The 288358-nt window shown below is 38.2% G+C and overlaps 4 protein-coding genes across 4 annotated transcripts; 1 reads left to right on the top strand and 3 right to left on the bottom strand.

The window, feature by feature from the left end:
* Positions 1–72759: 72759 nt before the first annotated feature.
* On the bottom strand, positions 72760–108583 carry LOC139744595 (RING-box protein 2-like). Its single transcript, XM_071655025.1, has 3 exons — positions 108409–108583; positions 103392–103439; positions 72760–73777 (listed from the first exon to the last, which is right to left on the bottom strand). Exons 1-3 carry the CDS (start codon positions 108581–108583, stop codon positions 73659–73661), a joined length of 342 nt encoding a protein of 113 aa, XP_071511126.1. The 3' UTR covers positions 72760–73658.
* A 13577-nt stretch (positions 108584–122160) lies between these two features.
* On the top strand, positions 122161–134835 carry LOC139744600 (nucleoside diphosphate kinase homolog 7-like). The gene is made up of 9 exons (XM_071655030.1): positions 122161–122266; positions 128461–128577; positions 129419–129585; positions 130125–130165; positions 130657–130777; positions 131413–131567; positions 131888–132040; positions 133545–133678; positions 134559–134835. The coding sequence occupies exons 1-9, from the start codon at positions 122264–122266 to the stop codon at positions 134805–134807; spliced, it is 1140 nt and encodes a 379-aa protein (XP_071511131.1). The 5' UTR covers positions 122161–122263; the 3' UTR covers positions 134808–134835.
* Positions 134836–142994: 8159 nt separating this feature from the next.
* LOC139744601 (uncharacterized) lies at positions 142995–251331 on the bottom strand. The gene is made up of 18 exons (XM_071655031.1): positions 250851–251331; positions 184336–186060; positions 182492–182621; positions 172842–172946; positions 168797–169000; positions 164887–165032; positions 162940–163144; positions 159100–159167; positions 158121–158303; positions 157256–157477; positions 155376–155555; positions 154331–154435; positions 153364–153621; positions 152646–152780; positions 148361–148445; positions 147538–147699; positions 143885–143965; positions 142995–143307 (listed from the first exon to the last, which is right to left on the bottom strand). The coding sequence occupies exons 1-18, from the start codon at positions 251133–251135 to the stop codon at positions 143150–143152; spliced, it is 4437 nt and encodes a 1478-aa protein (XP_071511132.1). The 5' UTR covers positions 251136–251331; the 3' UTR covers positions 142995–143149.
* On the bottom strand, positions 251239–276520 carry LOC139744594 (uncharacterized). Its single transcript, XM_071655024.1, has 3 exons — positions 276308–276520; positions 251379–252655; positions 251239–251337 (listed from the first exon to the last, which is right to left on the bottom strand). The coding sequence occupies exons 1-3, from the start codon at positions 276312–276314 to the stop codon at positions 251239–251241; spliced, it is 1383 nt and encodes a 460-aa protein (XP_071511125.1). The 5' UTR covers positions 276315–276520.
* Positions 276521–288358: the final 11838 nt, after the last annotated feature.

Raw genomic sequence — 288358 nt, 5'->3', positions numbered from 1 at the left:
AACGCGCGCGTACGCGCACGTTTTAAGAGAAAATATCAATTTTGAGAATATGAGTAGAATGCGCATAATTTGAAATGTATGTGACGTAAATTTCATTGCGAAATTCTATTCCATTAATGAGATATGAATGAAAATGTGTTTTCATATAATGACGTCATAGTGACGTCACGATCGACCAATCACAATGATACAATAGATTTGTCGTCTTTGGGACATGATACATATATGGTATGAGTTTGAAGTTGATACTCTGGGTACTTTCTGAGTATGTAGATACACAACTTTTGTCCAGAAATAAAGAAAGAAGAAGAAGAAGAACTAGAGATTGTAATTTGTCATCACTGACAAATTAAGGTGATCCGATTTTTTTTAATCAATGATTCGAGTCCTGATAGTGCAAAGCCTCAGCTACAACATATTAAAATCTGAGAGAAATTCACCGAAGCATAAGTAAGATAGTGCTCGATAAAGAGAGTCATGTCAATTTTCACATCTAAAAAATTCCCTCCCATAGAGATAATACGTCATAGCGAAGATAGAAAAAGAAGTACATATGACCTTTGACCCCACTTTGCACAGACAAGATGGCATCTGAGTAAAAAGTAGTTATTTTATGAAATGATTCCTGTAACATGGTCTTTACGTGTGCAAAATATGGGAAAGATAGGAAATGTATTCACCAAGATACAGGATGAAACATCTACGACCTTTGACCCTAATTTACATACCCAAGATGGCGTCTGATTAAGTAGTTGTTATTTTATGAAATAATGGTCGTGACGTGAACTAAACATGTGCAAAATATGGTGGTGATAGGGTATGTTTTTCTTGAGTTATTGCAAATAAAGTTGTAAAAAGAAAGAAATATTACAATATATCGAAGATAAGCTGTAATTTCAACCAAGTTTTTTTACGTGATCCCGACAAGGTATGAAAAAACAAAGGGCACACTTACGATAGCCCTACGTCTCAGCTACAACATATTAAAATCTTAGACAAATTCACCGAAGCATAAGTGAGCTAGTGCTCGATAAAGATAGTCATGTCAATTTTCATTTCCATAAAAATTGCACTCCCATAGAGATTACACGTAAACTGGTCAAATTTGACAAGGTTACCTTCAATCCATTTTTTCGAGGTGATATCGTCATCAAATCAAAATTGTTTAATTTCATTTATGAAAGAGCATTTCATAAGCTACAACATATTGAAATTTAGATGAAAATTGGCAAAGGATAAGTGAGATACGCTCGAGTGAATTTGAAATTTGATGACGTCATTTTGAAAATTTACTTTTTTAACTTTTGTAAGAAATTTGATATCTTTTAATCATTTTTCCAGCATTGCCAACCCATGAAATGACATGTACAACTCATCAGCTTTCAGAATATGTAAAGAAAATGGGGGGTCACCGTCCATCCTGACGAGTAAAATCGGGTTTAAAATTGGCGTTTTTTGGCATAGTTGCACTGTTTAGCGCCATTGACGCGCGCGCGGAATTTCAACTTTGACGGGCCCGTATGACGTCATATTGAATCGGATCGACTTGAAACTTGGTAGAAATATTCCTTGACATTTCGGACATCTGATCCGTGTGAAAAAATTGAAAATTTCTATTTCATATTAGCTGTGCGTGCGAATATGTGCGCGCGCGTACGCGTCCGTCCAATTTTTTCAATTTTTCAAAAAATGCTCCAAATGGTCTGAAACGTGTGCAAAAAAATTTTGAGCTCGATTTGAGCATACAAATATTTCAACGCGCGCGTACGCGCGCGTTTTGAGATAAAAATGAATTTTGAGAATATGAGTAGAATTCGCTTGACTTGAAATATATGTGACGTAAATTTCATTGAAGAATTCTATTCTGTTAATGAGATATGGATGAAAATGTGTTTTCATATAATGACGTCATAGTGACGTCACGGTCGACTGATCACTATGATTTATAAAATTTTTCGTCTTTGGGACATGATACATATATGGTATGAGTTTGAAATTGATACTGCGAGAACTTTCTGAGTACGTAGATACACAACTTTTGTCCAGAAATAAAGAAAGAAGAAGAAGAAGAAGAACAAAGAATCCGTACAGATACAGAAGGTGATCCGAGAGGATACTCGGATCACCTAACTAGAGATTGTAATTTGTCATTACTGACAAATTAAGGTGATCCGATTTTTTTTTATCAATGATTCGAGTCCTGATCGCAATAGGCATGACCATACAGGTTTCATCTGTGTTTAGAGACATTGGCCGTGTGATGTTTGGATTATCATTTAGAAAAGGGAGTCATGTCTGCCATCTTTGGTACTAATTCTGTATACACTAGATAACGATGATACAGCAACAAATACATGTGGCCTTTAACCCACCTTTACACTCCCAAAATGGCATCTGAGGAAAAAGTGGTTATTTTGTGAAATGATTCTCGCGACATCGTCTATACGTGTGCAAAATATGGGAAAGATAGGACAGGTATTCACCAAGATACAAGATGAAACATTTTTGACCTTTGACCCTAAATTACATACCCAAGATGGTGTCCGATCAAGTAGTTGTTATTTTATGAAATAATGTACGTGACATGAACTTAACATGTGCAAAATTTGGGGTGATAGGGGCTGTTTTTCTTAAGTTATAGCAAAGAAAGTTGCAGAATGAAAGCAATATCTCAACACATAAAAGATAAGCTTTAATTTTAACCAAGTTTTTTAACGTGATCGCGACATTGTATGAAAAAAGGAAGGCACAGTGGCGATAGCGCAAAGTCTTAGCTACAACATATTACAATCTGGGAGAAATTCACCGAAGGGTAAGAGAGCTAGTGCTCGATAAAGACAACCATGTCAATTTTCACATTACCAAAATTTCCCTCCCATAGAGATAACACGTCATAACGAAGATACAGAAAAAAGTACCTATGACCTTTGACCCCAATTTGCACAGACAAGATGGCATCTGAGCAAAAAGTGGTTATTTCGTGAAATGATTCTTGTAACTTGGTCTTTGCGTGTGCAAAATATCGGAAAGATAGGACATGTATTCACCAAGACACAGGATGAAACATCTATGACCTTTGACCCTAATTTACATACCCAAGATGGTGTCCGATCAAGTAGTTGTTATTTTATGAAATAATGTACGTGACATGAACTAAACATGTGCAAAACATGGGGGTGATAAGGGCTGTTTTTCTTAAGTTGTTGCAAAGAAAGTTGCAGAAAGAAAGAAATATCTCAATACATCGAAGATAAGCTTTAATTTCAACCAAGTTTTTTAACGTGATCCCAACATCGAATGAAAATCAAAGAGAATTTTAACGATAGCGCAAAGTCTCGGTTACAACATATTAAAATCTGGGAGAAATTCACCGAAGGGTACTAGTAAGTGAGCTAGTGCTCGATAAAGACAATCATGTCAATTTTCACATTTAAAAAATTCCCTCCCATAGAGATAACACGTCATAACGAAGATACAGAAAGAAGTACATATGACCTTTGACCTCAATTTGCACAGACAAGATGGCATCTGAGCAAAAAGTGGTTATCTTGTGAAATGATCCTTGTATCATGGTCTTTGCCTGTGCAAAATATGGGAAAGATAGGACAGGTATTCACCAATATACAGGATGAAACATTTATGACCTTTCACCCTAATTTACATACCCAAGATGGTGTGCGATCAAGTAGTTGTTATTTTATGAAATAATGTACGTGACATGAACTCAACATGTGCAAAATATGGGGGTAATAGAGGCTGTTTTTCTTGAGTTATTGCAAAGAAAGTTGCAGAAAGAAAGAAATATCTCAATACATCGAAGATAAGCTTTAATTACAACCAAAATTTTTGACGTGATCCTGACATCGTATGAAAAAACGAAGGGCACATTAACGGTAGCGTAAAGTCTCAGCTACAACATATCCAAATCTGGGAGAAATTTACCGAAGGGTAAGGGAGCTAGTGCTCGATAAAGATAGTCATGTCAATTTTCATTTCCAGAAAAACTGCATTCCCATAGAGATAACACGTAAACTGGTCAAATTCGACAAGATTACATTCAATCCATTTTTACGAGGTGATACCGTCATCCAATCAAAATTTTTTTATTTTATGTTTGAAAGAACATTAAATAAGCTACCTCATACTGAAATCTGAGTGAAAATTGACAAAGGATTAGTGAGATACGCTCGAATAAACTTGAAATTTGATGACGTCATTTTGAAAATTTGCTTTTTTTACTTTATTAAGAAATTTGATATCTTTTAGTCATTTTGCCAGCATTGCCACCGCATGAAATGACATGTACAACTCATCAGCTTTCAGAATATGTAAAGAAAATGGGGGGTCACCGTCCATCCTGACGAGTAAAATCGGATTTAAAATTGGCGATTTTTTGGCATAGTTGAACTGTATATCGCCATTGACGCGCGCGCGGAATTTCAACTTTGACGGGCCCGTATGACGTCATATTGAGTCGGATTGACTTGAAACTTGGTAGAATTATTCCTTGACATCTCAAACATCCGATCCGTGTGAAAAACCGTTAAATTTATATTGCATATGAGCTGTGCGTGCGTATATGCGCGCGCGCGTACGCGTCCGTCCAATTTTTTCAATTTTTCAAAAAATGCTGCAAATGGTCTGAAACGGATGCAAAAATATTTTGAGCTCGATTGGAGCATACAAATATTTCAACGCGCGCGTACGCGCACGTCTTAAGGTATAGATGATTTTTGAGAATATGGGTACAATTCGCTTGACTTGAAATATATGTGACGTAAATTTCATTGAAAAATTCCATTCCATTAATGAGATATGAATGAGAATGTGTTTTCATATAATGACGTCATAGTGACGTCACGGTCGACTGATCACTATGATTTTATTAGATCTGTCGTCTTTGTGACATGATACATATATGGTATAATTTTGAAATTAATAGGAGTAGCACTTTCTGAGCTAATCGCTGCACAACTTTTGTCCAGAAATAAATAAAGAATCCGTACAGATACAATAGGTGATCCGAAGGATACTCGGATCACCTAACTAGAGATTGTAATTTGTCATCACTGACAAATTAAGGTGATCCGATCTTTTTTTTAATCAATGATTCGAGTCCTGATACTGCAAAGTCTCAGCTACAACATATTAAAATCTGAAAGAAATTCACCGAAGCATAAGTAAGATAGTGCTCGATAAAGAGAGTCATGTCAATTTTCACATCTAAAAAATTCCCTCCCATAGAGATAACACGTCATAGCAAAGATAGAAAAAGAAGTACATATGACCTTTGACCCCACTTTGCACAGACAAGATGGCATCTGAGCAAAAAGTGGTTATTTTATGAAATGATCCCTGTAACATGGTCTTTACGTGTGCAAAATATGGGAAAGATAGGACATGTATTCACCAAGATACAGGATGAAACATCTATGACCTTTGACCCTAATTTACATACCCAAGATGGCGTCTGATCAAGTAGTTGTAATTTTATGAAATAATTTTCGTGACATGAACTAAACATGTGCAAAATATGAAGGTGATAGGGGCTGTTTTTCTTGAGTTATTGCAAAGAAAGTTGCAAAAAGAAAGAAATATTTCAATACATCGAAGATAAATTTTAATTTCAACCAAGTTTTTTCACGTGATCCCGACAACGTATGAAAAAACGAAGGGCACACTTACGATAGCCCTACATCTCAGCTACAACATATTAAAATCTTAGAGAAATTCACCGAAGCATAAGTGAGCTAGTGCTCGATAAAGATAGTCATGTCAATTTTCATTTCCATAAAAATTGCACTCCCATAGAGATTACACGTAAACTGGTCAAATTTGACAAGGTTACCTTCAATCCATTTTTTCGAGGTGATGTCGTCATCAAATCAAAATTGTTTAATTACATTTATGAAAGAACATTTCATAAGCTACAATATATTGAAATTTGGGTGAAAATTGGCAAAGGATTAGTGAGATACGCTCGAGTAAACTTGAAATTTGATGACGTCATTTTGAAAATCTACTTTTTTTACTTTATTAAGAAATTTGATATCTTTTAATCATTTTATCAGCATAGCCAGCCCATGAAATGACATGTACAACTCATCACCTTTCAGAATATGTAAAGAAAATGGGGGGTCACCGTCCATCCTGACGAGTAAAATCCGATTTAAAATTGGCGGTTTTTTGGCATAGTTGCACTGTGTATCCCCATTGACGCACGCGCGGAATTTTGAATTTGACGGGCCCGTATGACGTCATATTGAATCGGAACGACTTGAAACTTGGTAGAAATATTCCTTGAAATTTCGGACATCCGATCCGTGTGAAAAAATTGAAAATTTCTATTTCATATTAGCTGTGCGTGCGTATATGTGCGCGCGCGTACGCGTCCGTCCAATTTTTTCAATTTTTCAAAAAATGCTCCAAATGGTCTGAAACGTGTGCAAAAAAAATTTGAGCTGGATTTGAGCATACAAATATTTCAACGCGCGCGTACGCGCGCGTTTTTAGATAAAAATGAATTTTGAGAATATGAGTAGAATGCGCTTGACTTGAAATATATGTGACGTAAATTTCATTGAAATATTCCATTCCATTAATGAGATATGCATGAAAATGTGTTTTCATATAATGACGTCATAGTGACGTCACGGTCGACTGATCACTATGATTTTACTTGATATGTCGTCTTTGGGACATGATACATATATGGTATAAGTTTGACATTGAAAGGCAGTGCACTTTCTGAGCTAACCTCTGCACAAATTTTGAGGAGATAGAAATAAAGAAAGAATCCGTACAGAAACAATAGGTGATCCGAGAGGATACTCGGATCACCTAAATATCACACGGCCAATGTCTCTAAACACAGATGGAACTTGTATGGTCATGCCTATTGCAATCAGGACTCGAATCATTGAAAAAAAAAATCGGATCACCTTAATTTGTCAGTGATGACAAATTACAATCTCTAGTTAGGTGATCCGAGTATCCTCTCGGATCACCTTCTGTATCTGTACGGATTCTTTGTTCTTCTTCTTCTTCTTTATTTCTCCTCAAAAGTTGTGCAGAGGTTAGCTCAGAAAGTCCGCTGCCTGTCAATTTCAAAATTATATCATGTATGCATCATGTCCCAAAGACGGCAAATCTAATGTATCATTGTGATCAGTCGACCGTGACGTCACTATGACGTCATTATATGAAAACACATTCTCAATCATATCTCATTAATGAAATAGAATTTTTCAATGAAATTTACGTCACATATATTTAAAGTTATGCGCATTCTACTCATGTTCTCAAAATTCATATTTTCTCTTAAAACGTGCGCGTACGCGCGCGTTGAAATATTTGTATGCTCCAATCGAGCTCAAAATTTTTTTGCACACGTTTCAGACCATTTGGAGCATTTTTTGAAAAATTGAAAAAATCGGACGGACGCGTACGCGCGCGCGCATATACGCACGCACAGCTCATATGCAATTGAAATTTCCAGTTTTTTCACTTTGATCGCATGTCTGAAATGTCAAGGAATATTTATACCACGTTTCAAGTCAATCCGACTCAATATGACGTCATACGGGGCCGTCAAAGTTGAAATTCCGCGCGCGCGTCAATGGCGATATACAGTGCAACTATGCCAAAAAACTGCCAATTTTAAATCCGATTTAACTCGTCAGGATGGACGGTGACCCCCCATTTTCTTTACATATATTGAAAGCTGATGAGTTGTACATGTCATTTCATGGGTAGGCAATGCTGACAAAATGATTAAAAGATATCAAATTTCTTAATAAAGTAAAAAAAGTAAATGTTCAAAATGACGTCATCAAATTACAAGTTTACTCGAGCGTATCTCACTTATCCTCTGCCAATTTTCTCCCATATTTCAGTATGTTGTAGCTTATGAAATGTTCTTTCATTAATGTAAAAACAACATTTTGATTGGATGACGTCATCGCCTCGTAAAAATGGATTGAATGTATCCTTGTAGAATTTGACCAGTTTACGTGTTATCTCTATGGGAGAGCAGTTTTTCTGGCAGTGAAAATTGACATGACTCTCTTTTTCGAGCACTAGCTCACTTTTGCTTCGGTGAATTTTTCCCAGATTTTAGTATGTTGTAGCTGAGACTTTGGGCTATCGTAAGTGTGCCCTTCATTTTTTCATACGACGTCGGCATCACGTCGAAAAACTTGGTTGAAAATGGCACGTGGCTTCGATGCAGCGTCATTTTGCTTAATACACAGGGCCTATGGAGCATGAAATAGGTCATTGCATAGCGCATCCGACTCGTAATCCTAAGGTCCCTGGTTCGAGGCTCACCCCTGCCAATATTTTTTTTTCATTTTTTTAAACACTTTTTTTCTTCTTTTTCTTTAGTTAGTCTTAATCTCCCTTCCTAACTTTATCTTTTTCTGATTTTTTTATGCTTCTCCTTCAAATTTCTATGAAATAACATATTTTTTTCTTTATTTTTCTTTCTTTCTACTACTTTCTGTGCAATAGATGAACAACAACAATGGCTATCAATCCCATATTTTGCACATGTTTAGTTCATGTCACGTACATTATTTCATAAAATAACAACTACTTGATCAGACACCATCTTGGGTATGTAAATTAGGGTCAAAGGTCATAAATGTTTCATCCTGTATCTTGGTGAATACATGTCCTATCTTTCCCATATTTTGCACACACAAAGACCATGTAACAAGGATCATTTCACAAAATAACCACTTTTTGCTCAGACGCCATCTTGGGTGTGCAAAGTGAGGTCAAAGGTCATATGTACTTCTTTCTGTATTTTCGTTATGACGTGTTATCTCTATGGGAGGGATTTTTTTTTAATGTGAAAATCGACATGCTTTTCTTTATCGAGCACTAGCTCTCACTTACCCTTCGGTGAATTTCTCCCAGATTTTATGTTGTACCTAAGACTTTGCATTTTGCATCTTGGTGAATACCTGTCCTATCTTTGCCATATTTTGCACACGAATATAGACGATGTCGCAAGAATCATTTCACAAAATAACCACTTTTTCCTCAGATGCCATCTTGGGAGTGTAAAGGTGGGTCAAAGGTCATATGTATTCGTTGCTGTATCTTCGTTATTCAGTGTATACAGAATTGGTACCAAAGATGGCAGATGTGACTCCCTTTTCTAAATGAGAATCCAAACCTCACACGGCCAATGTCTCTAAACACAGATGAAACTTGTATTGTCATGCCTATTACGATCAGGACTCGAATCATTGATTAAAAAAAAATCGGATCACCTTAATTTGTCAGTGATGACAAATTACAATCTCTAGTTAGGTGATCCGAGTATCCTTCGGATCACCTATTGTATCTGTACTGATTCTTTATTTCTGGACAAAAGTTGTGCAGAGATTAACTCAGAAAGTCCTCTGCCTATCAATTTCAAAATTATACCATATATGTATCATGTCACAAAGACGACAGATTTTGTAAAATCATTGTGATCAATGGACCGTGACGTCACTATGACGTCATTATATGAAAACACATTTTCATTAATATCTCATTAATGGAATGGAATTTGTCAATGAAATTTACGTCACATATAGTTCAAATCAGGCGTATTCTACACATTTTCTCACATTTCAGTTTACACTCAAACCGTGCGCGTACGCGCGCGTTAAAATGTTGACATGCTCCAATCGAGCTCAAATTTTTTTTGCACACGTTTCAGGTCATTTAGAGCATTTTTTGAAAAATTGAAAAAATTGGACGGACGCGTACGCGCGCGCACATATACGCACGCACAGCTCATATGCAATAGAAATTTCCCGTTTTTTCACACTTATCGGCTGTCTGAAATGTCAAGGAATATTTCTACCAAGTTTCAAGTCAATCCGACTCAATATGACGTCATACGGGCCAATCAAAGTTTAAATTCCGCGCGCGCGTCAATGGCGATATACAGTGCAACTATGCCAAAAAACCGCCAATTTTAAATCCGATTTTACTCGTCAGGATGGACGGTGACCCCCCATTTTCTTTACATATTTTGAAAGCTGATGAGTTGTACATGTCATTTCATGGGGTGGTAATGCTGACAAAATGATTAAAAGATATCAAATTTCTTAATACAGTAAAAAAAGTGAATTTTCAAAATGACGTCATCAAATTTCAAGTTTATTCGAGCATATCTCACTAGTCCTTTGTCAATTTTCACCCAGATTTCAGTATATTGTAGCTTATTTAATGTTCTTACAAACAAAAAATTACAAAGTTTTGATTGGATAACGGTATCACCTCGTAAAAATGGATTGAAAGTAATCTTGTCAAATTTGACCAGTTTACGTGTTATCTCTACGGGAGTGCAGTTTTTCTGGAAATGAAAATTGACATGACTATCTTTATCGAGCACTAGCTCACTTACCCTTCGGTAAATTTCTCCCAGATTTTAATATGTTGCAGCTGAGACTTTACGCTACCGTAAGTGTGCCCTTCATTTTTTCATACGCTGTCGGGATCACGTCAAAGATTTTGGTTGAAATTCAAGCTTATCTTCGATGTATTGAGATATTTCTTTCTTTCTGCAACTTTCTTTGCAATAACTCAAGAAAAACAAGCCCTATCACTTCCATATTTTGCACATGTTAAGTTCATGTCACGTAAATTATTTCATAAAATAACAACTACTTGATCAGACACCATCTTGGGTATGTAAATTAGGGTCAAAGGTCATAAGTGTTTCATCCTGTATCTTAGTGAATACCTGTACTATATTTCCCATATTTTGCACACGCAAAGACCATGTTACAAGGATCATTTCACAAAATAACTACTTTTTACTCAGATGCCATCTTGTCTGTGCAAATTGAGGTCAAAGGTCATATGTACTTCTTTTTGTATCTTCGTTATGACGTGTTATCTCTATGGGAGGGAATTTTTTTAAATGTGAAAATTGACATGATTGTCTTTATCGAGCACTAGCTCACTTACACTTCGGTGAATTTCTCCCAGATTTTAATATGTTGTAGCTGAGACTTTAAGCTACCATAACTGTGCCCTTCGTTTTTTCATACGTTGTCGGCATCACGATAAAAAAACTTGGTCGAAATTAAAGCTTATCTTCTATGTATTGAGATATTTCTTTCTTTCTGCAACTTCCTTTGCAATAACTCAAGAAAAACACGCCCTATCACCCCACATGTTTAGTTCATGTCACGTACATTATTTAATGAGATAACAACTACTAGATCGGACATCTTGGATATGTAAATTAGGGTCAAAGATAATAAATGTTTCATCTTGTATCTTGGTGAATACCTGTCCTTATATCTTTCCCATATTTTTCACACGTATAGACGATGTCGCGAGAATCATTTCACAAAATAACCACTATTTCATCAGATGCAATCTTGGGAGTGCAAAGGTGGGTCAAAAGTCATATGTACTTGTTGCTGTTTCTTTGTTATAGTGTATGCAGAATTTGGTACCAAACATGGCAGATATGACTCCCTTTGCTAAATGAGAATGCAAATATCACACGGCCAATGTCTCTAAACACAGATGGAACTTGTATGGTCATGCCTATTGCAATCAGGACTCGAATCATTGATAAAAAAAAATCGGATCACCTTAATTTGTCAGTGATGACAAATTACAATCTCTAGTTCTTCTTCTTCTTCTTCTTCTTCTTTATTTCTCCTCAAAAGTTGTGCAGAGGTTAGCTCAGAAAGTCCACTGCCTGTCAATTTCAAAATTATATCATGTATGCATCATGTCCCAAAGACGGCAAATCTAATGTATCATTGTGATCAGTCGACCGTGACGTCACTATGACGTCATTATATGAAAACACATTCTCAATCATATCTCATTAATGAAATAGAATTTTTCAATGAAATTTACGTCACATATATTTAAAGTTATGCGCATTCTACTCATGTTCTCAAAATTCATATTTTCTCTTAAAACGTGCGCGTACGCGCGCGTTGAAATATTTGTATGCTCCAATCGAGCTCAAAATTTTTTTGCACACGTTTCAGACCATTTGGAGCATTTTTTGAAAAATTGAAAAAATTGGACGGACGCGTACGCGCGCGCGCATATACGCACGCACAGCTCATATGCAATTGAAATTTCCAGTTTTTTCACTTTGATCGCATGTCTGAAGTGTCAAGGAATATTTATACCACGTTTCAAGTCAATCCGACTCAATATGACGTCATACGGGGCCGTCAAAGTTGAAATTCCGCGCGCGCGTCAATGGCGATATACAGTGCAACTATGCAAAAAAACTGCCAATTTTAAATCCGATTTTACTCGTCAGGATGGACGGTGACCCCCCATTTTCTTTACATATATTGAAAGCTGATGAGTTGTACATGTCATTTCATGGGTAGGCAATGCTGACAAAATGATTAAAAGATATCAAATTTCTTAATAAAGTAAAAAAAGTAAATTTTCAAAATGACGTCATCAAATTACAAGTTTACTCGAGCGTATCTCACTTATCCTCTGCCAATTTTCTCCCATATTTCAGTATGTTGTAGCTTATGAAATGTTCTTTCATTAATTTAAAAACAACATTTTGATTGGATGACGTCATCGCCTCGTAAAAATGGATTGAATGTATCCTTGTAGAATTTGACCAGTTTACGTGTTATCTCTATGGGAGAGCAGTTTTTCTGGCAGTGAAAATTGACATGACTCTCTTTTTCGAGCACTAGCTCACTTTTGCTTCGGTGAATTTTTCCCAGATTTTAGTATGTTGTAGCTGAGACTTTGGGCTATCGTAAGTGTGCCCTTCATTTTTTCATACGACGTCGGCATCACGTCGAAAAACTTGGTTGAAAATGGCACGTGGCTTCGATGCAGCGTCATTTTGCTTAATACACAGGGCCTATGGAGCATGAAATAGGTCATTGCATAGCGCATCCGACTCGTAATCCTAAGGTCCCTGGTTCGAGGCTCACCCCTGCCAATATTTTTTTTCCATTTTTTTAAACACTTTTTTTCTTCTTTTTCTTTAGTTAGTCTTAATCTCCCTTCCTAACTTTATCTTTTTCTGATTTTTTTATGCTTCTCCTTCAAATTTCTATAAAATAACATATTTTTTTCTTTATTTTTCTTTCTTTCTACTACTTTCTGTGCAATAGATGAACAACAACAATGGCTATCAATCCCATATTTTGCACATGTTTAGTTCATGTCACGTACATTATTTCATAAAATAACAACTACTTGATCAGACACCATCTTGGGTATGTAAATTAGGGTCAAAGGTCATAAATGTTTCATCCTGTATCTTGGTGAATACATGTCCTATCTTTCCCATATTTTGCACACACAAAGACCATGTAACAAGGATCATTTCACAAAATAACCACTTTTTGCTCAGACGCCATCTTGGGTGTGCAAAGTGAGGTCAAAGGTCATATGTACTTCTTTCTGTATTTTCGTTAGGACGTGTTATCTCTATGGGAGGGATTTTTTTTAAATGTGAAAATCGACATGCTTTTCTTTATCGAGCACTAGCTCTCACTTACCCTTCGGTGAATTTCTCCCAGATTTTATGTTGTACCTAAGACTTTGCATTTTGCATCTTGGTGAATACCTGTCCTATCTTTGCCATATTTTGCACACGAATATAGACGATGTCGCAAGAATCATTTCACAAAATAACCACTTTTTCCTCAGATGCCATCTTGGGAGTGTAAAGGTGGGTCAAAGGTCATATGTATTCGTTGCTGTATCTTCGTTATTCAGTGTATACAGAATTGGTACCAAAGATGGCAGATATGACTCCCTTTTCTAAATGAGAATCCAAACCTCACACGGCCAATGTCTCTAAACACAGATGAAACTTGTATTGTCATGCCTATTACGATCAGGACTCGAATCATTGATTAAAAAAAAAATCGGATCACCTTAATTTGTCAGTGATGACAAATTACAATCTCTAGTTAGGTGATCCGAGTATCCTCTCGGATCACCTATTGTATCTGTACGGATTCTTTCTTCTTCTTCTTCTTCTTTATTTCTTTCTCCTCAAATCTTGTGCAGCGGTTAACTCAAAAAGTCCCCCACCTATCACTTTCAAACTTATACCATGTATGTATCATGTCCTAAGGACGACAGATCTAGTGTATCAATGTGATCAGTTGACCGTGACGTCATTATGACGTCATTATCTGAAATCACGTTTACATCAATATCTCATTAATGGAACGGAATTTTTGAATGAAATTAAGATATCATATAGTTCAAGTCAAGGTCTATTGATATATTTCATAAAATTTGGTCACGTTCATACTAAACGAGCGCGTACGCGCGCGTTGAAATTTTAACATGCTCTAATCAACCTCAAAATTGTTTTGCACACGTTTCAGGTCATTTACAGCATTTCAAAAAAAATCGACGGACGCGTACGCGCGCGCGCATATACGCACGCACAGCTCATATGCAATAGAAATTTCCCGTTTTATCGCACGGATCGAATGTCTGAAATGTCAAGGAATATTTCTACCAAGTTTCAAGTCGATCCGACTCAATATGACGTCATACGGGCCAATCAAAGTTTAAATTCCGCGCGCGCGTCAATGGCGATATACAGTGCAACTATGCCAAAAAACCGCCAATTTCAAATCCGATTTTACTCGTCAGGATGGACGGTGACCCCCCATTTTCTGTACATATTTTGAAAGCTGATGAGTTGTACATGTCATTTCATGGGGTGGTAATGCTGACAAAATGATCAAAAGATATCAAATTTCTTAATAAAGTAAAAAAAGTGAATTTTCAAAATGACGTCATCAAATTTCAAGTTTATTCGAGCATATCTCACTAGTCCTTTGTCAATTTTCACCCAGATTTCAGTATATTGTAGCTTATTTAATGTTCTTACAAACACAAAATTACAAAGTTTTGATTGGATAACGGTATCACCTCGTAAAAATGGATTGAAAGTAATCTTGTCAAATTTGACCAGTTTACGTGTTATCTCTACGGGAGTGCAGTTTTTCTGGAAATGAAAATTGACATGACTATCTTTATCGAGCACTAGCTCACTTACCCTTCGGTAAATTTCTCCCAGATTGTAATATGTTGTAGCTTAGACTTTACGCTACCGTAAGTGTGCCCTTCAGTTTTTCATACGCTGTCGGGATCACGTCAAAGATTTTGGTTGAAATTCAAGCTTATCTTCGATGTATTGAGATATTTCTTTCTTTCTGCAACTTTCTTTGCAATAACTCAAAAAAAAAACGGCCTCTATCACTTCCATATTTTGCACATGTTAAGTTCATGTCACGTAAATTATTTCATAAAATAACAACTACTTGATCAGACACCATCTTGGGTATGTAAATTAGGGTCAAAGGTCATAAGTGTTTCATCCTGTATCTTAGTGAATACCTGTACTATCTTTCCCATATTTTGCACACGCAAAGACCATGTTACAAGGATCATTTCACAAAATAACTACTTTTTACTCAGATGCCATCTTGTCTGTGCAAATTGAGGTCAAAGGTCATATGTACTTCTTTTGTATCTTCGTTATGACGTGTTATCTCTATGGGAGGGAATTTTTTTAAATGTGAAAATTGACATGATTGTCTTTATCGAGCACTAGCTCACTTACCCTTCGGTGAATTTCTCCCAGATTTTAATATGTTGTAGCTGAGACTTTACGCTACCATAACTGTGCCCTTCGTTTTTTCATACGTTGTCGGCATCACGATAAAAAAAAAACTTGGTCGAAATTAAAGCTTATCTTCTATGTATTGAGATATTTCTTTCTTTCTGCAACTTCCTTTGCAATAACTCAAGAAAAACACGCCCTATCACCCCACATGTTTAGTTCATGTCACGTACATTATTTAATGAGATAACAACTACTAGATCGGACATCTTGGATATGTAAATTAGGGTCAAAGGTCATAAATGTTTCATCTTGTATCTTGGTGAATACCTGTCCTTATATCTTTCCCATATTTTTCACACGTATAGACGATGTCGCGAGAATCATTTCACAAAATAACCACTATTTCATCAGATGCAATCTTGGGAGTGCAAAGGTGGGTCAAAAGTCATATGTACTTGTTGCTGTTTCTTTGTTATAGTGTATGCAGAATTTGGTACCAAACATGGCAGATATGACTCCCTTTGCTAAATGAGAATGCAAACACCACACGGCCAATGTCTCTAAACACAGATGGAACTTGTATGGTCATGCCTATTGCAATCAGGACTCGAATCATTGATTAAACAAAAATCGGATCACCTTAATTTGTCAGTGATGACAAATTACAATCTCTAGTTAGGTGATCCGAGTATCCTCTCGGATCACCTTCTGTATCTGTACTGATTCTTTATTCTTCTTTCTTTATTTCTTTATTTCTCCGCAAAAGTTGTGCAAGAGTTAGCTCAGAAAGTGCATTGCCTATCAATGTCAAACTTATACCATATATGTATCATGTCCCAAAGACGACAGATCAAGTGAAATCATAGTAATCAGTCGACCGTGACGTCACTATGACGTCATTATATGAAAACACATTTTCATGCATATCTCATTAATGGAATAAAATTTTTCAATGAAATTTACGTCACATATATTTCAAGTCAAGCGGGTTCTACTCATGTTCTCAAAATTCATATTTATCTTAAAACGCGTGCGTACGCGCGCGTTGAAATATTTGTATGCTCAAATCGAGCTCAAATTTTTTTTGCATACGTTTCAGATCATTTGGAGCATTTTTTGAAAAATTGAAAAAATTGGACGGACGCGTACGCGCGCGCACATATTCGCACGCACAGCTTATATGCAATAGAAATTTTCAGTTTTTTCACACGGATCGGATGTCCAAAATGTCAAGGAATATTTCTACCAAGTTTCAAGTCAATCTGACTCAATATGACGTCATACGGGCACGTCAAACTCAAAATTCCGCGCGTGCGTCAATGGGGATACGCAGTGCAACTATGCCAAAAAACCGTCAATTTTAAATCGGATTTAACTCGTCAGGATGAACGGTGACCCCCCTTTTTCTTGGCATATTCTGAAAGCTGATGAGTTGTTCATGTTATTTCATGGGCTGGCTATGCTGACAAAATGATTAAAAGATATCAAATTTCTTGATAAAGTAAAAAAAGTAAATTTTCAAAATGACGTCATCAAATTTCAAGTTTACTCGAGCGTATCTCACTTATCCTTTGCCAATTTTCACCCAAATTTCAATATAATGTAGCTTATTTAATCATCTTTCAGTCAAAGAATTACAAAATTTTGATTGGATGACGGCATCACTTCGTAAAAATGGATTGAAAGTAACCTTGTCAAATTTGACCAGTTTACGTGTAATCTCTATGGGAGTGCAATTTTTATGGAAATGAAAACTGACATGACTATCTTCATCGAGCACTAGCTCACTTATGCTTCGGTGAATTTCTCCAAGATTTTAATATGTTGTAGCTGAGACTTTGGGCTATCGTAAATGTGCCCTTCGTTTTTTCATACGATGTCGGGATCACGTCAAAAAACTTGCTTGAAATTAAAGCTTATCTTCGATGTATTGAAATATTTCTTTCTTTCTGCAACTTTCTGTGCAATAACTCAAGAAAAACATACCCTATCACTTCCATATTTTGCACATGTTTAGTTCATGTCACGTGAATTATTTCATAAAATAACAACTTCTTGATCGAACACCATCTTTGGTATGTAAATTAGGGTCAAAGGTCATAATTGTTTCACCCTGTATCTTAGTGAATACATGTCCTATCTTTCCCATATTTTGCACACGTAAGGACTATGTTACAAGGATCATTTCACAAAATAACTACTTTTTACTCAGATGCCATCTTGGGTGTGCAAATTGAGGTCAAAGGTCATATGTACTTCTTTTTGTATCTTCGTTATGACGTGTTATCTCTATGGGAGGGTTTTTTTATGTGAAAATTGACATGATTGTCTTTATCGAGCACTAGCTCACTTACCCTTCAGTGAATTTCTCCCAGATTTTAATATGTTGTAGCTGAGACTTTGCGCTATCGTTTTCATACCTTCGTTTTTTCATACAATGTCGGGATTACGATAAAAATCTTGGTTGAAATTAAAGCTTATCTTCTATGTATTGAGATATTTCTTTCTTTCTGCAACTTTCTTTGCAATAACTCAAGAAAAACACGCCCTATCACCCCCATATTTTGCACATGTTTAGTTCATGTCTCGTACATTATTTCATAAAATAACAACTACTAGATCGGACAACATCTTGGGTGTGTAAATTAGGGTCAAAGGTCATAAATGTTTCATCCTGTATCTTAGTGAATACCTGTCCTATCTTTCCCATATTTTTCACACGTATAGACGATGTCGCGAGAATCATTTCACAAAATAATCACTATTTCATCAGATGCAATCTTGGGAGTGCAAAGGTGGGTCAAAGGTCATATGTACTTGCTGCTGTTTTTTCGTTATAGTGTATACAGAATTTTGTACCTAACATGGCAGATATGATTCCCTTTGCTAAATGAGAATGCAAACATCACACGGCCAATGTCTCTAAACACAGATGAAACTTGTATGGTCATGCCTATTGCGATCAGGACTCGAATCATTGATAAAAAAAAAAATCGGATCACCTTAATTTGTCAGTGATGACAAATTACAATCTCTAGTTAGGTGATCCGAGTATCCTCTCGGATCACCTATTGTATCTGTACGGATTCTTTCTTCTTCTTTATTTCTTTCTCCTCAAATCTTGTGCAGCGGTTAACTCAAAAAGTCCCCCACCTATCACTTTCAAACTTATACCATGTATGTATCATGTCCTAAGGACGACAGATCTAGTGTATCAATGTGATCAGTTGACCGTGACGTCATTATGACGTCATTATCTGAAATCACGTTTACATCAATATCTCATTAATGGAACGGAATTTTTGAATGAAATTAAGATATCATATGGTTCAAGTCAAGGTCTATTGATATATTTCATAAAATTTGGTCACGTTCATACTAAACGAGCGCGTACGCGCGCGTTGAAATTTAAACATGCTCTAATCAACCTCAAAATTGTTTTGCACACGTTTCAGGTCATTTACAGCATTTCAAAAAAAATCGACGGACGCGTACGCGCGCGCGCATATACGCACGCACAGCTCATATGCAATTGAAATTTCCAGTTTTTTCACTTTGATCGCATGTCTGAAATGTCAAGGAATATTTATACCACGTTTCAAGTCAATCCGACTCAATATGACGTCATACGGGCCAATCAAAGTTTAAATTCCGCGCGCGCGTCAATGGCGATATACAGTGCAACTATGCCAAAAAACCGCCAATTTTAAATCCGATTTTACTCGTCAGGATGGACGGTGACCCCCCATTTTCTTTACATATTTTGAAAGCTGATGAGTTGTACATGTCATTTCATGGGGTGGTAATGCTGACAAAATGATCAAAAGATATCAAATTTCTTAATAAAGTAAAAAAAGTGAATTTTCAAAATGACGTCATCAAATTTCAAGTTTATTCGAGCATATCTCACTAGTCCTTTGTCAATTTTCACCCAGATTTCAGTATATTGTAGCTTATTTAATGTTCTTACAAACAGAAAATTACAAAGTTTTGATTGGATAACGGTATCACCTCGTAAAAATGGATTGAAAGTAATCTTGTCAAATTTGACCAGTTTACGTGTTATCTCTATGGGAGTGCAGTTTTTCTGGAAATGAAAATTGACATGACTATCTTTATCGAGCACTAGCTCACTTACCCTTCGGTAAATTTCTCCCAGATTTTGATATGTTGTAGCTGAGACTTAACGCTACCGTAAGTGTGCCCTTCATTTTTTCATACGCTGTCGAGATCACGTCAAAGATTTTGGTTGAAATTCAAGCTTATCTTCGATGTATTGAGACATTTCTTTCTTTCTGCAACTTTCTTTGCAATAACGCAAGAAAAACGGCCTCTATCACTTCCATATTTTGCACATGTTAAGTTCATGTCACGTACATTATTTCATAAAATAACAACTACTTGATCAGACACCATCTTGGGTATGTAAATTAGGGTCAAAGGTCATAAGTGTTTCATCCTGTATCTTAGTGAATACCTGTACTATCTTTCCCATATTTTGCACACGCAAAGACCATGTTACAATGATCATTTCACAAAATAACTACTTTTTACTCAGATGCCATCTTGTCTGTGCAAATTGAGGTCAAAGGTCATATGTACTTCTTTTTGTATCTTCCTTATGACGTGTTATCTCTATGGGAGGGAATTTTTTTTTAATGTGAAAATTGACATGATTGTCTTTATCGAGCACTAGCTCACACGGCCAATGTCTCTAAACACAGATGGAACTTGTATGGTCATGCCTATTGCAATCAGGACTCTAATCATTGATAAAAAAAAAATCGGATCACCTTAATTTGTCAGTGATGACAAATTACAATCTCTAGTTCTTTATTCTTCTTTCTTTATTTCTTTATTTCTCCGCAAAAGTTGTGCAAGAGTTAGCTCAGAAAGTGCATTGCCTATCAATGTCAAACTTATACCATATATGTATCATGTCCCAAAGACGACGGGTCAAGTAAAATCGTAGTGATCAGTCGACCGTGACGTCACTATGACGTCATTATATGAAAACACATTTTCATGCATATCTCATAAATGGAATGGAATTTTTTAATGTAAATTACGTCACATATATTTCAAGTCAAGCGGGTTCTACTCATTTTCTCAAAAATTCATATTTATCTTAACACGCGCGCGTACGCGCGCGTTGAAATATTTGTATGCTCAAATCGAGCTCAAAATTTTTTTGCACACGTTTCAGATCATTTGGAGCATTTTTTGAAAAATTGAAAAAATTGGACGGACGCGTACGCGCGCGCACATATTCGCACGCACAGCTAGTATGCAATAGAAATTTTCAGTTTTTTTACACGGATGGGATGTCCAAAATGTCAAGGAATATTTCTACCAAGTTTCAAGTCGATCCGACTCAATATGACGTCATACGGGCCCGTCAAACTCAAAATTCCGCGCGTGCGTCAATGGGGATACACAGTGCAACTATGCCAAACAACCGCCAATTTTAAATCGGATTTTACTCGTCAGGATGGACGGTGACCCCCCATTTTCTTGACATATTCTGAAAGCTGATGAGTTGTACATGTTATTTCATGGGTTGGCTATGCTGACAAAATGATTAAAAGATATCAAATTTCGTAATAAAGTAAAAAAAGTAAATTTTCAAAATGACGTCATCAAATTTCAAGTTCATTCGAGCTTATCTCACTAATCCTTTGCCAATTTTCACCCAAATTTCAATATGTTGTAGCTTATGAAATTCTCTTTCATAAATGTAATTAAACAATTTTGATTTGATGACGACATTACCTCGAAAAAATGGATTGAAGGTAACCTTGTCAAATTTGACCAGCTTACGTGTAATCTCTATGGGAGTGCAATTTTTATGGAAATGAAAATTGACATGACTATCTTTATCGAGCACTAGCTCACTTATGCTTCGGTGAATTTCTCTAAGATTTTAATATGTTGTAGCTGAGATGTACGGCTATCGTAAGTGTGCCCTTCGTTTTTTCATACGCTGTCGGAATCACGTGAAAAAACGTGGTTGAAATTGAAGTTTATCTTAGATGTATTGAAATATTTCTTTCTTTTTGCAACTTTCTTTGCAATAACTCAAGAAAAACAGCCCCTATCACCTTCATATTTTGCACATGTTTAGTTCATGTCATGAAAATTATTTCATAAAATTACAACTACTTGATCAGACGCCATCTTGGGTATGTAAATTAGGGTCAAAGGTCATAGATGTTTCATCCTGTATCTTGGTGAATACATGTCCTATCCTTCCCATATTTTGCACACGTCAAGACCATGTTACAGGGATCATTTCATAAAATAACCACTTTTTGCTCAGATGCCATCTTGTTTGTGCAAAGTGGGGTCAAAGGTCATATGTACTTCTTTTTCTATCTCTGCTATGACGTGTTGTCTCTATGGGAGGGAATTTTTTAGATGTGAAAATTGACATGACTCTTTATATCGAGCACTATCTTACTTATGCTTCGGTGAATTTCTCTCAGATTTTAATATGTTGTAGCTGAGACTTTGCAGTATCAGGACTCGAATGATTGATTAAAAAAAAGATCGGATCACCTTAATTTGTCAGTGATGACAAATTACAATCTCTAGTATTATCATATTATTATATTCATATACAGTTTATGTAAATAATGATAACACGTTTATGGACAGGCATGAATAGCAAAAAAGAAAACAAGAGGGAGATGATGATGATGATGAAGAAGAAGAAGGATGAGGAGGCAGAGGAGGAGAACAAGAAGAAGAAGAAGAAAAGAAGAAGAGTAGTGACCGTGCATCACAAAACGAACAAAAAGTCGCACGCACTGATTTTGTGTGAGGACTGAAAATAGGTGAAATGGGTCAACCTATAGCCAATCTTGACTTTTTCATAATATTTTCTAAAAGAGCAGGTCTTCTTCCACATTATGTCAAAATTTGGGATCATAAAACGAACGGGAAAGTATTTTTTTAGCATTTATCTCGAACACTTTTTTTTTTAGAATAGTTAAATTAGGTGTCTAATAGAGTCCCCTTTTCATTTCTTAAAAACTCTGTACACACTCTTCACTTTCAACCCTGATAACTTAAGAAAGGATGATGCTACTGCTTTGAAAGGTTGCAGTAATCATGAACAGAATGTGTTGATATAGCATTCCTAATTTCAGCTTAATCTGATAATCCTTTCATTGTTGTTACTCCGGTGGTTTATATCGTGTGTTTTACCCCATTCATCGCACTGAATGAGAGCATGGTCTGGTTAAGATTATGCGCTGGCATAGATTCTGTACTTCAGAGCCTCTTTTCTTAGTTTACACTTTTCCTGAGTGTTCGCTTTCTTGCCAATATTTAGATAAGTTGGCAGAGTCCATTTTATTTGAGTTGTATATCAATTTAAAGCTTAGAGTCTGCTCTTTCAGAATGTGCTCTTAACTAAAAATCCATACCTGGGGACTTTTTGTTGGTTTTGTGATGCAGGGTCACATATAGTAGAAGAAGAAAGCCCCAGTGTGTGGGCTCCAATGACTCCCAGATTCATGTTTCGAATGGGTTAATCGATTTTCTCCATACTTATGACTTTCACTGAGGTGTGTCTCTAATCGACTTTCTACATTAATTAAAACCACGCAGATATTAAAGGGAGTATTCACTACAACTAAACAGTACAATAAAAAAAAAAACAAGAACGGGAGGGGTTCCTGACCAGCTGAGCCGTGTCAGAAGGATTAGCGCCCTAATAATAATAATAATAATAATAATTGATATGATTTATATAGCGCCAAATCCACTCTGCAGAGTGCTCTAGGCGCGGAAGGAAGAGAAAGTGATAGAGCATTCCGTCCAGTCCCATTTCTCACTTGCCCCTATTTTCAAACCCATCGATCCATTTTTTGGACGTCAATTAGGAATTTGAAATACCGTGCTCTCTTGTCATCCTGCGATTTGTCAAATTCGTTTGTTTTGTTTTGTTTTGTTTTTCCATGTCTGGGGTTTCAGATATATTTTTCATGGAAGGAGAATGAATTCATAGCTTTGATTTCATATGTTCGTCTTTTCTTCGAAATAATCTAATTAGTTTCCAAATTATATAAGCGCGTTTGACTAGATCGTCTTCTTTCATAATGTACATGTGATTCATTTAGAGACTTGTTTGATAATTCCCATATTCATTCTTCTATAATCAATCCATTTTACAGTCAGTCTATAATTCAATCATCCATCTATCCATCTATTTGATTTGATTTGATTTGATCCGATTTATGTACAAAATGCATACACTAAACGCATGCACACACACAATTTAAATACTATGTATGTATTATATATATATATATATATATATATATATATATATATATATATATATAAATTATATATTTATATAGTGTGTGTGTGTGTTCATGGAATATTATGTCATGTGTACATTTAGGAGTGGATGGTCATACTGTATTTTCAAAGCTTGACTGGGACGTCCTTGCATGCACTATATACTTCTATGTACTTAAGCATTATACAAGAAATTGTATAATGCATATATTAGGCATCACATCCCACAACTTGGTTGATCTTTTAGGTGTTCACACGTTAGAAGCGCAAGCTCTAAATCTTCCTTTGTTTATGGTACCAAATGCATTGTGATGTGCCATGAGTCCACTCTATATCGACAATTAAAACAAGTGAGAGATAATCAAATCTATACAGGGTACACATGCAATTGTTTCTGAAAATGAATATTTAGGAGGTACATGTATTGACAAAGGGCTTTTCTGAGTCGAAGAGAAATCAAATCCTCTTGTGACTCATGGTAATTTGCAAACAAGTTAAGCGGCCATTATAGAATCGGATACTAAATGGTCTTCGAACATCACACTGACAGCTCGGGTTCTTTAACCATACAGTCGATAAAGAGCTCCCTCCCCCCCCCCCCCCCCCCCCCGTTACGCCTTACCAGGAAATAAAACCATGAAAATAAAATGATACAAATATGATATTCATCGTGAAAATGAACGGCATTTTATACTCCGCAAGGGAGCTCCTGTGAGGTCTTTTTCTACCCGAGTTCACGTTGACGGAAGTTCCCTTGCACCGTCTTGTGGTAAAATAACTTGACCAACTGTGATATAAGATGATGAAAAAAAAGGAGGTGAAGAAAAGGGTTCTAGATCGACCTTGAAAATTGGCCTAGTCAACATCCGGGATCAGTTGTCGGTGAATTTTATATCTGCAGTTGCCATTTGTGTGTTTGTGTGTGTGTGTATGTATGCATTTATGTGTGTGCGTGTTTAAGTACGTAACAAGATTGATCTTACCACGCTCCAAACTCAAATCACTCTACTTTTACTGAAGCCTTCTTCACCAATGAGAGTTTGTTTGTTTGTTTATTTTCCATTTCACATTAAAAAATACACAGGAAACTTAAATCATACATAAATAATAAAAGATTACAAAATGGATGGATTTCCCATTTCAGATTCATTATTAGAATGATTCCGTTCTTCCATGGGGTCCAATGTACATAAATATTGAAAATCATGATAAAATATGAATATGATATACAAGTATGTACAAATAAATTATGTCATCCCCTCATAACTGAAAAAAAAAGTAAGAGTATAACGTTTGGAATAGACTTGGATGCCCCCTTGCTAGACTTGCTAGACTTGCTCTGTAGCATTCACAGTACCTATAGTTTTGGAATTTGCATTCTCAATAATGGGTATTTTACAGGACTGGGTTTGAAGGCGGATGTATCAATTTACTCATCAAAGTAATTCCTTCCGCAGAACAAGTAAGCAAGCGAGCAATCAAGCCAATCAACAAAATCAATACTTATATTATCGTATTTTTCAGTCATTCTTTCAGATATCAGTTATTTCAATATCCATGGGATTAATCATGCGTGGTCAGTATATTACCATAAAGACGTTAAATTATTGTAATATACCATTTCTAGAAACTGAGGTTTAAGAGCAAAAGGAAGAAAGAAAAACACTCCAGCGATGAACGAATGAATAGCTCTTCTCGCAAGCCAGTAGTCCTAACTAAAAGTATCGATGGAGAAAGGCTTCTGTATATATGGAGGTCTTCGCAAGATCATTTGTTTTACTTTTGCCTATGGGTCACAAAACAACAACGTCTTGTACTTTTACACATAAGTTGAACATGTGGGTGACCAAACATCCTACCAGTTTTTTCTCAAACGAATTCCAGTTTTAAATGAAAAAGAGATGTATCGGGTCGTCAAGCTAACTTTAATAAGTGCCTTTGGGACCTAACTCTGCTTGATCTTTTATCCAAACGCCTCTTCATATCGACATGATCAACTGTAGAAATGTCTTCCATCCATATCAAATATGGCATTTTGGCGATTTATTGGAGCTAGCTTTGATACTGGCGAGCTATGACTCTTCACGAACCCTTGAAACCTCCTCCTTGATCGTTTGGATGATATCATATTGTACTTTTTAGTGGGCGAGATATATATCAGCTGTTATAGAAATGTCATCTATCCATATTTCAGTCGGTATCGCCACGATTTATTACTCTGCGCAAGGGTTGAAAAAATAGCGTGGACGAGTCGGGTCATTGCCCCTGTTCTGGCATAAAAGAATCCCGATTGAGATGTGAATGTGGCATTCTGTATTCCAATGGCTTGTAGCGAAGGAGACCTGAATCAAATTGCATTTTATATTGTGGCCAATGAACAACTTCTTTCCAATGTAAACAGCTCCTTGTAATTTATCGAAATGCTTGAACGATATTGCTATACCTGACCACACAGAGAAAAAGTGTAGAAAGTTTGTGTTTACCACGGGAAAAAAATATAAAGAATATGTAAAGGGAATTCCACACACTTTTTTTTAATTGTTTATGTAGCATAATGAATGAGTCCATGACTTATCTCCTTTAGAAGGAAAACTGTTAATTCTATACGTGATTTTGTTGAAGAGAATTTGACCACATTTTGTCCCTAAGTATCAGGATTACTTACACATAAAGTCCAAAATATTCTTCCGAAAACAATATTGTCAAAAAAGTCAAAGCGAAAATTTAAAGCACTTTTTAAAACAACAGGGGCGACTATACAAAGTGCAATAGCAGATTCAAGTCTGAATCCAATGAATATCTATTTACGTACGTTTCAAATGTCATGGCACTGAATTTATCCACAAATGACAGGCAGGAATTTTTAGCTGTCCTATTCCCAGGTTCCCGGAAGTTCTCACGCAAAGTTAAATTCCTGGAAGAATTAAGGCGAGAAGGAATTCACCGGCAACGATATGAAAATATGACGTTTTCACTAGTGCGGTTTCGACTGACAGAAATTTTCTGCAAATAATCGAAAAATGCCATGACAGCATAATTGTCAGCGTATGATGTGATAATTCATGATAAATGTGATTTTGTTGCATAGAGTTTGGTATTAGTCAGGTGTAATATGCTGTGTATCGTTAGTGTCCAGTTTCCACTAGAATTCGGTAGCTCTTGCTTTGTGTGGCACGTGCGCGTGTATGTGCGTAAGAGGGAGAGAGAGAGAGAGAGAGAGAGAGAGAGAAAGGGAGTTCTGACAAACGTCGTATTCTATGGTAACTATCGAAGGGGGGGGGTTCAGGTGAAGGGGGGGGGGGGGGGGTTGAGGGGAGAAAAAAAATCAAACTGAGGGGACGGGAAATCCCCTGGAAAAATCCCGGGTTTGCAAGGGGTTTGTAGCTTCTTTTGTTTTTCGCATTTCACATATACAGTATATTACCATCGATATGTAGGTTATCCTTGTCGATCATGTCGTGTACAAGATAGAGATATTGATGAACGAACAAATCCAAAATGATGAAAGAAAAGGAAATGAATTAATAATCAGATGGCACATAGAGCTTAAAAGAAAAGAAAAAAAATCAATTGACTGAGCAATTCATCAGAAAATATAACTTTCTTACCAGCTGCAGAACACAATACAACAATAATACGACACAAGTTCCCATATGTATTCAAACGGTTAGTTCCAACGAAACCTTGTTTGCAGATGAATTTTGGTTTCAGAAAAAAAATATAACACTTTAGAGGTATTGTTTTCCATTGGGAGCAGTGATTTTATAAAATGTTCGAGTTATCACATTTGATGCATAATTATGTGTAGGTCAGTTGTATCACAAAACATCCTACCATATAACAATTTTGCAATATAGCCTAAAATATAGGGAGATATCACTATAAGGTTCACATTTTGTAGGTCTATATTTAAAAATACTTAACAATGATTATACTGATTAACGTTTTAACATTGGTTGTTTCTATCCCTAACTCAAATTCCAGAACTATTTTGAAGCACTAAACCTGTTTTGTTTTGTTTTTGTTCCATCTACATATGGATAATATGCCTGTAACAAGGTCGGACTTCTCAGGAACTTATTGCATTGGGAGAGGAACTATTTGGCCTTCATTGAATTCTAAGTCACATAAAGTCTCTTCACACAAGTTCCATTTGATTTTGATTAATTTGATTTTGATTAATGATTCTTACTCTGACTGATACAATAGAAGACATAAATGCACTGACTTGTTTACTGAACAGGAGGTGTCGAATCTAGCTAACAGTGGTCTTGCATCAAGGCTACAACCGTGGATAGAAGAAGGAAGAGGAATGTAAGGAACGCAGAAAGAAAGGAAGGAAGTCAGAAAGAAAGAAGAAAAAGAAGAAGAGACTTACATAAGAGGAAAGTTCTCGCTTACTGGAAGTGAGCTACTCTGGGAAAATATGCTGTAACAACTATCGGACCGTAAACACCAGTAAACAGTAAACACTTTCAAGTTTCATTGTGTCAAGGTGGTGATAACTCCTTGATGGTGCGAATGGTTTTCAGCGTAGTGATATGTACTGGTATATACAGTAGTCTTCCGCAGTCCAGGAGCAATAATGAATGGTTGATCATCCTCATTTTTATGAGGGCGAGGGAAATATTATTGTCGATATTGAGGTCGTTCGAGATCCTCTTATTACGATAATAAAGGTAAGACAAAACGTAAGGGAGAAAGTAGTTTTCCATTCCTCTCCCCCGATTTTGTGACCTTCGTTGAAATTTCACTATTGTATGAATTATCTAACAAAAAATTACTAGTACTCTATCACAGTGATACCGTGTTGTTATGGACATGACTCGGTCCTTGCACGGGATCGTCAGCTCAAGGTTCTTGGTACTGAGGACAAAAACAAATGCGCGATGAATACTAGGTTTGTTTTCCTTTTAAAGGTGGTTTGATCTTATGCGTTTTTTCCTCCAAATGCATAAACAAATGGATAGAAAGTATGCATCAGAAAAAAAAGACAGCAATTAAAAGATACAAATCAATAATAAAACATCAAGCAATATGTTAAAAATAATGTCACTCAAGGAAACTATGACATTGCCTCTCATAATGTTATAATCCTACGGTGACAAGGGAGAAAAAAAAGTATACAAGAGACCGCCGTTTTAGGTAACAAGAGCTTGGTTTGGTAGGGTCCTATAATATGATTGATAATTTCCAGTGTAACAGTCGTGTCGCTTACCTTGTCTTCATTTGCTGTGTTCGTCATACCCGTGTGCTAGCATGTGCTGACACGAGATGTCGTGTTGTATGTACCTTCAAAACAATTTGTCATTTTGCACCTGTCAAAGACAATCACATTACAGTTCTGACCACATTTCAATAATGGAGTTACTCTTAATGGAGAATTCCAGTCCAGTTACAAGTTAGTCAAAAAGAAAGAGTAAAATGTTACAGGAATAACTGTGACAACTTGAACAAAATGGGATTAAAGGGGAAATCTTGTCCAAGTATAAATTGGTGTGATAAAAAAGAGATCAACGGGAAAAATCTGGCTGAAATCGGATGAAAGATAAGGAAGTTATGACATTTCAAAGTTTTGCTAATTTCTGCACAACAGTTCTTGTATATTCAGTGAAAATGAAAATGCAAATGGGTGCGATATTTATGTCATAGCCTCACAATTTTCGATTGAGCCTGTACAAAAAGATGACGAAAATGCCTTGTTTCTGTCATAGAAGTCTGAAACATGATGTTATTTCTGATTTAATAACTTCAGAATAGTGATCAGATGGATAATACTAGGATTCGATCCTCAGGCATAATTCCGTTTGAATGAAAAACTGGAAATTTCAAAATTTATATACAAAGTATATGCCATCTTGTGAGGGTATGATATGCCCACTTTGCTATCTGAGCATATTCATATTGACCGTTCAAGAACTGATTCCTGAAAAGTTACCGAAATTTCAAAATGTCACAACTTACTTATTTTTCACCCGATTTTGATCAAAACTTAACCGTTGAACTCGTATTATTTTACTCTGTCTTATCAGATTTACTTATATTTGGACTGGATTTTCCCTTAGAGTAGAACACAGTCATATTTCAGAGATTCGCTGATCTTTGCAAAACAGTTTTCTAAATTTTGATATCTGAATATAAATATATCGTGAGCTTATAGATGTCATCACCTTACAATTTTTCATTGTTCTTTTGTAAAAACAGGAGACGAAAATTCAAATATTCTGCCATAAAAGTGTATTCCCAGCTATCTTCAAAATGTTGAACCCCCCTCCAAAAAAACCCCCCCAAAACCCCCTAAAAACAAACAAACAACCACCCCCCCCCCCCCCAAAAAAAAAAAAAAAACAACTAAATAATTCTAAGATTTAATGTACAAACTCCGCGGCAAACTGTGAGGTAATAACAACGTCAACTCACTATTTGTGCATATATAGTCGCATTCTTAATGTTCAAGAACTCTTTCCTTAAAAATGTGAAACTTCACAAATTTATAACTTTACGAATTAAAATCTTAATCGAATTTTTATCAAAGTTTCCCTGTTTTGATGGTACAACTTTAATCTTTGTTTTCAGACTTACTGGTCTGGAGTTTCCCTTTAACGATGTTACACAACAAGCTGGTCATTGTAATACTATAAAGGAGGAAATTCGGGTCAATGGATACAGACGTCAATGTGACATGAAGTCGTAAGATATCCTTCTTTTTTCTTCTTCTTCTTTTTTGCTCCTGCAAGTATCATTATCTCGTCCACATTACACTGCCAACTCTAAAGTCTACTGCATATTCTACACTAAGAAGGATTCCATGGAACATGTCATGTTGATCAGATCTGCAAAAAACAAAAAAAATAACAACAGAAATTATAATCAAAGTTGCTTAACTTGAAACAGCACCATGGATCTTAATCTTGAATCTCATCCTGAGCCACTACACGTTTTGAATTTCTGTGTAGCCTATATTATCATGTCAATGATTGTTTCATGCTGTAGATTATGGTTTGAAAAAAATATCTTGCATTATCATACATGATATATATACATATATACAAATACTGTAGATTAATCAAGGAATATGAAGTTTATGTGCAATTCAGTGTAAACTTATAGTTAAAAAGCAGTTCTCATTCCACAATATGAATTTACAACAAATGATAAACGTTGTAACAGAAACAGCAAAATATACATTACTGTTATCCATAACCATAGTTATAGATCCAAACTATAAATTGTTAATCTTAAATGGTAATTTTCAAACCTCTATGATTTTGCTTATGGTTAAACCCCATGAAGACGCACCCGTAAGTTTATACATCGACTATATAAGTAGTCGATGATAAGAACTATGATATAGTTCTTATAATGAATTTATAACGTGTAGTGACTCAGGATGAGACTCAAGATTGCTATCCAGGTGGCTGTTTCAAGTTAGGCAAATTTGATTATGATTTATGATTTTTGTGCAAACCATAGTATGGCTTGCTGTGGTTTACGCTCTATCCACAAGAAACGAGAGTCCACACCTACAGTTCGAAAGTTAGCTTGACCTGTCTGTGAATCCCATTCCCCTTCTTCTTTGTCCGGGTCATCCTTCAGTGCGTGCAGTACACTGCTGTATCGTCGCCATCGGGTTCATCCAGTGGCGTATCTAGGGGGGGGGGGGGGGGGCAAGGGGGGCACGTGCCCCGGGCGCCACTCCTTGGGGGCGCAAAAAACAAAAACAAAAAAACGAAAAAAAAAGAAGAAGAAAAAGAAAAAAAAAACGAAGAAGAAGAAAAAAGAAAAAAAAAAAAGAAGAAGAAGAAAAAAAAACTCGCCCGGAAGGGGGGGGGGGGAGGGAGAATGGGGGGGGGGGGGGCAGAAACATAAATCAAACAAGATAAAAACAAAACATGATGATGACGAGGACAAAATGACAATGTTTATTGTGTTCACATAAGAATTCCATGTTCTGTCAGCTGAAATACAACAATTTTCGGCTCGCTCGCTGCGTTCGCTCGCCAAAATTTATATAAATAAGGAGGGTAAGAACAAAACGTGATGATGACGCGGACAAAATGACAATGTCTATTGTGTTCCCCTATGTCATTTTTTATTTAGCAAGCAAAATGTTTCACGGAGCAGCGGCTGCAATTTCTTTCGTTCTGAAGCGATCGCCAATTGGATCAAAAGAATGCGCCAACGGTTTCGAACATAGGGGGGGGGGGGGGGAAGGGGGCGCAAAAAAATCAAGCAAGATAAGAACAAAACGTAATGATGACGAGGAAATATGCAAATTTGGGTCACTTGCTCGTACAATTTAGAGTATTTTTTCAAGTCCACAGTTTGTTGGTACAAATCGTTATCTATAAGGCCGTCACTATTATCTTGATTAGGATTGTAAGATTAAATAAGCAAAAAATGACAAGAATTCAATGTTTTGTAAGCTGAAATACAAAAATTTTCGGCTCGCTCGCTGCGCTCGCTCGCCAAAATTTATCCAAAAAATGAAAAGAAAAGAAGAAGATAAGAACAAAACGTGATGATGACGCGCACAACATGACAATGTCTACTGTGTTCACACATGTCATTTTATATTAAGCAGGAAAAATGTTACACAGAGCAGCGGCTGCAATTTCATTCGTTCTGAAGCGATAGCCGATTGGATCAAGAGAGGACGCCAACGATTTCGAATATATGGGGGGGGGGCACAAAAAAAAACAAATCAAAAAAGATCAGAACAAAACGTAATGATGACGCGGAAATATGCAAATTTCGGCTCGCTCGCTGGTACTAATTTAGAGTACTAGTATTATAAGTCCTCAGTTTGTTGGTATAAATCGTTATCTATAAGGTCGTCACTATATCTTGATTAGAATTGTAAGATTTAATAAGCAAAAAATGACAAGAATTTAATGTTTTGTAAGCTGAAATACAAAAATTTTCGGCTCGCTCGCTGCGCTCGCTCGCCAAAATTTATCAAAATTCATTACATTTAAATCACCCTCAAAAGACTCCTTTAAAGTGCTTGAAAAAGCATAATCATGTGGACTTGGCCTACCGGGATGGGGTTGGGGTTGAACACTTTTTCAGAAATTAGGGGCGCAACTTTCGCGCTTGCCCCGGGGGCCGTTTTCCCTAGATACGCCACTGGGTTCATCGCTAGCGCAGTTGTAGGGTCTATGTATTTCTTCCGGTTCTGTGGTTCGATCATCGAATAGGAATACAGTAACGCTGGAAAGTTTAATCTCAAAGATGGGATATCCAGATGCAAAGCACGTCGTGCAGGTTATAAGATATAACCTCATATCATAATACTGTAGGATTAGGATAGTTAGCATCGATGATGAATCTCGGCATGAACGTTCCTAATGTTGCTTTGTAGGACTTGCCGAGCTTAATAGCAGACGACCACTAAAGGGTCAGCTAACTACGCTTTAATCACACCGGGCTTGCGCAGAGCTGTGTAGTGTTGCGTAGCCACTACGTCAAACTTACGCTTCCTTACGCTGTGTTACGCTGGCATACGTAACAATAAGCCAAGCGAAGCAAGAGGTAGGCCTATTGGCGGGGTACGTGAAAAGTTCAACATGTTTGATTTTTTTTTTCTCGCTTTTGACGTCGACCACATGACGCAAAATTACACCGTTTATACGCAAGTCTATGCCACAATACGCTACGTGCTATATGCAACGCAAGCACTGTGTGAAAACCCCTGTTTAAACTATCCTGTACTACGCTGTGGCTGCCGCAGGCCAATACCCCGAGTGACGTAAAGGGGTACACACAATGAATTAGACTTTTTTTCGTGCGCTTTTGGTGTACGTCACAGCGCGCAAACATAATCAGTTTATAAAATTACGCAGATCTACGCAATTATACGCTACTGTACGACATGCCCACGCACTAAGTGTGCAACAGTAGGTCCTACCTGGTACGCTACTTTATGCCTACGCAGTAGTAGGCCTACGCTATAATACGTACTCTACGCCAGTCTGACGATAAATCCTTTGAGGCTCGATCCATTTTTTTTCTTTCTTTTTTTCTTACCAAAACACCTTTTTTTCCTCATTCTTGCGGACACAAGCTTGTTTCTGTCATAATGATCTCCGATAGTAAGCCCTACGCGGCCAATTTCGGCGTAGTCGCTACTTAACACTAAAGTACGCAACCTTAATACGCAAGCCCGTTTTGAAAGCCCATACATGTAGTACCCTACCCAACTCCAGTTCGACTAAAAATTCCTCGAGGCAGGGTCTACAAACGCTTAACTTCTTTCTCTCATTTTTTCGATCGCTTGCTTCCGCCAACTATTTGTTCAGGCGTCCGCGGTCTATTTCGGCGTAGTCGGCGGGTAACACTACGGAACTCTTCACAAGTTAGTTGATTTTGAGTGACGATCACATGGACACGATATCTCTAAGTAACATGTCTTTAGGACGAGGCCTGAATAAGAAACCTACAAGTCATCTCATATCTCATGAGTTAAGGTATCTCCTTGTGGCCCTATTGCATGACGCGCAGTATGTATTCACTATACCCCACGCAATGCCTACTCCACTCTACAAAATTAAACATGTTTATAATGTTTTTCTTTCGCGTACTTTTTAAAGGCTAATTTGTAGCTGAATTCAAAGATTTACCAAAACACTTCCTTTTTCTCATTCTTGCGATCGTTTTCTTCGGTGAAAAAAAAAAAATTAATGAGTACGCGGCACGTTTCGACGTTGATCTATATTTTGTAAACAGCACAGACAACTCTACGCATGCAGGCCTGGTGTGAAAGCCGCCCCTTGGCGTAACCTTGCGCATACATAGTCAGCAGTGTCGCTTCCTGGTGTACTTTCTTGAAGCAAACGGGCAGGCTCAACACAAGCTTGCCAAAACACTGCAACGACAAACCTTGCCATGGTCTTCCTCTTTCATGGCATTGACCACCAAAGCAAACAAACGAAATTTTGCTGGCCCCGTCCTTTAGATTATAGGTGCATTCACGTTTGAATTACGGTCGCACTGTTTCCATTGGGGGGAGTGCCACGGCATAACAATGTCATATCACGGTGATTCGCTTTGTATCGTTCTCATTTACAAAATTTATCCCATGTCACATCTGTAAAGCACTGCGCATGCCCATAGTTCCTATACAAAAAAAAAAAAAAAAAAAGAGCAGAAGAAGTGTCAGGCCACGTATAGAAAACATACACCGCTGTGACAGGATTCAAGCTACAAATTCGAATGCGTTATATATGTATTATAATTATATACAGTACTTTCGCACGAAGTTTGAATTACCGCTCTCACCACGGTATATCGCGATGAATTTCGTGGTATGTTACTTGGTGTATATGCATTCATAATATTACGAATTATTCGCGAAATACCTTGGTACTTTATCGTGAAAATGTATGAATGAACCTATCGACAACTTTGTTGTGTAAACAAACATCGTCTCCTGTGTGTAATGACACACTAGGCCTATACCGGTATGCTCACGTTTCACTATGACCTAAAATGACCTTTAGTTACTTCTTCTCCTTTTCTCTCCCTCTCTCTCTCTGTACTAGTTTCGTAATAATAATGATTTGAATGATTATTATTTATCCAAGGTAGCCTCTCAATCGCATCTTGGTTTCTCTAGAGGACCTTGTTATTGCTTCTGTCGTTACCACAGCATAAACTGTCAAGTACACATTTCTCATGCGTGCCATCACATTTGTAGAAGATGAAAAAACAAGTAGTCATGCAATACTTTGCATAGCATCTCAGCAGGGAATATTCCATGGGAAGCCATAGATGTGCTCAAGGTCACGTCATGATCCACTTCCGGTTACCTTGTTATCATAATTTCTTACGAATCCTGTTGAATTTCTCTTTGTTTGTAATCTTGCCTATTTCGTGATCTGTTTTATGGAGGTGATGAAAGTATTGAAAGGACCTCGATCAATCGATCAGCGAATCAATGATCGCATATTGTTAAAAAGGGGTCACCGTTTGATTGCTGCGATACAGGCCCGTAAGAATTTACCAGTATATAGGATACTCTTTTGGGTGAAGCTAAACTGTTTATGCCCTTTAATCGCCATGCTGTCTTAAGCATGATAGTAATTAGGTTGCGGATGTTACATAACATGATTATAGTCTCGGTGCCACGTGCCTTGTCACGCTGCCGATTTTAATTAGGGTTCGCCAGGACTTCTAGAAACAGTTCTCCCCCCCCCCCCCCCCCCCAACGCGGAGGCCAGTGATGTTAGCATTGTATATTAGGTTTAGTTTTATTTTTATTTTGTTTCTTTCTTCTTCTTTTTTGGTGTTGTCATCATTTTTTATATTAGTAATAACACTGTCTTCTTTATCCAGGGTATTAGCCTCTTCAATGTTAAAGGGATGGTACAGTTTCGGTTGAGATGGGGCTTGGAGGTTTCCAACGGTTCTTGAGGATGATTCTTTTTTAAATAACGGGAAAAATCATAATATGAAACAGCATATAACTCCAAGAGGAATGCAAAGTTCATTTGCAGAAAATTGGCTGTGAAATGGCTGAGATATCCAACTTAAAGTGATCCTAATGATCGCTTTGTTTTACTTTGGTTTAGGATACCTCGGTCATTTCAAAACCGATTTTCATCAAATAAACTTTGAATTTCTCCCAGAATAGTGTTCTCTTAAACAGTAATCTCTCATAAAGCGGTAACAGCAAAAAGTGAAGAGCTGAATTCTCACCTCAACCAATCCGGCCTAGTACCATCCCTTTAGCACTGTTCTACCCGAGGGCACTGCAATTATCAATTATTCTAACATTGCCAGCTATACACCTGGGCTCAAGATGAACATTGTTGGCAAAGCATCTCGTCCAAGGATGGAGCGTACTGGACAGGATTCGAACCCGAGACTTTATGTTTACAGATCCTTGGTCGTATCCAGAAGTAGGATACCACAGTGCTCCGTGATGACGTGCAGTTCAAGCAGCCAGAGTTGTATTCTTGCCTGATGTAGACCTAAATCTTTGGGCAATGTGTTTTACCCACGTACTCCCCTTCACTCACGTGTAACCTATCTAGTTACGATAGCTGGAATTACAAGGCAATTATGATAACGGAAATTTGTTCCGAAAGAGCCGACCCTTTGTAATGAGATTAGCTTGTGATATGATAACGATTTTGATTGTGATTATAGATGATGATTATGATGTGGACATTGTCATTACTATTACAATAATAGCATGTTTATAGTCATTTCGCCTGCGCATGTCTGTTTGTGGGTGATGTGTAATCTATTACGTACGTGTGTGTGTGTGTGTGTTTGTGTGTTTGTTTGTGTGTGTGTGTGTGTGTGTTGTGTGTTTTGCTTTTGCCCCTCACAAGATATCATTTCAACGAATAAGCAAAAATTTTTCAATCAAATTTCCGCATTTAATATATTTACTATATAAATGTATAATTCACAAAAATGGCGATCATCAACATTCCAACGAAAAGACCAGTTTTCAGAATCAACAAATAAGCACCTAATACATGCAATGTACTTAATAACGATAGAGAAAGGGGTAGTTTACCAGACAAATTCATGCATATGTGTATTGATATGGATATACAATGCATCCACACAAAGAAATTAACAATCATTCTAACCAGATACAGGGAAACTAATAAATTATGGAATTAAAAAAAAAGAGTTTATAATTGTCACAGAGAATTGTGAAGTAACACAAAAAGAAGGCAATCGCTATCAAGAGAAAATAAAAATTAATTGCATGTTGCATCTCAGCTGAGCTATTATAGACAAATTACTGCATGCATCTTTGATGCTGCAGCAGAATTTTGATGCCTTGCTTGAAAAATGCCTATGTAAATGATTTTATTTTCACAACAACAAAAACAACAACAACAACAACGAATCTCTCGAGCGATGTAAATCTGTTGAGTGTGTATTCGAGCATATCAGTTTAAGCTGAAGTGTGATAAAATGTCAGTGCATCACAAATAAGATTGGTTGTAATGAGTAAACTATAATGATGACAGAACACTGTAGAAAAGCAGATCTAATGATAAAGAGTTACCTTGGGTGGATAGATAGATAGAAGGACTGATGAAAACAACAATAACAACAACAAAAACTGATAGTCCATGTACAGAGTTTGGGTTGCTCTACCCAGCCGCCAAATTTGACGATACGTCAGATGATTATAATTTTTTTTTTTAAGTTACATGGGGGGGACAATGTGCCCCCCTTTTTGTCTCGCCCACCGGAGGTGAAGGCGAGACTAAGGGATCCAAATGGCGTCCGTCCGTCGTCCGTCACAAATGTTAAAGTTTATCTGCAAGACTCTCTTATGATGCATAACTTGGCAACTGTAACAGCAATGACAGCCACACTTGGGTGATAGAAGCACTAGGGATATCTTCATGTTATGGTGTTGTCGGAGGTCATGTGATGATGTCAAAGGTCATTTGAGGTCATATATTAAAGAGTATGTGCAAGACTCTCTTTTCTATGTTAAAATTTACCTGCAAGACTCTCTTTTGACAAATAACTTCACATAAGTTGCTTGGATTACAAGCTAACTTGGGCCATAGATGCACTGGGGGTACCTTCATGTTATGGTGCCGTTGGAGGTCACAGGATAAGGTGAAAGGTCATTTGAGGTCATACGTTAAAGTTTACTTGCAAGACTCTCTTATCACACACGTAACTCGACACATGTTGCTACAATAGCAATCAAACTTGGGTGATGGATGCATTGGGGGTACCTTCATGTTATGGTGCCGTAGGAGGTCACATGATAAGGTCAAAGGTCATTTGAGGTCATACGTTAAAGTTTACTTACAGACAGGGGTCAACGAACTTTTAGGGCCCAATGTTAAGTTTTTATGGCGCGTTTTGATTATGGCTCATAACTTTTGATCCCTTTGTCTGTTTGTGACCAAACTTGGATGGTAGATGTCCCTTGGGGAGGTGAAGGTCATCACAAGGTCAAAGGGCACATACAGGGGTCAACGAACTTTTAGGGCCCAATGTTAAGTTTTTATGGCGCATTTTGATTATGGCTCATAACTTTTGATCCCTTTGTCCCTTTGTGACTAAACTTGGATGGTAGATGTCCCTTGGGGAGGTGAAGGTCATCACAAGGTCAAAGGTCACAGACAGGGGTCAAATTTTTAGGGCCCAATGTTAAGTTTTTAAGGGCGCGTTTTGATTGTGGTTCAGAACTCTTGCTCCCTATGTCCGTTTGTGACCAAACTTGGACGGTAGATGTCCCTTGGGGAATTAAAGGTCATCACAAGGTCAAAGGTCACAGAAAAGGGTCAACAAATTTTTAGGGCCAATTGTTAAGTTTTCTGGCGCGTTTCGATTATGGCTCATAACTTTTGATCCCTTTGTCTGTTTGTGACCAAACTTGGATGGTAAATGTCCCTTGGAGAGTTGAAGGTCACCATAAGGTCAAAGGTCATAGGCGGGTCAATGAACTTCTGGGAGTTAGAAAAATATTAATTTCTTGTACGCGAATGGGCGAGACACAATTTGGCACTTGCCTTGTTTTGTTTTTTTTTGGGGGGGGCTGGGAAGGGTCAAACTAGCTTGGGCTTTATAGGGTTAGATAAATTGATTTTTGTATGTGTATGAATGTATAATACATTGTAGGGTGCTGTTTGTGTTCATTGCAATTTTCATTGAAATAACTATGATGTGAGATATGTATGATCATTGTACAAAATGTCATTGGAAACAAAATTTGTACGTCCCATCGTCCCATCGTAGACCAGTAAAGGTGAATGAATAATGAATGGTAATGAATGAGTAACGGGAAGGGGAAATCCCATCCTTGAAAATCAAAATACTCCCAGGTCACTCACTTTGAGATTGCATCGTCATCCCTCTTCAGAGATGAGTACATGCCAAAATGGGTCGGAGAGAACTTTGACAGCTCGCTGTTTTGTTTTGTCTTGTTTTGTTTTTCTGTGAGAGGACGAAACGTAATTAGAATATCAAGGGCAGACAAGGAAGGAACGTTAAGCCAACAAAATATTAGCAAAATATATAAGCAGATGACAGTGAAGATTTATAAGGAAGAGTCCTAACGATGTGATGGGTATGCTTTACCTGGACATCGCCCTTAGCGAGGATAAAAGAAATAGCCAAAGATTGATCATTTTGTGTAAAAAAATATTGCCTACCCCTCATGAAAATAATGGGAAAAAAGCAATTGTCCTTTACCAATTTGAGCTGTTGATATTTATATGCCATTTGATTTGTTTGTTGTGTGTGTGTTTTTTTGAGGGGATATTTTGAAGGTTTCGTTTCCATGAACGAGGACCCATTAAGCAGAGAATATAAATTGCGCATATACAATAAACAAGCAAAGTGATTGGTGGTTGAATGAATGTAATGGGCCGTTTGGCTTTAATAACCGTCGACCGTGGGAGGTATAGTGAAACTAATTTCTTGAAGATTTGACGAAAAGTTATCATTTCAACAGAAAGAATTTATATCAGTATACATGGAGAGATTTCCTTGACTGAACCATATTGGTAATATTTCTATATTATATAATCTATCATAATCTAGACATCTAAAAGTTCAATACATAGAATGATAGAAAAAAATGATAAAAACAATCATAAAAAATGATTGTAATATGTAATAAATAAACTTAATAGATATAATTAATATTTACATCTGTACGGAAAATCTAATGCGCCGTTGGTACGCGGGTAAGTTGGTGCGGGGGAGGGGGAAGAGGGTTAATTGAAACAAAACAAAGCAAAGCAAAGAAAATCCTGAATCCCATCATCTAAAACAAAAACCTCGACAAGAAATATCTCGCAACTTCCTGTAGTTCGAATCATAGATGCAGCGACCATCAGACCATTGCGACTTTCGTCGATATATCGTACAAAAAAGGAACCTCTGAAATTCTGCTCAGTATACACACGACATAGGAATACAAGTTTTAGTTTATGCGTGTACAATAAAAGGATGCTTTATTTTCGTGACTTACCAACGCCTTGGGCTGCGCTCACCTGGAGTATACTATTCGGGTATACGGTGCGCGTTTTCGAGGGCACGCGAATATAGCTTGAATCGAACGATAGGATTTCCTAATACCGGTTCACATAAGAGAGCACTATTCGAAAATGCCTATAGCCATATATAGCCTATATATAGCCTATATGCCAATAGCTGGGTATAGTATAGTATAGTATAGTATAGTGAAAAATGCTTGTTCGATTTTCGAACAGCGTATACCATCTCTCGTTTATGAAATGATGAATATTTTGGTCTGGATTTGCCCTTCAGCAAAAATAAGCGTGTATACTGATATTCTGACACATTGTTGTGTATCATGATGAAAAATACTGTTATCAAACAATTTGAAAATAATCCGTTTTAATTGATTTACCCAAAATGACCCCCAGTGGAGTTGTCAGTTTTTTGTTAATTCATGTACTCAAGTAATAACTTTCTTGTATAAAAAAAATTGACATTCCAATGTATTATCAGTTCAGAAACTGTTAATAAGATTGCTGGGATGGTTGTGTTATTAGGAGGAAGAAATCCTCCCTGCATGGGATAGGGAGTTGATGGTGCGGGTGATGGACGTGTACTGAGCTGGATCGACTTGACGGCGCCAAGTACTAGGACACGCGTGCTGCCTTATGACTTGTGACCCGCCATGCCCGTATAGCGTATAGCGAATAGCGAATAACGAATAACGAATATCGTATACTGTATACCGTATACTTGTGAACCCAGCCTAAACGGTGCCCCTAGCTGTTCGCCTTGATAGTCTCCATTATTGCCTAGCCATTACAACTAATTTTATAATAAGGCTATATGTTTTCCTATCATTATTTTCAGTCAGAAAAAGAAGAAAAATGAAAAAAAAAGGGTCAAGATCTGTGTGCAGATCATAGTCATTGGTTAATTGTGAGGCTATGACATTATGAGCTAAATTCGAATTTGATTTCGACCGATAACGTGTTTGTCGTACAAGACGTGTGAAACTTTGAAATTGACATATTATCCTAGTGTTGTCTGATTCTTCATGTAGTCGCCAGTGTTGTTTGTTTGACTGCTTAATACTTCGCATAAGGCCACCCTCAGAAAACTGAGATGAACTGCAAGGATTCCTTAGTGTCATGTTTCGCTGGTAGAATGCGACATGCGGCACTTGCATGACTTGAGGACGTCATATCGCCAATTCTACGCATTCATTGAGATATTCTTATTCTTATCGTTTCTAGTGGCGGATGGGGGGGGGGCATCTCTTTTCTCTGTTATATTCTGTTCTGTTCTTTTCGATTTTCGTTTCCTTGTTGGCCCCTAATCTTATAGGTTTTTTTCTTTTTTTCTTTTCTCGTTTCCTTGATTTTCTCTTAACGTGACATGCTTTAAAATCAGCTGCTCAACAGGGGGAGTAGTATGTCTCATGAGGAATGTATTCGTCATTGCCACATGATTTCGCTTTAGTTCGCGTAGACAATACAATTAATGCTCTGAATGTCCGCTATACTTTCGAGGCAGGTGTAGCCTTGACGGCCCCGAGTGCCCCACTTCGATGTCGCCACCCCTCCTTCATTCTGGTGGATTCAAAAACTTGCAAGCTCATTCAACGCGCATCTCTCTGCGCACATGCTTCTGTCCGCGTGAGTGGCGAGCGAGCACGCCAAGATCTGCGCTTGCTGGCATTCACGTGCCTGTTGGCGTGTGATTCAAACACTTGTTCTTTGAAGACGGTATCTCACGAGCCTTGTCATCAAGGGATAACAGATCATAACATAAAGGCTGTTTGGATATACATTGTACTCTAGTTCGGAGTTAGCTTATGATGATTGTGCCCACTATAAATAGTACAACTGACCTAACTTTTTTTTTCGGAGTTGGTTAGACACTTCGCTCGCTTTCAAAGCGGCGTAATTTTGCATAATAGGCTTGCCTGACGTATCACTTCGTAGAATTCATTAGTCATGTCAGGGACCTCCCTGGTCATGTTCAAACAAAGGATGAACTTACGTAGACCAGTAGTCTAGAATGGTCCGTTAATTAAAACTGGGGAATCAAAATCGGCCACTTAATGTATTTTGCATTGAATGTATTACCAAACTGTTTTGTAGGCCATATTACTGAACACCGAGCTTGCGTGGAGAAAGCTTAATCATTACTTTGCGTCTAACATTCCTCGATTGTTCGCATCCTACCCAAGTAAAGACCATCATTTTAATGCCAAGATTTCCCACAAAGCACCGGCTTAAAGAGAAATTTACCCTAAATAGAATACGTGGGTTTAATTAATGCAAATCAATGTTGATAGAACACATTGGTGAATCTTTTAATAAAATCTGACAATACTGTTAAAGAGTTATTGAATACTTAAAGCTCTCCTTGTCGCCATTACTGAATAAGAAAATTATGCAAAATTACACCGCTTTGAAAACGAGTGAAATGTCTAACCAACTCAAAAAAAAAAAGAAGTTATTGACTATTTAAAGCTTTCCTTGTCACCATTACTGAATAAGAGAATTTCAGTTCGTGATGTTGTACAATAACGGAAGTATATATACATGCACACACACACACACACACACACACACACATGCACAAAAGAAAACACATAAAAAGAATTTCGCATACTTTCACTTCAGTTGCATAAAAACTCTCGATCGACTTATATCGATCCTATAAGCAGGAGAATGATATCATTCTATAGTATTATTATTGTTGCATTAATTACTCGAGGAGTTATGTATTTTTGTATGAAATGAAAGTTTTGAGGAAATCTTTAAAGGCATGGTTTACCATTTGCAGATGGAACAAAACCCAGCTTTAATGCTTCAAGATATTTCTATAAGATGTGAGTTGGGGATAGAAACAGCAACTGTTAAAATTTGAATCAATAATAAAATAATTAATGAAAAGCTACGGTCACAAAGGTCCGTACGAATGATGCGTTGGTACGAATGTCACTGTTCGTACGAATTCTGGAGTTCGTAGCCACTATTCGTAGATGGGGCACAGATTCTTACGGCCTTCTTACGAATTTCGTACGAACGCTGTTTAATTCGCAAAAACAACTTAAGACCTTTTAGAGAAACGAAATGATTTTCAGTTATACAGTGGCCCTAGAATTCGTACGTTTTTCGTAAGAATGCCTTGAATTATTCTTTCGTCAGACTTACGGCCATCTTACGATTTCTTTTTGTCGTAAGATGGTCGTACGTGCAACTCACGGCACTCTCAAGTAATTCGCAAGAAGATTTTACGATTTTTGTATATTTTGTTGGATTGTTAAAAAGGCGCTGTCGTGTCCTGTCTTGATGGCTCTCCCTCCTCCTCCTCCTCTTCCTCGTAATCTTCCACCGCCTCCTCCCTGTCAATTCCGATGTCCATCTCTTGAGGTTGTTGCTCCAACTCTCCCCCTCTCGCTCCTTCCTCCTCATCTCCATCCTTTCTTTTCTTTCCCTTCCTCCTTTTTCCTTTGATTGCCTTCCCTTTTGGTCCCATATTTAACAGAGATGGTTTCTGGTCGAACACCTAGAACAGAGTGAGGATTTGAACTTCGCGCGTCTGGCTTTATACCCCCTAAAATTCAACAGTTGCACAAATTGTGTACCTATACGCCTTACGAGTTCCTTACGAACGCTTTACAAACTCGAAGAGTTATTCGTAAGATCATCGACTAGGCCACGAATTTACGAACGGTCTAATACGAACGCTGGTTTCATACGGCCTTCTTAATGCCCCAGTCACACAGTGCTTTACGATGGATTGCGTCCGCCGCGGATAGATACGAATGAGTGGACGCAGGGGGACACAGCGTGGACGCAGGCATCCGCAGGGACGTATGTAGACGTAACTGTCCGTAACTCATCCGTAAAGAAACGCAAAATGACGTCGCCGAACCTGCGAAATTTTGAAATGTTCAAATTTTCGCAGAGGGACGCCACGGACGCAAGCTTACGCAAGTAACCGTAACCAAACGTAACTATCCGTAACTGAACGTAACTACCCGTGGCTTGGACGCAGACCATCCGCAAAAAAAAATTACCTTCCGTCCGTTTGCGTTCGCTTACGTCCACCGTAAGTATCCGAAAATAACCGCAAGTTAACGTATCACAACAGTTTTGTCCGCTTACGGATATTTACGGACAGCTACGGATGTCGCGGACAATTACGTCCTTCGACATTTTCCGTTTTCCACTCGCATGGGAACACAGAGACTCGTGGGAAGGCACACTACTCCTGTTGCCAAGCTGCAGCGCCTTTACCTGAAGGAATGCTACAACACAGTCGGAGCGGTGGAAAAGCAGAACTGCATGGTCAAATTATGAAATTTCTCCCACAATTAATGGTCATTTTAAGTGGCACCCATATACCATGTATACTCATGACATCGGTTGGCTCTTGGTGCTGAACTTTTTTTTTTCTTGTACTCTTCGAATGTATATTTTTCGAAAAAAAAAACAATATTTTGGGTAGGGGATGGGGTGACAGCATTTCATTCACTTTTCTGGCCGGGGAAGGTGTGGAACAGGGGCAACTATATAAAATGAGAACGAATTTAGTATTTCTCTATGGTCTTACCCATGCACTTTACGCTCCATCGAATGTGTATTACATTTTCTTTTTTGATAATAATAATAATAATGATAATAATAATAATAATAATAATAATAATAATAATAATAATAATAATAATAATAATAATAAAGAACATCTATATTGCGCAGCTACTATAATAATATACTCTACTGCGCATTACAAAATGACATGCATACAAGAGATTCAAAAAGAAAATACATTACTTCAAGAGATGACTTGATATTGTACTTGGGTGTGAGAGGGGTGTTTGAAAGTTTTGATGTCTTTTTTTTCTGTAAATTTAATAAGCATTGCTTTATCATAAATATCTTAACATAACCCAGTAAGTCATGAATATCGCTGAGCAACGACAGCGTAATCACAGTTTGTCTATTCCATTACTGCAAGTAATATTTTCTTACTCTAATGTTTAACTTTTAGATCTATATTGTATTTTATTTGTGGTATAGTGATGTCATATGTGACCCTGCATCACAAAACACACAAAAAGTCGCCACACATGAAATTTTAGTTGAGAGCATATTCTAATAGAACAGACTTTAAGCTTTAAAATGATGTATTACTCAAATCAAATGGACTCTCTTAACCTATCTAAATAGTGGAAAGAATGCACACACTCAGAAAAAGTGTAAACTGAGAAAAGAGGCTCTGAAGTACAGTGTCTTTTCAAGCGCTTAATCTTTATCAAGCCGTGCTGGTTGTGCGATGAATGGGACAAAAAACAGGATGAAAACCAGCGGAGTAACAACATTGAGGGGATTATAAGATTAAACTGAAATTAATAATGATAATAATAATAATAATAATAATAATAATAATAATAATAATGATAATAATAATAATAATAATAATAATGATAATAATAATAATAATGATAAGGCCTTATATCCAGGGTAGCCAAGTCAAGATCAGCTCGGTTGACCCATTTCACCTATTTTCAGTCCTCACATAAAATCAGTGTGTGTGACTTTTTGTTCGTTTTGTGATGCACGGTCACATAATTATATTCTTTACATTTATGACGTTTATTCATATTTGAGTTGCACAAAAGTTAAAAATTTCATATATCTTCTATTATTGTAAAGCAAATTAAAGGATTACGGTTTTTTTCACAACTTGTACGTAATCCGATTTCAGTTTTCCCCAGTGTACAACGTAAGAGAGTCCAAAATGTGATAACCTTGCTGTCATCATACACTGACTTAGCAGGAATCGTAAGAGAAAACCAAATTGTCCATAATTATTAATAACAATCTGTAACTATCCGAAAATATCCGCAACTCTCCGCAAGTGTTCAGAACTATTATGTGCCAATTCGTAAGAATATCCGCAAGTGGACGCAAGTATTCGCATCTGGTCGTATCTGCCCGTATCGCCCGCATTTTTTGCCCGCATGTTTTGTACAAATTTCTGGTGACGGCAAAGGATCCGCGGGGGTCCGTGGAAAAAAAAAAGACTTTTTTGGACGTAACGCCGGACGCAGAGCATTATGTGACTGGGGCTTAAGAAGATCTACGAAATTGTCCACAAATCGTTCGTATCAGATCGTAATGGTATTTGTGACCGAGCCATTAAATATTGTTTGATATACAAAATGTGTACAATAGTTATAATAAGATTGTTTCTAGACTAAACCGTATACTGATTAAACAGTTATGGTTTATTGAGAAAGATTGTGATATCGAGTTATATTTCAGGCTTTATTGCAAATTTTTTTACACGGTATAGGATGTTTTGGGATACAACTAACCCACAAATATGCATCAAATGTATGTAATACATGTATCTCAACCTTCTTCTTCTTTTTTAAAATCACTACACCCTATGGTAAGCAGTACCTTTAAAGGGGATGGCTAGTAACCGATAAGTGGGAATCAGTGGGAATGCTGAGGGATGATTGTTCCAATCCTTGTGGGATTCTTTTAAGAGTACATTACACATCTACTGTTGATTAAAAAGTATTTGCTTCAGAACGGTCTCATATTCAAGTAATGTGCAGATTAATGCCCCGTCACTGACCAGGCACGCTAACCTGGAAACTCCCACTGATCAGTTACTAGCCATCCCCTTTAAGAGACATGTTTTATTTTCATTGTTTCAATGCTGCATGTGACATCACGAATTCCTGTATCGTTTTTGTCTAGCTACGAAGAGACATGATTTGAAACAGATTTTTAGAAATATATAACTTTTGAAGGGATCTTTCACTGAAGTTATCTACAAATATACTGCATTCACTGAATCCACATTATGTTTAAGGATGAATTTCTTTTTAATTCTGGCAAAGATTCGACTGGCTAATATGACACCTGTGTGTCTTCACAATTATTCCATTTTATCGTCTTGTCGCAGTCAAATCCGTCAGGATATATAGTTCATGATACCTCTCATTACCACTGAATGTTTCTATGTCTACCCTTCAAACAGCATGAAGAGATTTCTCCCTTTACACTCCGCGCTCAGCCCCGGCTATACCGCCTTGCTATCATCACGAAGTCTGCTGAATCAACAAACACATACAAAATACCTGTATATGCTGTTATTATTGCGCACAGATATTTTCGCGAATGGCGAGGTGACAGACATTGTGCGAGATGTTGTTTTCGCGAATTGACACCGATGTTGATTTTAATGTACTATTACTCTATAGCGTCTGGCGACATTTTCCCGTGTTGTTAAATTCGCGGTCCAACAGTGATTCGCAAAATTCGCGAAAATCAAACCTTCGCGAAAATAACAGCTTATACAGAGTAACACAAAACATGTATACGTAGGCAAAACTGACAAGCAGATTTTACAGTGAAGAAATATGTAGGACTTTAAAAAAAAAACATATTTTGTATCGTAAATACATGAAGAACCCCACAGATTATAGGAAATCGGTTTATACCCAATACAGAAACATAGTTTCCCGTTGTATTCGTCAACAAAAGAAATGTTATTATAAAAGCCGCTTTGATAAAGTACGTAAGGATGTGAAAGGGACATGGCGTATAATAAATGATATTTTGAATAAAACAAGGGACAAAGTGCAATATATACATCTTCAACACAATGATAAGGACATATTTGATCATCAAGAAATTGTTAATTTGTTTAATAATTACTTCAGGTTTATTGGATCCGATATAGTAGATAAGATACCGAATACATCTAGAAAACTCAATGATTACTTGTGTTTTAGAAAGTCTTCTGCTTCTTTTTTCATGAAACCTATAAAGCCAAAAGAATTATTTGATGTTGTTTTAACATTTCAAAATAACAAGAGTCCAGGCTGTGATGAAATTGATTCTTATGTGTTAAAGCAATCTATTCAAAATTTTGCCAAACCACTGTGCAGTATCCTTAATCTATCTCTTGAACAAGGTGTATTTCCCACATCATTAAAAGTTGCTAAAGTTATACCAATTTATAAGAAAGGTGATACTTCTAGTATATCAAATGACAGACCAATCTCTATTCTATCTGTTTTTTCCAAGCTATTCGAAAAACTCGTACATAAACGTCTTCTTTCTTATTTGTGTCATGCTAAGATTTTGTATCCCAAACAATTTGGATTTAGACCTGGGTACTCAACGTATATGGCTCTCCTTGACTTTTGTGATAGAATTGCACAGGCATTTGAGAAAAAGGAGTTTGTTATTGGTGTCTTTTTAGATCTTTCTGAAGCATTCGATTGTATAAGCCATGATATTCTTTTACACAAATTAAGTTTTTATGGTGTTAGAGGTATCGCTTTAGAATGGTTTAAAAGTTATCTACAAAATCGTAAGCAGTATGTATATGTAAATGGTTATTCTTCTCCAACTCAGAACATTAATGTTGGTGTGCCACAAGGCTCTGTTTTAGGTCCGTTACTTTTTATATTGTACATAAATGATCTGCAGTATTCAAGTAGCATTTTACACTCAATTTTATATGCAGATGATAGCAATCTATTTATCTCTGGCAATGATATCACTAGTACCTGTGCAATATTGAATAATGAATTAGCCAAAGTTCAAGATTGGTTTTTAGCAAACAAATTAAAGCTGAATATTGACAAGACATCATGTATGATATTTAAAACAAGAAACAAAGTGGTAAAATTTAATGATATTGATATTTATATTGCAGGTATCAGCCTTCCCATTGTACATACAGTAAAATTTTTAGGAGTTATACTAGACGATCATCTGACATGGAAAAATCATGTTGAGAATGTATGTTTTAAAGTATCTAGGGCAATTGGAGCAATGAATAGAATAAGTGCAATAGTTCCTCCAGCCGTACTCTCAAGTTTATATCATACCATGATCTTGCCTCATTTCATGTATTGCAATATCATCTGGGGGAACTGTGCAAAATCTCTTTTAAACCGTATTTATATTTTACAAAAACGTGCAATAAGAATTATTACCCATTCACAGCCCCAAACCCACACAGGTACCTTGTTCAAAAAGCTAAAATTGCTTTCTGTGTATGAAATTAATAAATTTGTTACCTGCACATTTGTATATTCCTATATTAACAATATCTTGCCACATTTTTTAGACAACTGCTTCATTGAAAACAATACTCGTATTGTATATAGTACTCGTCAAAGTAATAAGTTATATATTCCATTTTATTAATACAATGCTTCTAGACGTACTATAAGGTATGCTGGCCCACTTTTGTGGAATAACTTACCAGACAACATTAAAAGTACCATTAGTCTTTCGTCATTAAAAAGAAAGTATAAACAATTTCTTTTGATTGAGTAATCTCGTTTGACACACGCATGAATGACTTAGATAATATATTGCTTGCCTAATAACTTGTTTATTGTAATGTTTTTGTCATCTGTATAGTCCCATGTATTCTGTAAAGTTTTGTTCTGTGATAGTAATTAATAATCGTACCGTTTTTAATTGTCAGGGATCAGCCTTTGAAAGGCCTTTATGGCCTATTGTTGATTCCTCCACGTGTTATACATTTTAAAATTGCATTGCATCTTGCATGATGTAAGTTGCGCTCACGTAATGCTTGTATGTCTTTTTATCTACCCTGTGGAAATAAATGAAATGAAATGAAATGAAATGACTTTGGTCCCACATAATCCGGGGCTGTCAACCAAAGTCACTTAAGACGCTTTTCTATATTTATTATTATTATTATTATTATTTATTCGGCATTTGCAAAACAATACAAGTGATAACAGAGAAGTTTCGTTTCGTTCCTTCCCAGTTCCAATTTCTTTGAGCCATTGTCCCCCCATAATGTCTGACTTTTATTGTGCAACCAATGATAACAAGATAACAAGAGCGTAGACAAGATAACGAGAGTTTTTGTCTGCGTTGGATCATCGCCCTTCCCAGAATTTGCCCTCATATATTTTCAAAGTTGTGTCACTATTTTCATGTTTTGGTAGCGTTTTCCCCGTCATGTCCCTCTCTACGCACAGCGAGGCTTGACGCGGGAATCGCAGGGAAAATCCCGCCCAGAATAGTCAGTAACATGATACACTGTAACTCTGGGTAGGAATTCAAAAGCTGAGAGAACAATCGGTTGGAAAAGGATATCGCTAATTTCCATTCTGTCATTAAGTAGACGGAAATATCGCAGGGACATTGTGGGTGAATGTCTGTTAATCAGAAAGATATAGAAATAACAGTTTAGTAATGACAAAAAAAAAAGAAAAAGAAAAAGAAAAGAAAACGACCTACTGCAAGGCCATTGTGAACTTAATAAAAGCAATTATGATATTCATAAGATTTTAAACGATGACCAACCAAAAATCCAGCAATCATGACTCCTATCTAATTTTGATGATAATCTTATCATCAAAACATCATGGCTCTGAACAAAGTTATAAAGAGTTTGTATGACCCGTATGTATGCATCTTGTCCTATCCAGTCGTTTCACGTCTTGCATAGGCCTAATCAGACGAAGAGAATGATAGAAGTTCGGGCATGAATTGAGGTAGTTACGGTATTTGCAAGTGTCGCATGTCAAATACAGGTAAATTGGAAGAAGCGATGAGTTTTGAGCACAGAAATACGAAATCCTGCGTTTTTGTTTTTGTTTTTGTTTTGGGGTGTTTTTTTTTTTTAGTGATGTGCTCACGGGTGTTTCTGCAACATCTTTACTCCTGTGAAAATCAGTGTTGTTAATGTTATTACAAATTCAATGATTTGACGTAAAATATATGACCTTCTTTCGTTCTTTTTTAATTCATTTCAAATGAATGTTTACGTAGCTATACGACTTGCAATTTGCAAACGGCACTGAGATAAAACTTGTGACTTGATGACGTTATTATCGCTGCCTGTTTGAGTATATATGTTGGTCGTAACTATTGAAGATATGTATTGATTCGTAATACCATGATTACTACCACTTTTATGGCCAATGGAGAATCTGAATATGTGTCATGTACCTTATAATGAGTTTTCTACCGTATTTCTAAAAAATAAAAACTTCATAACTACGGTTCTGTCAGTGACATCACCTGTAAATCATTGCTAAGGCATTGGCATGCATGCCCCTTTCCCTCTCCCTAGACTGGGCATATTAAAAGTATGCATTACCATGTTACTAATCATCATTATTATTTTAATAGCAAAATACATTGCTGGGAAACCAGCGAGTTATGCCCAGTTCATAGGGGAAGATTCATTCCATTGTCTTTTGTTAATCATAATCAGTATTTTACCAATGATTGACAGATGATGTCACTGACAGTGACAAGAAATCTGAAGAAAACATAGTCGGAAAGTTGTTTTAATATGACACGTATTTAGATATTCTTTTGGCCATAAAAGCGATGATGAAAGTACTATATGAACAACACCAGTCAACATGCACTTTCATTGCATAGTTCCTTTAACACAGCAGAGCTTACCCGCAATGCGCTTATAGCTTAAATCCTTATTGTTGTAACTATGGTTATCATGATTATTATGATGGCTACCATCATCATCATCGTCATTGTTTTTTTTTTTCATCATCATCTCTTCCATCAGTAATTTCTTCAGTTCTTTTATGCCCTCTGATGGGCAGGCAACTTTGACAGCTCATAAATATTTTCCCGCCGTTATTACTTTGCGTTTCGTTTTCGGTACATTTTTGCTTCTTCTTTTTTTTTTCCTTCCATGACAATTCCGTTCTTCAAGGGTACGCACCGGCGTCACTTTTATTCGATGGTTAAAGATTGCAGTCGCAATCGGAAGCAAGAATATCGGTCATGTTGCAACATATATTCCATCACCACATGTGGTTAGATTTTTGTTTGTCATGCGCCTTGTGGGAAGTGTAAAAAAATGAATGATATTCATATGCAACATTTAGGTACTATTTTCATCCGAGCTTATCCTTCGAGGCACTCATGGATTTTGTGCAGGACGTTGCAGAGAATAGGTTTTTCTTTTTTCCGATCTAGCTAACTATTTCATTCCTCGCATGAGGATTTAAATGTTATCCCAGCTTTCCTCGGCTTCCACATCAGACAACACTGGCGGTTGGCAACCAAAGCTTAGTGATTTATAGGGAAACTCTACTTTTACGAGGAAGTTGACTATGATAAATGTTATGAGATCAAACAAAGAGAGCAATGGTATATAGTTTCAATAAGATATTTAGATAAGAGGAAAGTACTACAACTGTGAACTTTCACATTGTTTCCCGAAATATGATGATGGGCCCCGTTAAGGTATGCAAACGAGAAGTGGCGAGAATGTCATGCTTTCATAATTCTACCGCTCGTCTGTACCTGGAATATCAACATCAATTAAAAGACAATTTGTTATAAATCATTACCCCTTCCCTATTCATATCTTACAAAAGTGCAACATCTCCAAACTGTAATTACTTGATGTATTTTTTTTTTCTTTATTCCCTTCAGAAAGGAAAGATAATGTATATGATTACGTAAATCATCATAACCTCATTTTAATTTTGATTTTGATTTTGACCAATAGGAACATTTCTTGAAAACATGTGAAAGAAAAGATACTCAGTTTAATCATGCCACCTTTTTTATTCGTGGTCTAAATCTGTGGCAACACGAGGAGGAGGAGGAGGAGGAGGAGGGCGGAGGTGGGGCTTGACCTGATATGAAGTCATCGTTTCTTGAAATAACATCCCTTGAACAACGGCGACATGTCAATTTCTGTGCTCAGGTAACATTCACAAGAGGAGATTATAGGGCTTTTTACACTTGCAAATTTTTGCTTAGTCCCGTACCAACGGTGGGGCTAGGGGGGGGGGGGGGGGGGGGGGACTTAGCAGGGTTAGCACCGCAATTGCGGTGCCAAGCAAACGAGTGTAAGCAGAACGAAAAAATAATCCGGGGCTATTTAAAGCGACGAAGTCGAAGACGTCGGAGACGAAGTCCGACCCCCCACTGACCAATCAGAAACGAGGTAATCAAGTTCTGCCGGTGCGTGCGTGTACTTGTACAGTGCACAGCGTAATCATGAATATTCATGTGTTTTCGAAAGTACGGGGCTAAGAAATACGAGTGTAAAAAGGTCAGTTTTCTCCTTAGCCCAGGACAAGAGCTTAGTACGGGATTTATTGGCGAGTGTAAAAAGCTTAAAAAATTGGTACGGGACTAACGAAAGTACGGGGTTAAGAAACACAGGTGTAAAAAGGGCTTTTAAGTTCCTTTTGTTCTCGGAGAACGAAAAGGCGCCTCAAGCATTGACAGGACGGAAGAATGTCAAAGAACGTTTTCATTCAATATAGTTTGCGTTATTCTTGCCTCATTGTAATGGAATTATAGACGCCAGCTCTGCTTGTAGTTTATACTAGATGCCACCTGCGAAACGAATTCGGCAGATGAAGGTGAAGGATTTTCCAGAGGGCCGCAATCTTTTTTCAAGATAAGATCGTGTTTCCATCATTCCTTCGGGCTGCATGGGCGTAATATGAGATAAAATTATTTTCTATTAAGTAAACTGACAATGGCGACATGAGAAACTTTAGTATACATCTATCGTGACATAGAAAATGTATTCGGATTGCAATTTAAGCCGCCCAACAACCCCGGCTTGTGGTGAAATTTAAAACAAATTTGATTTATCTCTACAAGCGTTATCCATGTCAGTGACCTTTACCCGCACTTGATCAGAAAAGTTTTGCCCTGCAGTTGAATTTTCGCGTAGGCGTAAAAAATTGAGGTAAATGCTAAATCAGTGTACGCTTCTTCTGACGTGATATCACAAATGCACAGGTACTAAGTGTTGATTTTCTTTTCCGTCTATCATTCGACGCCTAGAAGAGTCGTGATATGTATAGTCAAAATGTCCGCATGACATCACTGCAATGATGACCATTGTATTTATGACAGAACACCCGTTGTTCGTAATGCTGTACGTATACTTATCGTAGTTGAGTAACGGAATATTTGCCACTGCTCCACGAAAGTTCATTTAAGTCTTCTAAATATTTGTGATGTCGCCAAAGACGTTCACTACTGAGGAGTGCATATTATTTCAAACCAATGTAATTAATTACGATGTATATGGTTCTTGATGTAAAAACATCGAACGCAATATTCGAACCGGAGGACCTCCTTTGATATGCGAGGTGTTCGAAAAAGTCCCTCTTTATTTGAAGCATGAATACGATTTTTTTTTCAACACTAATACTCGGTTAAAGACAATTCTATTATTCTACGAGAATTACGTTTTTTATGTTGGTGTAAGTTTTTGATGTTTCGTCCTTGTATCGTCGAAAAAGTCCCTCTTTATTTGAAGCATGAATATGATTTCCTTTTCAGTACAATAGTACTCGGTAAAAGACAACTGAATTATTCTACGAGAATGACGTTTTTATGTTGGTGTAAGTTTTTGATGTATCGTCCTTGTTACTTTTCATGTCTAAATCTTGACACGATGGACTCCCGAGGATGTTTATCGATAGTTTATCCTCCTTTGACTCTGCTGGCGATTGATTCCTCCTATTCAAGAAACATTGCTAGGATCCGGGTGGGCAGGCATGTGGCGTATTCCATTACCAGCACCCTTTGACTCCACCGGGGAGTCACACTTCTTGACTCCTTCTTGTAATCATATGGACAAAAACAGCTTTATGGTGTGATAAATCCTTGACTCCAGCCAAGGAGGTACTAAGTACACCGTATACTGTACCTCCTTGCTCCGGCTTGTATCGAAAGCAAAAGTATGGGTAGAGCGCCGCGTCGCGTTGACTGGAGTCCCATCACAACTCATTAAAAGCCCCCCCCCCCCCCCCCCCCCCCCCCCCGCCACCACCACATTTATTCCAAAGGGTGTGGAGCGCGCCGGCTTTCAAGTAAATTTTCATGTTAATGATAAGAACGATGACTGACGACAATAAGAATACATAAGATCATACAAGTAAAAAAAGAAAGAAAGGAAAGAAAGGAAGATGAACTAAAAAGAGAGAAACTAATTTCACACTAGTAATTATATGGCACTTTTTTTTCTTTCTTTTTTTGATTAGGGAATTAACCTTCCAGGAAGCAAATCTTATTTAATTTTCGGATTAACGAGCCTTCGGAATCATGACCGGAAACTGGATAGGGGAGAGTTGTGAGGCCTCGGCTAACTCATGTGTACAATGTCAACGTAATGCTAGACTAAAACTGGAACCCAAAGCAGCGCCTCTCCAGTTTACAATTTGAAAATGAAAGGAGTTTCTACATTGACACGCATTTTGTGGCCAAGCCAATATCCCCAAGAGGAAGAAGTTGGGGTGCTGCTTGTCGCTTGTCTACACATAAATATCGTGGACGCAGGCATAGTACAGGCAGCGAATCAAGAGTTCAATGAAATATGTCAAAGGGACGAGTTTTTTGTCAGCCTATATACAACGATATAGATATTACATCCCCCACCCCACTCCAACCTCAACCCCCCCCCCCAAAAAAAAAAGTTTCGACGTACAGTGCATTCACAGAGCGATGAAGAAATCCTTCTCCTTCACCTTTTTTTTTTCCAATTTCTTCTCTTTTAGTTGATGGATATCAAATAACACTGTCATTATTATGTTGATGAACGTTATCGCTATTGTTGTCGTTGTTATTTTCAAGAAAAGACATCTGAAAGGCATCGCACTTCCAATGCACCCTTTTCGGCAAACTCAGGGGGGGGGGGGACGAACGAAGATGGGGTTCCAGTAATTTTTTGAAAACATAGAAAATGCTCTTCCATGTTACGAAGTTCATTTTCAGGGTACTGATGCACCTGAAGGTATGGAAACAAGTGTTCGAGCTTTAACTCCAGTAGGAGCGTTCAAAGTTGTCCCGCTCTTTCACACCCCACGTAATCACCCATCCAATTTGATTTAATTGTTATTTTCTATAAAATCATGATATCCCATGTTTAGATAGACGTTTTGATATCTACAAGTGCAAACGCAACCTGGACAGCAAAATCAAATATAAAATAAGATCGTCATGGCATTTTGGAGTTTCATATTATTTTTTTCTCCAGTTCATTATATCGGTCGCAACCACGTATGCAAATTAGCTAGGTTGTTATCCATTCACAAGTCTCCTATCAGTTTTCATTCCAAAGCATTATTGAAAAAGATATCATCTACCATCGTTATCCGATTTCCTCTAAAAGTTCATAAGTGCCAAATTATTATAACATTATACATAACTTTACAGGAATGATACATATATTATCCATTCGTGTGAGTTCACTTCAAGAAGAAATTTAGAGAAGAACTTGGTTATCTTTGACGTCAACGAGAAACTTGCCAGGTGACGATATTATCATAAGATCTTACGCTAATTCGCGTAAATGATTATGGTTGTGACCAATCATTATGAGGCATGTAAAATTGAAAATACCTAACTAATCTTAATTATTTCCTGTCCAAGTTCAGTGGAAACTTAATATCATTCTTGTTGTCTGATTTTACTATATGCATTAAGGTCACTGTGGATATGTACAGGAATAGCGCTTAAAAAGGTCGCCAGTCTGTCGGTAAGCTGCTAGTACGGGATATATAAGCAACGCACCGTATCATGATTCGTTAATGAGCCATTCCCTTACTCAAATTCTCCGGTCCAATAATGTTTACAATCGTTATTATCAGTATCAACTCTCTGTCAAGTTTGTCTTTCATTGTTCCATGTGTATTTTCCCACGATGCTTGATCCAGACTCGAGGCGAACTACTTCTGAAGACTTGGCAGACCTTTTTTTTTTCAATGTCATATTATTTATCTATTTTTTTTACCCTTTTGGTGATTAAATTCACCCCAGTTTCCAGGCTATGCCAAGAGAACGGAGACTCCGTTTAAAGGACTTACGCAACACAAATGCATATTGACTTGTGTTGATTTATAATACCGTGATCATGACCTAGATAAAAGGCCATGAGAATGTCTAACCAGTTATACGCTATACTTTATGGTAATTTTCTGCTATTTTTTTCGCACATTACTTGGATACGACCATAAACGATTCCAAACCATGATTCTGTCGGTGACGTCATCTGCGAATCATTGCTACAATATTAGTAACATTAACAAAAGATATTGGAAAACACCTGGCCCTAAACTTAGCCCTTCTAGCATGTATTTCATACTACTTTGATTAACAAAAGAAATTGCATGGAAATAGGGATAGTATGCTCAGTTTGGGGAAAGGTGCAGTTATTTTTTTTTTTGGTTAATCATATTAGTAATTCATCAGCGATTGACTAGTTATGTCATCGTCAGAATCTAGGTGTGGAAGTTTTTGTTTTTGTTTGTTTGTTTGTTTGTTTGTTTTTTGTTGTTGCAGGCGAATATTTACCCAAGTAGTTTAGAAGAAAAATAGAAGACAAATTATCATAAAATATAATATGGCACATAATTAGACATTATTTTGTTCAAAGAGGTGGAATCGCTGAAAGAGAAGACACATATACCGACATACACATACACTCACACTCACACACACACACACACACACACGCACACACACACACAGAAATATATGTGTTTTCGAGGAATAAGACAGAGTAAATCTCTATATTTGTCATAGAGGAAGGAAGTTTACTTTGAAGCTTCCGATGTCACTTTTACAGACGCAATAAAAAAAAAAATGATATAGAATAATATTAAGTAATGTTATGTCCGCTATAGATTGGTTTCTTTAAGATCTCATGTTTGACAAGTGAAAAATGACTGCTTTGATTTACACATCCGCCAGACGAAAAATGAGACGAATGATTGACTTTAATGGAGGATACGACTTCCTCATCACGTCCGCTATTGCTAAACTATATGTTGTTACCATGTTCTCTCACTGTTTCTATTCTTGACGACGTTCTCTTTGAGGTACACTGTAATTTGATTGTACTCTTTATAAGTGCAGTTCCATCACCGCTGGCAATATGACTCTTACAAATAGGCCTACAGTTATCAACGAGATGAATAGTATAGTTTCATGAAAACCAAACATTAATGCATAGAAAGCTGTGTATGAAGAGCTTTCAACCAAAAGGCGCTAAATCCATTGGAAAATGATGGATTTAGCGCCTTTTAGAATCAAGCTCTCCATATTTTCACTATCTATTTAGCGTTTAACATTTTCACTGATTAGTCATGATTATCATGGTTATACAATTTGTTATTCCGATCCAAGATGCGTTATTCCGGAGGTTCGTTAATCTAAAAATGAAATAAGGCGTTATTCCGGAGGTTCGTTTTTCCGAAGGTTGCGTCATTCCGAAAATGTAACGTTCTTTATGCCGAAGATTTGTTATTCCCAAAGTGAAATAGGACTTGTCATTCCAAACACTGCCAAAGGTCCGTTAGTACGTACTTTTCTTTCCTTGTTAGAATAAAGAGCCTCATGCACGTCCGGATTTACGAACCCTCTTTTCATTTTCGCATAAGCAAACATTTAGGTATAGGGAATTTGTGTGTTTCCGAACAACGAACTGTTGGAATAACGAACCTTATTTTCATTTCGGACTAACGAACCTCCAAAATAACGATCATCATCCATAAAGCTATAAAGTATGAAAAAGACCCATGTGAGGAAATGACATCATTTCTTGATGTACATCATGTGTTTGCTTGCCAGTAGTACCGTTTAGTACCGCGGTGCACATCAAGAGTTCAACACCCACGAGTTATACAGTTGCTCACGACTCATACAGTCCACGAGTCATACAGCCCATGCGCTCGGCACTAGGTAAAATAGGTCCACGAGTTCAACACTCAGCAACAACAACAACAACAACAAAAGGCCCATGAGACCGACACATTAAGCCCTGTAATGTAATGTCCGTCTAGTGGGCCTTTTCTTTTCTTTCTTTTTTTTTTTTTTTTTTTTTTTTTTTGCCTACACCTTTAGTGTCGAACTCGTAAACAGTAGGTGCAGACCGCACGTGAGCTCGTCTGGTGACAATAATTGTCGGCCATGGTAATGATCGACCTTCATGAGATCCTGCTAACATTTGGTACAAACCGGAATCGCCACCATGACAAGGCCTAACCTTCGAACTGCTCATCAGTAGGCCTATGAAAGCCACAAACATCTTTGACGTTTTCCTCCATGTCACCTCAATAATATGACTTAAATAGGTCGTTACTTGGCAAAATGTACTCTGTGGTATAATGGAGAGCGTGAGAAATAGAGAGGGGAGGGGGGCAGAGAGAGACTGCAAAATTAAATGTCCCAATGAGCATTATATATATTTAAAAAAATGCACAACCATACACTGTGAGATTGATAAATGAAAACCAGTTGATAGTCATTGGTGACAGTGTGTAATTTGGAGTAATTGCAAGTAGACATCTGATTATAAACTGATTTTATACATTCAAGTCATTTTATGAGAAAATACCTTTTATTGTTTTAAGTATAGAATTTCATAGCTAAAAATTATTTTTCAGTTACATTCATCCAGTGCATACAATATCCTCACCTATATTGAATTTTTGCGCAATAAATTGATTAGCAATGGCAAACTATGTATAGGGATGTGCATTAGTATCATGATTTTAGTAAAATTTGAATCTATATTTTCTTCATTTCATTTCATATCAAAATGAGTAGAAGCATTAAAGTCTGAGTAATAGGCCTATGGTATATATGATATCATTTACAACTAATTTTTTTTTTCCCAAGTGTAATTATGTTACATTTTAATTGTGGATTTATCGTATAGATCCTCAAGAACTGTTGATTAATTTAGGTGTTTAGTTAAATTGTTATCTACATTTTTAGTTTGTGATATTATTCAAAACTGTAATTATTTGCAATGTTGATTAATCAGACTTTTATATTATGCATATCTACAAAGATAAATTGAATATTGTTTCATATGATTTGTGTTTAATCGACTGTTAATAAAGCGTTATATTGTATGTCACTTTACAACTTACAAATATGGAATTTCAGCTAATCAGCTGCGAAGATAATTGAATACACCATGAATTAATCAAAATTGAATTGAATTGAATTGAATCGAATTGAAAGGAGGAGGAGAGAGAGAGAGAGAGAAAGAAAGAGAGAGAGAGAGAGAAAGAAATAAGACTTTGTAATGGCTCGAACTGCTTGAGCCACTTGTGCGTTTCTTTCTCTCTCACATGCGTGAATACTGATCCCACAATCCATCAAACTGTTCCTATAGCAGGTTGCTTGGTAAATCAAAGTGAGTTCAAATTTCCGCGTCTTGGTCCCATAACAATCCATCTGAAGCCTGATTGAAAGACGGAACGCAAAATTTAAGATTTTGTCTTCTTTTTCCTGCCTCCTAGACCAAAAGGCACAAGGATCTAGAACTTGAAAAATGCTATTCAGCTGACAGTATTAGATAAAGGAGGGAATATATACAGACATAGAGAGGGGGAGGGGGGGGGGGACATGAAAATTGGGCGGGATCAAAAGAGGGTCATCATAGTCTTGGGATTTGTCAAATATTTGTAAAGACGGGTCGTGAGGTCGTGAATCGTTCTTGCTCGACCAGCTTCTGTACCTTTTATTACCTGAATAAGCACTTTTCTTCTCTTTAAAGGAAAATTCCGTTCCATGTTCAAGTGTTATCGAAACAAGAAGTATCAAAGGCATTACTGAACATGTATTTACCATTGGCAGATGAAACAAAAACCCAGCTTTAGTGCTTCAAAATAGTTTTACAATGGGATTTAGGGATAGAAACAACCAATCTCAAAATGTTAATGAGTATAATCAATTAAGTTTTATTAAATAGCCAAAATGTTAACAATAGTCAAAATAAAATTGTTTCTAGAATAGACCGTTTACAGTTACGGTATATTGAGAAAAATAGTGATATCTTCTCATATTTTAGGCTTTATTGCAAAAGTGTCATATGGTAGGATGTTTTGTGATACAACTGACCTACACATATGCAGCAAATGTGATAACTTGATTTTTTTTTAATAATCACTGCTCCCAATGGTAAATAATACCTGTCACTGCCTGAAATGTCATGAAGTTTCCAATAAGATGTGTAAAAATAATATCCGGGACACATACACACTCGATTGTAAGGGGTAATATCAACCTCCCTGCCGAGGGAACTTTTGCACATGATAATTAAGATTCAAGAATCTAGTGCACATTTTGTGTGGAATATTTGGGAAAGTTTCCATTAAAAAAAAATGACACAATACATTGACTATTCATCTTAGAAAACAAAACAAAATAAATTCTGAAATCGTTGCTTGATTATCTCATTTACAAATAAAGTCATTTCAAAATCTCTATGTCTCATTAATAAACACCGGTCATGCCAGTGTGGTGGGAGTGGGTTCAACCTATCAAGGTTGTTCCTACGGAGTTGGAATTTATTGTGAAATTTAAACATTACTCTTCTGTTGCATTTAATTGGATCTTTTGAGAGAAGTTTGCACCATATTTGTTTGTATTGTTCAAGCGGACCTGGTTGTTACTACCATGGATTTTTATCAATAAGTCTGGAGCTGTAGCTCCTCTGGAAAAGAATCTTCCTCAAATGCTCACCACAAATAGTGAGAATAATTATTGTTCCGAGGGATGGATGTAATTGTGATATTGCCTTTTTCTTCTTGACACTGAAGGAAGAGCCGTCAAGCGTGGCTGCCTGTGGGAGAGCCGATGGCATGAAGCCACGTCATCAGCAGATCAGGATTGTGATTGTGATTGGATAGATGTCTAACCGCTCGAGAACTAATGTTGTGTATTTGGAGGTTCGCTTTTTCATTCCAATCCTCAAAAAGAGCCGCTCATGACACGCCGATAATGCATTCCAATACAAACATAAAACCTTCCAAAGTACTTGCTGGGTTGTTGCCAATCTATTCAGGACTTACCTAAATATATTCTGTGTTCTCTGTAGCATGGAGGCGAGTCTCACCTCCCTGTCTGTAGTAAGTGCTCTCTACTCCCTATATATGTTACTTGGGGTCATTTAATGAGTAACGGGATCTCAGACTTAATTCTCCCATGTGGATGCATCAATCACTAAAGTAGGCCTAGACATGAATCCAGCTAACAAGGGAATGATAATCGCCGGGAACCAGGGAAGCTAGACTGAAACCTAAGTGCGCAACAATCATTCTTGAAGAGGTCAAAAGGATATAGGACACAACATGCAGGCACAAGCTGTCCTTCAACTACCATTATGCGACATCATATTATACCGATAGGATGTCCATCAGGGGTCATACGAAGTGGGATGACTACGAAGACCAATTTCAACGTCTGGTCTTCTGATGCCTCCTTAAAGAGGAAATCCACTCCAAGAATAAAGAAACACACACAAAGAGAAAATAAAATCTACTGAACATTCCAAAAATGACAGAAATCGGATCAGAAATAAGGAATATATTGATTCTGATATGTCACATTTCTTGAAAACGTTTCTTGAAAACATTTCTGACTATATACTGTATGTATATAGTACATGAGACTGTTGTTTCAGGTTATATATTAGGAGTAGGACAAGTTATTAGGTAGGGCCATGTTGGTCCTGAAATCCATCAGGTAAATTCGATTTTCCCAGATTTTTTTTTTTTTTTTTTTTTTTTTTTTGCGACTGTGGTTAATAGCACAGAGTGAAAGACTGTATAGACAACACAGTGTGAGACTGTGAGAGGCTGTGGTAGATGTAAGATCTACTGTGATAGATAACACAAATATGGGATGCTTCAGTTTGACATATACCGTGCTATACCTACCACAGTCTATTACAATGTGATATTTGTGTGGGCAGTACTGTGGGGGATTATGTGAATGTGACACACTGTGACATTTTCAGATATGTGGTAATGACACCCGTTACGACAGAATCCACTCTGTGATTTTCCACAGTGTGACAATAACACAGCAGTACCACATGTCCGAATTTCACAGGTTACCATAGTGTGACACAACTCACTGTGTTTCACACAGCAAATGACAGTGTGTTTTACTAGGTGGCAACACTATGTCTTTTCCGTAAGAGTAGTCCTTATATATTCAAATGAGCAAGTTGATGATGTCATGCCCTCACAATTTTTCGTGTAGTCCTAAATATAAATTCAGAAAAAAAAATGTTATTTTAAGCTAATACATGTAAAAGCATATTCCCATACAAAAATATATCAGAGGTAACATTTTTTATTCTTTTTTATTTTGGGTGGTTTTAAGGCTTGTAACACATTTCTACAACTCAAATGTGAGAATTTTGTTCTTTCCGTATATGAAATAAATAGGAAACTGTGTGAGCATGACATCATCAACTTGGTGATTTGAATATTCATAACGACTGGTCAAGAAGTTTTTTCCGAAAAAAATGAAAGTCCAGAATAACCTCATTATTCTTATCTCATTTTGATCACATTTACACTGTTCTGCAGGGAATTTTGTCCCCTTTCTTACGAAATTAATGAAATCTTAAAGTGGATTTCTTCTTAAAGGACAAGTTCACCTTCATAAACATAAGGATTGAGAGAATGTAGCAATATTAGTAGAACACATCATTGAAAGTTTGAGGAAAATCAGACAATCCGTTCAAAAGTTATGAATGTTTGAAGTTTTTTTGCAGTACCCGCTGGATGAGAAGACTACTGCAGTGTATGAATAACTTAGATGTCACATGCGTACAACAATATAAGGAAAATATAAAGAGAATTTCACAAAATTCCATCTTTTGAAAAAAGTACACATTCCCCTGACTCGTTACCGATAAATGTTATGGGTAATATTATTCCCTCTGCCTTTAGAAAGAGGCAAGTCAATTGCTCTTTTATTATGCGAAAAAAGTGAAAATATGTTGAATTTTCTTTTATATTTTCTTTGTACTGTTGTACGCATATGACTCACAAGCTGTAGTAGTCTCCTCATCCAGCGGTTCCAACACAAAAATTAAAAAAAAATCATAACTTTTGAATCGATTGTCAAATTTTCCTCAAACTTTCACTGATGTGTTCTACTAATATTGTTGCATTTTCTCAATCCTTATGTTTATGAAGGTAAACTTGTCCTTTAAAATTGTCTGTCATAGGACAGTGCAGTTCTTCTTTCTTTCTGAGCGGAATCGTTCTTTAACATTAAGTGCCTGCTTTGATACTCATGTTCCTTGGATCAGTGTAGGGACGAACTGCTCTCGCATGATTTCATCATTCAAATAATTTTCATTTCATTCATCAAATACATTGTAAACTTTAAATTACCTTTAGAAATGCTCTTTAATATGCCATATAAGTGGTTTCTAATCATCTTGCAAAAAGTTAAAACCTGAATCCCCATCTTAACCAAAACAGAACCATGCCTTTAAATGTCCTATCAACAACGTACCAGATTTTTTACAATTCCTCCTGATTTCTATCATAATTTTGTCGAAGATGACACTGACTTTATAATCAACGCACGTACCAGCAATTTCAGCTCTAATTTCTGATGCATTATGCCTTGAAAATTCTGTGAAAAATTTGCAGCCCAAGCCTTGCAACGTGCCTGTAGAGGGCGTCCTTTCTAGCTTCCTTTCCGACGCAAGGGGAGAAGAATCTTGGAAATGTCACGTTTACACCATGAATTGGAATATTGCAATTGTTTACTTATGCGTTGTAATTTTGGATAATAACCTTAGACTTATGTTCCGTTTATACGCCTATGACCTCTGTAGCAGCCACGCGCAACTCATTCACGTTTTGTATACCTCCAATAAGAAGATGCAAGTAGCAAACAATTCTTCCATATATAGTCATAACCACAGTCAGGCAAGGTCTCTGAATTCATGGACTAACCACACATACACACACACACACACACACACACACACACACACACACACACACACACACACACAAACCCGTCAATTTTCGAAATATTTCTTACCAAATTGTCATTTATACAACGTCATCCAACTTCACGATCAACATAGTACAAAGGACTCTGTACTTGACATTGAAAATCTTAATCACCTCAATCGAAAAAGAAAAGTTATTGCCTGATACCTTGTATTTCTGTGAAAACAAAACACCAAAACCCTGCAGACAGCCGTCAATTAACTGGTGTGATATTGTCTGAACTGCTGAGTCATTCTTCAGCACAACTATTGAATAATCTTTGAAAGTCTCTGTGTCTAAAAGGAAGATATAAGATTTAATATTGCATGAGACCATTTAGCAGCCTACGAAGGCAACACAGACGTAAACATTGGAGCAAAACGGCACCAAAAGGATGGACTGAGAGATAATTTGAATGCTGGCCAATTATCAAAGTAATATATATATATATGCATATATATGGGTTAAAAAGCCACGATGAAACAATTCCCCATCCCCCTCGCCCCCCCCCCCCCCCCCGTCTTGATATGCTTACGTCACTACACGGAGCATGCTATTGATAGTGTTACAGGTTTGTGGAAATACACATTTTTTTTTTATACAAGTCAAAGAATACAGATGTCCTCATAAACAACTAGAAACGGTACAGAAGGATTTGACTTCCTTTCTTTTTATTTATCTATTGTGTGTGTGTGTGTGTGTGTATGTGCGCGCACGCCGATAAAACAAGGAAAGATATACATCCGTATCTACGTCACGTGACGTGATCGAGACAACCGTTGTTCCGAAACCCCGAAGAGACACCATGTTCATAACGTTGGATGGTTTTCTGATCTCGACACTGTCGCTACTTTCTTAACATTTTGTCTAACTTCGCTTACAGGGATGGTATAGTACTCCATGTAGTGGAGATGAAGATTGGATTATAACTTTTGCGAGATACCAAGAACTCACTTATGAAATAGTACAGAGTATAAATACCATTCTAGGAAGTACTTAAGTCAAGTTTATTTGATGAAAATCGGTATTGAAATGGCTGAGAAAAAAAAAACAATAACAAAAATAAAATAAATTAAAGCAATCTCCCAAAAAGGTGGGTCCCAACTTTTATTAGTATCGTTGTTTTTGATGTCTCAGCCATTTCAAAAAAGATTTTCATTAAATAAACGTTGAATTTCTCTTGCAATTACATGCTCATTCGAAATTTCTCATTATCTCTCGAAAAAGTTTAAAACCTGAAGCCACGTCTGAACCAAAATTGTACCATCCCTTTAAATGACTGCCGATGCAAAACGTTGATTCCATATATAAATATATATTTTTGAAAGTAAATGCATTTGTGATATGAAGAAACATCCTTACCTTTTCTGCGTGCTCTAATACTGTAAAGGATCAAGAACTGTGACATTTCGTTGGGAAGTTGTACACCGTCTTCACCTTAAGGGTCGCCCTCAAAGTGCAAACATGTCATTGGATCTGGAATCGGCATCTAAATCATCGATGACTGGACATGCTCTCGTGAACCTTAACGAAAATCATCTTTTTATGCCACAGTATTTGGAGTACGAAAAATATGAAATACGCCATCACAGCATACATAAAACGATGAACCCTTTCATCTGTCGTTGATAATCAAACATATTAATGGTTATCGCCATATTTTGACAGCAAAAGCATGAAAATGCAAGCTGCCGTTTGCATACCTGAAATTCTTACAAAACAATTATGAAGACAGCTGAGAGAACAACCACATCAATAACAAAGAAAACCCTATGGAATGAGCCATTACAAGGAGTGTAATTGCAAAACACTTCACAAAAACATCAATAATTTAAGATTTTTGTCTCTATCATGTCAGATCATTTTCAAAATTACATTGCATGTAGGGCCTACTTTCTATTCGCTACCTATAAATCATAGATTCATTGTTATGGAAAAGAAAATTCTTGCCCGCTCATACTGCACTTAGGGGATGGTACAGTATTGGTGGAGATGAGAATTGGGCTTTTCATTTTTGCAAGATACCAAGTATAGTACAGAGCATACCATTTTAAGAGGAATTCAAAGTTTATTTGATGAAAATCGGGTTTGGAAAGACTGAAACATCCAAAAACAAAGTAAAACAAAGCGATTGCAATAAAGTGTGGGTCCCGTACTTTATCAGAATCGCTCTTTTTTGGATATCTTAGCCATTTCAAAACCAATTTTCATCAAATAAATGTTGAATTCCTCATCGAATTACATGCTCTTTCATATTTCATTAGAGGTTTCTCATTATCTCACCAAAAAAATATTAGAAACCTGAAATTAGGTCTGAACCAAAACTGTGCAATCCCTTTAACTAAATAAAGTAAAAACCATACATGTACCTTCATCCACGAGGCTGTAAAGTTTGGAAGTTTGCTACGCGATATCAGCCCTTTGCGGTGCCAGAAATGTTGGGCAGTGCGTACAACGCATTGGTTTCTGTGGCAACTGGCACTCAAAGTATACATAATGGGTTAAACGGGGAGATCCAACTTATGTTTCTCGAAGAGCGATAAAGCTTGGAGGATGTGTGAGCGACTGTGTCAAGCCGAGGCAGAGCTATGAACTCACCTTGTGTTAAAGGACGAGTTCACCTTCATATACATGTGGAATGAGTGAATGCAGATATATTAGAACACATCAGTGAAAGTTTGGGGAAAATCGGACAATCCGTTCACAAGTTATGAATTTGTAAAATGTCCGCGCAGTCACTGCTGGATGAGAAGATCACTACAGTATATGATGTCACATGCGTACAACAACGTAAGGAAAATTTAAAGAGAATTTCACAAATTCTTATTTTTCGAAAAAAAAAGTGCACATTTCCTTGACTTGTCGCTGACGTATGTTAAAGATGATATTATTCCCTCTGCCTTCTTAAAGAGGCAAGTCAAGTTTTCTTTTATTATGCGAGAAAAGTGAAAATATGGTGAATTTTCTGTTTTCTTTATATCGTTGTACACATGTGACATCACAAGCTATAGTAGTCTTGTCATCCAACGGTGACTGAGTAGAAACTTTAAAAATTCATAACTTTTGAACGGGTTGTCCATTGATTGTGTGCATTAAAAAAACAAAAAAACAAAAAACAAACAAAAAACGACAAAAAAATCAGTGTTTCTGTCATTGAAGTCTGAAACATGATGTTATTCCTGGTTGAACAACTTCAGACTAATGATCAGTTAGATATATCACGATTTGAGCCTCGGACATAATTGCGTTTGAATGAGAAACTGGAAATTTCAAAATTTTATGTACAAACTATATGTCAAGTTGTGAGGGGATGACAATGGTCTCTTTGCCATTTACATATTCATATGACCGTTCAAGAACTGTTTCCTCAAAAAATTAGCAAAACTTCAAAGTGTCATACGTTCCTTATTTTTCATCCGATTTTTATAAAAATTTTACTGTTGAACTCGTTATATTTCACTTTCTTATCAGAATAACTTATATTTGGACTGGATTTTCCCTTTTTAATCCTTCCAAAATACCAAAAAATGTAGACCTCAAGATGTATCCTCTGTGGAATATCTGCCATATCTAAGTCTTGAAAATTAGGCTCGACACTTCATCGATAACACCAACTGCACTTATAGTTTTCACTATTCTAGTTTTCACTAATGTATTGCATTATCACTCTAGACTCACTGCATGATTTTGTACCACTTGCACCATCATAAAACAGAGCACACAGTGTTCTGTCACTCCCAGTTTTCTCTCAAGTGAGCAAAAAATAGAATTGAAATAATTGACAATAATGATATTCACTTCAAATGGTTGCATTGGTTACATTTTTTATTCTGTGCCTGAATCAAATCAGATATACAAATTATTGCGCATTGAAACAATAAAACAATCTTAGACTTTGCATACCGAAACAATATGATGAAACAATTTTAGGTAAGAGTGACATGAGTGAACAATTGTTGTATTTTAGAATAATCTGTCTACAATTATGGCTTATTGAGAAAATTAGTGATATCTCCTTATATTTGTGGCTTCAATGCAAAATCTTTGTATGGTAGGATGCCGTGTGATAAAACTATATATATGCATCAAATGTGATAACAAAACAAAAATTGTAATCACTGCTTCAAAGGGTAAACAGTGTATGATAACAGACATATAAATATTTTAAGTATACAAATACATATAGCACATACTAGAACTTCAAACACATGGATACCAAGAAGATAGGTTTGGGGGAGGAACTTTACGGATTTTTGTAATTTCACAGATGTTGAATTTACAGCATGGTTCCTGTAAGTGGGCTGCAAGACTATATTGACATTAATTTTTGTTTTTTTATTCTTCTTACACCACGATGTAAATGACTGTATAGTCCAGGTCAAAGGCATACAGTGTACTACAATGTAAATAGTTCACCTGAACATTATTTTCTTTACATCACACTTGAATTTATTTTACATGTGGTTTTTGTCTTCGAGTTCTTACAAGTATGTGTGGCTTTGTTTTGTTTTTGCTTTGTTACAACCTCTACTGGCACTTCCGTGTAAGGAGACAGTGAGTGCAGTGAGTAATCAAGTAAAATGTGATTATGATCTTCTCCAGGAGCCAAGGTCCAACTTAATTAATGCATGTTATGAACATGTGTCGAGGCAAGTGTTGCCCAAAGCTCATAATGAATACACTGAAAAGACACGCATGTATCCTTAAAGTGCAATTCCACATCCATGTTCAATTAGGCCTTTTAAAAGAAAAAAAAAAGACAACAAAAACAAACCAACAAAACAAATGACCAGAATGGTAAAGGTTCCATCTTCTTATTGACCTACAAATAAAAATTCACTTATAATCCTATATTCACACTAAAAAAGAAGATTTACTTTTTGCATCCTGGTTTTTGTTTTGTTTTGTTTTTTTTTTTTTTTTTTTGGGGGGGTGGGAATTATTGAGCAATAACATACACAGGCCTACATGTATTTTGATACTATAGTGCAGAAATCAATGGCAGGGTTGTGAGTTAAAAGCATAATGACACTAATTTTTGCATATGGTTGCAACCAACATCATTTCTTGAAATCATGTGAAACTTTGAATTTCCACAACTTTATAATGCTCAGTGTGGTGCTTATGAAAATCTTACCATTCTGCCTGTGTGATTCAAGATGATTTTTTTTTTCACTCTATTTATTAAAACCAACTTGAATATCAAGTTGCATGATGTCTCAATTTCTACTAGATGTGCACAGTAGCTGTTTTCTGCAAGCTATTATAATTTCCCTCAAATTTCCAAATTCCAGTCATGACTAAATTCTCAGCTCCTGGCTGTGGAAATCAGAATTCATTGTTCGAGTTGGCTTCGGACGTTGACGCTTTCTTCCCGCAGGTTTATGGGATGCAGTGCCTGATTCATCACATCCAAAGTAAGACGTCCTGTGACTGCACATGGAACGTCTTGATGATTATCTCAAATAGGAATTGTCACTTTTACGCTGCGATGAACCTAGATCTATCTGTTTTGAGACTCCTCCGAGATGTTTCGGTGAAGAGAGTTTCTACTTTTAAAGTTCCAACAACACTCTTTGAATGATAACTAAGTATATACTGAACTGACCAAAACACAGAAGACTTGAAAGTTTTATAAACGCAAGGAGACAGATGAAATACAATGGATACAACGAAAGAAAAAGAAAATGAAAATGATTACACACTAGAGTAACAGCAAAATATCAAGTACAATGATGCCCCAGACATAAAAGTTATAATAGTATCTAAGCATTACTGTTACAATAATTTTCATAACTACTGTATTTGATTTAGTACAGTATGAGATATCTAAAATTGCACTGTATTAACTATCAATATGCCAATGAGAGATAATTATGGATTCACATTTTGTACATGATCACGATTCGGATCACGACGTCCGCATTCCACATACAACAAAGAAGGGATACTGTAATAATGAAGATTTGGTAACACAGCTATTACCTCGTAATCCATAGCTTGCTGTAAAGTTAGCTACATATGTACATTGTATAGCATATCACTCAAGAGAATATGGCATGTATGGGACTACATATTACAGATATGCTTTAACATGCTCATGGACCCTCAAGCTCCTTCGACTTTTTCTTCATCAATGTTATGACAGAGAGGCTGGTTAATTTGCAGACATGAATTTATTCAAAGCATAAAGAAGTAGACAGCAAAATATCGTGGAGAATCGAATCATTGCTCCTAGCATGCATCCTGTACTAGTATTTCTCCAGGTTTGTTTGTGCTATGGCAAAAAAATATTGTGATAACTGTAGAGTGTGCACATTGCGTCTACAAATATGACTATGATATACAGTGCAGGTAAGATGCACTTCTTCAAAAAGCTATGATGTTCTCAGTCATTCATTATGCCTTCAACGGTACATTCCATGCAAGGGCAAAGCTATACAAAGAAGCTGTAAGTTCATGTGTTTTGCATTTTTAGTGTTTGGGGAAGAAATGAGACTTTCATCCAATACTTCAATTTTCCAAGAATATCACAAAGTCCACTTTTATTCTTTTAATATATACGCAAATACTGCTACATAACTGTAACATCTTATCTCTCTTTCAGAAAAATATCAATGCCACATATGTCAGTAGAATTGGAAAAGAAAGTCACTTTCATTAAGACCACTGTCTTTCAGTCAAATACTGTACATCACTAGCAGGAAATTTAATGTAATTTGGTTTAAATTTTGTCAGTCCGCTAGAACAAAAAACAAAAAACAAACCAGAAACAAATATATATATATATATATATATATATATATATATATATATATATAGAGCCAATTCCTTCTGTAAACTTTTGTCATGATTTCAATCAGTTTCTCTCAAAGTTAATTTTCCACGACAAAAAGCTACAGTGTGCTGTAGCTCCATGGTGCAACCCTCTAGCCATGCACAAATGAAGAAGAAGGAGTAGAAGAAGAAGATGAAGAAGAAGAAGAAGAAGAAGAAGAAGAAGAGAGAAAAAAAAAATGGGGCAAACATAGGCATTCTCTTACCTCTCTCATATCAGCAAAATCTCATGGCAGGACTGGAGAGAAATGTTTTGCACACCTGTTACCCCGTTTCTCATATCAAAACAGCCCTGGAGATCTTCAGATAGTGCACCCCCTTTTTTCTTTTCAATTTTTTGGAGATTTGCAGTGATCTGACCCGTGTTGGGTACTACTGACTTTGCATCTGTTGGGTGTAACACTATGCAACAGATCTGACACAATCTACTGGATCATTTACAGTGGCAAACTTCCACTCTCTAAGAAAAACAACTCTAAAAACATGTAAAAGCTTAGCGACGACATATCATATTTTCATGCAATCTCACATGGAATTCTTACTACTGTGCTTAACTTGTTTCATTGCCTACTCATGTTACTACAAATACCAACGGACTGGATCCTGGGGATAAGATATCAGCCGTCTTTCTTTTCCCTACATTGCTAACATGACCAAAGGGAGGGTCAGGTAACATTCAATCATTCCCCAGTTCCAAGAACGTGTTCTATTTATGCCCATTGCATCTTCCGTTTCCAGTCGTATTTCTGCTGACTCTCCCACGGAGTGGAGCGGCGTATGTGGTGATGAATTCCCCTACCATGGCCTGGCCCCCATGACGTTGATGGCGATGAAACAAGCTCTGCCTTTGTGGAGCCGGATGCCCTCAAATCTGCCCCAAATTGGAGGTGGCATTCTTTGACCCTTTCGGATTGCCTGGCTCCTCAGTGAGTGAAAACCCAGGTAAGAGGAAGCAGGGAAGGAAATGAGATCGGTCCTGGGGTAGAGATCCAGGCAGGTGTTGTGCTGATGTCAGATGCTTGAGATGCTGGGAGAGATAGAGAGAGGGGGAGTGTGTGTGGAGCGGAGAAGGGGACAGCATCATTTGCCGATGCGCTGCACCATCCATTCTTGCTGGCAGAGAGGGCATCTGTTGTTCTGCTTCACCCAAAGCGACATGCAGCAGTTGTGGAAGGAATGGTTGCATTCGCCCCATACCACTGCAGAAAGAAAGAGAGACAGAGAACAAACAACATAGAATGTTACTGAAGTACATCTAACCTTAAAGAAAACCTTCCAGTAGGAAAGACCAGAAAGCTTTCCAAAAAGTATAAAGTGTACGGAATGCAGAGTAATATTTTTATGGTGTACACATGTTGACGGTAACAATATTCAGTTGCTTTAAAGAACACCTGTCTTTAGTTTAAAAAGAAAAAGACAATTTCATAATTTGTTAGTGAAAAATATCTACAAACTTTTATGGCACATCAACAAAACAAGAGGGACAAAAGGTTAAAGAAATATGCCATTATACTTTGAGAAGAGAAAAATTTACTTTGATTTCACGAATGAGGAAACCGAAACTAGGTCCCAAAAGCAAGAGAATAAACATTGAATAAAAAGTATACAGTCAAACTGAAAAGATGTTAAAAGAAAGAGAAAAGTAACAAATGAAGTTTTTGGATAAAGATGACGTGATGAGTGAGAGTGAAGACAGAACCAATGAAGACAGGGGCAATGATAACTTTTGAAACAAACAAAGCACTTTGAACCTAACCATCCCCCTACGACCCCCATTGTATGTACTGTAGGTACAAAGTGAAAGGGGAGATCGTGTAAAAATGCAAAATAAACATTAGCCCGGGGAAACCCCCATCCAAATTGACAGAGCAGACCAGGGAAAGTCTTGTGCACAGCCTGGGAACCAGCGGGGAATACCTGAGCCTCCAAGCATGGTGTAACAGGACGAGCAATGTCAACATCAAGTTGACAACATCCCGATAGAGTTGAGGAGACTGGTTTCACTTACAGGGATTAGTGCCAATTGGTGAAGAAAGGACATCATTTCTATGACAACAGCAAAAAAAGTGCCAGCCGAGCATTTTTTAACAGAATCAAACAAGCAGCATGAAGTAAAGGCTACTGTACGTATTGTCCTTCAAGGATGTCACGAAATCAGGTGAAAATTGTGAGGTGTGACCACCTTATATTGCTTTGGAAGTATCCTGACTGTACATATTACATTTCTATTCCTATTGTTCAGGAAAATCCTTGTTATTTTTTTCTAGGTAAATATTTAAACCATCACTCATTCTAATATATCTCATTTTCTAATTTCAACATATCTCTATTCATTTGGTTTTTGCTTGTAAGGATCTGTATAAAGTAAACACACAACAGTGCAGTATGTAATTCTACATCATGTGTAATCAGGGCAGCGAGACCTGCACGAAAATTTTGGAATATCCTAATATGGATATGTAATACAGTGTATCTACCCCCCCCCCCCCCACCTCAACGAAGCAAAGAATGGTCAGCGTGGAAGAGATACATTAAGATGTTATTAGAATGACCATTTTAATTGACCTGTGGGAATAAAATGCAAACTAACTGTCCCCCATTGCAATTCTGAACTATTCTTTTAGCTGAAAGGGGGGGGGGTGGTGGTTAGCTCACATTTCTGATTTTTTTTTTTTCAGATTAGCTCATATGCAGCTCATACTTTCTCTTATATATCAACTTCTAATGCTTCAACATATCACCTGTCATTCACAACCAAACTTCATAGGAACCCTTTCTTGCAACCTATGTACTGTACTTGCCCCTTATAGTTTAATCTCAAAATATCTTGCAGACAGACAGACACGCAAGAATGTGCACAGTGAACTTGCATTTTCATACTTAAAATTCAAAAGTAACTTGACATTTCCTCAGAGATCAAAGGTTAGATCTTTTTGAGGGGCTTTCAGGGCTCAGTTTTTAAACATGTTTTACACTGGAAAAAAAACACATCTCTGATATTTGATTTATGGCACTCTTAAAAAGTATCCTCATGGAAAACCCAGAAAACGAATAATGAATTTAATTAGGGTCAGATTACCAACTTTGGGAGAAAAAACCTGTTTTTGTGGATCTGCAGTCAAAGACTCTGGCTAGACAAGGAAAGGGGCCTAATAAAACATGAAACTTTATGGCTACTGAATTGTTTATCCTGAAGCTACTCATGACATAGAATTAGAAGGGTTTGACAATCGCTGAAGAACTTATTCATAAACATGTTTTGAAGCAATTCCTCTCTAATCGAGTTACTGACATCTTCAGTGACAGGTGGAATCTGACAACTGATCATAAACATTTTGAAAACAGTTTCCTGCTTATCAAGTTATTTTTGTAAATCGAAAAGCAAACTTGAATCATGCATCTCTCAAACACACATCTCAAATCACATGGATCAGTCATGTGGGTGAGTGTTTGCAGTAAGAATGGTATGATCTCCATAATTATCTCTCTACATGTCCAGCTCTGTCTCAACTCTTTCTTCCTTCTTGCACACATATGGTTGTACACTGACCCAAACTTCGAGAACTTAAAAATTGCGAAGTTTGGCTGCCGGTGTGGATGTATGACTAAAGATCGTGCAGACTTCACAATCTTAAACTTCGCAATCTTTTGCACGTGTGACAGCGGCTACTGACTACACTTTCAATAGGAGATTGGAAATCATTGAATGTTTGATAGCAATTGTACTTCGGGAAAAATTCATTCCTGTAATCAATGTTCAAATGTTGCTTGAAGCAGTTGCAATTTGGTATTGGAAAGTGATGTACTGTAGACAAGCAAAATTTGATAATTGTGGAGAAGTAATAGTTTCAGAATTAAAGGGTAGCGTCCCTGGTCAGTGACGGAGCATTAATCTGCACATTACTTGAATAGGAGACCATTCTGAAGCAAATCATTTTCACACAACAATAGATATACAATGAACTCTTGAATGAATCCCATAAGGATTGGAACAATCATCTCCCAGCATTTCCACTGATTCCCACTGATCAGTTACTAGCCTTCCCCTTTAAACTTTGTACATGAGCAGATACAGGACATTCGGACCAAGTTTGTGCCATTGAGTACACATTGAAAACCGGGATAGATCTTCAGGACAGCCGCATTACAGAGTCATTCATGTAGTGTGTAGTGATGGCAGGCTTGAGGGAGTCAAATTCAGCCGCAGCCCAATTTTTCAGTGTGAATGGGGTCAAAAATCACACTTATCACATTGGTAAACCATGGGGTTAGTGACATACTACTGCAGCTTTTGTATGATTGTTTGCAGTTTGTGCGGTTTGTAGGGAGACTCATTCAAGACTCTGGAAGCTCTGTAACTCTGAACATATTTGCAATACATCAGGAGAAGGTTGGGTTACAAACGAGGGCTTAAGGATGTCTGACTCCCCCTTAGCACTTGATCCATTGTAACTCAACATAAAGGGAAACTAATGTGAGGTGTTTGCCATGTAGAGAAAATATTTTACGAGGTGCTTGTGAAGAATTCATACCAACAGGTACAACTATGTGTCAATAGATAAAAGGGGATAGGGAATGGGATATCCAAACTTCTGCAGGGGACATGTTTTCATCGGAGGATTAAGATAATGAATGATTATCTGCAATTTCTATCAACTGCTGTGACAACAAATCACTCTGCCATTACAATGACAAGTATAAAGCATAAACTGGCAATGGCGTTTAAACTGACGAGACATCAAATGTTAATTCATGAAGCTTTCATGAATCATACAATACAGAGGTTTTGGAACCTCACAAGGCAAATGCCAATTGATGTCTAGCCCGCATAACATTATCTCAATCTGTGATTACAGTGTTTTTCAAAGTAAGTTCACTGACGTTTTGACTTTTGACCTTGTCTGACTTCACCAATATTTGAACTTGACTAGCATCTTTAGGTCAAATGTACCTATGGTGTAAGTTTGGTGGTCATAGCTCAAATTTGTGGAAAGTTCTTGAGAGTACACACAATACTGTATTTTTATAAAATGGGTTCAAGAATGTAGCCAATAGGAAGCGCTGAAATGAGTCACGTGTGCTTTGGTTACTCAGTCCCATTGCACTGCGTGTTAAATCCTATTGCCGATCGTCTGTGCGCGCGGCGGCTCCTTTGAATTGCATGCATACGCGCTGTCAATCCTGTAAACAACTTCTAGTTCGGACTGCCGGCCGGCCGGCCTTTCTTCCCTTATGCATAACATGTGTGGCGTACGTATCATACGTACAGTGTACAGTAGACCAAGCGTTGTGGGACCGGACGCGTACATGGAGTCACTTTGATGGGCAAATCCAACGATTTAGCAGGTTAATTCTCACGCCGTTTTCAGAGTATGTTGTCTAGTAGGCCTATATGAGGAGTCTATATCAAGTCTTTAAGGTAAAGGGTGCATATTCTATGTAAAATAAGTAAGTTTTCATGCGGGAACTTAAGTGTCCGGAAACCCAACCCCCATCATACTTATATGTGCGGGATTTCCGAGTGCGACGTGCGTAAATGTTTGGGACGAACATCTTCGGACGTCTTGACCCACAAAGGTACGTGAAAAACGCTGAAAAATGCTGTTAGTTTTCGAATTTTCGACCCATTTTATAAAACAAATGATGCACAGGATTATTTCGTGGCGTTAGTGGAGGAGTATAGCTCACTCTCGGGTATTTACAATGTAGTGCAACATGCACTCGGCTTCACCTCGTGCATGTTTCACAATTGTAAATACCCTCGAGTGCACTATATGCCTTCACTAACGCACTCTATCCTGTGCATCATTTGTATAAAATTACAGGGCATTTCAGGGCAAGTTCATTGACCTTTTGACCTTTGACCTTGTCAGACTGCACCCATATACAAACCTTTGGTATTGCATGTTTTATTGAATCATATCACAAACTAATGCTACAGTCACACATGGGCGGGTCACAAAACGGATTTAATCCGCGTGAAAATGAGCCAGATTAGTCCCGGAATGGAGGTTAATTCATGCTACTGTACAGTCACACACAGCTGGATTTGGAACCGGGTCCACAAGGAATTAAAACCCTATTGATCCGGTTTGAGCCATAGAGACCCGTATTGACCCATATCGAATCGTATAAAAATCTGCTTTAAATCCTTGACTGAATCCTTTTTAACCCCTATCGACCCGTGTCAACCTGCTTCGACTCGTACCGACCCGGATGTAAACCTTGTCATCAGCCGTTGCATGAAGGCAATGCGGTATATGGCAAGGGTCCATACGATTTTATGCTGCGGGTTGCAGTGGGTCAATGCGAGTCAATGCGGTTCGAACCAGGTCAATTCAGATATCAATACGAAATTGAAATCCGTGTGAAAATTTTGAACATGACCAAAAATTTTTCACCGCCGTATCGTAGCCCCCGGAATCCATCAGGAATTGACACAGGTTACGATGCGGGTCAATGCGGGTCTCTACGGCTCGAACCGGGTCGATACGGTTTTAATTCCTTATGGACCCGGTTCGAAAGACAACATACGAGACTGAACAGGCCAAAGGTTGAGAGAGGCACAAAGGAAGGCAGAGGAGAGGAAGGGATGGAGGAAACTGGTTGCTAAGTCTTCTGTGGCGCCCCAACGGTCTTCTCGACTACGGGATATGTAAGATGTGAGCATTCCTGTTCAAATGAACATGGTTTTGATAACAAAACTTGAGTCACAGCGAAGTAAACATTCAGGCAACAACATTAGCTGCTCTATGTTTGTTATTGTTAATTTGTTCAGTTATAACAAAATTTTGCTGTAATTTTGCCAGTCCAGAGGACTTTGTTACTAATTAGAGTCCACTGTAAAATGAACTACCATGCAATATACAGAATATACCACAGTATTTCAACCTCAGTGCAAACGCACCTAACACTCAATACACAGTTATCCTTGAATTCCAAGCACCGAACTACTTCAAGTAAACAAAATACTTTAAATTGTTCACACTTCCTCAACAAAAGTCTCATGAAGAGTAAAGAGATTTGTGCTTTTGATTTAATGTGATGGCAGCCAGTTATTACCACTAGTAAGAGTGATTTCATTTGCTTACTTCTCACTTTAAACATCCATGCTGAATACTTATGAAATATTAAACAACAGTCACGGCATTCTGCACATTACACTTGAGGATCTGTCATCCGGCGGTGTTCATTGACAAAATCTGCTAATGCTTATCAACCATACGCACTTCAAAAACAAGAAATTTCCGCTATCCCTGCAGACAGCGATCATTCATGTTTAATGACACACGTGACCATATCTATAGGATGCTTGGAATCATTGGTCCTTATTGTAACCTCTGTTTTTTTTTCTTCTTTTTTTTTTTCATTTTTTTTTTTGTTTTGTCTTAAATCTCCAGGAATAGACACCGGCATGTTCACCCTCCCTGCCAACCCATGACACGCTGACACACAGGTTTGGACCAGCATGGCACTAATCTACCAACAATGTCACAGGAAGTCTGCTCACACTGAAAATGGCTGAGTAATCATTACTCAAATGGAGAGAAAAAAAATGACAACATGGATCCATATCCTGTCTCCGGCAGACGAAGACAGTTTTTCCTTCGTAGATGGACATAAAATGGATAATGCCATTCTCGGCTCATACTGCTCATATGCATGTCCTTCCTAACGGCAAAATATCTGAAGGATCATAATTTGCATACAAAGAACATTATTTCATTCATCATTATACTTACATTAAAAACAATGATTTACATATAGTAGTTGATGACAACCTTCGTAATTTGCCTTAAAAAAAAAATATGGTGGATCACTACTGAGTCGAGCATGCATGGATAATATGCTTAACACATTGAGGATGGGCTAATTTTGCTACAACACGCATTTCCCACACACCCCTGCCCTAGCATACTCGCGACTCATCCGCGATCGGGTTGATGGAAAGCAAATAAATCCTGTTTACGCAATCAATTTTCTCTAATCAAGATTTTTTTTTTTGCGTTGTTTCAAGCGCTTTGTGTCAGATAAGTTGTCAAGTGAAAATCAAGGACAATTCCTGTGGAGATAAGATATATTTCTCCCTCCACTTGGAGGACAAAGACAGATAATATGACCCTGCTCCTGAATATATCTTTGCTAGCAGCTGAACTACAGTAGACCTCGCCTAAGTCGACATCGCATAAGTCGACAACTCGCTTAAGTCGACACAATAAAAAAGTCCCGATTTTTGCCTTTGTTATTCCTTGAAAATTTCCTCGTCTTAGTCGACATTTATAAGTCGACAACTCGCGTAAGTCGACCTGATTTTTCAGTGCCAACTGAGCTGAAATACGTGTTAATTCCCTCGTATAAGTCGACATAATTTTTCGCTCAAAATCTTATCGCCATTCTCTGAAAAAGAATTGCTTTCCCGCTCCGATTCGCTGCATTTCTACTCAGTAATTTGCTAGTGTACGTCGCGGTAGCGTTCGCGCCATGCGTCCATTGTCTTGTATGCCAGAATAGAAAAGGCATACACTCATTTACACCTGGAGTATTACATGTAGTACCCAAGGCAGTTCACTTTACCCCTTTTCTCCCTCTCGTTTTTCTCAAAACGCAAAAAAATTGTACACTTAACTATGTCCCAGTAGGTATTCATTATCCGAGCATGAAATGTTTTTGTAAATCCAAATATTCTGACGTTAATTATTCCGAAGCGGTATTAAAACCTGGGCCCTTTCTAGAAAATTTATTACAATGCAACTAATAATGCAACTTTTAAAAAAAAATCACAACGCAACTTTTGCATTTAAACGCAAGTGCGTTGTTGAAAAGACTTGCGTCTGATAATCATATCAAAACTAGAAAATAATTGTACGAACCTGAAACTCAGTTGCGTTTAGACGCAACTCTAAAAATCAAATGCAAGTTCATCAAATCACACACAACGATGTATTTAAACGCAAGAGCATTGCAGAGAAGACTTGCTATTTTTGTACAAAACTAGAAACTGCGTTTAAAAACATCTCTATACATCTACGGAAGTGCGTTATCGTTGAAAAGACTTGCATTACTTTTTTTATTTCGTAAGCAAAATTAGAAATTAAACGCAATTCTGAAAATCCAATGTAAGTCCATCAAATCACACGTAACGCTGTATTTAAACGCGAGAGCGGTGCAGAGAAGACTTGCGGTTTTTGTAGGGAACTATAAGAAACTGCGTTTAAACGCAACTCTAAACATCTACGGAGTTGTGTTATTGTTTAAGACTTGCATTATTTTTTTCATTTCGTAAGCAAAGTAAGAAATCAAACGCAACTCTGAAAATCAAATGCAAGTCCATCAAATCACACGGAACGCTGAAAAGACTTGCGTTTGATAATCATACGAAACTAGAAAATTGTAGGGAACTTTTTAAAACTCAATTGCGTTTAAACGCAACTCTAAAAATCAAATGCAAGTCCATCAAATCACACATAGCCCTGTATTTAAACGCAAGAGCGTTGCAGAAAAGACTTGCGGTTTTTGTACGAAACTATAAGAAACTGCGTTCAAACGTATCTCTAAACATCTGCGGAAGTGTGTTATTTAAAAGATTTGCATTATTTTTCATTTCGTATGGAAAATTAAAAATTAAACGCAATTCTGAAAATCAAATGTAAGTCCATCAAATCACACGGAACGCTGAAAAGACTTGCGTTTGATAATCATACGAAACTAGAAAATTGTATGAAATTTAAACTCAATTGCGTTTAAACGCAACTCTAAAAATCAAATGCAAGTCCGTCAAATCACAAGCAACGCTGTATTCAAAAAGCAAAAGCATTGCAGAAAAGACTTGCGGGTTTTGTCCGAAACTAGAAACTGCGTTTAAACGCATAAGAATTTACGGAAGTGAGTTATGGTTGAAAAGACTCGCATCAATTTTTATTTCGTAACGGAACTTTCGCCGTGACCGAATTGAAAGACATCGCAACATTCACGCGTTTCAAACTACCGAAACGCATGCTGCTTCACAAAATGTCAATGAAAAAATGACAACGAAGTATTGTTAAAGTTCGCTATGCCGAAGGTTTCAATCTCAGTCCAAAGTTAGATTAGTCCGACAATGGAAAGAGGTTTGTTGTTACGAAAGTTATAGTAGTCCGAAAGATGTCGTTTTCAAACAAACTCAGTTTCTTCTTTTTATTTCAGACGGGCCCGCGCCGTACAGAGCAGTAATGTTACGAATCGGAGCGCGAGAACAATTCATTTTCAGAGTATGGCAATACAAATTTTAAACAGAACAAATATGGCGATTTAGGGAAGGAAAATCACACATACATGTATTTCAACTCGGTCGGCACTGAAAAATTATCTCGACAGAATCATGCAAAATCACACGCATATCTTCGCAGCAACGCACTTGACTTTAAATCGCAACGTTTAATGCAATTTTGGGGAATTTGCGTTTGATATTTCGAATCACGTTTAAAAAGTAAAGTGTCTAGAAACAGGCCTAGGTTTCCAATCCCGCTCTCTCAAAATCTCTCCAGAGATTTGGAAATTGTGCGTTGTCGTTACTAACCCGCGCGAGATTTACGCATGAACTAAAACATTATTGTTGCTGATGTCAGTAGGCATGTTTTGGCGGCAAAATGAATAAGATTTGGGTAGCGATCCGCATCGTGATCCAAATCTATACTCTGTACAGGGGAAATTAGTTATAAGTCGACAAAATGTCGACTTACGCGTAAGTCGACATTCGCGTAAGTCGACGTGTTTTGCTCAGTCCCGATTATGTCGACTTACGCGAGGTTGACTGTATATATCTAAAACAGAAAGTGATGAAGCTATGTACTTGTAAATGTTGTTATGTGTCATTCCTGATGCACAATCAGCTTCAATGCCAACGATAAACTTTTTGTTCAAAGGAATAGTATAGTATTGGTGGAGATGAGGATTTGACTTTTAACTTTTTGCAAGATACCAAGAAACCACTTATGAAATAATACTGAACATACCGTTCTATGAGGAATTCAAAGTTTATTAGATGAAAAACAGTTTTGGAATGGCTGAGACATCCAAAAAGAAAGTGAAACAAAGTGATCCTAAAAGGTGGGTCCCATCTTTTATCAGGATTGCTCTGTTTTGGATATCTCAGCCATTTCAAAACCAATTTTCATCAAATAAACATTGAATCCCTCTTGAAATTACACATGCTCTTTCATATCTCATCAGAGGTTTCTCATTATCTCACCAAAAAATTGTTAGAAACCCGAAGTTAAGTCTCAACCAAAACTGTACGATCCCTTTAAGTTGTATCAGGGAAGTACAGAGATTCCCTCTCTCCCGCTTTGAGACCATTTTCTCAACATCTTCTTCTCTCCCACCCGAGTTTGAATTTCTATCACTCTAGCTGTGTGTCTCCCACTCAAGACATCAACATTACTTTTGTCATACATGTTCATATCTAGCACAAGAGAACATTTATAACCCTACAACTTCCAGGGCCGTCAAGCAAGACCTGGACCCCAATCGCAAGTGATGTTGTGCTTTGAGCTCATAATGTGCGTTACAGGCATGTACAATGTTGTGTGCATGATGGCACAATCAGTCTCCAGTTTGCTGGGGGGGAGGGGGGGGGGGGTAGGGGTCCAGGTGGGAGAATCTCCCTTTTAAGAGGTGCTTGGGGTTGCACAGAGCCTCTGAAAGTGTGTTCAATGAGATGGGGAATCCCATATGTTTTCCTGTAGCACACATTCATGTTGCCTATTTGTCAAGGCCCTCACACTGTTGTCAATGCTGATAAAAGCGAGCAAAGCAAGTGTGTCATGGAAGCTGTCATATTGCAAGGGCCCCTTTTGAGATCACTTTGGATGTTATTATTATTCGTGAGTCAGGAGAAAAGCTAAAACAATAAAGTGCACTCCTCCTACTCTATAATTCAACATCGACTGAATCGTTGAGTTACCCAAATTTACCAATTAAATTGGTTTTGAAATGGCTGAGCTATCCAAAAAAGAGTGATACTAATAAAGTGTGGGACCCACACTTTATTACGATCACTTTGTTTTACTTTGTTTTTGGATGTTTCAGTAATTCCAAACCCGATTTTCATCAAATAAACTTTGAATTCCTCTTGAAATGGTTTGCTCTGTACTATATCATAAGTGTTTTCTTGGTATCTCGCATTAAAAGCTCAATTCGCATCTCCACCAATACTGTACCATCCCTTTAAGTTGCTACAATATACATTCAGCCATGGAACTACAACTGTACTGACAAGGCCTTGTCACACTAGAGCGTATTGAGCAAGCAATTGCCTAACAAATTGGAAAATTTGATGATACTTTCACATCCATTGCTAATACCAGAATACATGTAGTTGACCACATGTTTGAAGTTCTTTGTGTTCATTACATGTAGGATTTGCAGAGGTTATATGCTGGGGATGATTTTTTTTTCTTTAGGACACGCCCCAAAATCATTGGCTAGTATTCGTAGGAATTTACAGAGATAAGCTGGAGCCATTTTTTTTTTATATTGTACAAAGGAAAAGAGTTTGACTGCAAAACAAATTAAGCATCATTTTCAAACACTTTAAGGTAAGTTCATCATCAAATGGAACAAAATAAAACTTTTTGAAAAAAAGGAATATTTTTAAGGGTTTTGATAAATATATCCCACATATTCCTATTATTTTCTCTTTTTTTTTTCAAAGATTTGATAGCAAATATCTCAACTTGACAAGAATGGAGTTAGCTTGTTTTGCAATCAAATTCTTCAAACTTGTAGTCAAATGCTGGAAGGTCATGACCACATTGTGATGCTAAAAACTCAAGGCTTACACAAAGCACAGGACAGACACATAAAAACAAGAACAAACTTATCCCAACAACCAATGAAAGTTTGTTTGTTTTCTCGCTTCATTCAAGAGCAAAAATGAGAACCTGTATTGAGTACTACAGCTGGAACTAACCTTACAAAGCACAGGATAACGAAAAGAAATGAATAGCTCCATTTACTAGAGCATGACGCAAGATATGTAGACTTTACGGGAGTGAGTTTTTGTTTTTGCTTTTCTCTTTTTGTAAATCCGAAATGTACAGTGAATGTATATTGCTGTAAATTGCACTGCCTTTCACCAACTGACGCTAACATCTAGAAACTATGTCAACCTATTGAGGTTAAAACCTAATCCCTTTAATCCCTGTGGTGTTAATGCGGCCTCTTGTACGTATATTACAGACTGAGGCATATCGTTAGGCCCATGTACAGTGTAGGCTGTCCAACACAGAAGAAATTCAACTTTTGGGGATTATCTGAACGTTCATGCAAAAAAAAAAGCTTTCAAAGAGCAAAATATTTAAAGGAATGGTATAGTTTTTGATGGGATGGGGCTTCAGGTTTCCAACTTCTTTGGTGAGATAATGAGAAACCTCAAGAAATATGAAAGAACATGTAATTCTAAAAGGGATTCCAAGTTTATTTAATGAAAATTGGTTTTGAAATGGTTGAGATATCAAACCAAAGGGATCCTAATAAAAGGTGGGTCCCACCTTTTATTAGGATCACTTTGTATTACTTTTTTGTTGTTGATATCTTAGCCATTCAAAACCAATTCTAATCAAAGAAACTTCTGATTCCTCTTGGAATTATATATGCTCTTTCATATTTCATAACAGGTTTCCCATTATCTCACAAAAGAAGTTGGAAATCTGAAGCCCCATCTTAACCAAAACTATACCATCCTTTAATACCTAATCCCCTAATCCCTGTTGTGTCAAGGTGGCCTTCTGGAGGCCTATTAAAGACCGAGGCATATTGTCAGGTCTATGTGGGCTGTCCAACTTACAAGAGAATCAACCTTAGGGGGATTACCTGAATGCTTATATGAAAAAAAAATGTAAAGTTTTCTAACAGCAAGTTTGAGCAGGGAGGTGTCTCATTGGCCTTGTTTAAAGGGACTGTATTGTATTGGTGGAGATGAGAATTGGGCTTGTAACTTTTTGTGAGAAAGCAAAAAGCCACTTATGAAACAATACAGAGCATACCAGTTTAGGAGGAATTCAAAGTTTATTTGATTAAAATTGGTATTGGAATAGCTGAGACATCCAAAAACAAAGTAAAACAAAGCGATCCTAATACTAGTAAAAGGTGGGTCCCGCTTTTTATTAGGACTGCTCTTTTTTGGATATCTCAGCCATTTTAAAATCAATTTTCATCAAATAAATGTTGAGTCCCTCTTGGAATCACATGCTCTTTCATATTTCATGAGAGGTTTCTCATTATCTCACCAAAAACACATTAGAAACCTGAAGTTAGGTCTCAACCAAAATTACCTTTAAGCTAGGTGCCTGGGCTTATAAAGAGGAGAACAGTGGGAAATCCCATCCCTGCTCAGGAAAGGAGAATAAAACGTCTCTGTTCCAATTTTGACTACTGACAATGCCACGGCAGATATGCCTGACATCATCTCAGCATGAACACAATTGGATTATAGGAAAATTGACCCCCAATGAGAAAGCTGTATCTTCAGCATTCAAGCAATGACTTCTGAACATATTGCATGTATTTCAAACTCTCACATAAAGAGAGGAGTGGCCATTACACACCCATGCATCTCATGAGGTGACTATCTAGTCTCGCTTCTAGACCATCTGCCTGTACTATTTTGCTTCCCAGAATATTAACAGGATCTCTTACACGTAATGGCGAAAGAAGTACTGTATACGCCGAATATTGCGCGAGGTTTTTATTTTTGTGATTTTCGCGAGTCTAGAGCTATTCGCGAAATTAAAGACACGCCAAACTAATGACTCTGATCCCGATATGAATGTGATGCACACATATGGGCAATTCCACGGTAACTAGGACACAGGTGCCAAAAATTCTAAATGATATTTGTTTCAAACACCATACATTTTCAGACAGTACTTGAGTTGAAGTTTTAAGAATCATTATGTTTTTCAATAAAAGCGGCCATTTTGAATTTCAAAATGGCTGCCAAAATATGCCTATAACTCAATGGTGAAAAGAGTGTATTGTCGCATAACTTACTCTCTGTATATCCACTTTATTAGTACTCTAAACAACAATCTTTCATATGTATGCAGTTACCAGAGAAGTCTTTTACCACACGATAGAAAAAAAAGCTGGTAGCTTTAAAGAATTTGATAAAAACTGTTAATTACTTTGAAAATGATGGATGTAACGTCAGTTACCAAAAACAAGGAGTTTTGAAGTTTATTCATCAAAGGAAGTGAGCTGTATGATGTAACTTAGGATTTCTAATGTATGCCCATATGCCTTTATTTTAATACCAGAAATAAGGATACTTGGCATACTGGAGAGTCAAAATGAACACTACAAAATGTGTAACGTCAGTTACCGAAATGTCATACACGAGTATGTAACGTCAGTTACCATGACAGTAATTATAACTGAGGCAAATTTTTTGACTTTTGGCCATTTCAATACATCTGGGAAGTCAACTTACAACAAAGAGCAGCAATCCCTTTCATAGGAAATGATGTCATTACCATGGTATGTCCATGGATATTTTTTTTAAATTTTATTTTATTTCTAAATTCATTTATTCATTCATTTACCATGATTATCTTTTTTTTTTTTTTGGGGGGGGGGGGGGCTTGAGCTTTCAATTTTTTATTCAGCACAAGTTTAAGGTTGATTCATCTGGAAGTTTAGTTTGCCACATGCAGTATATGCACTCAAATTAGTACATTCCCAGTCCTACGAGATGATAAAGCTACCAAAGTTTGTAGGCCTAATCAGTGACATGATTGCATGTTAACCACATTTTCTATAAAAAAAACAAACAAACAAACAAACTTCTGCACAGCTGTATACCAACAGTTTAACAATCTTCACCAATGTTTGCTTTTGCTGGCATTTTTCTTTTTTTTTTAGGAAGCTTAGTCAAGTTTCTACCTCAAGGCAAATGCACAAACAGATATTTCTTCTCTTGCACTTAAATGTGTGGTGTAGTTTAACTACACCACACACCACACAGTTAATAACATGGCTCATCTTGTATTATGGTACGTAAGGCATGTACTCATTATTGTTTGAAACTTAACACTGATGTTGCTCAAAGTGAGAGAGGATTCTATAGGGTTTTTAAAAAAATTGTTCATACAGTGTGTATTTGTTGATTACTTTATTCTATTCATGTAGGGACATTTTGTAATACAACACATGATAATTATGAACAGGAATAATTTTTTATATTGATTTTAGTATTCTTTCGTTGCAAAGTCCGATTTCTTGGTATCTCCAATGTATTTGCAAGCCGTGATATAACAGTGAAAAGGAAAAGAAAAACAGTTAAATTACTTCAAGCTAGGAATAAAACAATAACGCTCTTTTGACCAAAAAAGCATTTATTTTTCTTCTTCACAGAGAAATATCAAAAGTGCGACACTTTTCATTTAAATCAATTGATGATGGAGATCATCAGGAGTAAAATAAAGAAAAGAAGGAGAAATATATCACAATAGATTTCATACATATTTATGCATATTTATGAGTTGATACACGTTTTTTTCCCCATGACCTGGAAGATATTTTGATATTTTTTTCAAGCACAAAAATATCCATGTTTTGTGTAGTACTACAAGGTATTATGGGTGGAGCACTCTATGTACACTGTAGATAAAAACTTTCCTGTTCATTAAAAAACAAACAAACAAACAAAAAAGCCCTTAGTCATGTCAATATATTTATACTTGGAACTGCTTAATCTATTAATGGCTCTGTGTAATCATAAATGTTGAATGAAAATTAAATCTTCAGACAAATGTCAAGAAATATCCTCTTGTGCATTTTTGCCCAACTGTGCTATGGCATGGGGGGGGGGGGGGGGGGGTGCCCCCTAAGGGCCCACCCAATATTATTTGTGTCTTTAGATTTTGTTTTAATTTGTTGCTGTAGTTGCCTAGGATTGTCACTGGTACATTGCAGCAGTATATTAACCTGTTAAATAAATTAGTTCTCTGTAAACCCCACGGCAAAGTATGTGTAACGTCAGTTACGTAACGTCAGTTACGTAACGTCAGTTACGTAACGTCAGTTACTGACATGTTTACCTTTAAGTTTTCATAGAACACAAAGAAAATGGACTACTGTTTCATTTCATTGTGTATTTATGACTGATGAACCAAGGTATGACTCCATATCAACCAAATCATTGTGAATGGTCAGAATTATGAAATATCACATAGCTATTCCCAATCATGATTTTGCATGTGTAAACCCTATGGCAAATGTAAGTGTAACGTCAGTTACCGTCATGCCTTCACTGAAATTGGCATGGTGGTAAAAGGAGACAACTAAAGTGCACATTATTTTGCACACCTGTTCCTAAGAACCTAGGTGTATTGCCATATTAAACACATAAAGGCTAAAAGTCAGGGACATGAGATATTTTCATTTATATCTACACCATAATTTCCCATGTCCTTTTTCCGTAACGTCAGTTACCGACACATTTTCACTTGCTATGTGATAAGAAATGCAGTTTGAGAGAAAAACTTTCCACCTATTTCTTCATTCTCATGAACTTATTCATCAATGCTAATTGCAAGCCCAAGGTGCTTTCATTCACAAAACTACAAGGTAAACAATTTCATGAAAATCCTTACGTGTAACGTCAGTTACCGTGGAATTGCCCATATACATTTCTCCATTCAGTACATTACTCCACTCACAAATTGTTGGAAAGTCCCGATTCGTGAAAATTTAGACTCGCTGAAATTATGGCATTTCCAGCAACAAGGGTCTGGAAACCAGACTAATAAATATCAAACAATGTTTTCTTCAGTCTTGTACGTAATAAAAGCATGCTGTTGCCAACTTTATTTTGTTTCTGATGTGTGTGCTTTAGAAAAAAAAAATGGAAAAAGGCCATCCCAGCTTTTTAATTTTTTCTCCTATATTGCAGCTGTAGAAAAGACTCAAGTCTATCAGTTGCCTGTTAATGTGACAGATAAAGTGCAGTCTCATGTAGAATGTGTCCCCAAAGGATGAAATATCATACATCAAGTTAACAGCCTCTGGGTTAAAAAATTTTGATATTTTTGTGGATTTTTGTTGCTAAGAATTATCCTGTGCATTAGGTAATTTTGCTTGAAACAAAAGATCTTTGAGAGGTTCAAGCATTCATGAAAAGAGTAGGGTCAAGCAAATGGTGGTTAGCTTGTAATATATCATCAGACAATAATTTCATGTAAAATCCAAAATCACAAATACAATATACCTATCATGAAACTGATATCATAGCAAAATAACATGCACATTATATGAGGGGATTTCATAATTATCATCTTGTACAATTGTACATACAGTTGTAGTACAATGTATGTCTTAAACTGGCTAGGATGCCAATTGTGTCCAAATATCATTATATTTAAATGAATTTCAAAGGAAACAATCATATCCTTCATATCAACACAGTCTTGAGTAGCACTGATTACTGAGCAATGATCTTTCTAGAAGGAATAGATTACATGCATTTTCTAATTTAGTTACAAAAAACAACATACAATGTACAATATTTATAATACTCGTAGTACTTAAGAAACTACAGAAATCCACAGATCTAATAATTTCCTGTTTTTGTCTGATTGTAATGAGATGTTCATTGTTCCTTGTTTGCTTTTAATATTCCTTTGATCAAAGTCGAAAAAACCAATTACTAGTATTTGGTTTCTCTTCAATGGGCAACATACATACATGTACATACGAAAGCACAGGTACAACATAGAAAGCTCTGACTGTACAAGGGGCATTACAACCAAAAAAGCTCTCTGAAAGTCTGCCCCATCCCCTCCTCATAGGCATCAATTATTTACCATCTGTAAATGAAACAAACCCCTAGCTATCACACTTCAAAATAGTTCTAAATTGTGAGTTACGGATAGAAACAACTATTGCAAAAATCTTTAATAATCATCATAATATTTGTTATGTATTGTTAAATACAACATGTGAACAACAGTTAATGATAAAATTGTTTCTGGACCAAACCGTCTACAGTTATGGTTTAGTAAGAAAAATAGTGATATCTCCTTATATTTTAGACTTAATTGCAAATTTTTTATATGGTATGATGTTTTGTGATACATGTACAACTGAACTACATACAATATATAAATGCGTTAACTTGAATATTCTTTAAATCACTGCTCCCAATGGTAAACTATACCTTTAACAATAACATACTAAACTAGAGGAGCACTCTGGGAGCACAGACCTCTGCCAAGCATGCAAATCATTTTCACCACTGATCTTGTTCTTCCATAGAGATATCGGTGATTTCCATCCATACATACTTATAGCATTGTGTGCTGAAAGTCACCTGATTTCCCAATATAGAAGCCTTTGTTACGTCATAAACTCTCAGCTGCACGGCGCGCCTCGCCCTAGCAGAAACTTAGAGCACGCACTTTAGTGCACGCAGGCAAACCTCAAATACGCGCAGCCTGAACTCCCAAATTCATTGACCCTTGATATACCTGCCAAAATCTAAAAAATCCTTCATACATTCCCCAAAAATTCTCGGATCACTACCAAAAGTTAATCGTTTGTTACTTGTGTCATTCTCAACCGTTCCTGCAAGATTCACCCCAATCCGTTAACTACTTTTTGAGTTATTTTGCACACAGACAAACTAACTAACTAACGAACACACACACAAACCAACGGTAACGAAAACATAACCTCCCCCCTTGGCGGAGGTAATGAAAGCCACCAGCCATAAAGATTACCTTTGGCAGGAAGAACATAAACATGCACATGTTTAATACTTTCAATTAGCTTTATAGATTTTGAATACTAGTACACACAGGCATGGGAATCAAGATTGTTCAGCATTCTCACAAAGTTCATCTCACATCAAATGACATGGGTCATACATGTTGGTCAATGGAAAGTTGTGCAAAGTGTTGAGAACCTGTGCTATGATACTGAAAAAAATAAACCAACCCTGACAAACCAAACATTACCAGCAAAGACAATGAAATGATGTCAAAAAACAAAAAGACTGAAAGATGATTTCATAAGATTTGGTAAGGCTGAATATGATGGTATTCAGTTTAAAGAAAAAAAGAAAGAGAAATATATCTTTTTCAATAATCTCTAATTTTATGATAATGTTGAATGATGGTACGAGATTTGATTTTCATTGGTTCCAGACATATATCGTTATGACATTCACTTTTGATGATGACTGATCAAACAAACTTCAACTACTTTTAAATAAAAGGTGTTCTTTCTAGTGCTAAGCTTTACTATGAAAAAAAGTCAGAAAAAAAAGTGCTTCTCATCATCCTCAAGGGCACAGCATATATTCTTTTTTTTCAGGTCATAACTGAACATTGAAAAGGAAAAATATATACACCTGTATTATTAGTTTTATTAAACCTGCTGACCTCTTCTCTTGTATGTGACTAGACAAGTCATTAAAGGCCCGGTAGGTGGTGGGACATGGGTGGCCTCATTGAATCAATCTTCATTCATTGCCCACCAGGGTACATCAAACAACGATGAATAGCGCCCGTCAGCAAATAATGCGAATTGAAGCGTATTCTCATCGGGAACGGTCTTTAATTCCAGTCCAGATTCTTCAGCTCCATGTGTGTACGTTACATGGAGACCGGGGCTAAAGCTGTACTCAATTTGATGCGGAATTCCCCACACCGCCGGGTCTTTAACTCTTTATGTGCCATGGTGGAAACCCCCTGTGTGCCACGTTATTCTGAGACACATGCTTTGAGAAAGAATTCTGTTTTTCCAATTTGTATAACTTCTACAAATTTCTATTAAGCTGGACATTATAGTGAGCAAAGTTAAAGAGGAATGCCAAACTTTGCTTCCATATACAATGTATAACAATTCTATTTCAATATTTCTTTTGCATTACCAGTTGCTACATTCCTGTAAAGGCATGACTTTTGCACATAAAATAGTGACAGAAACTTAGAATGTACACGCAAATTTAGTTGGGGACACCACTTGATAGTCAATCACCAAATAGAATGCAAGCCTACATGTATGTGAGAGGAACAAAAGCGCGAGAAACGCTTTGATTGTACCGCGGGATTAGTGATTTATTGATCGGTTTTGTCGGCTTTGTTTGTTGAGCAGAATATGCCAAGTTGGCACGCTGTCGACTGAGTCGGATGTGTGAACGTGGCACATAAAGAGTTAAATCCCAACAAGTCCAAGAGTTACACCATACATTGTACTTCTGAGGTTTGGTGCTGTATTCCATGATCATAATCACTACTAATCATTGTTAAAGATTTAAGTGGTAGATTTTAAAAGAAGGCATTTTAATGATGGAGTCCTTTGTTGCTAACTCCTTTAACTCCTTCTGCTATCCTTCACAATTTCTCTGATCTACATTTCTCTGGTGCTGCATTCATGCAACTCAGACAAAATATCAAAATGTGTATCTCCTAGAAGTTCATCTTTCCTCTCTCTCCCCCTCCCCCCCCCCCCCCCCCCCCCCCAACTTATCTAAATTTCTCTGGTGCTGCATCCATGCCACTCGGACACAACCTGTACTGTATAAGCTGTTATTTTCGCAAGGGTTTAAATTTCGCAAATCACAGTTGGATCGCGAATTTAACAACACGCAAAAATGTCTCCACGCACCCTGTTAATAGTGCATTAACGTAAGCATTGCCGTCAATTCACGTAAACAACATCTCGCCAAAATGTCTGTGTCCTCGTCGTTCGTGAAAATATCTGTACACAAAAATAACAGCGTATACAGTACCTCCTAAAGGTTCATCTTTCCTCTCCCTCCCCTGCTCATAAAAAAAAAAAAAAAAAATGTATCCCAAACAATTAATAAACCTACAGTGGAACAAAATATCCAAATGATCATGGGGGGGGGGGGGGAGGTAGTCAAGAAGAATTCATGTTTTTCATCACTAAAACCACAGATTAGTACTTTGAGCTAAAATGAAAAATAGGTGACATCCACTATTCAATACAGGGGTTATTATCCTCAGATGGGATTTGGTAAACATTCATACTATCACAATACAGCCTAAACAGTAATATCCTCAACTTGGAAAAAAAATGTGGTGCTTTGGCATGAAATGTGTGAACTGAGCTGATATGTTTTTTCCACGCTTTTTTATTCACTACTGTGATACATTTAGAATGTGCAAAATACAAACTGCTGATAAAAACATCTCTCATTATGCCACTCCCAAAATAATCCCAGGATGGAAAAAGGTGTTTTTCTTTCCCCTAAAGAGGGTACAATGGGAATTGTGTACATAGTGAGAAAGATTACTGATGTGGATTTGAACTTGACTTGTATTGTTACTTTTGGAATCATATTGTGATTTGTGGGCAAAGATCTTTACATTCAGTCATGGAATGTGGTAGTAAAACTGGTAGAAATGGAGGCAAGAAATGGCTCAGCAGTCTTTATTACAGATCAATGATTTTAAAAATTTACTTGAACATGGCACTGCATTTGCCACACAATTGCCTGGGACTTTCAAAATGTTACATGCATGCGGATGCACTGTTCGCTTGTCCATATACTTAGTACGACAAGGGACTTTGTATCTGTGCAAAAACTAGCAGGGAACAAAGAATGAGTTACCACCAGTTTTCAGCTGCCCGCACCCAATGTGAAGTGTGCTCGGCTGGGTCCTGAACATTTGTGTAACACAAAAGTTCCTGTAACACAGCACACACACAGCCGAAGACTCATGCTTGACTGGGGTTCACTGTTACTGATTCTTATGAGCGTAAGCTTTGGTGCACATATTCGCTGATGAGCAATTCTATTCTACCAGGCCTGCACTAGTTGTGGTTTTTTTAACCTGTTCCATGCTGAATTCTGAAATCCCCATAGACTTAATCAGAGGCTACCAGGTCCCTGTACGGAACGGGTTAATGTACGAAGGTTGGCAGCCAACAAAGATCGATTCAACTGAAAGATAATATAAAGTTTTGGTACCTCAAAAGTTTCCCTGAGATTCCTTGTCTTAGTTGTGTTTCAGGTTAAAGTACCTTTCATATAACTAACACTGTGAGACTTACTCGCCCCTAAGTGTTCTCATGTCTTAGTAATCATGCAATAATGGTTTCGTACCAGAGCAGAGCGGGCTCTGAAAAATTCGAACGAGCCGTTAGTTTGACTCGACGCGGTACCGCGACAATCACTATACACGTATTGTACGAAACCATTATTGCATGATTACTAAGACATGAGAGCACTTTGGGGCAAGTAAGTCTCACAGTGTTGGTTATATGAAAGGTACTTTAACCTGAAACATAAACTAAGACAAGGAAACTCAGGGAAACTTTTGAGGTACCAAAACTTTATATTATCTTGAAGAACCGTAATAACTGACAATTGAAATGATCTTCATTCCCTGTGCCAACCAGGATATTTTCAACCACAGTAGTCCTTTTCAGCCACGTGTCAGCAAATATGTGCATTGACGGCAGCTCACGCTCATTGGTAATGGTCAACTCCACTTGAGATTCTTTGGGTGTGAGTGTGTACATATGTGTACTTACTACAGAGAGATTAGTGATAAAGCTGTACACATTCATTACAGGGATTCTCGAATATATCCGAGTGGGGCCAGCCTTCCCACTCCATGGTATCCCCACTGCACACTCCTGGGTCTTTAACCCACTGACTACACAAACTGGGTGGATCTGTATTCATAAAGTCTATTGCCGGGTCCACACGTACAAAATAGCGGGATGACGATCGCGATCCACATCTCGAGTTTTTTTGCGAGCGTCCACACGTACCAAATTAGCGGGATAGCGATCGCGATCGGTATCCCGCTAATTTGGCGAGCGTCCACACGTACCGAATTATCCCGCTAATTGCCGAAAGATATACCGGTAACAGCAAAGCCTGCAAACTGGGTCACACAGCGCCCTTCTCTATCACTGCCTGCACGCACTTCCCTTTATCCTTCGCAGAGGCCTCGCTGTTGCGATGTGCGCATTGCATGATGGGATATAAAAACTCGAGATTCTAATCCCGACCGTTCACACGTACCAGCGCGGGGCCAATTATCCCACTAATTGACGAACCAGCGCAAGATTTCTTGGGATTAGCATCGCGATGCTTATCCCGCTAATTTTCGGGTTTTTTCTGTCCACACGTGCAAAAAACTCGGGATGACGATCGCGATGACGATCGCGATGCAAATCTCGAGATTTGTATCCCGTTAATTGGTGTACGTGTGAACCCGGCTAATGAGAATTAGAGAACTTGGTATGGATTTGGTTGAGAGCTGCAAGCTCAACCCACATGCCATTGCATAGAGTGAGATAACTGGACACAACTTACATTTCGACTTGATTTACCGTTTGCGGTTTGCGGTTGGTGAAGAGATAGCCCATGACAATTTAACGTGATCAGAAACACGTTTCACAAACGTGACAATCGCAGATAAGGACTAGTTCACCCACATTGATTACAAATGAGATATTCATCCATGTGATTAGAAATGTGATGCTTTTTGTTGTCTGAAAATGGACCCGGCTGACAGATATCAGAGCTGGACTGACAGATATCGAAGCGGGATTGACAGCTATATCCTAATCATGAGATTAGGAGACCATGGACAATCAAGGTGCTTTCACTTCCAAAGCCATATCCACTAATTGTGTAAGCCAACAGTGGACAAAAGAGATCTATTTTACAATATATTATGTCAATACAGTGTTAATATCACACATCATTATCCATATACACAGTACATCTACCAGTATATCATACATTATGTATGATGTCAATATGACACACTTTGAAGATCATCACGCCTGAGTAACTTTAACAGGAAAGCTTATTTTGCAAAGCCTGCCACGAGCTTGCTGCAAACTTTCCAAAAGCTTATTCTGCAAAGCCTGCCACGAGCTTGCAACAAGCTTGCCACTAGCCAGTCTGCAAACTTGCCACAAGTTAACCACTAGCTTATTCTGCAAGCTTGCCATGAACTACATATAGCAAGCAAGCTTGCCAATAGCTTGTACACTTGTACTGCAAGCTTGCTACTACGACAGTACATGTAGAGCTCTTATTCTACAGGCTTGCCAATAGCTTATTCTGCATGCTTGCCACGAGTTTGCTGCAAACTTGCCAATAGCTTATTCTGCAAACTTGCCATGAGCTTACTGCAAGCTTGCCACTAGCTAATTGTGCAAGATTGCCATTAGCTTGTTCTGCAAGCTTGCCACTACCTTATTCTGCGAGCTTGCCACAAGCTTGTTGCAAGCTTGCCCCTAGCTTATTTTGCAAGCTTGCCAATATCTTATTCTACAAGCTTGCTATGAGCTTGCAGCAAGCTTGCCACTAGCTTATTATGCATGCTTGCCACAAGCTTATTCTGCAAGCTTGCCACTAGCTTATTCTGCAAACTTGCCACTACCTTTAATATTCTGCAAGTTTGCCATGAGCTTGCTGGAAGTTTGCCACTAGCTCATTCTGCAAGCTTGCCATAAGCTCGCCACTAGCTTATTCTGCAAGCTTGCCACTAGATTATTCTGCAAGCTTGCCATGACCTTGCTGCAAGCTTGCCACTAGACTAATTCTGCAAGCTTGCCACTAGCTTATTCTGAAAGCCTGCCACTACCTTACTCTGTGAGCTTGCCACGAGCTTGTTGCAAGCTTGCCAATAGCTTATTCTGCATGCTTGCCATGAGGTTGCCACTAACTTCTGCAGGCTTGCCACAAGCTTGCTGCAAGCTCACCACTGGCTTATTCCGCAAGCTTGCCACATTTCCACATGGAAATGGCAAGCTTGCCAAATTTCAGAAATGGAGGAATGAAGACGAAATCTACGCAGCCTTTAGTGTCTTTAAAACACACACCCACACACACAAAATTCCACTGTAAGTACATTGGCTTCCTCATACCAGAAGCTTTGGAAAGGTTTTTAAACATGGCAAGGATCTTATTGCACAGTTTCAGCACAAACTCACCTATAGATAAACTAAATCTTCCAATATAGATTTGTCTACACTAAAAAAAAAAGAAATAAAAAGGTAGCACGTCAGTTTTATAAAAACTAGTTTACTGCGGTTGAATTCCTCTACTAAGAAATGGGCACCACTTGGAGACAGGAAGAAATGCCTATAAATTATGAGGAAGTCATATTGTATAGAGTTAGATCACACACAAACTAGAAACAACTGTTGTTGGACAAACAATTGCCAGAGCTGGATTTCACAGACCATTGCAAGTGTCAGTGGCAGCATAAATCTTGACGGTAAATCTCTCAAAACAGATGAAGCAAACATGATGCATGATTTATGCTGTAAGTTGAAACCCAATGCAATATCCCTTCAATCTGATTTACAGGGTTATCTTTCGCTGGCATCTTTGATCGATGTATTTTTCTTCTTTTCTTTTATCTGCGGATGAATAAACTTCTTGGATGGAATGTACTGAAAAAAAAAATTTTCAGAGGGAAGCATTGCTGAACACCCTGCCTACAGGTGGCAGCATTGCAAAATCTATTGTAGGTATGCCCATCAACACTGTGTTCATAGCAGAATTACATTGTAGCTTATAAAACCAACCTGCCCCTCCCTCTCAAACAAAATGAAATAAAGCAAGGAAAAGTAGAAATTACGCGGTGCGTAATATATGTCCCCGCCGGAAGTAGCATTTAGTAGCAAAATGTACAATATAGGTAAAAAGATGAAGGTCAAAGGTCAAAGAAGTCAAAGGTCAAAATTCTATGCAGAAGTTTTGAAGCCCTCACCTAGTGCCATCACATAAAGCAAACGGAATCGAAATCGGGTTACAAATGGCGAAGGAGTAGCATTTTGTAGCCAATGTACAATATAGGTAAAAAATCAAGGTCAAAGGTCAAAGAAGTCAAAGGTCAAAATTCTATGTACAAGTTTTGAAGCCCTCACCTAGTGCCATCACATAAAGCAAACGGAATCGAAATCGGGTTAGAAATGGCGAAGGAGTAGCATTTGGTAGCAAAATGTACAATACAGGTAAAAAATCAAGGTCAAAGGTCAAAGAAGTCAAAGGTCAAAATTCTGTGTAGAAGTTTTGAAGCCCTCACCTAGTGCCATCACTTAAAGCAAACGGAATTGAAATCGGGTTAGAAATGGCGAAGGAGTAGCATTTTGTAGCAAAATGTACAATATAGGTCAAAAATCAAGGTCAAAGGTCAAAGAAGCCAGAGGTCAAAATTCTGTGTAGAAGTTTTGAAGCCCTCACCTAGTGCCATCACATAAAGCAAACGGAATCAAAATCGGGTTAGAAATGGCGAAGGAGTAGCATTTTGTAGGCAATGTACAATACAGGTCAAAAATCAAGGTCAAAGGTCAAAGAAGTCAAAGGTCAAAATTCTGTGTACAAGTTTTGAAGCCCTCACCTAGTGCCATCATATAAAGCAAACGGAATCAAAATCGGGTTAGAAATGGCGAAGGAGTAGCATTTTGAAGCAAAATGTACAATATAGGTCAAAGGTCAAGGTCAAAGGTCACAACTGAAATTCTGTATAGAAGTTTCAAAGCTCCCATGTAGTGCTATCATATAAAGCAAACAGAATCAAAATCGGGTTAGAAATGGCGAAGGAGTAGCATTTTGAACATTTTGATCACACACGGACGCACACACGGACGGACACACGGACGGACACACGGACGGACACACGGACGGACGGACACACGGACACACACACGTACGGAGCCCGTTTCATAGTCCCCTGCTCGAACTCGTTCGGCGGGGACAACAAAACAGAATATGAAGAAAGAACTACTGTAAGTATAGAGTGTGATATGTGAAGTTTTTCAATAAAATGCATAGGAATATGAAATTCTGAGGCTTAGGTAATTATTACTTATAAATGGTAATAAACCAGTTGAGATTCAGCCTATAAAGCACACAGAATAGATTTGAAGCTCCCATCAAGGGGGCGGGGGAGGGGGAGGGGGTAATGGGGTGTTGGAACGAAAATGGGCATTTTAAAGGGCCATATCATACTGGAATCGTGTGTGCTCACTCAAAGCTGAGATGATAATTTGAACAATATGATTACTGGTAACAGATGAAAAAGGTACACACCTTGTAGCATATCCTGTGCAGGAAATGGTTTTATTTTGTTGATAATTACATTAATACAGAGGAATGACAACCTTTATTGTTACTACTTCACCTATCAATCACCAAATGATAATACAAGGAAACAAGCTACATGGATAGAAAAGTTATGATGATAATAAATGAAAAATAAAAAAGAAACAGTAATATTGTTCATGACAACAATGCTAACTCATTACGTAGCTCATGCCTTTTATTATGTTTTAACCTACTTTTTATAGAAGATGGCAGGTGAAAACAAAATATGACCTAAAATGTAAAGTTATGCTATGGGCAAAAGATGAAATTTGAAATGTGTGTTGAGCTTCGTATACAAAATACAATGTATACTAAATATAATGTTAGGGTCTCTGAAAAGTACACCTAACTAGTAACTAGTAAGATTCTGTCACAACATCATATACATAAACTAAATAAGTCACCCTGATGATTAAATCAGGAATGATAATCCTTTTCCCTTAACATTGTCCTTCTTCCACAACACTGATATACTGATAGGCCAAGTTTTAGGAAGCGAGAGTTAACCTCCACCTACACTGTGCATTCAAGCCAAAAGGTGTGATGATTTATTGCATGCAATGCCAAAGAGCAAGGGGGGGGGGGGGGGCATGTCAAAGCCCCATGACTTGTCTTGTACCTTCTGCTCCATGAAAGAGGTGTAAAGTAAAGAGCGTGAGACACAGATACCAGTAGTTCTAAACAGACGCAGAAGGAGATCACAGATAGAGACTATGAAGAAGAGAGAGAGAGAGAGAGAGCCTGTATTCATGCTTTCCTTGGTACAGAGATTGTGACACTCTGGTCTCTGCCATGTGTCACTGTAAAACCAGAAAGTTGTGCACCCTTGAAAATTTAGCGATTTTCGCGAGGAGCCAAGACTTGCAAATGTAAAATAGACACGAGAGAGTTTTGTCCACACAATGCACTGAATGCCAGTCGCCAATTTGCGAAAGTTTCACAGAGCAAAAGAGGCTGTCGGATCCAATTCGCAAAAGTTTCATGCCGCGAATGTTTCTGGTTTAAACGGTTTACAGTATCATACAATTATTGCCTCTTCAGAGGTGTAATATATAAAACACTTGACATCTCTGTGGGAGTTATATTTTCCTGTAGTGCGCAACAGTGAGAGAAAATATTGTTTCAAGAGGAAAATATAACTTCCAAGGAACTGTCAAGTGTGTATATCAAAACAATTAACAAGACACAAGTATATATGATCTACACAAATGCACATCCTTTCATTCTAGTCCCGCTGACAGCCAGCCAATTCTGGAAATAAATTTCCAAATGTGACACCACTGCTTGCAATTTGATTTTGATCCTCGCTGCATTAGTCGCGTGATTGCGTGATGACAAATCACTGACTAGTATTTGCTTCAATCTATAGACCATTTTATATAAATTAATGCTGACTGAAGTTAACACACGTCGCCTGTTCACATTGGTTGTCATCACTGAAGTGTCTTGAGACCACAGCATACATACACAAGAGACCCGGGGGTCACGCGCTCACCTGAGTATCGCAATTTCACCTTCCATGCATTCTTGCACACTCTTACCTGAGAACATTGAAAACTTAGGTCTGCATATGGATCCCCCCCCCCCCCAACTCCAGGTTTGGGGGGGGGGGTGTCAGCCCTGGATCTACAATGACCAAACTTGGAACTAAAGTCATCAATGTACAAACTCATGGTATTAACTTTGCTTTATCATTTCTGGTTCTAGAGTAGAAGATTTTAAATATTCCTTAATGTGTGTGTGTGTGTGTGTGGGGGGGGGGGGGGGGTAGGCCCCATATGGGCCCCCAAGAGGGACATGGTGCCCATTTGAAGGAATTGATATTCTAGGGATGCTACCTGCTAAGTTTGGTCAAAATTCATCATGAGGTTTTCAAGAAGAAGATGAACATGTACAATTCAGGCCCCATTAGGACCCATCTCCATCCCCTCTCCTGGGTCCCAAGGGGGGGGGGGGGGGGGCACCCTGATTCCGCCGATCCCATGAACAAACTTGAATCTACAGTCATCAATGTACATGTACTAACTCATGTTATTATCTAACCCCAGCACTTCTGGTTCTAGAGAAGATTTTTAAAGATTCCTCAATTTTAGGGGGTTTGGGCCCCCCTGGGGGCCCCCATCAGCAATTTCGTACAAAGTCACCCAAAAATTTTATTCTTACGTCAAAATCAGGAGCAACAAAATCACCAGCTGAAAATTAATTTTGTAACAAAATTATTAGTGGGGAAGTGATATTGTAACAGAACCACAAATGGTTCTTTTTGGTGTACCATAGCGAAAAAAGGGACAGTTGCCGTTACTGTGCTCGGTGTAAACGGGCCTTAAAGGGAGGCTCCATAGAGCAATCAGTGAGGGTTTGTATTTCTCTTGTCCAGACATGAAGAGCTGTAAGTTTCCAGGAATCCTTAGAACTGCAGAAGTGGGGAAACTTGTGTGCTTTGCACACAAAATTATTTTCTTTCAATATTGCTTTAAGAATGGTATGTACATGTAGATATGATCTTAAGACTTTTTTCCCTTAACACAATGGCGTGATGAAAGATGGAATAAAAGGCTTTTTGCAGAGAAAATTGGTAGACATGATTTGTTTGATATGATATGCATCCGACTGAATAGGGGCACACCTCGAAATTACATTGTGCTGCACAAGTACAAGTTCACAGCAAATTTGGCTCTTACCAACGCACTCTTCCTGTTTGTTTTCTGTCTGGCATCGAAGGCAGGCATCTGTTTCATGGGATAAAAGGAGAGAGAAAGAGGTTGAGTTGAGCGTGAACATTGTTAAATCAAAGCAGTTGCCGTCTCAAAGGTAGGTAAACATTCAGGCTTGAGCAAATACCACACGTCTTGTAAGATCTCCTTTGTCACATACAATTTCTATTAAGTCAGTAGTAAGAGACGCTGTCTCCGCCACTGAACATTGGACACTTAATAGTGAGTATTGCTTTCAACAGCTAGGGCTGTGAACATTTTCATACATATGTAGGATGCCCTTTGACCTAATGTACGATATGAATGGGGTCGGAACAGTGAATTACTCTATACATGAACCTACTACAGTGGCGGATCCAGAGGGGGGCGCAACCGGCGCATGCCCCCCTTTATTTTTCGTTAAAAGCAAAAGAAATAAAAGGAAAAAAAAATGAATAATGAAACCCGGAAGTGGCACCAGAGATATAAGTTGTGCCCCCCCCCCCCCCCCCCCCCCTTTACAGAATTCTTGGATTTGCCCCTGTACTATGTGTGTATGCAATGAGCAAAGATCTGTGGCTGTAACTGAGCACACAAAATACAGAATGATTACTAAGTTCAAACAGATTTAATCATCTGTGCCTTTGGTAAAATCACATTACTTGTACCCCTTTTCCAACACAGTTCTAACATCCCTAGATACAGTTTCCACAGGATCTATCTGGTTCATGTACAGCCTGTAGTCAGTTGGTTAATAACGAAAGGGCAAACGGTCTGAAGTAGCACCAAGATTCTTGGTACACATACATGTACATTTCTTTTGCATGATCATCATTATCATTGAGAACAATAACAACAACAACAAGAAGGTTGCTGTCCTCTAAGATTGGACGATAAGGGGATCTGTCATTCATAGAGAGAAGCAATAACTTATACTTAAGTAATAGCTAGCAATGACAGGACGATGGTTTTTTAAAGCGCCCTTTGGAAGAATATGTACATGCTGCAGATAATAGGAGGATGCATTGCACTGCCTACAGCTAGGTACATTGAGTGCTTCAAACTGAACCCTAATCTACATGTACAACAACCACAACAGCTCGCTTCAATGGGTAGCCACGCACGGCCACATATGCTGGTGCCCTGCACAATTTCATTTACAATATTTGTCAACACACTTTTGGCTGGAATTTGCACAACTCTCTTGCAGTCTAAATACAATTGTACACTGCATTGATGGGTTCACCTTTCTCTCTAGATTTTGTGTACTGGATATCTTCCTTTAGTGCATTTTATGATGTCCTTCACCAGGTGAAGAACTGGTTTCAATGACAAAATCTTTGATAACAATGGTATGATCTGCTAGATGACATTGGCATGATATGCCAACTGACTGATCCCTATCAAACCACTTTCAAATGTCAACACATTTCAACTACACAACCTCCAGAAAGGTCATAATGATGACCTCAACCATTGTATTGCATAAATCATAAAACGATATGGAGCAATTCCTAATCAAATAATTGGTAGACAGCATACACTGTACATGTGACCAGGCATCCATTTTGCGTAATAACTAATTTTGCTTATGAACGACGATCATAAGTACATACCGGTCATGAGCACTTTCATGTCACGATAGTGACAGGGTGCTATTTTGTAGCTTTATTAAATTTACAAATGTAGTGTGCAAAAATGGATCGTGTGGAAAGTAAAATGTCTACATTTGAAATTCTTTCAGCTGAAGATGTCTGCTTCATTCATTTTATAAAACAAATAACACACATCATTTTGTTTACAGTGCATTAGTGTAAATTGCCCACACTCCTTAGGGCCTACCTTTGCAATAGTACGGTACAAAAACCCTGGGCTGCCCTAGGCTTGTTAGCTTGTTCCAAAGGTACCTTGCAGGCCGGGGAGGCTTGGCCCCTCCCCCCCCCCCATTTTTTTTTTTTCACCATAACACAAAGGAATACATAAGGTGTCACCACTTTGGGCTCCCACTTTTTTTCCCCCGGAAGTGCATAAGTGGCACTAGAAAGAAAAAGATAAAAACCTTGAAGTGTGAGCATAGTAAGGCTTTGTATTTGCGCTGAAATTTTTTTTTTTTTTTTTGCTTGTCAGCTGAAGAAACCTTGAAGTGGCATCGAAAGTTGCGCTGAAGACTTTTTTTTTTCTTTTTTTGCTTGCCAACTGAAGAAACCCGGAAGTGGAATGAGAAAGATAAACTGAAGACCTTTTGCTTGTTAGCTCGTGAAACCTGGAAGTGCCCCCCCCCCCCCCCCTTTTGAAAATGTGGCTCCGGCAGTGCCTTGTGTAAGTAATTTTAATGCCCTTCCTGATGTATGTTATCTGTGTAATAAAAACACAGCCACGCTTGAATGAATACAGTGTTAAACAAATTTGTACAAAGCACATGTATGCATATGCATGCCATCAATCATGGATGGACATGATACTTTGATAGGCAGTCTGCAGGAAACTTGACACCACATGTAGACACTGTACATACAATGTAAACATAGCTGGCTCATAACATCAAGGTTGGCAGTGAGTGAAAACAGTAAAAGCCAGACACAGTAACAGTGACATACCGGTATTGCTGAACTAGAGAGGGCGCTAGAGCACATAGAGCACCAATGCTACCTTGCAGTCTAGCACCATAATAGCGAAGCAGCCTACAATTGTAAGCCCCATCACTTTTTCATAACATAGATAATGAAAGAGATCTTCATAATAATATTTAAATAAGCCATACCACCTTGTTCAGAAACAATAGGAGTGGTTAATGAGGGCGAATATACAAAATACACTGTACACCACACTTGGAGGCTGGACACACTTTCTTTCTTTGGGGGGACTACAATGTACAATTGTTTCTGCATAGAGACAGAAAATACATGAAATTTATGAGTGAAAAAAAAACACAGTCTCTTTCTTTAAAAAATAAAAGAAAGAAAAGAAAAAAATCTTGCTAATTTCAGGATTGGAGTAAAATAAATTGGTTTTCACTGAAAAAGTCTGAGACTGGTCACATTAAACAAACACAAATGTCAGCATGAATAAACATTTAATGATGATGATTATGGTGATAAAATTTCAACATCCTATGACCCACTTGCTGTGCTTAAGTCCATGTAAACTGTAGCTCACTATAGTAGTGATAGTCTCATTTGTTTTACAAGTAAAACACACATGATTTTTAAATCTTGAGATAAGAAATACACTCAAAAATTGTATCAATACCATATGAGATAGAAGTAAAATTCCCTGCGAACAATGCAGAATGATCTGTTCTCCGATATATTTTGGTACCAGGTACAGGATTATGCTTTTACCTACATGTATATTATTGTAGCTAAAAATGTATCTGAGATCAGTTGTAAACACAGAAACCATGCAAACATCCATTTGTGACCATTTCTCTGAATAAAGTTACCATTTTTACTATTTAGAAAGCAAAGAGGGAGTCACATGTGGAAGCATTTTATTGATTAAAGCTCACTATGCAGGTTTTGGTGTTGATAGAGCTGTGAAAAATAGCATTAGAACTTTGTGACACTGACTTCTGTTGCAATTAAGCGATGTTTCATGCAGGAGTGATTCCCAATGATCAGGGCCTCATTTCATAAGGAGCTTGTACAAAAGGAACTCTTGCTGAAATGCCAAGTGTCACAGTTATGACAGGAATCCTGCTTCCTGATCAACTGACTGGTCATTGCTACAGGAAGTTGACATTCTACCGTTCTAGCAAGAGTTGCTATCCTATCATTGTAAGTGTAAATTTTAATTATGAAATGGGGCCCAGATGATTGGACATTGTTGGGTCAGCCCTGTACATATCAAATTTACCATAATTAACTTGTGTAGTTAGTAAATAATGACAGGCAACCCCTAACAATAAGAGGATATCATAATGGCAGTGTATACAGCCACACGCATACATGTGTCTTTACAATTCAGCCACACTCATGTGGTTACAAACTGTACATACATGTATGGGCCATGCAGCTGGATACAGTCACATCATGACATTGATGTGCACTTGGATAAGGAACTACACATTTTGTATTATAACACTCCACAGATGAGTTGTAGCTCCATGTTTGCAATGTATATTATCACACAAAATGCTGCCATTAAAAAGAAAATAACCAAATTTTCTTTCATACATTCTACTTCCATACAACTTTATTTTCTTAAAAATGATTTTACAATACCACTTCATTTGTCTTTTCTCATATTTCTGGTCTCGTTTACTTGTTACAAATATTTCTTCTGTTGAACCTGTTGATGACGAGTGCCGAGTATACTCAGGCAAGTGTCTAGATGGGAAATGTGTGCTGTAGCAAATTCAGCCCATCCTCAATGGGTTAACTGCACTTCAAAATACACACAGTCGTGTTCACAGAGAGTTTGTAGCTGTCCAGCTGTGTGTTTGCAGGCTTTGTTCGATACGCAATCATTAAAGGACTAAGAATCAATTTAAAGTTCACCAATTAATCACAACTCTGCTTTTCATTTCACATCCACATGTTTGATAAAAAAAAAAAAGACTGTGAGAATGGAGTGAAACCCATTGACCAATGGAGAGTAAAGAAAATATAATCATTTAGAACTTCACGAGGTACATATTGTAGTGAATGTATATTGTGTGTTGATGTAGCTGTCTCTAAAGCTTCTCTAGCCATGAGACTCCAACCATGAGATGTTACACTGTACAGCCTAGTCCCACATGCATGTGGCTGGATGGTAGACACACGCCTGTGGCTGTTTAAACACTGCCTATTGTATCATAAATTTGGGAAGGATATATTGGCATGCGCACCAAGGTTCAACTGTGTGCAAAAGCATGTACAGGTTTCTACATGTAGCAGGCGGTCAAATTGTGAACGGCGTTGTGGTTGAAATATGGGTGGCTTGCGCTAAACACGATGTTGCAGCAGTAGGCCCCTACCTCTCCACTCATTATTATGCAAAGAATAAAATGAAGCCAACGTACCCATAACTTGAACCCTACAAATCGCACAAGTATCACATTCCACGTCCCAGCTCCACATGGCCACAATGTTCCACTTCTTCAATGTGAAAAGTTTCTGTTCTGATTTTGTATTAGACGCCGAATCCCCATCGTTTGGAGTCGTCTGTGCATGAGCGACTTCTGTTGTTTGGGACATGGTCTCCGATCGACACAGCCGTTAAGCTGGACTGAAGAACTACCGGTGATAAATACACGTAGTTCAAAATTCTGAATGGATGTCTGTAGAATTATCGTTGCCGTTGGCTCATGCCTCATGAATTGGCTAGGAGTCCGGAGTGGTGTTGTGCAACTGCAGAGAAATCAGCAGGTAGACCTCTAGCCTCTAGAATGAAAAAACAAACAAAGTAATGAAGCTATCTTTACTTCTTAACCAATTCCCTACAGGAACCTGGTGGCCTGTGTATTATGGGGATTTCAGAATTCAGTATGGAACAGGTTAAGTTCTAGTTCATGGGTTATCTAGAGTAATTGTGACAGTATGCAGCCGTGAGCCTGTTCAAGGCAGATACATGTACAACATATTCGGTAATATACTGCTGAACACAGCGACACATTCTATACAAGACTACAGAATGCATACAGCTGTACATTATGCATACCACAAAAATACTTTGACACTACACTACCAATATTCGAAACAAACAAACAAACAAACTGATAATACAAATGTATGAGCACAATCTCCGACAAAAGTTAAATCTTCTAACCTTAATGACAACATATCACATCCAAAATTTTATTCTCAGTACTACTACTTCTTAACATCGACACAGATAAGAAACAAGGGTCTAAGAAACTGGATTTTATGTTGTTTTCCTAACGTTCATGGATTATGAATGAAAACACGTCCTAACGTACAACTTTCGCGAGCCGATGTGGGCAGTAATCTTTCTGGAAGTGGATGTTACCATTTAAAAAAAATCAGAAAAATATGAGAAAGACACTAACAACATCGTCAGAATTTCAATCTGTTTGAAGTCAGTGCATGTGCACCAGCTATTTTCATAATTCATGAATCATGACATGTGCTTACGCAACATTCATGAGCCATGTGAAGGCATTTCAAGTAATAGTTGACTTCTGAAGATCGCGAAGAATGCGTGTACCGTATTGCATACTAGTTTCAGGATTGTTAAGAATGGTACATCATGCCGCAAAATATGAAATGAATGAAAATAATTTGCCCGATTTGTTTACAGTGTGTGAAAAACCCTTCCCTGCAGCAATTCAGGTATACTTAGTTTTTTACTCTATTCTAAAATTAAGAAGTTAAAGTTCTCTTCCTTAACAAACTCAAAGCAGGTCTACAAATTGTATCATAGTATCAATCTTAGACCAGCCAGCTCAGGCAGGGTTCTCATTGATGGATCTAACAAGTTAGATCTACGTGTAACGTTCAATCATACACCTAACAGATAAATGTTAGAGTTAGAGTAATAATCCTGAAGGAAATTACCGCATGCAAGGGAAAATCTGCAACCAGTAAAAGCCAAAAAGGATCTTGGAGTGATAATTGACTGCCAGCTGAATTTCCATCAACATGTGTCATCATCGATTAGTAAGCAAATAATCAACGTTGGTGAAGGTGATGGGACAAACTATCACTTCCGAGGTGATCTGGATGTAGCTATCTTTCCGAAGCGCAGCTGAGAAAAGATAGCGTACACATTCAGATCACCGAGGACGTGATAGTTTGTCTCATTGCCTGAAACTAAAAGTTGATTATTTGCTTTATATTCCACATCTAGGGTCCTAGAAATTCCCATTTTATTTCACATCTGAAACCGCTTTTAATAAAGCTGTAGCTGTCTTTAGGTATCCTTAGTGCTTAGGCTACGTGTGCGCGTAGATGACAAGACAATGAATTTGCTGCGCGCACCGCGCGCACCGCGCGGCACCGAAGTGAAAGTGCGTTGCGCTGTGTACTATCAAGTGACCTAGGTCACATGATAGTCCACAGTGCAACGCACTTTTATTTCGTGCGTACTCATCTTGCGTTACGACTGTGTGGACAGTGTGGAGATCAGCGAAACAAAAGGGACTATCAACATAGAGTGTAACAAACTTTTCTTCTCAAGTGATGTGATGGGCAAAACTACGCTTCATCACGTGATCAGCTCTGGACCAATCCTCTTGCAACATTCTTAGGATGTGGAATATACCTATAATATTAAGGGATACTGTAAAAGTGGTTTCTTTCGCGTACATCGCATTTCCACTGGTGCCAACTTTTTCGCGTGTGTTTAAATTCGCGGTCGGCAAAATCTGTGAATTCACAGTCAGCAAAAAATGTTTTATTTTGCACATGAAACCCCCAAAATATTACTCAATTATTCTTTTATTCGTCAAATAGAAATTAAAATCAAATGCTGGCTTACCTGAAATCCCATTTCTCGAGTACTTTATAATATGCTTGTACCGTACTGCGCGGTATCGCTGTGTGTGTGTTGGCCATCAATACACTCAATGCGCGGAATCTTCATGTGTGCATGTGCGCAATAGCGATGTAACAAGCGGCGAGTTCAAAACATTTTCGCGTGATGTTAAATTCGCGGTTCAACCTCAAAGCACAAAAAGCGCGAAAATAAAACCACCGCAAAAGAAACCACTTTTACAGTATCAACTACTGGGAGTAATAATTATTAAGAATACTTTCTCACAACTGGATAAGACAACTCTACCAATTTTGTTCTTGAAAGACTCTAATTCGACCACACCTAGAAATTGAGTGTTCTATGGCACAACAGGTACAAAGAAGATGCGATGAAAATTGAAAGAGTCCAGCGGAAGGCAACCAAATTGGTTCGTGAAATCAGGGACCTCCCATACCAAGAAAGACTTAAGCATCTGAATATGTGCTCTCTGTGCTCTGTTCTGCAGAAGAAGAGGAGACATGATTGCTGTTCATCAAATCATGCACGGACATGTCAACATCTCACAGGACCACTTCTTCTCCCAACCTACACATTGTACAAGTAGAACCACAAGCAAGACAAGAGGGCACTGTTTCAAGATCCAAAGAGAACATTGCAGATTGGATGTTAGAAGCAAGTCTTTCAGCAGACTTATTAATTTTACAGGACTAGAACAGCTTGCCGGAACATAGGTGGTCTAAAGCTAGTGGTCTTGTCAACAACTGAAAAATTCAAACTAGAAATGTTGCTATGGTGACTGGTATGCCTCCGCCATAATGCATGATTCACCTAATAGGTCTAAATAGTACATGTGGACAATGTGTGATTACATTTTCACAAAATTGGCAAAATATTAAAATGACAAGTTTGTCACAAATGTGTTGAATGTTCACCTTCCTTGACCTAGGTTTAATTGGATGAATAGGAGAGCATGTATTTGGGATTTAAGGACTTTAACTTGACTTTGACCCATTCATACGTTTATGCATTGAGTAATTTTCAAGGTATGGAGAAAAAGTGCAATTTCTGTATTGAATAGTAAATTGTTACCATTTTCATCTGGCCTTTGACCCTAAAATTCATAAGATAATCACTGTCAGGCAGAACATGCATAAATATGTAGTACGTTTCAAGATAACTTGAGCCACTTCCGAGATATGGAGGAAAAACTTAGTTCAGCACTTTTACTTGATCTTTGACCTTTTGATCTTTGAAGCAAAAACAAAAGAAAAAAAACTTTCCAGAGAATCTCTATTGGGTTATACATGCATACACCAAGTGTAAAAAAAAAAAAAAAATAATAATCCTGCTGGCATTGCATGACCATGACCGAAATAGTAATATTTTGAAGTGTTACCCTTGACCTTTGACCCCTGACCTTTGACCCCATGAACCCTAAATTCTCTAGATAATCACTGCAAGTCAGTACATGCATGTAATACATATAAACTAGCTATGTTCCATGAAGATACCTTGAACAATTTCCAAGGTACAGAGAAAAAAGGTGAAGTTTTAATATTTTTACTTGTCAAGTTGTTGATTTTATTTCATTTCCAACAAACAAATAAGAAATACAAAGAAACACTCATATACACTGACGTCATGAAATCAGTACCACAATGCGATGAACAGAATAACATTGTAAGAAAAATATAGGTAAATTATCAACAGATACAAATATCTGTTACGTCACTGTGGTAAATGCATAAATGATATTGCTGGAAATAGAGGGGACTGCTAAAAAGCAGAGCTTGTAGAATGCAGTCCCCTCATAAAGAAAAAAAAAATGCAAAAAAAACCAACAACAACAACAACAACAAATTTCCCTAAGCGGTAGCAAAAAACAAAACAAAAACAAAAACAAAAACAAAAAAACAGACAAGAGTAATACACAGATACAAGCACACTTACGGACGCACATTAACAAACACATGGCGGCTCTCTTGTAAGGAAAAAATTGAGGAGGATAGAAAGATATATAGTAGTGAAGAAGGTAGTAAGTCCGAGGTGGACAAGGGGGGGGGGGGGGGGGGGGGAGAGGAGAGGAAAATGGTGGGTCATATCCAGGGCACTGGAGGCACAGAAGCACGGGCTCGCTGATGAAGAAAGAGTAGTGAGAATAACGAAGCAACAACAACTTTGAAAATCAAAAGTAAAAAAAGAAAAATGAATTATGCTGCGTACAAAGTTTTTAGATAATTCTTTAACTTTGAAGAAAATGTATGAAAACTTAAAGCTTCTTTTATATTATTATCCAGAGAATTCCAGAATTTTGGTCCAGAAAAGGAGAATAAAGATTTTGCAAAAACCGTTCTAGTCAAAGGCAAATGATATTCATGGGATTGACGGGTTGGATATACATGAACAGTTTCATTCTTTAAAAACATGGAATCAAACACAAGGGGGAAAGAATGGTTGGTGAGTTTATACATGAATTGTCCTAATTGCAAACGATAAAGATCATGAATTTTCAAAATATTATTTTTGTGGAATAAATTATTAGTATGACTTCTCCACGATTCGTGACAAATGATACAAAGAGCTTTTTTCTGTAATAATAATATTCTTTCTGTATAAGTAGAAAAAGTGTTTCCCCATGCGAGTATCCCATAATTTAAGTAAGGTAGTATCAAAGTAGAATATAACATAAAAAGTACATTTTTGGGAAGATAAAATTTAACTTTGTTTATGACATCTATATTCCTTGAAATAACACGACATACAGTATCAATATGCGAACCCCAGGTAAGTTTATTGTCCAGGATCAAACCTAAGAATTTGATGGAGGAAACTTCTTCTATGACCATGTCTTCCAGGAAAATATTTCTCGGTAAATTTTCCAGTGAATTACTGAACAACATGCATTTAGTTTTTTGCAAATTTATTGATAATTTGTTCGCTCTTATCCACTGAAGTAACTTCATTAATTCACTATTTAAATTATCAATTAATCGATCAGAATCAGAATCAGATAAAAACACATTGGTATCATCCGCAAATAATAAGAAAGAGAGGATGTTTGAAGAATTTGACATATCATTCACATAGAGAATAAATAAAAGGGGACCTAGTATTAAGCTTCCTTGAGGAACACCACAGTTAACATTTTGTGTAGTCGATGCATGTCCGTTGATAAATACAAACTGTTTTTGATTAGTAAGGTAACTCCTGAACCACTCCAAGGCCTTTCCTCTGATACCATAATGTGATAATTTGTTAAGTAGTATGCTGTGGTCTATGGTGTCAAAGGCCTTGGAGAGGTCCAGGAAGACTCCAATAGTATGATGAAATGTGTCTATCGCTTTTGAAACCCTATCAAGGAAGGTAAGGATTGCATGAGATGTGCAATGCTTTTGTCGAAATCCGAATTGATAATCAGAAATAATTTCGTGGGTGTCTAAGAACTTCAAAAGCCTGGTGTAAACAACCTTTTCTAATATTTTCGAAACAGAGGTTAGCAGGGATATTGGTCTATAATTGGAGACATCTTCCCTTTCCCCTTTTTTATGGACGGGAATTACTTTGGAGACTTTCATAGCCTCAGGGACAACGCCATTACTTATAGACAGATTGAATACAAGTGGATCAACAATATAATCAATGATACTTTTCAAAAGGACATTATCAATGCCGTCATATCCAGAGCTTTTTTTATTTTTCAGATTCTGAACTATATCTAATAATTCATTTCTATGCAAAGCACGAAAAACAATGAGCTTGGATTGGGGACTTCTAAATAATCTTGAAAATTCAGATGACTATGTGGAATATTTTGGGCAAGATTACTTCCTATTTGTGAAAAATACTGGTTGAAAATATCAACTACATGTATTGAGGAGACATCATCAACAAATACATCACCATGTTTGATTGATGTACTACGGCCGGGGTTTATCCTTATTTTTGTTGATAGCCATATTGATAACTTTCCAAGTATTTTAAACATCATGTTTAAACAAACTTATCTGAGTAGTGAAATATTTCTGTTTCCCATAACGTAATATTTGAGTGAGGACGTTTTTATATGAAGTGTATTTATCATGAGATTGCTTGGTACGTTTAATTTTGTCAGCATAATACAAATTATTCTTTCGATTGATTGATCGCAGTAAGGACTTGGATACCCATGGAAGTCTAGGGGATCTTTTATAATTTCTGGATTTCTTTTTAACAACAGGAACATGCTTATCCATAACCGAAATTAAAGTACTCATAAACAAGTCATAAGCCTCATTTGTATTTTCGGTATTATATACAAAAGACCAATCCACATTACCGAGGTCATTTTGCAACCTCTCTATATTTCCAGGTGTCACCTTCCGGAAAGTTGACACCGGGTCATTTATGGTGATTTTTTTCTGAAGGGGAATGTGAGTGAAAATAGGGTAATGATCTGATAAATCTGAAAGGATGATACCGGAGACCGGTAAGGGGTTAATATTACAAAATATATTATCAATAAGAGTTGCCGAGTGATGGGTTACTCGAGTTGGTTTGGTTATAAGGGGTAAAAAAGATGTGGACATCATAATATCAAGAAAAGATTGAGCAGTATTCATTGTTTGAAACTTAGATAAATCTATATTGAAATCTCCCATAATATAACAGTCTTTATTAAATATGAAATAATATTATGAAATACTTGACCTTTTGACCTTTCACCTTTCACCTCATGACCCAAATTTTCACCAGAGAATCTCAATCGGGTACTACATGTACAATTGTATGTACACTAAGTTTCAAGAAATATCTTTATTTCACATCTTCAGGCATTGCATAGATATGGTGGAAATAGTGAAATTATATGTATTTGACCTTGACCTTTTGACATTTGACCTTGAGCATGTGCACCCAAAACTTGATAGGCACAACTTCACCCCCTAATACACATACACATGCCAAGTTTCATTAGGATACCTCAAAAGGTTTTGATAGTTACCCTGTCCACAAAATGCATTACGGACGGACGGACGGACATCCTGAAAACATAAAGCCTCCGGCACCACTTCGTGGCGGAGGCATAAAAATAATAATACATGTATTGACAAATATTGGTAGGAGCATCATTTTGATCTCCCATGACTCCACTCCTGCGGCTGCGCTGTGCATGACGTAAAGTTTAGGCCTACTACAGGCCAAATAACACTGAATAAGATTATATCATAAGAAGCAGTGCAGTGATTGTTGGGAGTTATTTTAAGGCAGTGTATCAGAGACTCCAACTCTCCCACTTACGACGGGAGATCTCCCGCCGAAAGCCCATTTTTGCACAATCTCCCGTTCTCCCGCTTGAGATTTGATTTCTCCCGTCCTGGCTCTGTGTCTCCCATTGGAAAGGATTTCTTACTTATTGCTATATAATCGTATATACATGTATTGAAAAATAAGCCTTAGATAGCACGAGAGAGCATCTAGAGCCCTAGACTGGACCCCGGCCGCAAGGAATTTCGCGCTTCACGCATATCAACTTGGAATCTCCCGTTTGCTAGGGGTTTCAGGCGGGAGATCAGAATCTCCAGATCAGAAGAGGTGCTTGGCTGGGGTTGGAGTCTCTGGTGCATACAACCACACACATGTGTCTTTACCATCCAGCCACACGAGTGTGGCTGTAGCCATGGCCACAGTTGCTGGATACAGCCACACTCGTGGACGCGTGTGTACATACCACACACACGGAGAAGCTCCATTGCGTAGCGGGGAACAGGCTGTGTGTGGCCACATCAACACGCGATGAGCCTTCGTGGCCTTCGTTCGTGTTCCCCGCTCCGCAATGAATTCCCCCGTGTGTGCAACATGTACACACACGTCCACACGTGTGTGGTTGTATGAATACACTTCCTTATTTTAATTTACAGGACAATGCAATGGCAATGCATTCTTCCTGTACCAGATGATGATGACGATGATGATGATGATGATGATGATGATGTCGATGCGATGATGATGAAGCTGATAAGATGTAAAATTTTAAATTCATCTCTAATCGTTACACTACAGCTATTTTTACACGATCGCGATAGTGATAACGTTAGTAAAATTACACTGCAGCAATGAATGACATCATGCACTTATCAGACTGGAAACAGTAAAACTTTTAACTTCACAAGTTAATCCTCGCCTCAGAGTCATATTTTTACATTATCACACTGATTATCATATTTGTTAACCCCGTCGCGGGGCGCTGTAACACAGTAACAGCGCCCCGAAGCAACCCATGCAATTTTAGGAAGCACTCAAATGCACTGCACCACGTAAACAACTCACCGCTCAAAAGGACACTTGGATTCGCAACGAAAAGCCACATGATATAAAACCATTATTGTTGAACAATAGAAACGACTATGTATTTCTCACCATTACCTCCGAAAACAAGATAAATAGTCATCTTTGAGACCGTCTACTCGAGATACTGTCCGTTCAACGTTTTGAACGTATCACGTAAATATACTGATCTGCGCATGCGCAAATGAATATGCATATTTTACGTCATATGCCATATGTACAATGTTGCTCGTATTTGGTTCTCGGTCTCATTTAATAAAGGACACCTGTTCGTACCAATACCATAGGTATCATGGAGTTCAAAAATGCTCTAAGTGAAGTAGAGGAGGATGCAAAAAGAATTAAGTTCAAAGTGGAGCAAATAGAAATTATCGAGAACGCAGTGAAACAGAATGACACCTTCCTAATGTTGCCAACTGAGTTTGGCAAGAGTGCTTGCTTTGGTTTCATCACCAAATCTTGGAAGTTGGATAAAGCAGGGCTGCACACTAACCCATTTTTTTTTTTCTGCCGGTCCAACCTGTCTCTGTCGGATCAGTAAATATCCATTTTTCCTCCCCATTTTTGTACTGGTCGGAACAGAAAATTTACTGGTCAACAACAACCTGAAAAAGCATTAACTGGCTTTCAAATTTATTGTCATGTTTTTGTCGACAATAATATTACCTCCCCCCCCCCCAAAAAAAATACATTTTGCAAATAAATATTTTGTAAACTCAAGTGCCTTGTTTATGGATCATTTCCTTGAGAAGGAACAAAAAGGAATCATTTGTGAATTGTTTTGTTGATACGAAAAGGAAGTGAAAAAAAAAGAAGGGACTGAAATGCGGTTTTTAACTTTCCTCCGAAAATTTCTTCCCGTATCTTACAAGTATGCGTTCTTGAAAGTACACTGCAGGGTCGAATTTGTGATGCTTTGTACTCCTATCTCTTCTTCGTGTATAGAACCATTTTAAAAGAATTGAATGTTTGTGAATTAAAGTGTTAAATGATTATGAACAAAATCAGATTGTATCAAATGCGTTTGCGACTTTTTGTCAACATCGGCGCACGTAGAGTAACACGCGTTACTTAAGTTGCTGCGCTTTTCACATGTTTGGTGCTCAGCTGGATTGTAATGATTATATGAATTATTTTTGCTGTATAGTATTTTCTGATGCACGTGCCAGTTAAGGGGTTCTTTATTTTTCTCCCGATAATCTTTTCGCATTTGTGCATGCGCTCTTGAAAGGTATATACGGCAGCATAAGGCATCAGGGTCGAATTCACGATCCTTTTTGCGCTTATTTCTACCTCGTGATATCAGCGGGATTGTGACGATTTCATGAACTTTACTTCGGATCACTGTTCGGATGTAATCTGTTGTGATGAACACACCAGAATGGTTGACAATGCGCCCTTTATTTTGCTCCGATAATCTTTTCGCATTTCGTAAATGCGTCCTCTCGGATTAGGAGAAATGATACGGCCGAATTCATGATTCTTTTTGCACCTCTTGTTCTCCTCAAACTTCAACGGGATTGTGATGATTTCATGAATCATTTTGGCTGTAATTTTTATAATGCACGCGCCAAAAGAGGTTTAAAATGTGTCCTATTTTTCTCCCGAATTTGTGCATGCGGTATGCGTTTTTGAAAGATACACAGCATGCAGGGCCAAATTCACGATCCTTTTTGCGCCTATTGTTTCCTCAAATTTCAACGGGATTGCCATGATTTCATGATTATTATTCGGCTATAATCTTCATGATTCACATGCCAAGAGGGGTTGAAAATGTGTTCTTTATTTTTCCCCGATAAAATCTTCGAATTTCGTAAATGCGTTCTTGAAAGATCATAACACGGCCGAATTCATGATCCTGTTTGCGCCTATCAATTTAATATCAGCGGGATTGTGACGATTTCATGAATTCCTACGGCTGTAATTTTTTACTTTGCACACACCAAAAGGGGTTGAAAATGTGTCCTTTTATACTTTTTACAGATAATCTCTCCCACATTTCGTAAATGCGCGTCTTCTCGGATTAGAAGGTATTCACGGCCGAATTTATGATTCGTTTTGCTCCTATATTGTCTCCTCAAACTTTAACGGCATCGCGGTGATTTTATGAATTATTTCGGCTCTAATCTTTTGTGATGCACACACCAGAAGGGTTGAAAAAATTCTTTATTTTTCTCCCGAAAATCTCTTCGGAATTATTCATGCGTTTTTTGAAAGACAGTATTCAGGGCCGAATTCGATATCCTTCTTGCGCCTATCGTTTCCTCAAATTTCAACGGGATTGCCATGATTTGATATTCGGCTGTAATCTTGATGATGCACCACCAGAAGGGGTTGAAAATGTGTCTTTTATTTTTCCCCCTATAACCTCTTCGCACTATTCGAATATCACGATTTTTTTTGCGCCTATTTCTATAACTCAGATATCAGCAGGATTGCGATGATTTCGTGAATTCTTTCGGCTGTAATCTGTTGTGATGCACGCACAAGAAGGATTGAAAGTAGTTTTTTTTTCCCCGATAATTTCTTCACATTTGTGCATGCGTTTTTGATAACCAACATGGCATGCAGGACCGAATTCAAGATCCTTTTCGCGCCTACTGTTTCCGCAAATTTCAACGGGACTGCGATGATTTTATGATTTTTTTAAATATTTTTTTCTCGTCACATTTTGTGCATGCGTTCTTGAAAGGTACACAACAGGACAAATTTTGTTATCTCTTTTGTGCCTATCTTCATTATGAGACCATTCTGAAGGAATGAAATGAAAACAAACGCAATCAGATCTTTATACTGCTGTAATTTTTTCAATTTTTCTAAAAATCTGCACAAGTAAACTCGTTCTAACATGTCATCTGCCACGCTGCTACAAAGCCGGGATCGGATCATGGGTTAAAAAAAGGCATTTGTGAAATGACACAGAAATGCGTGCGCCTCTACGAATACATATTCCTTGTCTGATGGCATGACCGCCGATCGTAAGCAAACGAACGATGTAAACGCGTTGGGGAATACCGGCATGCATTTCAGTAGTATTGTACATACACGTATGTATAAGGCTTAAAAGGGTATTGATCAAGCAAGACAACATAAAAAAAAAAAAAAAAGCCATGGGGAGCAATGGACTACAATCCCAATGACCATGTGGATGGATCTGAAAGGGTTAATTTCTAGTTTTTCATTAACCAATCCATTATGCCTTTAAGATGAAAGCCAATCTAAAATTTTATCAATTTCACAATGATAAAAAAAAATCCAGCAGAACAGTGCAAAAATGATAAAATCGGATAAAAAAATAAGGAAGTTGTGACATTTGAAATTTCAAAAATTTTCAGAAGACACTTCTTGTCCCATTGCTTTGAATGAATGAATGAATGAATGAATGAATGAAATGAATGAATGAATGAAATGAATGAATACTCAAGAGTCAATTGTATTGATCTGTATGTCACAGTACATAGAAATTTAGCTTCCAATTCTTCCAACTTGTTACACACAATAATTATGAAACACACACGCACGCGGACACACACACACATACACACAATCAAACAGAAAGTGACAAGCCTGACAGAAAAAGAAAGACACGAAGGATCTCCTCTCATGCGGTAGTAAGTCTTTGGAAAAAAAAAAAGGTCTCTCAATAAATAATCAAACAATTCTCAACTATTGGAAATAAACAAAACATGTATGTAACAGAAGTGTATTCAATTCAAATCACAGTAGAAAATAAACATGAAGCAAAAATGAATATGAGTCCCCAAGAAGCAGAGCTTGTGAGTGGAGCCCATTGTGAATGTACAACATTAAAACTATAATGTACAGTGTGAAAGGAAACTTGATCTATAGATGAGACATCTGGGGCATTGCCTCTGCAGACTGGGGGAAAAAAAAACAAAAAAACCAAAACATACCCTCTATCATGAAAATCACCTGTTATTTTCTTAATCCTTCACATCTCCAGATGTTCATTATGTGTGCACTTCCTTTATTGCAAATAAATAATGAACCACACATTCGAAATGTGCTTAAAAAACGAAATAAATAAGTGCCGGTAGGCCCGATAGTAAATCATCGCCCAGCATGCATTCTATTTGTTACGTCTCATGATTATTCATAAGTTCTCAGCGAGCTTTCCGTGTTTTTTTTTCCACACGCATACATTGCGTATTACAGTATCTGCTACGTTTTATCCATATTAGCGCATGCGCTGTGTAAGTCGTACTACAATACGAAATGCGGTAGGACTATAAAAACCTCAGATAAACTCTTTCACAGGGCTCTCAAAACAGATCATATTGTAAATCGACTTCGCCTGCCGTGATTGTAAGTATCTTATCTAAGAGTAAGGCTACTAATTTCAGTATAAAACCCTGTATTTTGGTCTCTGGTCACGTAAATGCTTAGCCATATCAGGTGCTTCCGTGACAGGTATAGGTTTGCTGTGCGACCCCTTTACGGTACGTATTTGTCCGTATGGGGTCGCTGCTGCGGTTACATATTTGTCTGCGTTTAAACTATTTTACTTCTGCACACAAAATTACAATATAATTGATGTGCTCTACACTAGATTTACATAATGTACGTACCGTGTTCACGGTCCTTGTCGATCTTGCTCACTCACTGTATAAAGTGGGCCTATAGACACTATGCTATGTCGTCAATATTGCAGTGCACTCTGCTCTGCGCTGAAGTGCGTGTAAGTGCCATGCCAGCAGTTAATACACGGACAGCACCACAGCACAATATACAGCAGCTAGGACTAAGGGCCTCAAGAGCTAGCTCCTTGGGGAAAGTGAGCAGGCTTTTATTTATATATTAAACGCTTTGGTTTATAATTTTCTGTTTTGACAAATTTTTAAGCCTCCAAAATTCTGCATATAAATATTGTGACGCTAATGCAATTATTTATTAATCATCATACTAAATATGAGACGTTTCATTTTATTATATCTAGCTAGAAATAAACTGTCTTGTAATCAGTACAAATCGTACGGAAGGATTGTTGCCTGACAACATCAAACCGATAGCAGACACCTTATCACGGAAAGTCTACCTGGCAAGTCTTCTCTTTTCAGCCGATTTGAAGCAATAGTTCGTCACCGGCGACAATTTAAATCATGGTAAAACCCTATTACAACAGTCTCCTTCGAATAATACCCGTGAATATAGATGAATGAATTGTTATTGTGATTGTGAGAAAATCCTAAATGCTACGTTTTTGGATGTCTGTGTTGTGTAGTGTCAGATGTGTGGCGGTATACTTTAATAGTATAGTGAAGTGCCCGCACCTCGTCAGGGGCCCGAATACCGTCACCCCGCTTAAAATTGTTTTAAGCGCACTAAACAAAAATTTATGCCCGGGACTGTGTTCAGTACGCTTGAAACTTGGCAGGGCTACCACAACCAAGCAAATTTTGGTGAAAACCGAACAGTTTTTCGCGAAAATCTGAAATTTTAATCGGAATAGGACCCTACGTGCAAAGTATCACCACTGTCCCCGCACGCATCTTTTACGTGCTTTGTCTATGGGAGTGCGGGTGACGAGTTGCGGGCCCCTTCCTAAACGCGCAACTTTTTCGTATCGTTCGCGTTTGACGACGATAGCTGCAAATTTTCGATATCGATCAGTGAGCTTGTGATTCCATTGGAATTTTCAGCATTTTTCCTGTATGTGGGTTGGATTTCAAAGAATTTCAGTGGCGAAATGTGATTCAAATATGCGCAAACATTAACCATGACGAGGTGCGGGTCACCCAAGTATACATGTACATCACATGCAATGTAGGCCAATTAGTGTGGTGGCGGTGTTTGTACTATAACACCACCACAACCCATTCGCTGTAACAAAGTGTACAGTAGGGGCAAGCATGGTATTACCGGACACGCACATTTTTGCGTACTAATGACATTCTGTACGCGCGAGACTTCGTACCGTAGAGTAGCCTCACAGAACTTTGTGTGGACCGAAATCGCAAAAAACACCACATAAAAATGTGAAAACACGAAAAAAATCACATTTTACCTCAAATTTATACTATAGTTGAGTGACCCGCACCTCGTATATAGTTAATATTCATGCATGTTTGAATCACATTTCACGATTGAAATTCTATGAAATCCCACTCACATACAGGAAAAATGCTGAAGATTCCAATAGAACCAAAATTTCACTGATCGATATCGGAAATTGTAGCTATCGTCCTCAAACGCGAACAATGCGGAATAGTTTGCGTGAACTGTTCGAAATGTTCGAGACAGACATTTTACCGTAAAATACGAAATTTGAGCCTCATTTGCCGATTTTTTTCTTTGTCATCCGCTCGATGAGAATGTGTACGGTGATTTTTGGGATGAATTGTGATTCTCGTGCAAGGACTAGGTGCGAAAGACCTCGATTACTCGATTACGAAAATCGCGTCCGGTAATACAATGCGATTTAGCACCGCGCAAAAAACAGCTATTTTAAGAGGGGGAACGTTTGAAGCATATTTTCTAAAATCTGGAACGAAGAATTGACATAAGTTGGCTGAATTCGTAATTTCCAGGAGTCTGTGAATAAGTGGTGTTATTTTTAGCCGAAATTTCATCCTCTGAGTACAGAATTCAAAGCCACGAAAAAAAGCGTCCGGTAATAGGATGTACCACCCTACAAACAGGCTGTTTTCTCACAGTAGGCCTACTGTATGTGAATTGATGTGATTTGCGTGTGTTGTGACAGTTGAACTTACTGGCTGGTGACGAGGGGTACAAGTGACCGAATACCGGTAGCTGACCGAATAAACTTACTGGTGCTCTTACCCTACTTGCACACTCATTCACAACAGGAAACTCCCTTGGGCCCCCTCCAAAAATCTATCCAAAATCCCAAATTTTACCATCAAAAGTGCAGAATTGGTGCTACTTTTCAAAACTAGCGCGCACGGATTGAGCCCAGTTTTAATTTAAGACTGAAGAGTATGGGTCGCCGAAAAAGCACTAAAAATCGAGAAATACGCCGTTCTTTCACAGGATTTTTTGCTTATCCCAAGCTTGGAGTGTGATGTTTAATATTGTTATCCTCAAAAACGCAAAAGAAAAACAAAATTTCCATACGTGCTGATACAGACTATTGCAGTATCTTAATGTCGATACAAACAAAGGGTTGAATGCAAGTGCCGATTCCCCAGTATTCGGTCACCAACGGGCGCTGCAACGTCGCCGATGCAATTATGCGCCAGCAAGGTAGCGTGCGGCGCATTTTTCAGCTGCCTTGATTGAACACGCATTAACTTTGAATGCGCATATTGCGTGACCGAATACTGGTCGCAGTGACCGTATACTGGGGAATTTTCAAGGTGTTAAATGGGATTTTGTGAAATTCTGTGTGATATTTAAGGAAATGAAAATTGAGATGAACAAATTGTGATATATTTCAGTACATTGCTGTAGATATGTATGAATGTACATTATTGTATTAATAGTTTGAAAAATATTGCAAAAAAACTTAAGTGACTGAGTACTGGGGGTTTTGCTGTAAAACGAGGAATGTTCGCGTGCATTTTAATTTCGCGAATTTCGCGAGGGCCAAGATTCATGGAATTAAAATGCAAGCAGAATTTCTTATCTACACTAGTATATGCATTGAACGCCAGTAGCAATTCGCGAAAATTTCATGCCATGAAAAAGGCTGTCGGCTCCAATTTGCGAAAATTCCGTGCCGCGAATACTGTATATCATGTTTTACAGTACCCTACTCCAAGTAGGCCTAAGATTAAGACTATTAAGAATACGAAGTTGCTCGTTCAGTGACTGTGTTGTGTGTAGCTGTGCAGAGCTGTTGACTGTGTCTCCATATGGGGCATGGCCAGTGGGCAGTGATCGTACATGGACCGTGCTGCATAGCATTGTTCGCATGGCTAGCTAGCAATAAACCAATCAGTCTAGGAAACCACTCATAAGGATCCTCTCGCGAGATCACCTCATGAGCACCCCGTGTCCCCGGCCATACCATGTTCATCGACATGAGGTCCCTGCAACTGCTGCCGTGCTGTGGCCCCAGTTGTTGACTAAAAAATCACTTCTCATCCATCTCACATCTGAGTTCTGACACTAACACAACATTAACGTCAATTACCATTATTGTCGCCACTACCTTAAGTCGCTCAAAAGACATTTTACATTCCTAATTCACCTTTTTCCTCCATAAGAACACAAATAATTGTAGGCCCCTGATGCAAATTATGTATTTTACCAATATACCATTATGTGTATGTAACAGGTGACAAAACCATTTTTAATGCGAGAATTAACATGTTTTTGATTTTGAATGGATTTCAGGTAGCAGATTAACACAGTTTTTCAAAAGCGATGATGCACAATGCAGTCTACTTTGAAGTGTGTGTAGATCCTATACCACACACGCTAATTTAGTACGTGGCACGCTATGGGCGGTGAACTATTTCAGTGCCTATCGTTATAGTTCCCCAACCCGGGATTACATAGGAAATACACACAAGTGGCGACTATATATTATGGTAATTGACGTTGGACAGAAAGATCCGTCTGTCCGGAGGAGTCTTAAAGTATATTTTTTTACATTATCGTTCTCCGGAGGACAGACAGAATCGAGTCCCATACAGTAGTGAGACTCTAGTCTTAACCACTGTTTCTGTGGAGAATTGGGTGAGATGAGGTAGAACTCTACCTCACCCTTCTCAACTGCATCTAGTTCACAGCCCTAAATTGGCAAATTTATACTCTTAATCAGTCTTTTAGATACTAGCTAGACAAGTAGAGTAAGAGGCTAAAGCCATCAGTTTTTGGCCAGCCTCCAGAATCCGGACACTTATCACTATGTCTTATCGCAAGCCAGCAAATTCTACTGCCACAACACACGCATATATATCAGTATACACTGTATCACATAATTTCACATGCTTGTGTAGTCGTTTAGTCACCTCCAAGAATCCATCTAAAATCCTGAATTTCGGCGTCAAATATGCAGAATCGGTGTATTTAAACTTTTCTAAAGCATGTGCGAATTTGGAAATAAGAGGAAGTAGTGGCTGCTCCAACCCTTGACACATTTATGTCAAGGGTCAGCAAGTAGAAGTTCTAACAAACCATCATTGGGCATTTTTGTAAAAAGAGAGAGAGAGAGAAAAAAAGAATTTGTACAGTGTAAATAGCAGTTTTGAAGGTTAACGCAGGACAGTTCAGGCTTGGTCTGCGTCCCTAGTGCCATGATAATCAACCTATTGATTGTGGGCACCTTCGGCAAGACAATTAAGTCCCGCGTTAAGAATCAGGGTCGCCCAAAAAGTGCTAAAAATTTAGAAATATGCCGTTCTGTTGCGAGATTTGTCACTTAGCGCAAGCTCAGAGTGTGATGGTATCCTCAAATCAAAAACACAAAAGAACAAAATCTCTGTGCATGCCGATGCAGTGACTAAATGTACAGGGGTTGAATGCAAGAGCCGACTTGCCAAAATTCGGACACCGACGGGTGCTGCAATGTCCCCGATGCAACCTTGCAGCAACAAGGTATGGCGCAGCGCATTTTTCAGCGGTCTTGTACTTGTACTTGTAACTTGTTTGAATGTAAAAAAGCTGTGCATATTAACGTTTGGTCCGCGCACAACAGCGGGCAGAGCAGCCCCACGGGAGCTTCACTACAGGAGCCAGTACGTCAGCCTTCATTCTGCATATTTAGGAGGAGATCTGTGAAGCCAGATTCAGTCTCCGCCGAACATATCCCAGATAATCCCAGATAACATACGACCAGATACAGACCTATCTTTTGGTCAAATCTAACATAATGTGGTGGCAACTTCGCACGGTGAGTTTTTGCTCAATACAGACACATGTCCACTCTCCAAAATGAAAAGAAGAAAAAAAATTCTGTCTGCGCTTTTTGACCAAAATCAAGTTTTAATCAACCAATGTGCAGCGACCCATCAAAGCATGGGTGCCCGCGGGTTCCCTCAATGCAGGGCTAGTGCTGCTGCACCTATTGGCCTGATCCGACTCGAAATTTTCGGTGCTTTTTTCTGCAGCTCTAACCTCCACCATGTAGGAATCAGCATCATGAAACTGAAGTCTGACATCATTGTACAAATGTTCGTAACTTTAGAGAAAAATAAAACAAGAGCTAACCAGATCTTGTGCGTACCATATTCCAAATTACTATTCCACACTGATGGTTACTCAAATTTGTCAGCAAACTAATCACTGTACAATTTCGGGTTTACTTTCTTCGTGAATTCCACCGTCCTCCAACCTTAGGGCGCCTTTCGTGCAAGCTGCCCACTGCACTCATCTAGCCATGCAATAAAACGCTATGTACAGAAATCTCCTCCCATGCATGCGCCTGCTCACACTGAAAATCCCACAGCTTGCATGGCTTGCAAGCTGTCTGGACTGGATGCCATGGGATGATAAAAGTGTTTAGAACCTTGACTCTTGACCGTATACATGTACAATGTACAACCGTAGTTGATCCTGATAGCAGCTTGTCCATGAAGTTACAGTGTAAACTGGCAAAGGCGACACTAGTCTTATTGTAAAGACACTGTAGTTTAATATGAATAGTCACTAGTGACACTGGACTAGTGAACCGTGTAGATTGCCTGTTCTCAAAATGAGAGAAAAAAACCTGAACAACCCGGAGTCTGTGTGTTGGAAAGTCAGAACTTTAGTAAAAGCTATGCTAATTTTGTCTAGAATTTGTAGGTATGTTTGTTTTTGCTATTATCAATTGGTTGACATACAAAGTTTCAAGAATCTCAGCATGATGTATATTTCTGATGTCCACATTACTCTAGGGGAAAAAACTCAATACAACATATAAACAGACAAACAAACAAAAAAAGAAAGCATTCACACTACACACCAACGGTATGATTTCCCCTACTATACTACCACATTGTGGATGAAGGGCACATGCAAGTAGAACCTCTAAATGTCCATTAAGTATAGGGCTTTGTCTCTATGTAGGTAAACTTACATTTGTACTATAGATTCATAGGCCGATCTGGCCTGGCAGCAAAATCCGCCACCACTGTGGTGTCATATGCACACACGTGCATAGTGATAGCATGATTATAACGCCCAGCTCGCAATATATCATGCATTCAGCATATGTGTGCGCAACTAGAATACCGTGCAATTTTAATAGCGGGTGTTGTGGTGTGTAGACATGGTTTGTAAAAACTTATGAGATGTCAGTGTCATACACCTCACATCAAAATATGGCAAGCCTTAAAACTACCTTGGTTTTTCTGTTTCTGCATAATGTGTGCTTCATACCGGAATATTTTTTCTGACTTCTTTGCAGGCAAGTGCAGCGCAGGATGGCCGATTCTCTTTCATTGCTGAGTGGTATGATCCTAATGCAGCCCTCACAAGGAGATACCAATTTCTCTTCTACCCAAAGGACACCACAATTGAAATGGTACCTATATCCTGTACAGTGTTTTGTTTGTTTTGTTTTGTTTTGCTTTTGCTTTTGTTTTGTTTTTAAAATCCTGGTGTTATATCCTGATGCAAGCTGTTAAGAGATACAACAGGGAGTAGTTTGAGCTTTACAAATGTGTAGCCTGTCAAGAGAACAGTTAGTGAAATGACTGCCATACATTTTGTTTTTAAACTGTGGAAGTTGAAGTTGTCAGTGAGTAATGCTAATATTTTTGATGATTATGAGAACATCAATGCAATTTAGTATAATGTTTACAAGACAGTGTAATTTCAGTATCAGGCATGATGCTACATATGATAAATGACAATAATGATTCTACTACATTGTTGATGACCACTAATTTTACTGCTGCTACAAGGATGCTCAATTGATGCTAATATTGCTAATGATAATAATGAATATGATAGCAATAACAGTGGTAGCACCACTATTGGAAAGAATGGTATGATGATAATCATAATGGTGACTACAACACACTGATCATCATCAGAGATTCTTCTTACAAGGTAGAATGTGTAGGAATTCAATTAGCTGATGTCCATGTTGTTATCTAAGTATATATTAGATGTATAATACAAAATATATCTGTGTGTATTTGTTACAGTACAAAGTTATATAATGTACTAGATTTCAGAGCAGAGGAATGAAGTCAGTTTACAGGGTAATGTCAACAGTGCACCTGAAAGACTTGATATAAAGTTGGATGGTTGGACTACATGTAAATTGGAAGTCTAACACCACAACCTGTACATTATGTACTGTGTAAGTCCACATTTCTATAATACTGTTCACCTCACGGTCATTCTTTTGATAACAGTACGACATCAAGAACCGTCGCCTCTTTCTCAAGCGATCCGCCTGCCCGTCTGTCCATCTTGAAGACCTTTACGTTGGAAGCACAGTCAACATCCACTCACGCCAACTGACCTTTGTGGACTATGCGGACGACTTCACAAGGAGAGCACTGACCTCTGTCAAAGAGAAGTGAGTTTGGATTGTACTTTTTTTTTTCATTATCATTATTGTGTCATTCATTTTCATGTGCATGTTTGTGTAAGGATTTTTTGTATTTCATATGTTACTTCTACTGCGCCTTGAGCACGTTAGCTATGTGGAATTGGTGCATTATAAGCACCCTGTATTATTATTATTATTATCATTATTATTACATTGATTGTTCAGTGATTATGGGCTGTTTATGGATGAGCTTTTCGAGTGGGGTCATGTGGTTTATTTCTTTGCTTTCTCTCATTTCTGTTTTTTTTCTTTCCCCAACAAGATAGTCTCTTTTGTCTTGGTCTAAAGGCACGCTTGTCTAAGACAGGCATCAGATAAATAGTGTAGAAGTTGTTAGAATTGTTATCATTACTGGTACGTTGTTTTATTGTTGGGGTATCATTCTCTTTTGAAATCCAAGATTTTGATACAAGTATGATAGGAGATGGTGTTAGACATGTCATTCGATTTTGATCTTCTTTTTTTCCATTAATTGATATTTGTTAAATTTGACTTCTTTCCTACAGATCACTGTGTATAATCAAGCCAGATGCTATCTCCAAGTTTGGTGAGTGTGTGTTTTTCATACTATCTTTCTCACATTATACCACTCCATATATGTACCGTAGTCTGTATTTTGACCTCGAGTATGATCCATACAATTTGACCTTGTATTGCTCTCTCACATATGAAATAGAATGCCAGTTTCCTTCCTCAATCAGCTTGAAGTTTGTTGCAATTTGATAGCTATTTCCTTGCTACCTGTAGTTCATTCAAATGTCAGTTATACATTGCCACCTTCTTTTCCTGTATGAATCCATTATTGTGCAGTGATGGCAGAGTTTGTAACTTTTGTGTGACCACTTTGATTTGTTTGTCATGAGGCAGGGATAGTCTAGGAAGGAGACCCATTACAATGAATATGAAGTGTACCTCCCTGTTTTGCCCTTTTGGGAGCCAGGAGCCGTGAGCAGTAATGGAGCAAATGTGCATATTAGCTCAGAGGCTCCGCTTACAGACTAATAAAATTGAACCTTGTGACGGATGAAATTCTTGCAGGTCCCATCATTGACGCAATCTACGATGGCGGCTTCCTTGTCGTCAACACCAAGATGACTCGTCTCTCGAGGTCGGATGCTGAGGAATGCTACGCAGAGCATGTCGGCAAACCCTTCTATGAGTAAGTCAAGTCGTACCTGCTGCAAATAGTTAGATTTTTGCTTTGTCTATGTGAGACATAGATCGATCTTTATAGTATCAAGGAGAAGAACAGCAAATACAGAGAGTCCAAAGAGCAAAGAAGTATTGCACCAAGTATGGACACAAATTCTTTGACCACAGAAGGCAAACTATGCACTGACATTTTTTTTCTTAATCAGAAATAAGTGGTGATTTGCAATGTATTTTTGTTTTGATATTTGTAAGTAGAACGATTGCCTGAAGGTAGTAGAGCATTGATATTCAGGGTTGGTACTTATGCAATGAATGCTATGTTCACCTCTAATAGCAATTATTTCTATGCATATATACAATGTATTGAATTAACATTAATGCAGTATTAAGCCCGTTCAAATAACATAATGTAATAAGTTTTTTTTTTTAAATCACTTCTCATGGGCTTGCTGATTCCGCTAACCAAAGCATGTCTTTCCCTGTGCTTTTCGTTAAAGAAATATGTCTATCGTTTTACCTATTCTATAAAGGAAGAGTTATACTCTATTCAGAAGGGAATCTACTCTTAAGCCATCTGAATTGTTCATAAATCCAGTGAGGAGTAAAACATGTTATTCTTGTGTTTTGTTTCTTCATCACCAGTAACCTGGTGCGCTTCATGAGCAGCGGTCCCTGCATTGGTCTAGAGCTGATGGCTGACAATGGTATTACTGCATGGAGGGCCCTCTTGGGTCCAACTGACAGCAGCATGGCGCGCAGTGACGCCCCTCACAGCATCAGGGCACGATTTGGCACTGGTGATTATAATTCCCCCCCCCCCTCTTTTCCCCTACAGAGACCATGATAGACATTCATAGATTAATTTGTAAGGTCAGGAATATAAGCACTCCTAGTGTACAGAATTTCTGTACATGTAAGTCACAGTGATATGGGCAACAAAGCTTTGGATTTCCACTTAATGATACTGGGTTTGAATTCAATTCACATTGCCTACATCCTTGGTCAGATCATTACATCACTCGTTGAGAAGAGTCAACTTGAGCGTGTTGTTGATTGCAATACTTTAAGAATGCAGAAATGTTCATAAACATAATCTCGCTAACATTGTATCCTACAGATGGGACTAAGAATGCCTGCCATGGGTCAGACTCGGTGCAGTCAGCGGACAGGGAGACAAACTTCTTCTTTGGACCGTCAGCCAGGAAACCCAATACCGCCACCTTTCAGGACTGTACGTGCTGTATCATCAAACCAACGGCCGTCAAAGAAGGTAAGGTGATTTTTACTCCTAGGGATGGCAGTTGGTGATTGTAGCTTGTTTAGGAATCTAACAAGAACCATTCATTTCCATCTTCAAGTATTCAAATGCATCTAAATGCTTTGTGAGGTCAAAGTTCTTCCTATACTTGTATTACTAGTGCATATCTTTTTTTTTCATTGCAAAACATGACTCCTGTAGAGTCACTAATTGTGTTTTGTTGCATTTTTTACCAAGATATCAAGGTAATTCTCTTCTCCCTTGTTTTTAAAGTTTGTAACATTGGGGAAAGTATACTAATGTTATGTTTTACAGTTATCACTTAAGGGTGAAGGTATTGTAGATAATGCCTGTCACTTTCATCTCCAGTTTTTCCATTCATGCATTCATTTTCATGTGTTATTAGGATACATAATATATAGACATTGGCCAATCAGGAAGGGACGTCACAGATGATTATTTGTGCCAGGTATTCGGTTAAACTGTGGAAATGATCCATAAAATATCGGTTGTAAGGTGCTAGTCTCTCATTGGGTGCATTATGAGATATGAGCTTTACGTATGGTGTTGGTTGACTTTAACTTTAACATTTTCTATTCATTGGTTTCTTTTCATTGTTTGTTTATAGTGGGGCGCCATCATGAATATATTGCCTGCACTAGTACCTTTACAAATAATATTTTCCATTCTCAAGCAATATGTCATAATTTGCCCGTAAAGATACCCAGTACTCCATAAATTTCATATCAAATGGCTGATGGGTCCTCAGACACAATGGAGGACATATCTTTTCACAAATTTTGTCTGAAAACCCATGGCGGAGGTTTTACATACTTCAACCAGCACAGGCAATATTTAATAACAGCATTGATTTGTTTAGTCACTATACTTACCTATGTGCTTAGATATTGGTCTTGTGCATATCATGCTAATAGTGATTTATGATTCATGCACACACCTCCTTTGCCAAGCATTAATATGTTATGCTTGCAAATTGAAATATTTATACAAAAGACAAGCATGAAACCCTTGAGAGATAAAGTACAGTGGACTCCTGTTATAATGGCAGTCCTCTGGGACTGACAGTTTTGTTTTTGTTTGTTTTTGTTGCTATATCGAAATTTCATTATAACCCCCCCCCCAAAAAAAAAACAAAAACAAACAAAACAACAAAACAACAACCAACCAACCAACCAACAAACAAACAAACAAACAAACAAACAAACAAACAAACAAACAAACAAACAAACAAACAAACAAACAAACAAACAACAAAAAACAAATGGAGCGAATAATGTTGCAGCCTGAATTTTTACTTCGTTATAACCAGAATTTCATTATAACTGTGTTCATTGTAACGGAGTGCACTGTACCTCTGGCAGGGGCAGAAATGCAGGTTTCTACCCCTGGTTAAGTGTGACCCCCTTTACAAGTTATAGCTCCCTTTTGTCTTTAACTAAAGACTTACTAGTAGATGGAGAGTATACTTGATCTCATTGACTGTTAATCTGTGCAGGCAAGGCAGGGAAGATAATGACGACCATCACCAACGCCGGCTTCCAGGTGACCGCCCTGGAGATGTTTCACGTGGAGAAAGCTAACTCGGAGGAGTTCTTTGAAGTCTACAAGGGAGTTGTGGCTGAGTACATGGTCAGTTTACAATGCCTTTCATTCTGTTCTCTTGTTGGTCTCTGCTTTTGGAGAGCTAATGGGTCATGTTGCATGATCATTCTTTGAAGCAAGTCATATTAATTGCTTCTACCACAGCCAAAGCCTGGAAGCTTCCAGTGTTTCTGTTAGTATCTTTGATATCTCATTTTAAGTGAACATTGCAGCAAGTGATCTTCTTCCTAGAGATATTTCACATTAAAGTTTTTCATTCAGAAACAAGAGTGGCAATAGTGTTCTTGGTATTAGGGTTATCAGTGTATTTTTCAGAATTCTTGCCAAGTAAAAGGGATTTGCAAATGAGGGATGTTGGCCCAATACCAGAAAGTGACATACATAGAGAGCAAAAAACATGATGTTTGATGGGAAGCTATTTTGCCATGCCCATCTTCTTGCTATGCAGCAAGATATGATTTCAGTATACCATGAATTGAAACACATCAGTTAGCATGTTTCAGGAGTTAATCATCCTGACCCAGCCATACCTTCACTAATATATTTGGCACCAACCAGAGTAGAAAGAAATATCAACACTTCAAGTAGAACTTTTCAATCATAGCTACAACTGTGGTTATGGGTTCATGAAACATTCTGTTGCTGCTAATTTTCTGTGTTTACCCGTGTTTCATCTTTTTGATTTCTGGAAATTTGAGAGCTGAATCATTTGAAGAGAAAAATTTTGTCTTCAGTAGTGAAATGTTAAGCTCTACCTCTGCCTGTATGTTCTTTACTAGCTTTGCCTTTACTTGTGACTGCAAGTCTTCTTTAAAAAAAAAAAAAAAAAAAGATCATGAAGAGAAAACAGAAATTTGGTGAAGTCAAGCTGCTGAAATTTGTTACCACCCCTTCCCCTCCCATCTAGGACATGGTAACTGAGCTCACCTCAGGACTGTGTTATGTCTTGGAGATCACTGGCAAGGGGGAAGAAACGCCGCAGGCCTTCCGCGAGTTTGTCGGGCCTGCTGACCCTGAGATCGCCCGCCAGCTGCGCCCAAACACCCTGAGGGCGCTCTTTGGTTCGGACAAGATTCGCAACGCCGTCCACTGCACCGACCTGCCCACCGATGGCTTGATGGAAGTGGAGTATTTCTTCAAGATTTTGTCGGATTAGGGCTATAGCTATCTCCCACCAATCTTCCTTTAACCAGTCCCACTGTTTTGATTTTCTGACCGACACTTCTGTGATCGTTGACCAACCTCACTGTATTGTTGTGTAGCAACAATTGACCAAATAGACATCCAAGACATTGCTCTTTTAGGTGCCCTATTGGTTTCACAAACATTTCCTGTGATGCCACTTTCATCTTGTCAGAAGTCTTTGCCTAGCAACAAAGTCAGTTACATTGTGTATGAATGCTTTCAAACCCAATTCATGGTAACATGTTATTCAAACCCCTCTTTCCTACCTTGATACTGTTACACTCAGGATTTGATATTCATACGACGCGAGTTGCTCCGCCGGCTAAAAGCTTCAAGCAAACATGCAGTGACCTATCAGGCTCGTCATCAATGAATGATATATGCTATCGGAAATGAGCATAACATTTTGAGACCTTGGCAAACTGGTCTATACTTCGTGTATTTTCCTCTTCAGGTGCATGTGGCATGAGCTAGGAGTGGGTGCTCCATGTCAAATTTGATATAGTGAAATTTAAGTTGTGAGACTATGCTGACATAAAGAGCAATTTTTGAAATGTATTGACATTTTTCCCCTTTCAGTCGCTAAAATTTCAGCAGTACCGTGAATTATGCACCTTGAGATATTGTATTTCAAAACATTGGTCAAGTATTAAAGGGCAACATGGCACCACTATTTTGTACGACTGGATTCACTTTTAACATGCAAATAGATGTACAGAAATAATAATGTATTGGTCATGGCTGTTGACATAGCACCCTTTTTATCAACAAGTGGTAGCTGCGGATTGCTCGGTCAACCCTTGATACAATATAGTTGGCCTGTGATACAGAAAAGGATTTGTAAATATTTAATGTATTCGAGATAAAATCCAGTAATATGTAGAGCAGAGATTTTCTTTGTTTTGTACTGAATTATGGCATTCTCCGGTTCACATTCCAATTATAGATCTTTCACTCATTTGACATTTATTCACACTGTGTGGCTAGTTCCAATATCTCAGTACCTCCTGACTTGCAGTCCAAAATCTTCCTCAGTGTGATTCTTTTCGTTCATATCAAATTTATCATATTTCACTGCAGGGTATTAAACTGATGGACCACCGCATATTCGTCACAAAATAGCTGCTCAATTTTTTGTTGTGACCAAACATGCTGTTAGAAATGCTAGGAAGTTAGAAGCCACCACATTAAAGACCCAGGAACAAGTTGGGGCATTAACCTGCATAGCCCCAACTAGAAATTACCTTTGGGTGCTACTGGGTGGTTTCTGGTTTCCTGTGAAACTACACCCCCTATGTGTTCTTTTCTAAGCAAAGATTCCCTTCATCAGGTTGCAATTTCCAGAAAAATATTTGCACATTATCTGTTTGTCCAAATATGATAATAGAGAGCTTGTATGACACATTCTTTTGTATAGAAGTGAATGAGGTGATGTGTACATATTCCTTTTTTGAGAGCCTTGTACATGTATGTTTGATTCTTGTAAAACACACCGCTATATTTACAGTACAAGATCTGTTGTGAATAAAGTTATTTTTCGTACAGCCTGAACCATACGTGTATGAAGTGACCTGGCAGTGGTTGATTGTTTATTACAGTGTACTGTCATGAATTACTTTTGGTATATCAAATAGAGAATTTCTACTATGCTACATTGATATCAAACTAGAAACAAATTCTTTGTGGGTCCTTACTATACAATATCTTCGGTTGAGAGTGATAAGGGCGTTAAGTTGTCGCTAAACCCATAGTGTTCAAGACAACTTAAAGCCCTTCTCATTCTCAACAGACGATTTATGATACTGTTAAAGTGGAAATTTTTGCGATGTGGAAATTTTCGCACATTTTGTGCAACCAGAAGCTAGCACAAAAATAAAATCATTCAATTATTTTTTGCATAATTTTTGCACGCCATATGTTCCAGCATTTAATGCCCTGATTCCGCGGATTTAAAAATTCAAATTCATCTTATCTTACCCAGCAGAGCGCGAAAAATTACTCATCCGAAAATATGCACTTTTATACTATATCATAGGGTGCGTTCGAGCGCTCTCCTCAAGCGAAATGTACCGTACAGTACCCACGCCAGAGGAGTGCTCAAACGCTTCTATAGTGTACAATACCATACCGTACTGAGCCAAAAATGGACCATTTCCTGATGTGCTCAAAAAGGGTACCAAAAACGTATCAAAAGTTTGCACGTAAAGCATACACGTATCATGCGCACACACTTGTACGTCGTAATGCAGAGACATCATTCTCTTTGTTCGGGACAGCTGTAAGTAATTCAAGCGCGCCAGGTGAATAACCCTTTTGCTACAAAATGCGTGACCTCTTCTAAAAATAATTCATGAAGTACGCTTTCTCAACATAGCGCTCGAATGCTCCAAATCTGGCACAGTTCAGTATGGTATGCTTTAGACTTAGTTCAGTTCGCTTTGGTTTGCTTTAGCGCACTCAAACACACCCACAGTCTCTCGATATTATACAAATGATGCACAGGATAGAGTGCGTTAGTACCTACGCCACGAAATAATCCTGTGCATCATTTGTTTTATAAAATGGGTTGAAAATTAAAAAATTAACAGCATTTTTCAGCATTTTTCACGTACCTTTGTGGGTCAAGACGTCCGAAGATGTTCGTCCCAAACATTTACGCACGTCGCACTCGGAAATCCCGTACATACAGTATAGACGTCTAAGTATAATGGGGGGTTGGGTTTTCGGACACTTCAGTTCCCGCATGAAAACTTACTTATTTTACATAGAATATGCACCCTTTACCTTAAAGACTTGATATAGACTCCTCATATAGGCCTACTAGACAACATACTCTGAAAACGGCATGAGAATTAACCTGCTAAATCGTTGGATTTGCCCTTCAAAGTGACTCCATGTACGCGTCCGGTCCCACAACGCTTGGTCTATACTGTACTGTACAAAGTGTAGAGTATACGTACGCCACACATGTTATGCACAAGGGAAGAAAGGCCGGCCGGCCGGCAGCCCGAACTAGAAGTTGTTTACAGGATTGACAGCGCGTATGCATGCAATTCATCAAAGGAGCCGCCGCGCGCACAGACGATCGGCAATAGGATTTAACACGCAGTGCAATGGGACTAGAATAAAGGAAGCACATGTGACTCATTTCAGCGCTTCCTATTGGCTACATTCTTGAACCCATTTTATAAACATGTATACAATGCAAAGGCCCTGAGGTACCGCTACACATACATACTGTAAGACCTGGGTCCCGTTTCATAAAACTCGTTATCAGTGACATCTACCATATTTCTGTGACAAATCAGCTCTTAGCTAATCAGATGCAAGGATTTCAGTAGCTTATAACAAGTATGACAACCTGTCACTGATTATTAGTTTTATAAAACGGGGCCCAGAACTCTTTGCAAGCATTTCAATTTCGCAAGCGCCAAGATTCTATAATATACTATTATGAAAAGCATTGGGTGCAAATGGCAATTTGCGAAAATTTCATGCCGCAAATGTTTCTTGCTTGAAGTACATAAGTGTGCATCCCGAGCAGAACCAGTCTATTCACAATTATCCTCAGTTAATATGTGTCCATGTTAAATACTTGAGGTACAAAATTGTATATTTCTGGATTATACCACATGGTAGATACTATAGAAAGCATTCTCGGCACCAAAAAACATACACCAACATACAAACACTACATCAAATACACACACACACCACAAAAATGTACACAACGTGCCATCAACTAATGAAACAGAGAGAAGACTGACATGAAAAAATGAGTTGGAAGAATGAATAAGGAAGCACGGATTTTAAATTATCCTTGTTCTTTATTACTGCAAGGCAACTTTTGACATCGTTGTTGCATGCCCCCTCTACAACACATCAGTCATTGGGAATGAAACAAATCACTACTATACAGTAAAAACATTTGTATCGTCATATAAATCTCTGCTTTGCTGACTCCTCTATATCAAAAATATTCTGATATAAATGAAAGATTTTTTTGGCCCTAAAAGCCATATTTGATCTTGATCATTTACACTGGAAGACACAATCAGAAATACACTGATCATCACCACTGGTAACGCAAGATGAATATGCGTAAAAGGAATTATAGATATTTACATGACATATGTACAATATGATCTTAATATACCCTTTCAGATGTCTATCAAACACCAAGCATCATAAAAACAGTGTTATATATTGGACTTTTGATACATGATTCAAAGTATTGACATTCATCTCATCAAACATCTTTTGAATTTTTGACGGTGGTTACTGTTTGAATGAACAATATCTATCCTGTGATTAGGGATGCCCGTACAAAACAGTATGACATGAAAAACCCCTTCTAGCAGTGAAAACTACATATTCTTGACAATGCGTAATCTACTTTAAGGAGATAAACTTAAATAACGGGCTTCCCCTGTAAGTAACTATATATGAATGTCCTGTTCCCTCTAGAGAGGAAAAAACAAACAACCAAAACTCTATGCTTTATCTTTAGTTAGTATCCTTGAGTTGTAAAAGAGATTCTTTGGAGAAAAGATAATGAAAATAACTTAGAGATGCAAAACTGGAATTTACCAGATTAGCATTCATGAACCTATGATTTTCATTTTTTTTTTCCCCACCATCATCAACATGTCAACTTTTTTTGACAATATATACAAGTACACATCTTTCTGCTTGCAGCATCTCAATATTTGACCTCAGTGAGAGAGAGGCATCATTTATAGTCGCTGTCTTTTACCAGAAATATCCCACACCACTGCACAATCCTATCTCGTGAGTGAAATTTTTTGCAAATCGGGACTTCGCGACAGTTTAAGCCCAAGTGGTTACATTCGTGATAGTGGAATGCAGTAATGAATGAAAAAAAGTGCACATAAAGCACATTGCATTATTGCCAGGGTTAGAGTTAATGTTTTTGCCTGTTAATACTAAATTTGCAAATAGCACCTGACCTGCGAAAGTCACGGAAATAAAATCCCTGCTAAATATATTGTGGCATATACAATAACCCATTGCTTTGGGACCAGGTGTGGTGTGTGATAGCTTCATGGGAACTACACAGCAGCTGGGAGGTATTGGCTTAAATAAAATAAATTTAAATACACATCAGTTGCTACTTCAGAGTTTCTGACTTAAAGAGAAACTGGTATCAATATATGATTGTTTCAGTTACCTACACAGGCTTACATATACCACAGCTTGTGACTGGTGATACGTGTAGGAAGTGGACTGTTGCATAGTCTGCATACATATATACGCCATAAAATTTGTTCTCCCACAAGGGCCCACCAGAGACCCAGTAACACATTTACACTTGTATTTACACCAGTTTAGCAGTGAGCAGGAACCTAAGCACAAGACAATCTTTGCCCTCTAAGAATGCAGCATAACACTCCCTACCCCAATCATATTCCAAAGTGGGATATTTGTGAGTACACCCAGTGTGACTGCTTTATTCTATGACCAGGTACAATAGCTAGAGTATTTTGAATTTGTATAGCAAATTTTCAGCTGTCAGCTCCCTACAGGGCACGTGGTATCACAGTGCTATCAATGAGTTGTTCAAAGAGGTGTCCTACATACATATCGCCAGTCATATATTTCTCAAGTAATGTCTCCCCCAGACAAATCTAAAAATTCGTACCAGACTAACGTTGTTTTGAATAACAAACAAACCAAAAACAGTCATAGACTTGACGGGCACATCATACAACCTACTAGTATGTGAGTGCCTCCATATGACTCAACTTCTACTCTATCCTGAGATAGTCCAATATGGACAGACACTGATATTTTTGTGGTCATAAATATTTGAATCCAAATAAATTTACAGATAAAGTTTAGTTTCCATGATATGTCACCTACTGAAAAATAGAAAGTTCTCTCTTGTTTGTTGCTTGTTTTCTTCTGAGGTATGTAATGTCAAATGTGTGTTAATAAAACCACCATTAAAAAAAACCCAGTAACATACCAGGCATGGTCCTTGTTCCTCCTACTTTCTCCTGTAAAAATTACTCCTAATTCCAGGACTACTGGACAATAGATGCTACTTTACTAACAAATTCCCTTGCACCACTAACAGCAGTTTCCTCCCGAGAATGACCCGATTTTATCCTTAAATACTGTTTGTTGACATGGAAGAAATGTGCTCATCAACACATCACCACAATGTACATGAACAAATACACCAATAACATGAAGCCTGGGTGATTTTTCCCTAGACTTCAACTCTGTGATGACCACATCATAAGTGATATAGAACACCCTTGGCTACTAACTATACAACAAAATGTACAAGAAGCACTGTATATATACACTCTGGATGAACCATTCATTACAGTATTTTGCTGATGGTAACAACCTCAAAGAAATAAAATAAAAGTGAAATTAATACTACTAATAATAATTTCATATCAATTACTGATGACGAAGTATCTATGTACGTACTAATCCAAATGAAGCACACACAAATTTCACATGATAAGCATCATAGTATTTCAACCGATATCTACAGCACTTTGTATTTCTTTGGTACACATACATAAGCTGTCGGTTACCGAAAGCAACTGACAAATATTTCAAGAAAACATGGCTGCTCTGTGACAAGGATAAGTATGAAAATTTCACAGAAACACAGAAGATGCAGTTGGGAATATCTAGAATCTAAAGATGCATGACTACTGTTAACATGTGAACAGTATTTTACATACAGTCTAGAGAAAGTTTCGCAATATCTAGTAAAGTGAAAACATTAAAACAACTTATGTATGCCTAGTGGTGAATTACATAAGATTTCAATTTGTATCCCGATACACGACACACACTCCTCTGGCGACACTTTGTGGCAGTGGCATAAAAAAAAAAGACCGACATCAAAATTTTCAGTGCATATCTGTCCAAACATGATCATAATTTTGAAAGGTACCTCACAAAAAAAAAAAGAACAGACGAAAATTTCAACCAGAAATTGTAAAAGTATTCATTAGTTTTTAGATTCAGCTTTTTTCAATCCCTTTGTATATCCTATACCTCACTAAAGATAAATATACGAAACTAGGACCAATTCTTCAAGTTTGCCAGAATACCTGGTCGGTTATCATTCGAAAGATAAGTCTTAAGTTTTGTTTTACGGATACATTGACCCTTCTATAAATATATTTAATAATCTAGCAAAGACTCATGATCACAAGCTTATGTTGTCTTTTTTTCTCTCTCTCCATTTTTCTCTTCTCGATGTGCAGCTCCTAGAATAATCTGGAATAGAACTACCTTGCACACATTGCTTCAAAAAAAGCTATTGAGACATGGGCAGCTTGTTAACTACACATGTATCATCATTACAATCAGAGTGCTCTTCATGCAGTAGGGATGTCTATGGCATCTTGAGGAGGTATTGTAAGTTCTTGGAGAGTTAAGCAAGACCTAAGAGTTTGTGCATGACCTGTCGTTTCAAAACGAGCAAGGATAACATCTTCTGATTGCACAGCAAGCATACTTCATGTGTCTTTTCATGATGCTGCATGGTAAATCTGAACTTCACACTGTGGTACATACATGTGTGATTGACAGCCCCTGATTTCTGGCTGACACGAAAGGAATCCTCATCAAGAGGCACATACAGAGAGTGGTGCTGAAATGATGACTGCTCATTGGAGACTGGTACCACTTCTCTCATCAAGCCAGAGAAGATTCATTCTATCCTCTGGCACAGACCAACAGTCATTCCTCTTTACACTAGACTGCCATAGGAGTGACAAGACTGAGTTTCTACCGTGGTAGGCCATCACTACTGGAAGTCAACAACGTGCATCTAAAAGATGTAAACTACTTGCACTTTGAGAATGACTCTCTGTAAGCCACCACGTGGGTGATGCAATGTTTGCTCTGCCATTGCTGGAATTTCGACAGTCGGTCATCCTGAGTGACGGCATTTATACTTTCACCTTTCTACAGCTTCACTACAACCAGCAGCTTAAACAAACTAGTGACACTGCTTTGGCCATTTGAATTCATCTTTAGTACAGACTATATTCTAAACTATTATAATCGGAGTAAGTGAATAAGCTGAGTTTGGATAAAGACTATATTTCTACAGCTGAACGTTGTACGATGGAAAGCTTGCTACAGGTAACGTCTCGAGTTCATTGATCTGCGATCAAACGTTATGGGATACCAAGATGGAAGAGAGGAAAGTTTTGCAGCTTTTTGTCAGATGGTGGCGCTGTTCGTGCTTCTCTTCTTTCAAGAAGAGAACCCACAGCTGGTCTGCAGGACTGCCAGAGCCCATTCAAATCTTCATTTCTTTCCCACTTGGAAGCCAAAGAGTGATCTCGATTTTCGCTTTGGCGTGTCCGGCTCCGGCTCAGGTGGGGGCGTCCTAGGCACCTGGATGGCCGTGTCCCTTGCCTCCCGAACCTTTCGGTGTGGCATGGACAGTGCTCTCCGGACAGTGACTAGAAAACAAGGGTTAAAAAAAAAAAAAAATCAACATAACATTAGAGAAAAACCTGCTTCAAATTGATTATTTTTTCGAAACAGGGATTAGATTGTAACTGACGTAGGAAAAAAATCCTAAAGGGATATCAAATGTTAGATTCTCTGTACAAAAAGCTCAACTGCTCATGAGGGTCTCCAAAAGAATCTAGTGGATAATTCTATATGTGTCTTAGAAGCAAGTATATCATGGTTGCAGGTGGTACTCAACCTGGTTAATAAGACGGATTGGCATTTAAAGGAAAGTGAATATAAAGGGAATGGCATCCCTCACATTAATATAAAAGAATTTGCCTTTAATGAAAACAAAAAATGGAGAAGTGTTTGGTATTCATGTATCTAGATCAGTTGTGAATATAACACTTTTCTCTCCTTTTTTTTCAATTCACTTTGCAGATTTCGTTTCATTTTCCACTTTAACATGGCTACTTGAACATTGTAGAAACTCAATACTGGTCTTGATGAAAAAGAGCATAACCAAAAGGTAAAAGTCGTTCAAGGCAGAAGATGTGGAATAAATTGTGCAAATATTCTCACCTCTGTCGCTGGGTTTGCTTGGCTTCGTGTTGTTGGTGGTTGACTTCAGAGCCGCCTCCTTGGCTGCCATAAAGCTGCTGCCTGTAAGCACAAGGAGAAGTGAAAGGAATAATGGTGATAAATATATCTCATATATTGAATTAGAGCTGAAGCTACAACTTGTACTGCTTACACAACATCTGACTGGTTCTCTATGATTACATACTACATGTTTTTCTTTTAAACATGACATACATCTCTAAAATCATATGTGTTTCACATAATATTGAGGCCGCAAGAACTAGTGATATTTCCCTTCCTGCAGTCCTACATGCCTGCCTTTTCTGAAATAGCACCCTCCATTCACAACTATTCCAATCACAATTTTGTTCACTCTCATGCACCAAGGTAACTTCCTCACAGTAGAGTCACACCACCAGTAATATTGGAAGTATTTATCTCAAAACAGCAGTGTACAGCTGCCTTTCCCTGTTTAAATACAAAGTATCAAGACCACAATTTGAGGGCCCTAAATCTCCACATATGTGACACTGCACCTCAAAACAAACAAAAAGTCGCCAGACATGAATTTTAAGTTAAGACCATATTGTGAAAGAGCAGACTTTAAGCTTTAAAATGATGTATAACTCAAATAAAATGGACTCTCCTAACCTATCTAAATATTGGAAAGAAAGCACAAACTCAGGAAGAGTGTGAACCGAGAAAAGAGGCTCTGAAGTACAGTGTCTATTCAAGCGCTTAATCTTTACCAAACCGTGCTGGCTGTGCAATGAATGGGAAAAAAAACAGGAAGTAAACCACCAGAGTAACAACAATGAAGAGATTATCAGATTAAACTGAAATTAAGCATGCCTCATTAACACATTCTGTCCATAATTGTTGCCAACTTTCAAAGCAGTAGCACTATCCTTTCAAAAGTTATTAGAGTCGAAGGTGAAGAGTGTGGACAAGGTTTTTCAGAAATAAAAAAGGGATTCTAAAGACACACCTAATCACAATATTCTACAAAAAATATTCGAGATAAACTGCTAAAAAACACACTTTCCTGCCCGTTTTATGATCCCAAATTTTAGCATAATGTAAAAGAAGACCCGCTCTTTCAGAAAATATGAAAAAGTAAAGTTCGGCTAGGTTTACCCATTTCACTTATCTTCAGTCCTCACGCAAAATCAGTGTGTGCGACTTTATGTTCGTTTTGAGGTGCACGGTCACATATTGAACTGTCACCATGATAGTGGGGTATGATATACGACACATGTTCTGAGAGTACCAACATGCACTTTTCTTTTTCTTTGTTGTTGGATAACATCAACCACATGCATACATCTTGATCTTACTTTAAACACTAATGGTGCCACTATAGTACCATTTGCATGAGTTGCGCAAGCAATGCCTGTGTACAGTTGATCCCGACCCCTCCCCCCCCCCCCCCCCCCCCCTTCAGCACTGACAGACTCCCTGTCTTCAGTAGGAATGATTAGAATCATTACTGTTATAAATTTTAGTGAACTACGGAATGTCATAAATTCATAACAATATCACAAAAAAACTGGGAAAAAATGATTGAGCCTCTCCATAGAATGATATTTGGGCATGCTTATCAATTTTTATAACCTAAAAAAAAAAGGGTGAAAAAAAACCCAACTATCTTGCCAATATGACTAGACTGTAAATCATAAGTATTTTGAAACTGTGCTGTTCAAATGAAAAAAAAAATGAAGATGCCATGCCAGTACACAATGCACATGCCATTCCTGTGCTTGCTCCTTCTTAATTCATGTTTGACTATGAAGACATGTGTAAGGCCAATGGTAAGAAACATCTCATCCTAGTTTAATACCAACTGAATGCTGGATAATTAGTATATTTATATGAATATTAAATGGGTTATACATGTACTTGCAAATTCAGGGATTAGATGGATATCTCCTTATAGTTTGTCCAAATATATACTCAAATGAGGAATACACAAAATATCATTATATGGTATAATATCTTGATACATTTGTTTGTTAGAACTTTGGTTGATGGTTGAGACAAGTTCCTTTTGAAAACATTGAAAGCAGTGACTATATAAATTATATCAAAAAAGTGATTTTTATGTTTTAGTTAAATGAGTTATCCACTTAAATCAGATCGCAGACATATCAAATTGAAATATGAATATTTAGAGTGAATATCCTTTGAAAAAAAATAGATAAATAAATAAAAATATCATGCTTTAGATGTGTGAAATGATAATAATTTGGTGAAAATCAAATCATATCACATGCAGAAATGAACTTCATCATGGCAGACATTCAATTTTTGCAGTCATACATCTGCAAAAATGAAATTTGTTATTTCATTGAGAAAATCATATCACTGAAAGAAAGTTAAAGGCAATGTCTGATTGGTTGGTTGTTAGAAGTTTCCATGGCAACGTGGCATGTATGTAGAGAACCATGCAGAATTCTTACTCTTAAATCTTCTCTTTGGTCTGGATCTTTGCAGAGAACCTTCTCTGACTGAATAAAGGAATGTTTTAAATGAATTCAGATTATTCTACCAACATCCCCACTTTCACGAACAATGGGTTGTCATAGTTAAATGGTAAAATACTAGCTTTTGACACGTTATCATTCACGCAAGCATTCTGACACAAAGTCTAATAAACATAACACATATATTGCAATGGTTAAGTGTCGTCTTTACATAAATTAAAAAAAAAGGTTGTATTTCTTCATGGAGTGTCCAGTGCTTCACTCTTATTTTTACTCTCATACTATGATATACACTTTGTAGAGGAATGAGAGCAAAGAAATGCAATACAAGCAATCGACAATGTCAAAACACACCAAAAGATTTTTCAACAAGGACAACTACAAACACATTCGAAGCCCAAATGGAGTTTGTAAGAAATTACTGCAATAAATATCATTATGAGATTTGGCACTTGTATATCAACATTTCAAATAATTAAAGGAAACAACACATAGTGTAGGCATAGATAAGAGAACCATGTAATGTTGAATTTTTGATAAGCCAGAATCTATAAGAAAAATGTTTTGAAGCCATAATATTCATAATGCCCCAAGTGTTTTATATATTCCTTGATTTACATTTAACAATTAATCAAAATTGAAAAATATGAATTGTAAGAATTTAGTGAAATAAACAATAATTAATTCTCTGGCAAAACATTACTTCCTAATACAAGCAAATCTGCACAAAGGCTGTCATAAGACTGACCCAAAAGACAGTACAGATTATTCAAATAGAAATAGAACAATTGCAAACAAACAATGATTAGTGTTGACTACATAGCCTTCACCTTTTCTCTCTTCAAGTCATAATACCATACGAACCCATGTTAGTTTTGCCACAGCACCAGTGATTACATTATCTTCACAAAATTTAACCGAGACAGTAAAAGTTGCTTCAAAAGAGAGTATACAAATTTGAGGCCATTCCAAAGAAGAGCTAATCCTTGATGGACGATTTAAAAGTGTCATCAAGTATCAGAAGCCAAAGGCTGAATACGAAGACAACAGTTTCTTGATATATCAGACAAACAGAACTTGATGGTCTAGTAGACTTATATAGATAACTTTGTTGCCTTGGAAATGTCGCAAACCACAAAACAATCCAGGAAGGAAAGATGGAAGTCTTACCTCTCGTGAGCCCCTCGTGGACAATCTTGCGCTCTTTGCCGAAATGCCGCAGCCAACGCTTCTTCTCCTTCCGGTTCCGGCACATGAAGACGTAGACCTTGGGCGGGTCCTCGAAATTTTGGATCTTCCACGCATAGCGGAGGGTGAGGTTCCAGTCATTCTCTGAGGGACCAGAACAGAGGGGAAAAAAATTACACTTCAGACAGGTACCAGGGCCCTGTTCTATGAAAAGATATTATCGATTGTCAATTCGCTTACCACACAGGCTGCCATAGACTTAAGATAGAAATCAACTATATCATTAATTATAACTCTTCATAAAACAGGGCCCAGATATGCCAACCTTTGTAACAGCAGAACGCAGTAACCCGAGGGCTGCAGAGGGTTTATTTTTGGTGGAAAACCAGTATTTTCACCTTTCTAGGAGCAGCTGTGCAGCACTGCAACAACTGTATATTCCACGTATTTAGCGAGTCTAAAATTTCGTGAATCAGGACTTCGCGATGATTTCGCGAGTGGTTAAATTTGTGATCACGGAGTGCAGTACTGAAAGGAGAAATGCATGCATGCACGTCACATTCATGTCGGGATCAGAGTCAATATTTTCACTTGTCTTTAAATTTGGAAATATTCGGGGTATACGGTATTTCCAGAAAATGGCTCTCACTTTCGTTTTTTTCTTATTTGCCAGCCATTAATTGAAGATGAAATGACAGAGAGTTCTCCAAACAACAAGAACAATTTCTGTATTCATTAGTAAAATGACGGAAACACACGACACTAATGACAGAAAAAAGCCATCACTGGCAAACGGGGGTAATACCTTTGCCATCTGGAAGATCTTCAATCTGGCAGTCATCCAAATCGATGCGATCCTTGTAGACAAAAACATCTCTCCTCAGAATGTCCTGAGGAGTTAGGAAATGCGAGATGACAAGAAGTGAACCTTACAGTCCATGCAAAAATCATTCCGGCATAAATGGGGACACAGCTATCAGCAGAAGTAATCTTTCAAATAAAGATGAACTTACATTTAATCCTACCAGCTATCTTGGTCATATAACAGTAATCTCAATAAGTTTTGCAAATAACAAAACACCTATCTCATGTTTTTCAAGGCAAATATGCTTTCTTGATAGAAACTCTTGCCTGTACAAGTTTCCTAAACCTTGTTGCACAAGCACTAATCAGTTAAATTAATAAAATAAAAGCAATGTGGAATGACAGCCACATGCATTTGAAAAAAACAAAACATTATATGCCCATCTAAACTGTAATATAGGATATATACATATACAACACAATGAAATACATAAATAATGAATGGAAACATTTGCCGCTATAGGCACACTCATCACTTTACATGTGATATAATGGTTGGTACATCATAATGCATATTTTGATTATGTAATGGTGGGTTTACATACTGCAAGAATATACTCGAATACACTTTTATGTGTATTTATGATATGTGACTACACTTGCATGTGTATGCATATATGATATCAGGTACATATATCATATGAAAACATACTCCTCTATGGTTTGCTTTTACGTACAGTCTGGGTTGCACTTGCTTGTAATATACATGTTTGTAGCATCTGGGAATATGTTCACTGTATATAGGTAATTTGTACAGAGTTTATCATAAAATAGGCTATAAGTACTCTATATTGGTGCATGATTATGTTTTATATAACATGATGTGACATGTAGCTTATAACCCTATTTTAACTGGGCTATTTGAGACCAAGTTTTTACGGGGGGGTTGATCTCGGCCGCCGATCGTGCGATCACCGCGAAATTTTGCCTAAAGATAGAGCCGGATGTCAACTACAAGATTACATGGTCATACAATAGAAACATATTGCCTTTCTATTTTTAATAAATTAATTATGCAAATTTATGCATGAAATCATATTTTCACCTATAACTCCATTAAAAAGACTGAAGGATTGTTAAATGTCTGTGTCAGAATTCCTCAAGACACAACAAACAATTTCCTTGTAAAAAAATAGCACAATCAAAATCAATTTCTTTTGTTTTTTATTGTTTTGCTAATTTCTTATGTATTTTATTGTTTTATTGACCTTTTGTTTTCTATTGCTTTCTGCTAAAATTTGTTGCAGGCATTTTTTCAAGCCTATCTACACTAGAATTGATTAATTTCAATGGTCAAAAGTTGAAATAGTCCAATTTATATCAATTTAACCAAAAAACACAATTTGCATTGGATTTGCACACGATATCATGAATTTGAGCTGTTTTCGGGTTGACATGCATATGCAAAACATTAAATAACTTCAGAACGGTGTACCCGGACGTTGCAAATTTGGTCTCAAAATATGCAGGAGACTTTAATGAAAAAAGTCATGAAACGAAGCGGCAAAATCTTTGCGCGTTGCGGAATCGTGGCGCGAAACGTCGAGGGGGGGTCAATTTGACCTCCTCCCCCCAGTTAAAATAGGGTTAATGGGTGAACACGTGTAGTTTGTCGGCCCATTTGAGTATGTGGATGTTTTATATAACATGATGTAACATAGATTTATTGTATGAACAAGTGTCTTATCACCCCATTTGACCAAACAGTACACTGTCATGCAGCAGTAGATGCAGCATATGAACTTGTACACACTTGTACAATGGATCTAAATCCTATGACAGCTTTTCCTGTTAGAAACATAGGCACTATATAAATCCCCATGGAGTTCTTTTTTTTATAACATTTCTTTTGGATTAATTCCTGATTTATAATTCAACTTGTCATGGGCGATCAATTTGACACTTCCTCCATTAAATGCCACAAACTGCCATTTGAAGCTGTCTTAACCCGTTGACGACAAGTCCCAAGTATACTCGGGCAAGCATCTATGGGAAATGCGTGTTGTGGCAAAATAAAATCGTCCTCAACAGATTAACATAGTAATCACAATATTTCAATTCCACAGTAGACTCAAAAAATTATACGGACATGGTATAAGTATATAGTACTAAACACACAGAACCTAATCGAGACTTTACATTGCAATTTTCAAGAATGCATAAAACAGCTGTTAGGAAGAATGCAGTTATTAGTTAGCCTAACCACCCAGGCTTCCACACTTGAACATAGAAAAACAAGATCTGAAAATAGAACAGAGCTCAACAGAAAACAAGAAATGTTAGAGAGAGAGAGAGACAGACAGACAGACAGTCAGAGAGAAAGAGAGAAAGGCAACAACTGTTACAAGCAAAACAAATTAGGTTTTACTTTTTATTAATAAAGTTTTTAGCTTTACATAACCATCACCACAATTAACTGCCCCACTAATGCACAAATCTGCTAAAATTGAGTGTGCATTCTCCACATTGCCATACATCCCTCACATATTGCCCAAGGTTAAAAAGTGCTATGCCAATTGATAGCATCCACCTCTTGTAAAGTTGCTGATCCACCACCAATTCATACGCATGGGACTACAACATGTGCGCTCGAGTATGTGCTGGTTACGTAATAAGCCGGACGACTGGAAAATGGACATGAGGGGGATGTTGAGACGGAAATCTTACGCGCCACATGTAGAAAGAAGCGGCCAGGTACTCCTTGGTGTGAATTTCTCCCCTGCGAGTCTTATCAATCCATTCATCTATCCACAACTACAACGCGGTACACATATGGGCATGTGACAGAAGGTTGAGGACAAAGAATTGGTAATAGCATTAGAAAAAAAGGTTTCCATAGGAACGAAAAGTAAAAAGAAAACAAAAAAGAAAACAGCCCAGATCACTGAAGTAGAAAGAGTAAACTTTGAACTAACTGTGTAAACTTTATTGAAATTGGGCCATCCTGCAAATGTGTAGTGGATTTGCATGGCAGAAGCTCTCTCAGGTGAAAAGATCTTATTAATCCACTGAAAATAGACAAGAATGGCAGACTTTTTAAGTAGTTCCAGTTGAGAGACATTTGGGCTTCCTCAAGAATGTAAACATATATCTTTTCAATAATCTTTCAGCCTGCCAGTTGTTTTGCTTTGTTATCATTGCAACCTCTTCTTGTTGAAAAAATGACCTTCACATGCTCTGTCAATTTGACATCCTTACAGAAGGAAAGACAGTGATATTGACTGCCTTGTGGAAAGGGACAAAAGAGTGTAACACTGTCAAGTATAAAAGAAAAGTTAGTAAAAAGATCTAATCCCGTGGCTTGTCAAAAAAGAGTGCACAGATCCCAAGTTGTAGAGAGCTAGTGTCTATCTACAGAATGCAAATCACTCTCACCATGCACGAGTGTCATGCAGCTTGCATAACCCCCAAATTGGCAACACAGCGACTAGCAAATGTCTTGAAGTATAGCTGCATGTATCTCACTTGCATTGTTAACAACCGACACGATCCAATCACATCATGCTCTATCCATTGTGCAAAGAGACGTATAATATTCCTTTCATCTTTTCTTTTTTCACTCCTTGTTCTGGTGTGTCTATGGATTTTTTTATGATCAAATTTACTATGATACTCTTTATAGCACAGTCCCCATCCAAAAATTTGAGAATGAAAAGGAGCTCCCAAATGTCACAAACTTTATGCAAATGGTACAGTATGAGGACAGGGGAAGTTGGTTAGGTTTTGATATTCTGTGAGAAAGACACAGCACTGACTTTCAGAGGGTTTATCAATTTTGGCCTAACATGCTTATCTTGTTAGACTAAGACATGACAGATTGACAAAATATGAAACTTCCTATTGCATTGGCAGCATGGCAATTCATCTGTGTGCTCCTTTTCTTTTGATATTTCAATCAACAAAAGTTGAATTGAGTACCATGTACTGAATCAAAGAAGATGAGAAAATGCAAACTGTAAATCAAGTATTGCTGGAGCTACTGTCTGTCAGTCATCTCTTCGACTCTTTTCTAAACAATCATTGCACAAAGCATCAGGAACTAATTACCACTACAGGACCGGACATGTGATGCCTACTTCAATTCTGTTGCCTGATATCCCTGAGGAAGAAAACCACCACATGAGTTCACAGCAGCCAAAAGGATAAACCCGCAGTGACCCCCGAGCTCCCAAGATGCCAGAGAGAGAAGAGAAAGAGAGATTAGAGAGCAGCAAAGTCTCGCATACCTTTCTGCAGATGATGAGCTGGTGGTCAAAGAGGAAGAGTTGCCGTGGCGACGTGCGATGCCTTCCCGTTAGGCTGACTCGGGCGACCTCATCGGAGTAGATGAGCATGGAGCTGCGGTCCAACACATCGTCTCCCTACACATCAAGACAAGAGGCAGATCAGTGATCAACTTTGATTACATAATGAGGAATGTTTGAAATGGTAAGGCGAGAAAATGACTCTAATACATTATGGTAGGCCATTCCTTTCAAGTCTTGAATATACAACATGAGTGACAAAGATCATGGAATTATGCTAACTGGGCAGTTACACAGCAATTTTAATAGCAAAGAAGACATGCTATGAAGACATAAAATGCATTCAATGTCATCTCCATTACACTTTGTCTTTCTACATAGAAAATTGCACATGCATGAGAATACCCTCTCCCCCCCCCCCAAAAAAAAAAAATAAAATAAAAATAAATACATAAATCTACAGGTGAAAATGCGTAAGGCCCAGCTTTGTTCAGATGAATGACTAACGGTTATCAATTTTGGCACATTAGAAATCTTGATGGGAGATTATTCCTTCATATTTTGTTTTTGTTTTTAGACAGTCATTGCATATTTTGGAACCTCTTTGAAACCATACCCATAAAAATATGCAAGCTAGAAAACTTTGCATATCATTTTTAGATTAATATTACACATTGGTTCAATACGGTAGACTCCTCACCTCCCAATCCCCAATGTTCTTCTGCCACAGCGCGATGTTCTCGATGTGCTCGATTCGCCGCTTCCGCTCGTTGATGCTCTGCGCCACCTCCCGCATGGCGTCAAGGGCACCCTTCAGCGGCTCGTAGTCTGGGTGCTGGGGCCTGGTGTATTTGAGGAGTTCGTTCAGCTGCAGCGGGTACTTGCAGATCTTCTGGACAGGGGTCAGGAGGAAGCCATCCAGTGAGATTTGAATCATGGCCTGCAGGAGCCGACACGCCTGTGAAGGAAAACCACCAAACAACCAGAGTAGATCAAAGCATTAGGACATGAAGAATAAACAGATAAGTACAATCAATTCATTCATTCATTTCATTTATTTCAAAATCTGATAAAAAAACATATACAAAGGATTACCTAAAACATAGGAGAAATACAGAAAAAAGGACTCGATCTATACCATTTTCACGAGAGACAAAATACTACATAAAACAAGTATTTCAGTATATTCATTACCTAGAGAAATAGAGAATGTGAATTTGCAAGCAATGAAACCCATCTTTCACGTCACATGTAGTGGTGGAAAGATTTGCTGGATGCAAAATAACACTTGATATATTTTCTCCCAATCATTTTGACTGACACAGCAAGTATTCCTGCATATTCATTGAATTTTTGCAAGAAATTATTTAGTTCATTCAGGACAATGATATAATCTTCGTAAAAAACACATTGAAAAAATGGGGAAAAAATTAAAGGGTGTAATGTAATTGCACCCTGACACTGACAAAGAGTTTGGTCTGTTAGCCCAAGATATACAACCTCAAAAAGCAAAATGACATAGATTGCATCCAACCAAATGAGCTTCAAAGGTGTTCCCAGCAACATGTGTGCCAAAACAATATTCTTACAAATGTGGAATGTTTTTTCTTCATGTGCATTCCCTCATTATAAAATCAAAATTGTACAACACACTTGGCTGCACTCACCTCAAAGAATTGCACATATTTGTTATCCTTCATAAGGTCCTGGAGCTCACTGATGGCGTGGGGGTAGTTATTGCAGTACTCGCCGTAGATGTTGAACCGGTTTTTCTGTTCCATGAAAGAAGTCATTGGGGAATATCATACATCACTTCAGTGTCATTCATTGCATAAGTTTAAGTCTTCAAGGCAACACATTTGAAGTTTATGAAAAAATATATTATATATTAAATGCCTCAATACACACACAGCTGAATGTCAGGTCCATGATAACAACATCTATTGCAACTCTCATTAACACTGATGGTCTTCACATGACTTTAAAATTACAAGGTTTACTATTTCCAACAAATGTCAACCAACTTCCAACAAGACCATCTCACTATATCATTTTTTTTTTCACTTATCAAGAATCCCTTTAAATTGAATCATGAGTGATACACATGAACAATCATAAAATCGACATTATTTAACTGATTGTCATTTCTTTTTAATGTAAATTTCACTGCTGTGAATGTCTTTCAAATCAGGATTCTACTTGTAGGCTCATCCCCTCCTCATGAAACACATATTACAAGGATGGTGGGCCTATGCAATACATGAATCAGAAAATAGGAAATTTCTTCATGTGTTGTCTCTTTAAAGACTTCAAATATATTACTGCCCTTGAACCTCAGTAAACTTTGACAGACTGAGGTACATTACTACACCTGATCTTGCTTGCTAAACTTTAAAACTAGATTTAAATTTGAGGGGATTATTGAATGTTGATGAAAAAGCCTGTCAAGAATAAGCTACTGTTAACTCAGAAATTTTTATGTGCATGAAACTTATGCAATTTTATGAAGGGCCAAGGTTTGTGAAAGTAAAATGCACACCAAAGGTTTTGTCTGCACAATCCACTGAGTACCAGTGGCAATTCACTAAAGTTTCATGGTGCAAATGTTTCTGCTTTTAGAGTATGTGCCTGGTTGCATGAAGGGTTCAGAAATAGGAAGGAACAGGACGGAGTGACTGAAGTGGAAAGGACTGGAGAGAGAGAGAGTCTCACATATTTGAGGAAGCAAGCTCCGATGGCACTGAGGTGTGGCATGTCAATGTTGATGCAAGTCTCGAGGTCTGCCAGGAAGAGCATCTGGAATGAATGGATGTCCTCGATGTTGCAGAAGAGTTTGGTCCGCAGCGCGTCCGAGAACATGTCGGGTCTACTCCGAGCCTGCTCGATGTAGCCCTGTTGGAAGCAGAGATCAATCAGATTAAGGATATTGCAGTCTACACCGATGAAAATACTTGTAGCTTCTACCGTCAAGCTTTCAATGGCAAACATGAGACACACTCCAGTTCATATCTTACATTTTGGATAACACTGGATATGCAAAAAAAAAACTGGAAATGTCGCTACGGCGACTGGTGTAACAGTATGCCTCCGCCATAATGCATGGTTCTCCTAATAGGTCTATAGTACAATGTCTTGACAATGTGTGATGACAGTTTCACACAATTGGCAAAATATTAAAATGACAGGTTTGCCACAAATGTGCTGAATGTTCACTTTCCTAGAACTAGGTTCAATTGGATGAATGATTAAAACGTCTGAGTGCAGGTATTTGGGGGAACTGATGATTTTTACTTGACTTTTGACCCTTTTATAAGTTTATGCATTGAGTAATTTTCATGGTATTGAGAAAAAGTATAATTTCAGTATCAAATGGTAAAATAGTATTATCTAAACCTGGCCTTTGACCTTTGACCTCACAGTTCCAAAGAGAATCACTGTTAGGTAGAACATGCATAAATAAGTAAGTTTCATGATAATACCTTGATATACTTTTGAGATATGGAGGAAGAAGTGCAATTTAGCACTTTCACTTGACCTTTGACCTTTTGGCAAGAAACTTCCCACATAATATATATTGGGTTATACATGCATACATCAAGTTTTTAAAAAATCCTTCAGGCATTGCATAAATATAAGGAAAGTAGTGATATTTTGAGGAGTTGACCTTGACCTTGACCTTTGACCCTTGACCTTGACCTTTGACCCCTGACCTTTGACCCATGACCCCCAACTTCCCTAGATAATCACTGCCCATCGGTACATGCATATATACTAAGTTCCATGAAGATACCTTGAACCATTTGCGAGATATGGAGAAAAACATGAAATTTCAACCTTTTTTTCACAAAATAACCTGTGACCTTTGACCCCGTGACCCTAAAATCGAAACAAAGTATCATCCCCCCAGGATATACCCTCATACCAAGTTTGATGCAAAACCACCTCACGGTTCTTGAGATATCGACAAAAACAAAACGGGACGGACGGACGGACGGACGGACGACCCAAAAACATAATGCCTCCGGCCACTTCATTGGCAGAGGCATAAAAAAGCACAACCAGCACAACATACTTCATCTGTATTGAGATTGTTTAATTTCTTCCTTTTTTTAGGAGGAGGAGGAGGCAAATATATCATTTTAGAGATCATGCCATGGATGAATGTATTGTCTTGTTCTAATGAGATCCAACCATTGCGAGAAAATCTTCATGCACAAAAATAACCATATGAAAGTATTTCTACAAATATACATGTATACTGAAGCACAATGCAGGTACCGTGCACTTGTGTATATTTCATGCTCGTAATAATTATTATCAGAAAAGACACTTTCAAGCAACGGGAGATCAGCATTTAGTATGTTTGGATTTACTTTTAATGGCCACTAAAGAAGCACTTCAGTGCTTCTGAGCAAGATACCACGAACAATGGCACAAGGCTCCTTCAGAAGGCGATCTTATTTGGAATACAACTACTTGGGAGAATTGATATCCTTTTGGCACAGACTACGACAACCTTTTTTTTTTTCGTGTTGAAAGCGAAAAGTTCTTCTCGTAGAAAGCGACATAGCAATTAGGTCATGACCTCTCACCTCACTGATGTTGGCCAGGTTACGGACGTAATCCCTCTCCGTGGTGATGATCTCCCGGATGACATTTGCCCGCACCTCGTCGTTGCTAAGGAAACTGAGGCTGACCTTGCGCATGAGGGGCTCGTGGGTGGCGCTCAGCCCCCCTTGCTGGTTGGCTGCCGTGTTGTCCTGACTCAGGCGTGAGATACATTCCTCCACTGTCTCCCCCTGAGAGACTTTTAGCTGTCAGAGTAAAGATGACATCACAGTAAGATCTCTCTAGGCTTTTTTTGAAGTTCGCCATTCAACAGTCCTTTCATGGATTACATACACATGGTGCTACCGCAAACCTCTCTTCCTCTCTTCCTCATTCCTCTCTTCCTCATTTACATCGCCGTGTAAACTAACACACAACACACAACACATGAACTGTTAGGCAGTGACTTTACAATCCTGACTCTTAATACTTCCCATCAAAATCTGAATATAAACTTAATAAACACATACTTCAGACACTCTGGGATCACTGTAAAAGCATCAAAATAAATCTTTAGACACCTTAACCCATTTAGGACGAGTCCCAAGTATACTCGGGCAAGTGTCTCTGGGAACTGCATGTTGTAGGAAAAATCAGTCCGTCCACAACGGGTTAAGACAGCTAAAAATGCACTCTAAGCCCTATACTAATAACAGTGATGAAAAAGAATTGAAATGTAATAACCTTTAAGATGGTGTAGTATTGGTTGAGGTGAGGATTCAGCTTTTATCCTTTTGTGAGATACTTAGAAACCACTTTATAAAATGCTCAAAAGAACACAACTCTAAGAGTAATTCTAAATTTGTTTGATGAAAGTGGGCTCTGTGCTCCACCCCCCACTGCACTCACCCTGACAAACGGAGCCGGTAACCAGCCTTCCTGCTTGTCAATGCACCCCCACCACCAGTAGGAGTCGGTCATGTCAGTGATCTCCACCACGTCTCCAGCCTGGAAGGTCAGCTCGGTGCCGTCCATGGTCACATGATCAAACAGGGCCTCTGCCAGCGTGGCGGCAAAGAACTGGTCAAACGTCTGGACGAGAGAAAAGTTTTTAGAGCACTAAGACTAGTACACTGACTCATACATCAACAAAAGATTGATGTTGCAACTGATTGACAAATTGCCCCTCACTGATGTATATAAAGAATTCACTAGTTTGAAAAGATAGACAATCAATCAATATGACACGGTACAACATGTTGTCAGTCTATAGCCAGTGACAGCATTGCAAAGAGATACAGGACATGATAGAGTCAAGAGACATGTAAAACATACAAAAGTTGGAAAGAGCCATACATGTATGTAATGACATTTTGTTCTCTGTTTCTAATGTAGATGCATCAGAGTAAGCCAAGTTCTCACATCCGTGTATGAAGAACAGAAATGACTTATACAGATTATATTTTGATACAATAAAGAATTAAGACGCATATAGTATTTCCAGAGAGTTTGTTTGTTTGTTTGAGCAGTCATCTTTGCAGAATTCACTATGTAAGGGCTTGACAGAGTTTTTGCATGGTTTTGAAAATTATTGCTCACTGTCCAGCAATAATGTTAGGCACCCCCTTGAAGTTAAAATTATCTTTCATCAATGTAAAATTGTCAATTTCACTGCCAGGCCAACAATACTTTGTGCATCCCCCACATGAACAGACAAATTCATGAGAGTCTTCATCCCATATTCAGCCTACTGTATCTTATTTTTGATATCAGGATTTTCTGTATCAGGAGTGCTGTCAGTTCACATATGTCTAAAATTGCATAAACCCCACATTTGTGTTAAAGTTTCTGTTGCTTCTACCATATGGATCACTATGGCTGCACTCACCTCTGACATTCTGGCATTGATCTTGCTAAGATCAGGGTCTGACAACATCTGTTCTTCATCTCCGAGTCCTGGGGTGGGGTAAAAGATCCATAAACGACAAACATGGAGTCAAGCTTCATCTTAAGCACACAATTCCACATATCTTTCATCTTCATGATGTACAATTATCTACAGGGCTACCAACATCCACACATTATAATCATGGCGATTCAAAGAAGCTATCAGGAAAAAACATGTACACATTGTATTTGTGTATTACATGAAATCTCAACAGGCAAAAAACAAAGCCTAAGTATTGATTTTTTGTTTGTTTGTTTGTTTGTTTGTTTGTTTGTTTGTTTGCTTGTTTGTTTGTTTGTTTGTTTTCAGTTCTCTCATCAGGACATGAAAAGAAATTCATGGAGCCTTCTGCAGATTCAGGGAGACTTTAATTTTGGCAGTTCTGTATCTGTGTATTCACAAGGCAGATTTAAACTTAGTAATAATATTACTTTTCAAATGTATCGGTACATGTGCACTGATATAGTTCATGTGTGGACTGGCACGTAGAGTACTGTAAGCAATCAATAACAACAAAATATGAAATATACCTGGTACTGACTCATAGTGCTTGACAAAGACATTGACTAATGATGAGATTAGGTGCTAGCTGTTGTATAAATCATAACTCTTGAAATGATACTGACAAATTGTGTCCTTGAATGCTTCTTGTGACTCATAGAAGGCCAAAAGCTGTCTCATTTCCAGATTTGAGGTCAAGCAACCTTTCATGCAACAGAGCCGATAATCAGATTTTTCTGGTTGTCAAAATGGGATGATTTGTTGAAGCATAACACATGATGTATGCATCTGTAACTGCCACAGACTCGATAAACTCACATCCACCAGGTGGATTTATATTAGATATCTCATATCACGGATCCACTTGTCACACTTGTTTCTGGCTCAACAAATCAGATTAGAGAAAGCTGGCACTGCAGGCCAACATTGGAGGGTTTCTCTGAGCCCAGCCAACATACTGCTGACAACACATAATTGAAGTGTATATCCCATAGGATTGTGGATGCTAGTCAAACAACCATTGAAAACATAGGTCCTACGCAACATGTACACCAAAAGTGCATCAAGAAAACAACAACAAAACATAAACTAAAAGAAAGAAAGAAAGAAAGAAAGAAAGAAAGAACAGCAGAAATGTGGTTTTACAGGTATTTACGAGGGATTAACACATGTAAGGACACACCAATGGTGTATAGTTAGGCTGACATAGTAAGTACATTGTAGCTGGCACTCATACACTATACCGGTACTTTCTTGGAATCATGGCCTGTGTTCTGAGTTCATTATAAGTATCGAGTGATGTTGGCTAGGCTTGTATAGCTACGTGATCCACCTGCTCTCGAGCCTTCATCATGCCGTTTGAATGCCAATCAAATAGAACTAAAATCTGGCTTGAAGAAATAAAGCTGCTATAGAGGCATGGTATTGAGTAAGCATGGGAGGCCAAAGAAATGTAAAGAAGTCAAAGCGCAGAGCAGATTTTCAATCCGACCCTGGGCTGGGAGTGAAAAGGATTGATGTCGAGGGATTAACGTCAGGGAATATTCGTCACCTGGTAGTCAGGCCAGACTGCATACTGAACAGTGTTTATCAATAACATCTTTATTACAGATCACTGTAGGATATGTAGTGGATCATTCACCTTTATAAGTCTATACAATTTCAGACCAAAGCCCTCGTCAATATATTCTTCTCTCTCCCCTTCATCCATTCTCCATTTCAACAGTTTTCTTTCATTGTTTCTTACTTATTTTTCTTTCTTCCTTTCTTTCTATGCATCTTCCTCCTTTTGCTGATTGTTCTTATGTCTATCTCCTTCATTTCAACTATGTTTTCTTTCATTGTTTCTTACTAATTTTTCTTTCTTCCTTTCTTTCTCTTCATCTTCCTCTTTTCTCCTATTGTTCTTATGTCTATCTCCTTCATTTCATTGCCCTCTCCCCTTTCTCATTCTTCTTCCACACCTTCCTTCCTTCCTTCGTCACTTCATTTCAGTAATGTTCACCAGTTTTTGCTCTTTCTTCTGTCATTGTTCCTAAAATCCCTAAATCCCAGAGTCTAATTTTGGGAGCTCCTCTTGCAGCGAGGAGTCCAGGCATGGCTGACTAATCGTGGGTAAGAAGCCTTGCCCAGGGATGAGAGAATGCTGGGGAGGTAGTGATGTCCCGGGCCATAACCGCAAAAGACTCTTCCATGGTTAAAGGGATGATATAGTTTTGGTTGAGATGGGGGGCTCAGAGTTTCACTTTTTTGCGGGATAATTAGACATCTCTTCTGAAATATGAAAGAGCATACAATTCTAAGAGGAATTCAAAGTTCATTTGATGACAATTGGTTTTGAAATGGATGAGATATCCAGAAACAAAGAGATCCTATCTATCAAAAGGTGGGACCCACCTTTTATTAGAATCAGTTTGTTTTACTTTGTTTTTGGATATCTCAGCCATCTCATAACCAATTTCCATCAAATAAACTTTGAATACTCCTTAGAATTGTATGCTCCTTAATATTTCATAAGTGGTTTCTAATTATTCTGTAAAAAGCTAAAATCTGAATCCCCCATCTTGATAAAAACTATGCCATCCCCTTAACTTTTCCTCTTCTTTCTGTTACACGCTTTCTAACCTCTTTTGATGCGTCTCCAGTTGAGGCACTTTTAATTGTCAGGCGTTATGACTCGTTTTGACCTTTTTAAAAATTTTCTTCCGCATCACATCACACTGCATCACATACAAGCTCAGTGTATGGAGAGACTGTCTAATGGAGTGAGATAAATCTGGTCAGGGTCATTTGAGAAGTACATGACACCTTGCTTTACAATGACTGCCAAAAAGTTGACTCCTTTGAGTTGAGTTGAGGATCAGTCTCTAGATTACTGGTGGGAGGCATAAACAGAAACTACTGTCCAAACTCATCCTGGCATTAATGAAACACAACAACAAGTAGGACCAATCTGAACTTTTAGTAAAGTTTTTGTGGTAAAAGCTAAAGTCAAGCTGGTGGTAAACTTCAGTATAAGAGTGTTTTTCATTTACTTCAAGCGAGTGTATTGCGCAAGTAACACAATGTCTGCCTTGAAGCAAAATCGTGCAATTTGGAAAAAAAAAACCCTGCAAAGAACCATGTCTTGGAACAAACACGGCAGTAACATTAGTATGTCTCTTTTCTTTTCTGTTGTTATTGCTGTTTTTTGTTTTTGTTTTTGTTTATGAAGAGGGTGTGATCCCACAAGACACATTTTGTGAGATTATAAATTACTTGGGAGGCCATTCATCTATCAACCTGTTGAGGACGGCTTGATTTTGCTACAACACACACTTTCCATAGACATTTGAACGAGTATTCTTGAGACTCGTCCTCAACGGTTTAATACTGCCTAGGAACAAGTCATATTTCAAAATCTTTCTATCATCTGCCAAACTTTAGTCAGAAGATGAAATTCAACAACAATATGATATACCAGTCCCATGTCAATTCTGGGTGAGAAGGAGTGAAATTAACCTGTTGTGAATGAGCAAATTTTGCTATAACACGTATTCCCTACATACACCTGATCTACTGGGGACTAGCCTTCAATGGGTTAAATGTCAGATGCCCTGATGATGATATGAAGAATTTGATAGCAAAATGACAAGAATGGAATTAATTCATTTTGCAACCAAACTCTTCACATGAAAGGAAGCCCATATATACAAATATACGACCATCACGTGCAGGAATGGTGAGTTTGGGATGAGGTTTCTTTGTCAACTGGTTTAGGATGTGCATAAGTTCACTGACCTGATGGCATAGACTGAGCTCTCCTTCGCAACAAGGTGTCGGGCAGTTCCAGAGTACCGGCAGAGCCTAAAGAGCGAGATCGCCGGAGAGGGGTCAAAGGTGGTTCAGCCGCTGCGTCGGGGTCATCCGCAGGGTTGATGTTGAGGAGTAGCGGCTTGGGAGCAGGATGTGTGCTGGTGCGGGAACGCTGCAGGAGAGGAGATGGCTGGAAGACAGACGGACAAACAAAATTTATGCAAGTGATTGATTGATTGATTGATCAATTGATTGATTGATTGATTGATTGATTGATTGATTGATTCATTCATTCATTAACTGATTGTTTGTTTGAATAATTGATTCATTAATTCATTATTAATTCATTCATTGAATTGATTGATTGATTGATTCATTCATTCATTCATTCATTCATTCATTCATTCATTGAATTGATTGATTGATTGATCGATTGATTGATTGATTGATTGATTGATTCATTCATTCATTCATTCATTCACTGATGGATTGATTGATTTATCAACTCATTCATTCAAACAAAACTATAATTTTCAAGTTTTATGCAGCCTTGGCATTGCAGGCTTTATATTTCATTTTCTTTTTCTTAATAACTCTGTAGACAGTGTACTCACATGTCTGCAAACCATTTTCTTTTTCTTTTTCTGCACTGCATAGTCAAATTGGATCACCTCAGATGAGTGGTTGTAACTATTCTAGCAGTTTTACAAAAGCCTCAGAAGTACTTCTTTCTAAGCCTTACAGGAGTATAGAATAGCTCACTGACTGAATATAAGACTAGTATTGCACTTCCTGAAACACAGAACAAACGAGAACTTCACAAACTTTGCAAAGATTCTTCAAATCAATCTCATTCTCCCATACTGGCAATCCTTGTGCGTCATTTCCTTTGTTACTGTTGTCATCATTCAGGAAGAGAAAAGAGCCTCGCCAACCTAACCACAATTAATCACACACTGACGAACCACACTCCATACATGTATTTCAAGGCTTCCATGACATTTGTCACTGTCCAACATAACAAATCTTGCAGGTCATTCTGAGGTACATATGAGTGTTCATGTACACGGACCACTGCACTACAGCATGAGCACACCACTGTTTTCCCTGTCCTTACACTAAAATTCTACTCTATAGAGATATGATCAGGTTCAATGAAATCCATCAGAACCAAAGCATAAAACATGCTTTGGTTCTGATGGATTTCATTGAACCTGAATGTGACATTGTCAGCAAATGCAAACAAACGTCACAAAAACTTTTGCTCTAACGTCAGCTGAAGCGAATCATTTCATAGGGCAAATCTATGGCACCCTTAATGGGTGGCTACACGTATAAGTCACATGACTACAGCATACAGATATATCCCAAATTTTTCTCATTGTGTATGAGGCATATAGGAAGTAATGGCATGGAGGTCTGGTCGTCTCAGTTGAGTGATCGTGGCAGCCATTCCAAAGCCACAATAGCGGACCACGTCAAATGATGTACACTCTACAATGGCCTGCCTGCAATCAGTGGTCGTAACCTAATGCACTGAGCTCAGATATATATCAACATTCCTGATTGTAATAAAATTACAAGTAGTCACTGGCTATAGGCAGAACACATTATATTCAACCAGAAACACCGGTGGCTACTGAATAGAGGCTACAGTCAAAGCATCTGTATTACTACTAAATTGGGGGTGGGGAACTATTTCAAATTCAAGGAGCACTATTCTGCTTCCAACTATAATTCAGCATGAACTTCGGTGAAGACGAGCTATTGTATGAGGGCTCACAGAAGTGGAATACTTCTTGACAAATGACTCTTTGAAATCAGAAATTGACAAAATTCTGAGGCTATTGGTAATTTTTTGAAATTTTTCTGTACGTGTGTGTGATGATGGTTAATTTGCATATTTCATACCAATTTGACCTATGACCTCACCTTGCTCTCCACTGCTGTTGGCTGCAGCGACGGGGATTCTCGCCCACTGGTGCTATTGATGACTCCGCTGATTCCTAGCGCAGATGTCGGTCGCTTCTTTGAAGTAGATGGGGCAGGCGTCTTCTCTGCCTTTGGTGTTTCTTCTCCTAGTTCAACAGGGAAATCAAGATTATGATTTTAGCAAATGATATACAAAGCTTATAAGCTTAATAAGGGTAATACAATATACTAAAGGCCTTTTTCTTTGTAAACTCCTATATCCTTCTTCTTCCTCCTCCTCCTCTTCTTTTTCTTCTTCTCTTTGTTTTTCTTATTATCATTCTACTATCATAATTATTACTACTCTTGCATGGTATCTTTATCATTATTACTTTGTTCATTATCTACTTATCATTATAATCATGTGTAGTATAAGCATCAGTATCAACATCAAGTTGTATTCTTTCATTCTTATTTTCATGTACCTTAATTAGGTTGCAATCATACAGGGGGCTCCATTGAATGATTCCATCACAAAAGAGCTATGTACCAATTAAAAAAAAAAAACAAGTAAATAAAAAAACACACCCTTGCATGCATATGTTTCATGAAGTCATCACATAAAAGTCTTGGCATAAATTTCAGAATGACCAAAGTTGTTCATATAGGTAGCTATGAGAGATGTTCAAGTCTATTTCATGAAGTCTCTGATAAGTGTGTCTCATGAGCAAAAAAGTCTCTCAAAAGACTTTCATGAAACAGACCTCCTGTCATCTCCTCCACTGCCCCCCCCCCCTCCATTTCCAATCTTCAATTGCCTATTAACAAGAACTATTCTGCCTAGTTGGCAGCGGCATGCCTGTTAGATACTTGTGCCAACTAAAATAGTAAGTTAAAGGTTCTGTTTACCTTTGGGAACTGTGATTTTAAAAATTTTCAAGATATGACATTTGATGCATGTGTAGGTTTGTTGTACCACAAAACATCCTATCATATAAAATTTTTGCGATAATAAAAGCCTAAAAATAAAAGGAGATATCTGTATTTTCCTCAATAAACCGTAACCGTAGACGGTTTAGTCTGGAAACATTTTTATCACAACTATAGTTCACATTTTGTATATTCAACGATACTATCTATTTTACCGATTCAAATTTTTAAAATTGTTGTTTCTATCCCTAGCTTACATTTTAGAACTGTTTTAAAGCACTAATGCTGGGTTTTTGTTTCATCTGCAAATAGTAAATTATGCCTTTAAGCAAAATGAGGTACATCCATATAACTAGCTGCCATGTCCCCTGCATAACATGAATGGGTGGGGTGGGGTGGGGACAAGGTTTGCATTCTGCAACAAATACAACTCGGTGGAATAAAGTTACCAGAGTGTTGACTGTACTCCTTTGTGAGTGGGGCGATCTTCATGTGTGTTTTGGGCTCAGATAAAGTGAAGAATCCGCATTATAAAGGTATATGTTTGTCTGGCTGCTTAATGGGCATAGCCTCGTCTGCAGGGCAGAGTGCCAGTTTAAGGCAGATATGACCACATGTCTGGAATGCTAAGTATGCAGCAATGGGCAAGCTTTCTAAATATCTTTTTCTTCTCTTACTTCGTTCAAGACTAACGTGGATGTGATCACACATGCCTTTGGTTTAAAGCTAATTCAGCTTTTCAAATAAGCTAGTACTGTGGATACTTGCTTTATCAGTCTGCCTTTTCATAAAGTATGGATGGGCTAGTTTTCTAAAGTATTCTATTTCATTAGATTATTTTTCCATGAGGACCAAGGGCGATTCAATGCAGCTGTTTCTACAATGTACCTCATATATTTCAATACTTCATTCTACTTTAGGCGTTGTTACTATGTTGGGTAAGTTAACTCTTCTGGATATAAACACGAAGGTACGGTTACAACTTTGAATTCATGTTACAGTAAACCTCTTCTACCCTATGTTCTACCAGGCATGCATTATAAGTAAACTAGAAAAGCACTCCGAGAGCGCAGACCTCCGCCAAGCAGTTACTTTCCATCGATGATCTTGCTCTTCCATAAATGGAGATCAGTGATTTCCACCCACTGAAAAATTGCCAAAGATCCCCAATATAGAAGCCTTTGTTACGTCATAAACCCTCAGATGCGCGGCGCGCCTCGCCCTAGCAGAAACTAGGGCACGCACTTTAGTGCGCGCATGCAAACCTCAAATACGCCCAGCCTGAACTCCCAAGTTCATTGACCCTACCTGCCAAAATATCAAAAATCCTTCATAAATTCCCCCAAAATTCTCGGATCATTACCAAAAGTTAATCGTTTGGTACTTGTGTCATTCTCAACCTTTCCTGCAAGTTTCATCCCAATCTGTTCGATACTTTTTGAGTTATTTTGCGCACAGACAAATGAACGAACGAACGAACGAACAAACCAACGGTAGCGAAAATGTAACCTCCTCCCTTGGCGGATGTAAAAATTAATCCAACAGAGCAGTGAAATTTACTCAAACTTTGAAAAAAAAACCCTAGGAATTTATTAGACTTTCGAATGTCGGCTTATATCTACAAAAAAGAAATTGTGATCAAATACTAGTAAAATGAAGAGCGAAAGTCTGGTCAACTTCAGGCAAAACGTAAGAAAGTTGTGGAATTCAAATTTTCAGCACATGGAGCACTAGTGTGTGATGAGTGTGTGTCTTATTATCAGTGAAATTGTCATATCAGCCATAATCCAGGCATATTAGACAGGGTGATACGGTCATGCCTGCAGTGCATACAAAATTGTAGCTACAACATGTGTACAAATGTCTTCATAATTTTGTTCAGTATTTTATTCAAAAACAAAAGAGGGAATTATACTTTGTAACTTGTATTTCACATAGTTGTCATAATTTAGCACTGCTTAATTTTGAATGAGGAAATGTCCAATTTACTAAATTCATCTAAACAGAAAATGCGCGTTGGAATATATTTCATTTTTTACTTACAAACTAATGAGAGTTATGAGCACATGTCATAATCCCCCAACTCATATCTATGTTAATGTGAGTGAAACCAATATTACCAATTCCTGATTAGATAAAAATGTTGAAAAATTTGCCTAAGTCTTACTTCCTGAGTGAAATGAAAGTTTCAATGCTCAGTTCACTGACTCTGTGGGTTTAAACTATGATAATAATAATAATAATAATACAATACATTTATAAGGCGCTTAATACCGATGTTTCTAAGCGCACAGTTTACCGGAAAATTAATATCTATACCAGAATAATACAAAAATACCAAAATACAAGTACAAACATACCAAAAAGAAAAAAAAAAATAGATACAGAGTATAATTACGATAAATAATGAAAATCAAAACCAGTGTGCACCTCCATTGACCGACCCACAACTGGACTATTCCAAAGAACTATCTACTAAAAAGATAAGTCTTAAGCAAAATCTTAAACTGATTAACGGAAGTGGCTTGATGTATATAGGCGGGTAGAGAATTCCAGAGAGAAGGGGCAATTGTAGAAAAAGCACGATCACCGTATTTTGTGGAAGTACGTGGTCCAGGAGTCAATTGCATTGTAGAGGAGGAACGGAGGGGTCTTGAGGAAGTAATGGAACGTAAAGAAACAAGATCTGTGAGATACCTGGGGGCTTGCCCATTCAGAATTTTGTACGTAAGCAAAAGAACTTTAAAAGATATGCGGTGATGTATGGGAAGCCAGTGGAGAGAACGGAGGATTGGAGTTATGGGCTCGGATTTCCTGGAGAGGGAGACAAGTCTTGCGGCAGAATTTTGTACCCGTTGAAGTGGGAATATATGTGTCTGAAATATCTTCCATAAATGGATATACCAACAATGACAATTGGAAAATTTGGACATTTTGTTTTTTTTCAACTGCAGAGAGCATACCAGATGCATGTTTACTGTAGGGATGATGAAGTACATACCTCCTTGCATTTTGGCAAGTGTGAGGGCAGCCTTGATGATCTTGGGATCGCCTAAGTCGGTCTTGGACCTGCGTATGGGACGGTGCCTAGGCTTGGGCGGCTTGACGCGGGTCTGCAGGGCAGCATGGCCAATGGAGCTCCCATGGCTGCTCCCAGATGCCCTGATCCTGGAATCTCTGCCACCGAGGAGATCCTCATGGCTTCCTGCGGATTGGAAAGAGACATTTGGAGAATTGCACTGAGATTTGTACGACACTCGCCTCAAGGAAGGGTGTAAGGGAGGCATAGTCCTGGTTTGGCTCTCCAGAGATACTCTCCGTGGCACATTAGTCAGGTGTTTCTCAGCTGGGGATATTTCGTGGATGCTCAAAGGCCTCATGGTCACTCTGGGCTCACTCCCTGAAACGGGAAATGTGGTCTCCATCACCAGGCGGGAGGGTGGTGGGAGGGGCGCCGAGCCCGTACGATTCCTAAGAGGAGTTCGGGAGCCGGGCTCCATTTTGGTGGAGTGTGGGAATGATATCCGAGATAAGCTATCATCCAGTGAATTGCGGTGAGGGGAGGGAGAGCTTTGCGACATGGTTGAGGTGACTCCGGTTGTGGGACGAGATGCACCCTCAGAACAGCATGTTCTGGAGGATGCAGAAAGTGCGGTATTTGACACCGGAGATGCTGTCACTGCCGGACCAAGGGTGAATACAGGAGACATGATATATGGGTCAGACTCCCCTGGAAATGCTGTCAAATGTTGTCAAATGCACCAGGCAAGGGGCCGATTGGAAGACATATTATGGGTTACTAAGGAACCCGTGGCTAAAGTTTGCACTTTGCACAAGAAGTGCCTTCACCGGAAACCCAAGCTGGACATCAGGGCAAGACCAAGTCCCCTGGCAAACCTCTCCCCTCGGGTCCTGGCCATTCCTCATGACCTAGTTCTGTCCAGCAGCCTTCACTTACTATCATCAACTCTGTTCAGGGGTTGGTGCAATCTCCACACGGACTGTTACAGCAGGCATTATGGAAAGAAAGCCATAATCCAGGCCGCCTGGCAGCAGGCGAAACTCTACAAAAGGGATGTTTCAGTTCAGTGGGCCTCAACAACCCTCCAAACAGATTAACCTCTTCTTATGCTGAGGAGTGCCGGGGGAGAGGAGGGGTGCTGTGTTTGAGGACTATGCCCGTATTTATAGAAAATAGAATAGCAGGCAAGAGGCCGGAGTGAGGGGGGAAACACAGACCAGGTGACCGTCAAATCAGTGCAATGCATTTCGGAGAAGAAGTCTGCATGAGCTGTTATAGAGACTGAAGTAAACTACACTGCCCTGTCCGGTTCTAGCCGGCCGCACGACATGAAAAGTTCCATGAAGCTAAAGTTAGACAAGCAGGCCAAAGCTCTCTAAATCCTGAACATAAAACATCACGCCTTACTGACCACTGATCAGCTGACATACATTGTACTGAGCACAGAGGAGATAAGGCTATTAACAAGATAGCTATGTTCCATCCTGATGGAAGCCAACTCTCATTCTACTCTAGCAATTTGCAACTACCAAAATCATTTCTGCACATTTCCTGCTGTTCTACAATGCATCCACCTCTTACATACACTTTCAATGATAAATCCTTTCTATACTTAAAACACAATCTGTCTTGAAGGTATGTGTTTGCAGATATCCTTTTCTCTTGGACAGCTTTAATGAATGTCTTTAATTACTCAATAAAGATGGCACAGGAAAGAAATAGTATACATCAGTTTGACTAGAGGCATCAAGTGAAATATGATAAATATTTCCCATCTTTTTAAAGCTATCTAAACAAAGTGTGAAAATTTGCATGAATTTATACTCCCCCATATGAATATATTTCATACGCATCTCCTGTAACATCCATTGTGTCTGAATTTTTACTTCTCATATATTTGCTCTTTCTTTTCATATTTTATATTGTCTTTTTATATCAGGTTTTATAATGTACACTCCTATATCATACTCTGCCCACAATTAAAACACTATGACATCCCCCCCCCCCCAAAAAAAAAAATGTTTCTAAGGTTGCTGTTGTTGTTGTTGTTTTTTTTGGTTTCCAAAACATCTCTACAGGGCTTGCAGGGATGTTCAAATAAATTTGCGTAGACGGCATTGGTGACCCTAGAAGTGTTGGTGCAAGACGCGGGCATGTTGGTAGCCTTTGCTAGAATCTTGCTAGACGTTCCTTTATAAAGGCAGTGTCCTTGGGTCAGAACTCGTAGCCATTCTTCCTCCTCTTCAAATTCGCCTTTGAGAAAACTTCTGTATTGTGCTTCTTAATGTGCTGGCACACAAAGAAAGGGCTTAACAGGGCAAAAAAAGGGGAGGAACAAGTATGAAAAAAAAAGAAAAAAAAAAGAGTTGTACAATAATTTTCACAAATGAGTTCTCTGTAGCTGCTGCTTCCAAAGGGTATAGACCAATCATTGTTCGGACGACAAGGGAGTTTGAATAACACTCCTGGATGCTTTTGGGAGTAAAAAGCCTCATGTTCTGCCACGTGAATGGCAAAGAAGGCATGTTCTCTCTCTTCTTTTTCTGTTTTTTCATCGCCGTTGCTTAGTTCTCGTGGACTGGGGGATTATTCCTGAAGCTACAATGTACCCCTCACTCAACTAAGCACAGCCCATCATCACACCGCATCGTTTCGTTTCAGTGAAACCAGGCTGGGGTACACAACACAATGAAAACAAAACACCTGCTCAAAACAGAACGTTAAAGACTCTCTCACATACATAAATGTCATACTCTCTTTCATGAAAAACAGAAAATAACTGCTTCATTGAAATGTCTTCACAGCATCATTGGTGGCAAATATTTTTTATCACTTGTCTTTAAAACCTTCATTGTTCTTACATCGATAGTACCTTTTTTCCGCACTAAAAATACAAGTACGGTACATGCTGCAGTCAAAACTTGAAGTTATCGAGAAAGTAAACATTGATTACCATTTTAGAGTGAAAAAAAAGATTAGGTCAGATTCTGTGACAAAACTTAGTATTGATGACAGATTGTTAGAATATTAGGATGCAAAAAGAAGGCTAAATGATGTGCGAACCTACATAGGGAAAGAAAAGTATGATTCTTGTAACCATGCAATTACACAGGAAAGACATTTTCTCCTAAGAAACAGTGCTAGTACCCCTGCACTCTGCTATCAGGCAGAAAAGTTCTTTGATGTGAAAGTAAACTTCAAGGCATGGTATAGTTTTGGTTGAGATGGAGATTCACACTTTAACTTTTTGCGTGATAATTAGAAACTGCTGAAATATCAAACAGCATCCAATTCTAAGAGTAATTCAAAGTTTATTTGAGGAAAATTGGTTTTGAAATGGCAGAGATACAAAAAAAAAATAAAGTGAACCAAAATGGTCTTAATTAAATGTGGGTTCCACTTTTTGACTAGGACCTCACTGTTTTTGGATATCTCGGCCATTTCAAAACCAATTTCCATCAAATAAACTTTGAATTCCTCTTAGTATTGTTTGCTCTTTAATATTTCATAAGAGGGTTCTCATTTCCTCACAAAAAAATGGAATCCTGAAGCTCCATCTCAACCAAATCTATATCATCCCTCTATAACAGCAAGCCAAAACATTGAAGGAAAAGTATCAGTAAACAGAGATAAAAGATTAAAGGTATTGCGCTACTGGAGAAAGATGAATCCACAGCCCTTCATACACAGTGTGGTCAACTAACAGGTACAGACGGAAGCTTTTGTTGTTAAAGATCCTGTTTTCCATAGCTGCATCAGAACATCATTCTTAATGCTCCTTCACTGTGTAAGAGTTTGAAAGTCTAATGAACAAAGATGCATATTATGCCACATCAACATCATACTAAGGGATTCAATAAGGCACCTCCATGAAAATGAGTCGACCTTTTTTAGAGTGCGAACGGCTTTGGATCAACTGCTTGCATTGCATGCTGGGATACTAATAGCACCCTGCACCACTCTCTGCATGTTGGTAGGTGGCGCTACAACACTTTCACTTCAAGCACTTTTACTTTTTTCCTACCTGGCATGGACATTGGTCCCTCCAGCAGGTCTTCTGTGCTCCCCTGGGTAGGGGTATGAAAGGCGGGGCTCTGGGGCATCGACTTAGATAGAAAGCGACGCACTTCTACAGTCGGTTAGGAAGGGAAGAGAGAGAAAGATGGAGAGAAAAAGATGTAATGGTACTACTGATTATTAGTAATGGGTGTGGGATGATGGCCTATGTACTATTACGATGGACAGGTAGTCATAGAAACATAAAGACTGTTGCAAGAACTGTAGCAACCTGAAGAAAAATAAAATGACAGGCGTATATGATCTATAATGAAATCAGTATAAGATATGGATATATTTCTGTTGAGGTAAAGAGGAACTCATATATATCATTTAAGGGCATCACTGCTGCTATAATGTAGGCAATTAGACAGGTCCTGTGACACAATTAAAATGAAAGTAAGAATACACATCCGTCTATCAAATGTATTGTCTCTACCTTTCTGATTGTCAAGCAATGGTACATGCCCATAAGAAAAGAAATCCATGTACAAATGTAATTGTTGGTCAGAAACCGACATGTAGGACTAAATGCTCTGGATGAAAAAGTTGCGAGTAGAAACACTATTGTGCAATAAATAGATTTGAACGTCAAGTTCAGAAAGGAAATTGTGCTGAAACGAGATGAGGTTAGGGTGACCAACTACAGTTGTGGTAGAAAGACATGGTTAAAGAGAAATGCAAACTGCCAGCCTGTTTAATAGACTAGAGGACCGATCACTGCAATAAGCACACAACTGGAATATTTTGTGCAATTCTATCAGTATGGGATTATTACCATCTAGTGGGAACATATCACCTTGCACCTGTCGTTCACTTCTTTGCACATGGCAAAGAAAAAAAAAGGAAAGAAAAAAAAGGAGTGCTGTGATTGATAGTGATGGCTTGTTGGAGTTTTGAAAATTGATGCACCAAGTGCTTTGAATCTCTGAGCATAAGGGTCGGGTCCCCTTTTATGGACTCTTTCTATTGCCGGCATATTTGATTTAAGCAGAACTGGTACGCCCCCACAACACTGGGCAACCACAATCACACAAGTGTGAATTTTCCATTTGAAATCTGATGATAAAAACTCTTTAATAAGAGCTCACTAAAAAGGCATTTACATCACGGCTTCATGGCCCATTGCCTGCCTAATTCAATTGCCCCGAGGAAGGTCTTGTCATAACAACAAAGAACGCTCATCACAACACTGCTCATCACAACATGCATAACGAGATAACTGTTTACGCACGCATAAATATTAGCAAAACACGCTTCTGGTCACGTTACTTGCCGATCACACGCAGGAATCGTTTTGTTTGCAATCAAAATGTCATATGCCGAATGTTTTCTTGTACTATCTTTTTAGATAACTGCTTAAAACTCTAGGACCCAGTTTACACAAGTACATTGCCCTCAAAAGTTTTAGAATATGATGGTTTTATGTTATTTCATGGTAATGGTGTTTTTTGGTCAATTCTTACTTAATATCTTTGAATATAATAAGATGCATAAGCATGGAAGAAATCAATATTTAGACATTTCCACTAATGACAAAAAGGCATTGACCTAAATGAATATATTACCCTACAATGTACATCTGTTTATAATTGCACTAATTGAAATTATTCTCCTTCTTCTTCTTCATATTTTTCTTCTTTGAACAAATTTACAACTTTTTACAAGAGGGAAAAAACAACTTCAGACGGTTTAGATTTTTACTGACTACAGATTGGGAAATTAGAAGTCATCACATTTTATAAAGTGCAATTTTGTGCACTTTGTGTGCATAACTTGACTTCTGTATACATATCACCTACCATGCAATTTTAACTTAATTAAAAGTGACCTGGTTATCCTAAACACAGTAAAGTTATTGATCTTTTATCAAAGTCAGTAAAATTATAACTGGAAAGAGCATTATTTTTATATTTGGCTTCCATTTGGAACAGTTCCATTGGCTGATGATCTACTGTACACACATCTACTTGTTTGACTTTTTACTCTTTACTGAGTTATAATCACAAATATGTGACCGTGCACCTCAAAACGAACATAAAGTCGCACACACTGATTTTGCGTGAGGACTGAAAATAAGTGAAATGGGTCAACCTAGCCGAAATTGACTTTTTCATATTTTCTGAAAGAGCGGGTCTTCTTTTACATTATGCTAAAATCTGGTATCATAAAACGGTCAGGAAAGTGTGTTTTTTAGCCGTTTATCTCGAACATTTCTGGTAGAATAGTGTGATTAGGTGTGTCTTTAGAATCCCTTTTTAATTTCTGAAAAACCTTGTACTCACTCTTCACTTTCAACTCTAATAACTTTTGAAAGGATAGTGCTACTGCTTTGAATGTTTGCATTAATTATGGACAGAATGTGTTAATACGGCATATTTAATTTCAATTTAATCTGATAATCCCTTCATTGTTGTTACTCTGGTGGTTTACTTCCTGTTTTTTGTCCCATTCATCGCACAGCCTGCACGTTTTCGTAAAGATTAAGCGCTTGAATAGACACTGTACTTCAGAGCCTCTTTTCTCAGTTCACACTTTTCCTGAGTTTGTGCTTTCTTTCCAATATTTAGATAGGCTAGGAGAGTCCATTTGATTTGAGTTATACATCATTTTAAAGCTTAAAGTCTGCTCTTTCAGAATATGGTCTTAACTAAAAATTCATGTCTGGCGACTTTTTGTTTGTTTTGAGGTGCAGGGTCACATATGTAAAAGAAAAATAAATTGTTTTGATATGGTATGAGATTGTTATTGTTATTTTCTTGGTAATACTGTGAAGAATGCACTAACTACATTTATATCATTGCATTTGGGCTTACACACATAACTTTTGCATTGTGTTGTATTGCACCAGGGAGGTGAGACCACCTCCCTGATTGCACAGAGCTCCCTGTGCTAAGCACTGTAGTATCTGTAAACACATGAGGGCGGTATTCTACTCCTAGCCACTCCATCAGTAACACTTTCTAGCACTTCATAACATTAATAAAGTCTTCAGATGGCATTCTCCCTGAAATGGCTTCCCACTACCTATGGACATGAGGGAACGAAATGACCCAGTTGATTTTAGACTTCAGGGCCCTATTTCATAAAAGATGTTATAATAGCACCTCTTGCTGGAATGGCAACTACTTCCCACAGCAATAGCCAATCAAGAAGCTGTATTTTCGCCGCTACTACGACAATTTTCATTCCAGTAAGGGTTGCTGTCGCATCAACTTTTTATGAAACGGTGCCCTGATCACAATGCAGCTTTGAAGGAACAATATGTTCTTATGTACTGATGTACATAAGAACGTTATGCAATTGGGAGTGTTTATTGTAATTATACCACTGGCAGGTTTGATGATGATCTGAGATTCAAAAACATGACAAACAAAAACAACAACAAAATCAAGAAATGGCATAACCATCTACCCCTCAAGCCTGCCATAAACAAAAACATTCTATAATGAAGAAAAACAAAACACCAACGATTTTGTTCCCATTAAGATCATTGAGCACTAATTTTCCCCCAATATATCTTTCCTTCAGTTTAACATACATGGATGATGAATACTGACATTCAGTGAAAAGACATTGGCTGATAGATGGCACAACTGTCTGATATTAATAATCAAATCATAGTTATGATATCTTGTCAGACACTGCATGGATGTTATGCTGTCAGAGAGAGCTTACTAAAGATCAAATTGTAACCTCTTAGATAAAACCTCGTCATTCCACAAAGGTCAAAGTAAATCAGACAGGGACACGTGTCACAGTGGTTATGATAGTAAGGTCTTTCACATGTTTTATCTCATTTAGCCTTCTATCAAGACTGCTTCTATTATTAATCCATTTAGGAATACGTTTCAACAAAACGTACCTGGGTGCACAAACACCAAACCAAAAAACCTAATAAATAATCTAAAAAAAGACTAATTAGTGGCACAAAATTGTGATAAACAAGATGATTCTTGAAAAAAAAGTCTATCTATTCCAAGAGAATCCCTCACTAATTCTTAGCAATCCACTGAGAGTGACCTTGCAGCTAGTGCATGGGTATTTTTTTTTTTTTTGTTTAAAACATCGATGAGCACACACTTGGGAACAAGTGAGTGAATAGAAATAATGTATTTCCAGCAATTAAAAAAAGGAAAAAAATATGGCACCAGCCTCTAATGAAATCATTATACTACAAACATGAGCATCATAAAGCCATTTTGTAATATAATGGCAAATATTTAGTAGGAAGCTTTGACTATAACAAATTCAAAATAATAATTTCCTTAGCTAACACTTTATACACAACAATAACATCAATAAAGGCTCAAACTTTATGACACTGTGTCTTATTAAAGCAAGAACCCTATTTGTATTTCAATATCACAACAGACAAGATAAAGACAACAGGAATCCAAATAAATTCAGCTTTCAGAACAGCCATCCCAATGCTCACAGCTGATTGGTTGTTTATACTCTGTTGCCATGGCAGCTAGTACTAGAGTATGTTGCCATTGTTGTGGGGTGCTTTGTGAGGCAGGGGCTCAGGGAAGGATTTGATGAGTACAGTGGGGAAAGACTAGTGGCTGAGGGCCTACATCCTGTTTACCAGGCTTGGCTTTGACCTGAGAGGGGAACGGGGTGATCAGACGGAACAGGGATTACCCTGGGATAAAGGATGGGTACAAGGGGGGGGGGGGGGGTATATAGAGAGAAACATATGGGGAGAGGGGGAGAGATATATACTGAGAGGGGGAAGAAATATATGACAGAGAGCAATATAAAAGCACAGAAAAACGAGAGAGAGGGGGGAGAGGGAGAGAGGGAAGAAACATGATAAGGACAGACAGCAATAGATAAATTGAACACACAGAGAGAAACATATAAAGATATATATATAGGGGGACACAGAGAGACAGGAGAGAAGAGATATACAGACAGAAACATACATACAGATCAAAAAAATATGGAAACAAAGAGAATGAAGGGAGATAGAGAAAAACAGACAGTGAGAAACAGAGACAAGGTTGAAAGGAAGGACTGAAGATCAAATGAGACTTGATAGCGAAATATCTTTACAAAATAAAAGAGATAGTAAACATGAAAAGGTTATCGCTGCAGATAGAAAGATAAACAGAAAGATGGTTACACAGATAAACAAATAGACTGATTAATACCTAAAGAAACATATCTACTGAGATTGAAAAACATGTGAGCTGATGGATTGGCAAAAATATCAAATGTAAACCCAGATACACAGATAGTTAGTAAAAGAGGCAAAGCAAACTGACATCTGTAGGAAAAAGGAAATTTCTAACAAAGATCATAGATGGAGAAAAATATATAGACAGGAGGATCAATATAACATATATATAGAGAGAGAGAGATAGATAGATAAATAAAAAGATATATATATATATATATATATATATATATATATATATATATATATATATATATATAGATAGATAGATAGATAGGTAGATAGATAGGTGGATAGATAGAGAGATAGATAGACAGGTGTATATAGACATATACAGACTGAGACAGACAAGCAGAGAGAAGGAAGGAGATATAGGTGAGCAGAGGAAATAGGAGTGGAGCAGGAAAGAAGGAACGGCAGGTCATTAGCACACGTGTGGGAGATGGGGCGAAGTGGGAAATATGATGAGCCAGAAATAGCACAGTCTACAAATATCTGCAGACAAATACGACCAAGCAAACACCACGATATACGAGGGGACCCCACAAAGGCATGGTCGCACACGAATAGCCTCTACAACTGCGCGGGATTGATTGATGATTGGGAACAATCGTCAATATTTAATTATCAGGTTTGTCTTTCTCATCATGTGCCTTCTCATTACCATCCATCAAAAGAGCACCCCACAAAAGAGGGTATCCAGTGACATATTCTTGGCTTGTGAAGTGCCAAGGATTCTGCAACAAGTGTTGTAATTCACTCACATTATCAAAATATTCTCAATGTTGGGATGCTTTTTATAGAAACATTTTCCTGCATTAAATTATAATATGTCATCTCAATTATTGTAACTTCTACAGAGGAAGGAAGATTATTGCAAAATTATTGCATTTCAGAATTACATACAGTAATAAAACTATGATCATTTTTTCCAATGGAGTATGTCTGTGATTTAAAAAAAAGAATATAAGAACCATTGAAATTTTCTGGTGTTCTTCAAATTCCATGAATATCTTCTAGTAAGCAGTTCAAAAACATTCATTTCCCTTGCATAATTTTGACAATGCATTCATGACGAACATGATAAAAAAGATACCTTTAAGGAGCTGTAATTTTATTTCTAAAAGGCACACCCATCCCCCTTTTAAAAAAAAGTTTTGAATGATTTTTGACCAATTACTCTGAAGTCAAACATTTGCCTGCAAATGCAACAACCTTGATAAGAGAAAACAACTAACATGCTTTAGGTTTATAAGGCTGTGGATTGACAGCAAAGAGACAATTACGTGAAGTAGAAGTTTGAGAGGCTGAGCAGGTAATGGAGTGGGGGGGGGGGGGTGGTGGGAGGGAGTGGGTAGTAGAAGAGACAGAGAAATGTGAATGGGGTATGATGTCATTCCAGTAATATGGAGAGTTCTCTGAACAAGACAGTGAAGACGTTTCAAAAGAAATTGTGAAGATTGGGTTCCAGCAAAAGAAGGCAACTTGTCTCTGTTAGAAGCAGGTAACGGAATCTGTCAAATATTCAAAAATGTAGGCCAAGAGGTCGAAGTCGATCCTACTGGCAGTGGTTAACTTAGGAAAACCTGATGTAATGCAGGTAGCTAGGAGACTAGGCGATAAGTGACAGGACACGTGAGTTCATATCAGGGCAGTGCAAATATCCCCCGCTCAGAATGCCATGTTTGCTCACTCGCTGGAGAAAACAGATTTGTGACGCGAGGAATCGCAATAGAAATAGCTCACGAACATTCTTGGAGACAGTCAACATCATAAATGCACCTTTTTTTTTCTTCTCTTCTATATCTGCTCCGTCTCTCTATTCTCTCTCACATATATTGGGGAGGGAATTTATCACAGCCTGAAGCTATCATAACAGGACTGATTTCCAAATGTTGTGTTTATGACCCATTCTACTTTATCTTTTTATTACTCCTGTACATGTAGTGAGTGATTTCAACATGATTTATTCTCTCAGAAAGCACACATACAATGTGATGCATATTTGAAGGCAGTGAGGCTCTGAAATAAACTTGACAAATTTGCCAATCATTGCTGTAGCTAAGAGACAGAAGTTGACAAAAGAAATGTGTAGAAACCACATCAATCCTTGAAAAGGTTAGTCCCGATATTTGTGTGACTATACATAAGCAGATCTGGCTATGACATATGAGAACCTAGTACTGTTATACAGAAGTGGCAACTTTTCATGCTGGGCTAATTTCACGGACTGTATCTATTTTTTTTATTCTGTTTTTTTCATGAAATTCTAACAAATTAGAAGTGTGATTATAGACTTTCCAACGACTGAAAAGGCCATACAATATATTATCTACCTAAAACATCAACTTCCTCCATAAAGAGAATATAGACACTGCACAAATTAATTGCTCAAACTCCAAAATTCCAATGTAAAACTGTTCTACCCACTTAAGTGGCTATAAAAAGGGGAGTTTGATTGAAGATATCATGAAAATATAAAGGACTTTTTCTAATTAATATGTCATTCCCATTCCACAAATGCATATTTACTGCAATGAAATATATTTCTTCTTTTCTTTCTCTTTTTTTATTTTCACTAATTACTGGTCATAAAATGGCTGCAGGGTAAGAAGGACGGGAGACTTATCAACTTCCTGCAAGCTGAACCTGATTAGCACGGAAAGACACATCAGCCAGTAGTCAGCTGGAAATCTAGTTCTAATTCCACATTTCGGGCTTTAATCCCTTGCTTGAGGGAACTGTGTGTGCTATGCAGTGACCCCATAGGCGATTGCGATGATTTGTGAGTTAGGGGTTAAAGATCTTGTTACAGAGCCATTTTCACTTTGAAGTAGTGTCCAAGGTTTGGACGGAAGGAATGCATTCTCCAGAAGTAATTTTGGAGAGCCCTTTAATAGCCCGAAGATGAGAAGATAATCAAATCACCATTCTGAAGTCCCTGAGAGTGAGGTCACTTTGGCCAAGCGAGGGCTCCCTTGCATTGCAATATATCTTCCTTGTGTTTGTGGTGAAAAGCATTTAACTTGGTTCAAAGTATAACCTTGTATCACCTCACCTATGATTTGAAAACAGATTAAAATGTGTCTACTGCTCAGAATAGAAGTCTCGAGTTCTCAAAAAATATCTGTTCTTTGTGAACTTACTGAAATGTGCACAGCAAACTATAAAACATTAAGTGCACATTAAATATGCGTGAAGCTAAAAAGCTTAACATGCCTTCTGTCTAAGGGGTTGATCATCAATTCTCAGTACCATGGCATTTCTACATGACAACTAAAAAGAATAGCATTTATGACATATTCAGCCTTTACACTAGTGATGGTGCCACTGAAATAACAGTCAGGGCTTATAAGGCACAGAATCTTTTGCCTATAGATTTCGATATCATTGACAAACACAAAATCGGTATTGTGAGTGTATTACACTGGTGTTTTCCTAAACATACAGGATATATAATCTTCAAAAGATCATCAATCTGATAAATTTCCCCCAACTCATGCAATCCACCTGTTACAGTTCCTTGCTGACACAAACCTTATTCCATATGAATCATGGACCACTACCCTTGCACATGGATGCCTAAGGATGACAAGGAGTGATCCTTGGGTCATGGATTGCCACCAATGCCAAGAAGGACTTTAAGACTCAAGAGGGAGGGGGGTGGGGGGTAATGAAATATGGGTAAGGAGTAGCTTCTCGACCCTGGATGAGCACTGACACATTGTTTTGGTTCTGTCTACCCATCTCCCATGATCTGACTGACTCATTGTCAACATGCCCCCTCATGCACGTTTTGCAAGTTAAAAGTGAAGGTGCCCTGATAAGCAAATTTCCATAGAATGTCTGCTATTGGTAATATGCAATGGGCCCATGATGCATAACACCAAAAAACCTGTGTGAATTTAATGCTACAAACTTTGTATTTCTACAGAGAGCACTGTGCATTATTCAGTGAAACATGCAGGTGAAAATATTGAAAGTTCCTTTAAAGCTCCACTTTCTGACTCTTTGCCACAGTACAGAGGGTGGAATGTTTCAGTGGATAAGTGTTCATATCAATAATATGTTGTATACATCTTCCTCTACTCCCAAACTGCAAGATGCTTTGCAATGAAGAGCTTCCATCATTCCAACAATCTATCACTACATCAGTTTTGGCAACAGAAAGCAGAGACTAACTAACCCTTTCAATCCCCTCGGTCAAATGTTTCTTAACAGTATCTATAGGAATGTTGGATGAATGTCCTCAAAGGGTTAAAATGAGTACCAGATGTCACTCTAAGTATGAAATCATGATAATCTGAATAGATATATGTCAAATTATGCATGCATATATGTTAATTATACTTGTACATTGTGTTTCCCTTTCAGGATGATTATACTGAAGATGCGATAGTTGTTTTATGAACATGACAAGGAACAGGACTGACCTTTGCCCCTACGAACTTGGCTGACCTCTTGACCTTTCTCCCAGCTAAGGTCAGCAATGTCAGAAGACATGGGCCTGGAGGGAGGGTTGCTGTTGCCGCGTGAAGACACCGGACTGCTGATTGGAAAGTCCTGTGAGAGCGAGAGTGGATGAGTCCAGCAAAATTTCGCGGAGGGTGAAAATAGGAGAACATTACTTGTAAGTTACTCAGGCCAGACATAAGGTTGCACATATAATCTTTTTTTTTTCTTGAATTAAACCATTGGCAATATGTTTAAAGGTAACAACATAGTGAGAACTGAAAATTACAGTCATTCCATTCCTTGACCAAGAATGACAGCACTTAATACAGAAAAGTTGGATACTAATATGTATTCCTCAAAAGCATTTTGCTCTTGTACAATTATGCAGAAAGAGAATCTTGTATTTATATATACACAGTGGAGTACAGCTTCTGCAATGCCAACAGCAATATATACTTTATCACGCTCTTGCGGTGGTGGGTAACATATAACATTATATCACACAGAGTTTACTAGTTCAATACAAAATACACTTGTATTTATAAAACACAGACTAAATGTCTAGGCATGCATGTTTCTCTAGATTAGTTTAGCATATGAGAGAGCCAGTCGGTCAGTACTAGGCTTAACTGCTTTCAGACAACATGATATTATTAGATGAGTAGTATCAGTGCCATAGAAATGTAAAATAGACTCAGACTAACAGAAATAAAAAATGGCAAAGAAGCAATTCACATTCACTGCTGGAGATTTCCAGGTCTCATCTCTGAACATTCTGTCCAGTTACATTGAATTAGTTTGCTTTGATGCCTCTCTTCTACCTGGGTCTGAATGAATCTCCAGCAATGCACAAATCATTATCAAAGTTGGAGTTGTTTTGGGGTTTTTTTTTTTTTTTGCTTGTTTTGTTTTCTTTTAATTCTGGCATTGTAAAGCCTTTTTCTGGTCATGCTTCACAGTATACAATTCAGCTGACACAATGGGATTCCACTAGATGCCTCTTTCCTCCATCTTAAAAGAAAAAAGAAAAAAAATATCCCTAGCCTGTGTGAAAATCATTACTGGATAAGCAGTTAACAAAAAACAGAGAAAAACAGAGCAGAAAAAAAAATGGATTATGCAGCATGTGGGATAACTTTTCCCACCACCAAGCCCAGTGGATAATCACTTTCAAGGATAGACACAAATCCCAAGTTGGTTGGATCACAAAGCCAAAATGAGACATTTCTGGGTTACCTTCCGAAAGCAAAGTGTCACTGAGACAAAAACATATGGATCTGTTGTCTGTGTTTTGCTTTACTTTAAAAAACTTGGAGAAACACACTCATAATGTTAAGTGAAGGTCAACCTGTCTGCAAGTTGTGCTTGCAACTTTTCTCATCATATTCTCTGCAAACTCTGGATGATCACAGTATTTTATGAGTCTAATCAGTGTGGACGCATTCCAGAGTTTAGGCTTTACAGCTAAATTTCTGTTTTGACAAAAAGTTGAACAATCTCTTGAGAACTACTGGAAAAAAATGTCTTCCAGCAGACTGCTCATACATTGCAGTTCTGAAGTCATGAATTTCATTGCCATAAATCAACTCATCATCATCATCCCATCATCATCGTCATCATTTTCTTCTGACAAAAGTGTGTTATACATCTGTAATACACCTGCTACCATCAAGTTTTGGCCTGCAATCCTTATCAACATAAGTTTTCAACACGGAGTTTGTTTGTATCTTTTTCAAATGGAATTTCATTGGATAACTTTTTTCACATAAGTGCTACATCACAGATACAAAAACTAGACCTCTTAATATCTGTTGCCTCTCACCTCTAGTAATGAGTCTGCACTTGATTTCGAATGTCTCTGGTCCTTGCCCAGCCCACTGTCAGTACTGCTACCAGGTGCATGATGGGAATGATCCAGAGTTGGAAGGTACAGGGGGTTCTCTTCGGGCAAGATGGGACGCTTGCGCTGTCTGTCGAGGGGTCCATCTGAATTAATCCTGCGATAAACGGGGCTCTGTCCCACCCCTTCCGCTGGGCTCGGGGAGTTGGTATCCTCGCAATTCTCAGAGTACCCCTCCATATTTGGCCACGTTCTCCTGACGTCGCTGTCGTGTTTGAGAGAGGTGGCCCTTCGGAGAGACTTCTCCCCAGAAGGAGCACCTTGGCCATCTTGGTTCGGCCGTAGGATCTGAATCTCCACCTTACTGGCACTGCTCCTTTGTGGAGAGTGTCGCGACAGTTTGGAGCTGCTGAGGCGCAGCTTGATGCGGGAAAGGACTTCTCGAGGCGACACTGATTTTGTCTCCTTGGCGCTCTCAGTTATCACCTTTTGTTCTAGAGATGAGTGGGTACTGGACGTGCTACGACTACTTGTCTCTCCAGAAATGTTCAATTTTGAGCTGTCTTCATTGTCTATCCTTTGATGTCTTAGCTCTGCTGGACTCCTACCTTTTCTTGAAGGTGTTGAGCTTTGACTATCACCAAGGGGTAAAGTCCTTGTGTTCATGTTTGCCATGATAGGGGAGAGAGGACCAGATGTTCTCCTGTCACTGGCCAGGACCGAGTTCAACGGACTTTCCTCCGTGGATGAGAAAGAGTGACTGGCATTTGGCGCCGGAGTGTTTGGGGTTGGGGAAGATGGAGATGTTGACGAACCTGATTTGGATAGATCCATTAATTCCCGATTGAGCTGGTTTAGCTGAGCAATCAGATGAAAGTCAGTTTCGATGTCCAGTGGTCTCATGCGGACCTCCTTCATCTCCAGCCGCCCCTCATTGAGAGCCAGAGCAAGACTCTTCTTGCGCTGCCTGAACCCATTCATTTGTTCCTCGTTGTCCCCACCTGGCCTCAGGCTCTGAGCCCTGGGCTTCCCTATTGCACCATTTTTGTGAAGGCGTGACACGTACTCGCGAGCCTGAGGTGAGAGCGACCTGCGATTGTTATTGGTAGTTCTCTCATGTTTACCCGTCCTCGACGAGCCATTGCTGCGGGAGTCCACCAAGGCTTCCCGACTCCCGGAGGAAGTTTTGGGCACACTGCGAACAAATCCACCTGGAGGCATCTCTTCGTCAATCTCACTCGATGGATCATATGTTGCATCCATGTTGGAATTGTTCACGCTAACCGATCCACTGAAGACATCATCATCCATGGTACTATCCTGAGGCATCTTCTGCTTGTTGCTACCGGCAGTTTCTCCAAACACCTCCTTGCTGTCATCAAATATATCCACCACAACAAAGTTGGGGTGCATCAGCACCTGGTTTCCATTCTGCGGATGTGGTCCTTTGCTGGCTCCGCCCTGTTCTTGCTGGAGGTATTCAAGCTTCTGCCGCAGCTGCTGGGGTTGGAGGACCCAGGGGTTGAAGGAAGATGTTGGAGGCGAGATCCTTCTCTTGAACGGTACTTTTGTCCTACCAGAAGACCTTTTCTTTCCCTCTTCCCCGAGGAGTTGAGGCTTTTTGGAGGGGTCCAATGTAGCACCGTCTTCGTCTTCGCTGGGGTCTTTGCCGAAGTGTGGATCACGACTGCCCAGCGCACTCGTCGCCTGCAAGGAGAAACAAGAGAAAAAACTTCTTTCATTGTCTCATCAAGGCTAGTCATCTCTGATGATGAACATCCAGTCAAGCAGGAAATCATATCAGGACATTTCAAACTCACAAATTTGCACCAATGCTGCTTTGTAATTGTCAATTGTCTGTTTTCTCAAACAGACAAAAATTGCCTGATGTCATCAGTACAGCAGAGAACATGTGAAAATGTCTCAAAATATCTCAATTAAGAGGAAACAACACATTAGACTAAATTTTACACAGGGCTGTGGAGAAGAAGCTTTAAAAACCCAGTTTTTGTACTATCGAGAGTGCAAAAGGATAAAAGATTGATTGTCAACACAGAGTTTAGACGGGTGCGGAGTCCTACCCTAATATCCCTTATTACAAGAAGACACCATGATTTCCATATAATATACATGCAAGCTCTGGCATCCAACAAAGTGGCAGTGAGAATCCCTTATTAAGGTCTCGTCTGCAGAGATATTTTCGCCTCAGCGAGATGAACCCTAGATTCTGAGAAGATAATGAGAGTCGGTATGGCAACGGTGACGGAATTCAGCCAATCAAGGGGGTGGATAAGCCACACATCCTGATGGCTATCTCCTGACTTTTCTCTCAAAATCAGGGAAAGAACATGTGATTTCATCAGTTAGCTTGAGACGAATGCAATTTTGCAATGCAATCCAATACGACAAAGAAAGCCCATCACATATACAGTGTATCGATGCAATTACAGCTGTACTTGCAGGATCAGCTCTCTCTACAAATAAACTTGGATCAAACAAAATCCTTTCGACGGGTAAAGAAGGGCCATGCAAGTGGTAAGAGTATACTATACATGGGCTGAATTTCATAAGAATCTCTCTTATTTGCTTTGCAAGTGGGTACCAGGGTATGGCCTAAAGCATACTTTATTTCTGCCCTTGCAGGAATGGATACAAACAACAGTGGAAGGTTGAAATCTGTCCAATAACAGAGGAATATAATATTGTACATGAATAACGAGAGATGACAATCTGGCTATCAAGGATTTCCGAAGTAGACATGTGTTTTATCACTATCTGCTTTGGCTAATTCCCTGGTTACTCTCCCCCCCCCCCCCCCACACACACACACACAAAAAAAAGCCCCACAAACACAAACAAATCAACAAATGAAAAAAGAAACTAAACTAAAATCATAAGAAGTATGTCATGACATTTGGGGTAGCCATCTTGAAACACTGTAGTCAAAGGAACGGCAGACGCACATTTTTACAACTTGCTTTCTCATTTTGACCAACAAATGTTCATTACTGAATTGTTGCCATATTGTGATTAGCGTCTGGAACTGTATCTTCTTATCTTCAGCAAACAACTACAATTCTGGTGTTATTTTGTATTGCTTTAATGGTTACATACAAGTTTCTGGTATACTTGCAGATATGGGTCCAGTTTCTTAAACCAGACTTTTCACAGATATCATCACATATATTACAAACACTACAAATATTTCTTTCAGACCAACAGAAAAGGTAGATTTCTTGTGTTAAAATGGTCACATAATTTCTGAAACATGTTTTGCAGGGCCATGTGTATGACATTGCAATAAAGCAACTAAAAATAAATAGCTGTACAGGTGTACAGCAATGAATCCCGATTTCTAATAAAAAAAAGAATACACAGGAGATCTATAGAGCACAAACATTGTGATGTTTCATCTCTTCGTACATAAAGAATAACAGAACAAAAAAAGGTATGAATGTACAAACTTGCACCAAATACAATCTCTTAGTAGTCATGTATAGTAAATCCAAACTCACAGTCACAAACAAACAAACAAACAAATATTTTATGCACCATACTTGCTCCAACTTCATACCCTGCACAACTACCATCATGGGCCCAATACCTGTGCTAAAGATCTTACCTTTATTATAGGAAGAAGAGAGGCAAGTCTTTACAACTGTTCCGTGATAAAATTCCAGAATACACAGACTACCGGACTAACCGGCCTGTAAGTTAACCAGAAGTTTGTGATAGGTACTGTAGTGTTGACCGAGCACTAGGCCTTCAAATCGTCAAACGTCAACCTATGTACATGCATTGCCTTTTATCACGCAATGCTAAGAGCAGAGTCCATGGAGGGTGACCAAACAGTGCCAAAAACAACCTCCAAATAATCAGGCAATGAAGGTTCAGGTAGTGAGGTTGTTGTTTTCTCTCCCCTCTCTCGCTCTTTCTCTCTATTGCTCTGCGCAAATTTCCTAATTGAATTTTCGCAAACTTCACAACGGCTCCCGTTTTTTGTATTGTTGTTGCTGTTGTTGTTGTTTTAAACTCTCTTCCCAAGTCTTGCGAGCCAGGTGGACGGATGTTTCCTTCCTGCAATCCTGTACAACTGTGAGCTGATAACGAGATAAGGCGTGAGAATCTAAAGCGCAGGGGTTATCGTGTTACAATCGGCATTTGTCCGATTGTTGGCCTCCACTGACGACTGTCTGTGCAACCAAATTGTACAATGTAGGTGGGTTTATGAGACTCCTTTATTTCACAACTGAATGATTTAGATCAGATAAGAAGTCGAATTCTTGTTGTATTTGTTTTAATATTTTGTTTGACACACAAAAAGAAAGGCATCATTCATTTTTCTTTGTATCATGTGCAGGTGGCGGAGGCACAATTGTTCCATCGTTCTATGCGTTCTCTCCTGAAATTCATAATAGCCTTGATATCTTTCTACTAATAAGAATTGAATCAAACTGAACGGAAGTGGTATATTGTTCATGAAACCTGATCAAGGTAATCACAGACTAAACTGCCACTGCATTATAATCAGAGGTTCAGAGTGCACAAAACCTAGAGGGATTTATAGTTTTGGTTGAGACCTAATTTCAGGTTTCTAACATTTTTTGGTGAGGTAATGAGAAACCTCTAATGAAATATGAAAGAGCATGTAATTCTATGAGGAATTCAATGTTTATTTGATGAAAATTGGTTTTGAAATGGCTGAGATATCCAAAAAAGAGCAATTCTAATAAAGTGTGGGACCCACACTTTATTACGATTGCTTTGTCTTACTTTGTTCTTGGATGTTTCAGTCATTCCAAACCCGATTTTCATCAAATAAACTTTGAATTCCTCTTAAAATGGTATGCTCGGTACTATATCATAAGTGCTTTCTTGGTATAAGCCCAATTCTCATCTCCACCAATACTGTACCATCCCTTTAACCGACCATGGCAATGATCACTATCAAAATCTGTTACTCATTACAGGTACTTTAAGAAGAATACAGAAACCATACAGTATCACGGAAATAATTAGTACATCCTAGAACCAGTATCTTTTCACAACATAAAAGAGTTACTACATTACCAGACTCTCTTTCTTCTTTCTCCCTCCCACCTTCCATCTTTCCTTTTAAAAATATATTGAAACTACAAAACTGAAGGGACCAAACAATCCCTTCTGAAACCTAATCAAATACAATTTCAGGATGATCAGACAGAAATCATTGCATATACGTCACAGACTTATTACTTCCTTAAAGCAGCAAGCGTTTCAATATAATTTCCGGACACTCATTTTTGTTTTTAAAAGGACAATCCCTCTTCAACCAAAGCAGGCAAGTGTCTTTTGATAGATGATTGTTTCAAAGGTGAACACGAGAGACACATATATAGTGAGAATCTCTACATTTTAGTGAGTTCTTAAAAAGGTCATGATCTGGCCGTAGGTTGCACCGCCTTGTGCCCATTCCATCGGGCAAATATTCCCAGTTGATAAGTCATGGAAAACTAACAAGGACCAGCAAATAGTGCGTGACTTCTTGAGCTTGCAAAGCATATAATTAAACCCATAATTGCCAGGGGAATTGTTTGCAGCAGAGGTGCTAAAACCATGCTGGTCAGATGTATGAGGACAGTACGCGTGCTTAAAGAGAATTTATAAAACAAATAATGATAGCATGGAAGTCATCCGTCCTGGTTCCCTTAGCCTTTTTCCAAGCCCTTTGTTGTTTGGCGTCAACAGTCAAAGCAAAACTGAGTGCATTTGTGTGTGGACAAACTATGAGCTCTGCATATGATATGATTAAAACTTAATCAGTGGTCACTCTGATGAACGAAACAGCTAAGTTTTCCCATTGACCGGCAATGTGAAACATATACTACATGAATAAAAGTTTCTTGGAATATGTTTGAGTTCTGCTGATTAATTGGCTATGATTTTGCCAGGCAAACACAACTACTTCCTGATAATCTGTGCAATCATACATTATCATAACCTTTAAACCATGATTTCTTAGATCTGTATAATGTTATTATTCGGGATAAGCTACTCACTTTATCCTTTTATAGCAAACATCAACAACCGTGTTGAGCATGTCCCTAAACAGAAGAGCAATACAATTGTTCAGCGTCAGTCCAGCAATGTAGAAACAAGGAAGGGTTGAAAGTTGGGCAAACTGACAAAATGTTATCGACATTGTCCTTTGCCTTGTACATCCAATTTTTCTTGGAATAAACTGACAATGCCAAAAACAAGAGGTCACAGCTAAAATACCTACGTCAACCAGGAACTTGATATCACTTTCTAAGAATAGAGATATCCTCAGTGCTTGCATTATTTTCTCTGAACATCATGTGGAACTTCAAACATAATTTCAACCAGCCCAATAAATACGAGAAGCGCAAATATGCATATCGAAGTTCAGCGACTTCTTTCAGCTTTTATTGCTATGGTGAAGTGCACATCTTGGCATTCGTCTACTGTATATGCTGCGGATAATATTGGTTGAATCCTACAATTTTAAGCATGAAATAAGAGCTTTCCCTTCTCGTACATATGTCATTTCCGTAATGCAGAATGTACTGCAAAAGTGGACATTTTTGTAGTGTGGGAATTTCCGTGCATTTTGTGCAACATGACACTCGCGAACATGAAAATACAAGCAAGCAGATCTTTGCTTGTTATGGTTACAAATTTACATTTTGATATTGCAGAAGAAAAACACGCACAAAAAGTTACTTGCCAAAAAATTATATACTTTTACAGTAATATGATGACTGATATGAAATGTATAGTGTGGGAGCAAACATCTTTAGAGCTGGTTCTTTAAGTTAAAAGTGAATTATCAGTCTACTTCATTTACTAAGCCTCTGGCAGATTGCAATATATTGGGGCAATTGATCACACAGGAAAATTTAAAAAGTACTCTTAAAAGGCCAAGAAGAACAAAGTGCCTACAAACCAGTTTTCTCCCATCATAAGAACACATACTTTTCTTTAGGCAGGACACAAAGATTTGTTACGTTTCGAAGTATTAAATGTGTCAGTCATCAATATCCAGCAGATTTTTCAACTCATACATTCATATTTGCAGTCAAAAAGGCATTGAAGGACAAAAAAGAAAAAATCCCAAACAGAAATGCCACCATCAATCAATGCTACAGAAAGATATCAGATTGGAACCCTACAGTTACAGAACGGTTTAATTTGGGGAATTGATAAATTGGCTTTTCGCTGTTGTGACTGTAAACACACGTAGAAAAGCAAGGCACACAAATAACGTTATTTACCTCCAGACTCGGTTCCCAATAACAACGGCATATCTGAATTCCACAGGTTTGCAGAATGGCATACATTGATAAGGTATCTCCAAGTGAAGAAAAGAAAGGGAAAGAGAGAGAGAAAAACCCCACAGTGGTAGAGCAGAATAATATAATCCAATTAAGACTTCGTCCGATTGCCTTAGAGGGTTCACGTGAGAGACATGGTTAGCACTTTGACGAGGAAAAATTCAGGAAAGAGCGCAGACGACAGTCTTGATTGCACCTTGCTTGTTGCTTTGACGAGCGAGCTACCGACCCCCTTGCATGCGGTTACAAAGTAGTGTATCCCTTCCCTTGCGAGTAACCTTTTCCCCCAGTCTCAATGCAAGGCTGGCTCGATAAATTCTGTTCCACAGTCACATCACTCAAGTTGTAGCCACTTGTACAAATTAACCCTTTGCATGCCAACTGTCACGGAAAACCCCTTAGAAGTGTATTATATGATACTGGCCAAAGTGCCAGGCACTGAAAGAGTTAGCCCAATGCCTCCATGATTAGTAAACATCTACAGGTTCTATACATGGTTTGTCTGAATCCTCTAATCAAGCTTACAACAAATATCACAGATCAATTGACAAAAGTGTGTTTGGAACAAGTGAATTAATGACACATTTCTTCACGATGTTTCAATATTCATAAAAATTCACAAACCATTGAAATCATTCGTGTCTTAGATATGTTTGCAAAAATGTTACAACACTTTTGGTGGGCTACTCTCAGCTATGCACAAGCTTCAAAGTGCAGTATAAACAGTCAGCCATTTTCCCCCGTAATTATCACACCATGTAGAAATTACATGTCTGAATAATGTACTTTCCATCAGGATCTACTATAGCGTTGAATGGTGACATTAATATCTAATTCTACAAAGGGAACCTCTTTGAGCACAGCCAACATGATATTATTATATGATATAACACACACAATCAAAAGCAACATCCCACAGCAAATGCTACTTCAAGCTACAAATGTAATGTGATATCCATCTGTGATTTGCACGTATATTATACATACATGTATAAATCATTGCATGAAGCATTCAAAACATTGAACATATAGAAATGGAGGGCCTATACTTCTCTACGCTGCTCAAAAAAGGTAAAAATGTAAAAGTTTTGATAATTTGCTGTGTCAGCAATACAACAACAGCATTTTCATATGTAGACATGTCAATACACAAAAATTGGGACAAGCCTGGGACAGAGACTAGCCCTACCCACAGACAAGTTAAAAAAAAAAACACTTTTTGCTGTAAAGAAGAGACCAAGGAGGAAGGTGATTCAGGAGCCCCGTAATGAGTATAAATTAACGCGATAACAGCCTCATTTGACCTGGTTGAATATGTCCTGAGCATAGTGCACGAAATTATCCTATAGAAAGTATCATTGCTTTCTTTCAGTCGCTGAAAAAAAAAAAAAAAATCTGGCACAGCTATCTGATCTCACTGAATTGATGGAGTTGAAGACATTGGTTAAATCAACAGCAAAATGATGGCATCTGATTGCTTCTATTGGAATGAACCTTAAAAAAAAGCATACTGTGGTAACTGGCAAGGTGTTTGTGCCATCCTAAAATCGGAGTCTAAAATCCGCCAGTTGTTTTCAAATTCTATGAGGATGTTCGCCTGTTCAGTTGACAGGAAGACAAACCAGGATACAATTCATTAGCAAGGTATGCCAGCCAGGTAGCGGCCAATCACGTTCCAACCTCGCCGCCAAGTCATGGCGATTTACTACTCGATGTGTGGCAGACAAATGCAAATCAGCACGGTATGAATGACTGTCATCTCTCCCTTTCTCTCTCTCCCCTTATCTATTTCTATTTCTATCTCTCTGTCTATATTTCTATTTCTATTTCCAGCTCTATCTCTCTGTGTGTATATTTCTATTTCTCTATCATACTGTGTATATATGTATTCTACATGTGAATCTTTTGTCACAGAGTACTGTAAAAATAACTGATGATATTCAATTCTATCAAAAGTATCCTTTTTTTCTTTTCCAACATTTTTTTTTCCGGCTACTTAATAGATACTGAAAAAATAGTAATACATGAATTACATATATGTAAGGATATCATCCTCAACCCAACGGGCTGATTTTGCTAAAACACGCATTTCCCATACACACTTGCCCGAGTATACTTGGGACTCGTCTTGAATGGTTTAATGCCTCCAAATCAAAATTGCTAAGTCCATTATCATCCGATGGAAACACAATAAAAAATAAATGAAGTGGGTCAATACCAAGGGAGTTCAAACAGAGTTCAAAGGAAGATGTACACAATCATTATTCCATTTTACGAAGATTGATCCCCCTAACCTTATAGCCAATATCATATCAAAAGGATCTAGAATTTTCATGAATAGAGAGGCAAAGGAAATGAAAGAATCTACATTCCATATAAATATAATGCTTTGTATATGTCTCATAGAAGCTGTTTTCTGCATTTTTCTAACCTTTCTCTTCCTGACCAACTGATCGCTCTGATTCTGTTTGTCCACTGAACTGATCTCTGCTATTATACCTGTGTTTGTCTCTCGTGGCCTCTCCTCCCTCTCCCCTCTCGTTCTTTCTTCCTCTCTCTCACTGTAGACACACCCTCCACCCTTTTGTCAAATAATGTTACTGGAGTCAAACATGACTTGATTGGTAGAAGATGGCTCATTAAACAGTCCTTTGAAGGTGATCCAGCCTGACGAGAAAGAAATGTTCCTCCAATCAAACAAGCGACATCCCTCGACCACTCGTTCACTGGTCATTTAGAGGCTCATTAAGTATCACTTTGCCCTATACAAGAGGAGAATCAAGATGGTATAATTTCAAAAGGAATCAGGCTGTTTTTCTTTTCCAGGTGCTTTCCTTCTCAAAGGCCAGATGATCATATTTCATGCCATTCCATAACCCTGTCTGCACAGAATCACACGCTTCAAAAATTTTGACCTAGACCTATGGCTATACGCTTTGTTGGTTACCTTTAGGATTTTAGGAGAGACAAACAACACAAAACAAAGCCCTTATGTCCTTGTCACTAAACATGTAACATAGAAAATACAGGCACTGTAGAAGTGGCTTGATTTTGAGGGTGCCACAAAGCCACATTACTGATTACGTGGAACAACCACAATTCACTTTTTGGCAACATTGATTTGCGTGCACCGGTCCAATGGCTTAAGTGAGCAAGAGAGTTACACTGTAAAAAAAAATTAATAGATGAAAAATTAATGTACCACTACCATACCAGTAACATAAATCCTGTTCAAACAACAAGCTGAACTAACAGCTTGAAAGAAATGTGTTTATTTAGTGAATGTGAATAGGGTCTTATGTCTGAGCACTTGCTCTGAATGACAAAGTTGGCTTCCTTGACTCTTCTCGCCCGATGCCTTTGTAGAATTGTAACGAAATCTCGTGGCTCGGGTATTGATGTGTCTTGCCACGTCAACCGTGAATAAATACGGCATTCGGTTTCTCAAACGCGTCGTAACACTACACTGTGCTCCATTCCCAAGGAGCACTGGCTTTGGTTGATGTGAGATTGAAAGGCTGAAGTGTTTTTCCCTTCCAGAGAATACATTTAATTCATTAGCACTGAAGTTACTGGCCAATGTGTTTTACAATCTGTACCTTCCCTAGCACATCTGATCTGAATACATAAGTAATTATAAGTTTTGCCTTTTTTTCTTCTTCTTCTTTTAGGGGGACTGGAAGCTTGCCATGAAATGCTACTTACAGTTTAATTTCCATATTTCTCACAACCCTCTATAGAAAGTCTTCACCTAAACTTGACAAGATGACATCAAATATTGCATTAAACACTTAGAATTGATTTGTATTGCAAACCAAACAAACATACAGTCCTTTCATGTATCTAGATATCAATTTATATACACCAATGGAGAAGAAAATTTTCATTAACAACTTTGCTATCAAGCATTGCTCCAGTGCAACACCATGTCCTCTACTGTTCAACATGACTTTGCTTCTCAGCTACTATGTGCAAACTTCAATGTACAGAGTTTAACAGCAATGTTAAACATAGCCGTCAAATAGATCAGAAAGTTGATACCACAGATCAGATGACCCATACTACTTCATGTCATATAATGCTATGGGAAATCCATCTAGTTCATGGACTCTTATATGACAGGCTATCAACTGCCAAAGTGTTAAGTCATAGCCATTCATCACCATGGAAACTGCTTCTAAACAACCACATCTGGCCAGAATATCTGTGGACACTATTCCTAATCATGCTCACACCTGGTTCCAATCCAAGCCACAGTATAGAAAGATACTGTGACATCATTACTCTTGACTCTATTTTGGAGAATGGAAAGGTCAGCATGCAGTCTCCTGATTGGTTGAAAGTCAGGTCATGTGACTCTAACTTATCAAGCAGGGCCAAGCTGATCTCCTTGGGAATTCCTAAATTTCTTCTGATAGACTGAAAAAAATGGCACATCTCAGAATAGATATTGCATCAAACCCCATGTGCAAAACCATGCTCCATAATCAACAAACACACCCAGTGATATTCCAGTCTTACTGAGCAGACAGCACAGAACATTTGCTCTGCTGTCCCCAGATTTTCAACATTATACAATAATGTGATATCAAGAATAAAAAACCTCTTGTTTCCCATCAAAATAACATTTTACCTATACCACATTGGTCACAACATATCTGCCATTGTGTCACAAAATAAATCCTACCTACATGTACACTACATAGCTGCTCAGATATGTCCTATATCTCAAAATATCTCCAAACGTACAGTAAGGTAACAAACATAACATGAAAAAAAAAACACACTCCATCATCTTTTAACACAATGTGACCACATTGTATCAGCCTGTGGTCAACCATGGTGTTACCAGGCCACTATCAAACTTTCAAGACTTGGTTTGAGAAATGGCTGCAGAAAGATAAATGATGTTTGACATCCTACAAGAAATTATGAATGAATGGCAGCAAAGCACCACATTGCAACATCCAATCAAGTACATTTGTAGGAGAAAAATAAAGCATTTTGGATGCACAACAGTTGTCTCCACTGGCAGTATTACTGAAGTCAGAGAATTACACAAAACAGACACACAAGAAAGTTTCACGGGTGTACAAGGCATTGTCTCTTGCCAGAATGTGAGAAAACGGATAATTAATTGGTACTTGCATGTGCTGATGACGAACCTCGGCTGATAACTAAAACGAGGTGGAAGCACCCCATCTGGTACCACCTGTGACCAACAAGACAAGGCCCATGGCAAACCTACCTTCTGACTAAAAAAGTAATGTTCTGCACCTCATCATGATCCACACACCAAATATAAAGCTCTGGTATGCCTAATCACGAATATATCTCAAAAGGTGAGGTAAAACGAGATAAATGACACTCAGTCCTTGAAATGTGATTAAGGAAAAGACCTATCTGTATTCCTTTCGTGCAAGTGTGGTTTAAACGATAGCAGTCTTCCTCTGGAATGTATAGGTGTCCCTCCTACCTGCATTTATATGACACTTCAATCGCTTTATTTGACGACTTCCATTTGCTAGTGACAGTAGTGTACATCCAAGTGATTCCATGAGAATAATACTCTGCTAAGAGGCCTCTTCTTCTGATAGGATGATGAGTGCGAATTGATTTCCTGCTTTAATACCACTCTGCAAATTCCTCTGTAGCTTTAGAATCTATCTCTGCCTTTCACCAGAGGCTCCGCGGATGAGGGCATGAATTGAAAAGAACCTGGTTGCCCTTTGTGCGGGAGGTGATAATAGGTCTAGTCCCGCAGCACAAAACAGCAGTTGGCACAACACTCCGCGCCACAGTGCTGGAAGCACCATTGTGGACACCCCAAATACTTCCAACCCACTGGTATTAAGATTCTATGGAATCCTAAGGGGAATAACTTTGGACAAAAAAAGGTGGAACAACTGATAGTGATACAGCTTACTACAGTTTTGTTCTCTTGATGCACTTGTGAACATAGGAGGGCTAGCACCCATAGACTTGGTCTTTCATGAATTTCCTCACTGAGCCATAGACCTACAACACTTGACTTACCCTTGACCAAATTTACACTACCAGTTTTCAACTTTTATCTACAGCTTTTTTCCAAAACAAAACACCTCATACTTGGCATTGATCCCGTGAGCATATGAATTATACCTCCATCAAATGGATGCAGTCAAACCTGTCTATGGCGACTGTAAAGCAAAAACAGAAAGCTGAATAACCTTTGCCAGCAGGTACCTCCAAGCACTGGTTCTAGACACTGTCCCGCCTGGTCAAACATATATGAAATTTAGAGCTCCTGACAGATGGTTGCGCTCCTCTGACAAGCTTGAATTCCGTTTCCATAACTGTGCCATTTATAATGCTATTCTAAACACCAAATGACAGTGCAGAATATATTCTCCTGCATATATTTGAACTTTTTTAACCATACCCTTGAAATTATATCATGTCTAACTAGTGCAGAGACATATTAAAAAAAAAAATATCTCAATGACAGAATATTCATTTTGAGGCTGGCCTACTGAGTTTACAACGACCACAAGCTGGCATGCAGGTACTTTCTTAACATAATACCTTTGTGTACATCTGTGAATGAATGCCATTGGCTAATCAAACATAAGACACTATTAAGTACACTTTTAGACTTAATGTCAACATGTTTGTTACATTGGCAACCTCAGACAAAACAATTCAAACCAAAGACAACTGACAATAGAATGGCTGTACACGATCTCTGCCTCTCAGATTACATCGACCTCTCTTTATTCAATTTCATTGAACCCACGGGTAATTGACTTTAAATATGCATGTCGCTTACCTATTAATCCTTCACGGCTAATTAGCTGGCAAATGGGCACAGAGAGATGCTGACAGGCTACGTGCAGGATTTCATGGACATTAACTTTCTTAGATTGCTGTCATTTTATATCCTTCACTGCTGGTTAGCATATATCACCAAACACACTATGAAGCTGAAATATAGCCATTCCAGTTATTTCCTTTAATTTATTGGTACACTTTGTTTCTGCACAATTTGAAGGAGGCATACTTGAATCTTATACTTTCTCCATCAAATGTCCCACACCAGTGCTCAAAGGCAATCAATATCTTGTTCTCTATCGAGCCTCAAGCCCTGGGGCAATTTTTTTTTTCATGCCTCAGCAGTGGACTGTGAACATGAACAAGACTGCATCAGGTATTTCAGCTGTTGTAACCAGACACTGTGCAAGAAATATCACAGATAGTAAAGTGGGGCTACCATGAGACAGTAAGAAAGTATATCCACTTACTACAGCCAATTTCACATTCCAATTTTAAGTGGATATTTTAGTTTGGTCAAATGGGTTATCCCATGTTAAAACACAATGTGACCACAAAGCAGATATAATTAGATATTAGATCTAACTTAAACATAGTTTTCAAAATGACTAATTCCCTTTGGAAAAGTCAGCCAATTTGGTTGAAATACAGAAAAAAAAATTATATTTAACCTCTACAACAAACTTTATCAAGATAGTAAGTCATGACTGGATTGCTATTGATGAAATTACATACACGTACATTGAGAGGTGTGAGTATCCTTTTATATGCCATTTTGTTTCAAATGGGAATATAAAAGCCATCAGTTAGCGATATGATACATAAGTAATGTAATCCATTAGGAACTCAGGCTGTCATAAAGAATTCCACTAAAATTCTGTGAGACTACAAACTTTTACATGCATCGTTCCAAGAAATGTCACTTCACAGACATTTGTTCAGACAGAGCTACTCTAGGCCCATTTACACTTGCTTGGAAAAATCGAGATTTTTCTAAAATCGCGACATTTGGGTGTAAGTTGCTAAGCAACTACACCCAAACGCCCTCGAAACATCGCCAGAAAAATCGCCAGCCGGAGTGTGATTTTTTGAAACATCGCGAAGTTTGAGGCGAAGTTAGCGAGTGTAAACCCAAGCTGCAGAAATATCGCGATTTTTCATCACGTGACTTTCGGTCTCGGATTGCACCGGGAGTTTACGCGCGCTCCCGATCCCTCTTTGGAACGTGTAGAGAGTACGTCGGTCACTGGCCAGAGTACTAGTACACGGTATAGACAGCTAGCTGTGTACGGCCGATCCTCGATCGGCTCGTAGTCTCTCACCTCCCTCTCCCTGATGAAACTAGTACGTGAAAACTACTACTAGTAGCAAACCTGAAGTTCTCCAACCACGTATCATCACCCCAAGACGACTTAACAAAATAATGTTCTCCCAGAAATGCATTGATTCAGATTGTGAGAGAGCCCGTACTGCTCGCGATATACGCCGTTTGTGGAATACTAGTACAGGAGTACGTAACAAGTGTGAGTTCTTGCTGTCGCCTGATAAAATACCAGTCCTAACTTCCAAGTCCTACTTCTCACTTTCGTCATATCGGCGAAATTTCATGATCCTCCTGAATGCTGCTGTAGATGAAGTTTTACACACCTACTACGTATGTGATCTAATATAGCAAGCTATATAGTTTTACCGTAAGCATAACAGTCTCGAGAAGCACAAATTTATGTGTGCATTGTACTGATAAAAAGCCCTGGCTCAACGTTCCAACCAGCTATTGTGATCAAAATATACTGCACTGCAGTGAAAACGAACAGAAAAGCGCGCGCTTCCACTCAGCTACCGTGTTGAAAAGAGGTAAATTACGCATGCGCACTACCAACCAAAAAATCGCGATGTTTCGTGAAGCTCAAACTTCGCATGCTTTTGCGCAAGTGTAAACGGTGGAACCAAAATATCGCGATTTTAAAAATCGCGATGGATGTTAGTAAGTGTAAATGCGGCTTCTTTTTGTGATTGAACTCAATGAATGAAAGTGAATGTAGTACACAGCAATCTAAAAGCAATTTCTTTTATTGTCGCATTTTGCATGATTTTAGGCATACAATAATATTCATCTTTGAGGAAGAAGGTAAAAATGGATAAACACACTAAAAAAAAAAACACTCCACATGAATGACGTATCATGACAGCTCCCAATATTCTACCTGCCACATTTGCTATAGCATATTGCAAGACCCATAAAAAAAAAGAATCTTCCCAGATTTTATTCATCTCACATAGTATGTTTTACAGTAATACTTGCCTTGAGGTTAATTGCTTGTCACAGTTAACCTCACAAAAAAAAAACTTTGTAAAAAATAACAGGAATCATCTTAGACATTCAACATGAACACTTACCAACAGTCGAAAGAGTTAATGTCCAAAATGAATATCTTCCACAATACAGGTACACCACCACTTCAAAATGAATACACTTCAATTATTCCTGGGTTGGATTTGACTTGCATTTCACCGCAGACAGAGGAAGTGGTTGAAGTATGAGAACACACAACAATCCTGTATGCATCAAAAGTTGTATTAAGAAGCTGTTGTTAATCACAAGTTGTTGACAGCCAGACACCAACGAGCTGTATTAATGAGAAGCAGGAACTTAGTGGCTCCACGGATTGTTGAAGGCGACGGAAAACGAGGCTGTTAATACAAGTGGACTCTTCATGCCAGCAGCCAACCACACACCACACTAAAGTAAAACTAACATTCATGGAAAATGTGCATGACGTAGAGCGATAATCACTTCCAGTCCGTCACCAGTTAAAATCTGGTCACGCTGGTTAACACCTTTGTCTCTTCCATTCTGAAGCCTTACGGGGAGGCTTCAGCCGATTTTCAATCAAGTTCTCTCTCCCTGGGGCCTCACAACTCTCTCTGGTTGCCCTCGTATCCCCTCCGGAGTAAGCGGTAATCTGTAAGGGCACCCACGAGTGAGGACCATTCTTCCCAATCACTTGGGGGTGGAGAGACAGCTTCGGTTCCATCCTCAATACCACTTGAGCAGTGGCGGAGAGAAGCATAGTCTGTTGCCATCAGACCCGCTTTCTGATTTTTACTGCAGCTTCACATTTAGCTAAGAGGTGCCCGATTGTTGTGTTTTGTAGTTTCTTCTGCTCTTGGGTTCATTTCAAGAAACTTTGTGATGTCACATAAAAGGTTGCTGATAAATACCTACAAAGCTACTCAGTCAGAATGTACTGTTAACTGTAAACTTCCTTGAATGCTGAAAACTTTGATAAATGCTTTTGAAGCTTCCCATATCACAAAATACTCACAATATATGCACAGAATTCAGAAGGGGAAAAGACAACGACAAGATACTACTCATAGATAATCTTTTTAGAGTTTATACAAATCATTGTCACTGACTTAAAAATATTGATTTATCATAACATAACAAAGTACAATTCTGTATGTTTCAGGGCTATGGTCCACTGGCTAATATATAAAGATTGTTTAGAGATTTTCTTGCAAATGCTCAGTGAATGTAACACAGGATATTTCATTGATATGGGAATATAAGTTCTAAGCTTGTGATGTCAAAGTGATGAATATCACTCACAGTCTTTTTGCAAAAACATAGTGATGGCACAAACACAGCAACAGAGCAAAACATGGCAAAGAGAACTCAAAAGTCTGGAGGTGAATAATCTGTTGTGCCCGTTATGAAACCATCCAAGTGCGTCGCAATTTGCAACGGCCTCATTTCCAAGATCTCTCACAGCGAAGATTGACTTCTTTCAACCCCTGAGCAGGTCCCAGAGTGGTGTACTGTTTCCGACGTTGAAACTCCTCCAATCAAAGCAAGACCACAAGAACAGTGAAAGAGGAAATCTCGGAGCCAACAACGCTGATGGTTTCCGGATGGGACAACGGAAACTAGGCAATGTGCTCATCATACGTTGCTATGGCAACCATTACATTAGACTTGATGTTGAAAGAGATGGGGAATTTCGAATGAAAGCACAGGGAACAACAGACAAATGTGCTGGGTAAAAAAAAAAAAATTGAGAATGATCAACAAAATGTAAACATTTAAAACAGCAATGCAATGTCATCTCTACACAGCACAGAAATATCAAAAAATATTTGTCAGTGATCTTACCAATGAAATTGCTATCTATAAGTCAATAAAATGTGGTGAATAACATTGTCTTACTCACATTTCATCTTTAATGGCTTTGAACCACACACTGTTTGCAACGGTTGAATGGCCCAATTAATGAGCATAATCACTTATTTGGGTCTGAAAAATGGAGACTAATAGTGGCTAGAAGGATACCCAGATCACTGACAAACTGTTTGTCTTCAGGGGATGGATAGTAGACATAGGGGTAACAGAGCTATTGTCTCCTTGGGTTTGAAGAGGTTCTGAGATGAAATCGCACATCATTGCTAGAACTGTGTTGTGACTGTATGTGTGTTGACTCAGAGCCATTCAGAAGTACAATCTTTAACCCATTACATGCCAGTGATAACAGTGATTATTATATGATTATCTGGCATATACACAGATTTGGAAGTTTGCATCTGTGCATGATGTCATACCCACACAGCCTCTCTCACTTTCAATTTAAGTCACAAAACAACAACATACTTTGTAGCCCTAAAACTTAATTGTTCTGCACTAATTATGTTTGCTTCAGCTTGCATTAGACACAACCAGGGTATCCCAACCCACCAATTCATCCCATGATTAATCTTTTCACGATCAAGTGACTCCTAACAATAGTGGTAGAGACTAGACAAGGTAAATCACGAAACAAAGGGAGGAGGGGAGGGGAGAAGGGCTGGTAGGATATCCAAACCACACAAAAGAGAAAAAGAATAGGACATTATCATCACTTCCGATATCAAAAGAAGACTCATCATGAAGATCTTCCAAGGACATGGATGGGGTTGACTGCTCTTCTTTCAACAGGGCAGGATCCTTTTCAGGGAATATCTCTTTTGAGAGCCGCTGAGCCATGAAACCCACAATCACCCCATCATGGTCAAGCTAGATGGAACTGACCAGTTAGAAGCACCCATTGAAGAGTCCTCACCTCCCCCCCCCCCCCCCCCCCCCACACACACACACACCCCAACATGTCCATTCTTTCATGTACTCTTTCCGGAGATTAGAGCTTAATCCTTTTGACACCATCATCCCAAGAAACACCATTGATGCCCTACATGAGCAGGTTGCTTACAGTGATGAGAGAGTTAAAAGGGAGTCGCTGTAACTTAAGTGATTCTCTCAAAGGAATCAAATCAATCCCCTCCAAGCAGATGCTCACTGAGTGTGAGGCTCATAAAAATCACAGCTTTCCTTAATGAGACTGAATGAGGCAATGTAAACTATTGCGGTAATAAGGTAATGAAAACAGCTGACAAAAGCTATTGCTGGAATAGCAGCATTTACTTCCTGCCATTATCATGACCAGTGGGTTTGCACTGTAACAAGACATTTAATTGCAGGAAGCTGATAAAACTACAGGTTTCCAAACACAAAGTTACAAGAATTCAACAATATAACATGTCTCAAAACTTTCCTTCGTAACTCATTAAAAGTAATTGAGTGAACAAACATATAAAATACTTCATTTGACAAACCTTTCTATGAATATAGTAGTCAAATCACGAGACAAAATCAATTGAGACAAATACATTTCTCATCAGTTGTGTCTTCATTAAATAATGCAGTCTACCAGAATCCAGGTAATCCACATTGCTCTTTGCAGCAGTTCCATTTCATAAATACGCAGCAAGAAAACTCTCCTCTCCCTTGAAAAAGACTAACACATTCTCTTTGCATCGATCCATAACAGTTGATGGCAGTCTGTTCAGAATCTCAAAAATTGCAGAAATAATGGAGCATAGTTGTTGTTGTTTTCCTACCGTTTGATTTGAACTTGTTTTCTGTAACCCGTTGAGGATGAGTCCCGAATATACTCGGGCAGGCGTCTATGGGAAATGTGTGTTGGAGAAAATCAGTCCGTCCTTAAAGGGAAGGTAAACCCAAAGAGCAATGTGGATTGAGTGAAAGCAGCAACATTAGTAGAACACATCAGTGAAAGTTGGAGGAAAATCGGACAATCGATGCAAAAGTTATGAGTTTTTAAAGTTTTGGTGTTGGAACCGCTGGATTTCATTTTCCTAGCATTATGAAAGAGCACTTGACTAACCGCTTTCAGAAAGCAGGGGGAATAATTGTTACCCTTAATATATGTCAGTATCAAGTTGACGGACTTTGTAATTTTCATGAAAAAAATGGATTTTTGTAGAATTTTCTTTATATTTTCTTTGTATTGTTGTCCACTCATACGTCATAACTTCTAGTAGTCTCCTCATCCAGCTGTTCCAACACCAAAACTTTAAAAATTCATAACTTTTGCATCGATTGTCCGATTTTCTTCAAACTTTCACTGATGTGTTCTACTAATGTTGCTGCTTTCACTCAATCCACATTGCTTTTAGGGTTTATCTTCCCTTTAACGGGTTAAATGAAAACAAGATATCAGTATAAAAATTTTATGTATTAGGCATAAATATTCACAATTGAATGACACGTGCCTTAAAAATTAAAACAACAACAAACATCACATGAGACCTACCGCACTTGTGAATGCCTAACAAATCCATAGTACTGTGCGTTCCATATTGCAGTTCTATTAGACGGACTATTATGTTTGAGACCTGAAGCTAAACAGTGACGCTGAGAGCTGATCTGGCTTAGCACAAGGTCTCAACATATTGCCCATCCCAATGACAATAATACCTCTCCATGGTCACCGCTTGCAATTTTTGGTATGCTGGCTGTATTGACATTATGTCACCGACAAAATAATACATGGACAAATGCTCCAAATGGGAAAGTCAGTTCAGGAAACTCTACCTCGGTATACCGTGTGTAACTTCTAAAACAGTACCATAAAAAAAGTACTGGCAGTATTCTAAGGCTTTAAAAAAACAAACATAAACTACCATAAATATGCAATGTCAAATAAATTTGAACACATTTTAAATTCGAACCAATAATGCAGAAGTTAAAATGCGATAAATATTTATAGGGCCTGATGTAATTCAAATCATATAGTTACAAAGGTGGTTTATATATGTCATTCTACACTGACATACAATGCAATTATGTCACACCATCGAACAACAATTGAATAGAGTCAACTTTGGGACATATGTCCATTTGATAAGAAATATTTGCATAAAAGGTTGACACAGGATTTCCGAAAGGCTATGTTTTACCTCGTGTGAGAGACGTTCTCCTTCTGAAAGTCTCACTACTGTCATGGACTGTCATTGTTTGTACCACATACAAGTCACCCTACGGCTGTTGTGTTTCCGTTGGTAACCTATCATGTTCACATGAGTAATAACTCTGGGCCAACACTGAACCTGTTTGGTCTAATCCAGACGAATTAATTTTTCCCCTCTAATCCTCTCTTCTCATTTTCTCTCTCCCTCTCTCTCTCTCTCGGTCTCATTTGTTCTCCTTCTTATTAGCCTAAGATATACAGCTCCATTGTATTTTCTTTGTTTAATGTTCTTAATAGTTCACAAGTAAATGATGTACTGCAAAACCAGATATGTTTGCATGCATTTTGATTTTGCTAATTTCACGAGAGCCAAGATTCATGAAATTCAAATGCATGGAAATGTTCTTGTGTGATTACAATGTACTGAATGCCAGTGGCAACTCACAAAAATTTCACTCCGCATAAAAGGCCGTCAGCTCCAATGCACAAATGAAGAGTTTGCACGCCGCGAATAAGGCCGTCAGCTCCAATGCACAAATGAAGAGTTTGTTCGCAAAAACCGATTTTTGAAGATTTGTAAGTACAGTCTCTGTCATAAAGTACAAAATAATACCTTTTAAATGATATATTGGTCACTACATATAAAGGTACATTTATTTCTCTTGACCTTTAATCACAAATATCTCCATTTGGCAAATATGGACTTATCAGTTTTTGCGAACAAACTCTTCAAATGTTTCATGCCACGAAATTAACTTGCTTTACAGTATTTCTGCTCCTTCTGTCTCTTCGCCACACATTTTCTCTCCTCTCCGATCTCTCTCCCTCTCTCCCTCTCATGCCATCTGTCTATCTAGTTTGATACTTTGTGGATATGACAGGTGCATCCATTTAACACATTTCCTTATTTTGACGCTGCAGTGATTCAGGCCTATATCATGTAATTACAAACACACGGAGCTGGTGTTTACGAAAGTGTCACATCCAAGTAATCCCGTTGAAGACGAGTCCCGAGAATACTCATGCAGGTGTCTATGGGAAATGCATCGTATATCAAAATCAGTCCGTCCTCAACAGGTTAAGAATTAAACACATTGGGAAAAATAAGCCTCCTAATTAGACTATAGTAGACTGTGTACATAGATTGTCAAAAGAATATCTAGACATTAAAAAGAAGAGACTAGATTCCAGGTAGGCCTGTACTTTCTCAAATTCATTAAAAGTGGTTTAATAAGCACAAATGATTTGTAGACCCCAAATCAGGTACGTAGTGATAATTTCATGGATCCAAGAAGTTTAATCTCATCAAAATAAAAATATGCACAATATTCGAATGGGATGAGCAATTCAAATGTTAAATCGAGAGGCTGCATTTACTGAAATTCCTACAAACACAACTAAAATGAATAAACCTGCACCAGGAGCCCCTTGTGATCTGGTGGAGATACAGAACACTTATGGCAGAACTTGAGTAAGATGAATGATTGCTTGAAAACAGAAGTCAAGATTACACAACTCGCTGACATTCAAACTGTCATACAGTAGCTTTCTCAGCAATTGTTCCACCTTGTACACCAAATATCTTAGCACTCTCATGATTTCATCTCATGAGTTTAACTGGTAAGTAACTTTACTAACTTTCTATGCTACTTCGGACCTTCTCATTCATGTGGTACCTTCAATCAATCAATCTGTTTAAGGATCATCTGCTGGTTGGGCTGTCATGCATTAAACAGCAAAGTTGACATTAATCAATATCCATGCAACTCATAGCAAAAAGCTTACCTCAAACTTTGTAATGGGCAGAACACGGACATGAAATCCACAGTGAGGCATCAGTACAGAAGTCATCATATCATCAGGATTACAACTATGACAATCCAAATGGAAGGCTATCAGTAATTCACATTTCAGTCTATCAATGTCATACACAAAAGCTGCCTCAAAATAGGATTACCATTTGTCTTTCCAACATTTTCTTGCTTGCAATATATACAAATTTCAGCTCTGTACGAAAGTGGCAATATTCCCAGTGGTACAAGTGCTCTTCTAAGCACAGCTGGTTTGGAAATGATCGATAATATTTACTGGGTTGGCATGAAGAATATATTTCCTGCCAGCTACTCCTGGAAATTCGTTCCTAAATCTGGCTCAAGCGCAATGGGAACATCGCATGCTTGCCTGCCAATGTCAAATCGGAGCAAAGGGCACGAGAAGCCACAGAAGGCCAGTAAAAAATCTCGCCAGTGGATTGACGAGGGGGATATTCTCGAAATGTCATGGTTACACCCATGGTAGTGTTACAAAGCGCACTGTAAGGCCACCCCCTGGCGACTCTTCGCTCAAATTACAGCTCGGGAAGAGGATTTGACGCTAGACCAGTCCCTGGTCCCGGGATCTATGCCATCTTGAGCACAAATGATCTCCAGGGCTGATCAACATCAGCCTGCAAGGTCCACTTTGGGGGTCATTTTCTCACTTGTGCCCTTGTTTGGCTCTGCCAAGGAGCTTCATGGCAATTTCCATGGAGAGTATGTATATATGCCCGGTCACCGAAGACTTATCTGTTTTTGGATCATGTTGCAATAATCCACATTATTTGCCACCATTCACACAGAGCCAAGTAAATAGTTCAGCTACAAGCGAGCACTTTAAATACTTCTTTTTGGTAATCAATTACAATGCATAGGATGTCAACATTAAATTTACAAATGTCTGAGGAGTCTTAAAATTTATCAAAAGGAAAAGGCGGGGGGGGGGGGGGGGGAGTCCAGGCATATGGAGTAAGATCATGTGATGACTGTGTCACATGACAGGTAGACTACAGCAGTCATAAACCCCAGGAGACACACCAACTTGGTGCACCTGTTCTCTTCTCTGTGGCATCACCTCCTTGGATCTCCTGTCTCGCGGTATACCAATCATGAGTCTTGGGGTTAACCCGTTGAGGACGAGCTGATTTTACTACAACACACATTTCCTGTAGACACCCCGCCTGAGTACTCTCGGGAATAGTCTGCGATGGGTTAATTAAGAGGGTCTTCCTCATGGGACTTGAGAAAACAAGCTATACAACCTTTGCTGATCTTGAGTCACTGAAGGATAACAAATAAGACTACATAACGGCAACATTCACACTGTCGACCAACCAATCCCTGTGTCATGTGCGAATAATAATTCTTTCTCTTTTCACTGGCATGAATATTCTTTCAATCATTTGAAATGTGATAGCATGAGTGGGATCACACAAAAAAAAAGGCTATCACATGTCAATAATCATGAAAAGTTATATATCTATTAAATATTCTATTTCACTTCATGGTCCTGAGTTGATTTCAGTGAACTTTACAAGTTGTATATCATTTCATTCTTATTTATCATTCTATTCAATCCTATTTTATCCTACTCTCCCCATATCAAGATTGTTCTATTAACTGCAAAACTGGCCTAACTACAACAACATCTGACCCTGAACATTATTTTGTTAATGGCAATCCTTGATAATCTACTCATTTGGGCAATAGCTAGGCTTGCTTTCTCTTTGTACATTCTGAAATGAAAGCCTTCACAGCACCCACACTCAGCTTTCTACTTTTGTCTACTTCCAATTTGGTGTGTGCAACATTGCTGGGGAATTTATGCTCTGAGGTGTGCATAATCTGGAGGAAATAATATTTCCATTGAAAATGAAATTGATTATTGGGGAATTCTCTCACATCATTTATAATCCCCTCATTCAGGGGACGATTACAATCATAGGGAAAATATTATTGCACAAGGCCCAGGTCCTGGTGGAATGCAGAACATGTTGTAATGTCTGATTTTGCAGGTTGAATAGTTTTGATGATCACACAATGAGTTATGATCTATTATGCCTGCAGGTGTGTATATTTAAAATGAACATTATGGTGGTTGCTGTTGGATGTAGGTCATGAAGAATTTTGTCTTTTCTTTCCATCATAAAGATTTCTTTTCTTTTCTGTCTTGAATGATTGAATAACTATTGTCAGCACTGCCTTGCAGTATTGTTGAATGCTTGGAGTATACTCCTAGCAACAAAGGAAAAATAATAAATAAATTTGCTGAAAAAAATTTCTTTTAAGGCTAGCACATAGTAAAAAAGACTAATGAATGGAAGCAAAGCCTCCAGATGTTACCTTGAGCATGGAAGACTAGCATACTTTTATTCATCAAAATCTGCTTCTTTCTCATAATGTGACATATTCACTATAAGAGCACATTTTCATTGTGATAGGCCTATATCACAGAAATAGAAAGGTCAAAGAGGCTTGGTCTTTCGGATCACATAGCGATGAAAATTGCAAAAGAGACAAATAGTCATCATGTTGCACATGCTCAGCCATCATAACCATTTGCTGCATGCAACTTAAAGGCAGCAACAGCCCGGCTTCCTGGCTTTAGGGTATAGTCTAAACATTGAGCAGATGAAAAAGTCATGACAAACATTGTAAGTTTTCTGTGGTTAGGGTTAATTCACACTAAATTGCAAATCATGGCAGCAACCTTTACAACAAGTTTGAACAAAAAAATCCCACCCACGATGTGTAAATTTTCTAGCAATGATCTGAGTGGTATTTCTCAAACTTTACTTCCAACTTGGTTACCAAAAATGCTGCAATTTTTCTAAACTTACAACTTTCGACTATCACTGTGGGTGGCCCAATATTTTCAATTTATCAGTATTAACTGCAAGAATGATGTGAAACATAACTTTTTATTTATGTAAATTAAGATGTGGCATACGTGTATTCATCCCGGTGCTTCTTCAGAAGTAATCTAAACACTGTATGGGAGGAAGAAGGGGCAGGGTTAACATGACCATTTTTCTCAAGGCTAGATAATATTGGGCCGCTACAACGTACCAGTCTACAGAATACCAGTTGCCCATCATCAGGGTCTAGACCACATCGTACACACATGATCCAACCATGTTTGCACAAGGTCATATGTTAACAGCAATGAACTATAGCACATTCCTTGAAAATAATGTATGTATTTTTTTTTTTTGCTTTCTTGTCACAGCTATTTCAATTCAAAGACACCATAAGCTAAAACAAAAACCTAAAAGGAGAAAACAAAGAAGACTAAGCCCTTAAAAATAGCCATGAATATCATTCCATGGGGAAAACCCACTTAAAAGTGTGGCAAATTAACTCTTAAAATTTACCAAACCAAAAAGACAAGTGATTGTTTCAAACTCATCAAATGAAGATTGACATTAAGGGCCTACCGACAGAAGCAACAGGTCATCCCTCAATGTCAACATATGTAAACAAGTGAGAGTAGTAAAGTAAAGTAAAGTAAAGTAAGATATAATTGATCACGCCAATAAAATCAAACATGTTTCATGATGTGTCTAGTACTACTCACATTCTAAAGAGATGGAAACCTTCTGTTGCACACAGTGTAGTTGGAATGACAACAATGATCGAGTAGAGAAAACATTGACAATGGGCAGCTTCCTCCCATTCTCATTATCCATGCAACATGCAGGAACTTCCGTCACAAATCTAGCTACTCTGGTCCCACGAAACTGGCCTCCCCCATGCTACACATTGTTTTCTTCTTGCCATGTCTGGGTGAAGCACATCGCATTTGATGCTGGAGGAAACTTGTTAACGTCAGAGCCCTCAGTGCTGCCGAAGACATGCAGTGGCTACAATGGGAGTTGTCATCTGGAATGCCTGCCAGACTGTTCATTCCTCTCCACTAGCAATGTGTCTGCTGTTTAACACAATCAGCGGCATTTACAAGTTCAATCCTGGAGCACATTCCAAATGGTAAAAGCTTCCATGTGATGACGATGACGACAATGCCATCAGTGTGGTTGGCCCTACTTTTGAAAGCTTTGTGGGGGAGAATAACTCCCATATTTTCATGTCAACCTGTAAACTTTGTTGGATCTAGGTCTAACTCAAAAGACTTGGCAAAATTGGCATTTGTCATTCATTATACACCCCATCTGAGAGAATAACTGAACCAGCCATAAACAAGTCTCAGTATCCATGTGGCTCGTTTGGATGGGTAACAAAACACTTGTCACCTTCAAAAATATTTTCTTACAGCTACGATGAAAATGTAGCTCTAATTCTAGCTTGAATTCTAGATTTTGTTACCAACATTTTTACTGATTTTTCAACAGATTTTTTTTTCTACATTCTATCACATAAAAGTCCATCAAGGTGTATTTTCCAGAATATAGAAAAATTGCTTCAAAAGCTAGGTGAGTTTTAACATATCGTTGCTGGGGTGATAAGACCTTGTATCTGCAATTTTTGGTGAAAATGACTTTTTTGGATTATTAGTCAAATAATTGGTTAAGTGATGTCTTGTCCAAATCCCAACTGTCTTACTCCAAAAATGAAGCCACCAAGGCATGTCAAAGGAAAGGCTATCCCATTCGCTATAGTGCTTTGGCCGCCATGTTTTTTGGCTCTCCTGAACATTTGACATTTTGTAGATACGAGGTCTTATCGCCCCAGTGACGATATTCAACTCAACAATCAAGATTACATGCATTGCTCATTATAAGCCTGTATTTATATACCAACATGAAGAAAACAAAATTCAGATGATATTCAGGTACTTAGTGAGTAACAGTAAAAAAGAAACATTCATAAAATACCGGCAACTGCAACCAGGATGCATTTCAAACAAACAAGGAATATGAATTCAGGTGAACTTGGCTATACACCATCACATTTTATTACCAATAATGAGAAATATCCATCAAAAATTGGAAATGCTTTCCAAACATCCTGTTGTGTTTAACCACAATAAATCGTTACAGACTACCATGTATATGTTTCCAGATTGACATATGTACAACTGTACCACTTGACACCAAGGTCTCTGATACAGTGTAAAAATTATTTTTTCTGGAAAAATGCAAATGAACATGCACTTTTTTCTTTTCTTTTTTTTTTTTTTTTTTTGGGGGGGGGGGGGGGTTAAATATAAAGAGTTACAAGTAACCACATTCACTTTTTCTCAATATTATGCCAGACTGTAGTATAAATGATAATACACAACTTTGGAAGTGGTTTATAAGCACAGTGATATTACTGCATACAAAATTTGCTGTTGGAAGCATAATTGTTTTTCAAAAGTTGTACCAGCCCATGTCTGAGTATAAATTCATACATTTGGCTACCTTTATACAGTAAATTCTGACAGTTTTTAGTAGCTTTTTTTTTTTTCAGTTATTACAACTTTTTCACACCACAATAACAGACTACAACTTTAATGTAAAAATTTATGAGCTATTGTGTGACCACATCCATGTTGATCAATGTCAAGCGATGTTTTCCCCATACTTCCTTCTTTGTATATAGAGCAAACAAAATCTGCTCTTCTGCATTGTTCCCACCTCTCCCTCCCCTCACAAAAAAAAAGAAAAAAAAAAAGAAATGCAAATAGTAGATTGAAGGTTGGATGCTACGGCGTATCAAGCACATGCCATTGATAATGAAGGTGCACTTCCTTCTATGTGTGTGCTGTGGTGCAGAACCCAAAATGCCTTCCTCTTTATCACCAGAGCAGTCAACAGTAAAATCGAATCACTCTGAACTGTGAAGTACAGACACTACATACAGCAGGGAATTATGAACATATGCTAAGTTCTTCTGACTTCTCTTTCTTGTTTAGTCTGCATGTATGGGGATCTTTGCTATCCAAACCCGTTGAAGAATAAGCCTGTGTACACTCGAGCAAATGTCTTATGGGAAATGTGTGTTACAGCAAATTCAACTCATCCTCCACACATCGATATGGAATATCTGCTTTACTATCAGCATATTTCAAAAATTTTTAGTTTTTAATTGTCCCCGCCATTTCAAATAACATGGCCATGAAAGTTTGTGAACACACGAACTTTTGTGGCTAGAATCAGACCCATTTAAAGGCAGTGTGGCTACTTTGAAATACAATCATTTCATTAAATATGTTCCTTGAAACTATGCAAAACGTATTGGGAAAATACTTGATTAGAATCTTGCTAAATTTCCCGCTTTTAGTTGCTATGCATGTCATGTTTTTGTGCAATCAAACTGCAGAGCAAATTCTGCCCTTACAATAACACAGTTTGAATTGGGTTAATGATTATTAAAGCATTTGTCTTCTTCCTTTCTTTGATGACTTTAGGCCATTAACTCAGCCATCTGGGAGAATAATATGATGCACAAGTATGATAATAGGGTATTACCCCAAAGAGGATGATATCACATATAGGGAGACTACACTCATTACAGGTTCATTTCTCGTTGCCAAGTGGGCGACAACTTGATCTAGAATCTGAGGTGTTATTCCGACGTCTCTCTCTTTCTGAGAAAACTGTTGAGTGGGTGTCGAGCTGAAGGTTTGCAAACAAGCCCTTACACTTGCCTTTAATACATATCATATCTTCTTCTAAAAAAAGAAAAGAAAAAAGCTGAATGGTGGAGAAAATACTTTGATGTGAATGCTATGCAGGTGACACCACAGAGAAAGGTCAAGAGCAGTGGTGTTGTGATGAGGAGACCAGGCTGACCATGAAGAGAAAGAAACGCACCTGCATGCATCGCTGGTCAACTTTACCAGACCCTAACGGGGGCCCAATGGCAGAAACAGATGCCAGAGATATAGGCCCCTATGCCATTCATCAGGCAAGGGCGACTTCAGGGGTATCGTTTATACTCAGGCATGGATATTCACCGTGAGCTCTTCACTGGCGACGAAATTCATTTAACTTACTCTCATACCTTTTGTTTAGATATCCTCAATTACCCCTCAATGGAGCAATGAACTCCAATATACTTCAGATCTACTCTGCTGATATCTGTGGTATTTATCAATACCTGGTCATATCATGATTCATAAGATATATACCGGTATTCCGGCTTTGGAAATGTGAAAGACAAGACGCCATTAATACTTTTTTCAGTATACAAGCATATTTATTATTGTTATCATTTATTCTAATTTCAAAAATCCCTTTTTTCCAATCTACATGAATTCAGTATTTTAAGGAATATCTAGACGTATAGTGTTTTGCAATCCTCTAAAACTGGTCTTCCACCCAAATTCAAGAGATATAGATCCAATGGACAGGATGAGGAGAAATTTTATCCTTTATGAACACAGAGCTAAATTCCTTTTGTAGAATCTTGAGAATTAAAAGACTAAGGTAGGCCACAAATCAATGAGAAACAGTACAAAATGTGCAGCATCATATTGCTCCATGGAATAATTCATGAAGTACAGCTGGTGACTACAACATCACACGTGACATCATCATGCATGATATTAACGCACCTTGGAAACTACAAGATATGACTAAAACAGGATACAATATGAAACATTTTGGTGTTTGTTTGTGCCTGCATGACCGGCAGAGTTTATGACATCACTTCCCATGAATACATGAGATTGAACTTAAAAAAAAAAAGAATGACCACGGTGGTACTAGCGAATATATGCCATACTTTATGTGGAGGTATGAAAATTTGAAGGCAGCTATTAGGCAACTCAATGACTTCCCATTGACCGCAATTTGGCTGTGTAATAGTGTCTGACTGTGACTGAGCTGCAACCACTAATTTCCTGGTTACTACTCATTGCCTTGTAACACGTTGTGCAACTTTTATTTCCCCTTCTTTCCAATCGAACCATTGCTCTGCTTCCGCTTACGTGTCCACTCATCAAGACAGATCATACAAATTGTAATCAAGTGAAAAGTGTAGGTATTTTCATTTTGAGATTTCGCACCGATTCCCCATATTAGCCTACCTACGTAATCAAACAAAAATACCTGCAGGGGAGTGATATGACGAACCAGTGACATCACCTCGAACTAATTGTAGTGGCAATGACAATGATAATAATAACAATAACAATGATACTGATGATGATGATGATGATGATGATGATGATGATGATGATGATGATGATGATGATGATGGTAGTGGTAGTGATGATAATAACACACTGTTTAAGCTAAAATCTTATATGATTAAATATTTTCCTTCAAGTCTTGAGTATGACAAAAAATATATATTATGTCATTATAGATGTATATGAGATAAATGGCCACAGAGATGTACAACAGCGTATTAAACATGCATCATCCAATTTCATTGCAAGTAAACAATGATTCTGTTGCATCATAGAATAGACTGATAAAAACACACTTATTTTTTTTTTCTTACCTGAATTCTACAAGAGCAAAGTAACAGACTCTGTCTGTTGGCTTCTCATCATATAAATGCCAACAAATATCTCCAAACATGGTTCTGGAGGATGGGTAACCATGGCGATATACGCACTCCTTCACAGTGCACACAACAGGATGACCTGCTACAACATTAACAATGAGCCACAGAGTTCTGGAGGGAACAGTATGATACCAGGTGCAGACTGACTATAACTCCACCTGGAGATTATCTCAAAATATCCATCCGAGGACAGTAAATCCTGAGATCAGAAGGGATTTCATTTGCACTGAAAACTTACAACCAGCTTATGTTCAGAAATCACAAATCTTCTTTCCTCTCTATTCCACAGCATCCAAGTCATACCAGAAGCTTAATCTGTCATGAGCCAACCTTGACACAAAAACCCCACGAACTTTTATCATTCTCAAAAATCACAGTAGCGTATGAAGGATTAAACTTTGCCATTCATATCACTATAACTCAAGGAAACTCCTTAATGCTACACTAGATTCACAAGAAATGCATCCCTTTCTCTGCCATCCCTTTCCAACATCTCCTTCACCTCACAATAACCCCCCCCCCCCCTTTCTCTCTTTGTCTCTCCAGGTTCTCTACAACGTACAGGTATTTTCAATACAGATCTGTTTTCAAACAGTCTCTTGTATGTTTCATTGTTGTCAACATTATGCAGCTATAATGAATATCAAGTTTCCTGTAACAAATCATAATTGCTGTTATGCACCACAAATAAAGGACTATTCCATACTCCAGTGACATCTGTTCATTAACATTATTTTGTAGTTTACCTACCATGAACTCCTAAAAGAAAACAAAACTTGTTCCACTCTATCCATCCCTCCATATACGTAATTATACATATGCAGTGATGCTCATTATTTGCGTAAATACACGCATGAACTTCATAACCTGTCACCATAACCAATAAACACATGTGATTGTACATGGGAAAGTGTGGGAAAATATCCAAAATGCAAACAAATAAATGGCTAATAGTCTCCTTCAACAGTGGAAAGACATAGAGTGGAACATGTAATATCCGCATTATCTAGCTTTACGGTTCTCTAAGCTCGAGGATTGTGGTGGTTGGTTTGGTGTGATTAATGATGTGAGAAAGAGCTACACAAACTCTACCAGTTTATGATAAATATACAGGTTTATACTTTCTGTGGCTTGATCGTGATAAATGATCAACAATTTCAGGCTTTAATAGTACCACTTTGGCCTTGACAAAAATGTTGATGCCATATTAGGCATCTGTAATTGCAGCTATTTCATCCGTTGAATGAGTCCAGGTACTAACTTTGCTGTGGTGTGGCTAAGTGGCTTTTCTTTACCCATACAACTGTGAAGGTTGCACCTCATACTCATGCAGGTAACCAAACATGGAACACTGATACATGTAAATTAAATGGGGGAAAGGTTAAAAATGACAAGCGGGTCAATTCAAATGAAATGAAATGAGATTGAAATGAAAATCTGCCTTAATAAGAAAAAGATGCAAATGAGAACTCTAGAACCAAGCTTATAAATCGAAAGTACACATATAAAACTGCTAGGACAAAAAAAAATAAATAAATAAATGAAAAAATGAGTTCCAGAAACACTGAAAGGGCTCATACAATTTGAAGCACAACCGAGGATGGTAATTGGGAAACTGCTTTAAAAAGAGCAATTTCCCTCCCCCTAAACTGAAATAACACCAGATATGTTTTCATCACTCCATGCATGATAGATTGGTACAATCTTTGAATACTACACATGCACGAATATGATTTATGTTGTCTTCTCTACATCACTCCTGAAATGAATACCTCTATGATAGTTTTGGAATTATGTCCCAGATCTTTACCACAGGCTTTAGAAATGAGTGCGCACCAGTGACCTACAAAAAAACTGCTTCGAAGCAAAGAATACATCGTGCATTTTTTTGGTCACCTTGTTGACCACTGTTTGTTTTGTGTTGATGTTGTTTTTTTCTTCTCTAAAATATGCCAAACTGAAGGTCTCTCACAAGTTCATACACGCCTAACCACATAACCACAATCACGTAATAAATCACTCCCACAACTAAATTGGAAGCTCAGTCAGTTTATGGTCTAAACAGATATTTATCACTCATCTCCTCACCCACTGCACCCTCACTATAACAAGAGTTTCTGACATTGCCTTAATCACCTATGCAGAAACTTCCATAGAAGGAGCGGTTTCACATTTTAGAAATGTAACAGATTTTAAAAAGCCACATCAACTGTTTGTTTTGGATATGAGAGTAATCAGTTCATGTTCTGTAATTTCAGAGTGTTTTCATTATGTGCCTCACAGCGTGCACTCAAAACATTACCATCATGAATATTGTGGTATCAGGAAAATAAATACATTTCGTTTTTGGAAAGAAAAAAAAGTATGCATTTACTATTCATAGGTACTTGCGCAAGACTGAAACCACATAAACACAGGTGATCAGCACAGTGTCTGCTGAATCTTTGCATTTGTCATACCACAATGGATTATGCATCACATGATTCATATTCAACGCTTTCACAATAAAAGACTCATTCATTTCTTTGCTGCTTTTTTTTAAATATTTCCCTGATGGTTGAAATCACAAAATATCCTCTCTTTTTTTCAGCTCAAAACAGCAGTCTCTGTAAATGTTGCTTACTCGTATTAACAGTCCGTGGTAGTTTAGTTCTAAGAGGTTTTAAACCACTTACAGTCACTTGAGGTTGGCTTTCTCATGTGGAATATTCTACTGACATATTGATGCATTTTACTCACATTTTGTGATAAAGGAGACAAAAAACAAACACTGACTTACTGATGATTGTCCATAAACAATTTCATCATAGATAAAAACAAGGTATTTTTGCTTACTGTAAAACGAGGAATGTTCGCATGCATTTTGATTTCGCAAATTTCACGAGCGCCAAGATTCGCGAAATTAAAATGCACGCGAAAGTTCTCGTCTACACTATATGCATTGAATGCCACTGGCAATTTGCGAAAATTTCATGCCATGAATATATCATGTTTTACCGTGTTTTGTTTTTTTCACCATACAAAAACACACAGTTCAAAAGAGGGAGAGAAAAATCATTTCAACTCCATACAAATTTTTATCCAAGTTTCAAAATTTTTTCCAGTTCATCAAAAATAAAGATATCTTCAAAAAAGATATGCAAGATTTCTAAGACAGGAGGACAAGATTTATGTTTTGATTTCTTTTTCTTTTTTCAGTCTGCAGACACCTGATATCAAGGATCACTATGTCGCAGCAAAGATATCCTTCAACTATGTGTGTCTGAAAGAAATAGGAAAGTCTGATAAAAAATACCTGGTGCACAGTTCAAGTGTTGTTCAGGAATCCGGTTGTAAATCCTAGCTATAGATTTCCCATGCACGGCTGAAAACGAAAAGATTGCGTGTCAAAACAATTGACTAGACTTGGCGTGGCCCTAGGAAATGTGATATTCCACCTTCGCTGCTAAAGTTTTGATGCGAATATCCTGAATTATCACCAGCTGTGATTCAATGTCCCTTCATCAACAAGGTTTCTAGACCTACTGAATGTCTGCCCTCCCTTCCATCCACACCTTGCATGGTGGGATATTCGTTGCTGCAAAGAGGGATGTCTGTTGTTGTTTTAGATTCTTGTTTCATGTGTTTTTCTTGACGTCACATGGGGCATGAACTCTGCGCCCCCACACGGCTCGCAGAGCTAACTTTGGGCAAGAACCTCCGTTGCCAAGTGAACACTCAGAAACAGACCTCAAAGGCTGGTTTCTGCTGCGGTCTTTCTTCTTCTGTTTTTTTTTTTTTTTTTGGTCCATTTTTACAGGAAGGAAGTTTGATTCATATCTTAGTGTAAGAAGGTCATATGTCACTCATGCATTGCTCATGGGAACAAGATTTGCTCCAAAAATAAATCAGCTGACTTTGAAAACATTGGGAGTGAATTCTGAGACCTGTAAGCAGGATTTAGCCCACATGTTTCTTAAAACAGACCATACATTGCTAGCATACCAATCATACCAGGGCATGTTAAGTTTTTACTTTACTGGTGAAGAAAACAACATAGAAAAGGAACAAGATAAAAAAGGTAGGGAGAACGTGAAGGTGCAGAAGAAAAGGAAGATGAAAAAATGAAGAAAAGAAGGAAGAAGGGAAAGAAGAAGAGGTAAACAGAGCAACCAGAGAAAAGGAATAGAGAGAAGAGGAGTGAGAGAAATGAGGGAAAAGAAGTAAAAATAAGTAATATAGAGGAGAGAGGAAGAGCAGTGAATGTTGAACCAGAAACAAGCAGAAAATAAAGACAAATAACACAAGCTGCAGTTACAGTAGAAGTAACAGAAACATAAACAACTCTTAAGGGCTTTTTACACTTGTGTTTCTTAACCCCGGACTTTCTCTGACCCGGACTATCGTTAGTCCCGTACCAATTTTTTCAGCTTTTTACACTCGCCAATTAGTCCCGTACTATCTCTTGTCCGGGGCTAAGGAGAAATCTGACCTTTTTACACTCGTATTTCTTAGCCCCGGACTTTCCAAACCACATGAATATTCATAATTACGCTGTGTACTGTACACGTACACGCACGCACCGGCAGCACTTGATTACCTCGTTTCTGATTGGTCAGTGAGGGTCGGACTTCGTCTCCGTCGCTTAGCCCAGGATTATTTTTTTGTTCTGTTTACACTCACTTGCTTGGCACCGCAATTGCGGTGCTAACCCCTGCTATTTTGCAGGGCCAGATAGTACCGTACTATCGGTGGGGCTAGCCCACTTTGGCAAAAACGAGTGTAAACAGAAAGTGGGCTAAGGATAGTCCCGTACCAACGGTGGGGCTAAGGCCCCCCCCCCCCCCCCCCCTTAGCCCCACCGTTGGTCCGGGGCTAAGCAAAAATTTACAAGTGTAAAAAGCCCTTTACAGTACTACAGCAGCAGATGAAATATACTCATAACTGTGATGACACTGTTTTAAAAGTATTTGATATCACAAAAAGCTAGATGATCATTATCAATTATTCACTTGAAGTTAATTGTGTGCATTTAAAGAATGACATCACACTCCAATACTTTTCCTTGTTGTTATGACATGGAGGAGGCACACATAGACAGATGAGCGCATGATACACATTGGTATCACTTGTATAGCCGCTATTAGTCTTCTTCACATAGAATAATGGAATACTGAACCCTCTGAGGTCCGTTTGTCTTCAAATGTCAAGCTGTTGCACACAAAAGTCACATCTATGGATGCAAGAGGGTTAAATGAGTTGAAATCGTACCAGCAAAGAGCGCGAGTGAGTAGAAAGGCTGCTATGTGTAGACATGTCTTTGATTCTATGTTTAGCCAGGAATACATAGAAAGTACAAACCTCCTTTTCTTAGTTTTTCAACCAGGAGACAATAGAAATTTTCAAGGCTTTAACTCAAACACAATGCTTTGATATCAAGTGTTTGTAGAAAGGACTTAGCACCGGTCTGAGAGACAGAGATGTCATTCTTTAGGATGCTTGTCTGGGGACAGAGTGCCTAGATTTCATCCAGACAGACTGGGGATGATGCTGCAAGGTCAAATAAAATTGGTATCCAGTCCTTGGTTCACAATGAAGAGACTTTACCTATACGTGGAGATGTACAGTTTGTATGTTCAACCAGGCACAATGCATGCAGTGTTTTTCCTTAAATGTGCTCAGCAATTTACTGTTCTGGAACATGACATAACACTATAATGCATTGATTCTACACAGAATGGACTTTGTTGCACAAAATGCAGCGTCTGTTGAATTTGTTTCACACAAATATCTGAAACTGTTCCATGATGGTTAAACCTCTCTTTAAAAAAAAAAGAAGGAAATTCAAAAGATGCCCATCATGATACAATGTAAATACAGAGCAAACCCCAGCCTGAATGTGATACACATAGCAAATCCATTGCATACTGGATGGGAGTGGCGAGTAGGGCTATTACCTCTTGGTGGAATACATTCTGAAAGCTAAAGGATTAAACCAATACCAGTGAGACGTTAAAAAAAAAAGCATGCACTCATGTGTCAGGGTGGTACAAACCCACTTGCACCAGGGTTACCAAAACTTACCAACTGGCAAGTACAATGAATGGGGGGGGGGGGGGGGGGGCAGGGGGTAAGGAAGGTTTTTTTTTAAATAACCAGTTTGGGCAAGTCGGGGAAAATATTTTGAACAACATCCTGACACAGGTAGATGATCATGCACATGTATTTTGTGCAAATTTTTCATTACAATCATTAAACACCATGGTATTTTGTACTGTATTTCACAGTGTCTTTGCGTTCATATTACGAAATACTGCACAAAATACTACACGAAATATTGCAGTATTTCACTGTCAATGTGAATACACGTATTGATACACAAACCAGAAAAGATCCAGAAATCATCACAGATTGTTGATTTGTGATGAACGACTCTCACCCCCATCATAACTCTCCCGCCGTCCTGCCGAGTTTCTTTGCAAAACTTTTCACACACAACCCCAGGGGGTGGACAATTGTGTATTTGATCTAGTTTCAGATGTGCAGGCAGTGCCATACCATGTGCAACGAGGCAATAAAATAGGGCAATATTGCTCGATTTAAATAATATCCTGGCTTTACTGCAAATAATGCATGCAGTAAGTGTCAAGGGTAATATTCCTCATTGTCAGACAGAGTCGGACAAATTTGCGTTTATTTGCCACAAAGGGAATAAAAGAGTGAAAAGAATGTCGCCATTCTAAAAGTTTGAGGCCCTGTGTACCAAACAGGGCAGATGGCATTTTGCACAGCGGGCTCATCATAGATTGTAATTTGTAATTGGGTATTAGCCTAGTATCTGGCTGAAAGGACAAAAAAAAAATGCCTTCTCTACACTTGTGACATGTTCTTCTGATGTTGAGAGGCAGAGATCAGAATTTATTCATAACCCTTTCTTTTCCATTATTTTCTTCTTTTTTCAATATTCAAAGATATTTCCTGCTAAATTCTGAGCAGACTGTCCTCCCTCATTTCTTAATCTAATCTCCTTAGACTGCAGGGGTTGGGGATCATTGATACAAGTACAAACAACCCACAAGTTTGTGACAAGCTATTCTAGGGTAATTCCCCCAAAGCCTTTTCCTGAGCTGCCTTAATTGATACTTCATACCCATTAAAGGACAAGTTCACCTTCATAAACATAAGGATTGAGAAAATGCAACAATATTAGTACAACACATCAGTGAAAGTTTGAGGAAAATTGGACAATCGATGCAAAAGTTATGAATTTTTTAAATTTTTGTGTTGGAACCACTGGATGAGGAGACTACTACAGCTTGTGAGTCATATGCGTACAACAGTATAAAGAAAATATAAAAGAAAATTCAACATATTTTCACTTTTTTCGCATAATAAAAGAGCAATTGACTTGCCTCTTTCTAAAGGCAGGGGGAATAATATCACCCATAACATTTATCGGTAACGAGGTAGGGGAATGTGTACTTTTTTCAAAAGATGGAATTTTGTGAAATTCTCTTTATATTTTCCTTATATTGTTGTACGCATGTGACATCTAAGTTATTCATACACTGCAGTAGTCTTCTCATCCAGCGGGTACTGCAAAAAAACTTCAACAATTCATAACTTTTGAACGGATTGTCTGATTTTCCTCAAACTTTCAATGATGTGTTCTACTAATATTGCTACATTCTCTCAATCCTTATGTTTATGAAGGTGAACTTGTCCTTTAACCCGTTGAGGATGAGTCCAGAGTACATTCAGGCAAACGTCTATTAGGAAATGCAGATTGTAGCAAAATCAAACCCTTCTCAACAGGTTAATAGTCAAAAAGCAAAGAAATATTTTCTTGCTCTTCAATATAAATGTCCCATACATTGAGCTTTTATAATGTTAAATAATGACAGTCATAGCATTACCTTGAAGGGATTTATATGGGTTTATACGATACCAATATGAAGGTTGTAATGTTTCCCTGAAAGCTAACTCCATTAGACCTCAACTAGTGAGGTTTGTACTGCAGTCTGGACATCACCGTTGGACCACAGTGCATAATATGATCTTGTCACAGGTGTGAACATATAATGTAAAAACACAATTGTTAGTATGGTTTTGACTATATCTCATCTTAAAGATGAATTTAAAAGAGCAGACCTTTATTTTTCTGTGCAAATAATTATTTTCAGTAAGCACTTCACATGTGAAACATAATGCAAGTTAAACATCACATTTCCAATACCACCATGTATAGTTGCCAGAGCACAAATAATTAAAGCAAGTAATCAAATAGGGTGTGTACAGTTCTGGTCGAGGTGAAGATTTACCTTTTAACGTTTTGCGAGATATATTCAGAAACTACTCTATGAGATGTCAAAGAGCATGCAGTTCTAAGGGTATCAAAAGTTTATTCGATGAATATCGGTTTTGAAATGGCTGAGATATCCCAAAACAAGGTGAAACAAAGATATCCTAATAAAGTTGGGGCATGTCGCCTTTTATTATTAGCACTTTTTTGGATATCTCAGCCATTTGAAAACCAATTTTCATCAAATAAACGTTGAATCCTTCTTAGAATTACATGCTCTTCCATATTTCATAAGAGGATTCTCATTATCTCACTTAGGAATATTCAAAACATGAATCCCCACCTCAACCACTACTGTACAGTCCCTTTAAGACTGAAATTAAAGATGAGAATCCAAACTCCAGACAATGAATGTACATAGTGCATGTGCTGATCAAAACCAGCGATAGCCTGCAGAATCCCCAGCTCAAAAAGAAATGTTTCTTTTATCATCTCAATCATCTGAACTTGAGCAAAAACATAAATGTTCTGACTGTAGTACAAACTCTACAAGAGATTTAACCTAAATTTCACTACTAACCCTAAAAACGATGTTAGGACTGTAGGTCATAATTAGTGTAAACAAGTTTGAATGTCAAAACTAGTTGATGTCATCATTAGTTTTGTTGAATATGTATGCAAACATGTAGCTTGCTTTTGTCATTACTGGTTCTTTAATTCCTTGAAACTTTTAGGGAGAGAGAGAGAGTGCTAAAATGCCTCAGACAAAATCATGTTCATCTATTTCTTTGTGTGCTTGTATGTGTGTGTCTGTATGTCTGTCTGTGTTGGATGTGCATGTCCTTTGTATCCATGTTAGAAAAGGAAGTGGTCAGTCACTGACCACAACATTGCCCAGTTGTTCAGTTCTGCACGCGAGGACATTGATAATGCAACACTGCCTCACTCCAAAACCAAATCAAGTTAATTAAAGGTGAAATTTCATCTCACCCAGGATAAGATCTATCCAGGGTGTCCCTACACGTATCATGAATTTAAATTGAAAGCCACAGCAAAATATGACTGACATTTGCAAGACATGAATAATATGGGTTCAAATCAACTAATAAGAACCATACTCATGTTTCATGTCTCATGTGTTAATAGAGACCATACAGAATTGAATTAAAACTTATAGAATTTTGACTATCCATTAAAGGGAATGAAACCACAACCTACATGTGGATTGAGTGAATGCAGCAATACGTAGTTTACACATTAGTGAAAGTTTGAGGTAGATCAGACAATGCCTTCAAAAGTTATGAATTTTTGAAATTTTGTAAACAAGAACACTGGATCAGAAGACTTCGACAGATCATGACATTACATATGCACTACGATATAACGAAAATATGAAGAAATTTCACAAAATATCATTTCATATGAAATGTACTCATTCTCTGGACTTGTCACTGACATATGTCAAGGGTAATATCATTCTCCCCACTTTCTGAAAGAGGTACAATGTAAGTCTATTGCTCTTTCATTATGCTAGAAAAGTAAAAATACAATGAATTTTCTTTATATTTGCTTAAAATCATACTGCATATTGTATGTGATACCATGATCTGTAGCAGTCTTCTGATCCAGCAGTCTCATCACCAAAACTTCAAAAATTTATAACTTTTGAATAGATTGTCTGATTTTCCTCAAACTTCCACTGATGTATTCTACTCAAATTGCTGCATTCACTCAATCAACATGTATTTTGGGGTTTCATATCTCTTTAAGGCTGCAAAAAAAAAAATGCAAGTTAAAAATATGATTTGTTTTTGTTTTTGTTTTTTGTTTCTTTGTCACAATTTTGTGCACATGATATGTGGGCCAAGCAGTCTATTGCACGCGATACTGCACGTAACTATAGCTATGACGAAACAATAGCCTCAGGTGGCTGGCTGTATGTTTAGTGAGAGTGGAGGGGGGGGGGAGGGTGGAATCAATCTAAACATCAAGTGGAGGTTACATGACAGATATCGCAAATTTTCTGTGGTGAGTGTTCTCGTCGCAAAATGTCACGGCACACTTCAAAACAAGTTACAAAACTTGTTAGTTTGTCTGACAACTTTGTTGATGTTTTTGCTGTTGTTGGTGAGTCAGATATCTCTGGGCACAGTTGCCTAGCTACTTACATCCAAAATGTCACAATTTCTACTGTCAGGATAGATGGTGATCTAAACCCTCCCTTAAGTTAAAGATGTGGGAAGACTTCTCACCTCATCAGCAGGGGATGCACCTGAGTTATACTCATTACAAGAATTTCATAAGAGAGAGTTCTAATTTATGTAATGTCTAACATTCCTAAATACAGCAGAGAGATATATGTATGCCTGCTCACAAACTCTACACAAGAGTTTATCAGGTCATCTTGTCAGCATAGTTGCTTGTAACTGGGTACGAATACCCACACTCACTTTATCAAATAGTAATCTGCAAATGCCTGGCAGTTTACCCTTCTTATCGCCAGATGAATTGGATCCCATATAAGCAAATATAATCGTTCAGCTCCCGGCATTGGATTGGACCGGCAAAGGGAAATAATCACAGACTTCCTCTGCAGAATATCAAATGCATATGTTTGATTACGACTACGAGGTGCCTCGGACAAATGAGTATCCATCAATAAAAGGATATGATGTTGAAACATAATTGTTCGGCTGAAAATAGACACAAGTTTCCATTCCATAAAATACGATCTACCACCATAGATCATGATGCAGCTTAGTCTTGGCTTCCAGGAGGGGGTATTACATACTCATACATCAAATCACATTAAAGGACGAATCCACCTTCACAGACATGTGGATTCATTGAATGCAGCAATATTAGTAGCACACATCAGTGAAAGTTTGGGGGAAATCGGACAATTCGTTCAAAACTTATGAATTTTTAAAGTATCTGCACAGTTACTGCTGGATGAGAAGACTATTACAGTGTATGATGTCACATGTGTAGAACAATATAAGGAAAATATAAAGAGAATATCTCAATTTTTTTTTACTTTTGAAAAAAAGTAAACATTTCGTAGACTAGTCACTGATGTATGTAAAGGTAACATTATTCCCCCGCCTTCTGAAAGAGGCATGTCAAGCATTCTTTCACTATGCGAGAAAAGTGAAAATATGTTAAATTTTCTTTATATCGTTGTACACATGTGACATCACCAGCCGTAATAGTCTTCTCATCCAGCAGTGACTGAGCAGAAACTTCTAAAATTCATAACTTTTGAATGGATTTTTGTCTGATTTTCCTCAAACTTTCTCTTTGTTCTACTAATATTGCTGCATTTAGCCCTACTCAATCTATTTGTCTATGAAGGTGGACTTGTCCTTTAAAGAAATGTATAGGCAGTAAGAAACAAAATGTACAGCAGTCCCTGGAATTGTTTTAAAAAAATGACAAAACTGGAGAGTATAATTATGAAAGCAAGGATGATCAGGCACAGGGGCAATGAAATGAAGATACAGAAACATTATATGCATGCTAGCCTTGCACCAAGGCTAAAGTCCTTGTCTTGTGTTGTTCTTGAACACGTGTGATTTTGGCAGCTACCAACGGAAGTCTGCTACTCAACGTCTACAAAAGGGAAAGTTGCTTGATCCCTGGCGAATCCAGCATTTCCTGATTCAAACAATGAATGATCAGGGGTGTAGGGGAATCTTCTTTGGTTTCCAAACCCCTCCCAAAAACAACTTCAGAAGGAAAGTACGGAACTAATAATGTGAGAAACACCTCCAAGAACACTTTCAGAGTCCTGATTTATTCGTCCACTCATTTCCTGATTCGTTGATTTATAATCGCAATAATTTCATGATCATCATTATCATCATCATAATGATGATCTACAGAGATTGAATGCCCTTGTGATTGGGAAACTCATCTATTCTCTTAAATAATCCAAGAAGCAATTTGCTATATTTTCATTTGCTTAGCTCCATACTTGATTTCTCCTTAACCTGCAAATTGGCAAGCTCATCAAACTTTTGGGTTGAGATATCAACAGCAAGGAACTGATGCAATCCTATCTAAAATCACCTGTCACTGCTTCTTGGCTCCTAAGCCAAGGGGCAAAAGTTTGGGACGTAATGCCATACTAATGGACATGAGTTTAGCCCATATTAGGTGTATGTCGTTGTTGCTTTGTTGAAAGAATTATAAGTGTCTAAGCCTACGCTCACACCACCTGCCCATTTAAAAGCAAGAACAGAGAGTATTCATTTTCTCCCCACAGAGACACATGTCATTCTATTTCCCTTTCAAATCTCAACTGTGACTCCTATGAGTATGACACTTCTCTTTTTTTTTACCCAGTAGATAATATTCAAGTACTAATCCTTATCAGGAAAATTATTCACATTCCTATATAAATCTTCTTTTCCAAACTTTCCTATGACATGAAGGGCTCATCATGCATGAAATGTCACTCTGTATGATGACATTCACATAGCAGGGTGAGGTCCATCCCCCTCAAACATATTTGTGTGATGACGCAAACCTGCATATTTCAAGCTTATTTTGCACTGTTGAATAAAAAAAAAAAATCATCCCATACAAATACTTCCCTACAATTTCCTCATGCTTTTTTTTTCCTCTCTTTCTTTTTGGCACCACTAATTCATGAACATATTATCAACTTCAAAGCTGATGTTGATGAATAATGTCAATGAAGAATGGTTCACTTCTCAATGAAACATTGAACATAGCAGGAAACCCTTGAAATCCTCACGTGTATGGTGCATGTGTGCCACTGGGATGAAGGCCTGCTATGTTTTCTTGCTAGCAAGCATTGAAAGCTTCATTAACACTAACTAGCTCACGGTATTTATGTTGCTTGATAGTGAAAAAAACATAAACAACCACAGATAAAAAGAACAAGCTATTTTGCTCATGGGACCAGATATTGGGTGAAAGTTTACACGATGAAAAAGGTACACATTTCAACAGACAAGGAGAAGAACATACTACAGTGTATGCTCATCTGATCGAGTTTATTTGTTGAATCAGTAAAGACTACTTGCTTGTTGTAACTCTCTCTTCGTCCTCTGGATAGAAATGACCCATCAAAGGTCCAATAAGCACCTACAAAATGATCGAACTTGGATTCATGAAATTCCAATATTATCTTAATCAAAGAATGTTTCACTAGAAGATCTGACTGTGCTTAGTCCAAGACAAAAAAGCTACTGAGTAAATTTCATGACAGGCATTCAAATCCCGTATGTTATGGTATGTATTCCTTCAGGATCTACAGAAGGGGGATTAAGTGAAGCAGTGTAGCAATACATAAATTTAGAATTCATCACGTACCTTGTGACCATGGGAATATGGTGACATTATCAAAAGGTTCTACTGTTTACAGGTAATGAATTCTCAAGTTTGTAGCAAAATTACTCTCTCACCCCTTTGGGCTCCTCCGAAATGCGCTTGAGCTTGAAAGGATTGTACTTGAAGAAGATATTCATGGTGGTCCTGTTATTCTTTTCTTTTTTTCCAGGTCAAAATGCTAACTCCTTTACAGCTGCCAAAAGAAGTCAAGCAGGAATGCAATGATCAGTGTGGACAATGATCCACTCTCTCGTTCAAGCTTGGGACAGAAGTAATCCTTGTATGACTGAAATCCAAGTATTCCTCATATGAATCCATGTACTGTTATGTTCTCCCTAGAGCAGTCTGCTATGTTCCTACAATTTCTTTTCCTGGTTTTAAACTCTCTGCAGGCTTTGAGTGCCAATTAGCACAGAAACCCTTCACAGGCTTGTTGTACACACTGTCCCCAAAATCTCTGGTATGGAAAGGGTTAATATGAATCCAAACATGTCCAAGAAGCAGACACCTGTCTCAAAATGTCCTTCCAGTCATGTCATGTGCCGACATTTCAAGAGCTTCAACTTCGGTCGCTACCGCAAGATTTGAGAGTGACAAGACTCCTTGGAGATGCCATAGATACTCCCAGTTTGTGAGACATGGGTACATGGTCCACTACTGAAGTAAGAGAACATCATTAGCCACAGGTGGGTACAGTCACATAACATTGAAAGATGTTCTTCATAGCAGGAAAGCGCTGTGATATTACAACAATCGAACGACATGAATGCCGACAAAGCAGAGGTGACACTAAACAAACAAAAAAAAAAAAAAGCAGGTCCTGGCATACGTGCAACTCCAGCTACATCCAAGGGAAGGACTCCGTAAATAAACACATTTTTGCTGCTATGTCAACACAACCTGTAGACTTTGATATTCCCTATCAAACAAACATCACAACACGCAAAAATATTTCAACACGGAATGAGAGATGATTTCCATATGTGTTGGGTGGTTGATTATCTTCAACATTCCACTATCTATGATCATCCACTACAAGTCGTCACAGTCCCAAACTTTCTGCATGCAAAGCTGTTGATTTCATGTCGCTTTGGTCTTGCAAAATCATCTGATTCAGTCCATATCAAACAGACAAGGACACAAAGAAATAACCAACCTCTTGTTCCAACTTTCACACAATTAATGTCCCACAACAGCAAAGATTCAGCCATTAACTCTGCGTAAAAGATATGATGTAACACGGATGACTTGGGTAACGTCAGTCACAACAGCCACATCTCTCGCATCAAAATTTTGCTCATCATCTACATGATCACAAATAACCTAGAAGTTCAGAGTGCGACATTGTATGTTGCAGAATGCCAGCAATGATGGTGCAAGTATGATTCCTTCATATACTGTAGTCTTTCAAGATTGTAGATTCTCAAACTTCAAAGTGAACTTAAACTTGGCTCAATTATATTACGTTTGAAAACAACAGCACCATCTCCTTGAACTCGGTCAGTGTGGTGAGACTTCTCCAGAAACAAAAAAGGAAGTCATAAACGAAGGAAAGGGGGCATGGGTGATCGTACGAGTGTATTTTGGGCCTCCGCCTAAATCCTCCACCATCCCTGACCACAACAGCTGATGTCTAACTCTACGATCAGGGAAACCTCAGGAATCAGTATACCAGACTCCATCAACACTATTCACCTACAAGTACACATCAAGAACGATCATGAAGTTCATGTGCCGTGTGAGGTCCGCTCCTGCTGCCAAAATTACAGCACCCTTTGGTGCAAGCTTTTCTCCTCCTGACACAAATCTCTGGATGGCCACAGACGTTAAGACAGCAGGTGCAAGATTTTCTGTTGAAAGTGGTTGACACCTGCGGCAAAATAAAGTGTCAGCTGAGAACCAGAACGGTGTTAACACTTGCCAACATTCTTGGGAGTTAGCAACCTTTTTGTTCTCACCAAATGGCAATATTCCTTTCCATGGATTCATAATGTAGCAAGATAGTTGCAGTAGTCTACATTGAGCAAGATCATGCAATGCATTGCTGGAGAACAAAACAAGTTTGCGATTGTGGTTGATGATAACATAATCCCTTATCTTTTGAACTTCATCTTTAGTAATGAGGAAAATATGACCATAGTTTGAGGGTAGTCAGGAGGGACCTATTGATACAGTATATCAACTTGGTATAAAGCTCACTTGACACCCTAACAAATGACTCTTGAGAAATGTTCATGATAGCCTGCACTGGCACACACAAACACACATCATGGTTCTCAAGTTCTACACAAACAGAAGCATTGTTGAGGATATAAATCGGGGTAAATTACATGGCTTCATGTTGTAAGGCATTTTTTTTTTTTGTGATTGCCACCTTGAACACAACTCAATCTGTATTTCAATGCATTTATTTTTATTGCAAACACAACTAATAATGATCATGTATAAACCACATGAACACAAGGCAAAAGATGTGACTACATCCACTGCTTTGCATTCATCCATAAAGTGTCAAATTTTTTCTTGTCGCTTTCTGTATTTCCACTTTTAAGACTTCTTTAAGAACTATTACTTATCAATACGTACAGCTGTATCGATAAGTGTGAAACGAATTCACAAATGAGCTGTTCCTTATCGAGAATATAATTTATTTTACCCAATTTCTAATGTGAATCAGATAAGCCATATATCAAATCTGAGGGAAATTAATTCTTTGAGGGAACAGGTCAACTGAAGATTCATATAATTTCTGTAAAAAGAATTTCCCACAATGCACTGCAAATGAGGCCTACCCTCTGAAGACATGTGACTTCCTTTGTCTTCTTTATAATGTCATTAAAAAGAAATGGAATCTATTGAGCATGCAAGGATAGTGAATTAAATTCGCTGTATGCAACACACCCACCAAACACTGCATGGATACTGTAGGTGTCATGCTTGTGTTTTCATACAGAACAAAAGATAAAAGCATTGATGTACCAAGACAAGAATCCAATGCTTTGTTATCTGTTAACAGAGATACGTGAGGTCAGTCTAACTTTTCATAGGATAAAGACTGTGTACATTTCTGGCATTGAAAATTATTCTTTAAAAAAAAGTCTAGCTAAATCTGGTTTGAAATTCTCAGTACACCTTTTTACACTGTATGCCTCCTTTTAGGAAGAAGAGAAGACAAAGAATGCTAGGGAACTTACATGTGTACTATAAGGACCATATGAATGTTCTTAAATTTCATACATACATTAGTACCAGTATGTGGGACCACTACTATCATATATATGTCGGATACATGTATTTGGTGGTAAAAATTATGGTGCAAATGCAACTTTAACACTAGTTTGTGTGTGTGTGTGTGTGTGTGTGTGTGTGTGTTTTTTTAAGGTGAATATAAGTACACATTTTTGTAATGAAAGTGTTTGATAGCTTCAAAAAAAGTTATACACATGCCACCCTATGCTATCTACTGGAAGCAAGATATGTTGAGCCAAAATCATTCCTGACTAAAAAAAAAAGGTCCACTAACTGGAATAAGAGCATACAATACTTACATTCTTAATTCAGTATAACAGGAAATGTTACAGTGTAATCCTACCTCTGATCTCCATAGTCGCATTGTTCGGTAATCAAAGTTAGATTTCATGTTTCCATCAGTGTAGGGTTCAGTCAACCCTTTTAAAACTGTACGTAATATTTCATAACATGCTCACATGCTCACTTTTAAACAGATCTGTACAAAATCTGCATTTGGTTCTGTCAAGCAGCAAAGAACTGTAAAGGAATAAAAGAGAAAGAACTGAGAAAAGGAGCACAACTTACTGACATATGACTTCACCTGTTCATACAGACTGCATTCAAACAGCATGGTATGCGGATATATAGCTCTGATATATTCCCCTTTATAGTAGAAGTACATGTAGTACACAGGCTGGCTCTCCAGACAAGTATATATATACTTTAAAATGTGATATATCCATTCTAAAGACAGCAAATGGAAGAGACATAAATACATACATCTCTGGTAATACTACACACGTGTATGTTCCAAGTCTGATCAGAAATCTTGTTTGATCTCCAGATACTGAAAATAGCTACACAGCTTACCATTTTAATTGGCTGAAATCCTGGCATCTGTAACAGATCTGACACGGCTTCCTCGTCTTCACACCCCCCTCAGCCACGTCGGACCGGAGTATAAATCCTGAAACGATAGCCACCTTATCGCAGAGATCTCAAAACGTTCCGTTCCATCCTCGATGCACGTGAAACCGAGACGGCATGTCGGCTTTCCGCAACAATGACACACTTGCACATCAATCCCATCAAGGGTTGAAGCTAAGCAACTCTGAAGTTTTTACAAAATCCATGAAAAATGTCCTTAACTATGTTCTGCAATCTGTGTTGTGTGCACACATCAAAGGGAGACACTCGAAATGTGGGACGTGCAATTAAGGGAATCCCACCATCAAGTTCTCAGTTTGCAGGATGCGAACGGAGATCGAACCACACAAACTGCCAATGATTTCCAGCGATTCTCGTCCACAGCCATAGGAACAGTTGCATTCGCAGTCACAATCCATTAATGAGGCACACTAAATGCTGAGTAATACAGACTCCCTTGTAAAAGAAAAAAAGTTAAAAAGTGGCCCCCTTGATTCTCTCCTCCCGTGCATGAGGCACACAGTGCAATGTTTCAAAACAATTTCCTCAGGGGAACGTGAGACTGGAGGCGAATAAGACTTCGTAGAAAGAAGGCTTGCGACTCTACTGTTGTGTACTCCTAGGGTCTGTGTCAAACACCATTCATAAATGACTGTGAATAACGCCCCATGATGAGCACTTACACGCACACAATGGGCAAACCCATCCGTGAATGAGAATTCTGGTGGGTAGACTCGCATGCTTAGTAAACATCAACCATGAGTGAGAAAGAGACTATGAGAGAGAGAAAAGAGATTGATAAAAAAAAAAATACAAAGCTATGGAGAGTTATGTATATATAGGCAAATATTAGGCAATCCTGCCCTGCAAGCGTAGAACAAGGATAGACACAGAACCAAGTGATAATAAACTAGAGATTCAACACGTTGGAATGGCAGTCACATATTATGTAGGCTGAAAGCGGGAGAGAAAGGAAGAGAGGGAGGGGGATTTTGGAGGTGCTTGTCTTGGTGGTGAGAATACAAGGTACGCAGACAATGGGAACAATAGCGCCCCAATTGTGTGCCGATTCAAAAGCCCCCCTTTCAGGACAGATCAGGTTTCTACTCCCTTGCCACCGACTAAAAGTTTTAACCTTTCGTCCCCTTCTACCCTTCACTACCCATTTCTGAGTTGCTACACTCTCTGATATTTTTCTCTAATTACTTCTTTTTATCTGTTTATTATCTTTGTATCAATCTCTAACAAAGTTTGTGACAGGTATGACAATCACAATACGGAAGTCTTAAATACATATTCTCGCATGCTCCATATCCATTGGATATCTTCCCTATATTTAGCACAAAAACGAAATGGAACACAAACAAACTAAAACCTTTGAGCGAGAGACCTTCGCCTGTTTTCCAACAATACAAACCATTGTTGAGTGAGTGGGGAATAATTGTGTGCCCTGACAGCGTACATTCATTTGTAGGTACTGCCCATCAAATTACACACAACTACACTTCACATAGTAGGTGATTCCTAGACTTTCCAAAAAAACTACAGTGTACAAATCAAGGCTGTATACTAATTGTTTGCTTACTGCACAATTGGTTTTCCCAACTGATATTAAGAAAAATCAGCTACTGAAAGTGTGATAGCTCTTAGTTGCCAACATCGAATCTGATACACTTTCAAGCTAAGAAATGAATGTTGAAATATCTGTTGATACTTACTTGTATCTAAGATAGAACATGTATTACCCATACAAAAAATGTTAAGTGCATCCCAACTCTGAGGGAAAATAAAACAAAACAAAACATAAATAAAGTGCCTTTACCTGCTGGCTGGGAAAAATGGGTCCATGGGAAATTTTGTTTGGAATCAAATCAAGTTCTTGTGAATCGGGGCAAACACAACAACAATCTCGTCCACAAAACCCACCACCCACTGAATGGAAGGCAGTTCACATGACTGCTTTTCTTACCAGCACTAGGAACTGGATGTCCCACCTGAAAATATAACCCAAATGAAAGTTCCATGCTTTACAAGTTCAAATAGTCATACATATTTCATCAAGAAGGCCGCATGCTACAAGCTCATTAGATTGCTCAGGGCAACTAAAGTAGGTATCATAATAGCCCTTTTTACACTTGTGTTTCTTAACCCCGGACTTTCTCTGACCCAGGACTATCGTTAGTCCCGTACCAATTTTTTCAGCTTTTTACACTGGCCAATTAGTCCCGTACTATCTCTTGTCTGGGGCTAAGGAGAAAACTGACCTTTTTACACTCGTATTTCTTAGTCCGGTACTTTCCAAACCACATGAATATTCACGATTACGCTGTGTACTGTACATGTACACGCACGCACCGGCAGCACTTGATTACCTCGTTTCTGATTGGTCAGTGTGGGTCGGACTTCGTCTCCGTCGCTTAGCCCAGGATTATTTTTTCGTTCTGTTTACACTCACTTGCTTGGCACCGCAATTGCAGTGTTAGCACCGCAACTGTGGTGCTAACCCTGCTATTTTGCAGGGCCAGATAGTAACGGACTATTGGTGGGGCTAGCCCACTTTGGCAAAAACGAGTGTAAACAGAAAGTGGGCTAAGGATAGTCCCGTACCAACGTTTACAAGTGTAAAAAGCCCTTTAGATAGAAGATTAGGTAGGGAACAACCTGATGGCGACTCAAGTCTCACTGGTCATGTAGACATGTCCTCGACTCTCCTGGAGTCTAGCCTGTTCTTTGAGGAGTTGTGGGAGAATCCAACATGTTACATTTTTTGGGGAAACTCTTTCCAGTCTCTTGCTGGTCTTGGAAACGTCTCCGCAACACATCTCTGCAACATCTCCTTAGTCGCGACCAAGTTGCAGAAAATGATTTTCTCCACCAGGTCTATGAGAAATCTCCATAACCTTGCGGAGACTCACTGGGGACCTACAGGAGACGTCGCAGAGATGTTTCCAAGACTGAGAATACATCTCAGAGATGTCTCCGCAATTTACAAACAAAGATATTATCACCTTATTTGGAGACATTTGTTTCGGTTAGTTTTACTTGTTTCTACCACACATGTACTATGATCTTTCTCGCTGATATGGTTTCATAAGAGTCAAACCTGGGTGCACATACATAATTTGTACGTAGCCCAATGGTTTGACCTCTAAAACACAATTGATGAAGTGTAGCCAAGCTTGTTCCTGTACCCACTTCTATCACTGTACAACGTATGAACATATGAATATATGCTCTTGCATGTGTTCATATTGATCTATTATATGTTTGATTTGTAAGTCATGGTGTTTGTGACACAGCTGTTGGGTAAAATGATATTTACTTAGCGGTTGGCATGGAGACTCAATTCCATATGCACAAAACAGTGATACTCTTTAATGGCATTCTTAATTTTTAGTGTTCTCTCTTTTTTGGATATGAATATGTTGTATATGTTTTCATTTGTGTATCTGCATATATTTTATGAAATGTTTTATTGTATAAAATATGCACTTTTATGAAACAAATGACGAATATGAATGAAGAGCAAATAGAGGCTGCCATCAAAATCAAGCTTCTACTTCAGATGGCGGTCTGCATTTCTTCGCAGTAATTTGATTTAATGATTAATGATTTTTTAATTGTATGATCAGTGTATGGCATTGCATGATCAGTATACGTACCAATAATTTTCACGTATGATTACTTTTGGAACATTTCTTTGGAGTATTATGTTTATTTTGTGAAAAGTGCAGAAATCAAATCAAATCAAATCAAGTCAAATATAGAATGAGGTTTTGCAATTATTTTCGTCGGTGTGAAACTCCTCAGAGGGGATATCTGAACTCCAGACTACATAATTCCTGTCATCAGGGTTACATGTCATCAACCTGCTATCACCTACTTTATCTAACCACTATTCAGGGGCCAGGGACAGTCCTGGTTATGTGGTGCTCAATAGACTCTGGACTTTCACCATATACTTTTGATATAACATTCTGGTCAAGAGTGCTCAGCCAAGGTGGCCGACTTTTGTTTGGTGACCTTCTGATGAGGTCATCCAATGTTTCGTGATAAGATCTTATCTCCCCTGGCAGAGTCTAAAAAACCATCACTTCCTCTCGAAATGATGTCAACTTGCAATAAATGGCACCCTCAATGTGGACAAACTGTCAGACATAATAGTTCATTCACTCGCTCCCTCTACAGTATCCCTGGGTGCATTCAAGCGCTCTATTAACTTAGGCTGCGTTTATCTAAAAAAAAATTCTGAGGCCGAATTTTCAGGGATTAGATAAATGCAATCGTGTTTTCAAACATGTTTTGAAACGCCGTTTTGAAACGCCTTTCAAAGGGCGTTTTGAAACACATTTGAGACCATGATCGCTGTTCTGTGAGTAGATAAACACAATGCCGTTTTGAAATGTTTCTATATCTCAAGGTCAAATCCCAGTTGTTTTACTTAGTTTTTTGGATATCTCAGCCATATATTACAAAACCAATTTTCATCAAATACACTTTTATTTTCTCTTAATAGTTGTATGCTCTTTTGTTGAAAACGAGTCCCAAGAATACTCGGGAAAGGCCTGGTGTCTTTGGGAAATGCGTGTTATAGCAAAACCAGTCCATCCTCAATGGCTTAATATACCATATTAAGTGGTTTCCAATTATCTCGCAATGCGTTAAAACCTGAATCTCCATCTCAACCAAAACTATACCATCCTTTTAAATGGGCAAGTTAAACTATCTCCTACTGGCTCAACAGTCTGTTCTGGTGGTCTTAGGCAAGCAAGTTGGTATGAAGTAGACTGCTGCATTAGTCAATGCTTATGTGATATTAAAGTACATTTGACAATCAAGCACCATGCATGCAGACATCACTTATTACTTGTAGCTACTCTCGCCTCGCTCAATTTGGTTACATCCCAACCGCAGGAGGCGTGACTAAAGCCCACATGACACAAGAATCCAACTCATTTACGCAATCACACGTACAGCGCCACTCAGAACCACATGTGACCTACTATGCACAGTTTTCTCCATCCATCCAACCCTCAATCGCAGCCTCACTTTCAGCTGTCTGACACATTATCAGGCATCCGAGCCAGTTGTTGGTGGAGCATCATGGAACACTGCCATTTTGTCTGTTTGCTTCATGGAGTAAATCCTTGTTAACCATACCACCTGTTTATTTTGATTTGACTTCAATAATACAATTAAACATTTGATTGTTCCTGTATTAACAAAACAGCGGTGCGCTTTTCGGTTCAGTTTGGGAAACAGAACAGTGAGGAGCATTTTTGTTTGGCAGTTTTGAAAGGAAGAGACTACACTGCTGATACAGACCTCCTCAAAGCTCTACGTATGGTCCTATTGTGACATAAAAGCCACAAATGTTCCACTTATACAACTTTACAACTGAATATTGCAACTTCCTGTTATCAACACACTTTAAGGAAAATCTACTGACTCGTCACATATTGACTGAAAAGGCTTTTCTTATCATTGCATTAAATAGAGCTATGGATAATTGACAAATGCAAAAATATTTTCCATCCTCAACAACGAAGTGTTTCCAAATGTTCACTACAAATATGGTCATGTAATCTATGGTAAAGTCTCACTGTCGAGTTTGATTTCGTGCAATGTTTCCACCACACTAAATACACACACACAAACCACACACACACAACTTACAACATGCTCTGTACCACCAATCAAAATATAACGCTTACAAGACTTTTTTTTCTCCTATAGATGATTTCTCAGTCATTCTTGGTCCTTTTGAACAACATTTAAAAAACAAACAAACTTTGCTTTCACTCTTCCCCCTTTCTCTGCTTCAAAGGTTACAAAGAAAGTGAACAGTATGCTAGTTGTCTCTTTCCAGTAATATGAATAAAGGCCAAGTGTTAACGAGATTTTCTACAAAAGCTCCTTCTTTCTCTCTTGTCTCTTGAAAAGCAGCAGGACAAATAGTCACCTGCGTTGCTGACCGATTATGCTAATAGATTCAGCGAAAAAAGGGAATCAAGAAATCGGGACAAGACTGAGAGCAAAAGAGAGAAAGATTGAGAGATAGAGAAAGATAGAAAGATAGTGAGATATACATATAGAGAGATACAAAGAGAGATATATTGAGAGGGAAAGAAGTAAATAGAAATAGATAAAGACAGGGGAAGAGAGGGAGAGAGGGCTAAGAGAGGAGGGAGTGGGAGGGAAAGAGAGGGGGTGTGGTAGAAGTTTTCACCCTGGACATGAGGACCATTGAAAGTTTCTCCCCCTTCCTGGTCCAGGCTTTACAAACGTAGGTGGCTTAATGTCACCCCAACCAAAGGATACAAAGGGATTTACAAATATAGATGGGGGTAATCACAGAAGACCGAACCACTCCTTTAACAAGGCAACTCCTTATAGGGAGGGAAGACAGAGGGGTGAAGACACTCCTTTGTTTGTGGGAGGGGGGGGGGGATTAGTGATTTGTATCATTTCAAATGTCCCCATTTGATGGGGGACAATGGTCACCTTTATCAATTCACTGCCCCCCCCCCCCCCCCCAAGAAGCCTGTGATGTACCACTGTATCTTGAATATATTCATAGTCTCTTGACCTTCCTACACAATGCCCACGATTGACCACTACTCATAACATTAAAATACAGCTGTTGTGGTTGACTTTTGTTCTGCCTTGATTCAATCCTAAAAGAAATAATTGATTGATGTCCAATTCACATGAGATCTAGAATTATCTATTTGCTTCATTTTTTTTTGACAGAGAAATAATAAAATTGATTGACTTTCCTCTGCAATGCTTATAACTGACCATCATTCATTACATAAAAAAGTACGACTGATGCAGATTTTTGTTGTCTCATGAATCAATGTTTAAGAGAATGTTTGATTGATGTCACATTCACATGCAATCTACAATTATCTACTTGCTTTTTTTTTCTTTGTTTACAAAGAAATAATTTAAATGCATCAGGGACACATGGTTGAGAATTCAAACCAGAAATGATCTGAACAAAGTGGCACACACATTCACATTTAGAATGCCAACAAATTTAATATATCTCTCATTTGTTGGGAACATCCCAATGTGTGAGGATGACAGTACATGTGTCAATTCATATTTCATTCACACTACATGCCAACTGAATAACAGTCTCTTTGGCTGCATTACATTCTTGCAAAACTACTGCGATATACATGATAGACCTACAGATCATTTTGACTTTTCTTTATGATTCAAGTACAACATAATTCCACTTAGAAATCTGCTAAGCTACCCTGGACAGCATCACACTCACACTCACCTAAGTGGAAAACATGAAGACTTTCAGACTGTTCTTCTATTCATCTAAGGTGGCAGAAAACATAATAAACTTGCATTTATAATCTATTACAGAACTGACAATTAAGTCACAGAAAGAGGGAGCTGTTCAACTGGATTCAAGAAATGACAGTCCCTAAAAGCCATTTATTGCTATTGTGCTTGTAATAACTTGACAACATTTTCCCTGGGCAGACTGAAGCTGGGATGAAACAGCTTCATTTTCTCCTTCTTTTTCCATCCATGCACAAAATTTCATGACAAGAAGATACTGAATAATGCATTGAGAACTCTCCTTTTTTTCCCTCCAGGGTACCATGTGACAATAACTGCAGAAAGGTACCTGGTCATGTTGGGTGCCACAACACAAAGAGAGGCATGACTGCTCATTGTACCTTGGCCTACTTTTCTTTTTTACACACCACGATTGCACTTTAAAAAAAGAAAAAGGAAAAAAAAAGACAGAATGGGCTACTGTTCTCACTTCAAAGTAAATAAATATAAAAAGTAAATATTATAGATCTGCCAAGGCCCCTATGGTGCCACTTTCAGGGAAATTTCATACTGTAAATACGTTTGAGCTGTGTTTATAATCCCTTTCTTTGAGGTAAAATCGGCTTTGCCCGTATGCATCCAATTTCAAAGGGCAATATTCAGACATGACCTGATTTTGTTACTTTGAATGCTCTTAAAAATGAACTTGAGCAAAGGAAATGATAAAGGGACAAAACCACTGCATCTAGGGTGAAGAATTGAAAGACACACACACAATACTGTTACATTACTTGCTTGTTCATGCAACCACTCAAGCATCCAAAAGAGCCATAACCTTGTTGTTTTTTGTTTTGTTTTTGTTTTTTTAACAGAGCTGCTAAAGCACACTTAGACTATTTTCACACCGACCAAAAATGTAAGATAATGCTGAATTGCAATTACAATTGCAATTATTCAAATTATCATCTGTTCACAAAACCTAGAAAGGCTTCACAGATTCTGCGGTTTTGCATTTCAGAGCAAGGAGGGGAGGATGTGGTTCCCATCAATTAGGCCTACTTGTGAGCGGTAAGAAGCATTCACTTTGAATGCAGTGGGAGCATATGAGGAGTGTGGTTGAAAGGTCACTGTGGTTGAAAGGTCACTGTCAGCTTTGCGATTCTAATCAAAATTTGGAGGTCAATCCGCTTTCACGACTGTTTCTTTCCGTAATTCTAACGAATCATGATTGGAAAAAACTTCTGGACTGTCATTTGAAACATGACTGGAATTACGATCCAAATTCACCCTCCATGATTCCAGTTTGCATTCACATGGAAATAATGTGTAACTTTAATCAGGATTCGAGTGATGCCTCAATAGGCGTTTTCACATCAGCCCGATAAAAATCCAAGCTCGAGATATTTTTTAATTTCCCAAGTCAGAAAATAGCGCGCTATTTCGAAACATCGGGCTGATGTGAAAATGCCTATTATGGTTCAAATCACGCACTCTGGGTCTGTGTGAAAGCGCCCAACATCTTTCATACAGAAAACATGGCAAATTCTGGTTTATATAAAGGCAATCATGGACTCGACAATGGAATGATAAATAAACCATAAACATGTCATTACCAAAACTTCCTTTCGCATTGATGCTCTCAAGCTACATTTCAACCAAGCTGGATTCAACATCAATTATTCTTGCATTTGATGATGGTATTATTGGTAAACACTGAATGGAAGTCAAAGGTCAACAGAACAAACAACTAAATTAGGTGAAGGGGCATAGTTTCCTTTGCTAGTTAGTAAGCATCCTGTCAGACAGAGTTTGAGTGGATTTGTCTCATGTGGCTAGTAAGGAAGCCATTAAATGGGAAATAAACAAGCACCCAAGGGAACATCAGTTCCCCCCTCCCCCAAGAGGTTAAAGTACCCTGTTTCATGGTACAACCACAGCTGCCACTGAACTTGAACCACTGACCTCAGGAATAAGAGTATATGCAGTCTTATTAACAGCGCCAAAACAGGTCATCAATACGAGTCATACAGCAAATGTAAATGACAATCAGATCGTGATGTGACACACAACATAATTTACCATTTGCAAATGAAACAAAAACCCAGCATTAGTACTTCAAAGTAGTTTTGAAATGTGAGTTAGGGATAGAGACAAACAATTAAAAAAATTAGAACTATACCAGTATTCAATGTTAAGTATTATTAAATATACAAAATGTGAACAATAGTTATAATAAGAATGTTTCCATACTAAACAGTCTACAGTTAGGGTTTAGAAAAATAGTGATATCTCCATATATTTTAGGCTTTATTGCAAAAAAAAAAATGGTAGGATGTTTTGTGATACGACTGATTTATACATATATATCAAGAGTAATATCTTGAAAAAATTTTTGAATCACCACTCCATAATAAAGTAAATAGTAACTTTAAAATGCCCTGTTCATGGTACAACCACAGCTGCCAATGAACTTGAACCATTGACCTCAAGTCTAAGAGTATGCAATCTTCCTAACAGGGCCACAACTGCTCATCAATACAAGTCATAGCAAATGTGAATGACAATAAGATCATAAGAAGACATACAGCTTTTCAATTTCAGTTGCAGCCTTGATCGAAGACTATCTCACATCAAGTGCAGCTGGCACACAATTTGTTCATGCTCATTTGTGATTATGTGGTGTCAAGTTTTTCAGGGTCAAGTTTTTCAGGTCCAAGTTAATTTTCTTGACTGGAAGCCGTGACTGAAAGCCATGGCTTCATTTGTTGTTTCATTCATGCACACAAAACACAGTGTGGATGAGTGACGGAATGCACAAAGTTGGCCAAGAGAGGGAGGCAAACAGGGAGTCTGAAGTTATTGGGCGATTCACTCTACTTTTACTTGTAATCTTTTTTTTTCTTTCTTATTTCTTTTGCCAATGGAACGATCTCAACACTGTAGAAAAAAGAAAGAATTATCATGTAAAATACATGGCAGATCAATGACCCCCTATTCTTAAAGTACAAACATCTACAGCTCCATTGTAAATCAACAAATTAAATTTCAGAACTTAAGGTTTCTTTCACACTTGAAAACTGCTCACATCTAATCTCATCTCTCCTGAACAAAAAGAGAGATAGAAAGAAAGATATTGCTGAAGAAAGTACTCCACAATATATATATGTATATATATATATATATATATATATATATATATATATATATATATATATATTGCTTTTCATGTCATGTCTTTTGTCCAATGCTGATGAATTATCATCAAAGCAGGTTTTTCTTTTTATATTTTATGATTTTTGTTCCAAATAGTTCAGCTGATGTATTGTTTGATCAAGATTAACGTAATTGAGGACAGTCAGATTTTGCTACAACACACATTTCCCATAGACACTTGCCCGAGTATACTTGGGACTCGTCCTCAACGGGTAAACTGACAGGATTCTGAATGGTATACCGTGTGTACAGCTACAAGTATGAAAACTGTCCGCGCTTCTCGCAGGACGAGAGATCACAAATCAATTCAATGTTTAATCAGGCACATCACTCTTTGTCACACAGTGCTGACTGTAGAGTAGAGTGTTCATCTGTACCATTCAAACAGCTATCATCTTATATTATCAGCTCTGCTCACAGATGTCCACGGTCAGACAACTGCAAACTCATTACAACATGCAAAATATAATTGAATAGAGGTATAGGATAATAATTAGACAGAGGTATAAACATTATTTTTGGCATATAGCGCTGATTATCTCAAACTCCATTTAGTTCATGTCTTCAGACCCTACGCAATGGTGATGGTAGCTTGCAACTCGGCCACTGAGCATCATCAGGATAATTGCAATACTGCCCTCTCTTGTCAACTGACAGCACAGCTCAGTTTACCCCATCGACAGGATACAGATTACTTTAACCAAAGAGTTTCTTGCTTTGTGTGGGATGCATTATTTAATTTTCTTCCAATTTTCTTACCATGCATTCTTCTCTAAAACTATACAGGATTGTAATGCGCAAAAATAGGCCAGAACAAAGCTAGAACAAAAGTCTCTTCTATACCAAATCTACTACATTTCACACCCCAGCAACCTGACACACGCTCACCCGCCAAGTGATCCTTTTCTCATGCCTCCACTGAGGTTGGCTAATACTATATGGCTTTTTCTTAGAATTACAGCTATTTACTAACTCTAAATGAATAATCCCGAGGTTTACGTCAAGTCCGTTCACATTCTATAAATCAAGACTCATTTATTCTAGAATAATACATAATTAGGTGCACAGAGTTGGCTTAACAGTCATATCATTCCCAATGTTCAGCAAATTCTTTGAACAATCTTCAATATGAAAAACTCCTATTGTTGTTCCACCGAAGTATCATGTAAATGTAAATAATAGACACATATCATCTGCCATACATGCTTGACAAGGTCTGCCTGAGTCTGAGGTATGGAATGCTAACATACAGATGAAGATTATGTATGCAACTTCAGATTTTCACCATCCTACAGTGTGTAACCCTTAGAAAGCCTTACTCGGCAATTGTTTCAGATGTCTGGAAGCTAACCATCAATGAATAGAGATTACTTAATCCAACTAATCCCTATTGTGTCACCATGGCCTTCCTGTTGGACTGAGACATATTGCTACACCTTGTTTGCATAACCCATTGAAGACGAGGCCCATGAATACTCTGGCAGGTGTCTATGGGAAATGCATGTTGTAGCAAAATCAGCCCATCCTCAACGGGTTAAGTTTACAACTAAGTACAGTTTTGATGGATTAGGCCTACTGAATGCTAATATAAATACTTGGCAAGATAAGCTTTGGATCTGGGCATGTAAAGGGTTAAAATCCATCGTAATAGATTTGATCCTATTCCCCTTGGGGACATATTGGCTCTTGTACAAAGTTCATGGGATTTTGAGAATCACGTATTGATGATTTAACCCGTTGACGACGGACTAATTTTGCTGCACCACGCATTTCCCATAGACACCTGCCCGAGTATACTCGGGACTCGTCATCAATTGGTTAACATGAACTTGTTGATCGCTGTGCACCTTTATAATGACTGCTTTACTGACAACACAGCCAACCTGCTTACCAGCAGCCAGCCCTGTGATTGCCATACTATAGCGCCCTCTCTGTTCACTGAGCATACAGCTACAAATTCTGTCAGCCTCACAATTCTTGGGTGAGAGCATGGAGGTGTTATTGCTCATACATTTTGTGTGTCCTAAGGTGTCAGTCTGATCTCTATTATCACATGCTGTGAAACATCATCATGCTGAGCATTTTGTCATGCTAGAAAAGGGTTTAATAGCATAGTCTGCATAGCACATTGTATGCACTTAAACACTGTGAAGAGATTTGTATTACCAATTCTTGGTCAATTATTTTATGTGAATATGCACATTAAAATATGCACCTGCTAAGAATAACCCACATACTTAATCTCACTTAAAGAAACTATGAAAGTGTAAAAATATGTATTTGAAATACAGGTTTCTTGAGTCATATTGTCTTCACAGAATATCAAAGCATATTAATTTATTATATACTATGTTTATGTTCGTTCCTTAACCCGTTCTATACGGGAACCTGGTAGCCTTTATATTATGTCTATGGGGATTTCAGAATTCAGTACAGAATGGGTTAAGTTATAATCCTCATGTGTGTAATGTGTATTCTGTATTCTGTTTCATCTTACTATTTACTTCATGATCTAATTTCTCCTTTGTAATTCATTTCCATAACAAGACATGTAGCAATTAGAAACTTTAGTAATAATTGCTTTATAAGATAATGATATTTATCATTATTATCATCAATACAAAAGCAAAGTAATAATATAAAGTATCACGTCCTGATCAAATGTATGCCTACAGAATGTGGCGGATGAATTCCCTTTTTATTGCATCGCAGTACTATGAAAGGCACTTATTTATTTCCTTCAAATGTGTTTTAAAACAACGCACAAATAGTCTAAACTCTAAATTTGTAATGCAGTGGATGTTGAGAAATCCAAAAGCAATGGCACTGTAAAAACATAAATTTCACCAAATTTCAAAGCAGGGTGCACATACTGTAGCATGCTGTAAGCAAAGCAAAAATTTCTCCTTCGAATACCCACCAATAATTGGTCAAACACTTCAAGCATCATTGCAGGTAAATAAGTAACTCACTTCCTAACACAAACCAGGGAGGTGAGCTCACCTCCCTGCACAAACAAACAGGGCTCGGTGGTCTCATACATCCACTGGATTAGCCCTGTCTTCTTCTTTTTTTTTTTTTTCCTTTTTTCTTTTCTTTTTTTTTTTTGGGGGGGGGGTGGAGTTCCATCATATATCACAAAATCTGGAGAACAGAAGTACTAGGAGCACAAGCCCCATCCCCCCCCCCCAAAAAAAAAAAAACAAAAAAAAAATTAATCAACAGCTTCCTGTAACCACAAATCCTGGTAAAAATGACAAGATAGATGAGTACAACACCAGCTACAAAGTAGAATGGTGCCCTATGGGTATAATTATGGTAGAATACAATGAGCTGGCAGTGTGACAAAGTAAAGTCTGAATGTTGAGACTAATCTGATTAGATGATTCAGCCTTCCATGACTTTGTTTTAATCCCTGCTCCACAAATTCAAGTGTGCGCTAAAAGGAAGCTTGCGCCTATTTCAGCAAAGTCAAGTCGCGCTACAATGGAGAAGAAGAAGATAAGAACAAAACAAGAGAAGTCCACAGCAGGGTAAACTTGAGATAAGCCTTTGTTTCCATGGGGAAATGGCTTTTGTTGCCAACTAGAAATATTTTTTTTTCTTACCATTAAGCCACCATGTCAACATGACAGTTTGAAACAGGCAGTCATCATACACACATCACAGTCTTGACACTTATGGTGGCCAATGCGTATGCACGGAATAATTTAAAATACCCATTCACATGTGAAAAATGATGCTCATGTGTGTAAATATGTAGTAACATGTTGGCTTCCACGATGTACTTTGAGGGGTTTTGACACTTGTATAAGAACTTGTTTGCGATCAAGTTCAGGAAACAATGTCTAGTCATGTTTAATACAGTCATCAAGAGCTTAGACATTAAAATGTTTTCCTTGCTGACAAATAACTGCACTCTGAATTCTTACACAAAACCTATTATGTCACAAATTCATTTTCTCTCAATCAAACATGCAAGTTTCAATACACTTAAATGCATGACTGAATACATGGATCTGCACACATCATTGTTAAAGTGAATGCAATGTCATGTCAAGCTCTTTCATCTCAATCATCTTATGGATGTCAAGTCATTCATATTCATCAAATGGGCAACAGCTATCTAGCAAAGACAAATAGATGTCAGGAATACTAAAAAAAAAAGTTCTTGAAATCTATTATCCAGGGTTATCTGACAAATGTGTTTGAGGGGAACATGACTCGAGTCTGCCTTAAGAACTCATGCAAATTAGTTATCATGAACAATTTTATTTCTAATCAAATTTGAACAGAAGTTTGTTGTTGTTGTTGTTGATGTTGTTATTGTTGCTGTTGTTGTTGTTGTTGTTTTGGTGGTGGTGGTGGTGGTGTGTTTTGTTTAATTTTTTGGTTTGTTGTTGTCTTTTTTGTTTTGTTGTTGTTTTTCAACTGATCTGAACAGGCTTTCAACCCTCAAATTTTTAATCTCTTCTTCAGTTGATGGAACCACCAAGGTAAAAAAGACTACATGTACAGTGACCACATTGTATTTTAGGTATGAGGCACAGACAGACAAGAATGAAAAAAATATGCAGGAGACATGGGAGAGGTGCCCCCAACCTCCCTGCCACAATTTGAATATATCTCCTATTGTCTACATTTCCTTGGACATGCATTTTCACCGAAGACAAAATTCCTTAATAAGTATCAAGCATATTTCAAATGTGAAGGAGGGGGGGGGGGGGGGGTGGCTCAGCTTTTGTCCCCTCCTGGTGTTTTAAGTGTGCATTTGTGTGTGTGTGTTTGTGTGTTTGGTGAGTAATCAATTGTTTGACCAAGGAGTGATAGGGATCAACAGGGATCCAGAAGACAAACTTACCCACTGAATTAGCCCAAAGTCACTAGTTTTCTACCAGTGTGTGTTAGAGATCACTGAAGTACCAGTTATCTTTTTATACCAAGGCCTTCAAATTTCCATCAAACTTTGTCTATTCAAAATAAGACAGTAGTTTTTGTTTCTGAAGTTCTGCATCAAAGAGTATAATTGCTATAAAATGAAATTAAGCCTCAAAATATGTACATGATTACATGATTCCACATTTCTTCAAATGACCACATGCATTTAGATGCCTTCTGCACATTTGAAGAATACATGGTTGACTATAACATTACGCCCATAAAATTCTGTTTTGACATGTTTATGTAATAAATCTTTTATTTTACATCGACTTGGCAAAGGCAGATTGACTGTCGAGAGTTTTGCGGTGTTTGCAAATTATGTTAGCTCCACAAAACACATATGACATTCTTGAAGATGCATCATAATCATAACTTCCTTCAGCTCTCCAGGAGTGCCTTTATTATAGCAAACTTGTCCAGCTACACTGTGTAGAAACATGGTTTTGAAACAATGTTTTGTGGTTTACCTATTTCAAAACCATATTTTTCAGTGTGCAAAATCTTCTATATGCTCCTTATGTCTTTGATATCTATCATGACAGGTGGATTCAAAATGAAAGTATGATAACATGTATCCCCCTCCTCCCCCCCCCCCCCAAAAAAAAAAAAATAAAATAAAATCTTATATCAACATCAAGGACAGAAATCACGCAACAAATCAAAACATCTAGCTCTTAATTCTTAATTTGCAATATACAGTTCACCAGGACCGCCCTAATTCTGACCTACTTTGCATTTTTTGAAATCTTGCACGTGGACATAACAATAACTTTACACTTTGCCTGAAGAGGATAAATATTTGAGTGCTGACAAATTATTCAGAGCTGAAGAGGTTAAAAACCGCAGTGTTATTTGTTCTGTGCTGAGATTAAAAACTACTTTGTCATCCGCGACATCAATATCACCACTGTTCTTCAAACATCTCCAGTGATATTCGGAGCAATTTTTCATTTTCTCTCCAAGATGGTGCCAAGAAGTTTGACTACAGAGAGTAAACTGAAGTATTTGGCTAAATATCTGCTGTTTGTGTGAAAATATTGTTGGGTTTCTCAGGAGAAACCAACCATGTGCAATATCCAATCAGGAATTTCAACACAATTTCCCCGAAGAGGTCTGGTGGAGCAAAGCTTTTATACTCATCCTTGGCAAGTCCTTCCCTGTCACCATCGTGTCCAGCTTGGCCCAGTCAAAAGCTTTGACTTGTCAGCATGAAATATACAGGATACAGGAGAATATGGACTGACAATACTACAAAATAATTCAGATGATACCTTCATGCCCGCCACATCACAGCAAGGATGACCAAGAGAAGAGGACTGCTGTCTTGCAGTTCAGAAAGAATTTCTTTAGAAGATGATAGTCAATTCAATAAATATATCATTTTCTTAATATTGTCCTATGCTATTCAAAAGTTGCTACAGGTAATTTCAGCACTTTTACTCAAATAAACATCCCGGACTAAATTCTTAGTATAAGCATATGGACAACTAAGTGCAAATGCAAGGTGTATGACAATTACCTGGTGGATTTCCTCCGATGATCTGGACAGTCTCACATCTAGCCACGCTCGTTTGGAAGCAGTTTCAGAATCCTTGTCCTTCTCCCGGTTCTTGTCTTCTGGGATGACCGGCATCTCACTGACCACTCCCATCCAGGATAGCCGCTCCCCCTTGGCCAGTTTCAGGACCGAGCCGCTGACAGGGTTTGGACATCCTGCCCAGGAGTGGCGCTGCTGTTCACCGTAAGGTTGAGAACGGCGCCTGGTGACCACATTCCTTGTCGAGTCCTGCAGTGGCTGTGACATTTGTGCACCATCTCCAGGCAGACTGGTAGAACGTTGCCTGTTAATGGCTTGTGAGCTGGCAAAAGTGTTCCTGAGAAACTGGGCCTGGATGACACTCTCTAGGCTAGGGGATGAGAAAGACCAACCTGTTGATGAGGGAGTTGATACAGTGATCTGAGGAGTTGAGAAAGAGCGAGTTGCAGCAGTCTTTGGTGGAGGAAGGCTGTGTGTGGAAGAGTGTGAGTTGGTTAAGGTTTCTCTGACAGACTCGGCTTGTGTTTTGTGCTGATTAGTTCTTTGGTCACTGCTACCAGAGTTGCAATCACGTTTGGACGAGTTGGACTGATTGACGTTTGTGCATGCATCCATTTCTACCGCAAGTGCTTCATAGGGAAGGAGTAATGATGTGGATGTTGTCTGCACATCCTCCGATTCTATCTCCTCCTCTGATCCTGAAGTGGCCCCCATGAGTTCCTCAAGATCTGCAAGGTTCATGGAAAGCTTCCTGGAGCCCTTGTCTCCAGATATCTCCAGACCGCGCTGACCCTTCCTGAGGACCACCTTCTTGCCGCTGGAATGAGAGTGGAATGTAAAGCGCTGAGACCTGACAGGGAATGGTGACTCTTCCCACCATGCCGCCAGTCTAGCTGACTCTGCATTGTTGACCTGAGTTGATGGATAGGATAGGTTTGGAGCCGACTTGAAGTCTTTCATGTCTTTTCTCTGTGCTAGACTTTGCATGTCATCTAGACGCTCCCAGACTGCCTCACTTGCTCCTAGTGAATCCCCGTCACTGGCTGTGTGAAAACGCCTGCGAGGGGAAACTTGAACAGTTTCATGCATGCACTGGTCACTGACTGATAGCCTCCCATCAGGGCCATTAGTATCACCCACTGGTAGCCATGACTTCTTCACATTCTCTCTTATGTTGGAGCTGTGTTTTTTGAGAACCTTGTCAGACCACCAGTCTAAGGCTGCTGGAAGACTCCTCCTATCTGCATACCTATCTCTGCTGCTATTTGACTGTTCAGCTCTCTTTGGCCTTCTCACAACAGCAGCCACTGCTTCCTCAAAAGGAGGATCTTCAGCTGTGGTGTCCTCATCACCATCCTGCACTGCCAACCTCCCATCATCAGAAGCACTGGTGGTTTTAATCTCCTGGACACTTCCAGTATTTGTGGCAGCATCCCTCATGACTCTGCCACAGTTCTCACACTGATCGTTGATAGGGAACCTCTGGATCTTGACAAACGGGGTGGCAGAGAGACACTCTTCACTGTCACACCATATCCTTCTATTGATAGGTTCTGGTGGCACCACCTCCTGCTTCCTCCGAGGCCGCAGGAGATCCTGGAAGAGAACCTGGGGCCACTTTGATCTGTCCTTAAGTTTACCGGAAGATGATTCTGCTGGTAAGCTCTTCCTCTTCCTGTGAGATGGATAAGACTTGAGTTCAGAGCCCTCAGTTGGTGTGTCCATCAACTGTTCAAGCAGCACCAAAGAGGGCGTGCTTTCTGTTCTAGCCATGCTGACATTTGACCCTGAAGACCAAAGAGAAATGGAAAGACAAAAACACACAATTGAGTCAGTCGGGCTTAATATCAGTAGATCACTAAGAGTCAATCATACAGCCCTAACTACAAGTCAAACTCTTTTCAACATTGAAAAGATAATATAGTGCTCAAATCGTGATTTTGGAAAGCATTACAGCAATCTATTTTCACTCAATGTCTTGCATACAGACTCACAGAATAATCAGTCATGAAGGACTTCCACAATAACCACATTCATTTCAGGTGCGAACATGACGAATGAGATAAAATGACTGGTCTTGCTTGGCTACCAACAACCTTAGCTTGGACAAAGTTGCTCCCGTCTCCAAATAGCTGAGCACAAAAGAGGGTAGTGATCGAGTGAATCAAAGAATTCCTACCTGTGAATCAGTGAAACTCTTTTGTCAAGCAGGTACCAATCAAGAAAGAAAATAGTCTGTCATAGATAGAGATATCCTTCCCTTTTCCCCAAGACCTACTCTCGTAACCTTTGCATAGTTTATGCAACAATCATAGTACATTTCCAACGAGACATTTTCTAAAGTCCAGAAGCAGTTTCCAGGCATCTTCTAGACAAATGGATCATAGAAAACAAAGCAGACTACAAAACTTTCCATGAATTTTAAGTAGACCTAGCATTAAAACTACCAATACAAATATGGATCGACTTATGTTTGACTCTATCTTCATACTGGATATACAGTATGCATACGTATCATTTTGTCTTAAGGTTGACAAAAAAAACTGCTTCAACTGCTTGTGACTGTTGGCTACCTTGCCAAAATCTCATCTCCTGAGAGATATTGTGGATATATACAACTTCTAATACCATCGAGTTGTAGAAACAAATCATCACATCCTTTGTGTGTGCAAATTCTTTGCATGCGTGTGTGTGTGTGTGCAGTTTTTCAAGCTCTATAGGGACTCTAGAGCATCGTTAAAATTTAATTCACTGAGTATCTTGGGTTCAGTGTACTACTGAGATCCCTCTGTATGCTTCATGACTGCTCACACCACTTGTTACAGAGTTATCAAAATGAAGCGCAGAAGTGACACTGGCACAGTGCTGTCCCACGACAGGATTTCACTGCTCAATATCTTCAGAGTTGACAATTCTACACCACACATCATCTTCTTGCAATCCTCTCGCACATCTACTTGCAATAACTATTCTGAAGTAGGAAAAAATTGAATTGTTCCACTCTAAGACAAGCCACTGGCTATAAGATCTAGTCAAGCACAGATGGCCAAGTGACAGAACAGTTTCAGTGCTGTATTCTGATGTGTCCCAAAGGATGCCAATTTGAGGATTTACATCCAAACTGTTGAAATGAATGGGGAGCTTTGTTCTTTCCCATTTTCAAAACCAAGGTATGTCTGCCCTTTCTGGACAGAAAATTATGGCAAGATTTTATCAGGCTTGCTACAAGGACAAATTTTGGTGACCTCATTTTCAGTATCATCCATCAGTAGTAATCATAAACATTTGAAATTATTTGGGGTTATGAATGGTGAATAACAATAATTGGAATAGATATTGCATTGCAGTTCACCTTAAAGGTATAGATCTAATCATTGATGTCACTTCGAAACTTTACCTGGGGTCTTTACAAAAGAATATTCAAGATACAAGAGTATTTTTTTTTCTGTGTATGTACATGGTATCGGTTTCTACTCCCTTACCCTACGACCCTAGCCAGTGACCCTGCTGAGAGCCTAAACAGCAAAGGTGATACCTTTCTCCAGAGGTGAATGACCTCAATCTCAAAGGTTACTCACATAGGTTAGCCTTGCTTCAAGGTCAGAACAGAATGTTCGCTGTTTCCTCTGAAGTAAAAGTGGAAATGTTCGCACATTTCACGCAACCTGAATCTTATAGCACAAAAATAATAGCATGCAAATATTTTTGCTGTCTGTATGTTCTAGTAGTTGATGTCTTGTTTCCCCGGAATTAAAAACACGCGAAACTCTTCTGGTTCAGCCAAGTGCGAAAAAATTAGTCTCACGAAAATATCCACTTTTACAGCTTCTGATACGAGTCTTTAGAAAATGGGTACTGAAGAGAAAGTATGATTTGTCATGACTGAGATAATGGCTTATGATAGGAGGACCAAGACAAAAATATTAATAGACTTAAATCTACCATCCATGCTTATGTTAGCTTTGCTTTCCAAAATCTGATGGATAATGCCATCATAGATATCAAAGAGATCTCTGTAAGCCATCTAATACCCATGCGAATGCTCCTTATGGATAAACTTAACTATAAACCTCACAACTTATTTCCTTCGCAGCAAGCAAGAACCTTGTAGCAAAGAGGTATAGCTAGGTCTTGCTAACAAGAGTTTTCTCTTTAATGTTGAGAAGGGGAGGGGGGGGGGAATGCAGAGACTCCAACCCAAAGTACCTTCTGATCTGGAGATTCTCCCGCCTGAAACCCTTAGCAAACGGGAGACTCAAAGTTGATGTGTGCGAAGCGTGAAATTCCCAGGGTTCTAGATGCTCTCTCTTGCTATACAAGGCTTATTTTTTCAACATACAATAGAAATATGTAAGAAATCCTTTCCAACGGGAGACAAAGAGCCAGGGCGGGAGATATTAAATCTCAAACGGGAGAACGGGAGATTTTGCAAAAATGGTTTTCGGCGGGAGATCTCCCGTCGAAAACGGGAGAGTTGGAGTCTCTGGGAATGTAACAAGAGCTGTGAAACATTTATTTCACATTTACAAGAAAAGACATTCCATCCTTTGTCTGGTTCAAAGTATAGCACCAGACAGCCCCAACCTATGGCACAGTGAACCCACATGGGAGTAAATCACACCATGAGTGTGCGCCCCCAATGATACTCTGACTGAAACCAAAAAATGGGGCCCTTTCACATCTAAAACTTAACATGCCTCGTGAGCTTGGTGGTAAATCTCTGCCAGAATGCTCCATGTAGCAATCATCACATGTAAGGGCAGGTTCAGACTCCACAGGTTATTCATATCTGAAGACCAAGATATTCACAGTAAACTTTTCTGGCTATTGTAAAACCAACAATTTTCATGTGCACAAAATTTCTGCCAATGTCACAAGGAGCCAAGATTCGCAAAATTAAAATGCATGCAATAGTTCTTGTCTACTCTGCTGCATTGAATGCCAGTGAAAATTTGCAAAAAATTAATGCAGCTAAAAAGGTCATCGAGTCCAGTTCACGAAAATTTCATGCTGTGAATATTTCTGGTTTTACAGTATGCAGAAACATGATTTTGAAACTGTGTTTTGTGGTTTAAATTTAAATATAAATTATGGTAGTCGTGATTACAAATGAGGTTCTGAAACATGGTTTTGAAGCACACTGTGTAGGAGCAAATCAAAACCATGTTTTACTACAGTCTTATAAATGCAACCGCAATCTCAAATATGTTTTTGTTTTTGTTTTTATATCACAGTTACATGCATCCTGTTTGACCCAATTGCTCATGGACAAGCTGGACATAATGAGATGCACAATGGCACAGTCCCAGCGAGCCTAGCAAGAAACACACTGGCGAGAAACTCCATTGAATGCTTCTCTGTCAAGCCACGTTTCAAAACCACGTTTCAAAAGCCATGATTCAAAACCATGTCCCAAATCTGTCTCTTTTTTTTTCTGGTAAACAAAATTTTGCAGCTTGATGCTGGTCACACCTGGATGCATTTGATGTAGCAAAATGTTTTTTTCCTCCTCCCTTTCTTCTTTTATCTCTCCCTTCTCGCACCCCTCCCCTCTTCGCCCCATCTCTCACAATTTCTCTCAGGGTAATATCCCAATATATCCTGGTGCTATAAATCATAAAATACATCTCTCACTATCCACAATCATTTCCAGGTACTCCAATCTGTTCATGTCATTCTGCATCAGTAAACGGCTACATAAAATCAGAATTGAATTAAATATCACATTATATATCACACGACTTATTTTGAAACCACCTACAGGTAGAATTTATGAGCATATTCAGTTTCAATATGTCATTACAGTAATGTCTCCACTACCAAAATGCATTCAGCCATATTTTTTTCTTTGTTTTGCAGTTCGTACTCACAGCTCTTGCATATCTAATTTTTCATCAACCATAAATATGGTATGAAATAAGATTTATAGTATCTGTTTAAAATAACAGAAGTTAACTGTCATTTTTGCAAAATTACCTTCATACCAAAATATTGCTTTCTGAAACCATGAACAATATGCAATACCTAAATTTGTATATAATCACCAAAGTTGGAAAAAAAGCTAACTTTCCTTCTTAAAGAGAAATAAGTCCGCCTCATTACTCCGTCATCGTCTCTTATTCAACAACTTCCAGGAAACTGAATCCGTCATTTTTGCAAAATTACCTTCATACCAAAATATTGCTTTCTGAAACCATGAACAATATGCAATACCTAAATTTGTATATAATCACCAAAGTTGGAAAAAAAGCTAACTTTCCTTCTTAAAGAGAGATAAGTCCGCCTCATTACTCCGTCATCGTCTCTTACTCAACAACTTCCAGGAAACTGCCTGACAAGACCCAATTCCCGAAACGTTAGGCTCACAAAGTATGTGAGAAGTCATATCGAAAAAATACACACTTTAGTTTTCTGGGGTAGATTTTACTTCATACTAGCACATGGCAATCGCTGTGTCTATGGAGCTTATCTTCTATTTTCTGCATCCGCGAAGAAAACTGGCCTGAGATACAGTCATGGATAAGAGAAGAAAAAAACTTGTACAATTCTGTCAAAGCTATTAATTTCAAGTGGATGCAAACCACTGCTAACCCGGGTAAAATTATCACAAATGACTATCTGGGGAAGTGCCTGGAGCAAGGACATTCACAACTGTTACCACAGGACTTATACAGGACGGACAGTGTCAATTTAGACAACAAAAAGATTTCTTTTCGATTTAGAGTTAGGAGACCTCTCCAGCAAGCCCATTAGTTTTCCTTTCACATTTGGTCCATTTAAAATAATATCTATCTATTTGTATTGCTTGCAGTACTAGTGGTCAGTTGCAAGAATAGAATGAGTTACAGTTAAGTGGCTCCATGGCAATACACTCCTTTGACTTCCTACCACACATACACACAAAAAGAAAGACAAACTCATGCTCAATCATACACATAAAAGAAATCCTTGACTTAACCTTTTGAGGATGGACTGATTTTGCTTCAACCTGTATTTCCCATAGACACCTGCCCGAATATACTCGGGACTCGTCCTCAATGGGTTAAGCAGGACAAAGTCCTAAATTGACAAATTGAACCATTTTGCATATATAGCATTCATGTGGACATTGAATCTGTTGCTGCATGTATTTTTCTATGACGAAACCCTCAGAGCAGTATTTCTTCATTAATGATGACTCTCACAGCATAATTACAGAGTTCCAATTTTTGGACAAAACTTATTTCATTTATCTCAATGGTACACTATCTCAATGGTACACTTGAAGAACTGTGAGAAGTGATATATTGACCAATACCATTATTCAGTGAAACAACAGAAACTCATCCCACTTCTGACTTCCACTTGAAAAAAAAAAGAATCTCAAGTAAAGAATTTCTTCTGGAAAAAAGATCAAAATACAAACAGCAAAGATAATGAATATCTAGTAGTAAGGAGGTTTGAAATACCCACTCTACCAATGAAGCCTGTAGTTTTCAAATACTGTAAAAAAATATTTCCAGCTATAAAGACTTTAAAAGCAACTGAATCACTCAGAATGAAATTGGACTCACTTTAGGGCTTTTTACACTTGTAAATTTTTGCTTAGCCACGGACCAACGGTGGGGCTAAGGGGGGGGGGGGGGGGGGGGGCCTTAGCCCCACCGTTGGTACTGGACTATCCTTAGCCCACTTTCTGTTTACACTCGTTTTTGCCAAAGTGGGCTAGCCCCACCGATAGTATGGTACTATCTGGCCCTGCAAAATACCAGGGGTTAGCACCGCAATTGCGGTGCCAAGCAAGTGAGTGTAAACAGAACGAAAAAATAATCCTGGGCTAAGCGACGGAGACGAAGTCCGACCCTCACTGACCAATCAGAAACGAGGTAATCAAGTGCTGCCGGTGCGTGCGTGTACGTGTACAGTACACAGCATAATTATGAATATTCATGTGGTTTGGAAAGTCCGGGGCTAAGAAATACGAGTGTAAAAAGGTCAGTTTTCTCCTTAGCCCCGGACAAGAGATAGTACGGGACTAATTGGCGAGTGTAAAAAGCTGAAAAAATTGGTACGGGACTAACGATAGTCCTGGGTCAGAGAAAGTCCGGGGTTAAGAAACACAAGTGTAAAAAGCCCTTTTGCAACTCTTGACATACATTCTTATGTCAAAACTTTTAAAAGTAGTCTTGGGGCATTAATAAAAGTTTGGAGGGTTATTCATAAAAACTATTTAATAAAAAACTAGCAAAAAAAGGTTTGCAAAGTACAGTGGAGTGCATTCTTCCAAGTATGGGTAAGACAAATGTGCATATCATATTTCTTTCCCAATCCTGCTGAATAAAGGGGGTCAAGTTCAGTTTAATACAGGTGGATCATTTCTGAGAAAGCAGTGGGCGGCAGGTGGCAAAAAGGGAAGCCAAGTGGGGATCAAGCGTTTTCGCGTGGATGGGTGGGTGATCCTATGAATAGGGTATGACTAGGCACACGCCAAATTTTGTGGTAGATTAGTGGGAATTAGTGATGTCTTCCCTCAAAAAATGACATCAGATGAACTTTACTTGGACCCTTGCATCCAAGACAACCATCCCTGGACTCTCCATACATAGCCTGTCACCACAAAAGCTTGCTAAATTCAACAGTAATTAATTTTCTGATTTTGGTACCTTTCCAAATCTCTAGCCTCAGAAATTTCCAAAAATATATGATTTTAGTCCCATCCTATTCTCTTATACATGTATCTACCACAGAAAGACAATAAAATTTATTTAAAGGAAAAGGTTCCAATTCTGAAGCATTCTTAAACTTTGAAAGTCAAACTGGAGTTTAGATAACATGTGTAAAACTTTTTGGATTGAAACAAACAACAAATATCTTACTTTTCAGTGGAAGTAACTGACTTCTACGTATTCTCGGCTTTTATTGTCTGCATGGGTTATGTGGTAGAGGGACATATGACAGAAAATGACTGCTATGGATATAGGTACCAAAGCCCTGATTTGCAAACCTCCTAAATATCCATGCATTATATCTGTCACAGATATTGAGTTACACCAAAATCACCTTAGCCAAAACTAAATACATGACTGGAAAAAATTCCTTTGTCTTGTTTTGTTTTTTGTTTTTGTTTTTTACTTTTGTATGATATCACTAGTCTTTAAAGTTGGTACAGAAGCAGAAGAAGGAGAAGAAGGAGAAAAAAAAACATGGTGTATTGAATTCCATTCCAATTCTACAAAGAAAACATCACTAACCAATTGCTGCAGTTTAGCTAATTTCTGGCTTATTCATAAAACCTGAATCGAATAATTGGTTGAATACAATGTCCATGGTATGTTGGGGAATGGTTCAGAAAAGGTTTAATCTGGATGAGTGTTTTAATTAGGACGAAGGCCATGCATTAGCTGCACAATACTCGCACAGCAACGGCATCAGGTGGCTTCATGTGTTGACCAACACCCCAGAAGCAGTTACTGTTCAATTTCAAGGGAGATGGGTTTTATCAGGCTGGTCTCACCTCGCCCCGCCAAGCTCTCATGAATTATTCAGTAGTCGGAATCCAGTAGCATCATTGCCAAATTCAAGTTACAATGTAGGTTGTTGGCATACCTTGATGAAGCATGTGTATGCAGTTCTATTCTGGCTATTATACATATAACAATTTTTCCCCACCAAACAGCAATAAAGGAAATACTTACATAATAGGTACATCTAACATAGAACAGAAAAAGTCCTAAATTATGGATATTTTTATATTCTCTTACCTATAGACATGAAGAGATAGTGAAGTTTTCAGGTTGCTGCCTGCAGCAATTAAGGGACTTCACAGCTCTGCTAGCCCTATCCCCACCTACAGCTATCCCAATACCAGATACCCTCCCCCACTCCAAGTTAACCCCCATCCCCAGCTAACCCTCATCCTATCTAAACCCCACCCCCAGCCATACCCCTGCCCTTATCTTTCTCAAAGTCACTCATTAACAATAAACTTGGCATTTGCAGAACTGAAACTGAACACAGCATCCCTACCACGGGCCCAGGAGAGGCCATTCTGCCTACCATCAGGGTAGAGCTTTATACTTCTTGATCCTTTCCAGACAAGGCAATAGGGTCACACTGCTCTCAAGTCCATAGCAGGATCCTAAACTTGGTGGGTGGGAGCTTTTGTTTTTCAGACTTTACACCATCTTAAAACCTTCGACAAACATGTTTTTGATGAAAAACAGAGAAAAAATTATAGCAATGAGCTCTATATTCTCTCATTATATACTACAAAATGATAGATACAAGTCACATGAGAACCGAGGTGTGTTCAAGTAGGGTTTGGTCATGGAAACCAAATCATGACTTGGTTACCTCATACTGACAAGACAGTTGCAACAAAAAGCAATCGATAGCAATAATTTTCTTTATAAACCCACATACCTCCATCGATGCTGGTATCTACTACCAGTCAGTTTGCAGCACTATTTCGCACGTCAATATGACCAAGACAATAAAGCAGGTATTCAGGAAAAGAGACTGCTTCTCTTCGAATGACTGTGTTCTGCTTTGCAGTCTCTCATACTCTCTATTGTAAAGATGCCAATTTGGCACCAAAAGTGTTTAAAGGGTGTGTACAGTTATGGTTGAGGTGAAGATTTAGGCTTGAACGTTTTGCGAGATATTCAGAAACCACTCTATGAGATGTCAAAGAGCATGCAGTTCTAAGGGGTATCAAAAATTTATTCGAAGAAAATCGTTTTTGAAATGGCTGAGATGTTCAAAAACAAGGTGAAACAAAGAGATCCTAATAAAGTTGTGGCGTGTCGCCTTTTATTATTATCACTTTTTTGGATATCTCAGCCATTTCAAAACCAATTTTCATCAAATAAACGTTGAATCCCTCTTAAAATTACATGCTCTTTCATATTTCATAAAAGGTTTCTCATTATCTAACTTAAAAATGTTCAAAACATGAATCCCTTACCTCAACCAGTACTGTACAGTCCCTTTAAACTGTTATGAAATGATTCATTTATGAATTCAAGGAGTTTGTATAATGGGTAGATGCTATGATTACTATGAAGCTACTAATTTTCTCCATTCCTTTTTTAGATACAAGTAATTCTCTCTCCACTTTATTAGGGACAAAAGTCTTCATTTTCTTACAGTACTATTTAAAGGACAAGTTCACCTTAATAAACATAAGGTTTGAGAGAAAGTAGCAATATTAGTAGAACACATCATTGAAAGTTTGAGGAAAATCAGACAATCCGTTCAAAAGTTATGAATTTTTGAAGTTTTTGTGCAGTAACCGCTGGATGAGAAGAGTACTGCAGTGTACGATGTCACATGCGTACAACAATATAAGGAAAATATAAAGAGAATTTCACAAAATTCCATCTTTTGAAAAAAGTACACATTCCCCTGACTCGTTACCGACAAATGTTATGGGTAATATTATTCCCCCTGCCTTTAGAAAGAGGCAAGTCAAGTGCTCTTTTATTATGCGAAAAAAATGAAAATATGTTGAATTTTCTTATACATTTTCTTTATACTGTTGTACGCAAATGACTCACAAGCTGTAGTAGTCTCCTCATCCAGCGGTTCCAACACAAAAATTTTAAAAATTCATAACTTTTGCAACGATTGTCCAATTTTCCTCAAACTTTCACTGATGTGTTCTACTAATATTGTTGCATTCTCTCAATCCTTATGTTTATGAAGGTGAACTTGTCCTTTAACTACAGACAAAAAGGAAAACATTTCTACGATACCTGAAAGAACATCATCATACAATTTTTGCAACACCACATGTAAACATCTCTCTATCACCCTATCCCCCCCCCCCCCCCCCCCACCTCGAAAAGCCCCATCCCATCCTATGTGTGCACTCTGGAGTCTAATGCTTTCTACACCAGCTGATCAACCAGATTACTTTCATACCTTGTTTGTACTGCCAGCTTGCCTCCATGGAGATCAATGTACAGGTACATATCACACCATTGGGACAATGGAAGCTGGCACAGAACAGGTTAACCCATTGAAGATGAGTCCTGAATATACTCAGGCTGGTATCTATGGGAAATGTGTGTTGTAGCAGTATCAGCCCGTCCTTAATGGGTTAAAGGGATCGTACAGTTCTGGTTGAGACCTAATTTCAGGTTTCTAACATTTTTAGGTGAGATAATGAGAAATTTCATATGAAATATGAAAGAGCATGGAATTTTATGAGGAGTTCAATGTTTATTTGATAAAACTTGGTTTTTGAAATGGCTGAGATATCCAAAAAAGAACGATTCTAGTAAAGTGTGGGACCCACACTTTGTAACGATCGCTATGTTTTACTTTGTTTTTGGGTGTTTCAGTAATTCCAAACCCGATTTTCATCAAATAAACTTTGAATTCCTCTTAAAATGGTAGGCTCTGTACAATATCATAAGTGTTTTCTTGGTATCTTGCAAAATTTTAAAAGCCTAATTCTCATCTCGACCAAAACTGTACTATCCCTTTAAGGTCTCCTCGTGTGATTTTTCTGCAAGGGTGCCAACCTTGTCAACAGCACTGCAGTATTCTAAGGGTTGAAAGGTATATTTTTCCAGGAAAAATCACATTTTTACCTTTCCTGCAATAGACATGTATAGTAATACACTGTGGGGAAAAACAACATTTTCCATTAAAAATGTGCCTGCAAATTTTTCGCAAAAAAAAAAAAAAAATAGTCGGCCTAACTAAATGATACTGCAAATACTGCTTCCGGCACCACTTCGTGGCATAGGCATACAAAAAGTAACAGCAAAGATCTTTGTATTTTCATCATTTTAGTGAATGCAGAAATCATCAAAGTTAAAGAAACCACATTAATGTAGACTTGCACAGTATATTTGAAAAGCTTGGTTGAAAAACGAGTGAACTCCACTTGTGTTAATTTGAGATATTTGTGATTAAAGCTGCTTAAAAACAAGGAAAATAATTTTTAAAAATGAGAGATCTGTTTCAATATAACTACAAGAATATGCCTTGTTATGTAACAAAACAGGTATCACTGGAAAGGTTTCATTTTACTCTATCCAATGATGGACAATTACTTGAAAATGTTTTAAAATGGTGCTCACCCCGTTTTGCGATCAAACTTCATTTTGTTGTTTTTGTTATGACTTTAGATATTCATCACTATCATTTTAAAAGGTAGAGTAAAAATTTCAGAGGAAATTACAACAATCTCCATTGCATCGTAATGGTTCTACAAACTTGCAGTTTGATAGACATGATGAAACCAGTTTGTGTCTGAGAATGAAGACTATCTGCACACTCGCAACTGGAGCAAAGCCCATACTGGCCCAGTTTGCACGTGATACAAATCAAACTCTACGCGAGATCGAAATTCTGGGGTTATATTGATGTGGGATTTGCGTCAAACCCATCTAACATTTGCCATCCCACTTTTGGCGGTGGTATTGAATGTCATCATGCTCTTAGCAGCTATGGATTTGAACGATGTCCTTAGGAGGGTGCTGTGAATTTTACATATAGCCAGATGGTACTATGTCCTCTGGGATAAGAAAACAATATCATCTGGAATTTGGTAGGAATTCCAGTATTTCCTCTGAAAAAAAAAAAATGAGACACACGTTATTAACCCTTTACCTCCCCCAACCATTCTTCTGGTCAATTTACTGAACCAGCTGAGGTAGCCCTTAGATATATGAATTGATATTTAATAGACATTTGGGAAACTCATATCATTAACCCGTTGAAGGCTAGTCCTGATTATACTTTGGCAGGTGTCTATGGGAAATGCATGCTATAGCAAAATCAGCCAAATACTTAACTGGTTAATGTATTTACAGGGAATAAAAATTGAATTAACACCTTTTAAATGTGGGGTATATAACTATTATAAGTAGTTTGATTTGTTTTATAGGGCCTATTATTTGTTTGTTGTGCATTGTTCCATATTTGTATAATTTTCAATTTTCACATCTTTCTAAGTGCTCTGAACCCTTCTATGGATATAACGTGCCATACAAATAACCATTATAATTACTATCATTATAGGTGCGCGTGTGCATGTGCTTGTGTGGGGTAACATGTGTGGAAAGAGGTTAGGATGTGTGAGTGTGTGTGCTTGTGTGTGTGCGAGAATGTCATTCATTTATAATTTTTGCACAGACTCTGTAGTGGGAATATTGGGGAATGCAAATATCATTGCATATCCTCTGAGAAAAACAAATTTAAAGGTTTTTTGATAAACTGATTCATATCATATCACTTCTAGCTACCAAAATCATATCTTTATCCCAATATGTCTTGGCCTTTGAAGAGGTTGATGCAAGGTGATGCAGGAATGCTAACCTTGAAACAGCACTGCAGTACTCAGAATGGCTGAAAAGGCATATTTTCGGAAGAAAACAGTATTTTTACCTTTCCTGCAACAGCCATGTGTGGTGAAACAATTATGAAAAAATAGTAATCCAAGAAACCTGCAGCATTTTTTGTCATAAAACAGTACATCAAATTAAGGTCAAATTAAACATTGGCATCTCTAGTGATGTCTGTGATAATATGAGCTCCAAGACAGCTCATTTGAGGATCTTTTATCATAATCTTAAACAAGAGACCTGCGGGTCTAGCGCTCACCTGAGTATCGCAAGTTCACCTTTCACGCAGTCACTAATCTAAATTATTCACAGCTCTACCAAAATTTGACCAGGCATTCTCAAGTAGAAGATGAAACTGTACAATAAGGGCCCAAATTTTTTAAGATTCCTTAATTTGGGGGGGGGGGGATTGGGGCCCCCTGGGGCCCTCTGGGTGGGGCATGGTGCCCATTTTTATAAATTGAGATCCTGACCCCCTAGGGATGCTACCTGCCAAGTTTGATGAAAATACATCATGAGGTTTTCAGGAAGAAGATGAAAATGTACAATTCAGGTCCCCATTTGGACCTTCCCAACCAACCCCCCCCCCCTTGCCCCCAAGAGGGGCACCCCTTGATCTCCTATGAACAAACTTGAAAATACAGTCATTAATGTACTCACTCATAGTATTATCTTACCTCTATAACTTCTGATTCTAGAGAAGATTTTTAAAGATTCCTTCATTTTGGGGGTTTGGGGCCCCCCTGGGGGCCCCCTGGGTGGGGAATGGTGCCCATTTTAAGAAATTGAAATCCTAACTCCCTAGGGATGCTACCTGCCAAGTTTGGTGAAAATGGGTAATGGGGTTCTCAAGAAGAAGATGAAAATGTACAATTTAGGCCCCATTAGGACCCCTCCTCACCCCCCTCCCCTGGGTCCCAAGGGGGGCACCCCTGATTCTGCCATGAACAAACTTGAAACTACAGTTATCAATGTACAAACTCATAGTATTAACTTAGCTCTATCACTTCTGGTTCTGGAGAAGAAGATTTTTACAGATTCCTTAAGTTTGGGGCGTTTGGGCCCCCTGGGGGCCCCCTGGGTGGGGCATGGTGCCCATTTTAACAAATTGAGTTCCTAACCCCCTAGGGATGCTACCTGCCAAGTTTGGTGAAAATTGGTAATGGGGTTCTCAAGAAGAAGATGAAAATGTACAATTTAGGCCCCATTAGAACCCCTCCCCACCCCCCTCCCCTGGGTCCCAAGGGGGGCACCCCTAATTTTGCCATGAACAAACTTGAAACTACAGTCATCAATGTACTAACTCATAGTATTAACTTAGCTCTATCACTTCTGGTTCTAGAGAAGAAGATTTTTACAGATTCCTTAATTTTGGGGGGTTTGGGCCCCCCTGGGGGCCCCCTGGGTGGGGCATGGTGCCCATTTTAACAAATTGAGTTCCTAACCCCCTAGGGATGCTACCTGCCAAGTTTGATGAAAATCGGTCTTGGGGTTTCAAGAAGAAGATGAAAATGTAAAAAGTTTACGCACGACGGACGACGGACGACGGACGACGGACGACGGACGACGGACGACGGACGACGCACGACGGACGCCGGACGAAGGGCGATCGCAATAGCTCACTTGAGCCTTTGGCTCAGGTGAGCTAAAAAACCTGTCATCACTGACCACACAAGTGACATTTTTTTAATTCTTGCTGATTATTGCTTCTACACCACCAATGCCATTTGAAATAGCATTCTTCTTCAGATGAAAGGTTGAGAAAATGTCAGCTGAACTACTGCTCAAGGTTTGATTCACTGTTGTCTTCTCACATGCATTATCGCAACCTGTCCCCCAATAAAGTGCAGCAGCTTTCGTAACAGCTACATACCTCTTTATCATCTTCAAATAAGTCTCCATTCTACCACAATCTGTCCCTCTCTTGCCTCAAAAGAAAGAAAAACACCAGGAGATCAAAACATATTCTAATCCCTTGAGAATGAATATCAAAGGTTGCAGCAATTCAATGACACAGCATCATTAGCAGGGGTGGAATAGTACAGAAAAGTAATGGGTGTCACTAACCCCCGTGCCTGTCTTCTTTAGAAATCAATCACTCACTCATGTCATTTTCAATTCTTCATTTTTTTTTTCTTCAGAAACTGCAAAAAATACAAAAAAGTGAACAGCTAACCCCTTTTGCAAAGTCTCTAGAGGGCTTTTTACACTTGTGTTTCTTAACCCCGGACTTTCTCTGACCCAGGACTATCGTTAGTCCCGTACCAATTTTTTCAGCTTTTTACACTCGCCAGTTAGTACCGTACTATCTCTCGTCCGGGGCTAAGGAGAAAACTGACCTTTTTACACTCATATTTCTTAGCCCCGGACTTTCCAAACCACATGAATATTCATAATTACGCTGTGTACTGTACACGTACACGCACGCACCGGCAGCACTTGATTACCTCGTTTCTGATTGGTCAGTGAGGGTCGGACTTCGTCTCCGTCGCTTAGCCCAGGATTATTTTTTCGTTCTGTTTACACTTACTTGCTTGGCACCGCAATTGCGGTGCTAGCACCGCAATTGCGGTGCTAACCCCTGCTATTTTGCAGGGCCAGATAGTACCGTACTATCGGTGGGGCTAGCCCACTTTGGCAAAAACGAGTGTAAACAGAAAGTGGGCTAAGGATAGTCCCGTACCAACGGTGGGGCTAAGGCCCCCCCTTAGCCCCACCGTTAGTCCGGGGCTAAGCAAAATTTTACAAGTGTAAAAAGCCCTTAGGGGTACTTCTGACTGTCAACAATGATATTTTTGCTGACAATCATTAGAGGTGTTCACACTTGGGCCAACAAGTTGTGCTTGCACCGGGGGTCAAAGATCACTCTCTGCACCAGAGCAGAAACTTTACCTTCTTTCTCAGATACACTGTACATCTCAGCAGTTTAAAAAAAAATGACAGTGAATTTTTGGTGAAATTTGAGCTAAGCAGTTAACTTGTAGGCCTAAATGATAGAATAAGAAAGCACAGCTTGAGCATCACAAAATTGTGGTATTCACACTGATACGGATTAGCAGGATACAAATCTTGAGATTTACGTACCAATCCAGGTCTTCAGATTTTTTCCAGTGTAGACATAAAAATCCATGGAAATAAATCTAATAATGCAATCAGCATCGCGATCTAAACCCCAAGAAATCTTGTGGTTATTTCAGAATCATTGCAATAGTTCGAGATATTGCTTTGTACCTCATCCTGTCATTCAAACACACATCACGCAAGCACACGAATACAAGGGCAAGGGTTACCATTTCAGTAGATTTCGGGCATGTGCAGTTTGGTCAACAAATCATTGCAAATAGCAATTAGTGGGACATCTTGGCTTTCTAAACAGGTGCAAAGAAACCTTGGTATTTTGATCCCAATCATTATGCCGCTATTCTGTCTGTGTAAATGCAACTAATGTTACTAATCCCATCATGCTTTACCAGTAGAGTACAAAGAAGTTCATCAAATGTGATCCGTTTGGTGAACATGTGTTCTTGAGACAGTGAGTAGATTTTACCTCCTTGAGAAAGGGGAAGCTAGGTCCGCTTTTTCAGAAAATCTGAAAAAAAAATGCACACACAAACAATACACCAACATTCATTACTCTTTCAGATCTCAACTTTTTGTCAGGTTTTCTTACAACGAAAGAACATGTTCTCAGGTTGAGGTTTCAATCTAAATCCAAACCATGCTTTGTTCACCACATCTAAACACGACTATATTCCGAATGAATCTCTACACTTCTGAGGATGCATGAGGTAATTTTAGTGTAAACACGTACGGTCAACACCGATAATAAACTCCTCCCACCTAACTCATCCCCACTCCTACCCTTCCTCCCCCCCCCCCCCCCTTTCCTAATACACATTCCAAAGTCCATGTCAAATCATATTGATATCTAAATACATGCATGCCGAAAACAGATATCAAAAATATCCTGTGGATGTAGTATGTGGCAATCTCTGCGAAATGCCCTGGGTCTTTTATCCTTCTCCCGCTGGGTAAAATGTAACATGTGTTTCTCATCCCGTAGGCAAAGACAAGTTCACTCCTAACATTCCCTCCTATCTGCTTGACGTTTGCTTAGTGTGACCCGAGGGTCATCTCGTTGGTATTTGCCTCATTTGAAACAAAATAAACATGGAAAAGAGTGGGTCAGCGATGTATGTTTTTCTTCCATTCTAACACCATGAGCTGGCTCAGAAGTACACAGTGTATAAATGCTATTAGTTTACCCATGCATGGATCATACCAATCTATATCTCACAGCTTTTCAATGTCAGTTTCAATACAGAGTACCTGGATTTTTTTTTTTCACGTCCCGGCTATTCCAGACTCAAAATTTTCAAACTTGCTAAAAAGGCAAGATCTTGTGATTGGTGATTACAGCTTATTTTCACGTTTTTACAAGCATGTACTTCTGAATCCAATGTAAAGTGCATTTCAACACATGTTTGGAAAAGAATATTTGTGCTTCTGATGCTCAATACATAAAAATGAACAAATACACTTTGAAAAAATATCGAAGTTTTTCAAAGATGATAATGCGATGAAGAGTAAGCTTGCATTTATTTTCTATCATTAAAAGTATTCTGCAATTTGTTGCCCATAAAAAAAAAAAACTTAGAGAGATTAAAACATTGTAAAGGAAAACCTTTGCCAGAGCTTACACGGACAAGATGATTTCTTAGTAAAAATATGGGTCACAGCTAAAAGAAAAAAGACAATGTCAGTAAAATTGAAAAGCGGCATCAGCAATATTATCCAATGACTATGACTCACATCAATGTGAATTTTGTGAATTTAATGATTGTCTGCTGCTCACTTGATCAGCAAACCAAATAAGTCGTAACTCATAAAGTTACTAATAACTTGTATCTCAATAAGGTTCCTAATTGCACTGTGAAGATATGCAATGATAGATTTCCAATTATCCTCATTCACTTATATTCCAATTCCATTTTTATACGCTCTTTTACTGAAGACTTAAGTAAATCTTTTTACAGCCATGTGTGTGTTTTTTTTTATGTCAGTCGGTGGTAGATTGCAATTTTAGTTTATCTTGCAACATTATGCAAATATGTCATCGTCATCATCAACTGCACGATGAATTTATTTAACAGACCAGTTTATTCATTCAATACAAAGAAATACAGCACAATACAATACAATGCAGTACAATACTGGTCAACACTATACAATGTGATGCTACACTGTACACCACAGAATTCTTATCAATTGAATAGAATAGTTACAGTGATACTATTAATCATATCATCATGAAAGTGAATACAATGGCTACAGTTACTAGGTTCTCAGGTAAAACTGTCCATAAATTTGAATACTTAGTACCCTATTACCAACCTGTTTGAAAAAGAGTTTTGAGACTACCCCATGAGACAGCAACACTACAGCAACACCGCAGTAACACAATAGTAACACCACAGTATTACACTACAGCAACACTATTACTGCTTCTAGCTACCATAATTGTGCCTACTGTTGTGTAAATTATATGAACGTAGGGAATTTGTGGTATGTTTATAATGCAAATTTATATGATCCATTCAATAACCAATAACACTACAACTTTGCTGTCATCTTGAACTCTAATAGCATGGACAAATGACATTCGATTTGCCACCCAACTATATAATTCATCCATTTGCATTTCTCGGACAACCGTCATCTGCAGAGCTACCAAGTCTCACGCATTCTGCGTGAGACTCAAGCATTTAGGGTCTGTCTCACGATCTCACGCATGGCACCCATTTTTCTCACGCATCTGAAGAAGTCTGCAATTTGGGCCAAAAATAAGGAGCATAGCTCAAAGGATTAAAGTGATAGTTGCAATTGAAGGTATATTTCCCTTTTGCCTTTCAAAATTAGTAAAAAATAGTCACTTATGTATGCACCAGATAGCATCATTAAGAGCTAATAATTAAAAAAGCTCCCTACCATGGGAGGGGGACACCCTCTTCTTTCTCGTGCGCATGTGCGCGAGCGCCGAGACGCCGAGTCATAAAAATCTCACTCATAAAAGTTTTTTGAACTTGGCATCTCTGCATCTGTGGTCATTCCTGCCTCCCTCATCACCTCTTCACACTCACATTTAGCACAGATTGTGCTTTTATGTAACCACTCGGTATGCATACATTACAAAGAAAAAATGACTACGCAAACTGTGAAGCTTTCCTCAACTGTGTCTCATATCCTTCACTCATTATTGGTAGCTGGGAGACAGAGACACAAAAGCCATGTTGCAGCACAGCCTGTACACTTTGGAGGCTGATCACCATAAAAAATCTGGCGACATCTCTGCAAAAATCTCTCTAAATAAAGACACCTTCATTAATGCCATCCTTGACAAAAAACAAACAAAAAATCCTCCTTAACCTCTTAAGGACAGACCGATTTTGCTACAATATGCATTTCCCATAGACACCTGCCTGAGTATACTCAGGACTCGTCCTCAACGGGTTAACTTCATAAGAGGGAATCACACAAGGAAAAACAAAAACAAAAACAAAACAAGTGCATCAACACGCTCAAATAGTGCGACCTCAATATGATTCAACAATGGATTAGTGACAGATCTGGACCAGATTTTAAAAAGAAAAAAAAAATCAATGCATACTCTGTTAAAAGAAAAAAAAAGTGTGGAAGGTTGTGATAAAAAGAGGAGGAAAAGGACCAGAATGATGAGCCACTTGTGCATTAAACCACAACAAAGGAGAAACTCACTACCTTTGAGGTTAATGTTTCAAAAAGAAATCCTTCAAAATGCACTCAGTTCAGGTATCATTCATGCTATAGTCACATCTCATTCCTCAATCCCAGGTTATATCATAGGTGTGACTTTTGTGTGTCTCTTTCCAATACAGGATTATCAACATTTTTAGCATTCATTGTCAATCAAGCAAAGCCCTCACACAAAACTGTTTGAAAAAAGATGCAACATTCAACTTCCATTGGTTATCAAATCCATCCGATTAATTCAGGTCTATGGCAGATACAAGATTATAGATAAGAAATTAATTTTGGCTAAATAGTCTGGCTGAGAAAATCTCTAACTCAAAATGATGTAATGATACACATAATTGTTTAGCAAAATCACCAAGAAATTTGGAAATCAGTAACCACTACAAAACTCATCCCTTCATAAGTACTTGTTTGTTTTGTTGTTGATTTTTTTTTTCTGGGGGGGGGGGGGGAGAACAAGTAACATTTTGGGCAGACCTTTGAAAGAGATTTGACAAAATATTAAAGCTTTGTTATAATCCTCTGAAATATCTGTAAATTCTCCCTCTATTAAATCCTTAACTGTGCACACGATAAGAACAAGAACTCTGAGGAAACATTTATGGCTGATTTTCAAAGAACATAGATTGTTTCACACATATCAATGGAATTCTGGCATAGTATTTAGGTATGAAAAATCATCACCACATCATGTACTGTTTAATAAAGAATAGTTTACGATAGTACTGTCTATATCGAAGGGAAATATATTGTACATCTGATCACTTAGGTATATTTCTTTTCTAACCATCTAAATCATATTTTCAGCCCAGATATTTTTCTTGACTTCATATCCACATAATACGAGAAACTCTGACAATACTTGTAAATGACCATGCTGCTAAGCTTTTCCCAATTTGAAACATTATGAAGTGTCAAGTACACTTGGGCAGGTGTCTATGAGAATCCTGCGTTATAGCAAATTCATTTTATCCTCACAAGGTTAATAGAAATATTTTTATTCATTTATTTATTTATTTTTTTGCAAACTCAGGCATAAACACAGGCTGATTATAGGGGGAGGGGGAATATGCTGATATTTCTTTGAAAAGCAGAATTTTCAAGAGGCAGAAAGCCAAGGAAATGAATAGAAAAGCTGTTTATCTCAGTATTTCAGGGGCAAGGAGGCAATGTTCTTCCCTTTATCCGCCCAACAAGATACGGCATAAAGCTCAGGAAAAATTCCTCATGAACAGGAAAATGATAAGCAAGGGTTTTTGCAGATATGCAGGGGAAACTCGGTATAACGAACACTGCTATAACGAGATATCGGTTATAACGAGGAAATTTTCTCGGTCCCAAATTTCCTTCCACACAAGTCTTATGTAAAATGCTACTCTTATAGCGAGATCGGCTATAACGAAATAACTGCTATAACGAGATAAATTTTGTGACTTCCAAACAAAGAAAAACATAGTAAATCAAACCTGATATAGCGAGGTAAAGCAAAATGCCTTCGGTAAAGCTTTACTTCGCCTGTGCTATATCTTCCGAGATTGTAAAGCTTGATGCGCCAAAAACTGTCTTGCACACACATAATCATTAAGCACTCCAGCTAGCACTGCGTGTTGTACGTGTGAAGTGTGTGTGTGCACGCACACTGATACATGCAGAAGGTTTAAAGTAGTGGGACGGCCATATGTATACATGACATCATCATGACGTTTAGCAGGTGTGAGGAAATCTGATGCTGTGATTGGCCTTCTACTTAGGGAATTCCCCGTCTTCACACACACGCAGTCATAATGTACATACAGAATGTGTCACATTATACACACACAGCATTGTGCAGACCATATTCAAGCTTTCCACACAACACACACCCATACGATAACCACATACCAATCCACAGACGATCTTGTATTGATACAATCGCAAGCTATATAAATTTACAAATTCAAACATCTACAATTAATAAGAAACACATTCTTGATATTGGATTTCCTTGGCGAAAAACATCTTCTTACCCATAAAGGTGAGTAATTCCCTCACACACAATATCAAGTTATCAGTATTGATTGAAATATGATGGGTAGTCCCACATGTGAAAATTAATGTCTTTATTTTATGCCTTCTTTTATGCCTACTGATATAACGAGATATCGGCTATAACGAGGAAAATGACTCGGTCCCGACCATCTCGTTATATCGAGTTTCCACTGTACCTATTAAAAGCCACTGAATACTTATAGAGAACTGAGATTATGAATGTTAAGAGAAACTGTCTGAAACTTTGATCTGAAAAGTCAATCGCATAGGCAATAAAAATCTAAATACAGTAACAGATTTACTGACAAGGGGACACAGGGGAAAAAATGCCTCTCACAAGTACCTTTGAAGTCGTGAGTCATGTGACTTCACTATGCAATACTTGGCAAAGTAATACTCTGCTGTAGATGTGAGGTGATACAGTAAATGTAATTAGTCTTTTAAATCCAGCAAATGAAAGCTACACTTGTGAATGACTTCTGTGACCTCTTTAAGAACTTGTGTGGTACAATTTGGTCTCTTTATTTTATCCACACAAAAAAAGACAAAACTCCCGAAACAATTACAGTTTAATAAGAGATGCACGTAATCCTCTGAAAAGTTTGGAATGGAATTGGACTTCAGCAAATTGCAGAGTTGTATCTTAAATTTTACTGAATTGCAGTATATCACAGTTTTAAAGGAATTTGGATATCTAATCATGTTCAGACAAATTTGTCTCAGTTTCCCACTACAACAATAACTTGCCACTAAACCATGAGAGTCTTTAACACAATAAAAGGAACAGTACATACTTAAATGGTCCCATGGGAGTATACAAACATGCATGATGTGCTACCAAACCTGCAGATTTTTTTTTCTTCATTTTTTTTACTCTTAATGATGTGTGAAGTACTACAACCCCACACACTGGGTTGGGTATTAGCAGTATTAGCCAGAAAATGTCTCAGGCAGAAAATTAGAGTCGAAATGATGGGAGATGAAGAGCAGAAAAAAATGGCACGGTTGAAGACAGACCTCCCGCTGCTGGCTGGCTGGTCTAAGAAGTCACAGAACTCTTCTCATGCTGAGATTTTTTGAACTCCTAAAACCTCTTGAAAATATTTACTCAAGAAAGTAATGATCAAGAAGAGGAGAGGGCGGTTCAAAACAGATATCTTTGAACAAGCAAGCCCTTGTATACTGTTCACAGAAATAGACATTTACCGCATACTTCTGATATGCAGCGGTTTCTAAAACGGCAAGCTCTGCCAGTGGTTTCTTGTTATGAAATGAAACAAAACTACTCTAAAAACAGATCAATTGCCTTTAGGTATTAGTATTCCTACTTTCACTTCATCTATTAGATACCTTCAGATATGCATTACACAATCTTAATAGAGAACTCCATGTCAGAAACGAACACACTATAAATAGAAACTGAGAGGAGTATCTGCCTAGTTAGGTAAAGTTTGCTGAATTTCGTTAGCGAAACATGCAAAAGAGGTAATCGAAAGTACTCCAAAACCAGCATATCGCAGGATACATCAAACCATGGATACATAGTTGCCATGAAACAGTTCAGGTTAAATGAAAGAATACAGACAGGAGAATTGTGTTATACTTCCTGTGATTGGCTGGTGTATACTTTGAAGCTCTCTACCTTCAAGTTTGGTAGCTACTAATGATGGCATTTTCCATGCAATATATCAAGCATAAAGAGATAACCCCTTTAAAGTGTACCAATACCCTGAAAATCAAATTTGTGTACGGCTAGAATACACAAAACAGCCGTAATTCACCTGTTATTGCCCCTGAAAGTATATAATATTTTGATGAATTAGATCATATCTCTGTAATAATTTGGCACTTGTGCTCCGCTCATTGAAGTTCTGCTCAGTAAGCACTGGTAGTGATGTAGGTATGCTCATTCTAGCCATAGGCAAATATGTTTTTACGACTAATATCAAGATTCCATGTTGATCAGTTTCTTAATAGCTGACTGTGTGGGCGCATATATTGCATATATCACACTTATTCAGGACGTAGGCCTATTTGGAAAAAAATATATATTGATAGCGGGATCATTTAATTGAAAGAATCAATTAGTCTATTCAAGCCATTTTTTTAATACTCTTTAAAATTTACATCTAAATCCCAATATATAACAATCAGAGTGACGAAAATTCCAATATTTTGCAGAGAGCATGTCTCAAGAATATTCTACAAATACAGGAAAATAATACTCAGGGTTTTGGTACATTGATTGATAGTTACTTGCCATAACAGAACAACACTTACCAACCATTCCTGGCTGCTATTCCACTTGCAAATTGCCTCAGTCCGTCTGCACACAGAGGCCTTCGACTCTCAGCAATGGAATACATCCAGAAGAAAGGAGTAAATGGCGCGGATCACAATGGGAATTGGAGATTCCGTCTTTCTCCAACCACACATCAAGGATGGCTCGTCTCCTATGAAGATCCAGTCTTAGAACAGAGTGAAGGTTGCTGTCCTTTTCACGTAGTTCTGGAATGGCAGAGAGGGAGAAGGATCAAAATGTTACCAGAAGCTTTGCCAAGTCTCTCTCTCCCTCTGCTTTTTTCTGACCTGTGCCGGTTACAGAAAGCATAGGAACTTGGTGACACTCTACATCAGGTATTCCTTGAACTTGATGAAAGCAACAAGGACAACCGGTTGCTCAGTTTTATATTCAAAAGAGCAACTCTTCTAAGCCTCGTACACAATGTATCCAGCCATTCTCAGCTCTATCTAAGTATTTTCTTGCTGTATTCCCTGTGTCAGCATGAGAAGTCCAGGTTGTTTCACCTAATGAGGTTACACTGTCATACCTAGCATTCAAGCCCAAACACAAATATAGGCAAGTTATCTACATTGGAACATTGGACTCTAATCCAGTAGACACAAGAATGACAAAGTCAGAAGGCTTATGATAAGGAAGGTTGATTTTTGTGAACCCTAACAACAGGTAAAGAAGTTGTCTCTGTAGATGTGCACTATTAGTAAGCTGGCAAAAAAAAATGGACGGTGTAAGTTCTTCCCCCTGGCAGGGTTATGATGGGAGTTCTGACTGGGTGTAGGTACAGCGTAGTGAGGTTTGTGGGAGCGCAGCAGGTATACAGGGAGATCGGGAGCCTGCCAGGCCAAATTAGGTGCAATCTTATGAACTTCTGCCCCCAGAGTTTTGATGAGGTCAAGTGTGCGATCTGCTTTCATCTGGGGGTCATCAGCATACCAAAAATCATCCTCTACAAACTTTTGCACCGGTCTCCCATCCCCATCCCCATCCCCCTCCCCCTTCCCCTCCCCAATCTTTGCCCCATCTCTACTCACAATAGAGACACATTTTGACCTTTGCATGTATAGGGCCTACAGATATGCCCCCACTTGTTTTTGTTTCAGTACATCTCATAGGTCTTTGATTCTTTGATAATTTTAACTCCCAAGAATGTTCTAACTGAACCATGAACACACTGCACCAGTAACAGAGCTATCAACATTAGTTGTTGTTGTTGTTGTTTGTAGTTGTAGTTGTATTTGTTGTTGCTGTAGTTGTAGTTGTAGTTGTAGTTGTAGATGCAGTTGTAGTTGTAGTTATAGTTGTAGATGTTGTTGTTGTTGTTGTTGTTGTTGTTGTTGTTGTTGTTGTTGTTGTTGTTGTTGTTGTTATTGTTGTTGTTGTGTTGATACCTGCATCTAGTTTTGGTTTGTGAGATTTTCTGCAGTTTTGAATTTCTTGATGTGTTTATTCATCATTCATAGTACCACAATATTTTCATGGCATGGACTTAATGAAAAAAGCCTTTAGCTGACAGTAGAATGATATCAATGAACGTATGATGACAACATGAGCTTGTATATACACTTCAACATTGAATGTCCTCATTATTGAATGGGTATGTATCATATATACTGAGAAGTATAAGGGCTAGAGCAGAGGATGCATTAAACATCACATGAATATATGTCCTTCTTCTTTCAAGTATGAGTATTTTTTTTTTATAATTTTAAGAATAGCGTGACAAAATGTCATTTCACCATTTACAACCACACTTCCTGTGAGCGTATAGTGTTAGAAAGTATTTTGAGAGAGACACTTTCACACCAGGATGCGTATCTGGGACTACCACTGACATTATCCGAGGCTGGAGACTTCACTCCCTGCATATAAAATCGAAAATGTTACTTCATTTGCTACAAACACAGACTCATTTTCTTATTCCTTTCTCCTCTCCTCTCTTTTTGTACTCTCTCTCTCTCTCTCTCTCTCTCTCTCTCTCTCTCTCTTTCTATCTATCATATATACATAGGCCTACTGTATAAGCCATATATTTAGCAGGTCTAATTTTCGTGACCCAGTACTCTCCCACAATTTTGCAAGTGTTTGACTTCACAATGGTGGAATACAGTATCATCACACACCTTGTTCATTTTCTGTGTCCTGCATGCCAGCGCATGTATACATACATGCACATCACATTCATGTCAGGATCAAAGATACTATTTTCTCATGCTTTTAAATTTGCTAAGAGCACTTGGATTGCAAAATTGTCGAAAATAAAAACCCTGTGAAATATATGGCAATATACAGTGTACATGCAGACACACAGGCCTACAACAAGGCACCATGCAGTCTTTTGTTATGCACCACACATAAATACACAATTAAGTGCTTATATTAAATACACTGAACATTTTCTTTCTTTTTGTCTCTCTTTGTATCTCCCTAAGGCCAGTAGAGTGGCTGTTCAACACTAGAGTGCACCTTCTTTTCAAATCGAGACAAATCCCTTGAATCCCAGAATAGCCCATCCTCAAACATTTGAGTTAGAATCACAGACAACCACAGATCATAAAGGACCTAGGTCTAGGTGTACTCTCTTATGAAGTGTGAACACAAGCTGCTATAACATTCAACAGTGGCTGCAGGGAATTGGCATACATTTTTTCTGTGCCAATGAATAAAATGGCACAACTTTCACACACAAATCTATTTATTTTACAGATGTGGTATGTAAAGGGTTAAGTGCCAGTAAAAATCATTTTTCACTCTCCACAATATCTTGAAATGACCTCAAACCTTTACAACTTACAAGTACAAAAAAGTAGTCAAACATGGAAAATGATTTTCATTTTGAAATCCTAAACTTTCACTGCTGGAACACTCTCTAAAAAAGATTGAGTGAAAATTTTCACTCTTGAAGGAGTGAATAACAGAAAAGAGTGAATTTAGAGTGAAATTCATTTTCACTCATTTTAGAGTGACCTCGAATCACTCGAAGATTTTGGAGTGATCCCTAAGTCACTCCAAAATTAGTGAAAATGAACTTTTTCACTCAAAATTCACTCCAATTTCACTCTAAATTCATTCTTTTCTGTTATTCACTCCTTCAAGAGTGAACATTTTCACTCCATCTTTTTTAGAGAGTATTCAACCAATTAGCAACTGAACTGCCCTAAACCACCCATCTTATTATTCCCTAAACTGCCCAAAACTGCCAGTCAATGTTTTTTTAACCCGTTGTATGAGGATGGGCTGATTTTGCTACAACACGCATTTCCAATAGACACTTGCCTGAGTATACTCGGGACTCATCCTCAACAGGTTAATAGTTTTATGCTTCACCATTTTTTTTTTTCATATATAATGAAATATATATAATTATGCAATTTCAAAGAGGTCAAAAGTCAACAAAAGCATGTCAGCATTACTTCTGTGACACACCATTCTCTTGGTAAAGTCTTAGTAGGCTTTCAACATAACACACAACTATAAACATGCAGTGAGCTATTTTGAATCATTTAGACAGCTGTCAAAATGACAGCAATATTGTTGTACCTTCTATGGAACCATAGGCCATTATGTACAGAAAATTCAGTTGCTAAAGCGAGGTAAAAGGGTTAAAAACAAACAAACAAACACACACACACACACACACACACACACAGAAAGTTAATGTCATGTATTCCACATTATCACATATTTCTCAATGTTATACTGTGAAACATGATATATTTGCGGCATGAATTTTTCGCGAATTGGAGCCGACAGCCTTTTTTGCGGCATGAAATTTTCGCGAACTGGAACTGGTATTCAGTGCATATAGTGTAGACAAGAACTTTCGCGTGCATTTTAATTTCGCGAATCTTCGCGCTCGCGAAATTCGCGAAATTAAAATGCACGCGAACATTTCGCGTTTTACAGTTAACAATTCTTCATCCCTTTCTGATGTACTACTTTTTTTTTTTTTTGCATCAGACATTCATATCTTCATTGGCTTCTCTTTATGATTGCTATAAGATACACCTGTAACTGTTGACATCTTAATATCATTTGATGAATGACCTCAGTACTTCTAATTGCATAAGTTGTCCATTTCTCATCATATCTGGCTTTAAAGGGAGTCACTGTCCTTTCTTTATACTTTATAGGTGATTGCTGGTGGTATAGTACTACAGTGCATGTACAAGTGTACATGTATGATAAGACAACCACTTAGTTGCCCTATTCATACAGGATCCTCCTATCAAAGCTCACATACCTCAGTTACCGAAATGTTGAAGATAGCACTTAAAGGGAACACAAACCCAAAAAGCAATGTGGATCGAGTAAAAGCAGAAACATCAGTCGAACACATGAGTGAAAGTTTGAGGAAAATCGGACAATCGATGCAAAAGTTATGAATTTTTAAAGTTTTGGTGTTGGAACTGCTGGGTAAGGAGACTACTAGTGGTTATGATGTATGAGAGGAGAACAATATAAAGAAAATATAAAGGCAATTCAATAAAAATTCATTTTTCATGAAAATCACACATTCCATCAACTTGATACTGACATATGTTAGGGGTAGCAATTATTCCCCTACTTTCTGAAAGCGGTTAGTCAAGTACTCTTTCATTTTGCTAGAAAAGTGAATTTTTGTGGAATTCCCTTTATATTTTCTTTATATTATTGTCCACTCATACGTCATAACCTCTAGTAGTCTCCTCATCCAGTGGTTCCAACACCAAAACTTTAAAAATTCATAACTTTTGCATCGATTGTCCGATTTTCCTCAAACTTTCACTGATATGTTCTACTAATGTTGCTGCTTTCACTCAATCCACATTGCTCTTAGGGTTTATGTTCCCTTTAATCGGATATTTTAAGCCATGATTCAACCAACGTTGCCGCTGCTGGAGTGTGTTACACACTGATCACTATAGATGGTGGAGGTCGACATAAAATCTGTGACAAAATCAGTTTCCACTTTGCGAATTTGGAGGTCCGTTGTTTCCGATCAGACTCACTTGACAAGTTATCAGTAGTGTCAGGTAGGCCTACATTTTATCTGTTGTCAGTGGTAGCAGTAGTTACGTTCAGACGGCAGGCCCTAACCTCGAGGTTAGGAAACCTCGAGGTTTCGCTCTTGCCCCCTAACTACGACGTGTGTCCACACGATGAATCTTAACCTCGAGGTTACGAAACTTCGAGGTTAAGCTTCTGCCCCCCGTAACTACGAGTGGGTCCTACTCGATGTTAAAACCACAAAACCGGAAGTTTCAGCCCACACTGCTAACAAGGCGCCTATTTATTCTTTAGTCGAACCCTGTCGGACTCGCTTACGGGTACTCTTTTTCTCTGTCATGGTATGCAGAGATACACTGCACTGATGACTTTATGCCTTTATGAAGATATTCGTCGAAAACATTTTTTTAGCGTCGGAGAAGAATATAGAATACAGTTTGATAGCGAGTAAATGTTAATTCGACGTGTTCAGTTTCAGAGATCAAGCGCATGGGAAGAAAAGATGATGTTGTTGTGTCATGCGTCATAGGTTTTTAACGTGTGGTGTATTTGTGGTGTACGTTTGGGAGGTTGACCCGGAAGCAGAGGGAAATTGTGGGGGCCGGAGTTTACGGCGAGGTCACTCTTAACTTCGAGTTCGTTGTGTTTTGTGTCCACACGGTGCTTAACTACGAGTGGGGACCCCCCGCGGCTCGTGGTTAGAGCGCTAACCATAAGATTTCTCGTGGCTCGAAACTTCGAGCAAACCTCGAGGTTTGCTAACTACGAGTGCGTCTTCACGGTCCCTAACTACAAGCTCTAACCTCGAAGTTTCCTAACTTCGAGGTTAAGGGCTCCCGTCTGAACGTAACTATTGTTCACTACATTTTTACCACAGCCTGGCATGTGATAACTTGTATCAGTCTTTTCACGACATGCAATCAAGGTACCACCTGGACAGGAAATCAAGGCAAATGCCTTTTTTCTGTTTCTTCTCTTTTCTTATTTTCAAAATTCTAATTGAAAGTTAATAGATTTGCACAATATAGGACAAGAGTATGGGCAGGCCTACATTTAAAATGAATTTCAAACAGTGTGTTTGACACTTTAGTTGCACTGATGTATATTGTCCTCTATGAGGAAATATCTTTGAGAAGTTGCCTATAGGGAATGTGTTGGTACATGTATGCTCCAAGTCACATGCCCTTCAAAAGCATATTATAACTGCTTGCATGCCCTATGAGACATTCATGCTAAAACCTGGTTACCAAAAATTGCATACCACTCATGGTTAGAAGACCTGCAGTGCAGACTTCCTATGAACTATTTGTCCAAGAGACTGACCAAAAGGGGAGCTAAACATCATTACTGGTCAAGGCACTATGACTGGGGCTGACTCACTTGACAAACTAAACAAAGAAACAGTGGGGAAAATAGCTCACACCAATAAAAATTGGTCACCATACCAATATAGGGCTGGTCAATCAGAAGGCCTTTTCTCAGAATTCCCAACCATTAATAATAAGCCTTTGAACACTCAGTTGAAAAATATGTGCCTATCACCAGCTGCAGATTTCATTTTCACTTACAAGCTAACTACCTGTCTAGTAATGCATTGTTATACTAATATACTACAATCATGTGGGGGAAAAAAAGAATATTGCAATTGCACAGGTAGCAGTTTTACTTTTAGATAAAAATTAGTGATGATGCTAACCACAGTGCTGTGCAGACTTGAACAGCACGTTTTCCTTTTTTTACTGATACACCATTTTGACAAAAAATTGCATTATTGACCATTCCCTCCTATTCACTGCGTGTACAAAAGAACTTCTTTGAAGCTGTTTTGATTTTATGATTATACCAAGAGCCCGACTTGCTATGTCACAATATCCATTGAAAGGTGAAAAGCCTATACATTGTTTCTTTCTGTTGCTGTCAGTATAACATTCAAATACATACAAAAGAATGATTTTAAGATCCCATGTATTCAAAATTTTAAATCAAATCTTTCAGACAAATTCTGTTGAAATCTTATTAATGCTGAAACAAAATTCTATATTTTTGGTGGAATATGAAGAACATTTATATGATTTTTGCTATCCAAGAACAGATTACTTTTAATCTTAAAGGACAAGTTCACCTTTATAAACATAAGGATTGAGAGAATGCAGCAATATTAGTAGAACACATCAGTGAAAGTTTGAGGAAAATTGGACAATCGATGCAAAAGTTATGAATTTTTAAAATTTTTGTGTTGGAACCGCTGGATGAGGAGACTACTACAGCTTGTGAGTCATATGCGTACAACAGTATAAAGAAAATGTAAAGAAAATTCAACATATTTTCACTTTTTTCGCATAATAAAAGAGCACTTGACTTGCCTCTTTCTAAAGGCAGGGGGAATGATATTACCCCTAACATAGGTCGGTAACGAGTCAAGGGAATGTGTACTTTTTTCAAAAGATGAAATTTTGTTAAATTCTCTTTGTATTTTCCTTATATTGTTGTACGCATGTGACATCTAAGTTATTCATACAATGCAGTAGTCTTCTCATCCAGTGGTTACTACATTAAAACTTCAAAAATTCATAACTTTTGAATGGATTGTCCGATTTTCCTCAAACTTTCAATGATGTGTTCTGCTAATATTGCTACATTCTCTCAATCCTTATGTTTATGAAGGTGAACTTGTCCTTTAAGCATCTTTGAAGAGTGAGATATGGGTATCAATCCCAAGAGAGGTTTTCCTCAGGAGCTAGCTGAGTATTGCTGGTCAAATTGCAGACACAACATTCCATCTCAAGATACTCTGACCAATTAGTATTGTTGGCCATATAGCACCTTGAAACCTTCCTTATTCGATGACCTTTGAACAGATTATCAGATGTATTAATCCTGAAAATGTGATGGCATTACCCATTAGAAAGGTTCACCTTCCACCAACCTTCACTTTTTCTCTTTTTTTTTGGCTTCGAAGAGATTAGGATTATCTTGCAGCGGCACGTTATATGATACCATTTTCTGAATCGAAGAAATCAAATGGGTTTCAGACTTACAAAGGAACTTGTTTTTAATCGCATTTCTGAAGTACCTCTAAACGAGACTGGAATAACAAGTGTCCAAATACTCTAAAGAGTCTTCTAGATTACCCAAAACTGTCATACAAGATTCCATCCCACATCCACCATGCATCAAGAGTAATACAAATGCCATGTCCTAAAACATGCAACTCTTAAATCGCTTCTACATGTATGTAAAAAATTATGCATGGTATTGAAAAGTATTGCTCAACCCCCTCAAGCATACTTCAAAAGTCACATCATACAGACTGCAGATTCAAACTAAACTCTAGTGAAATAAAACAAAGATACAAAATAGTAACCTCTGATTGACAGTAGTCTAAATGTAATTCAAGAAACATGATCGAGAGATATGCAGTCCTTTACCGTTCCACTTAGGCTACCTCACAAATAACTTGATGAGCAAATAACTAGTTTCTACTCATGATCATAAAATCAATGAGTTCATTTACTAGTTTATGAATCCCCCTCTTAATCTGGAGTCTATAATTATACTATTAGAAAAAAATAGTGGTAATCACACACTAGGGATAATTTCATCCACACATATAGTTCCTCTTTGTACATATCATAACATTTTTGAAGAAGATCCCTCCTCTTGAAAAGAGATTTTAAACAGATGCAGACGAAGTGAACACACACGGATGCAATGACAGGACATACAGTCTGCTATAATTTCTGTTATAGAACATGCATTCTAAAAGTCTCAAAGCCAAGATATCTCACATGCAATAAATCCAAATCCAACTGACAAGCACTGAATTCAATCTGAAAGAGAGAAAATAACTATTTGTCATTAAATTCCTTACACAAACATAATTTTGCAATGAATCTCAAAGGAACAATGCCTATCTTTTGCATGTTTCTATTTCATGATCGTGATTTGGCAGCACATGAAATATTTGAGCTTTTGGTTTCTTTTGCAGAAACCTACACAACCCCTTCCGCACGTGTACATTCTAAAAAAAAAAATAAAAAAAATAAAAAGATGAAGCAGAAAAGCTGGAGGAATTTCATTTCTAATTTTGTAGCCAAGATATGATGCCATCGACGATGCTGGAATTCACTTTTCGTCAGGCAAAGAGTGCATCCAATGTCATGGGGGATTGACAAGAGGGAGTATGGACAGGAAGGAGGAAAACCGATCGCCACTTCTGAAACAGCTCAAACCTACTCTCCGTAATTGAATTCTATGGTAGAACCACAACATAAGAGCATTTTGCGCATGCCAAAAAGGAAGCCATGTAAGGTAATCAACAGGTACTCTGGGGGGAAAAAAAAAGTATTCCCAAGAAACTAAATGCAGCCTTTCTCTCCTCCTTGTTCGAAAATGAAAATGTTTGCAGAGATTTGCGGGGCAGAGGGTGTGAAATCGTCTGCTGGTGTGTCACCCGTCGATTCAGCGGAAGAAAAGAGTGTCTTAATCGGTTGCTCCGGGGTGCAAGGTATCAATCTCCATTTCATGCTGAACTGAGCTCCCATTGTGCCGGGAAATTCCTTCACAAAGGACGGTCTAATAGAAGATCAATAACTCTAGCACTCGGGTCAAACACCAAGAGTGTTACTCCGGGAGTTACGACAAGTCATTACAGTTTAGGTTTCGTTTCCAAAGGTCTTCAACAAAATCCGTACGCCTCAATCCTGCATAATGTGCTCGTAGCTACATCTATAGCAATGATTATGGCGGGCTTCCGCTACTATTTCTAGAAACAGCACAGCACTATTTCATACATCAACTACCCTTCCCTTTCCTGTGCACATTTCCCCCTCCTCCCCCTCCCCCCCCCCCCCCAAAAAAAAAGGGGGGAGCATAAGAAACTGTAAATTGCTTCTTATTTTAATGACCAAATAAATGGCACACACTTTGAGTGGGCAAGATTTATTTAAAGCGGAAATTCCCTTCATCTTTTAAGGTGAGTGTGACATACGAAAAGAAATATTAGTGCTAGCAAACTTTTCAGTAGAATCAGATACGAGGAAACTAATATTACAGTTGAAGTCACAAGAAACAGTGATTTCAGTTAAAACTCTACAATATGTGCTAATTAGATACACGCTTCAAAGTGACTTCTTTAAAAAAAGAAAAAAGAAATATAGTGATAATTACACTTGTAAATGTGAAAACCAGCACAGAAGGCTTGTAGGGCAACAATACCAATACCATTATTTCATCTAATTGACACATATATAATGGAAACTGCTACCATTTCTGCTCAAAAACAAACAAACCAACAACTCTGTCATTATTTGTTTTTACTAATCTAGTCAAATCAACATTGTCAATTTTGTTATTGTACTTAAAGAGCAGTTTCCCCTTAACCCTTTAAAGACTACAATACTAGAATGCCATCATCACTGAGTATCATCACTGAGTGTACAACATGCATTTTACTGACAAAGACTTAACTTGCACTAACATTCCTAGTCTGACTCTCTCCTGGAGCTTCCAATGTTCAAACAAATATTTAACATTTGAAAGTTCTCTTCAAACCATCTTTGCCACCTGGTTTTAAAGGGAGTTCCAGAAAATAACTATTCACGTGCAATCATTTCTCGTAACTTGTACACCACAGAGTTAAATGGAATGATGCGCAAATGTGACGAATTAACATGTCCAAGCTATTAAAATTGTTTACACTATGACTTCTTTCTTGCTAAAGTGTAATCATGCCTTTCACCCCTGTTTTGCCTTCTTGACTGATTGCCTTTCAAATGAAGCAGATAAAACCCATGACTAACATAATAACATCCCTAATTGCCTATGGTATACCATCAGGATTCACATTTGAAGAACTTCGTATGTCTTCCCTTCAGGAAAGTGCAACCATTCTGTGTACGACTGTTTCTCTCCTTTATATTTTTTTCTTTTTCTTTTGTCGGAAGGACTCCAATAACGAATGAATATTCAAGGCTTTTTTGTCATCTTTGTTTTTCCTTCATTCCTGTTGCCCATGTGGCTCTCTCTACCTTAATGTTCTTGGAAATTAGGGATGTAGGAACAGCTAATTGCTTTGGCAACAAGAGACACATGGGTCTACAGCTCACTGGAACAGTGCACTTCATCTTCTTGCCACTTCATCTGATTGTTTAAAATCTTGAGATGCGGGGGGTTCCTATACAGGCCCTTTGGGCAACCTTCCTAATACAAAATACTTGGGCCCTCTCGTAAGGGCCTTCATTTGGGGCACAACAAGAATTTTGGGTCAAAAAATGTAATTCCTTCCCCCATTGAAGAATCCTATAAGGTTTGGTCAAAACCCTGCTGTTTGTCTTCAAGAAGATCAAAATATTGAAAATTATGAAAAATGGCTAAATTGAGATATGGGCTCCATCGTAGGGGCCAAATAGGGCATCACCAACATTTGTAAGACTCTGAGTCTCTCCTCAATTGATGATTTCTGCCATATCTGGTCAAAACCCAGCCATCTCTTTTCAAGAAGATGAAATTGTCATAAATTGCAGTAGTCTTCTCTCTTTGGTATGTCCAATTTGTGCACCCAACCATCCTTGTTTTTCTGATATAGTCAAGCATCACTTAGTTTTTCTCACTTAAAATACCTTCCAATGCCCCCCCCCCCCCCTACAAACACACACAGTGCACACTTAAACAAACACAATGCAACTTCTGGCCACCATACACCCACAGCATACAATACAAATGCTTTTCTGCAAAGCACATCAGCACCAATCTCGGCAATCAACATTCTTTGCTCATTTCCGAGTCCTTTGTGACGCTTCCAATGGCCACTTCAATTGCATTTGTTGGTAGCCCCCTTTCATCTTCTACTTCTTGTCTCTCGATCTTTGAAAGTCAGCCCTTCCTAAAGCTGCTCGTTTAGATCACACTTCACTGCACATAGCGGTCTTGCAATTGTTTTCTAGTATCATGCGGACACGGTCCAGTCTTAACTGGACACTGACCAGTGGTCGGCGCATCAAGGGTTCTTGACTCGATTCCATCCATGCCTGTAGGCCGCTATG

This window comes from Diadema antillarum, unplaced genomic scaffold (genome assembly GCF_040938485.1).
Source record: "Diadema antillarum isolate AM-2024a unplaced genomic scaffold, OU_Dant_1.0 seq00001192_RagTag, whole genome shotgun sequence".
Taxonomy (NCBI): domain Eukaryota; kingdom Metazoa; phylum Echinodermata; class Echinoidea; order Diadematoida; family Diadematidae; genus Diadema; species Diadema antillarum.
The sequence above is the reverse complement of the archived record's forward strand: the minus strand, read 5'-3'. Positions and strand labels throughout refer to the sequence as shown.

Bases quoted from the DNA above. Each gene is read 5' to 3' on its own strand.
- LOC139744600 (XM_071655030.1), top strand. The intron at 129,586-130,124 runs GTGAGTTTGGAT...TCTTTCCTACAG, and splicing joins CTGACCTCTGTCAAAGAGAA to ATCACTGTGTATAATCAAGC. The intron at 131,568-131,887 runs GTGATTATAATT...TGTATCCTACAG, and splicing joins CAGGGCACGATTTGGCACTG to ATGGGACTAAGAATGCCTGC.
- LOC139744594 (XM_071655024.1), bottom strand. The intron at 251,338-251,378 runs GTCAGAGAAACC...TTCCACACACAG, and splicing joins ACAAAACACAAGCCGAGTCT to CCTTCCTCCACCAAAGACTG.
- LOC139744601 (XM_071655031.1), bottom strand. From the start codon at position 251,135: ATGTCACAGCCACTGCAGGACTCGACAAGGAATGTGGTCACCAGGCGC. The intron at 169,001-172,841 runs GTAGGAAAAAAG...TCCAATCCGCAG, and splicing joins GGGACCAATGTCCATGCCAG to GAAGCCATGAGGATCTCCTC. The intron at 155,556-157,255 runs GTGAGAGGTCAT...TGCTTCCAACAG, and splicing joins ACCTGGCCAACATCAGTGAG to GGCTACATCGAGCAGGCTCG.
- LOC139744595 (XM_071655025.1), bottom strand. From the start codon at position 108,583: ATGTCCCAAACAACAGAAGTCGCTCATGCACAGACGACTCCAAACGAT. The intron at 103,440-108,408 runs GTACGTTGGCTT...CCCATGAAACAG, and splicing joins TTGTAGGGTTCAAGTTATGG to ATGCCTGCCTTCGATGCCAG. The intron at 73,778-103,391 runs GTAAGAGCCAAA...TTCTTTCTGCAG, and splicing joins CAAACAGGAAGAGTGCGTTG to TGGTATGGGGCGAATGCAAC.